The sequence below is a fragment of the Notamacropus eugenii genome, chromosome 3 (assembly GCF_028372415.1).
Source record: "Notamacropus eugenii isolate mMacEug1 chromosome 3, mMacEug1.pri_v2, whole genome shotgun sequence".
Taxonomy (NCBI): domain Eukaryota; kingdom Metazoa; phylum Chordata; class Mammalia; order Diprotodontia; family Macropodidae; genus Notamacropus; species Notamacropus eugenii.
The window spans coordinates 396728376-396979255 of record NC_092874.1 but is presented as its reverse complement, the minus strand read 5'-3'; the positions used below and the strand labels follow the sequence as shown (position 1 = coordinate 396979255).

The window sequence follows — 250880 nt, the reverse complement described above, 5'->3', positions numbered from 1 at the left end:
TTGATACTTGGGACATGGATTGGTGGGGGCTTTTTTGGTTGTTGTTTTTGTGAGGAGAGAAGAGCTAGCAGTCAAAAGAGAAAAGAGGATCATTTAAGAATTTTTAAAATGCACACAAGAGAACAGAAGGAAGTAAAAAATGGAGACAGATCAGTTTTGAAAATAACATGTTGAATATATTTTATACTTAAAAAGAAACACAAACTCTGTAATCCGTTCCCAGCTACATGTGTGATCCTCTTCTTTCTGTTCTACTTTGTATATGAAAATACTTATCTTATTTGGCTTTTGTCAAGTTCAGGATAAAAAAACACATGGAGGGGGTGGTATGAGGGCAGCTTTAACAACTTTCCTCCTACAAAGAGTCTGAGCCTCTTATGCAAGGTAAAAATTACACAGTATTCTTTAAGAAATGCAACCACAGAAATATCACTGTTCAATGACCTTCTGATTATTAATCTAATGTTAAGCGTAAAACAAAGAGATATTTCCTTGCCAGTGACATGGAGAATGTCTTAGTCAAGGTCCAGATGGAAGAAGGTTTCCATATAAGTGACAAGATTTTTCAGACACTCCTGTTTGCTAATGTATTGTGTTGACTTCATTAAGACCCAGAATATTATAGGGTCTCCTGAATTAGATTCTTGGTTACTCAAAAGTGATTGATCCAACAATTCAAAAAGCAAAAACTAAATGAACAACAAATGGTCAACTATTCCATTACTACCCTCTAAACATACTTAAGCTGCATTTTCTGCTAAGAAGCCTATCTTGATAAAAAAGCATCTTACTTAATTTTTAGGGAGAATAAAGAAGCAGCATGGTATGGTGGAGAGAACACTAAATTTGGAGTCAGACTACTCCACAAGGAAAACAGCACAGAATTGAAACTTTCAAATTGTGGTGCTGGAGAAGACATTTTAAGGTCCTTTGGACAGCAAGGAGATCAAATCAGTCAATACTTAGAGAAATTAATTCAAACTGTTCATTTCAAGGACAAATACTGATGCCAAAACTTAAATACTCTGGCCACATAATGAAAAGACAGGACTCATTGGAAAAAACCCTGATGTTGGGAAAGACTGAAGGCAAAACGAATGAGATAGATAGTATAATGGAAGCAATGAACATGAATTTGGACAGGTTTTGGGAGATAGTGGAAGACAGAATGGTTTGGTGTGCTATGTATGATTCATGGGGTTACAGAGTCAGACGTGACTAAATGACTGAACACCACCACCACCAGCCCATGGATATGGCCATATCATCTCAGCCCTCTGGGCTTCAATTCCCTAGCTATGTAGTTGGATAGGAGTTTATATGAGTACTTTGTGTAGGGTGTGTGATTACTTCAGTCAAACATACCTTCATCTATTGGCTCTTTTCCTTGTTCAGTCTCTCTCTTAAGTCCATAAAGCAGTCTAAGGTATAGGTATTTTAGAAAGTTTTTCTCTAGTAAGGTCACTGCCACATTGACCTGAGCTGAGAAACATTTTTCCCTTTTGGGTTTTGCTCTCTCAGTCTCAAACTGGGCTTTTAATAGCACAAGATTATACAAAACATAAAATAAAGCAGGTCTCTACTCTCCCTCCCCTACAGGTTAGTATTTTGGAGATTTTTCTCTCAGGGAAACTTTGTGTCCTAGATCTGTGCTCTCCCCAACAAATGAATTTACCTTAAAAAAAAAAAAAGTCATTTGGAAGTATTTTTCATGCTACTTATCTCTGGTGTTTTTGTGACCTTGGGTAACAAAATGACAAAATTACTTCAGTGATGGCAACAAGTAGTTGGAGGAAATAATGAATTTTGAGAAGGGGGCAGTCGTTGAGTTTCTTACCCCCATTGGCAGGTCACACTCAGCATAATGGAAGACTGGAAATTTCTCCAATCCTCAAACCTTTTTAAAATAGGAATAATGAGTAAGAGAGAAAGCAATTTCATTGCTTCCATCATCTAGGACACCAAGAATCCAAACTGAAAACTCAATGAATTAACAACAGAGCAGGCTAATCCCTACCTAATGTGCTCACTCAGCATCCCCTCCCCCACCACCCAAAACACTCCTCCAAGAGGGCTACACCAGCTGACCCACATGCTTTCAATAAAACTCAACTCTATACTCTGTGCCTTCCTCCCTCCTAGCAAGGAGGCCTCTCTGATGGTCAAGTGCCACTGAGACTGAAATGGTAGAAATTTGCTCAGCTTGTGATACTGCTGCAGTGAAAAGAACAGAGGTCAGCCAGATAGTGGGAACAGAGGGAACAGGATCAAGATACATACATGTGTGGCTGTGTGGCACTCCACTAAGCCTGAGGGAAAGTGGCCAGCATCTTGCAAGGGCTAAACCTATTCCCTCAGAATAGGGGCAAAAATCCGAGGTTAGTGAACCATTAATTGTGTAGCATGGGAGGAGGTCAAGACACTTGAGATCCAGTTCCCAGGGAAGCTGTCATCAAAGAATGTATGGTCTGCACAGCTGAAATAATTAGCAGAACAGTATATTCATATTAGCAAGTCTCAACAAAGAAATAAAAGACAGAATAGCGATTAGGAATGTAAATGCAGAGAAGCAAAGGACAATGGGAGGTGAGGAGAGAAGCAATAACATTAAAAGTAAGAAAATTAAATCGATATGGCCTCCATTTTTGTAATTGGTTCAATCCTGTGTCACCACCACATTTTTAATACTGCCTAAGGCACATTTCTTTGTCTCTGAGTTGAGTTCAAAAGTTCAGATTTCCTCTCTGAGTTAATTAAGTTTAGAAGTTCAATGTTCCTGCTAATCACTATTCTATCCTTGTGTCAAGGAAATCTGTTATCCTTGAAGGATGCAGGTGGATGCCAGGTAGTCTGGTCTGTTATCTCTGCTACCCTAGCTGGTCTTCAAGATAGTCTAGTCTGTTATCAGTGTGATACTAACTAGCCACGCAGGTAGACGCCACCAATGAGCTTTCCATTATGAAAAGATGGAAGGAAGGGGGTGTAGCTAGCCCTGCATTCCAGACTTCCATCCAATCATGTTATTTTCCTATCTATGTTATTGCCTTCTAGGGTTTGTATATTCCTCCTTTGAATGTAAAAGTGATCTGTCTGCCCTCATTTGAGGTATTTCAGCCTGCTGAGGAGCTAAAGACCCCTTTTATTGGTAATTGCTAGCCTTACCAATAAAATTAACATGCTCAGAACTTTGTGTCTTGGTTTACCTTAATTTCAATTGTAACAAAAACATGATTTCTATACAAGCAAAACATTGATCTCAAAGACAAGATACACAGAGATAACTTCAGGATTATAGGACTCTTAGAAGAATCCAGTAAGTCAAAAAGCACAAACACTACAATGGAAGAAATAATACCAGAAAACTGCCCAGAACATCTAAACACAGAAAATAAAGTGCTAATTGAAAGAATCCATAGATTGCCTCCAGAAAAATCCCTAAGCTGCAAACTCAAAGTCATATAGTAGTTAAATTTAACAGTTCTGTTAACAAACAAAAAAATTCTGCAAGTAACCAAGAGAAAGACCATCAAATATAAATTATAAAGAAATATAAAATATTTCTTTATAAAAGAAAAATAAAATATATCAAAATATAAAGAAATTCAAGTAACACAAGACTATTCTATACTTACCAGAAACCACAGGAGGAAATGGAATACTGCGTGCCAAAGAGCAAAAGAGCTCTAGATGCAGCCCAAGGTGGCTTACCTCATAAAACTGAGTCTAACCATAAATGAAAAAATATGGACATTTAATTAAAAAGGAGTTGTTCAAAACACTCCTACGAAGAAAACCAGACATGAAGAGAACCTTTTCTTCTCAAATACTCCAGACAATAGAAATATGAGAAGAGAAAATGAATATAGCAACTAAAGACAAAAAGAACAGAGAAACCATTAAGAGATTTCTTTTTAAATATACTTGAGGAGACAAAAAAGCAGAAGTCAAATAGAAGTGATGGAGAAACGGTCCTGAAACAACACACAACAAACCTCACAACATTCTGTAAGTGAATCAATATTTCTTGTGAAACTAAATTATAGAATAAGAGGGCACATAAACAGGAGGAAGAAGATAGAAGGGAATATGTATGGAATATGTAATCATGTCAAAGTGCAGTAATGAAGGAAAAGTAACTCCTGTTACTTCCTCCCCCCCTTACTAGGAGAAAGGGAGAAAGAAAGGGGGAAACCCTTGCTTCACTTGTGGGAGTGAATTCGCTGGCAAATGCTCCTATAAAACAAGAGAGATATTCTATAAAAGGTGTTGGAGATCTTAGAATGGGTATTATCTTCATGCATTTGATGCTTAGATCACTCAGAAGAATGCCTCATAAGAAAAGAAATTAGGCAACCAGCAACCTGTGTAAGGGCATGAACCTAAGAAAGAGAGCTTCAGACTCTGGGAAGTCTCAAGTGGGGAGGGAATGACCAAAGGGAGGACAAAGGTCAATAATGAACTGTACAGTCGGGGACATTGCAGGAATATGCATACAATGGAGCAATTTTCTCTCTTTCGCTTTCAGGAATTAGTAATTCTAAGAGTAAGGTACAATAGAAAAAAAAGGGTGAGGGACAAGGCAAAATGTACAAGGTAATAACAGAAACCATTCAGAAGAGGAAACCCAAAGTAGATACCTCAAAAGTTTAATACCATGAGATATACAAAGAACAAAGGACTAAATAAATATAAGGGCTATGAATCATAAAATAAAGTCTAAAATAGACAGAAAGGGAAGAAAATGAAGAGAGTGAGTAAAAACAAATCCTTTCTAGAAAAAAGGTACAGAAAACGAAATTTTAAAAACTAATGAACAAAACAAGTTGAAGGGGAAGAGACAAAGAGAAGTTCTATTTGACTATTTAACTGAGGGGGGGAGAAAGGAAGAAAGAAGTCAAGGATTAAATCACCAGATAAAAGCAAGAAAGAAAAATGGAAATAATAAGCCAGATTCTGAAACTAGTGAAAAGGATCATAAATGGAGATAAGGTAGGAAGAGACGGGTTAAAGGTAAGGAAAAAAGAGCTGGTGAGAATAGAGTTCCTTTAAAATAGATTAAGCTAAAATAACTAGCGACAAAGCCTTGTGTTTACAGAAGAAGGGGGGTGGAAGAATACCAATTTGGAAAAAAATAAACAGAGGAAAATAAAAACCTAACTTTCACAACTTTAAGTGTGAGTGAATTTAAAAATCCAATGAAACAAAAAAAGAGTGACAGATTGGATTAAAAAAAAAATTTTCACAATATGTTGCTTACAAGAAACACATTTTAAAAACAAAGACATACACAGAGTAAAAATGAGGGTCTAGGGAAAAAAATTCACTATGCATCAAGTGAATCTGAAACAACAGGAATTACAATCCTGCTATCAAACAAAGAAAAAACAAACATTCAAAACATAAAAGGGAAACAACCAAGGAAACAATTTTATGCTAAACAGTACATAGACAACAACCACTGTAAACATTAAACTTAACTTCTCCAAGTGCCTTAGCATCTAAAATTATTAAGGGAACATAAACTGAGCTACAGTAATACAAAGAGAGTAGGACAAAAGTGACAGGACATTTCAATGTCCATCTCAGTTTTGGATAAGTCTAACAAAAAGATGAACAAAGGGAAAATATAAAAACAAATGGCTAATAAAATTAGAGCTAAAAGATTTAGGATATCTTCTAAATGGGACTATTTCAGCACCACACAGAACTTTTACAAATATTAACCATGTATTAGGGCACAGGGATATTGCAAACAAATGTAAAAAGACAAAATAGTAAATACATCCTTTGCAGACATAGCAACATAAAAATAGCAGTTGGTTCAGGGATGACAAATGAAAGACACAGACTCAAAGGAAGACTTAATAAAATCCTAAATAAGTGAGTCAAAGAACAAATCATTGAGACAACAACAATTATGTGAAATAAAATAGTAAAATGATGAAACAATACCAAAAATTACTGGGATGAAGCTAAAGCAGTCCTCAGGAGAAAATCATATTATAAACGTTGTTGTTATTCAGTTGTGTCTGACTCTTCATGATCCCATGGATCACACTATCCATGGGGTTTTCTTGGCAAAGATACTGGAGTGGTTTGTCATTTCCTTCTCTAGTGGATTAAGGCAAACAGAGGTTAAGTGAGTTGCCCAGGGTCACACAGCTACTCATTGTCGGAGACCATATTTGAACTTAGGTCTTCCTAACTCCAGGTCCAGCATGTTACCCAGTGAGCTATCAAGCATATGTTAACAAAATAAAAGGAAATGATTAATAAAACTAAATCCACTTTTAAAATTTAGAAATCCAGTGATCTAGTTGGTAGAAGAATGGAAAGTAAAGTGGTCAGATAAGTAAAATGAATTTCCTCCATGGCAGACGACAGACAGCAGTTGTGGACTGGACCTCAATCTTTTGGCCAACCATGGTCTGCTCTCAGCTCTAGTCACTGGGATCCACTTAGATTTTTCTGCCTCCATGAATTTTCTATTATGCCATTAAGTCTCAGTTCCTATTGCTTTACCTGCTTTTTGACACAAGGGTAACATCTAGTACCCCAATTCCTTGCTAGCTAGATAAGAGAAATGTAGGGGGCCACTGCAGTTCACATTTCTTCTCAATCTTGTGGGTTCTCAGCTTTTTGGCCACATGACTTTTTGGTGGAAGAAAGTTCCCCAATGCAAAACATTCCAGGACTCTGTGTAATGTCAGTGCCAACAAGATTCCCACTTCGTCAGGTCTCTATGGCAATGTTGTTGAGGGGTGAGGAGAAGGATAGATGATCTCTAAAGATCTTATAGTGTATTAAATCCTAAAAGAGGGGTTGGGTAGTTTCTATTTTGTTTTTCCATGAAACTCCATCCTTCTCTTGGTCCACAGATCCATGGCAATTATCACCATAAAGCACTCCCATTTATGGTTTGTGGTTTCAATACTGTACCTTTGGGGGTACCTTCTCTTTTCTCCTAGGTACCCTAGAGCATCCTTCCTCTTCTTGCCATAAGAAGTCTCCTGGTTCATCTCCTCTCTGAATAAAAAGGGCTAGGCTTATTACCCTTGTATTGACCATGATTAAAGTTTGATTAAAGCAACCTATTAGAATTTAATCATAAAATCATAAAAGTTTAGAGCTAAAAGGAGCCTTAAAAATCTATCCAACCTCACCACCAGCACCATGCAGTTTTATATGGGAAGAAATAGATCTACAGGTGAAGTGACTTGTTTATCATCACACAGTTTAGTGGTAGATTCAGGACGAAAACCTAGGTATCCTTGATTTCCAGGGCAATGCACTTGCCGCTGTTTATATCTCCCTAGTATATTCTGTTTGTTTTTTAATATCTCAGTTCTGACATGGTTTTGTTTTTTTCCTTACAGCCTATTTTCTCTTCTGTAGAGTCATAGATAGAAAGGGCTAGAGAATCAGGCATGGGTAGAATCTGTATCTTGAACTTTTTTTTAAAAAATTTTATTTATTTATTTTTTCATTCACTTCCACAAGATTTTGAGTTCCAAATTTTCTCCCCATCTCTCCCCTCCACCCACCCCAAGACAGCATGCATTCTGATTACTCCTTCCCCAAATCTGTCCTCCCTTCTATCACAGCCCTCCCTTCCCTTATCCCCATCTCCTCTATGAGCAAGATAGACTTCTATACCCCAATACCTGTATTTCTTATTTCCCAGTTGCATATAAAAACAATTTTTAACATTGGTATTTAAAACTTTGAATTCCAACTTCTCTCCCTTCTTCCCTCCCCACCCACCCCCATTGAAAAGGCAAGCAATTCGATATAGGTTATACACGTGGAGTCATGCAAAACACTTCTATAATGGACATATTGTGAACGACTAACTATGTTTCCCTCCTTCCTATCCTGCCCCCCATTTATTCTATTATCTTTTGATCCTATCCCTCCTCAAAAGTATTTACTTCTAATTACACTCTCCTTGTATTTGCCCTCCCTTCTATCATCCCCCCACTCCCCCTTTATACCCTTCCCCCCTGCTGTCTTGAAAATAAGAGTTTTTCATATCAAATTGAGTGTGCATAATATTCCCTTCTTAAGTCAGATCTGATGAGAATAAGGTTCACTTTTTCCCTCTTATCTCCCCTCTCTTCCCTTCCATTGAAAAAGCTTTTTCTTGCCTCTTTTATGTGAAAGATAATTTACCCCATTCTATTTTTCCCTTTGTCTTTCTCCCAATATATTCCTCTCTCACCCCTTAATTTTATTTCTTTAGATATCATCACTTCATATTTAACTCACCCTGTGCCTTCTGTATGTGTGTGTGTGTGTGTATTAGTTGGAGGGAATATATATATATATTCCCTCCAACTACCCTAATACTGAGAAAAGTCTCAAGAGTTACAAATATTAACTTTTCATGTAGGAATGTAAACAGTTCAACTTTAGTAAGTCCTTTATGATTTCCTTTTCCTGTTTACCTTTTCATGATTCTCTGTTTGAAAGTTAAATTTTCTATTCAGCTTTGGTCTTTTCATCAAGAATGTTTGAAAGTGCTCTATTTCATTGAATGACCATTTTTTCCCCTGAAGGATTATACTCAGTTTTGCTGTGTACATGATTCTTGGCTTTAATCCTAGCTCCTTTGACATCTGGAATATCATATTCTAAGCCCTCTGATCCCTTAATGTAGAAGCTGCTAGATCTTGTGTTATCCTGATTGTGTTTCCACAATACTTGAATTGTTTCTTTCTGGCTGCTTGCAATATTTTCTCCTTCACCTGAGAACTCTGGAATTTGGCTACAATATTCCTAGCTTTCCTTTGGGGATCCCTATCAGGAGGTGATTGGTGGATTCTTTCAAAATCTATTTCACCCTCTGATTCTAGAATATCAGGGCAGTTTTCCTTGATAATTTCTTGAAAGATGATATCTAGGCTCTTTTTTTTTTTTTTTATCATGGCTTTCAGGTAGTTCATTAACTTTTAAATTGTCTCTTCTGGATCTATTTTCCAGGTGAGTTGTTTTTCCAATGAGATATTTCACATTGTCTTCTATTTTTTCATTCTTTTGGTTTTGTTTTATGATTTCTTGATTTTCCATGAAGTCTTAGCTTCCATATGCTCCATTCTAATCTTTAAGGAATTATTTCTTCAGTGAGCTTTTAGACCTCCTTTTCCATCTGGCCAGTTCTGCTTTTTAAGGCATTCTCCTCATTGGCTTTTTAGATCTCTTTTGCCATTTGGGTTAGTCTATTTTTTAAGATGTTATTTTCTTCAGCATTTTTGGGGGGGTCCCATTTAGCAAGCTGTTGACTTGATTTTCATGATTTTCTTGCATCACTCTCATTTCTCTTCCCAATTTTTCCTCCACTTCTCTTAACTTGATTTTCAAAATCCTTTTTGAGCTTTTTCATGGTCTGAGACCAATTCATATTTTTCTTGGAGGCTTTTAATGTAGGAGTTTTGACTTTGTTGTGTTCTTCTGTTTGTATATTTTGGTCTTTCTTGTCACCAAAGTAAGATTTTTTGCTCATTTCCCCACCCATTTACTTGACTTCTGAGCTCTCTGCTTCCAGTGGGAGTGGGGGGTGTACTATCAGCCACTTGATCCCCCCCACAATCCGTGGGCCTAGATCTCCAGAAACAGCCACTGTTGCTGCCCTGGCTACTGCTGTGGCTGTTATGGGATCCTCTGCTCCTTCTACTGCCTTGGGATTGGGGCTTGATCACTCTACTCTCTCACACAGGTCTGACAGGTTTTTTCCACTGACTTTCCAATTTGTCCTTGGTGTTTTAAGATTCTGAAGTCTAGAAACCACCACAGGTGCCAGTGATTCAGTCCTCCTGAGGTCTGTGCCCACATGATCCAAGCTGGATTGTACTCTTCTCCTAGGCTGGCTTGATAGATGCTTCCCACCCAGGCTGTCTTGGGCTGGAGATTTGATTCACTCTGTCATTCTGTGGGTTCTGCAGCTCCAGAATTTGTTTAGAGTCATTTTTTACAAGTATTTGGCTCGGTTTGGGGGGAGAGCTCAAGCAAGTCCCTGATTTTACTCCATCACCTTGACTCTGCCCCCTTGTTTTTTAATTATTTAAGACCAAGAAATGAATCATTATATACTTCTACTCACCAGGAACATTAATTTCATTGTTTTGTCATAGGGGTCCCATCAACTAATTATCATTGCTAATTATAATAAGGGACATTGATCACTTTAATCATCAATAACCACTATTTAGACCTATGAATCGGGCAAATGTAGAGTTTTTAGTACTCTTTGGTTGAGCTTTCCTTTACTGCTTGGCAACAGACAGGATAGACAACTATTTGGAACTCAATCACTTCAGCGGATAAATGACAACATCACTCAGCAATGCAGTGTTCTAGGCTGCTCAGCGATGTTTAATATTTTTATCCATGTGTCACATCCAAGGCCCTTGGAATATTTGTATGATCTAGTGCCAATTGCTTAGTGAAAGAGAAGTTATATAACTTAAAAAAATAAAAAGTAACCTTTTCCTTAAAAGTCTGGTATTTGTACATGAAAATCCAGACTATAAAATTGATTCCTCCATGGTACTCAAATCATAGAAAGATTTCTGTGTATATCTTGAGTGAATGATTTCTGCAAAGCTATAGCATCTGTTGGAATTTGAACCACATTCCATTCCATTTCCCATCCTTGTTCATTTTGTACTGGCCATTCGTCTTCTCCCCATCCCTGGAATTCATCCCCTCTTCATCTCTGTTTCTTAGAATCTATAGTTTCCATTAGATTCAATTCAAGTACCACTTTCTACATGAACAACTTTGTGATCCTTCCTTCCCCAGCTGTTGGTGTCTTCCATCCAAAATCACCGTGTGTGTGTGTGTGTGTGTGTGTGTGTGTGTGTGTGTGTGTGTGTATACATACGTATATAGTTACTTGAGGATAGAGACTGTTTTCACTTTTCACTTACATTCCCATTGCTTATCACAGTAGTTGGTACATAGCAAATACTTAATAAATGCTTATTGATTGGTTGATTGCATTGGTTTTATAAATGGGCAAATAATCCAAAAATAGGAACAGAACATTCTTTCACCCCAAAATTTATTAATTTATTCATTTTCAATTTTCAAGATTCACTTCCATAAGTTTTAAATTTTCTCCCCCTCCCTCTCCCTTCCCTCCCAGAGATGGCATGCAATTTTATATGGGCTCTACACATATATTCCTATTAAATACATTTTCACATTAGTCATGTTGCATAGAAGAATTATAACGAATGGGAGAAATCATTCATAACAAACATAACAAAAACAAAACAACAAAAGAGAAAACAGTCTGCTTCATTCTGTGTCCCGGCTCCATAGTTCTTTCTCAGGATGTGGATAGCATCTTGCTTCATGAGTCCTTTGGCAATGTTTTAGGTCCTTGCATTACTGAGAAGGGCTAAGTCTATCAAAATCAGTTCTTGCACACTGTGGCTGTTACTGTGTATAATGTTCTCCTGGTTCTGCTCATTTCACTCTGCATCAGTTTATATATTTTTCTAGGTTTTTCTGAAGTCTGCCTGTTTGTCATTTCTTGTAACGATAGTATTCCATTACATATACCACAACTTGCTCAGCCATTCCCCAATTGATGGGCATCCCCTTGATCTCCAGTTCTTGGTCACCACAAAAAGAGCTGCTATAAATATTTTTTGTACATGTGGGTCCTTTTATCATTTTTATGATCTCTTTGGGATACAAGCCCCAGAAGCAGTATTGCTGGGTCAAAGCATATGCACATTTTTATAGCCCTTTGGGCAGAGTTCCAAATTGCTCTCCAGAATAGTTGGATCAGCTCACAGATCCATCAACAATGAATTAGTGTTCCAACTCTCCCACATTTTCAACATTTATCATTTTCTGGAACAGAACATTCTTTTAGGTCTTTCAAGGGCCAATTAAAATGGCACTGAAGAGGAAAGCTGATATTCTACATACTGTTTATTTTATTTGAAACTGAACTGAAAATTAGAATTTAGCATGGAAGTTCTTAAAAAAAGGAAACCTGCATCACATAACAAGTTGCCTCTGTTTAAGATAAGGAACCCTTAGATTGACTCTCTTACTAATGATTTGTAATTTCTTATTTACCTTGTGTTTTGGTTACTTCAATTACCAAATATCTTAGCATGTTTAAGAACATTGCTACTTCTATAAAATTTCATATAACTTTATACTTATTGCAGCTAAGAGGCCTTTTATGGTTCCTTGCCATCCCTACGTTTACCTCTCTCCTTTCTGATATATATATATACAGTGGTTGTTGTCCTTCGTTCTCAAAGAGGACCAAAATGACATCACCACGATAAAGTGAAGTTTCACCATGTCAGACTGTGGCTGATCAGACCAATACGTGCTCAGAATGTTCTACCACAGGTTGGGCACTGATAGTCTCAGTGAATATTTGGGGAGGATATCCCAAATTTGCACATCCTGCGTTTACTTTGTGCCGTCTCAATTCTGCTTTGCTTAAAGAGCACAGCACCCTTTCTGATGTGGGCACTTGCCATGCTGAGCAGTCCTGTGCCAGTGTCTCCCATATCATACAGTCAAATTCAAAGTTCTAGAGAGAGACCTAGAGAATATTATATGTACATATATATGTATATATACCTGTATCTTGTATATAAATATTTTTTCTCCCAATAGTATGTGAGTTCCTTGAAGGCAGAGACTGTTTTTGCATCTTGTATCCCCAGGTTAGCAAAGTACATTCGTAAATACTGCTTAATAAATAAATGCTTTTTGCTGATCATGATGACAGGTTTTTGTTTGTTCTTTTCAGGGCAATCCCAGTAAAATGATTTACCCAGTGCCAAGTGTCTGAAGCTAGAGTTGAGCTGAGATCCTCCTTACTTGGGGCAGATATTCTTTCTATACATTATGCCACCTGGCTACCCACAATGATAGTTATTTTAACTGCGTTAATCCTTGATTTTGCTGACATAAATTCCTTTCAACCGAAAAAGATCGGCAACTATTCTGCAATTTATAGTCAGTCCTAGAGAGCTGCTTGTGACATTGAGGGATTAAGTGGCATGCCCAGGGTCAAGAAGCCAGTATGGGTCAGAGGTGGGACTTGAACCCAGATCTTTCTGACCTCCCCGAGTCTTTGCTCTAACGTCTAATTCCAGTGGGAAGATCCTAGTGAAAAACAGGAAGCGGCATGTGCTAAGCAAGTCAAACCTCCCCGCCTCTGACCATCCCCTCCCCTCAGAACCCCATGGAGACAGCCCAGGACTCCGAACCCAAGAACCCTGGGAGGAGCAAGGCCGGCGCCTGCAGCCATCACCCCAGGGGGGCGACCCTTGTGACAATGAAGAAAGGTATCTTGTCCCGTGCTAGAGCCGCAGCTACTTGAACCCCCAGAGAGGAAACTTATTACCAACAAGGTTCAGAAGCACAGGGGACTTTATCGGTGGAAACATTAAAAAGAGGGCATTTCCCTGCCCCCAAAGGACCACGGGCCCTTCCCCGACCTGCAGCCGACACTTTCAGTGCGTGGCCCCCCCGTTGGCATCAGAGCTCCTCGGGAGGGAGGCCTCACCCTGCCTGACTCCCCTGCGCTGTGGCCGCAGGAAGCGCTCCATGAACCCTACGGCCCCATCCTGGTAACTCTATAATGCAGAGAAGGGCCTGCTCAAGTGACCCCTCACCGCGGCTCGCTCTACAATGACAAACTCCATCGTCCCAGGTCAGGGGCTCATGCCGGGCCCAGAGGGGCTCCCGAACACGGCAGGTACCCGGCCGTCCTCAAGCGCTCCGCTGGCTCCCCGGAAAGCGCGGGAAGGGTCGGTGCGGGATTGAGGCCCAGCTCTAACCTTCCGCCGCACACAGTGTCGGGGCTTGGGCAGGTCTGGCGCGGCCAACGTGAGGAGGGGCGGGCGAGGCTGGGGCCGGGGAGGGAAGAAGGGTCTCCCGGCGGCACCCTCCCAGAAGACCGGGGCCGCGGTCGGCCCGGGCCGCCCCCCGCCCGAGAGGGGACCGCGGGACGCGGAGCAGAAGCGACGAGAGCTCCAGGGAGGTGGGCTCGGCTCCCTCCCCCGGAGCCAACCCAGAGCACGCAGGTCCCGCTTCCGGGTCAGGGGCGGGCGGGCCAAGCAGTTCCGGGGCGGGCTGCGGTTCCGGCGTTGTGCGGGCCCGCCGCGGATGCTGGGTCCGGGCGAGCGGCGCTGAGGGGGGTGGGGGGGAAGGAGGAGGAGACGGGGGCGGGCTCCAGGAGGCGGCGGCGCGGGAGGCGGCCCCCGGCGGGCGGCGGCGGCAGCGGCGGCGGCGGCGGCGGCGGCCCATGGGGCGGGTGGCGTGAGGCCTCGGCGAGTCCCGGGGCCGGGGGGAGGGGGGGAGGGGGGAGTGGGGACGGGGAGATGGATAAACTGACCATCATCTCAGGATGTCTCTTTTTGGCCGCGGATATCTTCGCCATCGCCAGCATCGCCAACCCGGACTGGATCAACACCGGGGAGTCCGCCGGTGAGCGGGCAGGGGGCGGGGTGCGGGGGGTGCGGGGAGGAGAGAGATCGGGAGGGGACGCGGGCGTGAGGAGGGGAGACCAGGGACGAGGCGGCGATGAGAAGCCTGGCGCCGGAAAGGACCCGAGGAGATGAGAGGAGCCTGGGCTGGGGAGGACGGAGAGCAGGACGGGACCCCGGAGCCTGGCCCCGGGGACGTCCGGTGGAAGGACGGGGTCCGGAGAGCTGGCCTGCGGATGGAGGAAGTGATTGGAGATGGAGGGGAGCAGGGGAGGGGGCCGGGGCCTGAGCCGAATGCCGAAGTACGGTTTGCCCTTCGTTGGAGAGATGGAAAAGCCGGAGAAGGGGATCAGGAAAGGTTTAATTTCCAGAGGTGTGGGAGCTGGCCTTGAAGGAGAGCAGGGCCCCAAACTAGGGAGGCCAGGGTTAATCCTTTCTGCTGGAAAAGCTTGATATTGTCCTGAATGTAGAGGCACATCAGAACCCTCTGTACCATCTCTACCTGCTTTGGAATTGCATATACATCCAGATTGTCCTTTGAAGCGTCTAGTTATAATTTTGAAGCTATAATAATACTAATAATAAACCTCACTTTATGGGGCATCATTCGTTCTGATATATCACAAAATAGAGATCCCAAAAGTACTTAAAAAAATAAATACCACATTAGAATTGCAAAGGTTCCCAGTAACTGCAGACAGAGCCTGATAGAAATTTCAAGGCTCTAGGCATCGTCTCTGAAGTATCTCAGGTGATTCTGTACCGTCGATGTTTTCTATCCCGTTATGTGGGATAGAAAATGTGTGTATTTGTTGTTGAGAATGGATCTTTGGAGAATGTTCACTTTGCTTAGCTAATATAAGGAACAGAAAGGCTAACTAAAGTGGTTTTAAGTTAATGAGCTCACTTTACAGTTGTCAGTTCAGTAGATGTTATGGGGGTCGATGTAATATTAATCTCTAAAACTGATCTGTAAACATAAATGGCTGCTTTGTCAAACTTGTGAAGTGTTTGTTAGTGTTCAGCACTATCTTTAGCCCTTTGAAAAATGACAACAGCAAGGACGTTTATCGTACATCGGCAACGTACTTCACCCCTACTACCCTCTCCTCCTTCCACTGGGCCATGTAACTGAGAATCAGGCTACCTGATGTTTTGCTTGGTGGTGGGGCACTGGTAGGCTCCTGTTGGCTGTGTGGCTTTAGCAGAGTTCAAAATTGCAAAATGTATGAAGAAAGTATTCAAGTACTTTGAAACTCAAGCATAAAGTCTTGTGCCTGAAAATGCTTCTAGTTTACACAGTTAGACCTGAAAAGATTTGCTCATGATCTATTGTAATTTCCATCTTGAGTCTGCCCCTTGTCCCTGGTTTGGTATTTGCTTATGGGGCCTTTTGCTTTGTAGAACTTCTTTTGGTCTATTAAGCCCTGAAAAGTATGGAAAGCAAAAGAAAGTTGTAGAAATGACTGAGAGAAAAGTTCCAGACATCTATGATATAGTCAACAGTCATCCACTTTGTAATTACAATCATTAAAATCCAAGTTTCAGAAATAAAGCCTTATCAAAAACTTATATTCTCTGAAAGACAAAACTGGTGAATGGCAAAAATTAGTATATCTCTAAAAGGCACTGGCCTCTGTACTTCCATAGTATCAAGTGGTTCAAAGTGAAATTTAAACTTGGTAGACATTGTTGGAAATCAGGGAAAATAAGCCCAGGCTTAAAAATGAGTGTATGATAAGGCTGTAGGTATTAACCCATGATTTTATTGGTGTAGAGCAGTAGTTCTCCTCTTAGAGTTATAAACATTATTGAGGAACCCTCCCCCAAAGAACTTTTGTTAATGTGGGTTATATCTTTTGATATTTATTGTATTTGAGATGCAAATGTCTTAGTATTATTTTGAAAGTACAGTCTCCCTTGCAAGGGGATCTCCAGCAGTTTCTGGGCCACATTTTGAGAGTCACTGGTGAGTTGAACCACATTTTGAGGTCCTGCTGAAGAACTTCCTATGCCAATGCAACTTGTCTACAACTTAAGAGCTAGACACTTGCCTAGAGGTTAAGTGACTTGCCCAGAGTCACATAGCCAGCATTGTTATGAGGAAGATAAATTTTTAATTCTCAATCTTGGCAATACTGCCATGGTTATGGGTTTGAAATAATGGTTAAATTGAGCCTAAGACAAGTGTTATGAAAAGACAGGTAGGTCAACTTCCCACAATTCAGATTCTTATTGTAAGAATATGAACTGTCTCATAGACCTACCTTTGTAGGGTTTGTTTGTAGGGTTCCATTTGTTTTCTTAATGCTGCAGAGATATGGGAAATTCATCCTTCCAAGCTGTGTTTATTGTTTAGCATGGAGAAGAAAATGAAGTCATATCTTTGGGAGCTCAGAGTTGACTGAAGACATATTGTATTAAGGAATGGATTGATTTAAAGAGATTTCAAGATGTAATCCAAACAAGAGATTAGCATTTTAAATAGTATATGTAGAAAAATAAGTATTTCTGATGAACATTTAATAGTTCAATGAAATTAAATAGGTAATTCAATGAAACCCTAGGTGAAATTTTAAAATCTGAATATTACAAACAAAAAAACAACCTCATGGGAGGTGAGGGTGGTATCATTAAGGAATTCTGCTCTACTTAAGCTGGTTGATGATGGGTTATGGACATTTTAAAAAATCACATTTTCTTTCCTTTGTTCTTTTTGGTTGACTTTTTGTACCTGCCTAGACTGAGAATCGCCATTTTCCCATTTTGTTTCTTGTGTGCTGATGATACAAATCCAAGACTTGTGTTTCTCGGATTTGGGGAGAAAGTTGAACCTTATTCTCATAAAACTTTTCTTTGTTGAAGTAGTGCTTGCCTTTATTATCTTTAGATTAGGTGAAAAACTTGGAGTGGCAGAGGGAAGTTTTAGGTGCAGGCCTCAAATTATTTCATCCCTTTATAGAAACACAGTGAGGAATGGTTTTGAAGTTGAAAGAGTTAATTTTCATAAGGTGGTGAGCTCAGTCAAATGGCTTTTGGTGATTCAGAACTTGCTCTGTTTCTAAAGGGATCCTTTATGGAAGGATTCCTATTCCTAGGGGGAATTCAGTAGCCATCTTTTGGCAGGACTCTATCATCAATAAACCTTCCTTGACCCAATGGAATCTCCTCAGGAAGATTCCCCAGCTTTCCTCAGGAGACTACTGCAGTGCAGGGAGGAGTTCTTGATGTCTAGTCAGAATTGTTCTTCTCATAATTGAAGGCCATTTATTTTGGCTTCATTCTCAGAGAAATTCATGATCATTTCCCCAACAATAACATCTTTTCCTCCTAAAACAACAAAGGCATTTATTAAGTGTTCACTCTGTATAAGGCATTGTGCTAAGCCCTGGGCACACAAAGAAAGGTACAGATATGGTCCCTGCCCAAAGGCTTCTCACAGTTGAAGGGCAAAACACTCTGAAGTATTCAGGTCAGGGCATCTTACCTACTTTCCTTTCTCCTCTTATCTCCTTAATATCCTTCTGTTGCACTTCCTTCACAAAATTCCTTCCCAGGATTTCCTCCCTGTAGTTCCCCTCACTGAAATGCAGAGCCCTGTCTGCCTGTGTTTCAGATCTCTGGAAGATATTAGGTCGATACGTTGTAAACTGGATATAATCTCAGAGGGAAAGAAGTAGCAATTGGGGGACTGAAAGTCTATAGAAAGTGGAATTTGACCTAAGATTTGAGGAAAGCTAAGAGGCTAGGGGAGAGAGAGAGCATTCTAGGCATAGGAACAGCTGATAAAAAGTCATGGAGGCAGGAGATGGAATACTGTATGCAAGTCACAGCAAGATGGTCACTCTTGCTGTATCTTAGAGTATGTTGAGGGAAGAGTGGTATAAAAAGACTGGGAAGGTAGGAAGGGGCCAGATTGTTAAGAGCTTTAAAAGCCAAATAGAGAATTCTATATTTGAACCTGAAGGTAATAGGGAGCTACTGGACTTTGAGTAGGGGAGTAATATAGAGTCAGAACTGCACTTTAGGGAGATGACTTTGGCAGCTGGATGGAGGAAGGACTGGAGTGGGGAGAGACTTGAGGGTTGGAGGCCAACCACAAGGCTTTTGTTTTAATCCGTGTATGAGATAATGAGGACATGCACCAGGATGGTAGCTGTGTGAGTGGAGAGAAGACTGAGTGCGTGAGAGACATTGTAAAGGTATGACCAACAGGATTTGGCAGTAGGTTGGATGGGGGAGGGAGGGAAGGGAGTGAGGAGTCAAGGATGATACCTAGGTTGGGAGATAGGGTGACTAGAAAGATGATGGTGTCCTCAGCAGTAAAAGGGAAATTCAGAAGAGGGGGAGAACTTTGGAAGAAAGGTAATGACATTCTGTTTTGAATATGTTTGAGTTTAAGATGTCTACAGGATTAAGACCTATTGATAAATAGAACTGAGAATCATCTGCAAAGAGATAATGAATCGGTGGGAGCTGATGAGATCACCAAGTGAAAGAGTTTAGAGAATAGGGCCCAGGACAGACTCTTGGGGGGACACCCACAGTTAGAAACAGAATCTTTCAATCGAGGATGAAAATCCAAGAAAGGAGACTGAGAAAGAGCCATCTGACTGGTAGGAGGAGAATCAGAAAAGTACAGTATTACAAAAACCTTGCTAGAGAGGAGCTAGGCAAAGAGGTATCAAGGGCTGCAGAGAAGTCAGGAAAGTTGAAGGCTGAGAAAAGGCTGTGAAATTTGGCAGTTGAAAGATTTTTGGAGGGAGCAGTTTCAGTTAAATGATAAGATTGGGAGCCATAACTTAAAGGGGATTTAGAAGAGAGTGAGAGGAGAGAAAGTGGAAACACCAGTTGGAGATGGCTTTTGAAAAGAGTTTAGCCACAAAAGGGAGGAGAAATATAGGACAATTGCTAAGGGAGAGATGGTCAGGATCAAGTAAAGGGGTTTTTTTTAGAGGATAGGTGATACTTATGAATGTTTGCAGGCAACAGGGAAGCCCCCAGTGGACAGGGAAAGATTGAAGCTTAGTAGGACAGCTGGGATAATAAGGGGGCAGTCTTCTAGACGAGACTGAATAGAATGGCATGAAGAGGGGTATGTAAAGGGATTTGCTTTAGCAAAGAGAATGGGCTATCTCTTTGTATAATACAGGGTGAAGGAATTAGTGATAGGTTGTTGGTGATGTGAGATTACAGGTCAGGAAAGAAGACTTGACAAATAAATCTGAGTAGCATCTGCATCGGGATGATAATTGAATCAGCCAGAGCTGGTGAGATTACCAAGTAAGAGCAGAGAGGGAGAAGAGAAAAAGTTAATTTATTTGAGTTAAGGTTTATAATTTTATTCTTTATGCTACTTTTCATATTTTTAAAAGTATCAGTCTAACTTAATGACCATTAAGCCTAAAATTCTCATCTTTTTATGAGGAAGAATTTTTATTTCCCTCAAAATTTGAGATCTGCTGGACAAGTGGCATGTGTGTAACAGGGAGGGGGATTTGTGCGTCATTGTCAGTTGTACTTCCCTGTTGAGAATCCTGGAGCACTTCAGAGCTTAATTGTAGATCCCAGTTAACTGATTGGATATTCCTACTGTAAACAATCAGTAAGAAATTAAAAGTTGTAATAATTTAAAACCTGATAAATAACTCCATTTTCCAGAGTAGTGATGATCTCAGTTATCCCAAAGATACTTTGGCATGAGGGATGTTGTCAGCGATCTAAGTGGTCATTCAAAACATTTACTCTGTTCATTTCAGTTTTATTTATTAAATTGACCAGAAGTACTAGATAATATAGAAATCTCTGTACCCTAAAGTAACAAAAATCTTTAGGCAGGCATACTTACTGTTTCAAGGAAGGTTGACAGCAAAGGTGGAGGGTGGGGCGGGTGAGCAGACTTGTGATTTTATTGTGGTGTTCTTTGGGGTACAGGTAGACACCCAGACAGCTGGTGAGAAGCACATGCAGCGAATGGTGGAGAAGGAAGGTTGGAAACCTGTATCAGCAGACAAAAATAACAAATAGAGATAGGTAAAAATAAGGAAAGGCAGGAAAGTAAATGCTGTGGAATCCTGTCAGCCTCTGGATTCATAAATCTGAGCACATTTATTGAACGTTTGATTCATCACAGCGTTTTTGACAGCCCTCTCAGAACTTAGATGTGAAAAGAAATGTGTTCATAAAGTCTTAGGCTTACCTTAGAAGCTTTGGTCTGCAATTTCCATCTCACTTCAAAGCAGTATGTATTTTTTCACTTTTATTCATAATGTATATTTGTTTCAGAAGAAAAATAGTTGATTTCAACTGATTGTTATTTCAAAGTGTTTCAGTTTTGGGCAGAACTTTCTTGTGCCTGAAACCCAGCAGGGTTCAATCTAAGAAGAGAGATTACATTTTTAGCAGTAATTTAATGCTTATTGTGACACATGCAAATATAAGAAATGAGAAATGACCAGTGTTTATACTTGGATTGGAGCAGATAGAAGGGGTTTTCAAGGCAGGAAGGCTTTTAAAAAATTTGTAAAAACCGAAACTTTTTATGGTTTTTTTAGCTTACTTTGTTTTCCTTTTTAGGTTGAATTTATCCTATTTTCAGGCATTCTGAATTTTTCAAGTGGGTATGGTTATTGAAACAGGATGTTCTCTATAGCTCACTTAACTCAGATTTTTTCCTTGAAGTTGTATTTAAAAGTTGACAATTTATAAAGTTTTTTAGCTGAAAATCAAAGAGAGGATTTGACTGATGTTAACTAAATTTGGAAATCCTCTCAAGTCAGCTTTGAAATGGACAAAATATCTATTTCCTCATGGAAATCTGGCCAAGTAATTTAACTACTTGCAGTTTCAGCTTAAAGGATAAGAATTTTTGTGGTTGTTATTAGAGTAATATAACTATTCTAATAGAACACCTTCTGAAAATGAATTTTTATCTATTTCATGGCTTTATTCCAATGCATTGGTATGTAGGGGGCCATATTGTTAAAAACTCATGCATACTACTCAAGCTACTAATGAACTGTTGTTGTTTGTGAAATTGTTATTGTTAGCATATAAATTACAGCTCAATCATGCATTTTGAAGTGTAATTATTCACACAGTGATCTTGTTTTTATACCTTTCCTCTAAGTAGCCCGAGAGATAAGGCTATACCATGACAGGATTGAATATATATATATACATGTGGTAAATTTAAATTTCATATTTACATCTTTAATTATTTGTAATGGCATATATGTTACGTTTATTTCCCTCTGGTTATCAGATGTTTTTCTGTACAAGCTCTAGTGATATTCGGATTTTTCCAAGTATTTTGTATCACATCTGATAAGTTGTTTTACACAACTTATCCCAGTTAGTGGTATAACAGATTCCCTATTTCAAGAGGTAAAATTTGGGTGGCCTCAGTCCTCATCCTTGCTGGGGGGGTACTGGGTGAGGTGGCAAGGCTAACGTTATTATTAGAGTACCAGAGAAGAATGGACAAGTGCAAAGGGCATATCCAAAAACCACTTGTGTATCCCAGGGACCAGTGCTTTAACCCTATGCTGTTTAGTCAGTCAAATAGCCATTATTAAATACCTGTTATATGCCAAGCAGTGGGCTAAGGACTAGGAATTCAAAGAAAGGCAAAAACCAGTCCCCAGTCATTTAAATGGGAGAGACAAATATGCAAACAATTTTGTACAAACAAAATATAAAAAAGATAAATTGGAAAGGAGTTTTAGAGGGAAGGTACTAAGGTTAAGGAGGACTGGGAAAGGGTGCTTGCAGAAAATGGAACTTTAGCTGAGACCTAAGGAAGCTAGAAGGTAGAGCTGAGAACAGAATTCTAGGCATGGGGGATAGCCAGAGAAAATGCTTAGAGTCCAGAGATGAGGTGTCATGTGAGGAACAGCAGGGAGGCCATTGTCACTCAGTTGCAAAGTACATGGAGAGGAGTAAGGTGGGAAGGCATCAGGTTACAAAGGGTGATAGCCACTGGAGTTTATATAGGGGTAATATGGTCAAACCTGTGCTCAAGGAGGATCAGTTTGACAGCAGAATAGATAGATGGAAATGAGGCAGTGAAAATAATCATCACACTATTGTAAATAGTCCAGGTATCAGGCAATGGGGGCCTGTACCAAGGTGGTTTTAAGTAAAAGAGAAGGAAGCATATAGACATTATGAAGAACTGGAAGACTTAACAACTGAGAAGGAAGCATATAGACATTATGAAGAACTGGAAGACTTAACAACTGATTGAAATGAGAGATGAGTGAGAATGAAGAGTTAAGGATGACACCTTGGATGGGATCTTTTGTGACTGAGGCGATGGTGATGCCATCAGCAGTAACAGGGAAATTAAGAAGATGGTAAGGTTTGAGGGACAATGGTAATAAATTCAGTTTTGGACATAATGGTTTTAAGACATTCAGTTCAAGATGTCTAATAGGTACATCCTGGTACGTGGTAGTTTGAGCTATGAAACTGGATATTGGGAGGAAGGTTAGGACTGCATAAATAGATCTGAGAATTAATTGCATAGAGATGATAATTAAAACCATGAAAACTGATGCGATCATCAAGATAAAGGAAAAGAAGGCCCAAGGCAGAGTCTTGGGGGATGCCCATAATTATTGGGTATGTGAGATGAAGATCCAGCAAAGATGGTATTCTTTTATCAGATTTGCAAATGTTGGGAGACACAAAGTCGGGAGAGATAGCTACCACAGTAGAAGACACAGTTAAGATTCCAAAAGAATCTTGACAGGCTAGAGCAACTCAATTAGAAACTTGCCACTAACCTTACATAAGGATTTCTGCAGGCCATATATTGACTTAGAAAATTACATATTAATTTTATCTGTTTTTTATTTGTCAGCTTTCATTGTATATTTATATTGTAAAGTATTCCCCAATTACATTTTAATCTCTTTGGGGCCACACTGAGGAATGTTGTGGGCTGCATGTAGCCATGTTTGACACCTTTGGGCTAAAACATTAGACTGATTATAATAAAGTGAAATTCAACAAGAATAAATGTAGTGTTGTGCTTGGGTATAGAAATGTCATCAACTTTACAAGCATAAGATGAGGAAGGCATGAATACTTAGCAATTGTTCTAAAAAAGATATAGTGGTTGTAGTGGACTGCAAGCGCAATATGAGTCATATATGTAATGTGGCAGTCAAAAACTAATGAGATCTTGGGCTATATTAAGAGAGACATAGCTTCCAGAAATAAGCAGGTGTTAGTCCCACTATACACTGTTCTTGTCAGACTTCATCTGGAGTATTATGTTCATTATTGGCCACTTTAGTCTAAGGAGGACATCAATAAACTGTAGCATTCCCTAAGGGGGACAACTGGGATGGTGAGGGGCCTTGAATACATGATATATGGGGACTGATTAAAGGAAGTAATATGCATGATTAGCCTGGTGATAACTCAGGGAGGTCCTATCAATGTCTGAAGGACTGTGTTGTAGGAGATGGGTTAGACTTGTTCAGAACCAGGATCAGAGTAGAAATTGCAAAGAGACAAATTTAGACTTGGTATCAGGAAAAACTTAACCCACAAATTGAATTGCTCCAAAGGAAAATGGGCTTCCCCAAGAGGTTTGTGGGCTCCTCCTCCTTGGGAGGTCTTCACGCATAGGCTGAACAACCATTTGTCAAGTAGGGTGTAGTGGATATTCCTTTTTTGTATGGGCTGGACTGTATGGCTGCTGAGGTCTCTTCCATCTCTTAAATTATGTGATTCTGTAAGGTTTTGCATTGAAAATATTCTGTATGTGAATTTTTATTCACAATTTTTAGCAGTGATATATATCCATAGAAACTTCTCTGTGTACTCTCAGTTTTGTTAAAAATTGCAGCAAAAGAATTGTGCCAAAGATACTATATGTAGCATGATTAAGTGGAATAAACTTCTTTGGCATCTATTGCTTTAGAATTGAAAGAATTAAGAATTTCTTTATTGGTATAAAATGTATATACATGTATATGTGTGTACATATTGACCTTAGGTAAAAATAATAATAGTTGGCATTTATGTAATGCTTTAAGACTGTTTATATGAAATCTCACAGCGGAATTTATCATAATTCAATTTGAAATAAACTGATATTTCCTTGGATCACTGCTAAATTATGTTTATGTATATAATAAATGTATGCATGTTTGTGTTATGTAAATACATACATACGAGGAATCACATGGGGTTTCAGTTTTATTCTAGCTTTGCTATAAATAAAAGGTCACATTTGGCTTTGTAACACTTGCTGCTGTATATATTGAGCAAAATGACAGCTGGTGAATTTTAATATGGAGCTATTCAACTCTAGACCATGACCTTATCTTTGGAGAATGAGAAAAAGTAGAGTAGAAACTGAGTTGGTTAAATCAAGCACGAAATGTAGGAGATGGATGTTTCACAAGACTTTGCCATTTCTAATATAATCACAGCTGAGTTGTTCACTTGGATCAAGTTTCAGTCTCTGTAATAGCTCTCTCCAGGTGTGGATGGACAATATACCCATATCAGTTTTGTTGATCAGGAAGTAACTGCTCTTTATTTTTTTTTTTACTTCTCAAGGGTCTCTAAGGTCCTTTGTTTTGGATTACCAGTGATTTAATTTCATCTATAATATCTTTTTTGCTAAAATGAACCTTTATTGAAAAGAGCTAGAAAAGGTAAACTATATCCTTAGTTCCTACAGTCCCGCTTCTTCTTCCATACTGACTAACAGATTTTTAACTTCTTAAAAATTCCATTCTCTCCCTTGGCTGCTGTTAGTCAGCAACCTCTCTTGCTTTGAGGTTCACTCTATCCAATTATATCACTCAACCTAGATTGGGATCACAATAATCTATTGTTCCTTTCTCTTCTTTTCTCAAAGAATTAAGTGCCTGCCTCATATCTTCCTTTCTCTTCTCCAATGTCTGCTTGTACTAGGGGGCTAATACATGCTGATGTCCCCTGAAAATAGCCTCCCAGTTTCTCAGTCTTATTAATTCCCATGGCATTTTCCATTCCACCACAGCTACACACAGAAATATAGAAATGGTCTCACCCTTGATCTCTGTATCATATACATAAGCGTTCCCCTTGTTCAGAATTCTGAAATTCCTTTATCTGACCATTATATCTTATAATTCCATCTCTCCCTATTCTGTCCCTTCTCAGAAACTTATTCTTCATCCTCGCCATGATTTCTAGTCCTTCCACTTCTCTCTATTCTCCCATAATATTACCATTGCTCTAGAAGTGGCCATTTTTTTTTCTTTCTGTTCACTAACCAGTTGAACAACACATTCCTCTGTTCTTAAGTCCCTTGCCACTTTGTCCTGCCACCACTCATGCTTTGCCTAATTTCAACCCTGGATTACTTCCACCATCACTTTCTGTACTCCTACTTACGTGTTGTGCTGGAGGAAGTCAGATGAGATTTAGAGTTGGGAGAGCTGGTTCAAGTGTGAGAGAATTCACTTAGGCCTTCTCTTTCAGCCAATGGGAGTTTTTTATTTTACATGAAAAAGCATCACGGGCCTCCTGATAGCAAGAAAGCTGAGACCCCCATATTTGGGGGACTTATGCTTATGTAGAGGTTTCAGAATGGTGATATAGTTTTAGAGGTTTTAGGGGAGTTAAAAGATTAGGGACAGGATGAGGAAGATGAATGACAGGATAGAAGACACAAGGGAGAAGGGAAATGTTATGACCCAGGATGAGGGGAGACAAGGATAAGAGGAGAGTTTTATGGTATTTCAGGATAAGGAGAAGAGACTTTAGGACGCTGTCTGGTTAGAGAATAACTGGGGGCTTCACAAAGTACTTGGAAAGCAGCTTAACCCTTAGGGCATCGTTTTTACCTCATCAGTCTGGCTGGTGTGTTGAAAATACTACAGATTTATGTTAACTAATCTTAATTGACCTCTCACTGTCCTTTTACTTTTCCCTAGTTGATTTTGTATTTCTCTATACTTTTTCTTTTCTTTCCTGAAGGCTTCCTTCCACCCTCGCTTCCTACTTTCTCAGAGGACTTTGGCTCATATTTTACTGAAAAAATAAGTTCTATTCACTATATTTTAAAACTATCTGATGTTATTATTCCCTGGCCTCCCCTTTTACTACAATCTCTGATAAAGAGGTGATCTTTTTTCTCATCCAGATTTGCCCTTCTATGATCCCATACCTTCCTGTCTAGTGTGGCAGATTTTCTGAAGCACTTAATAACACAATAGGTGCTTAATAAATATGTTTCCCCTTCCCCTACTATCCACCTCCCATTCTATGGACTTTTTCCCCTCTGGATACAAATATACCTAGATGCCTCTTATTCTTTACAAAAAACAAAAACAAAAACCTCACTGGATCCTACCATTCTCCCTCAAACTGTTGTCCTATTTTTCTCCTCCTTTTCAGAGCCTAGCTCCTAGAAAAAGCTGTCCACAGTCATTACCTGACTTTACTCCTCTCTCATTCTCAGGCCTTTGCAATCTGGCTTCTGAATTGCATTTCAGCACCCAGAATGCTCCCGTGAAAGTTTCCAGTGATTTCTTAATTGCCTGCCCTTTTCCTCAGCCTCGTAGTTCAAGACCTCTCTGCCGCATTTGGTAATTCAGCGAGGCTACCCTCCTGGCTCTACTTCACTCATGAGATTCCATCTCTCATCTTTATATCTTTGCACAGCCTGTCTTCACACCTAAAATGCTCTTCTTCCTCATCTCTTGCTCTTAGAAATCCAGCTTTCCTGCAGAGTTCAGCAGAAATGCCACCTTGTGCACTGACCCATTCTTGATTCCCTCCAAGATCTTTACTTCTTCAAGGAATTTATTTATTTCATTTTGTAGATGTTATATATTTGTTATATATATTTTTTAATACTTGACAGGCCTTATCAGGTAATGGACAGAGCCAGCCTTGGAGACAGAACGACCAGTGTTTATGCTCCATCTCTGGCACATTCTGGATATGGGACCTCCTGGGGAAGTCGCTTAAACTTTCAGGACTCTAGGCAGCTCCCTAAGACATTATTAACCTATAAACTTGTTTTGGTTTTGTTTTTAATATTTTGATAATGATTTTAATAGTTTCCTTTATAATCCCTGTGTATTTCATTTTATGTATTTCAAAGAATTCTGAGAAGGGGTTCATGACAGCTTCACTAGACTATCCAAGGGATGTATAGTACAGAAAAGGTTAAGAAATCTTATGCTATAAGTTACAGAGAAGGTGCTGACCTGCCTTCATAGACATTTCCTTTAGCAATGTAATCACAGGTCCAGTCTCTATCGCTATACATGTGTACATGTTATGTTTCCTGCCTGTATGTCTCAGCACCTAGCACAGCACCTGACACATAGTAGATGCTTAATAAATTCATTAATTCTTATATCCATCCACAGAAATTGAGAACTTACTATGTTCAGACTCTATGCTTAGGGGGTTACAACCAAGTAACATTTGTATAGTGTTTTATAATTATATATAAATTAGAAGAATGGACAGATTATTTCCACCTGGGATGGTTAGGGAAGGCTACCTGTAAAAGATGAAATTAGCCCTGAAAGCAGGCCTGCACAACGTTGCTCAAAAATGCAAATCCCTCAGCAAAACTCATTATGCAAAGCTCCTTTAGGGTAAGCCTGAACAACATAGGGCCACTTGCCCTGCCAAAGGATTGGGGGAAGAGGGGGATGTAGAGAATGTAAAACAGGCCTGCACAACATGGGTCTCTGGGCTGGGTATGTTGGGCTGAGTATGTGCAGGCCTGTCTTAGAGAGTGAATAGAATTGTTGAAATGGAGATGAGGAAAATACTCCATTTAAGTGTGTTTGGCCCAAGTAAAGGCCTGAGGTTGTAAATTAGTAAAAGTAGGCAGTGAATGGGCTGTTTTGGCTGTAGGAGAGGATTCATGTAGAGGAATATTATAAGATAACACTGAAAAAGATATTTGGATTAGATTGTGCTAGACTGAGTTTGAACTTCATCCTGTAGGCAGTAGGGAGCCTTTGACAATTTTTAAATAGTAGACATGTATAAATGAGGTGATTCTCATAGAAAGGTGATATTTAGACTAGAGACAGAGAAACTAATAGGCTATCCTAGTAATTATGTACCAGGCACTGTGCTAGGAATACAAAATCTAAATAATGAAATCATCTTTACTTTCATGGACTTTACATTCTTTAAAAAATGACTCCCAGATTTTGAGCTTGATTGAGTGATTATTACATTAACAGAGATAAGGAAGGGAGTCCTGCTTGGGGTAAAAGTGATGAGTATGCCTTTCGAAATGTGCTTGAAGTAACTTCATGTTAAAGCAGTGAAAATAGACTAGGACTCAGGAGAGAAGTCAAGACTGGAGAGGGATTTGGAAGTCATATGCAGCAGGTAATAATTAAAGTAATGAAAAAGGAGGTAAGATATTTTGTCTTATTTCATTTTGGCAAATGAGACTACCTTGCACCGGTTTTGCTGTCTTGAAACAAGCATATTGACAGAATTCAGTCTTGGTCCCTTGCTGTCAAGAAGAAAGAAAAAAAGGTATTTCCAAAATAGAGCCTAAGAAGTATTATAAATAATTTAGTAGCCTCAGCCCATCTAAAGAAAATTGTTTTGTTCCAAAAGTTTTAAAGCCTGTTTGACAGGATCTTGAAATGTATTTGCCCATGGAAACAGTGTAATGGGTTGTTTTTTTTGTTTGTTTCTTAAAATGGAAAAGAAAGAAAAAAGAAAATCCAGACCCTTATAACAAATATACAGTCAAGAAAAAACAAATTTCCGCTTTGGTCATGTCTAAAAATGTATGTCCTGTAGTCCATCACCTAAACAGTGTTATAAAATTTACCTAGCTCAAAAAAAGGCTATTTAATAGCCTTTAAGTTAGCTGATGCATTGTGTATTTGCAATCAAAATGCATATAGTTATAATGCAAGTACTCTGTTAAAGAGTACTGATTATAAAAAAAGATATAGATAGGCTCAAGTTACATTACAACTGAGATAGTAAATTTTTTTACGTTGTCATTCTATAGTAGTTAAAATGTATACTTTGGATGCTAGCTTACTGGGTTGTTGAGTTTTTGTTTTTTAAAGAAGAAAATAAATTTAGGGACCAGAGATATGAATATCAAGATCCTCAGCTTTTTTAAAACAAACACATTGTCAGACAGCCTGTGTGAAAAGGTAGATTAGTGATGCACCTGCTTTTGAGAACTTTATTGTGAGTGGTTACTATTTTAGTTTTAGTTAGATCTGTTCTTGTTTAGACTTTAAGGTATCAGAAGAAAACTTGTTTGCTGAAATGTTGATTGAATAAGAGCCCTTTGTGGGATAAAACAATTCATTGTATTGGCGTTTCTAGTATCTGCTAGAAAGGTAGGCAGGTAGACTTCATTCAGCTGCTTCACGGTGACCATTTAAAATCACTGCAATGGCATTATAAAAGGGTTGTATTATAATAGACTACTCCATTTTTTAGATTTAATCTCATAACTATCTTCCCCTTTGCCTGAGACATTTGATAAGATAATATTTGTATTTATATTTAATTTAATATTTAATAGTTTTTATAATATATTGGTAATTTTGTAAATAAAATGTATTTAATAATTTTCTCTAGAAATTAACATTCCTTTAGTTCTAGATAAGCTCATGAACTCGCAGAAGTAGATCCTCTAACAAGTGATTGGGTCCTAGAAGTACAGAAACTCATTTGTAAGTTTTAACTGAACTAGTACTAAATTCTTTCATTTGTTCTTAACCTTATGTTTCTCTAACGTTAGACTTCAAACTTTTCTCAATGATTCCATATAGGGTAGTAGCATTTAGGGTTAGGGTGGTCTTTTAAAAAAAGGTTTTAATTCTTCCATTTCCCCCATTTTTATATTCTTATCAGTTGCCTAAGCCCTTGAATTGTGAAGAGAAAACTTTTTTTAAAAATTGTTTTTTCCTTAACTTTTTCATGTGTACTCCTCAACCTTTCAGCCTGAAAGTGCAGTGGATAGAGCATCAGTGCAGGAGTCAGGAGGACCTGAGTTCAAATCTCGTCTCAGACACTTGAGTTTATACAAATATGAACTACATTTCATTAACCCAGAGAGATTTTTTTTAAATGGAACTGTCCAAATTTTACCGTCACCATAGAGCAATTAAAAGTTTCTAAAGTCTTTTTTACTTAAAAGTAAAACAAGTTCTCCTAGAAATCTCATTTATTGCTCATAACAATTGAAACAATTTGGTATCATTGTAAAAGGACTAAAGTTGAATTTCCCTATAAGAACATCACACAGTATTTATATAGCTTCTGACATAGCTTTAAAGTTTGCAAAGTGATTTCCTCACAATTGTGTGATCCATTATGTGTTTTCCTTGCTTAACAGAAGAGGAAACTGAGACTTAGAGAGGTTGTGACTTGGCTATGATGAAGCAGTTAGCAGGTGTCTGAAATGAAATTTAATTCCATGTGTCCTGATTTCAAGGAAGAGCTTGATCAGTATTTACTGCACTGTAAACACTTTATATATTCAGCTATTCAGAGTAGTCCAAACACTGCAAGAAGGACAAAGTAATTTATTAAAAAGAATAACAATAATTTAACAGCAAGCTTAATATTTATTAAACTATTTCAGTAAATCAGAAGTTCAGTGGTTTCAGAATTGTAAGCTGCTGTTAACTGTGTGATTATATGATTAACATAATCGTTTCTCACTCAGTGTCAGTTAAGATTGCCAGTTCTTTGTAGGGTTGAAGTGGATGGATCTTTTTAACTCTACCCTGAATTCTTGAGAAGATCCATAAAGTTATACAGAAGAATGATCATAACTGATTTCTGAAATACTTAGTTAGAAGTTCGTAAATGAATAACAGAATCTCAGCGTTTGGAAGGAACTTTAGATATCCAATCTACAACCTATACTTGAATAATGCCAACTAAAACTTACCTGACAAGTGGTCATCCAATTTTTTGCTTGAATATCTATAATATGGGAAGACTCATCATCTCCTGGGGAACTCATTTTACTTTTGGATTAATTTTTAAAAATTTAATTTATTTCTTTTCAGTTTTCTACGATCACTTTCATATATCTTTGATTTTCTCCCCTTCCCCCCTCCTTCCCCTAGATGGCATGCAATCTTACATAGATTCTCCACATATATTCTTATTAAACACATTTTCACCTTAGTTATGTTGCATAGAAGAATTAAAATGAATGGGAGAAACCATGAAAAACACCCACAACATAACACAAGAGAAAATTGCATTCCAATTCCATAGTACTTTCTCTGGATGTGAAAGGCATTTTGCTTCAAGAGTCCTTACATTGCTGTGAAGGGCTAAGTCTACCAGAAAAATTTCTCATACACTGTGGCTGTTGCTATGTACGAAGTTATCCTGGTTCTGCTCCTTTCACTCATCATCAGTTCATATAAGTCCTTCCAGACCTCTCTGAAGTCTTCCTGTTCATCATTTCTTATAGCACAGTAGTACTCTGCTACATTGATAGACTACAACTTGTTCAGCCATTCTCCATTTGATGGGCATCCGCTTGATTTTCAGTTCTTGGCCACCACAAAGAGAGCTGCTATAAATATTTTTCAACATGTGGGACCCTTTGACATTTTTATGATCTCTTTGGGATATGGTCCTAGAAGTGAGATTGCTAGGTCAAAGGATATGTACATTTTTGTAGCCCTTTGGGCATAGTTTCAGATTGCTCTCCAGAATGGTTGGATCAGCTCACAGCTCCACCAACAATGAATTAGTGTACCAACTCTCCCACATCTTCTCCAGCACTTATCATCTTCCTGTTTTGTCTGTTACCAATCTGATAGGTGTTATGTGGCACCTCAGAGTTGTTTTGATTTACATGTCTCTAATCAATAGTGATCTGGGGCATTTTTTCTTTTTTGGGGGGGTGGCATTTTTTCGTATAACTATAGATAGCTTTAATTTCTTCCTCTGAAAACTGCCTATTCATGTCCTTTGACTATTTATCAGTTGGGGAATGACTTGTATTCTTGTAAATTTGATTCAGTTCTCTGTATATTTTAGAAATCAAGCCTTTGTCACAGACACTAGTTGCAAAAATTCTTTCTCAGTTTCCTGCTTCCCTCCTAATCTAATTGGTTGCATTGGGTTTGTCTGTGCAAAAACTTTTCAGTTTCATGTAATCAAAATTATCCATTTTGCATTTCATAATGTTCTCTGTCTCTTGTTTGGTCAAAAATTTCTCCACTCTCCATAAATCTGACAAATACACTGTTCCTTACTCCCCTGATTTGTTTATAGTATCAGTCTTTATACTTAAATCATGTAACCATTTGGACTTTATTCTTGTGTGCGGTGTCAGGCATTGGTCTATGCCCAGTTTATGCCATACTGTTATCCAGTTTTCCCATCAGTTTTTGTCATACAGTGAATTCTTATCCCAGAAACTGAGGTCCTTGGGTTTATCAAACAGTAGACTGCTATGTTTATTAACTACCGTGTCTTGAGTCCCTAAAGTCTTCCCCTGATCTACCCCTGTATTTCTTAGCCCGTACCAAGTGGTTTTGATGATTTCTGCTTTATAATACAATTTGAGATCTGATAGGGCTGGGCCACCTTCCCTAGCATTTCTTTTCATTAATTCCCTGGATATTCTGGACCTTTTGTTCTTCCAGATGAATTTTGATATTATTTTTTTCTAGCTCTAGAAAATAATTAGCTAGTAGTTTGATTGCTATGGCACTGAATAAGGAAATTAGGTATAATTGTCATTTTTATTATATTAGCTTGACCTACCCATGGGCAACTGATGTTTTTCCACTTACTTGGATCTGACTTTATTTGTTTTGTAATTGTATTCATATAGTCCCTGGGTTTGTTTTGGCAGGTAGACTCCCAGATATTTTATAGTGTCTACCATAGCTTTAAATGGGATTTCTCTTTCTGTCTCTTGCTGTTGGGTAGATTAGTTTTAATTGCTTGAAAAGTTTTCATTACAACAATTACCAATTGGCAGTTTCCACTCATTATTCCTACTTCTAACCCATTGGGACTAAGCAAAACAAATCTTATCCTTGTTCTTCTGGACAGCACCTCATGAACTTAAAGTTTATTTACCTGTCTTCCTAAGTCTGTCATTTTCCAGGCTAAATATTCACAGTTCCCTTAACTGATCCTCATGGCATGAACTTGAGGCGTTTCATCATTTGAGTTGCCCTCCTTCTTTAGATGCTCTACTGCTTATGTACCTTTCCTAAAATGTGGCACTTATACCTGAACACTATTCAGGATAGGATCTCAGAGACTGGTAAGCCAGTGTTTGTTTTTTTAAATTGATACATATTGTTTGATACAAGAGATATCCAAACAAACCTTACTACAAAGTTAACAGCAAGGATAGATATGTTTTTTTAATTAATAGTATGATACTAATATTGACCATTGTATTGGACCAGAGTTTTGTTGTTCCTTAGGGTAAGCTTTGTTTACGTTATGATTAAACTTTCATAAACATGATGTTAAAACTACAAATTCTTTCATTATTGAAGTTGTATGTGAATGAGCAGATTGTCATACTGAAACTAGATTATATCTTTTGTAGAAAATTTTGTAAAATTTTGTAGAATTTTTGTAGAATTTGTAGAATGGGTGATAGTTTCTTTTTTTGGTGAATATTTTTATCTTAATGTTATGATAATCTTCCAGGCATTATTGCCTTTGACATTTCAGTAATATCCATGTTTTTTAATAATTGGAAAAGGTTGCTTATGTGAACTACCAAAATTGTAACTATCTCTAAACAATCTTGAAAGAGCCCATCTTATTGGTTATTCACACACATACACACACATACATACATATATGATTCACAGAATAAAATATTGTTTCCTACAGTTCTTTCTCAATTTGGTTGCCATTTGTTGCCTTCTGTTCTTGTCATTTACATAGGGGGAAAAATAGAGTTTAGCATCATAGCATTTAAAACTAAAAGGAAACTTAGAGATCATCTAGTACCACCTGACATTTTATAGATGAGGAAAGTGAACCTGAGAAAAGTATCTTTGCTTAAGGTCACACAGCTTATTGGTGACAGAACCAGAGCTAGAAACCCACCCTTCCCATCTGTCTCCCTTTAATATATGTTACTAGTAATTTTGCAGATGGTATGCTTTGAGTGAAATCCTTTCTCTTTGCCTTTTTTATTTCACCTCTCTTTTAGGTATATTCTTTTACCAAAAATATGCTTTTGCAATTAATTGATAGAATTTTGTACAAGTATATCTACTAATCAGAAATAGCAATAATATTTATGATGAAGGATTTTTAACAAGAAATTGAAAGTTCAATTGGAATTTACTAAAATCACAAACTGCTGGGTAGCTTCACTAAAAATAATCAGTCTTACAGGTGTGTCCAGTTTCTCAAAAATTAGTCCATTCCTCTGAAAAATGGTTTTTTCATGTGGTTAATTCCTCTGATTGAATAGATAAGTTGTTCACACGTTCTCATCTTGCGAGACTCTTGTTCATGTCCTCTAGTAGATCTTTCATGGGGAGTCCACAGTGTGCTGGAGCCTTCCTCTTGGGATCTTAACATTGCACAAGGGACAATAGCGCATCCAGTCTGTCACTCTTTTCTTCCTTTCTTTCTTCATGAGCAGTCCACATCCTTTTCCAATCATATGTCTCTACTGAAGTCCTTTAAAATGCTACTCCTGTATAATATGTTGCAACTTCATCATTCTTCCCACATACCTCTTTACTTCTCTTTGTAGTATTCTATGACTCATAGTTATATAGATTCACCAGAAGAGTATCGATGTTAAAAAAGTGGATCCTTATTTCAGGGAGAAGTTGAGACGTTAAAATATTAAAGGCACATTATCAAAGCCAATACAGGCTACTTTCTTCCTAGTAAGCTCATTGTCCATCTGCAGTTGTTAAGAGATATATGCTGTCAAACCAGCTTTATGAGTCATCTGTCCAACTGCTTTTCAGACATCCATCTACGTTTTTCCTGTGTAGATTGGCTGGACTTTTGAGTAATTGTGAATTTAATTTGGGAATCTGCGTAGTGTCTCAGAGTTGATGCAGTCAATGTCAGTGTACAATGTCAACTGCAAACATGAGCATCTGGAATACTTTACCATCTAAAGAGAATCCTGTTTGGACTTTACATTGAACATATTTCATATTGGTGACAAATGCTTTTGACAAGCAAATGGCTCCCAGTTTTATGTCTTACTTGATGTTGATAATCAGAATGTCATTGACGACCATTGATATTAAATTTTTCATAGAATACCTTTACCTCGTCATCCTCCACTGAGATATTATATAAATTGCTTTGATTTTCATGATGATCTTTTTGTAAGTGCTTATTGAACTGTAGTACAAAATAACCAAATGTTCCTTTGCAATGTTTCTTATTGGCTTTAGATGTGCCACTTCCTTTATTTAAAGTTTTTCCAAGGAGAACTTGTGAAGCATACGTCCATTTAATCATAACTTCATTTTGTGTTCTGGTGTCTTTTACAACAAGGGTGTCAAAATTGATATGCTTAAGTTCTTCTAATGTTATTTCTAGTTATCACCTCCTCCACTGAACATAACATAACATAACTGAACATTTCTCATAACAAAAAAAAAACATTAAGGAAAAGCAACCAATAAGTTAACTGTATATAGAGCATTACACTTCCGTATCCCTCTACCTTTCTACTAAGAGAAGCTAAGTAGGTTTCATCATTTTTTTTCTGGGTCCAAGAATATTCACTACAATTAATCTGAGTTCAGCTGTCTTTTACTATTATTTTCATTTGTGTAATTGTAGCAATTGTGCATATTTTCCCTGGTTCTGCTTTCTTTGCTCAGCATCAATTCAAAGTCTCTGAATTCTTCATATTGTTATTTCTTTTGAAACAATGATATTCCATGTCGTTAACATACTGTATTTTGTTCAGCTCTTCCACCTTAAAATGCCACTTTACATTTTCCCCATTGATTGCAAAATAAAGTTCAGACTCTTAATTTTATAATTCAGTAATGTGAATATGATTTTTTTTTGTAGACATAAATATAACTCAACTTGTTGTTTATTACTTTTTGGTTTTCTGCCCGAAGCTTAGGCATTATGTTATCTGTATCTGTCTGTATATGTATCTGTATAGGTGTGTATCTATCTGTGTTTTCTATCTTGTGGACAAGATAGAAAAGTAGGACTTGTAGATAGAATTTGAACTAGTTAAAGTATAGCCAAACAAAACATCAGCCTGGAAAGAAATCTCTGTTATAGTGCTTATCTTCAGTTGTAGGTAGGTCACTGAAGACAATAAAACAACTACATTTGGGCTCTAACATTATAGTTCTTGTCTAGGTGTACTACTAGATTAACTGGAAATGGTGCTAGGAGAAAACAAAGATGGGAAAAATAGCTGTGCTAGACCAAGTATATACAAAGGAAATCTGTGCTAGAGGCACTAGAAATTTGAAGGAGTTACAGAATTGATACTCATTTTATCTGAAGGAGGAAAAGATACTAAAAGCATGGGGAAAAATATTATTACCAAGAAAATGCAATCAAGGGAACATAAAATAACTCCTATCTGCCTACTTTTCTCCCTATATAAGAATAATCTGCCTGTATGTTGAATATGTTATAGATCTCTGATGAGGTATTAGAAGGGAAAAGGTGAGATTTTATAATCAGTTGTCTGTAGAAAACCATACCTCTACCATAACACAGCCAATGGAAAGATATAGAGAATTTAAAGTTCCACTGTATTGTTGTTTACCAGGAAAAAAAAAGCATTTGATTCATTAATGTAAAATGCTGCCTTAAAGATTTGCCTCCAGTAATATGTTCCTTTTGTAAATCAAAATTACACAAGATCCCTTGGAAGATATATCAAAACCTCAATCAGTCTTCTAATTGAGGCTTAAAACAGGAACGTTGCCAAAAAGTGTTACCAGTATCATAAAGAAGGTCCAGCGCACAGTCCAGTCTAGGAGCATTTCCGCAAAGATGGTGTAGTTTCCCAGATGCTCCCATTTACATATAAGATTATGCTGATTACATCAAACTCATAATACTGCAGAGCCTTCCAAATAAGATTCAGAATCACCAAGTAGTTTGTCCTAACTAAATACACAGGAGAAATCTAGTGGCTATCGACTAGTCTGTGATGTATAGCTGTATGGAAAACATATATTGCTTGTCCATCTATCAGTCTCTTGAACAGATGCAGCTGCTAGTGGATGAATTGGACTCAGGATTCTACTGGAGGAAGAGAGTTGACTGGTTTACTTCAGGGGAAATTTTTAATGACCCAGTCTTACAGATTATGACCCCTGTTATTGGAATAAATACTCACATTGACAATATCATGAGTCCATTTTAGTATCATATGGAAGCAAAACTTTACTATTCTATTTTTAATTTTTTTATTATTAACTTGATAAATATCATTAGGTATCAATTTTCCATATCTGGAGGGAAAAGGTTCATATATGAAACCATGTCTCTTTTATGTACAACTCATTTTTAAAAGTAAACATTAGATTTAGCATGGTAGTACAACTCACTACCTTATTTGTATCCCCCTTTGGACTTCCTTCTCACTTCTGTGTATTTTAAAAAGTTTTTATCAATGCTGCATTTTTGTTGTTTTTTATTTTCCTTCCCTATTACTATTCACACCTACTTTCGCTATACCACTGCATCCAGAATCCCTCCCCTTTAACAACTAAGGGTAATCAAGGAAAGTGAATTGACACATTGGCCACATTTGAAAATGTATGTTTCATTCTACACTTCTGGTCTCTATCTCTTCTTTGCCAAGAATTCATCATCAGTCCTCAGAAGGAGTGATTGTCCATTTCATTTGTTCAGTTTTAAGTTTTTCGGTGGCTTTCCTTTAAAGTGTAGTCTTTTTATAAATTGTTCTCTTGGTTCTGCTCACTTTGCTCCGCATCAGTTCATAAATGTTTTCACAGGTTCCTCTGAATCTGTCCCTTTTGTTATTTCTTATGGCAAAACAATCAAAAGGCTAACATTTATATAGCACCTTGAAATGTGCAAAGAGCTATATTATCTCATTTGATCTTAACAGCCATGTGAAAAAGGGGCTACTTCCATCCCCTTCATATAGATGAGGAAACTAAAGCTATGAGGTGAAATGATTTGTCCAAGGTTATATGATATTTAAAACAAGATTTGAACTCAGGGCTTTCTGACTCCCAGTTCTGGCAGGCTATCTACTCACTACACCAACTATATCATAATTTGTTAAGTTGTTCCCAAGTTAATAGGCACCCATTTTGTTTGCAGTTATTTGCTAAAATAAAAAAATGCTACTACAAATATTTTTTTATATAGATATTTTGCCTTTGAGTTCTTGGAGATATATGGCTATTAGTGGTATTGTTGGGTCAAAAAGTATGCGTAAGTTAGAGACTTTTTGGATAGAATTGTTTTCCAGAATGGTTGGACTACTTGACAGTTCAGCTAAGGGTACATCTCTGTACCTATCACATATCCTCTTGAACAACTGCCATTTCCCTTTTTTTGTCATTTGCAAATCTGATGAGTGTGAGGTGGTTTCAAGGTTGTTTTATTTGCCTTTGTCTTATTAGTGATTTGGAGAATTTTTTCCTACAGTTGTTAGTAGATTGATGCCTGTTTTAGAGCTGCTTGATCATAGCCTTTGAGCATTGAACTGTACAGAACTAGTACCAAAAGATGGAAGTTTTCTGATGACTCTGATTCTTCCTGAATAGTTTTTCTGGTTTCATGGAAATGAGGCATGAGACTAGTCTAAGGTAAAATAATACCTTAGTCCAAAATTTGGTTCTTCCTCTATCATTTTTTTAAAAATCTTTTATTTTTCAATTAACAAGCATTTCTTCTTTCCCCATTTTAAAATTTAAAAAGAAAAACTCTTATAAATCAAACCAAATTCCCACATTGTCTATGTCTAAAACTGTGTGTCTCATTTTGTATCTGAATTCTGTTACCTCTCTAATGAGAGGTGGAAGATATAGGTTAATTAGCCCTCAGGAATTATGGTTAATCATTACATTTGTCAAATTATCAATACTATTCTTTACAATGTTGTTATTTTATTAATTGTTCTTCCGTTTTGCTCACTTGACTATATTAGTTCATACAAATCTTCCCAGATTTCTCCAAAACCATCCTTTTTACTATTTCTTGCAGCACAGTAGTATTCCATTATAGTCATATACTATAATTTGTTTAGCCATCCTCTAATTGATGGAAAATATTAGTCTGTAGCCTTTTCTCTGAAAATATAGATTAAGTGGAATTATCTTTTAATGGAGAAGCATAAGAACTCAGAAGCCATGAGACCAATAATAGGGAATTAGATTTTTTGTTGAGGTGCCAAGTATCAGATTGGAATTTTAACAACCTACTATATATGTATTTTTTTTATTTCTTCTGTAAACTTTGCATTCATTTTGATCATTGCTATAACAAGTTTGTAGTATAGACCCACCAGCAAACTGTTGCAGTAATGGAGGCACGAGATGATGAAGGCCCACACTAGAGTGGAGAGAATGGCAAAGGAGAGAAAGGGGCATGTTCAAGAGATGTTACAAAAGTGAAAGTTCCAGGGACTTTAAAGATAGTATTGCCCTTTACAGGAGGGGGAGATGAGTTTAGGAGGAAAGGTAATGAGTTCTGTTTTAGACATTTTGAGTTTAAGGTGTCTACTGGACAGATAGTTCTAAATGTTTGAAAGGCATTGAAAGGAGGTGCCAAATTAGAGTCAGAGAGTTTGGGGAAGAATAGACAAATTTGAGAATCATCATAGAGGTAATTAAATCCATAGAGTTGATGAGATCACAGGTAAAGTACTATTAGAAGAGAAGAGGGCCCAGGTCAGAACCTTGAGGGACACCTGCAGTTAGAGGATGTAATTTGGATGAGGATTCAACAAAAGAGAGAGAGACAGAAGCAGTCAGCATAAGAACCAGGAAAGACCATTGTCCTAAAAACCTAGAGAGAAGAGCAAGGTGATCAGTAGCGTCAAAGGCTTCAGAGAAGTCAAGAAAAATGAGAATTGAGAAATGGCCGTTGGGTTTGGCAAGTAAGAGATCATTAGTAACTTTGGAGAGAGGAGTTTCAGTGAAATGATGAAGTTGGAGGTCAGATTCTAAGGGGTTAAGAAGAGAGTGAGAGGAAAGGAAATGGAGATACCTATTGTAGATGGCTTTTTTTGTTTAACTACAAAGGTCAGAGAAAGGATCAAGTGAGGGGTTTTGTTTTGTTTTCAGAATGGGAGAGACAATGGGCATGTTTGCAGACAATAGAAATTAAACCAGTAAAAAAGAAAAAGGAGAGATATATGAAAGAGTAGAAATGACAGAGGGGCCAATCTGTTGGCAGAGAGGAGCTAAGATGGGATCGTTTGAACCAATAGAAGGGTTAGCTTTAAGAATGGCAGTTGTAGAATGGTACTTATCTTTATTAGGAGAGAGAGAGTTTCTCACGATAAAATCTATACAGATGAAATCTGAAGTCCTATCAGAAAAAATCAGAGAAGTTAAAATGAATTAATTCTAAGCCAGTTATCCTTTTTACTCATAATTCTCTCTAGGCATTAAATATTTGCCTCTTATTTATAAGATACTTCGAAGTTCATGAAAGAAACTAGACAGCCCAGACTGTCATTGATACAAACTTTAATTTGTAGGTTACTGTTTTGGATTTTGTCCAGGTGTTGGTAGTAACTCAGTTTATATTCATTGGCTTTTCCTGACTTTACTAGAATCTGGCCCTGTGAAGTTATTGACAGAGGAGGAAAATCTCTACCAATGTAGTTGATACCTTCCCTACAGTGACTTGCCAAAGGTTACATAGCCAGTATATACCAGAGGCAGAACTTGAATCCAAATCTTTCTGCCTTTAGGGCCAGTTAGTTCTCTGTCTCCTACACCATACTACAATCTTGTCAAAAAAAATCATAATGATTCACACCTTATTGGTCAGGCAGCTTGTAATTTTACACATGAATGGACATGTAAGCTGTTACTGGCTCTTTTGCCTCAGAATATAGTTCTCCTTATTTAAGGCATTTAACAAAGCTTTGGCGAGGAGAAAGACCATCTCTTCGTCAGAGATGAGAGCAAAGAGATATTGAAGAATAATATAGAGTACATTTGATGTGTAGAATTCCAGTAAGAACAAGGTTCTTTTTTTTTTTTTTAAGTGAAGGAACTCAAGACTAATAAACTGTTTTCTTAGTAAAGGGTGAGGTGAGGACTTCTGTAAGCAGATGGGAATGTTATCCTAGGAGGCTTGAGGAAAGAAGAGGTTTTGGACAGATGCTGTGTGAAGTGTTAAGGAGTTAGTTAAGGAAGAGTAAAAGGATTGCTAGCAGTGCAAGCCAAGTTGGGTTTAGATATTATAATTACTGGATCCAGTCAGCACAATTGTGTGACTTAGGATTTTGGATGCAGTTAGATAGAGCTTGTCTTTTTTATTTTAAAAAAATAAAATGAGTACCAAATGTCTTGGTTTGCAGTTTTAAAAAATAAATTACAAAAGGAAATAAATCTGATGCCTGAGAAACAACATTTTTAGTTAAATCTAATGTCAGTGTTTTAATTCATGCCTTTTAAAGGAATAAGCAAATATTGATGGAGGAGCTATCCTTAGAGAAACCCATGAACTTGCTAATAATCCAGGTTAGCAGTAATACTGTAGGAAAAATCTAATAGCCAGATACTTGCAATCTCTTCTAAAGTGATTACTGTAAAAATTAAATTTTGTTCAGTATGTATATCAGAACAAGAAGGGACAATTATCTATATTTTATTTATGAAAGGCAACTCCAAAAATTTCTGTATCACTTTTAATGTATCAGTCATCTGGTAGCATTGCAAGTTTTCCAAACCACATATGAACTGAAAGTGCTGATGCTTCTTTGTTGGTCAGATAGTTTAACTAGCACCAGATTTTCTGAGAACACTAAATGTGACTAACTGGCTGCACTTAGTGACAAATGATGGTATATTCTTGAGTCTTTTCAAAGCCACCTTTTTTAGTTCATACATTGAATGCTTTTATTATTTTTAAGAGATTCTCATTTTAATACCCTTAGTACTTTTTCCTGCCCAACTCATAGAAGGTAGCATTTTCACTTCATATCCATCCACCTTGGAAATCTTGGAACATCTTGTCATCTGCCCTGCTGCTGCCCTCCCCTCCCCATTCTGGAACAGCATCATTTTCCGGACCAGAGACCATGACTCCTTCCCTGGGTGAGTTAATCCACTGATCTTTGGAACTCCACTCTGGGTCTGAGCTTATTTGGCCAGTGAATGCCAACTCACCCAAAGGCCTGTATGTAGCTGGCCACAGACCATGTTTCATATCCATCTACTCTGGACATCTTGGGATATCTTACTGTCTGTCCTGTTGTCACTTGTGTAACCTTCTCCCTTTTCCTTCACCTCTTACTTGGAGAACAGTAATCATATCAATACCACCATTGCTTCTGGAAAGGGAATCACAACTGCTCTATGGTTCCATTCAGCATTGCTGTGACTTCCCACACAAAAGCTCCCTTCTCTGGCCATCACTGCCTTATATGTGTTGTCTCCCTTTTTTAGATTGTAAGCTCCTTAAGGATAGAAACTGTCACACTTCTGTATTTGTATCCAAGAACCTAGCATAATGCATGACATGTAGTAGAAGCCTAATAAATGCTTTTTCATTCATTCACTTGTTCATTTACTTACATCAGATAAGAATTATAAATTTGAATTTTCATTTCACTATCTGATAGAGAATATATGCCACTTTTTGTATCCCTACATTTGATAATGTAGAAGGAAAATTTATTCATTTCCACTAATTGAACACATTCTGTTTATTCCCAAGACTATTCACATATCTCTTTTTTCTTTTTTTAAGAGAATAATTAAAAGACGTATCATTTAATTAAAAATCTTCAGACTTGTCAAAGACATTTATCTTCAGTGAGAAGTGAATCCATTCCCTTTTGTAAAGAAAACTTTTCTTACTACAACTATTATACAGAAGTCAGTCTTCTCTTACTAGCTTTATTTTTTAACTTTTAAGGGCAAAGAAGAAACAAATATTCAAAGAGTAGAAAATGCACTTTCTTGATGCTTTCAAAAGAACCTTCTAAAAAGCTTAAGTTTTACTCTGGCTTATCTATGAAGCAAAAGATATTGATACATTTCATAGACGCAGTGAATGGGAAACACTCTTACAGAGTAGGATAATCCATGGACCAGTGCCTGTACATTTGACCTTCCACAAAATAGCTGTGTATGGCTTTATTTTCTGTTTAGTTTGTTAATTTTTTCCTTTCAGTTTTCAGTCTATAAAACCATGTATTATTTGTTAGAATCTTCTGAAATGCTTAGTTTCAAATTTATTCTTTTGTTTGTTTCACAGCAAATTCATATTTTCCAACAGTAGCAAAAAGGTTTTTATCTTATTTGTCATTTCATATGAGCTAAACTTCAAATATTGACAGAGTTTGTGTTATACTTTGTTTTATTACAACATTAAATTTGGAAAATAACTTTTCTTCTCTGTGAGTGATTGGAAAGGATTTGGTTGTGGTAGGGGCATTTTATATTTATAAAAAAAATGGCTGATGCTAATACTAATATTGTTACCAAATACTAATATTGTTCTTATAAATCAAAGTTATTAAGATATTTACTTTTTCTTTGTCATTAGGGTTGGCCTTGACCCCAATTTGATGCTAATAGTTTGACTCACTCTTTTCTATTTCTGATTGTATTAACTTCCTTTTTTGAAAATAGAAAGAATTTATTGGTGGTACTTGCTCTTTTTGCTATATAAAATATAAACAGTGAGACTTCTGAGCACAAAGGGTTGCTGATGAATATTTTTTGCACCCTTTAGTTCTGAATTAGTTACTGCCTTGATTTTAATAATGAATTGTTCTCTTGGAGCTACAGTGAGAGAAAACACAGAATTGGGAATTAAGATTCTTAAATTGTAAATTTATTTTAGTGATAATAATGGCTAATGTTTACATAGTATTTTTAGCTTTGCAAAGTGTTCTCTATGTCACATATGTACATGTGATATAGCCATAATTTCACAATAATCCTGGAGGTAGGTACTGTTAATATTCCCATTTTACAGATGAGGAAACTAGCTTGTTCAAGATCTCACAACTAGTAAGTGCCTGAAACAGAATTTAAATTCAGCTTTTCTTTATTTCAAGTTCCGTGCTCCCATTCTAACATACCACCTGATTTCCTCTAAGGGAAAAGAAAAAAATTACAAAGACAAATCTCCTAAAATTTTATACTCGGATATAAAATATTGGGAATTTTTTTAAAAATAAAGAAATGGCATGAATATAAAGTATTTTTGAGAGGGCAGATTTGTCCTCTTACAAATAGCATCTCATGTAACATGATTAGAATGATTTTTAGCATTGATTTTATCATTGATTTGCATAATAGACCTGTAGCTGAAAGTTTGAATGAATGTGGTTTTTATTAATTAATACATATTTCCCCATTATACTTTCAGGGTTTTTAATCTTTGTTTTTTCATTAATCTTTATGTGATCTCTATCAAATAATAATTTGTCAGCCAGAGAAATTTTTTATCATGAGAAAACATTCCCTGATTTGTCTTTTGTAAATTTGGGTCCATAAATAAAAACACACCCTATGGTTTGATACGGTATACTTCCATTTGCATCAAAATAGTGGTCATGGTCTTGATTGAGGCTAAGGCTTCACACATTCCCCATTCCTGTCAGTTTGCTAACTCTTCTCTATATATGACATTCTATCTCCTACCTCTTTGTCTTTGCACAAGTAGTCCTGTATGTCTGGAATGCTCTCCTCCAGTTCTGCCACTTAGAATCCCCTCAAAGCACAACTCATGTTAACTCTTACATAATACCTTTCTTGTGTCCTCCCTGTAGGTTTCTGACCCCAATTATTATTATCCTTACATTTTTGTAATTATTTTATATTATTTTGTATACATTTTGTATTTATTTGAGTTTAGTATCCTTTAGTAGATTTAGTAATACCATTGGACATATCATAATTCTGAAGGATTTCATCAGAGTTGTTGTTCAGTCGTTTCAGTTGTGTATGGTTCTTTGTGACCCATTTGGGGTTTTCTTGGCAAACATACTGGAGTAGTTTGCTATTTCCTTCCCTAACTCATTTTCCACAGGTGGAAATTGAGGCAGACAGGGTTAAGTGAGTTGCCCAGGGTCACACAGCTAGTAAGTGCCTGAGGTCAGATTTAAACTCAGGAAGATGAGTCTTCTGGACTCAAGGTCCTGTACTGTATGCCCTGTGCCACCTAGCTAAACCAGAATTGCTTTGCTCTAAAGTCTAAAGTATTTGTTACTTCAGTTGTGTTGAAACTTTCCATTATTGTTATAAAGTAATTCTTTCTCTTACCTTTGACAAATGAGCCATGTATGGAATTTGCTGTCTTTGGATCATTTACAAGTGTGCTATATTTTTAACTGATCATAAAGAGGATTTTTTAAGAATAATACAAATTTAAATGAGTTGAAATTGAGCTAGATGGTAAATGTGGTCCAGGCACAGACTTCTTATGGTATAAATAAAGTTATGCCATGTGCAGATCATTTGAAGGAACAGGAGAAATTTAGCCTGGAAGATAGAAAATTTAGGATGTTAGGTAATTGTCATTTGAAGGGCTCTGACATGGATGAAGGGTTAGATTTATTCTACTTGGTCCTACAGGACAGAATTAGGATTAATGGGTAGAAGTTAGAAAGAAAGATTTGGGCTTGATCCTAGGGAAAACTTTTGATCAGAGCACTCTACAGAAGTGGAATGGTAGTGGTTCGTCCCTTAAAGGTCTTCACGGAGAGACAGGATGACTACTTGATGGGTGTGATATAGGAGGGTATTCTTACTAATGTTTGGGTTGCACTAGATTGGCTTCTTCGTCAACTCTTAGATTTTTATGATTCTGTGAAATGGTCATGGGTTTGTTCTACCCAAATAGAGCTAAGAAAGTTGATGAACTCTTAGCATTTTTTTACCAGGAGCATTGAAGAACACTTCAAGGTTGAGGTTACAGAAAAATAAAATTATTTTTTAAAGCCCTGAATATTAGAGCCTCCTTAAACAAGTGTCTGCTTTGTGTTGTCCAAAATTATGGATCATGAGTCTTTTCTCTTCCATTAAATATTCACATAAGACAAATCTAAAGGATTATCCCACTAAAGTCTTCTCCAAATTTCATTATAAGTAGGAATCCTTATTTAAGTTACTCAGTCCTGTAGAATTCTGCCAGTTAGTTTAGTAACTGAAGAGGAGAATTAACCAGAACTAAGAGTTCAAATCCTTCCTTCTCATCTACCTGTGTGCCCTGAGATAAGGCATTTAATCTCTGTAAGGCTCAGTTTTCTAATTTGTAAAATGATATGGTTAGACTACATATCCTTTAAGGGATCTTTCAATTCTAAATTGAATTTTCTTTCTTCATTTCCTTCTCTCTTCCTCCCCTCCTTATCTTAGTTTCTTCCCTCAACTTATCTTGGGAAATTCTTTTTTTTCCTTCTTAGTTATATCAGTTCTGTTAGTCTTCAGTTAAGTGTCTTAAGAACAATACAGTATTTATTGAGACTCTCAAAGCAAAATCACTTCCCATGTTAGGAATTTATGATTAATGATGAGCATCTTTTTAAAGATTCCCTTTACTATCCTATTTGTCTTTAATATGATTTCTATCAGACTACAGAAATCTGCTTTTTTTAATCAAACATTTTTTAGTATATATTCTATTGAGGAGAAAAAGGCCACTGAATAGTTCAGAAAACCTACACTCTGGTCCTAATTTTGCCATTAATTTGCCTGTATAATACTTTCTCTTTCTGGCCTTCAGTTTCTTTACCTATAAAATAAAAATTGGACAAGATAATTGCTATGGCTATTTGTAGCTCTACAATTCTGTAACTGATTCTTGATTCTAATAATGAAAAAAACTGGTCTTTCCTTTTTTTTGAAATTGTTTTCCAGTTACCCACATCTGAAACCTCCCTTCTTTCTCTCTCATCCATCCTACAGTGTATTCACCATATTCTGTGTTTTTGGGGGGTTTGGTTACTGCAAGCTTGCTATAAGTCAAAAATGCGATACCATAAGCAAGAAAACTAAGCAATCTTAGATTTCTAGATGTCCAGAACTAGAAAGGTGATAGTCGCCCCTCTACAATTATATCACATGTGGAATAATGTGGTCTGTTAAGGGCACCACGTTCCAAGAGAGAATATATTCAAGAATAATCAAAGGACAGCAATCAATAAGTAGGGCCTGAGGTTCATGCCATATGATCATTGAAGGAACTAAAAGATGGTTAGTCTGAAAAAGGAAAAACTTAGAGGAAGACTTGATAGTTGCATTCAGGTGTTTGAAGGGCTGTCACAGGAAGGAAGGATTAGATTTGTTTTGCTTGAACACGGAAGAATTGAGAGCATTGGTGGAAGTTGTAAAGTGGCAAATTTAAGCTTGATATAAAGAAAAACTGTCTAACAATTAGAGATAAATGTGAATGGAAGTGTTGTGGGAGAGCAGGTAGTGAGTTCTCCCCCACTAGAATTCATTTTGCTGAATTTTGTTATGTTCCTGTGATTATCCAGATCTGGTATCATCTTGATGACTCCTGCCATCCCTTCAAGTTCAGATTCTGTAATTCTTCCTTCATAAAGTTTCTTTTCCTTTTCTGCTGCAGTCATTTTCGTCTAAGCCTCATTCATTTTCACTGTCTCTATGGATGCTTCCTTCCTACCTATAATCATTCCCAGATATGTCCAATTTTTTAAAATGTTCCCTTGATCCTGATACAACATTCATTTACTACCCTATGGCTCTCTTCCCGTTCACTTCCAAGCTTTTCATAAAGTATTATCTACATCCAGAATCTTCAGTTCTTCAGTACTCCTCCCATTCCCTTGCAGTTTGGCTTGTGTCCCATGACTTGACTGAAACTGTGCTCTCAAAGGTCACCAGTGACCTCCTAATTCCATATCCAGTGGCCTTATTTTTGTTCCTCATCCTTTATGTCCTCTTGGCATTTGAGGTTGATCTCTCTCCTCTTTTGAATACTTTCCTTCCTTGATTTCAAAGATAAACTGCATTCCTCATTCTTCTCTTACCTTTCTAACCACTCCTCTTGTCTTTTTCACTAGCCCTTCATACTCTTTCTGTCCTTTTAAGCCCTATTTATTCTCCATTATCCTTGACAATTTGATTCATTCCCTGAGCTTCACTTATTTTATTCATCCAACTCCCCTTGTATTTGAAAATAATTTTATATAAAGAATTTGAACTTGTGTTGGCTGAGTGGTGCAGTGGATAAAATGCAGGATTTGGGTCAGTCAGGAAGATCACAGTTCAGATCCTGTTTCAGGTACTTACTAATAACTGTGTGGCCCTGAACAAATCACTTAACCTTTCAGCCTCAGTTTCATCGTCTGTAAAATGGTAGTAATCATAGCATCTCTCTTACAGGATTTTTGTGAAGATCAGATGAAATAGCATATAAAGCACCTTACAAACCTTAAAGTGCTCTATAAATACTGGATAGTATTATTAACTATTACTTTACTTGGCTAAACTTAAGAAAGAAGTAGATTAGAGATAAGTAAAAAGTCCTAAAAAATAGATTAGACTAGAGAATCATATATTTTTAGAGGTAGCTGGAAACTTAGAAGCAATTAAGTTCACTCCCCTCATTTTACGGATAAAGAAACTGAGGTGCAAAGAAGTCTTGCCCAGGATCAAATAACTAGTATCTGAGGTAGGATTTGAACTCAGATTCTCCCGACCCAAGTCGACTGCCCTATTCATCTGTCACACTGTCTCATATAAGAAAATAATTTTTTAAATATTCAAACTTGAATTTAAGAAGGGGGTAGACTCTCATGAAACCTGTTTCTTTTAAATTTAGAAGAGTATAATTCTTCTTAAACAAGTGTTTTATGTTGATATCTTTTCATTTTATATCCTCTTGGTTTTCAAGTTGATTATGCTCCCCTACCCACTGAACTGCTCCTTACTCTTATGTATTTGGTTTAATTCCTTATGTAGGGAAGTCCTGACTTCACAGGGGCCTTAGATACTTAGTAGCTCTGTGATCTCAACTTCTATTTGCTTCAGTTTCCTCAACTGTAAAATGAGGATAATAAAAACATTCACCTCCCAGAACTGTTGGGGGGATCAATTGAGATCAAAGAGCTTAGAACAGTGTCTGGCACATAATAGGTGCTATTAAATGAAAGCTATCATGATTATTATTTTTATGGTGCTGGAGTTGAGTTTTAAAGGGGCCTAAGAGATTCCAAGGGGCAGAAGTGAAGAGAGAGTTTATTCCAGGCATGTGAGACAGATAGCTTGTGTAAAGGTACAGGTACAGGAGGGTGAGATGGAATGCTGTATGTACTATAGTTAAAAGCAAGGGTGCCAGTTTGGCTGGAAGAGAGAGTGTATATAGAGGAGCACTGTGTAATAACCTGGAGAGGTTGGAAATGGTTTTGAATGCCAAACTGAAGAGTTTGTATTTTATCCAAGAGGTAGTAGGAAACCACTGGAGCTTTTTGAACAGGTGTATGACAGGGTTGCACCTGCACTTTAGGGAAATCCCTTTGCTACTTATGTAGAAGATGGATTAGAAAGGGGAGAGACTTGAGGCAGAGAGGCTGTAATAGTCCTGGCAAGAAGGATTGAGGGCCTTTGAGTAGAGAAAAAGAGAAATGGAGGTAGAATCAATAAGATCAACTACCTGATTGGATATAGAGTATGAGAAAGAATGAAGAATTGAGGATGACACCAATGTTGCAAATTTGGGGTGTAACTGGAAATATAAATAAATAGGGAAGTTTGAAAGAAGAGTAGGTTTGGGGGTGGGATGGGGATCTAATTCAATTTTATACAACCTAAGTTTGTGATACTTAGGAGACATCTATGGGAAATGTCCATGAAGTATTTGGTAAGGGGGAATTGGAACTCAGTAAAGTCTGATCCTTCCACCTGACAACCTTTAAATAGATAATTCTAAGTTCTATCTGTAAATCCCTGAAAATCTTTTCTCCCAGTTAAAAGTCACTATTTCTTTCAGTTGCTCCTCAAATGGAGTGAACTTTAGCCACCTCATTTTACAGATGAGGGAATTGGGTCCCAGAGTAGGTAAACAACCTGCCTAAGATTACACAGGTAAGGAAGTAGGAGAGTGACATTTGAGATTAGGTCCTCTAACTCCAAATTCAGCTTTCCCCCCCACTGTACCATATTACTCTCATTATAAAGTTAGATCATCTATATTTGAGCCCCATCCACCTTCCAGTCTCCAGATGCTCAGTGCTATTATGCTACCTTTCAGCTGGCCCGAGCTACCCATCTTACCCATAATTATTTATTCCAGAAATATACCATGAGCCAAAACTACCATTTCTCCTTAGTTTCTCTCTCTTTCCAGTCAGAATTTCCAGTCAGCTGATGTCAGCTAGGCATTAAAAGAGTAAGATGTGCATGGAATTGAGTAAAAGGGCTTGGGATCAGATTGCATTTATAGTGTTTTCAGTTATTCTAAACTTCTTGGTACTGCAGTGGACCTTCTCCTGGTATTTTCCCAGTTATCCTACATATCTGTGATGAATGAAACATCCCAGAGGAATCAGAATGACCAAGAGCGGAGGAAAAGTCTCTTCTTGGTAGGTTTCAGTAGACTGAAGCACATTACTGACAGTATATAAAAGAAATGGCATAAAAGACATCAGTAATGTGTGTAACAGAGTAAGGAGGTATGCAAGTCATAAATTAAGGGTAAAAAAGCATCAGAAAGCTTCTGAGGGTGTTACCTTGGTATGCCCCTGTGATACTCAGAGGACCAAAGGGAGGCCTTCAGCACATTGAGTGAATTCTCTATGGAAAATTTATGGAAAGACACATGAAAAGCAATGAGGGATTTCACCAGCTATTCCATTCAATGAATATATTCCCTGGAGTGAACAGGAAATGTTAATTTTCTCTTCCTTCAGTGGGTCCCAATTCTTGCACACCCCTCACAGTGTGAGCATCTGTTTGCACTGAATGTGATTGTAGACTATCTACCTCATGATGATACCCATAGTCTGCTTAATTTAGTAAAGCTACCATGGGGGATAGCCTTAATTGGTCTTTCTAGTATTTCAGTTCTTCTTTCCCCTGCTATGTTCCCTTTGACTTACTTATTCCCCTCTCATGGCTAAATAGGAAAAAAGAAGAGTTATCTGAGGGTATAATTGCCCTCTTAAGAAGTTTTTTTCCTAAATCATCCATTTTCCTACCAGTTAAATCTCCCTGTTTTTGTTTTCTATTTGAGTAGAAATCCTGGTTCCTGCCTCCTTCCTGATCAATAGCTTAGTTGGGTATAGTGAAAGATAAACTTTACATTTAATTATTTCCATAGAAGCCATCTCATATCCATATCTTATATTTTCGGAAACACTTTCCTTCCACTCCTTAAGGACATTGATTCAAGGATCATTTTTATTCAACAGTTTTTTTGCTTTGTATATTGACTTTAGAATCATCATGCAACTTCACTGGAAAAGACCAATGACCTGATTCAAGTAATTGGCACCAAGTTCTTTATCCTGTTTGGAATAGCAGATTTCAGGGAGTTTATAGAAAGGATAGATAGACTTTTATGACCTAAAATTCAAAAGGCAAAGTGAAACCAAGAGAGGTGGTGGGTCTAAAGAATGTCAGTCAATTGATGTGGGTGTGATAAGGAAGAAAGATATAGCAACACTGTAACCAACATCTGGTCTTCTATTTAGAGCTGAAAGGGACCTTTCGAGATATCTAGTCCAGCCTCTTTGTTCTATATATAAGCAAACTGAATTTTAAAGACATTAGGTGACTTGCCCAAGGTCACACAGTTAGCTAGTAGCAGAACCCAAGATTCAAATTGAAATCTTCTGACTCCATTACTCTTGTGCTTCCTCTACTTGTCAATCAATTTGTTTGGGGCTTTGTTTTTTTTAAAGACAGAAGCAAAGACAAATAACGGAGGACTCTTTTTTCAAGAGGGGCAAAGACACTCAGACATTTAAAAATGCTAAATCTCAATGAATGGAATCTCATAATGAATGCTGAGGGCACTAAAAAACAGTTCTTAAGATTTTTTAGCAGCAAGAAGAACAAAAACAACTGTTGCTTGGGGTGGAGAGGACGATAGTAATGAACAGCAGAAAAGAGGCAACTTATTTTGCTTTTCTTCTCTATCAGTGATAATAACCTCCAGCCAAGGAAGGATGTCAGGAATAATCAATGGAAAATTGAGGCTAAAGAGTAAATGATCAGATAGTAAAAGAGTGTTAAGTGCTGTAATGAGTTTCATCCACCAGGCCCAAATAAATTTTATCCCAGGCTATTGAAAGAACTAGCAGATGTTACTGCTAAGCAGCCACTCTTAGTAACTTTTGAAAGAGTAGAGGAGATGCCATAGGACTGAAGTAAAGGAAAGTTACCCTTATTTTCAAAAGAAGGAATGGGGTAGTGTACAGACTGCAGACTTGTGAGCTTGACTTCAATTTATTACAAAATGCTGGAATATATTTTTAAAGGGATAGGTTGCAGACAATTAGGAAGGGAAGTAGCTATCACTAAGAAGAAGAAGAAGAATGGCTGACATTTATATAGCACTTACTATATGCCAGGCAGTGTGCTAAACACTTTACAATTATATCAAATAATATAACAACACAGTAACCCTGAGAGGTGGATATTATTATTATCCCTGATTTACAGATAAAGAAACTGAGGCAGGCAGATTAAGTGACTTGTTTAAGGTCGCATTGCTAGTAAAGTGTCTGCCATTGAATTTGAACTCAGGTTTTCCTGACTCCGACTTTAGGGCTCTATCCATTGCACCACCTCATGGCTTAAGAGATAGCATGTTGTCAAAAACATGTCATAAGCAGACTAACCTTATTTCTCTTTTTGACTTATTTCTTAGCCTGACAGATCAGGAAAATGCTATAAACAAGGTATACTTGGATGTCATCAAAGCATTTGGCAGAATCTTTCAATATTATCCTTTGAAGAAAATGAAATATAAGCTATATGGTTAGGTAGCTTTGGAACTGGTAGAGTGATTGGATCCAAAGAGAAGTCATAAGTAGCTTGATGTCAAGAAAAGTTTCTAATTGAGTATCCTAGAGTGCTATCAGTCTTTGACCTTTTGCTTTTCAGTATTTTTAGCAGTCACTTAGATGGAGAAATAAATAATATGTTTATCAAATTTTCTAATAAAAGTTGAGCAGCATAGTTCATAATAACATAGATTTAAACCTGGAAGGGACCTTAGAGGTTAACATAATGGGTGACAGATGAATGATCCTGAAATTCTTGACAACTAGAATGATGGGCCTCATCTAGTAAGATGAAATTTAATGTGGTTAAATCTAAACTCCCATACTTTAGTTTAAAAAAAAAATCACCTTTTCAAGTATGAGATGGGGAATTTGTGAATGATATTGGGGAACTATAATGAATTGCAAGTTCAATATAAATGGTTTGACCCTAAATTCAACTCAATAGACATTGATTGAACAACTAACATAAAAAGACTCCTGGAAAGATGATGAAATAAAAGTTTCTAGACAAACTTGACTTTCTCTCCTTCCACATCTAAAAACAGTTAGAAATGAGACAAATGAAATAAAAGAGCAATAATGAAAAAAAGGAGAAAGACAAGAAATTCTTGTAAGGTAATGACAGAAAATCATAAAGGAAAATAGCAAAGGGCTGCACTATCTGCTACTTGCCTTCAGTCTCCACTCCAGGCACCATACTTCAGTTTTGTGCTTTGTTGAAACAATATGCAACAGCTACTGTCAGAGTTTGAAATTAACTGCAGGAAAACTGGAAAAGGAACAGCTGCCCATCGATTGGGAAATCACTGGACAAGAATGGCATATAGATAATGAAATATTATTTGAGTAAAGAAAAATGAATATGAGAAATTCAGAGAAGCATGGTAAAACCTGTATGCAGTCATACAAAAGCAAAGTAAGCAGAACCAGGAGATCAGTATGTGCAACATCTGTAACATTGTAAAGAAGAACACTACTGAAAGGCAGTATATCTGTGATTCAGTTTTGAACCTAAAGAACATCTTCAGGAGGTGTCAGGATCTATAGATGCCAAGTGTAGTATATACTGTCAGAGAGGCCCTCTTGATTCTGATGAAATGTTATTGTTTTGTTTGTTTTTTTGTTTTAAGGGTAGCTTTAATGGGGTAAGAAAAAATACAGACTAATATCAAATCAAAGACAACAATAAAACTTCAGACCAGTGGCCTTTGCCAGCCACCCCTAAGTTTATCATACCTTTTGTCTTGGTCTAACCTGAGCCTGCTCAGTGAACTCCTTTGTCAGTGATTTAAAGAGCTACTAAGTTGTTGGGTTTTTTTAATTGGAACTAACAGTTCCAATATAAAGTATAAAATACCCAAAGTTTTTGTTGTTGTTGTTGTTTTAATCTATATCCAGCACATTTCCCAATTGATGGGCACCCATTTCTTTTCTCATTTTTCTTCAGTTAGAGACTTGGGAAATGTGCACAAACAAAATTCCTAATACAGTGAAGAAAATCTGTGGGGTAATAGAATCCTAAGACATAATTCCAAAAGAAGAATGTCAAAAAAAAAAAAAGATGAAATGGCTATAAGGATTGTTTGGAAGTCAATAAAAGAACTTAAGGAAGAGATAAGGAATGGAATATACCTCATAGCATTAATTTGGAAACCTTAGCTTGTCAGTTGACACTGAAAAAAAAAGTAGTAGAAATGGCACTTAAACATTCAGTGATTCTGTCAGAAATATTAAGAAAAAACCAAGCAAGAAAAATTGGAACACCAACCTGGAAAACAGGGTTTAGAGAAAGAATCTAAGTTTCCCAGAAGAGGAATGGAAAATCTAAATACTGTATTTAGTAACTAAAAGAAAATTGTTCAGAAATATTGGAACCAAATGGAAAAATAGGATTTGATTGACAGGATCTATAAATCACTAGAAAGAAACTTCCAGATTTAACTTACACAGAAATGTGATTTCCAAGTTAGAGGGCTTCTAGAAAAAAAGAAATATGTTTCCCATGGATGGGATAAGACAGCCTGCTGTAAGGGATAAAAAGCTGACCTTGGTGGCAGGAAGCCTTAAGATTCAGCTTCTTCCTCTTGACACAAACTCCGTGATCCTGGGCAAGTCGGACACTTAACCCCTCAGTGTTCTAGTCAACTCTCTAAGGCTATAAGTTGCAGAGAAGGTACGAACTTGCATTAATAGACAGAGTTTCCTCACCGGGGAATTCTACATATGCTTGAATGAATTTGTTTTATGTGCATCTAAGTCCAACTTTCTATCTACTTTGAACCCATTGCCTTAACAGAAAGAAAGCTGTAGACCAATACCACTAATGCAAAAACTATGTTGGCAAAGAAGCTACTGCCGTATAGTCAAAAAATTATTCATCACAACTAGGTTGAATTTATATCAATAATCTTTGTGTAATTCATGATTAGAAAAGCCATAAATACTAATCATGAAAACTTTAAATTCATTTGCATAAATAGAAACAAAAAAGTCTTCAACAACATACAGGATTCATACTTAAAATCCTAAAAAGAATAGGGTTTTTTTCCTCAAAAATGATCAAAAAAGCTTATTTAAAACCAAGGAAGGACTTGCATTATTTTGTAATGGAGAACTAACAACCTTTCCCAGTGACCTCAGAGGTAAAGTAAAAATTTCTGTGGAGCCCTGTTACTACCACTGTTACTTAATGCAGCATTACAGATGCTTGGGATAGCAATAGAACAGAAATAAAAGAAATTGAGAGAACAAGTGTAGGCAAAAAGAAATCACTTATCTCTTTGTAAGGCAATATAGTACGTTGTTTAACAAAACGCAGAGAGTCAGTAATAAAGAAAATAAAAGTGAGCTTAAACAGTACACTAGTAAGTTACAAATTAAATCCACAGAAAGCACCTTTTTGTACCACTAACAAAACCCAGGAGTAAGAGGCAAAGAAAAATTCCATTTAAAGTAACTAAAAAATACACAAAATATCTGGAAGTTAATTGACTGATATACACTCAGCACTTACATAAATACAAAGTACTTTTTTCAGAAATAAAGGAAGACTCTAAGAGCTATTTTTTCAGTACTCATAGCTGGGCCACACCAACATGATAGAAATAGTACACTATTTCAGTTTATTTACAGATTTAGTTAAGCCAATTAGAACACCAATAGGTTACTTTGTAGTGTTAGACACAATAGCAACAAAATTAATTTGGAAGAACAGGAAGTCAAAAATGCCATGATTGAAAATGATGAAAAATTTCAGGAATGGAAGGAGCCATATTACAAGAAGTAGTCATCAAAACTAGTACTAATTAAAACATCAGAACATAGATCAGTAGAACAGAATAGACAAGCAAGACTCTGGGTCAGACAACTTTTAGTACTGTGTTCAGGTCTGAAAACCAAATTTTAAGAAGGACATTGACAGTTTGGAGAGCAGACTTAAGAAGACAACAAGCTAGTGAAAGGACTCAAAGACCATGTCTTCTAAGAATCAATTAAAGAAAGGGGTGATGTTTAGTATGGATAAGAAAAAACTTAAAAGGGTACTCTGATAAGTATCTTCAAGTATGTGAAGGTCTGTCTTATGGAAGAGAGATTTAATTTGTTTTGGTCCAAGAGCACAAAAAATCTTTACTGTGTATAGTGTTCTCCTGATTCCGATTACTTCACTCACCATCAGTTCATAAGGCTTTTCAGGTTTTTCCAAAGTCCGCATGCTCACTGTTTCTAATAGAACAGTAGTGTTCAGTTACATTCATTGTAACTTGCTTAGCCATTCCCCAATTGATGTTCATCCCCTCAATTTCCAGTTCTTTGCCATTAGGAAAAGCTGCTGTAAATATTTTTGTACATGTGGGTCCTTTTCCCATTTTTATGATCTCTTTGGGATACAGAACTAGTACTGGTTTAGCTGGATCAAAAGGTATGCACAGTTTGATGTCTTTGGGCATAGTTCCAAATTGATCTCCACCAACAATGCATTAGTATTCCATTTTTCCCACATCTTGTCCAACATTTATCATTTTCCTGTCTTGTTATTAGCCAATCTTATAGGTGTGATGTGGTACCTCAGATTTGTTTCAATTTGCATTTCTCTAATCAGTAGTTTTATTTAGAGCATTTTTTCATGTGACTATATGTAGCTTTAATTTCTTCATCTGAAACTGCCTGTTCATATCCTTTGACCATTTTTCAATCGGGGAATAATTTGTATTCTTATAGATTTGACTAAGTTCTCTATATATTTTAGAAATGATGCCTTCATCAGAGCCACTGGCTATAAAAATTTCTTCACAGTTTTTTGTTTTCCTCCAAATCTTGGTTGCATTGGATTTTTTATGCAAAATCTTTTTAATTTAGTCAAAATTATCCATTTAGCATTTCATGTTTTCTATCTCTTGTTTGGTCATAAATTCTTTCCTTCTCCATTGATCTGACAGGTAAACTATTCTTTGCTCTCCTAATTTGCTTATAGTTTCACACTTTGTATCTAAATCATGTACCCATTTTGACCTTATCTTGGTATATAGTGTAAGATGTTAGTCTGTGCCTAGTTTCTGGTTTATTATTTTCCAGTCAGACAGTTCTTATCCCAAAAGCTGGAGTTTTGGGATTTATCAAACAGTAGATTATTATAGTCACTGACTGCTGTGTCTTATGTATCTAATCTATTCCACTGATCCACCACTGTATTTCTTAGCCAGTACCAAGTAGTTTTGATGATTGCTGCTTTAATATACTTTTACATCTGGTATGGCTAAGACACCTTCCCTTACACTTCTTTTCATTAATTCCCTTGATATTCTGGACCTTTTGTTCCTCCAGATGAATTTTGTTATTTTTCCAGCTCTGCAAAATAATTTATTGGTAGTTTGATGGGTACAACGCTGAACAAGTCAGTTAATTTGGGTAGAATTGTTATTTTTATTATATTAGGTCAGCCTATCCAGTTGTTTAGATCTGACTTTATTTGTGTAAAAAGTGTTTTGTAATTGCGTTTATATAGTTCCTGGGTTTGTCTTGGTGCATAGATTGCCAAATATATTGTCTACAGTTACTTTAAATGGCATTTCTCTATCTCTTGCTGCTGGGCTTTATTAGTAACATATTGAAATGTCAATGATTTATGTGGGTTTGTTTTATATCCTGCAACTTTGTTGAAGTTATTGATTATTTCAAGTAGTTTTTTAGTTGATTCTCTAGGATTCTCTAAGTACACCATCATATCATCTGCAAAGAGTGATAGTTTTGTTTCTTCATTGCTATTCTAATTCCTTCAATTTCTTTTTCTTCTCATGTTGCTAAAGCAATAATAGTACAATATTGAATAACAGTGGTGATAAAGAACATCCTTGTTTCATCCCTAATCTTATTGGAAATACTTCTAGCTTATTCCTATTACATATAATGCTTGCTGGTGGTTTTAGATAGGTACTTCGTATTTTAAGGAAAACTCCATTGATTCCTTGCTTTCCAGTGTTTTCAATAGGAATGGGTGTTGTATTTTGTCAAAAGCTTTTTCTGCATCTATTGAGATAATCATATGATTTCTGTTAATTTTGTTATTGATATGGTCAGTTGTGCTGACCATATTAAATATTAAACCAATATTAAACCAGCCCACTGTTCCTTGTATAAATCCCACCTGTTCGTAGTGTATTAGCCTGGTGATAAGTTGCTGTAATCTCTTGGCTAATATTTTATTTAAAATTTTGCATCTGTATTCATTAGGGAAATTGATCTGTAATTTTCTGTTTTGGCTCTTCCTGGTTTAGGTATCAGCACCATATTTGTAATATAAAAAGAGTTTGGTAGGACTCTACCTATTTTTCCAAGTAGTTTTTATAGTATTGGAATTAACTGTTCTTTAAATGTTTGGTAGAATTTACTTGTAAATTCATCTGGCCCTGGAGAATTTTTCTTAGGGAGTTCACTGATGGCTTCATTAATATCTTTTTTTAAAATAGAGTTATTTAAATATTTTATTTCCTCTTCTCTTAATCTGGGCAATTTTTTAAAAAAATATTCATCCATTTCACTTAGATTGTCGATTTTATTGGCATACAGTAGGGCAAAATAGCTTCTAATTTTTGCTTTGGTTTCCTCTTCATTGGTGGTGAAGTCATCCTTTCCATTTTTGATGCTAGTAATTTGGTTTTCTTTTTTCTTAAATCAAATTAACCAAAGGTTTATCTACTTTATTGTTTTTCCCCATAAAACCAGCTCTTAGTTTTATTTATTACTTCTATAGTTTTCTTAAATTCAATTGTATTAATCTCTTCTTTGATTTTCAGAATTTTAAATTTGGTATTTAATTGGGGATTTTTTATTTGTTCTCTAGCTTTTTTTAGTTGCATGTCCAATTCATTGATCTCCTCTTTCACTGTTTTATTCATGTAAGCATTTAAAAATACAAAATTTTGCCTAAGAACTGCTTTGGCTGCATCCCAGAAATTTTGGTATGTTTTCTTATTATTGTCATTCTCTTGGATGAAGTTATTGATGGTTTATATGATTTGTTGTTTGAACAACATTCTTTTGGATTAGATTATTTAGTTCCAGTTAGTTTCCATAGCTCTTTATTATATGTAATTTTTATTTATATTACATATAAATTTTATCTGAACAGGCTGTACTTAGTATTTCTGCCTTCCTGCTTTGGATTGTGAGGTTTTTATGCCCTAGTACATGGTCAGTTTTTGTGTAGGTGCCATATAATAATGAGAAAAAGGTGTATGCCTTTCTATCCTGGTTCAGTTTTCCCCAGAGGTCTACCATGTCTAACTTTTCTAAAATTCTATTCACCTCCTTAATTTATTTCTTGTTTATTTTGTGGTTTAGGTTTATCCAGCTCTGAAAGGGAGAAGTTGAGATCCCCCACTAGTATAGTTTTGCTGTCTATTTTTTCCCATAACTCCCTTAACTTCTCCTCTAAGAATTTGGATGCTATACCACTTGGTACATTTATGTTTAGTATTGATATGATTTAATGGTCTCTGGTACCTTTTAGCAAGGTGTAGTTTCCTTCTTTATCTCTTTTAATTAGATCTATTTTTGCTTTTCCTTTGTCTGAGATCAGTATTGCTGCCCCTGGTTTTTTTTTACTTCAGCTGACCCATAATATATTCTGCTCCAGCCTTTGATCTTTACTGTATGTGTATCTCTCTTTCTTATAAAAAAAAAAATATTGTAGGATTCTGGTTTTTAATCTGCTATGTTATTTGTTTCCATTTTATAGGAGAGTTCATGTCATTCACATTCACAGTTAGGATTACTAATGGTGTTTTTCTCTCCATCCTATTTTCCACCCTGTTTATACTTTTCTCTCTCCTTTCACCCTTTCCCTCCTTACCAGTGTTTTGCTTCTGACCATCACCTCTCTGAGTCTCCCATCCATTCTCAGTGCCTTTCCCTTTTCTTTCCTCTTTTCCCTACTAGTTCTTCCTTCCCTTCTTCCCTGCCCTCTATCCACCTCCTTTTTCTTTCCCCTTTCCCTTCCTACTTTCCTATAGAGTGTGATAGGTTTCTATAATCAACTGAATATGTATGTTATTCCCTCTTTGAGGCAAATCTGATGAGAATAAGGTTCAAACAATTCTTGCCCTCTCCCCTTTTTCCTCTCTCCTGTAATAGATCTTTGCACCTCTTTCTGTGATGTAATTCCTTTTTCTGACTCCCTCTTTCCTCTTCTCCCAGGTACAATCCTTTTTCCCCTACATGTTAATTATTTTTATCATCACATCAAATTCATCTTATTCCCACACCCTCTGTCTATATATACCCCCTTCTAAATGACCTAATAAAGATACAGTTCTCTTTTTCTTAATTTTTAATTTATTTTTAATTTTCAACATTCACTTCCACTAGATTTTGAGTTCCAAATTTTCCCCCCATCTCTCCCCTCCACCCACCCCAAAATTGTGCATTCTGATTACCACTTTCCCCAATCTGCCCTCCCTTCTCTTATCCCCATCCCCTGTATTTTCTTGTAGGGCAAAATAGATTTCTATACCCCATTGCCTGTATATCTTATCTCCCAGTTGTATGTAAAAACAATTATTAACATTCATTTTTAAAACTTTGAGTTGCAACTTCTCTCCTTTCCTCCCTCCCCACCGATCCCCACGGATAAGGCAAGCAATTCAGTATAGGTTTTACATGTGTAGTTGTGCAAAACACTTTCATAACAGTCATATTGCGAAAGACTAACTATATTTCACTCCCTCCTATCCTGCCCCCCATTTATTCTATTTTCTCTTTTGACTCTATCCCTCTTCAAATGTATTTATTTCTAATTACCCCCTCCTCCTTTTTGCCCTCCCTTCTATCATCCCTCTACCTACCCAACCAGGGGTGTAGGGTTTGTGATAACGGACAATGCTCTCGTGCCTTCCCAGTCACCAGTGAAGTAAAACAGGGATGTGTGCTTGCTTCCATGCTTTTTAGCATAATGTTTTCAGCCATGTTGACAAATGCTTTCAAACATCAAGGTCAACTACCATACTGATGGCAAGTTCTTCAATTTGAAAAGGCTACAAGCTAAGACCAGAGTGGGGGGAGTGTTGGTGCATGATTTTCTGTTTGCAGATGATTGTGCACTCAATGCAGCTCTGAAGCTTAGATGCATCAAAGTATGGATCAATTCCCTGCTGCCTGTGCTAATTTTGGCCTAATAATTAACACCAAGAAAGCACAGGTACTCCATCAGCTACCACCACGCTATCCATACGTGGAACCGTTAGTGTTGAATGCTGTGGATAAGTTCGCTTACCTTGGGAGTGTATTTTCCAGGGATGTACACATTGACAAGAGGTTGATGCATGCATTGCCAGAGCTAGCTCAGTGTTTGGGAGGCCAAAGAAAAGTTTGGGAGAGAAGAGGTATTAGACTGACTACCAAACTGAAGGTCTACAGAGCTGTTGTGCTGACCTCATTGTTATATGCTTGTGAAACATGGACAGCCTGCTAGCACCATGCCAAGAAACTAAATCGCTTCCATTAGAACTGTCTTAGGAAGATTCTGAGGATCACTTTGCAGGATAAGGTACTAGACACTGAAATCCTTGCTCAAGCTGAACTGCCAAGCATTCAAACTATGCTTCAGAAAGCGCAACTTCGATGAGCTGGCCATGTCGTTCAAATGCAAAATGTATGCATGCCAGAAAGACTATTTTATGGAGAACTGGCATGGGGCAGGCGATCACATGGCGGCCAGAAGAAAAGACACAAGGACACTCTCAAGGTCTCTCTCAAGAACTTTGGATTTGACTGTGCAACATGGGAGACACTGGCACAGGACAGCTCAGCATGGCATGCCCACATCAGAAAAGGTGCTGTGCTCTTTGAGACAAGCAGAATTGACACAGCACAAAGGAAATGCAGGATGGGCAAATTTGGGATATCCACCCCAAATATTCACAGGGACTATCTTTCCCCAACCTATGGTAGAGCATTCCAAGCTCGTATTGGTCTGATCAGCCACAGTCAGACACACTGAAATTTCACTTTATCGTGGTGATGTCATTTTGGTCCTCTTAAGACAAAGGACAACAACCAACCCAACCAACCTCCCTGTTTATCCCCTTCCCCCTGCTTTCCTGTAGTATGAGATGGAGTGAATAACATGTACACAAATTGAATGTACATGTTATTCCCTCCTTAAGGCATTAAGGTTCACACTTTCCCGCTCACCTCCCTCTTTTTCCCCTCCACTGAAAAAGTTTTTTCTTGTCTCTTTTGTGTGAGATAGTTTGCCCCATTCTATTTCTCCCTTTCTCCTCCCAATATATTCCTCTCTCACCTCTTAATTTTTTTAGGTATTATCCCTTCATATTTAAGTGCCCTCTGTTTATGTATTCATATAAAATCTCTCCAACTACCCTAATACTAAAAGTCTCGTGTTATAAATATTATCTTTCCATGTAAGAATGTAAGCAGTTCAAGTTTAGTAAATCCTTTATTTCTCTTTCCTGTTTACCTTTTCATTCTTCTCTTGATTCTTGTGTTTGAAAGGCATATTTTCTATTTAGCTCTGGTCTTTTCATCAAGAATGTTTGAAAGTCCTCTATTTCATTGAATAGCCATTTTTTCCCCAGAAATATAATACTCAGTTTTGCTGGGTAGGTGATTCTTGATTTTAATCCTAGCTCCTTTGACTTTTGAAATATCATGTTCCAAGCCCTCTGATTCCTAAATGTAGAAACTGTGTTATCCTGATTGTATTTCCACAATACTTGAATTGTTTCTTTCTACTGCTTGCAATATTTTCTCCTTGACCTGGGAACTCTGGAATATGGCTACAATATTCTTAGGAGTTTTCCTTTGGGGATCTCTTTCAGGAGGTTATCAATGTATTCTTTCAATATCTATTTTACCCTCTGGTTCTAGAATATCAGGGAAATTTTCCTTGGTAATTTCTTGAAAGATGATATCTACGCTCTTTTTTTGATCATGGCTTTCAGATAGTCCAATAATTTTTGAATTGTACCTCCTGGATCTATTTTCCAGGTCAGTTCTTTTTTCCAATGAGATATTTCACATTGTCTGCTATTTTTTCATTCCTTTGGTTTTGTTTTATAATTTCTTGATTTTTCATAAAGTCGTTAGCTACCATCTGCTCCATCCTAATCTTTAAGGAGTTATTTTTTTTCGGTGAGCTTTTGGACCTCCTTTTCCATCTGGCCAGTTCTGTTTTTTAGGGCATTTTTCTCCTCATTGGCTTTTTGGATCTCTTTTGCCATTTGGGTTAGTCTATTTTTTAGTGTTATTTTCTTTAGCATTTTTTTGAGTCTCCTTTAGCAAGCAGTTGACTCATTTTTCATAATTTTCTTGCATCACTCTCATTTCTCTTCCCAATTTTTGCTCTACCTCTTTTACTTGATTTTCAAAATCCTTTTTGAGCTCTTCCATGGCCTGAGACTAATTCATATTTTTCTTGGAAGCTTTGGATGGAGGAGTTTGATTTTGTTGTCTCCTACTGGTTGTATGTTTTGATCTTTCTTGTCACCAAAGTAAGATTCTATAGTCTGATTCTTCTTCTGGTTTTTGCTCATTTCCCCAGCTGTTTACTTGACTTTTGAGCTCATTTTCAAGGTAATTCTCTGCTTCTAGTGGGGGTTGAGAGTATACTGTCAGCTTCTTGATCCCCACACAATCTGTGGAGAGCTCCAGAAATAGCTGCTACCCCTCCTACTGCTAGTGTAGCTGCTGTGGGCTCCTCTTCCCTCTTCCCCCTCTGCCACCCTGGGGGTGGGGCTCAACCTCTCCCCTGTCTTACACAGATCCCACAGGTTTTCTCCACTGACCTTCCAGTTTGTCCTTAGTGTTTTGGAGTTGTGAATTCTGAAAACCACCACAGGTGCCAGAGATTCATCCTCTTCCCTCTCCCCAAGGATTTAGTAAGCCCCTTCTGTGCTGGTGTGTCCCACACTGGACTGCTCTCTGCTCCCAGTGTGGCATGATAGATGTTTCCCCTTGATCTTCCAGGCTGTCTTCAGCTGGAGATTTGCTTCACTTCATCATTCTGTGGGTTCTGCAGCTCAGGAATTTGTTTAGAGTCATTTTTTATAGGTATTTGACTGGGCTTGAGGGGAGAGCTCTAATAAGTCTTTGCTGTTACTCTGCCATCTTGACTCTGCCTTCTCATAAAGATGTAATTCTCAAGAGTTCCAAGTATCATCTTCCCATGTAGGAATGTAAAAATTTAGCCTTATTGAATAATATTTTTTTTCCTTTTCTGTTTACCTTTTTATGCTTCTCTTGAGTCTTGTATCTGAAAATCACATTTTCTGTTCAGTTTTGGTTTTTTGTCAGAGATGATTGAAAGTCCTCTGTGTCATTGAATGTCCCTCTTTTCCCCTGAAAGATTATACTCAATTTTGATAACTGGCTGATTTTTTTATTGTAATACAAGCTCCTTTGCCTTCCAGAGTATCATAATCCAGGCCCTGCAATCCTTTAATGTAGCAGTTGCTAAGTCCTGTGTAATCCTGACTGTGTTTCTACAATATTTAAATTGTTTTTTTTTTTTTAACTTTTTGCAGATTATCAGGTCTCTTTGACCTGATAATTCTGGGATTTGGCTGTGATATTCCTTGGAGTTTTCATTTTGAGAACTCTTCCAGGAGGTCATTGGTAGATTCTTTCAATGATTATTTTACCTCCTAGTTCTAAGATGTCAGGGTAGTTTTCCTTGATAATTTTTTGAAAGATACTGTCCATGCTGCGGCAGGGCTGAGCAGGAAGCCCCAGGTGGTCTGAGGCAGCGCAGCACTGCGGAATCCTGGGTATATCAGTCCAGGATGGGAGTCCAGTGGAACCAAGCAAGTGAGAGCCACAAGCCCAGGTATCTGCAGCGGCTGCTCCTGAGACTATCAGCCCACAGATTAAATGTCTGTAAGTCACCTACTTGAACTTCCGGGAGCCAGAATGGCAGAGTGATCGGTAAATGTTCTCTCCCTTCCCCTTGTTGACCTTGAAAGAACCATAAAATATTTCCCCAGAAAAATCCTGAAACAGTAGGATCAGCAGAAGGGGCAAACAGTCTCTTAGCACATGAAGCTAGGAAAATCACTAAGGAGGGTCCCTCTTGCTGTGGCTGAAGAGGACCAGTGCAGGACTGGAGCTGTCCCAGACAGCCCACCTCAGCAAACCAGGAGGAGATCCAGAGCCCCAGGGGGGTGGAGCCCTGCAACCACCAACACCAGGACCCCACCCGTGCCTCAGCACCCCAGGGGAATCAGGAGGACACTAGGGCAACCAGGATCACCAACCACTGAGCTTGCCTATGCTCTAGCTCAGCGGAGGAGACCTCCTGTGGCCAGACCACCCCTCCCCCACACTTAACAAGCTAGCCCCAGGATGCTGCCCAGGTTGGCCCTTTTTTTGATCATGGCTTTCAGGTAGAACAATAATTCCTGAATTATCTCTCCTGGGTCTGTTTTCCAAGTCAGTTGTTTTTCCAATGAGGTATTTTGCATTTTCTTCTGTTTTTTTCTTTCTTTTGATTTTTTTGACTGATTCTTAATGTCTCATAGTGTCATTAGCTTCCACTTGCCCAATTATAATTTTTAATGAATTATATTCTTCAGTTAGCTTTTGTAAACTCCTTTGCCATTTGACCAATTCTATTTTTTAAGGAGTTCTTCTCTTCAGTGAGTTTTTATACCTCCTTTTCCATGTGGCCAATTTTATTTTTTAAGGAGTTTTCTACATTCAGTTTTCACCCTTCATTTTCCCAAGTGCTGACTCTCTTGCATATCTCTTATTTCTTTTCCCAGTTTTTCTTCTACTTCTCTTATTTGACTTTTAAAATCCTTCTTGAGCTCTTCCAAGAAGGCTTTTTGGACTTGATACCAGTTCATATTACCTTTGAGGTTTTGGATTTGGGTATATTGACAATGTTGTCCTGTTCTTAGTTTGTATTTTATTCTTCTCTATCATCATAATAATTCTCTCTGGTCATTGTTCATTTTTGCTTTTTTGCCCATTTTGTTTGCCTGTTTCATGTCTTTTAAGGTTTAACTCTCCTACTGAAGCACAGGGGGCACTGTCCCAAGCTTCTTTTACTGAGGTTCAGGGGCCTGGTCACTATCTTTGTATCTTGGGGCCTCAGGTGCTGCAGGCTACTGAAGGCTGTAGGTATCTAGCAGCTTACCTGATGCTGAACTGGGTTCCTAGTGGTTATGTCCGGCATATGCTGAGGTCAGATGGGGTTTTCCTCTGTTTCCCCGAGGCTGTGCTGAAGCACAGGGAGGTCTGCTGCTGGAGGACACCTGCCCACCTGAGGCTGTGCCAGCACACCTAGTGGTTCTCCAAGCTGGAGTCTGTCAGTTCCCCTATTTGTGCTAAGGCACATGGGGGGTCCTGGTGTTGGCAGTTGCCTGTTCCTCCTCTCTGGGGCTCAGGATCTCCAACTGGTTTGTTGAGGTAGAACCTGCTGTCGGCATACTGAGAGGCTACTTATCCTGGATTGTGCTCCCCTTGAACCTTATTTGTTGATCCTCTTAGTCTCCTGGATCAAAGGACTGGTCCACCCTGTCTTTCCACTGGCTCTGTTCCAGGATCTGTTCTGGGGCATTGTTTTATGGATGTTTGATGATGAGAATTGGAGAGGGAAGCTACTGCTTACTCTGCCATCTTGGCTCCCAGAAGTCAAATAGAGCATTTATTAAGCACTTACTATATGTCAAGCACTATGCTAGGAGCTAGGGATAAGATTACAAATGAAGATGATAATCCCTGCCATCAGGGAGCTTGTGTTGTAATGCTGGAAGACAATACATATTTATGGAAAAATGGAAAAATAGCCTGATATCCAGAATGTCCAGAAAATAGTATGTACTTTTTCTTCCGGTCAGGATAAAGTGAAAGCTCACCTGTCAGGGTTTGGAATCCAAGGGTGAGGTAGGGATATCAGGTTGATGACTGAGGTAGAAGCAGGATGGTATAGAGATGAGTAGGAAATAAGAAATAGTTTCCTAACAATTATTACTTTCTGAAAGTAGAAAAGTCTGCCTTAGGAGGTAGTGGTTTTCACTCACTGAAGGTCTGCAAGCCAGTGGCCTCTTGTTGTAGATGTGGAAGAGATTCTTATTTTTGTGTGTATTGGGCTCAGTGTTCCCTTCCAACATTGAGATTATCTGATTTTTGTCTATGTACTTTTGTCCTCTCTTGATGCAAATCACAGCTCTTGTTTTATTATAAATAGTTCTTGTCCATATTCTTCCACAGATCCATAGATCTTCCAGAGTGCATCTGCCCAAAACCTTGAAGAACTTTTATATATTAGTGTTTTTGTTTTGGGGTGTTTTTTTCACATTTTGGGGGTAACAGTGGAGAACTCGAGCTGTACTTATCCCTTGTTGTCACTATATGATTGGCTTTTTTCTGTCACTCATTTCTCTCATGATAACTTTTGTCTACCAGTCATTATGCATTGAGTGAGCATTGTATCACTGTGCTAAAAAGCACTGTAACTGGATGTAACTGGAAAATAATCTTACAGTAAAGGTACTGGCATCAAGTTGATGGGATGCCTCTTACAGAAGGTGGGCTAAAAGGCATGGCAAGTAGGTCAGTGTATCTAGATTGAGTGCTTGGAGGAGAGTAAAGTAGAAGACTAGAAAGGAAGAAGCCAGGTTGTGAATGGTTTTAAATGCCAAAGGATTTTACATTTGATCCTGGTGATAATAGGGAACTACTGGATTTTATTGAATAGGTAGTAACCTAGTTAACCTTGTACTTCAGGAAAACCATTTAGGAACTGACTGAAGTAGAAGAGACTTGGGGCAGAGAGATCAATTAGAAGGCAATTGTAATAGTCCAAATGATGAGACTTTATACTAGGGTAGTGGTTGTGTGAGTGAAGAGAAGGGGAGACATGTACCAGAGATATTATGAAAATAGAAATGACAGGACTTAGCAATATATTAGATCTAGAGACTGAATGGGAGCAAGGTTGTAAGCCTAGGTAATCAAAAGGATAGTGGTGCCCTTGACAGTAATGAGAACATTAGGAAAAGGAGAAGATGTGGAGGCAAAGATAATAAGTTCTGTTTTGTTGGATATGTTGAATTTGAGATCCCTATAGGACAAGTAGTTCAAGGTGTTCAAGAGGCAGTTGGTGATACAGGGCTAGAGCCCAAGAGAGAAAGTAGGGTTGTAAGATCTGGGAATCATGTGTATTGAGGAGATAATTAAATCTATGGGAGCTTATAAGATCACCAAGTGAGATAGTAGAGGAAAAAGAAGAGAGCCTAAGACAAAGCCAGCTATGCCACTTCTTGCATATAGGTTGTGATTGGAAATGCACGGCAGCTTAGGGCAGTATGTGTCTCTCCATTTTCCTTGCATCACCACCAACTTTGATTCCTCACAGGTTGCAGCAGTCCAAGTCTCACAGCCATGAAGTATTATCAAAATAACTTTTATTTTTAAAAAGATAGGTCTTTATGAACCAAATCAATACACCTAGGATATAAAGGGGAAGAATCTTCATCTAAAATATCCTTAAGGTTCTAACATCCAAGATATATTAGGGAATGTATATATATAATATATATATGTTACATATATATATTATATATGTATGCTAAAAAAGTATCTAAACAGAGAGACATATGTATATGCTGCCCTGGGTGTATATGAGGAATGTGGTCATACAGTTATGAAAAGAACAATTACAAACTATTAACAACAATATGAATGACTGATCCAGATCACTAATATAAGAGAAATCCAAATCAAAACGGTTCTGAGTTCAGTCAATAAATTAGCAAAGATGAAAGAAGATAGGAATAGTGTTGGAGAAGCTACAGAAAGACAGATTCATTAATATGCTATAAACTGAGTTGTAGATCAGTCTAACCATTCTAGAAATCATTGAAGTTAGGAGGGAAATAGTTAACCAGGGAAAAAAATCTTTGCAAGAAGTTTCTCTGATAATGGTCTGATACCCAAGATCTGTAAAGAACTGATTTGCAAGAATTGATATAAAAACAAAAGTTATTTTCCAGTAGATAAATGGTTGAAATCTATGAACAGGCAGTTTTCACAGAAAGAAAAGGAAACTGTCAACAGCCATAAGAAAAAATGCTTCAAATCCCCAGTACTGGAAAAAATACAAATTAAAACAATCCTCACACACATCAGATTTGCAAAAATGGTTAAAAAAAATACAACAATGTTTGGAGCAACTGTGAAAAAACAGGGCACACTAGTATCCTGTTGGTAGAGCTGTGAATTGGTCCAGCCATTCTGGGCAGCCCCCAAAGTTATTATACATACCTTTAGATCTAGTGATAACACTATTAGGCCCATATACCCTAAAGAGATTAAAGAGGAGGAAGTCATATACACACAAAAAGTTCTTTTTCTGGTATTGAAGAACTGGAAACTAAGAGAATCCCTATTAACTAGAGAATGACTGAACAAATTAAGGCATGGGAAAGTAATGGAATATCATTGTACCCTAAGAAAATGACAAATAGGGTGGTTTCACAGAAACCCAGGAAGGTTTGTATAACCAGTATAGAAAGAATTGAGCACAACACTGTGATTTATATAATAGCAACACTGTCAAGAGAAGAACTAAGAAAGACTAAATAACCTGATTATTGCAGTGACAGACCACAATTGCAGAAGACCAATGATGGAACAAGCATGCATTCAACCTCCCATCAAAGGGTGATGAACTCAAGGTGCAGGTAGAGACATTTTGGCTATGGCCAGTAAGGCGGTTTGTTTTGCTTGAAGGTGCATGTTTGATTCAAGGGACATGGGTTGTTTTTCTTTTCTTTTCTTTTTTTCTTTTCTTTTTTTTTTTTTTTTGTGGGGAGAGAAGGGTTAGCAGTAAGAATGAAGAGAAAAGAGAAGCACTTGAATTTTAAAAATATACAGATGAGAACTGAAGGAAGTAAGAAACAGAAATCAGCTTTGAAAATAACATATTGAGTTTATCTTTTTCTCAAAATGTGAACCTTGTAATGCAGTCTCAGCTACATGTGTGGTCTTCTTTTTCTGTTCTGCTTTGTTTATGAAAATAATTCTTTGGTATTTGTCAAGTTCAGGATAAAAAAAAAACATAAAAGGAGCAGTATAAAGGCAGCTTTAACAACTCTCCTCCAACAAGGATTCTGAGACTCTTATGCATGTTAAAAATTATATAAGATTCTTTGAGAAATGCAACCATAGAAATATCTTTGTTTAATGACCCTCTGATTATTAACATCAGTTTAAGCATAAAACACAGAAATATCTCCTTGCCAGTGACATTGGTCAAGCTCCAAATGGAAGAGGGTTTTCATACAGACAATAAGATTTTTCAGATACTCCTGTTTACCTTTGATATTTGTGTTGATTTCATTAAGATCCAGAATATTATAGGATCTTCTGAATTAGATCTCTGGTTACTCAAAGGTGATCAACAGTTCATAAAGGAAAAACAAAGTGAATGAGAAATGGTAATTCTCTCAACTATGAGATGTAGTTGGATGGCCAGTACAATTAACTAATATATCAATCAGCAAGCATTTATTAAGCTCCTACTATGTGCTGACTACTAATATCATGGAAGTTGAACAAAGGAATTTGTGTTTTTTCCCAGAAACAAAAGGAAACACTAGATTTGAATGAGTAGGAGAGTGACATGCTAATATCCCTCCTTAAGGAAAATCATTTTGATGGCAATGTAGTATGGCATTGGTAAGAAACTTGAAGTTGGAAAGTCAATCAGGAGGCTGTTGCAGTAATTCAGGTGAGAATTAATGAGGGCCTGAACTAAGGTGGTAATTTTGAGTGGAGAGAAGAGAATTGCTACAAAAGATGAGTTAGAAATAGCAAGATTTGTCAACTGATTGGTTGTGGCAGATTGAGGAAGAACAGTCAAAGATAATACTAAGATCATGAATCTAGGTGACCAGAAAAGTAATGGTACCTTTGACAGAAAGAGGAAAGTTTACAAGAGGGAGATGCTTCAGGGAAAAGATAATTAATTCAGTTTTAGACATGTTGAGTTTGAGATGTTTCCAGAACATGCAGTTTGAAATGGCAAATAGGAAGTTGATGATCAAAGATTGAAGCTCAGTGAGGAGAGTGGAATTGTATATATAGAACTTTCCACCCTCTATATAGTGATAATAATTTAAACTCCTGGAAATTGATAAGTGTGTAGAGGGAAGAAAAGAGGCCCTAGGACTGTAGTGCCAATGCAACATTCACATTCCTTCCAGTGGCCAAGAATATCATGGCACAATTCTGAATTGCAGAATACAACAGACTCTCCACGTAGAAGACAGAACCAAAATATTATTCAGACACTGGAAAGCCTAATCCATCATAGTAACAAAAATCTATAAACAATAGCAATGCAGAGGGCAACACCATCCCTAAACCTTCCGCCTGCTAGGCTTCCCACAAACAAATCACAGGCAGCCCCCTTAAACAGAAATCACAAACAAACCCTTTCACTCACACTAGCCAGCAGCCTGCTTGCCTAGCTCTGACTGCTGTCACCAAATTTTCCCTCAATTTTGCTCTAGCTCTGCCTCTTCATATTCCACCCTTCCTGTTCCACCCATTCATCAAACTCTTCCCACTACAGGTTCCATGTGACCCAGGCACATCATATGGGCCTATTAATGAATGAGAAAGATCTTCTCATTTTTAAATTACCATTACAAGGACAGAGCCTTAAGGAACACCCACAGTTAGAGGACATAATGTGGATGATAAGCCAACAAAGGAAACATCAGATGGGCAGGAAAACCAACAGAGAATAGTGTCATGAAAACCCAGAAATAGTGGTGTATCTAAGGGAATTAATTGTCAGTGGAAAGATCAAGGAGGAGAACTGAGAAAAGACCATCAAAATTGCCAGTTTTGAGATCATTTGTTTGGGGTTTTTTGGCACAGGGAGGTGTAGTTAATAAATGCAGCAAGATCTTGTATTCTTTGCAGTCTTGAGCCAATTTTGTGACTATAGAATATAGTCTCCTGTAGGGAATTATATATAAAAGTTTGCCTGTCCTTATATTTTCACCAAGGATAACCTAGTTATCTGTGTAGAACATTTTCATAACATTGAAGATGAGAAAGTAGGCATACGATTCAGTAGTTACTGGTGTAACTCTAAATCACCTTTTCAGAGATATTAGCTTCATTCATGATTATTTTCTGACTTCATCTTCTTAAGTACCATTTCTGTGTCTTCATGTAACAAAGTGGGCATTGTAGTGTCTCATTCCAAAATGTGGCATTTTCTCTCACTAATGATAAAAATAGATCATGATAGACACCTTTTGAAATTTGTGGTATTTTATTATTAAAAGTATTATTAAAGGTATTAAAAACCTTCCTGTTTTGTTTACAAATGGCCCACTTGTGTGTCACACCAAGCTTTTTGTAGTTGTTTTTTGTTTGGAGGGGCAAAGCCAAGATAGAGGAGAAAAGACAGGAACTGGCAGGCACTCTCCCAAAAACTCCTCTGAAGAACTTTAATGCCTCAAAATAAATTCCGTAGTGGCAGAACCCACAAAAGGATGGGATGAAATTAATTTTCAGCCCAAGACAACTTGGAAAGTCGGCAAAAAAAGTCTGTTGCACCAGGGTGAGAGTGGAACACAGTCCAACACAGACCAGGCCCCAGTAAACCAGCAGTAGGCCTTGGGGGAAGCTGAAACAGTGATGACAGTAGCAGTTTCGGATCTCTAAGCCCACAGATGGTCAAGGGGTCAGACAACTGATCAGAAGAAGATTACAAGGCCCCCTTTTCTGGCACCAGGGGTAAGACTCTGTTGCATTGCTCATACTTGGATCTGAGTTACAATCCTGGGTCTCACTCCTAGGGCAGGGGAGGAGCACTAGCACACTAGAGTTTGCTGTGGTTACCGGGCACCTGGGACCCTGGTCCCAATTCCAGGCCACAAAAGAATGCTTGTGGTTGCTCACAAGACCAGAGTACAGACCAGGAGAATACTAGACATATCTCTCCATAGGTCATACCACCTTGGAAGAACTGAAAACATACAGTTCCCCAGAATAATCTCTGAAAACAGCAGTACAAAAAGCTTGGGACAGTGCCCCCTCCACTCCAGAAGCAGAGCCCCACTTTAGGACAGTTAAAAGTAAAGAAATAGACTAGGAAAATGAGCATAAAGAAATAGGCTTGGAAAATAAGCAAACAGCCGAAAAAGATCCTGACTATAGAAAGTTACTGAAAAGGTGACAGAGAAGATCAAAATACAGATTCAGAAGATAACATCAAAATTGCTACATCCAAACCCGCAGAGAAAAATATGAATTGGTCTCAGGCCATGTAAGAGTTCAAATAAGAGAGGTACAAGAAAAATTGGGAAGAGAAATGAGAGTGATGCAAGAAATGATGGGAAAAAAGTCAACAGTTTGGTAAAGGAGGCACAAAAATTACTGAAGAAAATAACACCTTAAAAACAGAATATGCCAAATGGTAAAAGAGACACAAAAAGAGCTTAGACACCATCTTTCAAGAAATTATCAAAGAAAGCTGCCCTGATATCCTAAAATCAAGGGATAAAATAAAAATGGAAAGAAAGAAACCACCACTTACAACCTGAAAGAAATTCCAAAATGAAAACTCCCAAGAATATTGAAGCCAAATTTCAGAGTTCCCAGTTCAAGGAGAAAATATTGCAAGGAGCCAAAAGGAAACAATTTAAATGTTATGGAACCACAGACAGGATAACACAAGAGTTAGCAGTTTCTACCTTAAAGGATTGGAGGTCTTGGAATATGACATTTCGGAAGAGAAAAGAGCAAGGATTATAACCAAGAATGACTTACTCAACCAAACCAAGTATAATCCTTCAGGGGGAAAAATAGAGGACTATCAAGCATTCCTGATGGAAAGGCTAGAGGTGAATAAAAATTTTGATTTTCAAATACAGAATAAAGAATTTTAAAAAAAACAGGAAAAAGATATCATAAGGGATTCAATAAGGTTAAACTATTTCTATTCCTGCATGGGAAAAATGATACTTTTAACTCCTAGACACTTTTTCATTATTAGGACAGTTAGTCCTACGTAGGACTACAGAGCAATGTACATAGACAGGGCATGGGTGTAGGTTGAATATGATGGAATTCTCTAAAAAAAATATAATTAAGGAGAGAGAAAAGTGGGAGAAGATTAAAAGGGAGAGGTAGAATTGGGTAAATTATCCGACATAAAAGGCACAAAAGAGCTTTTACAGTGGAGGGGAATAGGAGGGTGGAAGGGGGCACTTGAAGCTTACTTTCACTGGAATTAGCTCAAAAGAGGTAATAATATACATAAGTTGGGTTTAGAAATCTATCTTAATCATACAGGAAATTAGGAAGGGAAGAGCATAAGAGAAAGGGGAGGTGAACAGTGGTGCTGATAGAAGAGAGGGCCAGTTGGGAGAAGTAAAAGTCAGAAGCAAAACACTTTTGAGAAAGGACAGGGTGAAAGAAGAGACAGTAGGACAAACAGAGAAGAAATAGGATGGAGGGAAATACATAGTAATCATAACTGAAAAATTTTTTACAGGTTTCTCCAATAAAGATTTCATTTCTCACATATGTAGAGGAATCAAATTTGTAGAAATAAGAGCCATTTTTCAATTGATAAATATTCAAAGGATATGAACAGGCAGTTTTCAGACAAAGTAATCAAACCTTTATATAGTCACATGAAAAAAATACCATCATTGTTAGAGAAATGCAGAACAACCCTGGGCTACTGCCCCACACCTATTAGATTGGTTAATATGTTAGAAAGGGAAAAAAACAAATGCTAGAGAGGATTTGGAAAACTTGAGACACTAATGCACTGTTGGTACAATTGTATACTGATTCAACCATTCTGCAGAGCAATTTGGAACTACATCTCAAGGGTTATAAAACTGTACATACCCTTTGACCCAGCAATATCCCTACTAGGTCTGTATCCCAAAGGAGATAAAAAGCAAAAAGGGAAAGAACCTATGTGTACAAAAATACTTATAGCAGTTCTTTTAGTGGTGGCAAAGAATTGGAAATGAGGGTATGTCCATCATCCGGGGAATGGCTGAATAAGTTCCGTATGATCATGATGAAATACTGTTATACTGTAAGAAATGATATGCAGGATGTTCTCAGAAAAGCTGGACTTACATGAACTGATGCAAAGTGAAGTGAACAGAACCAGGAGAACGTTGTACAAAGTAACAACAACATTGTTAGATGATTAGCAGCGCATGACTTAGCTCTTCTCAGCAGCACAGTGATCTAAGACAGTTCTGAGGGGCTTGTGATAAAAAATGCTGTCCATTTCCAGAGATGGAATTGATGCAGATCAAAGCATACTTTTTCTTTATTTATTTTTCTTGGGGTTTTTTGTCCATGTTTTGTTTCATGACATGACTAACATGAGAATTTTTTTGCATGACTACACATGCATAACCTTTATTGAATTGCTTGCTTTCTCAGGGAGAGGGAGAGAATTTGGAATTCAACAAAATTTTTTTAAACAAATGATAAAAATTGTTTTTACATATAATTAAGAGGAAATACTAAATTTTAAAAGTTACATATCAAAAAATTGTTTTGTTTTTGCTGCTTTTCACTCTTTATGTTTTGTTGCTGTTTTATTGTCTTCTGTCATACTCCTCCATAGCGGTTTTTTCTTTTTTACGTTTTTATTGATATCTTTGTTGTTTTTTTTAATGTTACTTACATTTCCCAATATACTTCCCTTACACCTTCTTCCCCTGGCTATTCATTATAAAAAACAAGGCCTGGAAGGAAAGTCCTATGTTTCTTCAAATTTACCATTATCTATATTCAGTAATATCTCATTACATTCATATACTATAACTTGCTTAACCATGCTACAGTGTTGGACATTAATTTCACTTCCAGTTATTTCCTACTATAAAAATAGTGCTGCAGTCAAAATTTTTGTATAAATGAGATCTCTCTTTTTAAGACTTATTTCCTTGGAGTACATGTCTAGTAGTGAGATCCCTGGATCAAAAACTGTGAACATTTTAGTTACTTTATTTGTATGATTCCAAATTGCTTTCCAGAATGGTTGAATCAGTTCACAGATCCACTAACTCTGTGTTGTATTTCTCTCCACAACCCTTCCTGGATGTAAAGTAAAACTTTGGGCTGGTTTTGAATTGCATCTCTATCACTTTTAGTGATTATGAGTATTCTTTCATATAATTAATAGTTTTCAGTACTTAGTTTGGAAACATTTTGTATTCTTGGCTTTTGTATTAGGGAATTACTTTTGCACTTATATACATCTTGGATATCAGCACTTTATCAGAAATATTTGGTGCAAAGATTTTTTTTTTTCCCCGTACAGGACCTTTTCCCTTGTTATGCTAGTTGCCTTAATTATTTTATGCAAAAACATTTCAATTTCCTGTAATTGAAATTATTTATTGTATATTTTGTGATTGCCTCTATTTTTGCCTAAGAATTTGTCCCCTAACCATTGCTATGAAAACTATCTAGTCTGATTACTTTCTAATTTTTTTATGATTGACCTTTAATATTCATGCCACATGTTGATTTTGAGCCTGTAGTGTTTTAAACATTAGTTTGTATAATAAACTGGTAGTGTCTTTGACTGCCATCTCAATCTGATGCGAAAATCAAGGATTTATTGGTTATGGCAGTTTCTTAGGCTTTTTAGATTTCTCATGTTGATGATTTAGTCTGCAATGCAGAAGTGTTAAACTCAAATAAAAAGAGATTACCTGCACATTGACTTAGAAAACCACAAATGAGCATATCTATGTTTTATTGTATTTTTATGTCCCCAGCATTTAGCACAGTGTCTGGCACATAGTGAGTGCTTAATAAATATTTTTTTGACTAATTGACAAGAAACATCATGTAGAAGTTCATGCTTTAGCTGAGTCTTGAAGGAACAGAAGGACTCTGAGGCAGAAGTGAAAGGGGTAGTACAAAGGCACAGAGATGGGAGATGATGAGTTGTGTGTTAGGAACAGAGAGTTAGAAGTAGTAAGGCTGGAGAAGAAATAGTATTTGATGAGGTTAGAAAGAAAGGTTGAGGCTGGGTTGCCTTTAAAATCTTAAGAGATATTTTATCCTAAAGCTGTCATGAAGTGTTGTATTTGAGTAGGAAAGTGACATGGTTAAAGTCTGTCCTTAAGGAAAATCACTTTCTCGGTGATGAATATGATGGACTGGATTGGTAAGAGACTTGAACCAGGGAGACCAAGTAGAAGGCTATTGCAATAATTTAGAGAGGTGAAGAGGGTATGAGCTAAGATAGTAGCTGTGTGAGTGGAGAGAATGAGTCTGATGAGAGAAATGAGGGGGTAGAATGGCAGAATTTGGAAACATTAGATTTGTGGAGCGAGGAAGAGGGAGAAATAGAGGATAAATACCCAGATTATGAACCTGACAGGGTAGAGGGATGATGGTGCCTTCAAAAGAAATAGGGAAGTTTGGAGGAAGATAGGGCTTAAGGGGAAGGATGAGTTTAGTTTTGGGTATAATGAGTTTGAGAGGTCTCAAGAGCATGCAGTTTCAAATGTCCAGTAGGTCATTGGTGATAAGATAATAAAGCTCAACGGAGAGACTAGAGTTGGCCATATGGCTTTGTAAAATCATCTGCATAGAGGTGATAGTTATGCTCTTAGTAGGTGATGAAGTTACCAAGAGAAGAGTATGTAGCAAGAGAAAAGAAGAGGTCCTTGAACAGAGTCTTAGAGAGCACCCACTGTTAGGGGATATAATATACAGAGGAGACTGAGGAGCGATCAGACAGGCAACAAAGTAGTAGCTGTACCTCAGAATGTGGTTAGGAACTAGATCTATGATATCATTGGCATAGAGAACTCAGAGGTGAGGAAACTCCCCATACCGTTGGAGTTCTCCCTCTGCCATTGCTTTTTTTTTTTTGGTTTATACGGTCTTTGAGAGTTACCTAGCACTGAGTAGTAATCCAGAGTTATACAGCCAAAATGTGTCAGAGACAGGCCTTGAACCAAATTCATCTAGTGTCCAGGCTAGGTCTTTTCATTTTGCTGTTGTTAACCAAAAATAATATCACAAGTCCGTGGGATATGCATTGCAGCTGGATTTATTACAAGAGAAAGGCACATGCAAGTGGGAACTCCTTATACCAAGAGCCCAGCAGTGCAGGGAAAGCCTTGCATATTTAAGTTAAAGAGAAAAGGGGAGGTAGTAGGAAAGGGGAAAAGGATTAATCCCTTCCCAAAGGGGATGAGAAAGGTGATGGCAAAAGCAGCATTCTTTTCCCTTGGGAACTGCTAGATCATTAAGATAGGATGGTCAGCTTATCTATAGGGGTCTCAGCTATACAGAACAATTTCTCAGTGTGGTGCAGACTGATTGACACCTGTCTTAATTCCCAAAGACACACAGTTTCCCAACGGGAAACAAACAGGAAATTATGTCTGCTGTGGGAGGGCAGTGTTACATCCTTGACACAATCAGGGCTACCTACACTACTCTAGGTTCAGTGTGTCTGGAAAATATGGCAGTTCAAGAAGACAAATATAGGGAACCCCTTAACACCATGCTGTCTTCCTACCTTAGGTTAATCAAGAAGTTGTAAGAGAGAAAACTTAACTAGTCAATTTCCCTGTACTAGCAGTGCTGGTGAAATTTTCTAAAATCTAGTGTCAATAAATGAAGTTTCTAAACTATCAGTGGATTTATCTTTTTCATTCTGTTCCTGCCATCTTAATCCCTTGTCTGCACCCCTAATCAGATAGGGAAAGCCTTTCAAATGGGAGGAGTTGGTTGGATGCCAAAGTTCTTGATTTTTTTATTATTATTATTAAAGGGGCCATCCCTTGAGTAACTTAAAGAAACCAATTCATTTATTGGGTATATCTCACTCAAAGTGAGTAGTATGTGATAAGATCTTAGCCTGAAAGGGCCAGGATCTCACACTGCATCTTGGATCATCTCCAGTTGTCCTAATGAATATCAGGCCACTGGACCCAAATGGCTCAGGAGAAGAAAGTGAGGCTGGTGACCTTCCACAGCCCTCCCTCATTCAAATTAATGTCAACTGCAAGTCATGTCGTGGTCCTCTTCAAGAATGAAGGACATACACAACAACAACAGCAGTGATTCAAGGATCTCTCTGAAGAAGGTGCCCTTGCTCAAAGATATCTCCCAGTTAAACTGTCATAGTTGTCTTAAGTGCCACCTTTGCTTCATGTTGAAGCAATATCCCTTGATTAAATTCGTATACTTTGTGGGAAAGACAACACGTTATGCCATTATCAGTCACCAGTACCTTAAGAATTAATGAGCCTTTCCACTTGAACAGACAGATACCTGAGAGTAGTTTTGGATTGAGAGAGAGGGTTGGAGAGCATGAAGAGAGTGGGCCAGAGAACCCTGGATAGCATAAGAGAATTGGGCACAGGGGGAAGGCGGATGGCGAGGAAGAAGAACCACAGGTTAAAAGCTGGCTACAAAATGGGTAGGTGAAAAGTTAACAAAGATAAGATTAAACTTGTTTCTTAATTTTGCAAAAGGTTGTCTTTGTAAGGGAGAGTTGGTTCCATGGTCAGACTTGAAAACAATTATTGCACATGATTCTGAAGTGCGCACTTAACAATTTTGTAATTTGTGCCTTTCTTGAAGGTAATTTTTTTTTTACTTTCTAAATCTCTAGGCTGTTGCTCAATTTTTGTATGAGATGACATGACATGGCTACTAATTATTTTAAGTGTGGAATATATACAGGTTTCTTGTATGACAGTTTAAACTGTGTCTCATGACCCCACACAGTATGTATCATAATGCTATCCTAATGAAGAGGCCATAGGTAGGAATCCATGCCTAGAATCACTACTTGTTTTTTCTTTTGCATATTATATCATGCAGGTGAGATTCCAAGAGAAGGGAGGAAGAAAGGGGTGGTGCTCTAGGGTTTGGTTTCCTTTTACTACATACAGTTCTTTTCTTTGGGTAGGGTTGGTTACCTAGGACACAACTACAGGATACAGACAGATCAGGTTGAAAGAGATTTGTAATTGTAGACTGCTTCAAGTTGGCAGCTAAAGCTTGTTGGATGTAACATTAGTGAATACCTGAATGTGTATTTAATTAGTGTGCTGCAGAGAACCACATAGAATAACGCATGTTCTATGGGAGAGCCCTTTTAATGAAGTGTGATTTTAAATTTATCTTGTTTTCCATTCACTTTGGTTCATCAAGAATTTGTTAAATGCTTCTCATATGCCTAGTACTGTGATGTAGACTATTAGAGGTTGGGGAGGATACAAAAGAAATAGAATATCTACTGTTTGTAATGTACGTTAAAAACCTGTGTATATGATATAATTTATAGAACAATTCATGGGACTGTAATTTATTATGTCCCAAGGAAATAATAGTGCGTAGTGAAAAGAACACCATAATAGAAGTTTGACCTTTTCCCAACTTTGCCCTTCACATCTTTGGCCTTCGGTTTCCTAACCTGTAAAATGAGGAACTTAAACTGAGTTATCTTTAAGATCTCATCCAGCTCTATGATCCCAAGTTACAAATTGAGTTGTTCTAGGGCAATACCCATGAAATAAAATGATAATGTTAACTCTTTGCTTTCACCAGACATATAATGTGTCTTAAGAGATTCTTTTTTATTGAAATTGGTAGATGTGACTAATTGTCATAACTCTGATTCATGTAACAGTGTATAGTAAACAATAAATACTTAGAGATTCATTTTACTAGATACTTTATATTTTCTTGTTACTAATTTGCATTAGGTCCCTTTTCTTCAAAATGCAGGTGTTGAATGTTTTATCTTTACCTTTGGTAATCGGATTCAGTACACAGAGGCACTGCCGTTCCATTAGAGACAAACATCTGTTAAGATTCTTTTACTTTGTGGAAGCTTTTTTCTAAGTGTATACTTAGTGTTTTGTAGTAGATTGAGTTCCAGCCAAAAAAGGAAGACAAAGTAAGTCAGTCTTCAAAGACTTTAACCATACACGTAGAAGAATAAATTAAGCTAGAGCAATAACATGCCCTGCATTGGGGAAAAGGAGCAGTATTGTGTATACTTTTAAGCTACCCTCTATACATTCAGAAATATTTTTAAGAAGAGCAAGTATTTTTGAGTTATGAGATATAGGATGAGTTAACTTTATGGAGAAATCTTCAAAATGTAATTTAGGAAAGTTATATCAGTGGGCAATTACAGATGGAAGCTTTTTTCTGTCACGTTAAATTCTCCAAACCAAGCATGCACAGTTTCTTCAAGCAGTACTCATAATATATATTCAAGGCCCTCACTATTCTTATTGCCCTCTGTGGACTGGATACTCCCTAGCTTATCAAATCTTTAAACTATGGAACCATAACTGAACACATTACTCCAGATGATGTCTGACAAGGGCAGAGTATGGTGGAATTATCACCTCTCTATTCCTGGAAACTATGTCTCTCTTAATATAACACAAAATTGCATAGTCTTGCTTAATACTACACATGGTTGGCTACCATATCATACTTTTGACTCAAATTGAACTTGGAACCCACTAAAATTTCTACATCTATTCAAAAACAGCTGCTTGCTGTGCCTTTCTCATCTTACGTTTGTGAATTTTTTTTTTTATCTCTGTGAGATTTTGCATTTATCCTTATTGAATTTTAGCCCAGTGCTCTAGCCTATCGTCTTTTGATCCTGACTCTGTCATCCAGTGTAGTGGCTAACTCTTCCAACTTTGTGTCATCTGTAAATTTGATAAGAATATCATCTCTGCCTTTATCTCAGTTATTGATAAAAGTGTTAAGACATAGATCCCTGGGGTACTCCACTGGAAATCTCTTGCCACGTTTACACTGAACCATTAACAACTGCTCTTTGAGTCCTTACATCCAACCACTACTCAATCCATCTCATCGTATGATTCTTCATATCTCTTCATCTTCTTCACAAGAATTGTATGAGATAACTTTAGCAAAAGCCTTGCTAACATCTTGGTTATCTACTAGTACAAAAATCTTGTCGAAAAGAAAAGGAAATGAGATTATTGTGACCTATTCTTGATGAAACTGTGCTGGCCCTTTGTATTCACCACTTCTCAGTCATAGGTTCCCAAAGTGACAATACCTTCCCCTAGGGGTGCCTTGGGTATAATTTGGGGGTCATTGAATAAAAATAAGGGGACGTTGGAAGCATAAGGAAAAAAGAGAAGAAAATTTTGAAAAACCATTCGTACATGTTTCATCTGTTGTATAACAGAGTTAAAATCATAGTGATTACATTATTTTCCAAATAAACACACAAAATGCAAGTTATAACCAATCAGTGGTCAGGTCCACCAACAGGTCTTAATGAGCAAGTGTTGGCAGGCGAGCATGTTGCATATTGTCAGGAAGTCCATCATGCATCAGCAGGAATATGTGTGCATAATGACTTGTTTACAGTATGATACTATACAGTTACATGATGCAATATTGTGTCATCAAAATTTCAATGTAGGAAAGTCCCACAAATTTACAATAAATTACTAAATTTGAGATGCTTTATTTTTTTTAAAAAATATATTTGATATGTTTTTGAAGTAATATGTTTTTTAAAAACCATTAAAGGGTTCAAGAAAGTGGATTTCCAGGGGGGCACTGAGTAATTTTTTTTAAAAGGGGGCGGCAGATCAAATAAGTTTGGAAACCTCTGATGTAGATGTTCCCTAACTATCTCTTTAAAAATCCATTATATGTTTTTTCCAGGAATCAACTTCACTAGCCTGTAGTTTCAGATTGTTCACTTCTCTTTTCTGAAAATTAAGACACTCTTGTGGTATCTCTTCTGTTTTCTCCGACCTTGTAAATATCCCTTATTAGTAGCTTAGCATTACATCTTCTTGTCCTTTCAGGAGTCAAGGATGTAGTTCATCTGGGCCACATAGCTTGAATCCATCAGTGGGAGGGAACTAGGTGTTTTCTTATCACCTTGCTTGGGTATCAACTTTTGCTAGTTGTTTTTGTCCTATCATTTTCATTGTAAAGTTATTCCTTGCAGAGAATACAGAAACAAAATAAATACCGAACAATTCTGCCTCCTCTGTCTTATCCGCTATTGTCCCATCCACCCCAAAGTCCTTATTCTTTCTTTGATCCTCCTTTTTCTCCCAGTATCACTTTTTCTTAAGAAAAAGCTGTTTCTGTTGCCCACACTTTTCTTTTACTATCTTATTTAACATTCTTAACACTATTTTTACAGGTCCAGATCACACTCTTTCCATTCATTCTATTACCTGGCCTTGCTTCTTTTTAAAATCTGATTTGGTTGGTAAATTCCCAGTAAATCAACTTCAGTCTCTTTAGACAAATCCCATTTTTCCTCCCCACTGAAATTGTTTCCCTTTGTGGCTTCAGAATGTTGTTCTTGAGCATCTCTCATTCCTCTTCATAGAGTCCAACCTATCTTTCCTCTACATCTTTAAAATTTACTTTCTCAGAATCCCAAATGCATTTCAGACTATGCCAAGATTTTCTCACCTTCTCTATTCAAATTCTAGGATGGAGTGATCATTTCTCCAGAATTCATATCATTTCTACTCCACAAGTCAGCTCTTACCTGTTAGTAAGAACAAGACTCAAAATAGAATTTCAGTTTATTGATGCTTCCACTTTCTAAAAGATGAAATTATTACTAAGGTAATTCAAGGAGCTATTAGCAACATTGCTTTGGGCACAGAGAAAGTTCCAGAAGACATGAATAACTGAAGACTCCTTTCCCTACTGTATCGTACCTGTAAGTCAGGCTTGTGATCTGTTTCCCAAACTCCTCTCCCATTTCAAAGTGCTCTTTCTGTCCAGGTAATAGAGAATATATTCCAATGACAAAATCACTTGTTTGACTGTCCTTTCACCTTCAAGTAATCTCTGTCATCCTTAGTTTCCCTGGTTCCTGAATTTCTTTACATTATTTCTTTAATATACTGTACTATCTCACCTCCATTTCCCTTTACCAATTTCATCAGAATAAGGTATACGTGTGCAGAACCCTGGCCTACCCTTGGGTTTCATCCCATCAAGGCTCAGTGAAAACTGTTAAGTCAAATCTACCTTCTTGTGTTGGAACTTCTAGTTTCTATTATTTTTTACCTAAACTCTGGAATAGACTTTTGAGGCCATGGATTTTGCTGCCAACTTTTCTTAGTTTTTTTCTTTTCTCCTATGGATTTCTGGGTGTTACAGTTACTATTCTTTCTTTGTGGCTGCTTTCTATAGTATTTTACTTGGAAGTTATACATAAACAGACTTCTCCCTCCCTCATCGTTTTTAGTATAAAGCTCTTTTGATTAGTTAATCAAAAGGGCTATAATTAGAATTCATCAGACTATACTTGGGTGTTGTGTTTTGGGATTTTTTTAAAAATTATCCTTTTTTTTAAGATTATACTTTGTAAGGGTCCTTTCTCCGGTCTTTTTTCATAGTCTATCATAGAACAATGTGCTTTCATATATGGAACAGTGACTACAGAGGTTAACTTGTTTGAGGCCTTCCTTTGCTCAGTAGTCAGGAGTAGCTTCCTGTTCTAAGCTCTTGGGTACTACCATGAATGCCTTCTTTATTTTCAAAAAGTACAAGAAAATGCTTTGTCATCATAAGTTAACAGTTTTGTAGGAGGCCCTTCCTTAATGTTTTCATTTTAAGAAAACGTTGAGGGGGGCAGTGGCAGGGGAGTAACTGAAGGACAGCTATATATGCACTGCTGTCTTTTTACCTCTGGTTTTCCAGTTTGTTTCAGTTATCATAAAACTCTTAAAGATTAGTGTTAGAAGGCCAAGAAAATTTAACTTATTTATTCCTATTTGGCATATACTACTATTAGTGTGGAAGTCTGTTTACATTCTTTCCCTCTAGTCCTAGCTCAAAAATAAAAACAACAAAAAATGCTACATTTATATTCATATCTTTCTTCTGTGCAAAGATCATTATATAGACCCAAGTGTAGGATTATTTTAGTGCTGTAACAAAGGATGAAAACATAGCTTGTCTGAATTTAATTTTCCTCTACCTTCTCTGATAATTGTAATTAAAGAACTAAGGTCATATGTAGTTAGCACTTAAAAAAAATTCCAAGATTCTAGCCCCGTTTGAGACTATAACCTACTTCTTACTCATTTACTCTCAATTTCATTCTTGTTTCTAAAAATACTTCACTAGCAAAACCAAGGTGCTAAAATACCCAGACTACTGTCACAGCCTCCTCCTTCACAGCCAACCCATCACATATCAGAAGCACTGAATGCACAAATTTTGTTTTTAAAGAAGTCACTTATTAGTGGCAGTTATCTTTATCCTATTGAGTAAAAATGTAAATAGGACAAACGAAAATCATGGTCTTAGGTCAAGGGGTTTTTTTCTGGAAGAAAATAATATTTCCAGTGAAAAAATAACTCAGACAAAAAGTACAGGAATCTGTTATTTTTAGGTAGATCCTCAGGCATTTCTTCTAGGTAACTTTTGTTACAGCTGTTCTTTGTATCGGAGTAACACTTTCTCCCACAGTTCTTGGTGGTGAATGAAGTTTTTTGTTTTTTTTCCAAATGAATACAGACCCTCTAGCCTCTGAGTCTGAGATTCTGAGTAAATTTTCACTCATTCATAAACTATGTGCATCTTTTCTTCAAACCTGTTCTATCTAGTTTCTCTTTCTATTAATGGCAGTGTCATTCTTCAGTCACCTGAGACTCAAAATGAGTCATCTTTGACTGTCTTCTCCCTCCTTTAATCTCCATATCCAAATAGTTGTCAATTGCTTTTGATTTTGCTTCCATGAACTCCAGCATAGAGCATCTCTTTTGCATTCCCACTGCCACCAACCTAGCCAAAGCACTCATCGCATCTCACCTAAACTATTGAAATATCCCTCTAATCAGTCTTCTTTTCTAACTCTTCCTTCTCTACTCCTCCTTCGCACTGTTGCCATATTAACTTTCAGTAATACACAGATCTAATTAGAATTTGTCAGAAATCCTTACTGACTCCTTAATGTAGTCCAAACATTATTCTTATAATCAAGACCCTTTACTTTCTGGCTTCAGCCTGCCTTGCCTTATCTCCTGCTGTTTTCTTTCCTGTGCATTCTGTGATGTTGCCAAACTGACCTCCTTACCTTCCATTAATGTGTCCAAAGTTTTGCCTCTTTTTGTGGATGTAGAATGGAATTTGTTGTCTGTCTACATTTTAAAACCCAGTTCAAATGCTACCTTCTCTGTGAAACTTTCTTCCTTGTTGCTGCTTACAACTGAGCACTTTGTGCCTCTCCTACACACTTACATTCTGTTTTGTATTGTAGTTAGGGTTTTAGTTTATTCACCTGTTATTTGCATATTAGAGTATAAACTACTTGATGTTAAAGTTATCTCATTTATGTATCACCTTCTGCATCTTGCATATTGTGGGCACTAAATAAAACTTTGTTGAATAAGGAGAATCCAGAGTGTTGGTGTGAAACTATTTAATTTATTTTATTTTTTTTAAAAAAATTTTCAGTGCTTAAAAGGAAACTGTTTTATAACAACCCCTCATTGATAAGACTTAAATATTTTCTCCATGTATCTTTGGTTGTTTGTGCTATAGTTATTTTCTGATAAGCCATGTTAGTGACTGTTTCAAATTATTGATATAGTATTTTCATTACGTTTTAAAGTTACTGAACTTACTAAGTGGGAAACAGACTCTTCCAGCATATTTGCAGGAGTTTAGTGGGAAAGTTGATGTTAATGTCGGTCCATTTAACTTTGACAAGCTGGTTTTTCTAATGTTTAGTCCTTTGTAGAACTTTCATTATATAATGATTAGGAAAGTTCCGAAATATTCAATTTTGTCAGCAGTTTTTCTAATGTTGTCTCCAGTGACCCAAAAAAGTACTATACAGTGGGTTTTCTATCTAAGAACAGAATAGTTCTAGCTAATATGTATGTTTATGTTACATGTGTTAAACAGACCTCCCCTGTAGCTTTGCAGGGCCTCAATGATTGACCTCATTCCCAGTGTTTTTCAAGGTTAGAGTTTACTAACTCCAAATATTATTTTGTGGAGCAGAGTTGCTTTAACCCAGTGACTTAATAAATTAGGGACAATTCAGTTTATTTTAGGGGGAGAAGGAAGAAAGAATCTCAACAGTCCCCTAAACGCTTCCCCACATTTCGCTTCTCTCTAGGAGCACTCACTGTGGGCCTTGTACGGCAGTGTCAAACGATCCATGGACGTGACAGGACGTGTATCCCTCCTCGGCTCCCCCCTGAATGGGTCACCACGCTGTTTTTCATCATCATGGGAATCATTTCATTGACTGTCACATGTGGCTTGCTGGTGGCTTCCCACTGGCGAAGAGAAGCTACCAAATATGCTCGTTGGATAGCATTCACTGGAAGTGAGTATCTGTTTGCTGAACTTGTCGAGAAAACAGGAGAGAAACAGAAACATGGTCAGCTCTTCTGAACATCAGTGGACATCAGAGGGCTCCCAATTATGCATGACAAGTCCTGTATACAAAGGGAACTAAGATACTGTCTCTCCTAATTCAGTTTTCGCTTAAGATTAGTATTTCAAAACCCTTGATTACTTTTGAGGAAAAACTGCTATCTTAATTATTTGATGGATTTGTTTCTCATTTGTGTTGTGGCATAGTTGGTCCAGTCTTTGACTCATAGTGGCCATTGGTCCTGAAGGCAGTTTGTGTTTCCATATCAAAAATAAATCAAAAGGAAAAGTTTCAGAAATACAAAATTACATTTATGTTTGTTTTTATAAACATTCTTGCTTTTGCATGTCTGCTATGAGGTATCATACATGGAAGAATCTATGTTTGTTTTTTTAATAAATGTATATCAGCTGTTCTACACATTGTTAAACATTGTTCAAGAGTATAATGAGTTTATGTGCTGCATATCCTCTTGTTGCTTAGAAAATTGAGCCTAATTATGATAAATCATAGAAAGGCTTAACTTGGAGCTAACCCTCAAAATGCAGAAGAAAAGTCAATTCTGTAATTCTGCTACTTCTGCTATATCTATTACTTTTTAGAGAGATATCAAAGCAGTAGAAAATACAATGACTTGTAGGGATAAGTAATAATAATGCTAAAGGGAACTGCTACTTCATAGATTTGCTATAGGGAACTTCTAGTTCATTGACCTAGCCCAAATTCCAAGTGAATGAAAGTCATTTAATATTATAAAGCCGGAATAGAGACACCCAAGCCCCTGGGCTCAGTTTGTCCCCAGCTTCACATGACCTGCCCTGCCATAAAAATATCAAGAACTCGTGTCCTCATTTGCCTCTATAGTTCTGAAAAGACAACAGGTCATTAGTGGCAGCATCCCAAAAGACCAAAATATAGCATTGTTTTTCCATGAACAGCTGTCAGTCACTGTGGGGATCTGAATGTCTTTCAGCATTAGTTTGTGTGCCTTTTTCCTGTCATTTTTCTGTTTCTCTTTTTCTGTCATTTGTTTTTTTTTCCTGTGGACAGAGAAAAAAGTTGTCCATTCCTGTTATAAACTACTTAAAGAACAAACTGGTAGTTTCTTTCACCTTCAAAATAGGAAGAACTCAATAGAGAAGACAGTCACCTCATTTACTTAGATGCGGGCCCTGAGGCAATTTAAAGAAAGGAAAAATGCATGAATTGGGGTATACGGAAGAGAGATTTAAAAGGGAACCTGAGCGTTTATGGATTGCTGCAAAGGCAATCACATTTTTTATTTGTAGTTCATTCCTTATGAGTGAAAATGTTAGCCATAGATGGAAGAATTTTTGTCCCTAGTCCCTAGATTTTGTTGAAATATTGACATAAGGTCTCATCTGCCTCTGTACATGTATGTCTGTAATTGATATAAATTGAGTAAAGTGAAACCAATGCATAGGCATTTAGATCACCTGAAGGTGGTCAAAACTATGAACAATGATTAACTTGACTTGTTTCTTGTACTTTCCCTTCCAGCAGAGAAGGTTTGAGATTTAGTAGAATAAGCCTCAAGCTTACTGTTTTAGCCAGCTGAGATCATCTACTGTAGTGTGGCCGTAATAGGAAGGAATGGGCTCCCTCTAGTGTTTATGTCCCAACTTTGAAGATTACCTTGATCCATTCTACCTAGGCACCAGTATCTCTTAAACATTAGTCATATTGGTTTGCAAATCGAACAGCAGATCGAATTTTATGGATTCCTCTGTGGGAAAATTTGGAAGATACTGCATGGTGAAACCACCGTAGATTGTTTCCATTTTTCGTTCTGACTCTTCAGAAATTAGTAGACTTATTATCATCATCACAGTATTATTTTAAAATCTCTAGTAACTTAATAGCTCCTTGTAACCTGTTAAAAAATATAGATATAAAATTTATCTTTTTTTTTCAAAATTTATCTTAAGCCTAAGAATTGTAGCAATTATAAGTCTTTGGATGTCAGCCAACATCAGATTGAGTAAGAATCTGCTTCCTTTAAAAATGATTAAGCCTTTTCCTGCCAGTTTGGAAAACATTCAGCTCATATAAAATATTAAAGATTATTTTAATGTGAACATGTTCACTGATTACTCCACTATAAAGTGAATATTAATTTTACACTTGGGACAGGAAGAGGTAGGAGTGTTATTCACATGTCAGTTGCTAGAACTAGCAGCTTTAAAATCTACAGTTCTTCAAAGTATTTTTCCACTAACTTGATTTTGAGTACAAATTTAAGATAATTAGCAACCAATTTTTTCAACACTAAGAAAGTGACATTTTAAAAAGAATTAGTTCTATCTTATGTTTTAACAAGATTATATATTATTGAAAGCTCAGATTATAGCTCCAGACCTCCTGTCAAATCATATTAGGTCCTAAGCTCCATCAGCAAATTGTGTCAAATATGCTGGGAAGTGGAGGTTGGCAGCTCTATTTAAAATTATTATTTACTGTTAACTAGATAATGAAGTGGCACAGAACATTAAAACTCCCTAGAAAAAATGTTTATCCCTAGTGAATATTTGAAGTCATCTAACTCCAGTTACATATCAATGAGTGTGAGTTTTCCAGAATGAAATGGTATTTGTCTCTTTATAATATAAAACAATATCAACTCATGCCACTGAAACAGCCCAAAGTGCTATAGTGTTTATTACTTAGAATTTTATCCTTAAAAAGATACTATTTTAACATCCAGAAAATATCCCATTTTTGTTTGTTTGTGTTTATTCAGACTGTCACACTAAAATTCTGTAATTTGGCTAACTTAAAAAATGATTTAGTAAAACACATTGGTCAAGTAACACCTTTAGTCTAAAAAGTAAACAACTTGAAAGAAGCTACAGTGATGGTAATGGAAAGCTTCAAGTCTTAGAAATCATTAGAGCCAAAAAGATACATTAGAGATCAAAACCAACCCTTTTTTTTTACAGATAAGGAAACTGAGGTCTAGAGGTAGTATCATATCAGATCTAATATTCAAATCCAGATCTCCAACAACAAACCCAGCTCTCTTTCTGCTACACCACACTTTTCTTTCTCTTGACAAGCAATGACTACAGCTATGTTTTGTTTTACATTGTACTGTAGACAGTGTGATTTCCTGTATCTCAAACCAGCTAAACTACAAAGGATGGAATTAATCTTTGACCATGAGTAAATTTGACCAGGGGTAAAGTTCCTTTTAAAATACTCAGAATACTTTCATGAAAGCTTAAGTGATTTCTTTACCCAGGAACTATGAGCTAGTACAATGGGACATAATTTTATAAAACATTTTCTATAAGCATATTAAAAGCTGTTGAGCCAGTCATATGAAGTTTTTAAAATGCCTTTATAGTAGAGTTTTGACCAGCATTTTTCATGACAATATTCTTGTTGTTCTTGTACAGTCAAAGCAAAAGAATGTCTTTTAAAAATCTACTTTTCCTTATAGAACTATGCCCAGGAATTTGAGAGGGATTTTATTTTCTTTAGAACATTGTTTAGGGTAAAAATCAACTATTTGGACAATGCAGATATCTCCTAGATAGTTGCTAAATTACCAGGGTCTGTAGGCAATGGTGAATCTCTGTCCTTCCGACTTTCTGCATCAGGGTAGTGAAATATATTCAGATACTTTTGTCTGAGTGAATTTAGCAGGGTTTTATCTTTAAGATATCTGGCTTAAATCCAAATAAAAGAAATATTCAGTGTACACAAGTGGATCTGAAATGTCATCCATAAAGGTATTCATTCCCACCAATGATGCATATTGCAACCTCACTCTGCTTGCCCATCCCATACAACTCTCACCCTGTACATTCACCACAAAGCTTCCACACAGTGTGCTGGGACCTTCCTTGTGTTCTGCTGGCATTGCACATATGCCAGCAAAGCACACAAGCTGTCCCCCTATCGCCATCATCATCATCTTCTTCTTTTTGGCTAATACAGTTCTTTGATGACATCCTTTGTTCCGCTTCATCACTCCTGGTTTGTAATGTTTCAGCCTGCTCATATTGACCATATGCCTGCAACCATACAAAACACTAGAAGAACATTGATATTTAAAAGGTGGTATTAAAAGATCCTGGTAGTCTTTTTAATGTTGTAATAAATTAACAACAAATTTTTACATTGTACTTTGTCTTCAGATCCATGCTCCATAAGTGAGCATTCATTCAGAGGGACTTTAAGTTGGTATCTTAAACCAGTGAATTAGTCAGGAATAGAACCCTCATTGTGTTTGTCCTTCGTTCTCGAAGAGGACCACGACATCAAGATTATGACATGACTTGCAGTTGACTTTGATTTGAGTGAGGGAGGCTGTGCAAGGTCACCAACCTCACTTTCTTTTCCTGTGCCATCTGAGTCCAGTGGCCTGATATTCATCAGGATGATTGGAGATGGCCCAGGAGGCCCATGATGCAATGGGAAACTCTGGCCCTTTTAGGCTAAGTCACATTCTCACTTTAAGTGAGATACACACCCATTGAATGAATAGACTTCTTTAAGTAGTTACTCAAAGAATGAGCCCTTTAATCAAAAAAAAAAAAAATCAAATTGTGAAGGGAAGACCCTCAGGGAATAGAATCCTCAGTAGAACAAAGGAATACTTAGAAAATTAATAAAAACCCTTTACAGTTTAGACATTGGAGTTAGGAATAGCACTGTGTTAAAGGTTAATTACCATATATAAATTTTTTTACTGCTTATAGTTATGTTCAAGGAACTGGGTATATTCAAATCAATATAATGATAAGCAGTCTCTTAACAGGATGTTTATTTACTATTGATGTTGTTAATGATATCCCTGGCTCATTTCCCCACCTCTGTATCAAACTTAACAAATTTCATAAATGTCTTTTTGCAAATTATCATTGTTTTTCAAATCACCAAACCATATCACTAATTTTTAATTTTTTGGTTTGTTTTACAGTGATCCTTTTCTGTATGGCTGCCCTAATATTTCCAATAGGATTTTACATCAATGAAGTTGGAGGTCAACCTTATAAACTGCCCAACAATACAGTAGTTGGGTCTTCATATGTACTATTTGTCTTATCAATTTTCTTTACAATAGTGGGACTTCTATTTGCTGGCAAAGTTTGTTTACCTGGCTGATGAATGTCTAAACTGCTTGACTTCTTTTGTGGGAAAGATAGAGGGTGGGGAGGACAAAGGCAAGGCATCTGAGCAGTCCTGTTCTCAGGAGGATGCTTAGATGAAGTTATCTGTTACTGAAAAGAGAAATGTGTTGACTTGTTCTCACTATGCACTTTGGATTAAAATGGAGAGCTTTTTCCATAACCAAATACAGACAACATTGACTAAATCTCCTGAGCATATTCAGGCAGTCAGGTCTGCACTGTGATAGCAACCTAGTGAAGAAGAATGCTTTATATTGAAAAGCATATGGCCCTAAGTGACTGTACCGTTCCGTTTTTGTCTGATTCATTTTTTTTAAGTATTTATGAACTAATGGTGGACCAGATGGTTGCAAGAAAAGTTCAAGTGGGGCTGGCCTCACTTCCTAAGATATAAGTGTACAAAATTCCCTTGTGATAAGATAAACCTTTGGCCCCCAAATGAATTGCTGTTGCATTACTGCACCAAGAAGCCAATAGATCAAAATGTGTTTGCTAAAATATGTGTTGAAAAAAACCCTTAAATTCCCCATTCTCTGTGTTTAAAAAAAATTCAAGAAGAAAACATTAAGAAATATGTTCTTTTGGGGGTGGGGGGAATCTTCCTTATATTTATATAAATATATAATATATATATATATTTTGCTGATGCAGTATACAGTGTGTGTATGTGTATGTGTGTGTGTATATATATGTATGTGTGTATATATATATATATATATATGTATGTATATATGTCTATATACATATATATACCTACACAGTTCCTGGAAGAGAACTTGGAATGCTTTGCTAGCAAAACACTGTGGTGTGCTAACCTAGAACTCAATAGAAAAAAGCCATTTCTCTGAAGGCTGCAGTGTGGAGAGAGTCTTCAGTTTACCTCATTCTTTGTAGCAGCCCTTGATTTTAACAGGTTTTTGTAATAGGTACAAATAATCCCATACTTTTCTAGGTGCAATTTTAAGTTAAGCTAAGGATTCTTTGTATGGTTAATTTATTTGTATATGAGGGTAGAAGGCAAGATCATGTCACACTTCAAACCCCAATTTGGGAAGTCTGAGTATTTAAATTATCAACAGCTGTCTGTTGTACAGAGATTCTTTTTTCTACCTGCTTTATCTGTGACATTATAATGCATTGACCTAGGTTTAAGCGCAGCATCTCTACATAAATGCAAAGCTCACTCGTGAATATAGACAGCAGTATTTTGGTCATTTACAAATACTAACTTCATTCTTCCATAAAAAAATGAATTTATATTTGTTCCACCTCTAAGCATTATTAATTCATCTTCATCAAAAACCTGAGCAATACCTGTTTATTTTATATGCCTTGTTTGCTAAAAGCTAACATTTTAAAATGTGCATTTACTTTAAGGGTTGTCTAAACCCACAACTTAAGTTTCTTCCTAAAAGAGACACTTCAACTAAACCTTAAACCACAAATAGTTGTGTCTCTCTTTGCCTAATTCCCTTTCTTTCTCACTTCCCTCAATGTATTTCCCCCCTCCAAATTAAGCTATAGATATTCTCCCGTTTGTGTAGTGGATCGGGGCATTTTTTGGCAGTAGAGTCAAGTCTTTGTTCTTTACAGTGAAATGGCAAGCCAAATATACCTGTCAGAAGTTACATGCCTAAATAATTGTTGCAGAGGGCAGTTTTCCAGGAAGCCACATTGTATTTTGAAGTATACATGGAATTACTTGACTCCCTTGTCAGATAAGAAAACAGAAACTCTAGCATATTTCAGATGTACCTATTCACCATTCATATACCTCCACTGTTAAGAAAAGTTTTAGTGTTAAAATAAACACACCCCAGTACATCAGCTCACTTTAGTTTTGGGAATTCTTGGATTATCATATCTGTGGAGTGTTCCTCAAAGGTTATATAGTAATTTTTTTTCATTTCTAAGGTGACATCACCTTAGCAAAGATTCTAAGAGAAAAAAATGTGTCTCAAGTATTATGATGTCTATCCAATTGTAAGAATACTACTGGACATGTTCTCTGGACATCTGATTGCTGGGTTGTTAAGCCAATTGAGATTTTGCTGGTCCTCAAATAAAATGGGTCACTTGGAAGTGAAGCTTTGGATATAACCGTTATACCACTGAATAAAGTATTAGCAAAGTATGGTTCAAATTAATTTATGACATGACTAAGAGCTTTTCTTCTTCCAAAAGATCAATCTTATTGTAAATAGTTTCACAAAATATTTTAACTGGATCATGGGCATGGGGAGAGAGAGTTTCTCAGCTGCTAAGAATTTCCCCACTTGTTTACGTCCTTCACTTACAATGGTATTATGTGTAAGATGACAAGTCTTAGGATTTTTTTTTAGTATCTGTTACCTAAACCATCAAAACGTCTCTAATTTCAATCATCTTGGAAAATACCCAGTGTGTGAATGACCATTGAGTTGGAAACATCCACTGGCCAGACCCACTGGCTATTAAACCCAGGAGCAAAGCAACCCCAACTTCATCTAGTAGTATGTGAAGTCAAATCTTTGGACTCTTGTCCAAACATGGAAATGAAACCATTTACATAAAGAAATCTATAAATCCTGTAAGTGAAAAATAGACAACTATTGGCAGTTGCCTTTAATAAGGTCACTATGTTAAGTACTATATAGTACAGTATTAATTTATAGCAGAAAACCATATCTTGTAAACTGTATATAATACACTGTTTATGGTGCAATCATTTGTCAAACTTTCATCTGTTACTTTGTTTTTAAAGTTGTGTACATTTTTCATACCTAAGAGCGTCACTGTAAAATCTGCTGAAAACTATTTATAGGTTTTATTTGCACAAGGTTTAATTAGTTTTAAACAATAGGAAGTTTTTATTGAACACACCTAAATATCTGTAAACATTTAAACTCTTTAATTCATTAAAAACAATTATTTCAGTATGGTTCTTTCCAAAGGTAATCCATGTTCTATGTTTTTAATGTGTTTATTATCATTTTCTTTGACTCCACTTTCTGTTTTGTTTTTGAAGGACAGCTCTTATCTTACATTCTAGATGACCAAAACACCTAATTGATTTTCACTCTTTTGCCCAAAGGTTTGATATCCCTATTTGACATTCTGTGAATAAATTCTTTAATATGTTATGTTAAATGGAAGTCCTGGTATTAAGCATTACACTTAATGGTTTGGAAGAAAGGCCCTGGAAAAAAGGTGGTGAATGTGCTTTAGCTTTCAAGAAGCTTTATCTCAGTTTTATCTTAAGGTGTGGGCTTCCTCAGAAGAACACATGTAGCATTTGTTTTTCTTTGTTAAAAAGACTCTTTGGTCATAAGTTTTTATGACTATCAAATTTTTTCCAGAACCTAAGTTTGTCCCCTTCCCCATTAAAATATAAATATACAAAATACACACACACACACATATATATATATGTATATGTATATGTGTATATAGAGATAAAAGAAAAAATACCGCAACAGTTTAAAACAGGAAGCTGTCCTTCTGGAAAGTTTTGAAGGATAAAAAATATGTGAAGGAAGAAAATGTCTGCATGGGTAGGATTCCCACAAAAGAGTTCATGGTTGTTATCACCTCAAGAGATTTTAAAGTTTGTGCTCAAAGTCTGTATATTATCCCAAACTTTATTAAGGATTGTTTTTTTAATTGGTTATAACATTTTTCAATTAATAATTTCAAAACAAATTGTTAATACAAGCTGTATAAAATGAACATAATTTTCTTCACTTGTATTTTTGTTATCAAGCAAGTTTATCAAAATAAATTGTCTACTAAACAAATTAAAATCGATTCAGTTGATTTGAATTCATCTAAAGCATAATAAATTCTTTTCCAGCTCTTCATTTTAAGTGTCTAAACCTTTGCATTCCAGATGTGCTGCTTTTAAACAACATATTTTAGGATTCTCATTCCAATCCATTCTGCTCCATTTTTATGAGCTTATTTCATTCATGTTCCCTGTTATGACTGTTAATTATGTATTTCTCTTCATGACTTACTTTTTCCTTCCTTTGTCCCCTACTTTCTTTACAAAGAGAAAAGAAGGGGAGAAAGAGAATTAATTTAATTAATCTGATCAACATTAGTGACCTATAATCAAAGTGTTTCCTACTTTTTTACTTACTTCTTCACTAATGCCAGATCCTAATCTGTTTCTTTGATTTTCTCTTTTCATCTTCTTTTTTATGAGCAACCCTTTAAAGGTGAAGTTTATTTTGCTTGTAACTGCCCCCTTCCTGATGCCACTCTCGCTTCAATGCTCCTCTAATTCCTTTGCCTGTTCCTGCATATTTTGTTGAATTTAATGTATTCATACACCAAACCCCATGTGTGTGTTCAACCATTCCTTGCTCAGTTCATATAAGAATAAAGTGCATGAAATTTTTTTCATGTTTATGTATTTTCCTCATACACCCCATTTATTTGAGATAGCAGATTTTTCTGCCTGCTTCTTTTTCCTTCCCTTTTCTTCGTTTCTTAAAACCAAACAGAACAAAACCACACTTAGGCCCTGTATTTATCTGTCTTACCTCGCCCTTCTGTGACCCTTGAAGATAGTAGGGGGCACTTGTCTCTTCTCTCATTAGAATATAATTATTTAGGTGTTTTAAAAGCAGCTAGTGGCACAGTGGATAGAGCACTGGGCCTGGAGTCAGGAAGACCTTAGTTCAAATCCGTCCTCAGACCCATAGTTATGAGACCCTGGACAAGTCACTTACCCCTGGTTGCCTCAGTTTATTCATCTGTAAAATGAACTAGAGAGGAAATGCCAAACTATGCTGGTATCTGCCAGGGTCTTGAAGAGTTAGACATGATTGAAACAACTGAACAATAACACTTCATTGTTTAGCCTTTTCTAATTGTATATATGTATACACATACACCCCCCTTTTCAAGGTTTCTCTTGATGCCTAAGTTTCTACTCAGCTTTAATCATTTATTTCATCAAGAACATTTGAAAGTCTCCTATTAAAGTTTATTTCTTCCTCTGAAAAATCATGCTTTTTGCCGATGAAATTATTCTTGATTGTAAACCTTTTACTTTTCCCTTTTAGAAGATTGTATTTTGGTAATTTTCTTCTCCTTTACATTACTTGTCGCATAGTCTTGTTCAATCCTGGCTGTGGTCCCCTGGTACTTGAATTCTGACCTGTGCTTACAGCTCTTTTTGACTTGAAAGCTCCAGATTTTGACTGGGACATTCCTAGGTATTTTCAGTTTAGAGTTTCCTTCAGGAGATGATGAGCAGATTCTTTGTATTTTCACTTTGTCTTTTGGATCTGCTAAATCCGGGCAGTTTTCTTATATTGATTTCTTGAAATATGATGGCCTGGTTTTCAGTTTAATCTTGGTTTTCAGGGAATCTGATGATTCTTTAATGATCTTTCCTTAGTCCAGACCTTTTCCAGGAGGGTTGTTTTGGATACTTTAATTTTCTTCCAGCCTTTTGACTTGGCTCTCATATAATTTGTTGTCTCATAGAGTCATTAGCATATCATACGGAATATTATCATGTTCCATTCTGCTTTTCAAGGAGTTCATGACTTGGGTAAGGTTTTCTGTCTCTTATTCTATGCTATTTATTATTCTCCATTTTTTTCCTCCCACACTTTCATTTCATTTATAATATATTTTACTTTTTACTTTATTTCTTCCAGGCATTCTTGGAGTCCTTGTGGCCAAGTCATCTTTATTTTTCTTTTTTTGAAGCTCTGCTTTTAGTTGTTGGGTCAGGTAGGCCTTGTTTGGTCCTGTTGCCTCTGTAGTATGGATGCCACAGCTGAACTAGGTGATGGCTGTTATGAGGCCCCACACTCTGCCTCCATCTCATCCTGATGGCAGTCCTCTAAAGGCTCTGACCTATGCCAGTTTCCATTGCTGTGGCCCTCATAGATTCTAGTCATATATTGGAAGTCATGCCAGTCTTAGGCCCCCTATACAATCACTGCAGCACTCTCATATAGGCACTGATTTGGCCCTGGTTCCTACTTTGGCTCTAAGTCCTCTACAGACGGTTCTGCCTCCATAGTGATTCACAGGGCCTAGGTCTGTCCTCTGCTTCTGTCCTAACAGGCTGGGTCCTGGATCTAACTTCTGGCCCTTATTAGAAATTACACTGGCTTGTAAGCCCTCTGTCCAAAGCACCAGCTTCCTTCAGAACCACTTGGGGGAGCTTGCTGGCATTCCTGATACAGTCCTTTCCCTATCCTTCACTTTCTTCCTCTTTCACCAGATTTTTAGCTGGCTTCCTGGGTACAATACCTCTGATTTGCTCCTACTGATTCTAGCCATCTTTTTGTATGGACTGGATAGAGGAACATCTGTTTCTCTGGTTTTCTTTATCACTGGGCTTTCTGACATCCTTTTCAGATATCAGGTGGGACTTGTGTGGTAAATTTAGATTTTTTTGTGGTCTTTCATGTCCTCCTCTTGACTGTAAGTCTCATTTCTACTGATATGAAATAAGCTTTAGTTTTAGAATTTGTTCTCTAAATGTTTCTCACAGGCATGTACAGTGTCTCTTGGATTTAGCATTGAGGTAAAGATGACAAATGATAGTACCTTAAAGGTAAAAATGTTGATTTTTAAAATTCTCTTACTCTGGCTATTAGCCAATGATTGTGAAGGTGAGTGTAAAGAGGGTGTGGGTTCCCTTCTTAATATCAAAAGTTGACTTCTCTATGAGAAAAAAAAAGAATTCTGGTTTATAAACAGCAATACTTAAGACTTTGGGTATGCCTTGGTCTCAGCAATAAAATAAACATGAAGCTTATAAAGACTACAAAAAAGGGAAAGCGTAATGGTATATTGTCTATTCAAGTTACTGTAGTACTGTGTTACTTTCCCAGAAAGAAAAGTGGAAGACAGCCATTTCAGACATGTAGAAGATTCTTTTAAAAAGACTGATGACAGACTCCAATAATTCTGCCACAGAATTAGAGGATCCAAATAAACCACAAATTTACACTAAACAAGATTTTAAAGCTGGGAGGGGCCTAACCCTATTCCCTCATCTTCTAGATGAGGAAACTAGAAACTAATTTCTGCCCAGAGCAGAAATTACTTGAAGTTTGATGCCCATGAGGAAAAAAAAAAAATTGATGATATCTGGATCTGCAATTTCATCAGTGTAGCATATTATCTGTGTGGAAATGCTTTGTGCTGCTTATCACTGATGCAGATCAGTAATTGTTCTGTATTTTATCATTTCAAGAAGATGTATCAGATTGAAGCTATAAACCCAGGTCTCCAGGGCTACATCCACTGTTCCCATTGCCACGTACCTCCATGTTCCTCAGATAGATCTGTGATCTCACCAATTCAGGAGATCCCTCCACGGAAGCAGATCGTAACTCTATGTCTGCCCATTCTGTGCAACTCTTGACTATGTTCTCCCCAAAGTTCACCAGGGGTAGTCTGCCCACAAATTCAAAGTTTGACTATAATGGAAAAGTTGCTTTTCTGGAGATCTCCAGGATTCAGAAGGCCATCTATCTCTGTGCAACTGTTCCACTGCAGTCCTTCCTGGAGTCATGGAAATACCTTTATAAATGGTATTCTTAAAGCCAAAAATTTTTGATGGAGCTGGTCCACGTTAAGCTGAATGATAGACCAGTTGCATTGGCATTTCTGTTAACTTTACTGTTTAACTTAGTTATAAGTTTATAAATATTATATACAAAAATATATAATAATATATGGTATTCCATATATGAATTTTATAAATTTATTAATATTGTTTATAAAAATAAAATTATGAAGATGCAGCCATGGTGTTTATTCTCATTAGACATCTAGAAATTCCTTCATGCTCTCAAATTCTCTGACGTGTTGAAACTGTTATGTCTGATGTGTTGTGTTTTGCAAAGGTTTGGATCTCAGCCAAATGAGTTTAATTGAACAGTTTCTTCCAATTCCATAGGGAATTTTGGTCTTGACCCTTTTGAGGTGCCGTTATCCACAGTTGTCTATTTTACAGCACTTTGGTAAGTATTGCAATTTTTTGCCAACATTAAATCAGTTTCATTTGGCATCTGTCAGGAGGGAATCAATTAAATAATCTGTTCGATTCTGTCATTCTCTCCCACTTAGTTTAAATATTTAATATTAATTGTCTAAGATAATAAAATCCAAGGTCAAAAAAATAGAAACTGATTCTTTTCTGCTACTTTGTTTTATATTAAAATGCAAACACAATTAACAAAATTGTTGACTGTTGTTTATCCTTGGTAATAGGTGGTGCAATGGAGTCAGGAATACCTGTGTTCAAATCCAGCTTCAGACACTTCCTACCTCTGTAACCCTGGGCAAGTTACAAGTTCTTTCTTCCTCAGTTGCCTCAGCTGTAAAATGGGGTCATAAAAGCACCTACCTATTATGATTGGGTCTTTTGCAGCTCAAATGAAATACTTGTAGTGCTTAGCACAGCACCTGGCCATCTTGTGCTTAACATATGCTTGTTTCCTTCTTTCTCCATGTTACTTTACCACAAAGAAAACTGATTAATCAAAATTTACCTGTGAGCCAAAACCTAATTTTAGACAATAGTTTAAACTTCTTCGTCCACTGAATCTTTTACCAGTATAACTGTTGGGTTTTTTTAATGAACTGCTTTGTGTCACCTACACTTCTCTCCCTTCCTATCCCATTTACCAGATTCCACTGCTGTTGGTTTTTAGGTTGAAATTTTGCCTTGCCCTGAGCATATGTTATGGAATTGAAAGTAATTGTGTTCCTATGCTATGACTAAAGAAGGAGCCTCTAGGTAAAATAATACATTTTCAATGGCGTCTTGAGGCTGCCTTTTCATAACTGAAGTAGCTCAAGCAAGCTTTTATCTGTAAAATGAAGATAGAATGTTCACACTACCTACCTCACAGGATTGTTCTGAGAAGAAAAATGTTCTGTAAAGTGATATTTAAAGGTGAGCTATTGCTATTATTTCTCTGTGAGAAAAAAAAAGCCTTTTAAAAAAAACTGGTTCATAAATAGCAATACTTAAGGGTTTGGGTATGCCTTACTTTGACTGATGTTGTGGGGACAGATGGCATCTGCGAATCCTATTTGAAGCCTTCAGGGACTTGAGTTTGAGAATGTTTTCCCAATTTTCTTTTGTTTTTGTTTGTTGTTGTCGTTCTTAGAGGAAGAAGTTGGAGAAGACAGTCAGAGGGAGGGAAGGAAAAAAGAAGGAGGGAGAGAAGAGAAGGAAAAAGGAAGGAGAGAAGAAAGGGGGGAAAGAGGGAAGAAGAAAAGGAGAAAGGGAAGAGGAAAGAAAGGGAGGGAGGAAGGCAAGAAGGAAGGGAAGTTTTTTTTAATCTTTTGTTAATATATAGTAATAATTTTTGTAAATGTCCTTCCTCCACCTTTGAACTGAACCTTGCTTTCCTTTAACCAAAAAAAAAAAAAAAAAGACAAAACCTAGAAATGCCTGATATAGTCACAAAATCTGACATTGTATACATCTCACCCCAAAAGCTGTCCCCTTCCTTACTACCACCATGAACAGGAAGAGCCAGGTTTCATCATCTCTTTTCTGGGATTATCCTTTACCTCTCAGTCACTTAAAGTTTGGCTTCATTGAAGGAAGGGAGTCTTGCAAGTGCTGTATTCCCTTATCTCTTTCAGATGGAGAATGAATATTGCCATATGTCAGCTGAGTTAAACAACTAAGAAAAAAGCAGAATGACACACTTTTTAGCTGAAGATAATGCATTAGACCCCAGTTACAGGTAGTTATTCTGCCCAGAGACACTTGGTGGAGTAACATAATATAAGGCTTATAATTTGAAGGTTATATAGCATAATTAGAAAATTGCTAGGTAGAGCACCTGCCCCAAAATATCTTCCTTTTTTGGTTATATTTATATACTTACAAATTATTTATATTTGTTTATATTTTGATTATATTGCCCTAAATTGCCACTGTGTAAAGATTCATTCTTTTGGATTTAAGGTATTGACACCTGGGATCTCTGGCTTTACTTAAAACTTTAAGTGCTACATCCTGTCGGAGGTCATTCTTTGTCCTTCCACTTACTCTATATTTACATACACTCTATGTTTGTGGTGTCCCCTCATTGGGAAGAGAGGTCCTGGAGGGCAAAAACTTTTTTCTTTGTCTGTATCCTCATCATTTAGCACAATATCCGGCACATAATAAGCACTTAATAAATATTGGTTGATTCTTCGTTTTAAATGCAAATACCCCTGGAAGGGATAGTAAAAAAATCATCAGTCCATTTTTCAGCCACATAAATACTTCAAGAGAGCATTCTGAGTTCTAGTGGAGAATGAAGGTGATAAACATTTCTCAGCATGGGTTTTTGTTTCATTTTAATGTGGAGAAAGACAATAGGACCATAGCCCGCCTGTCTGGACCTCCCTGAAACAGTATTTTAGAGCTGGTTAGTCAACTCAAGAAATAAGTGATATTAATATAACGATTGGCATTTGCTGACTACTTATCAGATGGCTGATTAGTTACAAGTACCAAAGACTGCACTTTCTCTCATGACTCTATACTACCTGTTTTCTGGTATCTTTTCCCTTCCATCATGTTAGTAAATCACAAGCCCATCTCCCAGTTAGTTGCTATCACTGGGGTGATTCCTTAGAGGGCCTACACAAGGATTATTTGACAACTTGGGTTTAAAGTTTTTGCTATTTCTTTGACTCTATCTGAGCCAGTGTTGAGAATGATATCTGGAGGGAGATCTTAGAACTTATCTAAACCAGCAGTTCTTAAAGTGTGGTCTAAGGACCCCTGAGGGTCCCCAAGACCCTTTCAGAGGTCCATAAGATCAAAATTATTTTCATAATACAAAGACATTTTTTAAAAAATACTCCTTTGTTTTCCAGCTAAGTGTCCTTGTAAAATGGAATCTCCTTCATATCCTTCAACTAAAACAACATGACAATTGATTGAAAGCAGAAGCAGATATGAGAATCCAGCTGTTTTCTATTAAGACAGACATTAAAGCGATTTACAAAAATATGTAAAACAATGCCTCTCTTCTTACTCAGTATTTTATTGTTTTGTAAAATAGTTATTTTTCATTAAAAAAATGTTCCCTCCACTAACGTGATGAGTTTTACTGTTAGTTTTAGATGAATTCATAAACATTTTAAAAATGTATCTGTCTTAATGTCTGCTACAATAAATATTAATAGATATAAGCCACATAAACAAAAACCTTTTAAGGTCATCAATAATTGTTAAAGGGTTCTCAGTAATCTTTAAGAGTGTAAAAGGTCTTTATTGTGACCAATAAGTTGGAGAAATGTTTATCTAGAGCAACCCTGTCATTTTATAGATGAGGAAACAGAGGCCTATGCGTTGCCCAGGGTAGTAGGTAGACTATCCAAGATTTGAATTCAGGTCCTCTGATCCCAAATTTATTATTCTTTTCGTTCTACCACATTGTTACTATGAATAGCTGCTTGCTTTCAAACATTATTTTAAAAGTGCAGAAATTGAATGCAAAAAGTGATGTTTTGGTTTCAGAAGAAGGTACTGAACTTGGAGTTAATAGACCAGAGTTCTAATAGTGACTCTTATTTTGTGGTTCTTCAGTCATGTCTGACCCTTTGTGACCCCAATTGGGATTTTCTTGGGAAAGATGGTTGGACATTTCCTTCTCTAGTTTATTTTGCAAAGAAGGAAACTGAGGCAAACAGGGTTCCATGATTTGTCCTGGGTTGCACAGCTAGTACATATCTGAGGCTGGGTTTGATCTTAGATCTCCTGACTCCAGGCCCAGTACTCCATGCTGTCTCTCCCCTCAACATCGCCTTGTACTTATTTTGCATGTACTTCTATGTGTACATGTTGTCTTCCATCATGGAATGAGAAGATGAGGACTGTTTGTTTTTTTGTCTAACATTCTACTATGGTAGCTAGCTCATAGTAATAAAAAAAAAAAATACTTGTGATTGATTTCTCAAAATCACACCAATAGTAGTAAATAGCATAGCCAAGTTTGAAGCCAGATCCTGTATATAGTTCTTTCTAGTGTATGGCACAGTCTCCAAAAATTCACTCTGTGTATAAGGGAATGAAGGCAGGAGTGGAGAGAGATACAAATACATGGTCCTTTAGGTAGCTGGAGGTGTAGATCTGGAGTTTAAAGATGTCAGAACTGAATAAATTTGGAAGTCATCTGCATCAAAGCAGTACTTGAAGCTGTGGGAGTGAATAAGATTACCTAGGAAGAGAGAAGTAAAAAGGTAAAAAGAACACACTTGAAGAGCTCTCCTTCCTATTAAAGGTTTGAACTGCCTTTCAGACAGACAGTTGAAGTGGAAGCACTGAGAGGAAGGAATGATGCTGAAGCATGAAGTCCTTGTCAAGAGAAGACTGCTGAAGATAAACCCACTGTTCCATGGTTTTGCCTGGTAAAGGTGCTAATCCTAGTTTGTAAAGCAAGCAATGGCCCTAGGGAGCCACTGCACTAAAAAATGGTGTCTTTAATAAGAACCCCTACCCTAACTCCCCGTTTATCTTCTAAAACAGCCACCATTCCTGACCCAATGTGAGTGAGCACAGGTTCAAACCAGGCCACCACCCATAAAGAACTTATTTCTGCGTGGACTAAACCATTTTTCTCTGCCTAGCACAAAAATACTTGGGGTAATAAAAAAAAAAAATAGCAAGGCATCAAGGAAAATAGTGCTTCCTGGGTAGGGGAAAGGTGAGAGAAAGTAGAGGGACATTAAAATTTCAGAGAATTGTGTCAGAATTTGATATCCTTTTCTATCACTCTGTCTGAGAACCCTCTTGTCCTGCCACTGCCCCTTCCCCTGCCCCTGGTCTAATTGTGGTACAGTCTGTTGCCTAGGGGATGGAATAACATCCCCATAGATCTCCCCACCGGACGACAAAGAGAGTAAAGGAGAAAGTAGGAAGTGTGACCAGAAGCCAAAGTCTTTGGGTTAAACATCTCTCCTAAAAATGGAGGACTGACTGAGGATCAAGGATAGGAGGATGTGGTAGGTGAGTACGAGTATCAACTTTGTGGATCCTCCTTGCCAGAAAACTATAGGAAGAGTAACAGGCTAGGAGATCATATAGGCTGGTGTTGTCTTACCTCAGCTGCCATCACTGGATCCCAAAATCCCAAACACAATTGCAGAAAAAGCATCAATGTTTGCCCAGAAAATGATCAGTCATGCTGTTAGACAAATGGGCAGTGTCCTTATTCACCCCTTCAAGAATTCTTGTCCAGAAGATCATCATTGCTGGGGAGATTTAGGTGGGGTAGTTCATTCATCTATTTCCTGATTGGACCAAAGAGTTTGTCTTGTCCTAATTGTTGGACATTTCTTCTAGAAAAGGATTGGAAAGAGAAAGGAGAAACTTTTTACCAACCTTCCTGATCTCAGCATAATTGTCTAGTCTAAAGTCTAGACTACTCACCTAGCCTTTTAGAGAATCTCTCTACAGCTCTCAAGTTACCATTTTTCACAAAGCAATTTCATAGTATCCCAAAATCACAGAACATTAGAAATTAAAGAAGCCTTAGATCTCATGTAGTCTAACCCACACTGATTTTATAGATGAGGAAACTGAGAATCAGAGGGATCACTTGTCCCAAGGCCATATGGGTCCTGAGTAGCTGCTGAGATTCAAACCCATGTCTTCTGATCCCAAGTCAAGAGTTCTTTACACTATACCAAGCTGTTCTCAGTAGCCTGTCAACTAATCCTTTCTAAGGTCTTAATTGATAATAAGTTTAAAGACTTACCCTTTCCCGAAACAAGCAAATTTCAAGAGGAGGTCTCTGAAGACACAAAAATCTCTAATAGTGGAATTTCAGCCATTAAAAACAAGCCAGTGGGATAATGATAGGCAGCCACCTACTTGAGAAACCAACCTTTTTGGTTAAAAATAGTTCTTACGTGTTGGTGGATGTGAACAGACAACAACATATAACCAAACCTGGAGAAGAACTGCAATTAAGGATATGTATGTATGAAATAGAAAATGGGGAGAGCAGAAGTTGAGTAATAGCTAAAAGGTAGCCAGCTGAAGTGCTGCAGTGGTATTCTTGCAGTTGTCAGGAGATATAGAGGAAGGCCTTTTGGGGGGACCCCCTATGGCAAAGTTACGGGAGGATAGGAACAAGTCACACAGAAACATCAGACAGCTAAGCGGCACAATGGATAAAGCATTTGACCTGGAATCACAAAGACTGGAGTTCAGCTATATGTGGCCCCAGACAATTAGGGGGCCATCACTTAACCTCTGTCTGCCTCAATTTCCTCAACTGCAAAATGGGGAGAATAATAGCCTTTACCTCCCAGGATTGTTGTGAGGATCAAAAGAAGTAGCTTTGGAAAGTGTTTTGCAAACCTTAAAGTGTGGTATAAATGTTAGCTATTGTTATTATTGTAATCTACATCAAAGATGTCAAGCAGGCATCCAGGCCCCCCAATAGTCCTGAATGTGACCTGAACCAGATTAAAATGTAACTGGGAAATATTTAACAAAAAATACAATAGAACAGAAGTAATGGTAAGCAGTTTTGTAAGTCAATATCCACCCTGTAGAGGGATCCTTATGCATGGTTTAGTGACCTGCTCCCCCCACCCTCCTTGACACCACTGATCTAATTCATTAGAAGAAACATCTAACTCTGTGAGATCACAGATCCATTCAAGTTTCTGAGTATTTCTCCTCAAACCCACTCTCAGTTCCTAAAGCCCTGAACATTAGTTTCAGTTGAACCCCAGTCCTGTGACACTTGGATCTCATTCTCAGGGCTTCTGTGATCCCTAACCTCCAGAAGAGGGTTCTTCAAGGTTTCAAAGAGACAAAGTTAGTTTATAATGATTCTTCATTTGCCTTTTGGGTGGTCTTTTTCTTTCTTTCACCAAACTCCTATCCCTTCACTTTCTTAAGACCACTCCTAAAGTGGGGTGTTCCACCTTGCCTTGCTCAACTAAAAAAGTATTCTGTGCTCTAGATCTCTCTGTCCTATTTTGCAACTCATGCCCTCACAAAATCTTCTCTTTCTTATATAACTATTCCTTCAGCATCTTACTCTTCAACTAACTAATCTAATAAAAGAATTTAAGCTAAAGGCTAAAGTGTTAATGGCCACTAATGGCTTAATGTTTCACCCTTCCAAGTAATATTTTAATTGTATCCCAGGCTGTCAGTGCCTTAATCAAAAGGAGTGATTAATGGTCAGATTTTCAGACTCATTGAAGACCAGTGAGGGTGATATTTTTGGTACCCTTGAACATCATATTAAATGAGCATATCCCACCTTGCACTATACTTAGGGCCAATTCTATATCCTTGCCCTTTCCAATTCCTGCCATAAGTGTACTTTGAGTCTAAGGATCTTATTTTTCAAAGCTACCATTCTGAAAGATGTCCTCCAGCCTATACCTCCTCCCCTGTCACTTTCTACACTTTGAAATTTCATTGCTTGTATTTCACATTCCAAATTGTAATTTTTAGCTCTTTCAAGGCAGGAACTGCATTTTTCAGTACTAAAATTGGGAGTATATTAGAGTCACCTTGAAGGGACTGAGAGAATCTTTGTTAAATTTTCAGTGTCAGCATTTACAAATCAGAAAATGCTATAAATCAGTGTTCGATTTATTGTCTCTTTGATTACCTAGAATTAAGAAAATATTAATTCAAATTAAACTTAAAAGTGTGTTGTGCATACAGCCAATTGTTATTTACCACTTCAGCCCTGACTAAAAGGTCCCATTATTATGACATTTAACATTTTTCAAAGAGTTTTCATGTCCGTAATCTGATTTTGTCCTTATAAAAAAAAAACCCCAAAAACTTGTGAGTAGATATTATCATTGTCATATGATAGCTGAAAAAACTGAGATCCAGAGGGGTAAAGGACTTGTCCAAGATCTCATAGCAGATTAGCCACAGGGTTAGGACTGGAACCCAGGAGGAGACCTACTATCTGGTACAGTACTCTTACCAGCATATGACTCTATCTTTTATTGGATCTGTAACACAGTCCCTTTTGCCATTTCACCAAACTAGCAGGTGATATGGGATTTTACATACAGTATGTGCTTCTTAATCAATCACTATATGAAAAGGAGGTTCTGAGACTTTACTGGACTTCCCAAAATGCTAACAGAATTTCCATTTTAGCAGTCCCAGCTTCCAGAATCCCACTTCCCTAGTCTTTTGGGTGAAGTGTTACTGAGTCATCCTCACATTTTCCTTAGTGCTTCTCTGAAAACTTAAAATACAAAGAGCATAACAAAGAGATCCACAATAAAATGATCTGTGGCACTGAATTTAGTGTGTCTTCTCTTACCACGATACTTTTTTTTATTTAAATTTATTTTCAGTTTTCAACATTCACTTCCATAAAATTTTGAATTTCAAATTTTCTCCCCATTTACCTCCCACCCACAACCCAGGACAGCCGTGTGTTCTGATTGCCCTTTCCTCCAATCTGCTCTCCCTTCTATCACTCCCCGCCACCCCTCTTTATCCCTTTCCCTTCTATTTTCCTGTAGGGTAAGGTAGATTTCTATACTCCATTGCCTAATATCTTATTTCCCAGTTGCATGTAAACACAATTTCTAACATTCTTTTTAAAGCTTTGAGTTCCACATTCTCTCCCTTCCCCCCTCCCCACCCACCCTCATTGAGAAGGCAAGCAATTTGATAAAGGTTATACATGTATGGTCATGTAAAACACCTTCATAACAATGATGTTGTGGAAGACTATATTTTCCTCTATCCTATCCTGCTCTCCATTTATTCAGTTCTCTCCTTTGACCTGACCCTCTACCAATTGCTTCCTTCCCCTTCCCCCACTGTGCAGTCCCTTCTATTATCCCTCCTCTCTTACCCTCTTCCCTCTTGCTTTCCTGTAGAGTATCCATACCCAACTGAGTGTTACCATGATACTCTTAAAAGAACACTAAGGATACCCAAGAAAGTTCTATTCCACATGCCTTGTTTCAGAATGTTTGCCACAGAATATATTCACCATGTGCCAATTTTCCTTCATAGGAAATTATCTTGGAGTATTCTAAAATGACCACACAAACCAGAATTGGAGTCCAGATTCAAGATAATGAAAGATCTCTGCAAGACCTTAGGTAAGGATCTAGCTTACCTGGGTTCTCAAATGAAAATAGTATTTACTCAAAAAGGGAATTGATATAGTTTTCATTTTTATTAAGTACCCTGGAATTTTTCCGCAATACTATCCTATGTGGAACAAAATTTAATATAAGGTTAATGTGTCTTGGACTCCATGTCGGGGAGAGACTAGTTATTGATATACGAAGATACCACATTATGAAAAGGTCTCCTCTATAAACTGGCCTTGAGGCATAAACTCTGGGGATTCATTCATACATAATAGGATTTCATGAGGATAACTGGGAGAAAAACAAATCAAATAAGAAAGCCTCAGGATTATTCAAAAGAAATGAAAATCCCCCAAGGTTATTCTGAGGCCTGTGTGTAATGGCATAAGTTAAATTAAGAAAACAGTGAATTGGAATTGTGAGTAATGACCAAATGGAATTTGTGTTTTATAGTGTGAAAGGAAACAATGATGCAGACCTCAAGAGGCAGGTAAGTTTGCAGTTTATCTATGGAAGCCCTGAGAAAACAGATAATGGATTATTGGTTTCAAACATCAAATAGATGCAGAATTTAGAAAAAAACCACAGTTATATAGCTAAAAAGAAATAGTTACAAATCATTTTCCTAGGGGGTTGGTGGTGGGTGGAGGGTGGTTTTGCTCTAAGGACCTTCCCAAATGATATACTTCAACTTAGAACAGCTGAAAAGTTGGGCTTGGCAGAGCAACATTAGGACAGGAGGGAGAAGGGGTACCACTAACTGATTCAGGAAAAAATATCTATGTTCAAATTTCTTTTTTTAAAAAAATTATTTGTTTTCAGTTTTTTACAATCACTTCCAAAAGTCTTAGACTTTCTCTCTCTCCTTTCCTCCTCCCTCCCTGAGACAGCAAGCAGTCTTATATGGGTTCTACACATGCATACTTATTAACCGCATTTTCACATTAGTCATGTTGCATAGAATGAAAACAAATGGGAGAAACCATGAGAAAAAAACAAACCAAAACATAACATAACACAAGAGAAAATATTCTGCTTCATTCTGTGATCCAGTTCCATAGTTCTTTCTCTGGATATGGATGGCATTTTGCTTCAAGAATCCACTGGGAATGTTTTAGGTTCTTGCATTGCTGCAGGGCTAAGTCTATCAGAAACAGTCCTCACTCACTGTGGTTGTTACTGTGTATAGTATTCTGGTTCTGCTCATTTCACTCAGCATCAGTTCATATAAGTCCTTCCAGACCTCTCTGAAGTCTTCCTATTCATTATTTCTTATAGCGTAATAGTATTCCGCTACATTCATAGACCACAGCTTGTTCAGTCATTCCCCAAGTGATGGGCATCCCCTTGATTTCCAGTTCTTGGCCACCACAAAGAGAGCTGTTATAAATATTTTTGTACATGTGGGACCTCTTCCTATTTGTGTGATCTCTTTGGGATACAGTCCTAGAAGTGATCTTACTGGGTCAAAGGGTATGCATATTTTTGTAGCCCTTTGGGCATGGTTCCAAATTGCTCTTCAGAATGGTTGGATCAGCTCACAGCTCCACTAACAATGAATTCCAGCTCTCCTACATCTTCGCCAACATTAATCACCTTCCTGTTTTGTCATGTTAGCCAAACTGATAGGTGTGATGTGGTACCTCAGAGCTGTTTCTATTTGTCTTTCTCTGATCAACAGTGATTTAGAGCATTTTTCATATGACTATAGATAGCTTTAATTTCTTCAAAATTCTTTGAATTGCACCCAAAAGAGAGAGAAGCAATAATTCCTCCCAAATGTGAACAGACCAAGGTACTAGCTACAGGGGTGGGGAATCTTCAGCCTCAAGACCACATGTGGCCTTCTAGGTCCTTGGGTGTGTCCTTTTGACTGAGTTCAAGTTCTGCAGAACAAATCCTTTAATTAAGGGTATTTGTTCTCTGAAACTGGGATTCAGTCAAAGGGCCTCATCTGAGGACTTAAAGGGCCACATATGGCCTCAAGGGTCATAGGTTCCTCACCCCGGGACAAGCAGTATCTTTCACAAAAATATGCACCTAATAAATGTTTGCTGCTGATTGACATGAAATTTGCGAAGCATTAAGTTAAAAAAGATGAAAAATACAGAATGAAATTCAAGACCCTTTCCCATTTTTTGTTTTGTTTTTCTGGGAGAGGAAGGCAGATTTTATTTGCATAATAAACATGAATAGAAATGAATTTTGTAGTTACTTTCTCATCTCCTAAAAATCTTCTTAATAGAGTAAGATATATCTGTTTGCTTAAATTATTTTATACGTGGAAAAAGAGAAAGAAATTAGATCTTTCACTTTTATTAGAGAAGCCCTGGAATGAGATGAAACTCGTGTCACATGAGAAACAGAGCTGTGTGTTTAAATTATATGGAAGACAACATAAGGGAAACAAGAGATATGTCTCTAAATGTGTAAAGAGCCATCCCATGGAAGAAGGGGCTAACCCATTGTGTTGCTCCAGAGGATAGTAGTCCTAGGATTGTTGGGTAGGAATTAAAGAGAGACTGACCTCCTTCCTCTTTGCAAAAGAAAATACTTTTTTATGTTCAGAGCCACACAACATTGGAACAGACGATACTTAGGACATACTGAGTTCCCCATCAAGGAAGCAATTAAGCAGAGGCTGGATGACCATCTGTCATTGTCAAGGCTTATTATCTCCTCCGTTAGGGTGTACACTCCTTGAAGGCAGGGTACTATTTCCCTTTTATCTTTGTATTAGAGCCTCATCCATAGGGATGGTGATTGGACCTGAAATTTCATTGAGAGAGAAAATTTCTCCTCCCAATGCAGGTCATCTAGTACCTTCTCTGAAATTTATAATGTGGCTAGGGCTCAGAGAGGTTAATTGATTTGCCCAAGGTCAAATAGGTGTCAGAGGGAATATTTGAATCCACTGTCTTCCTGAATCTGAGGCTAACTTGCTATCTACTGTGCCACACAGCCTTTCAGCCCAGAGTAGGCATTTAATAAATAATTGATGATTGATTGAGAGGGAGGACTAAATAAACCATAAGATATCTTCCAACTTTAAAAAAATGGTTTTGTGATTCTGCAAATGATGTATTATGCCTTGTACCTTTTCCCTACATGCTTAAGGGAGAAGTAGAAGAGTCATTAAAGTGCTTTTCTATTTCTGTAGGGCTCATACCCTGGGATATAATCCATGAGTCAACAGTGTATTCAACAGTGCTTCTTCAGATGTTAATAATGATACATCCATGTTCAAAAGTTTTATTGGTCATTTCTAATGTGGGAAAGATGAAGGAAATATGAAGAAGAACTCTACTATGTTCAGTATGTCAACCTCAATATCTCACCTACAAGAAGGTGAAAATAGTGAAATCTAGTATATATTTGATACAGGCAATCCTTGCCTAACCATCTAACATAGGCAGACATAGTCTACTGAGGGTAGAATGGAAAATTCATCAACATGTGCTATTTTTGTAATTATGAGCATAACTACTTTCAAATCTGTGACTGCTATGCACATCAGTTCTCCGGTTAAGATGTAAACATAACTTCTATGTGGCATAGTAGAAAGAGAAAAGACTGGTTTCCAGCTCTGCTACTAACTGTGTAGCCTCAAGAAAATAATTTAGCCTCCTTTTTCATGTCTATAAAATGAAGTGGCAGACTACAGGATCTCTAAGGACTTCTTCAGCATTGTTATTCTGTGACTTTTTAATAAACTTCCATTTCCCAGTGTCAGGTTGGGTTTCCTAGTATGTGATGATTTCAGATTACCCTCTCACCAGACTCTGATACCTCATTTTCCCAAAACATCTAGTCCCTTCTTTTGGAAGGGCAGGAGTAGGGGTGCACTGGATCTGGCTCCCAGGTTCCCAAGAGCCCATTGGTAATTTTTCACTCTGATGATTTATATCTCACTACACATCAAGGTTCAACTTATGGTTTTATTAATTGGAAAAATATTAATAATGCAGATTAAATTTAAATGTCACTATGTGATCATATCCTCTTTTTTCTAGGAGAGTTCAGTTGTTAAACATTTCCCAGCCCACTTCTGTGTTGCTCTAAAAACATTGCTTTAGTTCAGCAGGAGTAAAAAGTTCATGGAATGAGGTCTGGTGCCCATAAGCTAATTGATGATGATGATGATGATGATTGGCACTTATTTAGCACTTGAAGGTTTGCAAAGTGCTTTACATCTCTTATCTCATTTGAGCTGCACAGCATCACCGGATAGGACCCACCTTGTCCTTGAACTCTTGACAATTCAGCCCAACCTTGCAAAATGTAAATTCTTTTCAGGAACAGGCAGCCAAAGTTGTAGTTGAAGCTGCTACTCTTGCTATACTCATCACATGAGAGGTCACATTTTCCCCTTTACTTCAACCCTAAAGTTGCATATGACCAGAGGACTGAAAGTTCCCAAGAGTAAGAAGATCTCAGTTTTATTTTTGGTTCTGCAACTAGCTAAGCTGAGTATCCATAGGCAAGTACTGTATTACCTCTCTGTGCCTCACTTTCTTTGTCAAATAGAAATTATGTTTGCTCTTACCTTACACATTTGGACTTTGAATGGTTAAAAAAGTGCCATGTAAATATAAAATATATTTATTATTAGCTAGTCAAAAAAGTAAAATACCCCAGCCTTTCAATCTGTGATGAAGTTCCAAATCAAAGGCAGAGGACAGAACCAAACTATTTCCAGAGGTTCTTTCCAGCTCCAGGATTTTTTGATAAGGCACGAAGTTACATTCAATTCATTGAACATTCCAGCCAGATTATTTGTTGTTGAGTCATTTCAGTCATATCCAACTCTTCATTACCCCTTTTGGGGAGGGGGGGCTTTCTTGGCAAAGATACTGGAGTTGTTTGGGTTTGCCATTTCTTTCTCCAGATCATTTTCCAGATGAGGAAACTGAGGCAAACAGAGTTTAAGCAACTTGCCCAGGGTCACACAATTAGTAAATGTCCAAAGTCAGATTTGAACTCAAGAAGAGTCTTCCTGATTCCACACCTGGTGCTCTGTCTACTGTGTCCCTAGCTGTTGGCAATGTGTGTGTAGAGAGGAAGAAACAAATTCCATATAGTCAGAGAAAAGTTAACAAAACTTGGCAAATGATGGTGAGAAGATAAGCAAGACAGAAGATTCAGAAAAAATGCCTAAGTTTTGAAACTAATTTATTCTTGGGCTGCTGAAGGTGCCAACACCAGAAAATAAAGTTGGGAGAAGAGGAAAATTTAAGTGGTAAGATAATGGGCCCAATGCTGAGTCTGAGGCACTATCAGGGTGTCCAGCAGACAACTGGAAATTCAGGACTACAGTTAAGAAACAGAGTAGTAGACACAGATTTTGGAGACATCTGGTTAGAGATCACTAAAACCAACAAATATTAGTTAAGCTATTATATACTAGGCACTGTGCTAAGCACCCAACAAGAGTTGAATGCTTCAGACAGATCAAGGAGAATTAATACTGAGAAAAGGTCATTTGATGACAATTAAAAGGATGCTGATGACCTTGAAATGAAAGAGGTAGGATCATAAAATCATAGATTTAGAACTAGAAGAGATCTTAAACCCAATCTCCTCATTTTACAGATGAGAAAACTGAGGCATAGGGATATGATAGTTTAAGAGGAAGGCAAAGTCAAAAGGAAGGACTTTTTAAAAAAAATTATCTTTAAGACAGGAGAGACTAAGCATGCTTTCAGACAACAGGGAATTGGCCAATAGAAAATAGAGTGAGTGAAGGACTGAGCTAGTGAGGGAAGTTTGGTCTTAACAAGGAGTAGGATCATCTCCTCCTCTAGATCAAAGGTCAAGAGGATGAATGAAGATAGATTTTGATTAAAGTAGGTGAAGTCCTCTACTGAAAGAATAGGAGGTGGAATCAAGTTGGGAGCTTGAAAAGACGGAAGGGTTGGATCAGCTTCTATGAGGAGTATGTTGAGGGCTTATGGGATGTTCAAGCAGGATTAGCACCTCTGGTTTGAGGACTTGATGAGCCTTTTTCAAGGCTGTATGTATACACCTTTGGCATTCAACTCTCACTTGTGGTGTCAAGAAGCTGTAGCATGGACATCAGCCACACCCTGGTAGAACATCTAGGCAGATGGGCTAAACCAGGCTGAGGGTAACCTATAAGCCTCCAGCCCATTGGTGAGTTAGGGAGGTGTCTACTCCAAGCACACAGAGACTTCTGGTGGAATGGGTGGAGAACAATTCCTTCCAACTGTGAAGAAGGCAGCTGCAGCAGATGCTGTAGAGCACTTAGAGCCTGGTCAGATGTTGAAACCTACAAGCTCATCCACTGAATCCTGGGCCATTACCAGTTGTCTTGAGACTTTTGTCTTGCCGCTGGACTTCGATGACTCTGGAAGAGAGAGTGAGGCTGACATTTTACAACTCTGCCTCACTTAAATCCAATTCCTGTGCAAGCCAAGACATCTCCCCGTTATGTCCTCTTGAAAATGAAGGGGACAACAGAAGGGGAATGGAACAACAACAGAAGGGGAAGTGTGATAGAACTCTAGAGACAGACAGAAGATTTTGCGCAGCAGTGAGGACTAGCTTGAGATTAGATGCTGTGAATCTGCAGTGTTCAGGCAAGGTTTCATGACTTCCTCCCACAGTACTGGGTAACTCAGGAGTAGGAAGGAAAAAAAACAGATGGTGAATGTAACCAGGTGCCAGGGATTATTTAATAGCAGAATGGGAAAAGTGGAGGAATTGGAGACAAGGAATTCCTTCCATGAAAGGAGAAATATTGAATTAGGGTCAAGACTGGAAGAAAATTCAACCTAAGCAAGGGTAATAGACTGGGAAAAGAAGGAGATTAAATGACTGCAAGTCAGGCATTCCTCACTGAAGGAAGTAGTAACTCATTGGGAAAGATGGAAAGACAGGAGTTTATAATGAAAGAGGAATTTCAGATATTTAGATCTTGACAGTACCTTGCTCATAGTACGTACTTCATAAATGTAAGCTGAATTGAATTAATTAATTTAGAACCGGAGTAATTTTGGGTAATATGACTGACCCTTATAGATGACTGAGGTAGAATGAAGTTGAGAATCAAAAAATCTGAGATAATAATAGCTAGCATTTATATAGAGCCTATATGTGCCAGGTACTATATGTACTAAGCACTTTACAAATACCTTATTTGATCCTGGGAAGTAGGTGCTATTATAGTTGAGGAAACTGAGGCAGGTCTAGGTTAATTGACTTGCCAAGGTAAATGTCTAGCAAATGTCTGAGGCTAAATTTGAACTCAGATCTTGTAGGCCCAGTGCTCTATTCACTGTGCCACCTAGCTGCTTCCCAAGGGCTATATAGTCCAACCTTTACATGATGAGGAATCTCTCCTATAATATTCAGATTCAACTTGAAGACCTCCAAGAAAGGGGAAACCCACAACCTTCCGAGATAGCCCATCCCACTTTTGAATAACTCCTAATTATTATAAACTGAGCTAAATTTGTCTCTCTGCAACTTCCAGCAATGATTACTAATTCTGCCCTTTGCTGCCAATAAGAACAAGTCAATATCTCTTCTACTTGAAGACAGTTGCCTCTCTGTGTCTTCTCCTTTCCAGGCTCAACCTCCCCAGTTTCTTCAAATGATGTTCATATGGTATAAACGTGAGGGCCTTTAGCATCTTGTCCTCCTCTAGACACTTCCCATCTTGTCAATGTCCTTCCAAAAATGTGGTGCCCAGAACTGAATAAATTATTCCATATGTGGAAGAGAGCAGAGTTCGGTGGGATTATCAGCTCTCTTAATGAAACTCAAGATTACATTAAGTTTTATTGCTGTCGTGTCATACTGTTGGATGGACAACCATAGATTTAGTCCATTAGTACTTGTGTCTTGGACAGATGCTGATATTGTATGAATATGAGTCATAGATTTTCATGGTCTCTGAAGAATACAAGTTGAGGAACAATGAAGAACCACACAGTAGGTGTGAGTAAGATACAACAATCAAGAATTGCACAGGAGGAATATAAAGGATGTTATCAGAGACATAAAGACAGGTAAGACTGGACAGAAAGGAGGGTCAAAACAGATGGACAGCCTGTGAATCCACTCATTATCAAGACATCTAGGGAAGGCCCTATCCTGGTACATTAAACGAAATCATATTATTTATGGGAAGACATAGACGAGAATTGCTCAGGACATGAAATGAGAGAGTGAATTGGCTTCAGTCTTCATCATTGGAGAAAGCACTTATATTGATGATTAATCAATTAAGTAATAATTATTAATCACCTAGTATGTTCCAGGTTCTGAGGATACTGAGACAAAAATGTTTCTGCCCTTCAGGAGCTTACACTGTATTGGAGGAGACAACCTGTGCATGGATAACAGTGGAAGTGTCATGGAGGGGGAAGGGTGTGTGGTGTTTAAAGAAGAAAGCCAAATTGCTCGTCCTTGGATGGCCACCCTTGGGTGGAATCTTCCTTCTCCAGCCACTCCCCTTCTCCTCTTTCTCTAGTATCTTGCTTGGGCTCCACTCTACAGAGGGAATTGCTGTGTGGAGTAAAACAATGAGGAAGGCAATATGACCCAATACACCCCAGTATGTAAGGTAGTGTGTATAAAGTGAAATTTTGTTATTATTTCTTAGAGTTCAGTTTCCCAGATCCATAGCCACAACAATCTCCTGTTCCCAGGTACTAGATACGAGTTCCCACAGTTACGATTCACAACATCTCCACCACGCTTGTGCAGAGGTATATAATGGTAAATAATATAAACATCCACGGCAGCTGTTCGGTGAGATACAGGGATGAGGTGATGTAAACCTGTGAGGCTATTGCTGGCAATGTGCCTTCTTTGTCTGATGCCCTATGAAGCAGGTGGGCACTAATTAGTGAGCAGGGAACTCTTAGGGTTGAATGCTCAAATGCTGTGTGTGCCTCGACTGGCCCCCTTTGAGGCTTGGCGGGGAGGGAACCTTAGGGTTGAGTGCACAAGTTGGAATGCTGTGTGTGCCTTGATCAGCCCCTATCAAGGCTTTGGGGGAGAATCTGTGTTTGCCTCTACTGGCCCCCATTGAGGCTTGAGGGGATTTAGGGGAGTGCATAAGCTGTGCCTGTCTCAACGCTATTGAGACATAGGCCCTTCTCACTGGCCCCTGTGAGAAGGGTGATTAGGGAATGCTGTAGGAGCTGATGCTCCCATTAACAGCAACCTCTTCTGAGAAAACTAGACTAACATGAAATAAGATGATTCGCCCCTTCAAAGCTGTCTTTCCTGTCTAACCAAATGAAGAGTGAACTTGTGCTAGCTGCCCTGACGTGTGTTGTGTTTATCTGCCTTACAACCCACCCCCCACTAGAGAGAAACTACTTCTGCCTTCCCTTGGCCGAAAGGAAAACCTTCAGCGTGATGTTGCCTTGCTCTGGAAAGTCAAGGAATATAAAATCGCTAAGATTCTCCTTCATTCCACTCCAGAGCCCCCATGCCAGAAGAAAAGAAAAAAATCCTGGCATTTCCAACAGAAAGCTGATTTTCTCCATCTCCTTCTCTCTCTGTATTCTGTCCAGATGGTCTTCACCTAATGTTGCTTCCGTTTCTCCTTATGCTGATCTTTGCCCAAATTGCCTCCATGGAGCTTCCCCACTGTGCTATTATCTTTTTTTTATTAAGATACAGAAGAGATAAAAGGAAGACCAAAAAGACTCACGCTATCCTTAAGAGAGAGCTTTAAAAGAAAGCTTTTATGAGAGCTTTCAAAGTTACATGTCGAATAATACCTAAAAAGGATCTGCAGTTTTTTCTGTCCTGTTCTTCAGTGGATATGGAAATATCCATTGGCCACAGCAGCTTGATTTCCTGAGCCTGAGGAGGCAACTTGTGCCTAGGCTAAGGATAACTTCAAGGCAGCTAGGTAGTGCCACAGTGCACAGAGTACTAAGCCTGGAGTCAGGAAGACTCCTCTTCCTGAGATCAAATCCAACCTCAGACACTTACTAGCTATGTGACCCTGGGCAAGTCACTTAGCCCTATTTGCCTTGATTTCTTCATCTGGAAAATGAGCTGGAGAAAGAAATGACAAACCACCCCAGGATCTTTGCCAAGAAAACCCCAAATGGGGTCATGAAGAGACAGACACAACTAAACAGCAACATCCTACCTCAAGAGGGTGTAAGGATAAAATGAGACCCACATGTGGTCCCGAAGAGTTGGACACAACTGAACAACAAGGCTACCTTCAGCTGAGTACAAGAAGCAGTAACAAAAGGGAGAAGCAGCTGTGTGCCCTACGTGGGGTGGGGGATTCAGTTCCCAGCCTGGTCTGTGGCCTACAGTTGAGTTCATATCAAGAGGAAACCTGCAGTTGTGTCATCCCCAGTGCCCACAGAACTCTGTCTCGCTATACTGACCAGATGCTGAAGAATTACTGCTTTTTCCATGGATTTCCCAATCAAGACTCTATTTGGTGCTCTTACCAGGCCTGATTGTGGAGGAAAAACTGGACTATACTGCTTTCTCCTACTCCGCCATCTTTGCTGGTCTGTCTTCAATGCCAGCTCTTCCCTTGGTGCCAACTCACTCTTGCCAATGCTTAGGAAATTTCTCAAAAATTCTGCTGCTCAGATGCCAGAGAAGGTGCCAAAGCCATAATCACTTCATTGTTTTCATTGTTTATAAGGTCAAGGCTAAAAGAAGGAAACTTACAAAGGAAAAGGTAGCTAGAGGCCCCAGAAAAAGCTCAGCTAGTGAAGTCTTACTTACCATCACCAAGGTTAGAGAATGGTCATCCTTTACCCCTCCCAGTGAAGTTATATCATGTCACCCAGGAGGCTGTATCCAACAGAGTTGCCAGCTAAAAGTTGACTTCTTTTCTACTGGGTGTGGCATCAGTTTGTCAGTCTCAGGAAATTAGTCCATTTATGGCCTAAACTGCCCAGACCTGAGCTCCAACAGAGTCTCCTGGAGGTAGACAGAGAATTCTGGGGAGTTGAAAGAATATAAAAAGGAAGGTTGGACCTGAAAATCTCTAATTTAGAGATTAGCTCGAACTGTCAATCTGTGCATATCTATACACAGGCCCTTTCTTGAAGGGCCTCAAATGTGAAGCAATGACATCTCTGGCATGTAGGAGACTGCAGATGGCTAAACTGTTCTACAGTTTTAATTAGATATTCCCTGGTGATATTTAAAGCTCATCTATATTGCATGGGAATATTAACTAGTCAATTCTGGAAGCTCTGGCCTAAGCTCATGCCAGGTGGGTTTTCCCCTTTAGCCTTGTTACAACAATAGAACTCAAGTCCATTTAATTTGACAAACATGGGAGAGTTAAGATCAGTTCTAACATGAACTCTTTGGATGAGTAACTTCTGAATAGCCTTGATAGGCAAAAGGTACAGAGACATGCTCAACTTAGCACCTCCTTGCCATCATAACCCTCACTCCCAATCCCATCTCCTAGGGAATACAATGCAAATTCCTAACCAAGCTCTCAGGCTTTCCACAACATGGCCCCAGCTTACCTTTCCAACTACAGTTCTGTGTAGGTAATGTTCCAGTCACATAAGACCACTCACTTCTTTCTGACCTGATGCTGCCATCTCCCTCTTCCAGGCTTTTTTTTTTTTTTTGCACACCTGGAGCCAATATCTCTCTTTGTTTATGCTTATTGACCTCCTCCCTCTCCTTCAAGGCCTAGCTTAGGGGTCGTCTCACCCACTCACGTCTCACCCTCAGTTAGAGGTGATTCTCTCAGGCCCATCCATTTGACTTCCCTCATGCACTTAATTATTTTATAACAATTATTTGTGTTTCTCAAGCCCTCCCCTTTACTAAACTAAGCTCTTGGAGGTTTATGAGTATGCCTTTTTTACTTCTCTTTGGTCAAATGAAAGGGAACTTGTTAAAAGCTTTTATCACAGTACTCGGTACATAGCAGGCTCATGTAAATGCTTATTCCCCTCTTCTCTTTCTTTGTGGCCCCAGTAACTGAAAGAGATTATCAGTTCCCACTGTATTTACTGCTTATTGAAAAGTATTCGATTCAATAGAGCAAAATGCTGTCTTAGGGCTTTTTAAAAACAAGGTGTGTCCTATCCAAATATATCAAATTCATTCAAAAGGTTCCTTGAAAAATGTAACAACATGGCCCCATTTGGTATTTTCTTGGCAAAGATACTGGTGAGGTTTGCTGTTTCCTTCTTCAGCTCATTTTGTAGATGAGGAAGCTGAGGCAATCAGGTTGAAGTGACTTGCCCAGGGTCACCCAGCTAGTAAGTATCTGAGGCCACATTTGAACTCAGAAAGATAAGTCTTCTTAACTCTAGGCCCAGCACTCTCTATCCACTGCACCACCTAGCTTCCCCAACAATGAACATAGTCCTGTAAAATGAAACTCAGATCATAGACATCTAGTGAGTCATAAAGCAGATAGATGTATGCTTACCCACAAGTGCTTTCCACTGTGGTGGAGGAGATCATGACAGAGTCCAAGTTGGAAAAGGATTCCCTGTTGATGGTGAGGTCCTCTTTGTGTATAACATTGTGTTTGGTGTATTAAGCCTTGGAACTGCAGAGTCTCCCCATCAGTAATCAGTCAAAGAAGGTAAGTGTGACCTTTCTCACGTGAAAGACCAAATGAATGACAAACATCCATTGTCTAACCCTAGATCATGACATACCTTTGGATGGATAATTTTGTCCATTATTATGTGTACCTGGGGTATATGGTACAGATGGATGACAAGTTGGGATTGTCTTTGGGAAATTAAAAAGCTATTATAATGACAAAAGCTTCTGATGAAAATAAAAGCCCATATTTTTTCATATAAGCATCTTCTATGTGTTGCTATGTGACAGTGAGACATGGAATACAACAGTCTCCAAAGAATTTCAAAATCAGTATTATTACACCAAGGAAAATGGAAATACATAGTGAGCGTGGGTAAAATATAACACATAACCAATGAGGAATTCCAAAGAAAAATGAGTGTAATAGATAACATTAAGGAGTTAAATGAGATGAAAAGGGGACAGCCAAAGAACTCCTCTGGAACAGTTGCAATGTAGAAGAAAGCAAGGAAGGTCTCCAAGCATATGGAATGATCCCCCTATGGTGAACTTAACAACATATTTGGGCAAGAAATAGCTCAGGATGGCCAGACCTGGCTGGATTGTGATTTTCATAACAATGAAGGGAAGGAAACTTCCAAATTGGTGAGATCAAAGATCCATCAGATAGTGAGTATCTCCAATTCCTAGCACAGGCTTAATAAGTGTTGGTTGAATTGCATTGAATTAGTATATCTGAAGTTGCTTCAAACTCCGTGAGCATGGCAATCTTGTCTGTTCTTTCTTATATGTCCTCCCATAGAGCCCTGCACACTGTAGATCAAGAATATTGACGAATTAATATTTGGAATGCTTTATCTAGTTAATTTTGGGCATTATCAGGGAAGAAACATTGTTTTTAAAAAACCAGCAAACATTTATTAGCCATCTACTATGTGCATAGCACTGTGTTAGATGCTTTGTGGGTACAAAGAAAAATAAGAAACAGTCCCTCACCCTCAGGAACCTTATAGTCTTAACTGGGAAGACTGAATATAGGCACAAGAAAAGATCATTGACATCACAGGGAGCAGTTGGTAAATACCGAGTGAATAGTTCAGAAATGGTAATGGCTTTATACATTGAGGTAGGGGATTGAGGCAAGGGATACTGCTCATGGAATTCACCTGGGACACAAGAATTTTTTGAGTGATACCTCTGTAAACACTAGCCTTCCTGTGAGCTGACTGTGAATGTTTTCCTGGGCTTGAATCTAGACTGTGTGGACAGCACCTGGGTATCAGCGCAAAGGAAACTTAGGTAACCTCTCCACCCATACCCTCTCCTTTAACTGCTAATTTTCCCCTGGCTTCCATCTTTCAGAAAGGACATGAGAAAGAGCCCGAAACCCCACCTAAGAAAGGCTCAGAAGAATGGTTTGACACCCACAGTTTGACATACCAGAAGCTTACTTTGGTGGATCTGATCAGCCAGGGCACAGCTGTTCTGTAAGTCTGAAATTTAAAAAACAGCCTTCTTTTCAACCGTCTCTAATCTCCGTCTCTAATCCTCCACCCTCCCCAGGGAAGCAGAGCAATTTGTGATGACGTATTCTCCCTTTAGGAACAAGAACAACAGTACTATGCAAAAAATCCACTTTCCAGTGAAGGCTGTCAATCTCTTTCAGTCAAGACTTTCTGAGTAAGTACAGCCTTAGCAGTTAAGAAGCATGTGTAACATTTCATTTCAAGAGGTAATATTTTAAGTGCTGCCCCTTTCTATAAGGCCCTGCGGTAGGCTCTCTCAAATAAATTTACTGGAATTCTTTCCTTCCGGACACCTTGCCCAAGCACAGCATTCATCTTGGATCACTGATTATTCAAAGACTTTGTACTGTTCAGCTCATTCAGTCAACACTGATGAAACACATGCCATGTGCCAGGCACTTGGCTACACACTGGGGATACAAAAATAGGCAGGACTGTCTTTGCCCTCAAGGAGTTTACAATCTAAGCATCCTACTAGATTCCTACTACATTCCAAACCACATTAGGTGCTATGGATGTAAGAGAGTGCCAGATGATGTTCCTGTCCTCCAGGGGTTTGTAATCTTATTTCTGGGAGGTGGGAAAGTAGAACAGGAAGGGGAAACATATGAGATGAAGGGGTTAATTAGAACTTCAGGACGGTGCAAAAGGAAAAGAGCTCTGGAGTCAGAGGTTGATGTTGTTGTGGTGGAAAACAATGGGGTTGGACATGGCCTCTGAGGTCCCTTCTAGCTATATGGGTCTAAGATCCTGTGATCCTCAGACTCTTAACTAAGTACCAGTAAGTACTGAAAGATGGAGAAAAGTGAGAGCATTCTGAGTGGGAGAAACAGGTCAATAGGCAAAGGCTTAGCACTGGGAAGAAGAATGACTTGTTCCATAGATGGTGAAACAATCAGGTCCAGAAGCAGATTTTTCATGTGGAAAATTGATAGAAGGTAAAATAGTGAAGATGGATTCAAACTGTGGGGTCCTTGAATGCCAAGCTAAGAATTGGGACTTTGTCCTATAGGTAATGGGGAAATCACTGAAAATTTTTGAATGGGAGAATTACACAATGAGAGCAGTGTTTTTAGAGGAAAATACTCTCTCAACCATGCACAACATGGGTAGATGGCAGAAGAGACTGGACTATTCAACTAAAACGGTAATATAGGCAGGAAATGATGATGACAGCCTGGCCTGGGGTATGAATAGCAGGAACAGAGAGGAAATGATGATCCTAAAACATTCTGAAGGAGAACCTGAACAAACCTGGTGATTGATTGTAAGGAGGAGAGAAAAAACGTCAAAGATGACTTCAAGGATCCTTCATCAAACCTTCCTGTGGAAAGGAATTTTGAATCATTAATTGAAATAGTATATCCCATTTTGAAAGTAACTGGGACAAATACTTCAGAGCCCAGGGCACCTCCCACTAAACAAAGTGTGAGGAACAGAGTCAGAGAGACAAAAAAAAAAGTACTGAAGGCACTAGTGAAAGTTCTGACTCTTCCACTGACCCGGGGCAAGTCACTTGAGCATTTGGGGCTGTAAAATGGGGATAACATTGTGCCTTGTGCCAACCTCACAGACTGGTTCTTAAGAACAAACGTGACATAGATATGGGGAAAAAATGTGAAGAAGTTAAAGTGTGACATAGAAGTAAAAGTCTTGCTTGTGTCTCAACAGAGCTATTGAAACTTATCAGCAAAGAATTCAGTGGCTCATGGAAGGCAGCAGAAAGGTAACAAAAGCAAAGGTTTTGCTCTTTAACCTTTTTATTTTCTTCTCCTTCTTTTTTTTGGAAGCAGTTGGGCTTAAGTACTTGCCCAAGGTCACATAGCTAGTAAGTTTTGAACTTCGGTCTTTCTGACTCCAGGGCTGATGCTCCACCCACTGAGACACCTAGTTGCCCCTTATTCTCATTTTTTTTTACCTCAAGGCCATATTCAAATTGGACTTAAAATTAGAGATCCTGGATTCAAATCGGGCACTTATAAGCAATTTGGTGGGTTAAGATGTCATTTAACCTCTTCTCTGAGCTTTGTTTCATCTTCTGTATAATGGACATAAATACTATTTCTGATTCATTTTCCAAAGGGAATGTTGTGAGGATCCAACAAGATAAAAGAGTATAAACTACCCTGTAACCATAAAGTATTTTACATTGTGTTATTATTCATTATATTATTAAATGTAATATTCACGATTCTAACAATAGCATATCATCTGTTTCCTTAAAAAAAACCAACAACTTCCTCCTTGAACCCTTAACTTCTAGGCATTTTATCAATGTTAATATATATTATATTTAATGTATATTAATTATTATTTATACTTAATATGTACTTTAAATAATAACAAAACCAATTAGAAATATATGTACATATATGTTACACTTGATATATTACCAACTGTTCATTTAATTTATACATTATTTTATTACCAGCTATTTAAGTTAATTTATACATTAACTAAGAACATTAAGGACAGCTTTTTACCCCTCTGCATCCTTTGTTCTCTATTTCCATATATACTTTCCTTTTAGGTACTCATAAGGTGTATTTTCTTAAGATTCTAGTTTCACTACTTTGCACTACTTCTTATTTTATTACATTCATATCATCAAATGGATCTGTGATCTTATAAATTTGCATCTTCCTTCCAACAATGCAGATGAAAACCCATCCATGCCTGCCTATGTGTGACTCCTTCCATGTCCTCCCCTAAGTTTACCATAGGGGGTAAGGGTGGGGCTCATTCAACTACATGCTGAGTGTGTTCCTCAATTTCTTCTCACATCTGGAAGATACCAGTAGGAGTACTTGGGCAGTCAGCCTTCATCATGTACCCAACCCTTCTCTTTTCACTCACTCATTTCAATTAACTACTTTAATAGACCATTATTTGTTTAACGAAGATCCAGGAGTTTAAGTGACTTGCCCAAGGTCACACTGGTATTTTGTTTATTTTGGTGGTGTTGTTATGACACCTACCATACGAGACAATAAGCATTTATTTAGCACCTTCCGTGTGCCAGGCACTAAGGACTGGAAATGCAGACAGAAAAAGACAGTCCCTGTGCTAATAATCTTAACAGGGGTAGACAACATGCAAAAAGGAAGCTGAAAGGGGGAGAGAGGCAGAGGGTACACACTGCTTCTGGGGCATGATGATGCCTAGGAGTCAAAACCAAGCAGTTTCTGATAAGAAATGAAAAGCTTCTGGGCTCTCTTTAAAAGGAAACTTTGGGAGACATTTTTTGCTCCACTGAGGGACAGAGGGAACTATAGGTACTGATGAAGTGTGAGAACTGAAGTTGAAGGAATTTCTCTGATGTCCTGGTGATGAGATTATCATTGGGGGGAGCAGTGCAGGGCATAATGATGATAAAGCAAAAATAAGTAGTGTAGTTGGTAGGAAATATACTTTTTGTATATTCCCAGCATTGGTGATATTCTCAGTAATGAGATATTGGATCAAATTTTCATGTTACACTATAATTTTAATTTCGTGACTTCATAATCTTTCAGATTACCCATACAAGACAGAAAAACAAGTTCTGTTAGTCTGCAGTTCCGCCAGAAATGTATGAGTGTATCTGTTCCTCTGATTCTCAAACTGACACCAAGACTTTCCGTACCCCACCTTGCCCCAGTCTAAAAAGAAGTATGTGACATTATGAGATTAAGGTGCTGGCTACCTACTAAAGATGAAGTCCAGTTTCTTGCTGGGTACAGCCTATGATATAGTTTTTAAGCTCTCTTTCCTTAATGATTTAACTTATAATTCATTATTATTATAGTGTTTTAAGGTTTGCAAAGCACTATATATGTGTTTGTATATATATATACATATATATGGATGTGTATATATACATACATATCCATATATAAACATGTATATACATATACGTATATATATATACACCTACACACACATACAGGAAACTTAACAGAGACTGTGCACTTTGGGCCTTCTGATTCAATGAAGGAAACTTAAATCTCTAGAGCTTCTCAGAGTTTGATCAGAGAAATAGTGTCCCAATTCTTAGTGCAGTCTTAGCCTTAATAGCTTAAGTCTTGGTGTCTCTGAAAAAGTCTTAGTGCCAGTACGAGCTTTAATAGATTAAAACTGCACAAAGACTTTTGAAACACCCTGTATAAGGTGTCGCTGATTGACCGATTAAACAAACTTCTTTGCCCTTAGATATTTGGCCTTCTAAAGGGGACTAAAGTTGGAGTCCTGGTGGACGTTTCAAACATTAGCTGTAACCTTCAAAAACAGGAGTTCCAACATGACTTGTTGGTAAGTAGCTCTTCTAAACTAGAAAAAAACAACAACTATGCCTTCTTCAATTCAATAACAAATATTCATGAAGCACCTACTGTTTTTGAGGGACTTTGCTAGGCCAGGGAGACACAAAGTTTAAAACAACAAAAAAAACCACTCCCTGACCTCAGAAAGTTTCCAATCTAGTAGGAGTTGAGACATCTGTGCAAGTGACCACCATAGAAATTAGAATGTGATGAGCACATAGGAGAAGTAGACAAGACTGAGAAAGTCCCTTTGAATGGAGTGGATAAGGAAGGCTTAACAGAAGAGGCTACAGCTGAGCTGTGAAAGGACAGAAGGATTTTGACAGCGGGAGTTAAGTCAAGAAACAGCTCCAGGCATTAGAGGAAGAAGTTCTTGACTAGCAAAAAGGTAGAGCAAGCTAGGATTTCAAGGGGGAAATGGGAAACCAGGAATAAGATGATGTCTCCTCCTAAAGTCAGGCAGCATGAGAAAAACAATAAACAATGGAGAAGGTGATGGGGGTGAGGGTGGGGAAATCAAGGATGAAGGAAAGTTTCTTAATTTGCCAAAAGCCGGTACAGGCAGAGAAGGATAGGGACTGGATATCATAGATTTAGACTTGGAAAGGACCTTATTAAAGACCATCTAGTCCAGGGATTTCTAAATTTTTGTGTCCCAAATCCCTTGAGCAGTCTAGCGAAGCCTATGGACCACTTTTAATAATGTTTTTAAAACATAAAATAAAATGCATAAGATTACCAGGGAAACCAAAGATTAGGAAAAATAAAGATACCATTTTTCCCATCCATCCAAGTTCACAGACTTCTAAGGGGTCTGTGCACCCTCGGTTATGAACCCCTGATCAAGTTAGATGCTTTTATAATGAGGAAACTGAAGGGAAGAAAGGTTAAACAACTTGCCCAAGGTCTGATGGGTGGATACACAGCAGAGGTAGGATTAGAACACGGGACCTGTCGACTCCAAAGTAGGGTTCCATCCAGACACTTTCCACTATACTATGTTGCTAAACAGGAGAGAGAGGGGTGTACAGGAGGGGCAGCAGAGGAAAGAGGTTTCTGTCCAGGATTGAATGACTTGTTCTGTGTCTGTGTGTTGTTCTGAATGACAGGAATTAGGGGAATAGAAGGTTAACATCAAGTCTGCAAAATAGGCCCAATTGTAAAAATCCACAAAGGGAGATTTCTGCGGTTGGTATTTTCTTGTTTGTTTTTGAGCAAGAATGGTTCGTTAACACTAAGATACCAAACAGACAGAAATTTATTATGTTTGCAATAGTCATTGCAGTCAGATTTTCTAAAGTTCTCACCTCAGTTGCACTTGCATGGTGAAGTGGCACCTCTACTGAGGTTCATTTCAAGTCATTTCCTCCAAGAATTGTGAGCCTATAAATGGACCATGCCTTTAGTTGGGGTGGATGCTATTGAATATTAATTCCTGTCACTTTACCCACCATCTGCTTGTAGAATTTTTTGACAGGCAAAGTGATGTAGGCAGTGGACAGAGGACAGGTCAAAAAGACCTGAGGTCAAATTCTGCCTCAGACACCGATCACTTAAACTCTTCTTTCTTCAGTTTCCTTATCGGTAAAATCAAGGTGTTGGTCAATAGCCTCTAAGACCCCTTTCAGCTCTAAATCTCTGATTCTACAGAATATGGCATGCTGCAACTTCTTCTTAGAGATACTTTTAACTTCCTCAAAAGCAAAGTATCCCTAGGGGAGATGGATTGTTGATAATATAAGTCAATAATGAGATTTGAGATGGAAGAAGGATTTCCCTCCTGGGGTCTTTGAGCCTATCAGGTAGCCTCAAGACTGACTGTGTACCCTACAACCAGGATGATCTAATGGGTTATGCTTGGTCTGACTGGGAGCCCCCGAGATACTTCTCCAAAATATCCAGATCAGTCAGTGTCAATGGTATAGCGTACTATCTTCCTCTAAAGATCAGAAAGAAAAAAATTCAGGATAACAGTTTACTTACTCCAATACCTAAAGGATTTCACTCAAATAGGGTTCAATGACATTGACCTATGGACCTACATGGGTCTCAGCGTTCCCTTTCCTTTCTTTTAAGTTGGCAGGAGATAACCATGTTTCAAAAGGCTAAGTGTCATTTTCCTTCAAACCAAGAATATTTACAAAGAAAAAATGAGGACAATAGTTTACCTACTCAAATACCTAAAGGATCTCATCATGATAAGGGCCTTCCAAGTTTTCAGTAGTAGGTCATATGATCATTAAATCTATAAATGTACAGGCCTTATTAATTTGATTGCAGAACAATAACAGCTAGCATTTATACAGGTCTTTAAGGTTTGTGACGTACTTTACATATGTTGTCTCATTTGGTTTTTACCACAACCTTATGAGGTAGGAGAAGTTTTAATCCCCATTTTATAGATGAGGAAAGTGAGGCTGAAAAGTTAAGTGACTTTCCCAGGGTCACACAGCTAGTCAGTATCTGAATTGTGATTCAAACTCGGGTCTTCAGGCTCCAAGTCGAGTGCTCTTAGTTTCTGTTATTAATTGGTGTGTGACTGCTAGTCAGTTACACAATGAAAGTAATAAGCTTTACTGTTATATCTGCTTATTAGATTTTTTTTTAATGTTTCCTAAAAATCCCAAGCAGGCCATATCTTGGAGGCAGACAGGCCACATTTGATCCATAGGCTGTGTGTCCTATGCTTGAGTTCTAGGAAGACCTCAGCCTACCCCTCTCTGAGATGCTATGGGCCTCATCTTAAGGAACCCACCTTACTTCATCTATCATTCACCTTTTCCCTGAAGGCAGCCCTAACAGATCAAATTCAAAGAGTAAAGTACATCAGAGCAGGTTGATGCCTAGGAGAGAACTTTTTGCAGTGATGAGCAGGGCTGAATGGAGATGCAGGCTATGGAGTTGACAACAGAGATCTGTTTGCCAACGCAACCAATCAACCAATCCCTAGTGACCCATTGCCCCCCAGATAGCCAGAGAATAAGACTAAAAATTAATCCCTGGCAGTTGTTGAAATAGCGCCCTAGTCACCTGTCCATCCCGCATCATGAAAACACAATGGGAAGAAAATGAATGAAATTACCATTCTATTTCTCTCAAATTTAAACATTTCTTACCTGGACCATGGTCATCTGCTCACAACTTAAATAAATTAAAAGGGACCCCACTAGAGACCTACATAGGTCTGTTCATAGGATTGATGTCATTAGACACCCTGGGGTTTTTTTCCTTTGTGAATCTTCCCATTTTAAAAGAAGATGATGTTCTTTCTCTGACAGTGACTAATCTGGATGCCTTGGAGCAGTGAATTTTCAGTGTTTTAGTTTCACACGTTACAAAAAAGATACAAGTTCCAGATGGATTCAGATTGAAACGGATCCATTCCATCACAAGAAAGCTTGTTCTGTTTGGCTCCAGAGGGCAAAACTAGGGCCAGTTGGTGGAAGTTATGGAGAAACAGATTTCAGCTTAGGAGAAGGAAGATTTTCCTGACAAATCTGTCTAAAACTGGAATAGGTTACCTTGTGAGGTAATGAATTTCCCATCCTGGAGGTATTCAAACAAAGGCTAGATAAATCTATGTTGGAGATTTTGTAGATGAGATTCTAACATGCGGTGGGATTTTGGATAAGATGACTTCTGTGATACTGTTTAACTCTAATACTCTATGGGTAAGTCAGTTAATCAATAAGTATTTATTAAGCACCTACTATGTGCCAGGTACTGTGTTAAGCACAAGGAATATAAAGAAAGGCAAAAGATGGTTCCTGCTCACAAAGAGCAGATAGGAGTGAGTAACTGCAGTCAGAGCCCAGTATGGTATGAATAGTTTCTTTAAATGAATCCCGAGGCAGGTTTTTTTTTTTTTTAAATCACATGCCAAACCAGAAGGGTAATTTTTATTCCTTTGTCTGTGGGTGGGAGATTGGACTAGACAACTTCTAAGGTCCCTTCCAACTCTAAAGTTATTTGGTTTTATTATTTCCTTTTGCAGTGTCTTATAGATGAGCAGCTAAGCAAAAAAGAACACTTGTACCTTCTCTCCTTTGGCACCCATCCCTCAGTCCTCTGGCCAAATCCAGTGAAAGTCAATAAGTCCATGTGAGTGCTGCCTTCAACAGTGGTGACATTTAAAACAATCAGGACAGGATGGACTAAGGAAGGCAAGATGGTGGGAGTGCTTCCATACTTCAGTAGATGTGGTTCGAATCAAAGTGGGGAGGCCCTCCAACAGTTAGGGTTGAAACCCATTCTTGTGTTCTCATGGGAGAATGGGAGGCAAGAAGCGCACTAGACAGAAAGTCAAGAGCCAAAAGCCCTGTTAGGAACTTCTGAAACCAGAGCAAATTCCAAGGATCATAACCTTAGAACAAGAAATCTGTTTAAAATATATTTTTATTTATTTTTGTTAAATATTTCCCAATTACATGTAAAAAATTTTTTTATAAAATTCATTTTTAAAAATTTTGAGTTCCAAACTCTCTCCCTCCCCCCACCCCATCCCTTGAGCAATGTAAGCAATATAGTATCAATTTTACAATCAATGTGAAGTCATGTAAAAAGAATAAGCAATCACCTTTTTTTCAGGGTACTCTTTGGCAGTCTGATGAACCTATGGACCCCCTCTCAGAAGAAGGCTTTTAAATGCATAAAATAAAATACATTGTATTACAAAGGAAATCAATTATATTGAAATGCCATTTTCAAAATATTTTTAAAAATAAATTCACAGTCTCCAAATTAAGAACTCCTGCCCTAGATGGAAGGGGCTCTTCTCCATGTGAAGGCACACTTCTGATTTGCAGAGCATAAAGTCCTGGCACCTCTGTGTCTGTGCTAGAAGAAATGACAAGCAGGCTGATTTCAGAAAAACCTGGAAAGACTTACATGAACTGATGCTGAGTGAAGTGAAAAGAACCAGGAGAACATTGTACACAGAAACAGCAACTTTGTACGATGATCACCTGTGAATGACTTAGCCATTATCAGTAATACAATGATCCAAGACAATTCCAAAGGACTCATGATGAAAAATACCATTCACGTCCCAGAGAAAGAACTGGAGTCTGAATGAAGATCAAAACATACTATTTTTCACTTTATTTTTTTCATGTTTTTTTTTCCTTTTGGTCTGTTTCTTCTTTCACAATATGACTAATATGGAAATATGTTTTACATGATTATACATATGTAACCTATATTAAATTGCTTAATTTAAGGGAGAAAGAAAATTTGGAATTCAAAATGTGTTAAAAATGAATGTTAAAAATTGTTTTTACATGTAATTGGGAAAAATAACATACTATTAAAAATAAAAAACATTCTTCTGAGAAGGGGCCCATAGGTTTCACCAGACAGCTCAAGGGACCCAGGACACAAAAAAAAGGTTAAGAATTCCTGCCATACATAGAGCATCCAGAACAGTACCGTGCATTATTAAGAGCTTAATAAGTTTTCTGTACTGCTCCTGAGGACATTTTGCATAACTTGTTCCCCTGATCCTAAAGGAAACCAGATTTGTTATCCTAGGAGATTCTGCAGCTACTAAACTGTAGTGGCAATCTAATCTCAATCAAATCACAAGTACCTGAATAAAGTTCATTTTTATCATCTGCTTCTTCATCTTTCTCTCCATCTCAGTGATGAGAGCTTATGGATCTGTGCTGGTCCAAAGCTAATCCATGTTGTATGCCCTAAGAGAGCTCCTAATCTGAGTCAAGTCAATAGCAAAGGCCACAGGAAACATTTTAAGTGAGGAAAAATAGCTCATTACTTTGGACCAAAGTGGGGACAATTCCCAGGACATTGAATAGGAATTTGGGTCTTGGTCTCAGTTATATCCTTTCTTCAGACTCCAGGAAGCTAAGGAGTGGGTACAGATGTTACAGCCCCGTGGAGGAAGTAATTTGCTCCAAGCCCTGAGAAAAGCCCTCATGAAGAAGGAGCTGAATTCCTTGGTAATCATCATAGGCAGCTGGTAGGTTCCTTTTCCCAAATGGACAACCGTGTGAACTGAGACAAAAAATCATTTAGCTATGCAAGAGACTATTGCATGTAAGAATGCATCCTTAGTTTGAGGCAAATTAAAATTTTATCCTGCTACTGGAAAATGATGCCATCTTTCTGATATGAAATTGAGCTATTGATCTACCTATTTAGACAGATGTTTACTTTAAGTTGGGTTTCCAATAGTAAGGACAGGTCCTACAGAACAATCCACACTCTCTCCTCCTACCTCTTCTTGGGATTAGTGGCTGTTTACAAAATGGTTAAGTAAGGCAAGAAGTGCTATGACCAGAGATGAACTTACTAACTGTGCAAAGCTAAGTTATCTGTATCAGGTTTGTTCTATAAAAGAATTAAACTCTTGCCTCTGACCTCATCAGCCTAATCAGACTGGTCTTTTCTATGTTTGAATTAAACTATATCATGACTATTTTTGATTCTCCTTCCTACTGCAATATTCTTTTCCTTTTTGGAAACATCAACATCTTTTCCTGAGATAATATGAAAACGTTTGGTGTTTCCTTTGGCCCTTGCTCTGGCCTATACAACTCTGCTTTCTCTTTGATGCGATTTCCCTGTGGCATTGATTAGAGGGATTTGTCTAAAGTGTAGGGGATTCCTGCATGCCAAGCTACATGGATCCTTGAGCTAAGAATACAGTGTTTTGGAACAAGATAGGAAGAATTGAATATTTTGGGGCGTTTCCTTAGAGAAGACATTCTGAAGTATGCTATGAGAATTCATTCTACACATTCTTTTTATGATGTAACTATTTTAATGGCAAGAATGCTGGGCCCACGGCCTATATATTTTAAGATATCCCCACACAGCACTGTTTAAATGTCTACAAAAGGAGAATAAGTGGGCAGAGGAGGAGAAAGAATGTTCTTAAATCTAGGCTCTCAAATGGTCCCTGAATAATTAGGATTGTTAGGCATCGAACCTGTGATTAGTATTTTCAAATGCACACACTTCTGGCAGATTCCCAGTGAAAAATGGTGAGAAAAACATCATTGAGACATTCTAGTCCAAAGACTTTGAGAGAGAGGAGACAACACTGAGGATCAGAGCACTGGATATAGACCCATCTGCCCAGGAAGTTCAGGTGCCTTTCTCAAGAAGGAAATTAGAGGGCATAGAGCATATGGGTCTAACATACCATTTTGTAGTAACCTTTTACTTTGAAATTATCTCACTATAACTTGGCTTCTTCTCCCCAGCCCAGATCAATCGCCAGAAATTCTATCAGACTACATTCTCCAGTGCACTCTGGGAAGGAATCTGGTCCTCCAGACTGTCACTTATAATTGTAGCAACTGCATGCCTCTGGTAAGTGCCTATAATGGTAGGAAGTTTCTCATTTGGTGGTCACCCACTAAACCAGATAAAGCCATTGTGGCTTCAAGGAGCAGCCAAGAGGCTTGAGTTCTTATGTCAGTTTGGTTATAAACTCTGCCTCTCTGGGCCTCAGTTTTGGGGGGAGGGCAATGTTTGGGGCTCCAGGGGAGGAGGAGGAGAAGGAGAAGCACCAGCAGCACTACTAGTAGTAGTAGCATTTACATAGCACTTGAAGATTTTCCAAATACATTACAAAAATTTCATTTGATCCTCACAACTTGGGAAGGAGGGACTGTTATTATCTCTAGTTTACAGTGACAAAACTGAGGCAGGCAGAAGTTAAGTGACTTGCCAAAGCTAGTGTCTGAGACTGTATTTGAAGTCAGATCTTACTGAATACAGATTCAGTAGTCTATCCAAGAGTGGTAAACGACTGCTACTATTATGACTGTTCTCTCCAGAACTCTCAATAGTTTTCTTCTGTCACCATTACTGTAGGCCGTGGTCAGGAACTTTGCAGAAGGTCTTGGAGGCCATTACCATTGCTACACACTAGTACCAGAGGTAAGCCTGCCTCTTTCCATGCTACCAAGACCATCCCTAGAGGGCAGGTTTCTGGGCAATCACTGTATGTGATGTCGTCTTGGGGTGGTGATGGCGATGGATATGGGATATAAATATGACCTTTGGAACTTCCTGATTACCAACAGGTAGAACAACCCTCATCTCTCACTTTTTGCTGTTCCAAGTCAACATCTGACCGCTACTTGACTGACCTCTTCCACTTACTGCAAGCTTCTGTCCTTCCACTCTTTTGATGCCTTTACTCTTACCATAACAGTTGCTCTCCCTCTATCCTCCCATTTCTATCCTCACACTCTTCCTGTCTTGCATTTATGGTTTGTTGTTATTCAGTCATGTCCAGCTCTTAATGACTGTGCTGAAAGTTTTCTTGACAAAAATACAGTGATGATTTGTCTTTTCCTTCTCCAGTTTATTTTTACAGATGAGGAAACTGAGGCAAACAGGGTGAAGTGACTTGCCCAGGGTCACACAACTAGTAAGTGTCTGAGGCCATATTTGAACCTCAGGAAGATGAGTCTTCCCAACCCCAGGCCAAGGACCCTATTCACTGAATCCCCTAGCTACCTGCATCTATGGTTAGATGCTGGCTACTTCAATAACGCCTTTTCCTCTTCCATTGAATCCCTGGCCCTGTTGACTTTTTGCCATCCCTGTTTTGTTAACATTCACCCCAGGTAATTCTTCTGCCTCTGCCTCTGTCCTACTCCTGAGCTGCTTATTGTGTGCTAAGAAAGAAAATCATGAAATGGTACTGATCATGTCAGGAAATTCATGCTTCACCTGGGCCCTCACTGATGTACCTTCCTTCAGACGACTTTCTACAGTGTGCTCTGGGAAGGAATCTGCTTTCAGATTCCCCCTGTTAGCTATTTCAGATCTTCCCTTTGCTCAGACTTCTGGCTCTACTCTCTCCTCACAAATGATTTCCTCATTACTTTACTGAAAAAAATGAAAACATCCTTTGTACATTTCATGCTTTTATTGCTCCAAACTCCTAAAAATCCTTTCCTTTCCTTTCCTCCTTCCCTCCAGTCTCAAAGGAAGAAACGACTCTCCTCCTTAATAATTCAATCAACACACATTTATTTCCAAAGCTAACCCTTCTGCCTGTACCTTCAATCCTATCTCCTCCCATCTCACTGTTATTCCACTAATCATCCCTCTCTCTCAGGCATTTTCAATCTCTTTCTCTGTTGGATCCTTACCCTAAGCCAACAAATATACTTTAAAAAAATCCTTTATCCCAAAAAACTCCTTCTCTTTACCCCTTTCACCTCCTCAAGTTATTATCCAGTCTGTCCCTTTACTGCCAGACTTCTAGAAAGAAGAACTCAAAGTGGAGACTGGGGGAGCTTGCTTTGTTGCCCTATGCATCTTTTTACCAAAGGTTTAATTTTATTTTTCGTTTGTTTATTTAACTGGCAGTGGGGAAGAGAGAAAAAATAGATGCTTGTTAACTTTTTAAATTAAATTTTTTTTGCATAGTTTGAGTAGTTTATACTCAATGCTTTTACTTCCCTACCTGTCCCACTCATGCATCAGAGCTCTACAATCAGGCTTCTATGACTACCATTCTACAGAAATGGTTCTCTCCAAAGTCATTAATAAATCCAGGTTGTCATTTTCTTTTCTGTCCTCTTTGTTGCAGACTCATCTGTGATATGTGACACTGTTGACCAGTCACCCTCTCCTCACTGATAGTCTCACTGAGCTTAGTTTCTGTGACACTGTACTCTTCAGAACCTGCTTCTTCCCTATCTCCTATGCTGGCTTATCATCTTCTTCAGGTTTCTTAAATGCTGATATCCCGTGAATGAATTTCTATCCACGACTTTCTTTTCTTCTTTCTCTACAATCTTTCGCTTGGTGATCCCCATGGTTTCAATTATCAGCTCTCTGAATGAATGTATGAATGAAAGTGTAAAGAAGGGAGAATGTGATTCCCTGTCCTCCAACTCAGGTGATTTAGTCACAGAATTTAGTTAATCATGGATAATGAAGTTTTAATGTGGTAACAAGGTGTTAAACTATCTGTGAAATGTTGGCCATATCCAGTGATTCCTTTATGAAGCTGGCTGAGCTCACAAATCAGCTGTACCCCTGGAGGTTTTAAATAGCTAAGCCCTGCAGAATCTAGGAGAGCCCAGGCTACTGAGTGCTTTGTGGAGAAGAGCCCTTCAGGCAGGGAGAGGCTTTTCCCCTCCTTCCCTTTTGGTCATGGTGTCTAGCAGTGACTTGCCCAAAGGGAGACATGCCACCACACAGTTCATGAGTTTGTCAGTTTGAGAGAACTTCAGACACAGTTGATGGAGCAAACAGACAGACAGACTCAAGACAGACAAGGCTACACAGAGGCAGTCACTCAAGGAGGAAAAATCTTCGGAGTGTGATCTCTGGCAGCAGAAAAGAGAGCCTACTATGGACACAAAAGAAAACTAATCCTAGTAGTTGAGAGTTGAGCTGTGGAAAGGATCAGCCCCTGGAGTCCTAGATGAAGGACCTCTCCAGCCAATACAATGAAACCAAGAGCTGTTGGACCAAGAGAAAGGCCCTCCAGGCCCTGCAGTACCAGGAGTTATGAGTTGCTTTTGCCACACACGTATCCTACACATGTTCCTTTCCACCATAGCATTCTAAGTTTGAGCTCACTCTTCCCATGAATTCTATGTGTATTTGTGGGAGAATGTACTCCAGGTAACTACAAAACACTCCTCCTATAAACCTGGAGTGTGCTCTCCCATAGTTACATAGTCTATGGGAAGAGTGGTATAGGAATGGTGAGGAGCAAACTGCCACACTTTTTATAGGAACTAAGACAATATTGATCAGATTATGCTTCCAGGTAAATGCATGGCAGCAGAGCATATGGCAAAAAAGATATACAGGGTATAAAATGGAGCATGACTGAACCTGGCTAGATATATTGGGCCATGTGAAATAATTGCTCATCAGGAGAGTATGGACCCTACAAGAGGAGTTGGATCGAAAAAGTTTAAGTCCCCTAGAGCATGGCCTCTAGTAAAGAGGGTCTGGTGTACAGGTAGGGCAAGAAAATGGTTTGGAGTGAAGATCCATGTAGATAGATCCACAATTTATATTTCTCTTCTCATTTTCTCCCTGATCTCCAGAACCATATTTCTGCTGAATATCTCTGCCTGAATGTACCTATAGCCCCTGAAACAGCATATCCAAAACTGAACTCCTTAGCATTCCCTCAAAATCTGTCCTTCCCTCACAATTTCTATGTTTTTGCTGATGGAATCATTGTATTCCCAGTCACCCATACTCTTAAGTCCTCTTTGATTCTTCCTTCAAACATCCAACTAATTGCCAAATCGTAGAAAGCCTACCACTAAAATATCTCTTCAATTCATCCCTCTTTCCATTCCCACGGCTCCTGCCCAGACTTAGGTCCTCATTTCTTCTTACCTAGACTAGTTTAATAGCTTCCTCTTTTGTTTCCCCTTTGCCTATGCTTATTGCTTCAATTTCTTTTTCTTGTCATTTCTTTAGCTAGCATTTCTGAAACTATATCAAATATTAGTGACAATGCACAACCTCCTCAAATTGGAAAGACTTCTACTGTTTCTGTTGTTTTTCTGTCACTTTTTACTCTTCATGACCCCTTTTGGGATTTTCTTGTCAGAGATGCTGGAGCTGTTTGCCATTTCCTTCTCCAGTTCATTTTACAGATGAGGAAACTGAGGCAAATAGAGTGAAGTGACTTGCCCAGGGTCACACAGCTAGTAAATATTTGAGGCCAGATTTGAACTCAAGAAGATTAATCTTCCTGATTCCAGGTCTGGCACTCTATCCATGGTGCCACCTAGATACTGTTTCTACATTTCCTGAGATAATACCACCTGTGATTTAGATAGATACTATTTGAAACATTAATAAATTATCCATTTATTCCTATGCTTTTTAATATTTTTAACATAAAGGAGTACTATATTTTTGTCAAAACTTTTTCTGCCTCTAGAAATAGGCCATATCCTTGCAAAATTCTTCCACAGAGGAAGAGATGTAGGTGAATTCCTCAAATTGACCCCCTGGGAAATCACTTTCAGGATCCAGCAAATTGAAAAAAAAATCAGTGGACTGTGAGTTCTATGTAAGTAAAAGAGTGTTATATAACAGCCAAAAGAAAAGAAAAGAAAATCTAATGCAAACTTAGGTTTCATTTTAAGAGAAATGTAGTACCTAAGACTAGGAATATGATAGTACCTCTATACTTTTTCACAGTCAGACCATATCTGAATTCTTATGTTCAGTTCTGGGCATCATATTTTAGGATATTGATAAACTGGAGGCCACTAAGGGCAGTCAGGCTATTGGAAGCCCTCAGGCTCATGTCATATGAAAATCAAATGAAGGATAGTTAATATACCAATATCTTATACCACATTTGGTGGTAGAGTTAAGAGTTTTCTCTTTAGGTGAATTTAGCAGCGTATTTTCTACCTCTATGTCCTAAGTTTGAATATTCAAAGTTTCTTTTGAGTTACATTGAATGAAACCTTCCGTATTCTCCTGTGGACCAATAGAAAAAAATAAGGATGCGAATTTCTCAAGACTTGCTTGGATTCAAAGCATTGCTACATATAGATAGAGACTCTGGAACTTTCCACATTAATAGTGGAGTTAAGAGATGCTCAGTACTTACTTCCCTTGCCAATGACTGAACAAATTGTGGTATATGAATGTAGTGGGATATTATTATGCTCTAAGAAATGAGCAGGCTGATTTTAGAAAAACCTGGACTTACATGAATTGATGCAAAAGAAAATGAGCAGAGCTAAGAGGACATTACAGTATCAGCAACATTATGCAAAGATCAACAATGAATAACTTAGTTCTCAGCAATATACAATGACTGAAGATAATTCAAGGGACTCATAATGGAAAATGCTATCCACATCCAGAGGAAGAACTGATGGAGTTTGAATGCAGATCAACACACTCTATTTTCATTTTATTTTTTTTCATGTTTTTTTTCCTTTTCATCTGTTTCTTCTCTCACAACTTGACTAATATAGAAATATGTCGTACATGATTATGCATATATAACCTATATCAAATTGCTTACCATTTTAGGGAGGAGCAAGGGAAGGGAAGGAAAAAATTTGGAACTCAAAAAAGTTTTTTAAATGAACAAAATTGTCTTTACATGTAATTGGAAAAAAATTTTCTAAACTATTTTTTAAAAAAGGCCACTGAGATCTCTTCCACCCCTGAGATTCTGTGCATTTCTGTGATTCTGTAACAATATAGTTTAATATTAGCACTACAGTAAGTGTACCCTCTAAGATATTATGGTCTCTGAGCTTCCCAGAATTAACACATATGAAATTTATAGATCAGAGAATGACAATGTTGAACACAATTATTACCAATGACATTTATATAACAAAGGTCAAATGTTATCAATTCCAACACCAAAGAACAATTAACAAATTTATGTATTACCCTCTATTCAAATTTAATTAATTGTCCATTTTGTAAAATAGTTAATCGCTTAGATTACAAGTTCATGCTTTGATGACCAGTTATTGGCATCCATTAATAAATGTGTTTGGATGTTACAGGTATGTTTGAAAGTCACAAATCTTATATTTCACACCAGGGAACCAAGTTCAAACAGTACTTCCCTGTAGTATACCTTGCCTAAGGCATTACTTTAACTAACTGAACTTCAGAAGTAAAAACACAAGGAGCGATTCAGAGGTCAAGTCACTGGCTGGGAAAATGCCCAGAAAAGGGAAAAGAAATAAGACTATAGAAGGTTACTTTCTTGGTGAACAGGCATTTCCTCCCTTCCTTTCTGATGAGGAAGAACAATGCTTACCATCAGGCAAAGACACAGAAATCAAGGCTTCTGTGTCTCAGCCCACTCAATGGGCTCAGGCCATGGAAGAGCTCAAAAAGAATTTTGAAAATCAAGTTAGAGAGGTGGAGGAAAAGCTGGGAAGAGAAATGAGAGACATGAAGTCAAAGCATGAACAGCAAATCAGCTCCCTGCTAAAGGAGACCCAAAAAAATGTTGAAGAAAATAACACCTTGAAAACTAGCCTAACTCAATTGGCAAAAGAGGTTCAAAAAGCCAATGAGGAGAAGAATGCTTTCAAAAGCAGAATTAGCCAAATGGAAAAGGAGATTCAAAAGCTCACTGAAGAAAATAGTTCTTTCAAAATTAGAATGGCACAGATGGAGGCTAAGGACTTTATGAGAAAGCAAGAAATCACAGAACAAAGCCAGAGGAATGGAAAAATGGAAGATAATGTGAAATATCTCATTGGAAAAACAACTGACCTTGAAAATAGATCCAGGAGAGACAATTTAAAAATTATAGGACTACCTGAAAGCCATGATCAAAAGAAGAGCCTAGACATCATCTTTCATGAAATTATCAATGAAAACTGCCCTGAGATTCTAGAACCAGAGGGCAAAATAAATATTCAAGGAATCCACAGAACACCGCCTGAAAGAGATCCAAAAAGAGAAACTCCTAGGAACATTGTGGCCAAATTCCAGAACTCCCAGGTGAAAGAGAAAATATTGCAAGCAGCTAGAAAGAAACAATTCAAGTATTGTGGAAATACAATCAGGATAACACAAGATCTAGCAGCTTCTACATTAAGGGATCGAAGGGCATGGAATAGGATATTCCAGAAGTCAAAGGAACTAGGACTAAAACCAAGAATCACCTACCCAGCAAAACTGAGTATAATACTTCAGGGGAAAAATTGGTCTTTCAATGAAATAGAGGATTTTCAAGCATTCTTGATGAAAAGACCAGAGCTGAAAAGAAAATTTGACTTCCAAACACAAGAATGAAGAGAACCATGAAAAGGTGAACAGCAAAGAGAAGTCATAAGGGACTTACTAAAGTTGAACTGTTTACATTCCTACATGGAAAGACAATATTTGTAACTCTTGAAACATTTCAGTATCTGGGTACTGGGTGGGATTACACACACACACATGCACACACGCACACACACATAGAGACAGAGTGCACAGAGTGAATTGAAGAGGATGGGATCATATCTTAAAAAAAATGAAATCAAGCAGTGAGAGAGAAAGATATTGGGAGGAGAAAGGGAGAATTGAATGGGGCAAATTATCTCTCATAAAAGAGGCAAGCAAAAGACTCATTAGTGGAGGGATAAAAAGGGGAGGTGAGAGAAAAACATGAAGTCTACTCTCATCACATTCCACTAAAGGAAAGAATAAAATGCCTACTCATTTTGGTATGAAAACCTATCTTACATTACAGGAAAGTGGGGGATAAGGGGATAAGCAGAGTGGGGGGGGATGATAGAAGGGAGGGCATGGGGAGGAGAGTGCAATTTGAGGTCAACACTCATGGGGAGGGATAGGATCAAAAGAGAATAGAAGTAATGGGGGACAGGATAGGATGGAGGGAAATATAGTTAGTCCTGTACAACACAACTATTATGGAAGTCATTTGCAAAACTACACAGATTTGGCCTATATTGAATTGCTTGCCTTCCAAAGGGAAGGGGTGGAGAGGGAGGGAGGAAAAGAAGTTGGAACTCAAAGTGTTAGGATCAACTGTAATGTTCTTACCACTAGGAAATAAGAAATACAGGTAAAGGGGTATAGAAAGCTATCTGGCCCTACAGGACAAAAGAGAAGACAGAGACAAGGGCAGAGAGGGATGATAGAAGAGAGAGCAGATTGGTCATAGGGGCAATTAGAATGCTTGGCGTTTGGGGGGGAGGGGAGAAAAGGGGAGAAAATTTGTAACCCAAAATTTTGTGAAAATGAATGTTAAAAGCTAAATAAAAAAAAAAATGTCAAAAAAACCAAAAAAAACCAAAAACAAACAAACAAACAAAAAAACACAAGGAGCATGAGACGCACTTGGTCATTTGTTAATTGTTTATTCTTTCAGTAAACATTGACCAGCCATAACATTTACCTTCAATCCAAATTTTTTGGTTTACTCCTGCTTAGGATCAGAATTCTGCCAACAGTGATGTAGTTAAGCTCCTTAAAGAGATTCAGAAGGCTAAGAATATTCTCAGCACCATCAAGGAAATGTACCACAGCAAGACTTGTGAAACATTCATCAACATGGCAAGGGAAGTAAGTACTGACCCTCCCTACTCTGGTTTCTATCCCTTTTTGCTGACAGACGTGTTCAACATTTGCCAAGGAGACTTTTAACATGTCATAGGACATTTTACCCAGAAGGAATATGTAGAGAGTCTCTGAAAAATTATTTTGCTTTTTGAATCTTATCTAAGTGTCTATAGGAAGGAAGGTCAGATTGACAGTATTGCTCCCAATGGGAAGTTTGTGTACCCAAAGTTGAACAGTTCAAAGTTCTTGTCATTTGATGTGGACCCAAAGCTTTCTCAATCTGGTTCCCATAGAAACAAAACTCCACCAAAACAATCATGCCTGATTCTTTTACTTTCCCTTCAATGTACCCCAGGGAAGCCAAAAATGGTTTTCACCTCTTTTGGTCATTTTTACTTCCATAAGGAGGGAACTGTAGGTGTTCTGTGTTCCCCTCATGACTTCCATAGAAGGAGGCCTCATATGACTGTGAGATGACTTGAAGGTAATTCTTCTCTTCCCCTGCCTCATTTAGAACAATCCCAGTGCCTTGCAGGTATAATTAATGGGAGCTTGAAAACAACTTAATAAGTTAGTTGTTTACTAGAGCCTAATGTTAGGGAGAACTTCAAAAACCCTCTTCCTTTTTCTTTACTTCATATTAATGGGCACAATAAATATTGCATGGTATTTTGGCTTAATAAAAACGCAACTGCTGACAGTGCAGGATTAAGAATGAATACATACATTACTCACCCAGTATACTGGCACATGTGGAGCAGCTAGGTGGCATAGTAGATAGAGTAGCAGACCTGAAGACAGGAAAACTCATCTTCATGAGTTCAAATCTGGCCTCAGACACTTAGTAGCTCTGCCACCCCAGGGAAGTCACTTCACCGTCTGCCTATAAAATCTATAAAATCATCTATAAAATGAGCTGGAGAAGGTAATGGCAAGCCACTCCAGTATCTTCGTCAATGAAAGCCCAAATGGGTCACAAAGAATAGGACACAACTGAAAAACAAAAATACTGGAACATAAGTGAACGAAGGTATTTTTAACATAGCCTGGTAGAGGGTGAAATAGCACTGGATTGTAAACTTGGGTTTCAATCTTGACTTTATAAGATGTGATCATAGTCAAGTCAGTTACCCTCTTTGATTGTCAGCTACCTTATCTTCAAAATGAAGGGGATTTTACCAAATAAGGTTTCTAGGTCTACTGGTAGATACCAATTTAATGGTCAAGGACTCTTGAATTTTTGAAATCCCTCCTAGTTCTTAAAATTTTTGACCGTATGATATTTTTATGCTTAATTTAGATTTCTGCAGAGTTTACAAAATTGCCCATATCCAGCTTCTTACCCAAGCCTCCAAAGCATGAGAGTCCTCTCAAAATTAAAATCCCAAATTTCTTGTCCAGAACCTCTGCAGACTGGCTGAAGACAAATGGATTGAAAGGTATTTTCCTGAGGGAGCAGACACAAATAACTAAATGCTGCCCATTGGGTCTTGGTAAAATATATACACACACACGTGTGTGTATATATGTATATATACACATACATGTATATATACATGCATACATATATCTTGAATTTTATTGTCTTTACAGCCAAGAAGTTAAGCCTTTACCAAGTTTTGGCTCCTAATGCATTCTCTCCCATGGAAGAATTTGTGCCCATTCTCCAGAAGACAGTATCTTCAACTCTCCATGAGGTAATTCAAGACAGGCAGAATGTGTTAATAATGTGGAAATAATACTGCATCTGATAGAAAGCATGGGTTCAAATCTTGACTCTGCCATCTCACTATATGTGTGGCCTTGGAAAAATCATTTAAACTCTTTGTATTTCAGTTTCTTCATCTGTAAAAGATGAGAATTAGATTAAGATGGGATCTAATTATCCTTCCAACTGTAAATGTAGCAAATCTTTTTTATAGAGGATGATATGCTCCATCTCACTGTTTGTTCCTTCATCATGTAGAAAAGCATCCAAAAAGAGCACCCTTTTTGGTAGCAGGATGCTATACATTTTATCAACCTGTTTCTCAAGTACCCCTTCATTGCTAATCCCAAGGAACAAGAGACGTGGTGGTGGTTTCTATAACCTTAAATGTGGTTTCAATTCATCTTCCTGCTTCTCATCAAAATACCAAGAGGCCAGTGCACAAAGAAGACTTGACCTCATTTTCCTGCACTGTTCTCCTAGAAAGCAATGATGCAGTTTGAATGGCATGATGGAACCATGAAGAATATCCATGTGGACCCACCCCTTCTGTATGACTATCAGGTCAGTGATTGATGTTTGGCCTCATCTTGATATACACACACACACACACACACACACACACACACACACACACACACACACAGTAGGAAGAGTAGGAGAAGGCAGATATAGGAGGAGTAGAAATCCCTTATGTAAATAACCTCTGTGCCTTGCAGATAGCATCCTCCAAACTTTTTTCACAAACGTTATGTAGGGATCAGGAACTTATACCTTTTGGTCCTATGACCTATGTTGCCATCTTGCTAGTTGTTGATATAAAAAAGTTTTCCCGTTGCCTTTATCTGTCTTTTTTTAATTCAAGGCCACTTACCCAACTCTCTCATGTAAGTGGTGCAATGCATAGAACACTGAGCCTGGAGTCAGGAAAACCTGAGTTAAAACCAGCCTCAGACATTTACTGCCCATATGACTCTGGGCAAGTTATTTACCCTCTATCTGCCTCAGTTTCCTCATCTGTAAAACAGAGAAAATAATAGCACCCATCTTTCAGGGTTGTTGTGAGGATAATATTTATAAAGCACTCAATCCAGTGTCTGGTCAATAGTAGGTGCCATGTAGTAGTAGTAGAAGTAGTAGAAGTAAGAGTAGAAGTAGTAGTAGTAATAGTAGATGTAGTAATAGAAGTAGTAGTAGTAGTAGTAGAAGTACAGGTAGTAGTAGTAGTAGTAGTAATAGCTATTATTTATTGTTTAGATAGTGTTTACTCTATACCAGCACTATGCTAAGTACTTTACAATCATTGCCAATTTGATCCTCACAACAACCCTGGAAGGTAGGCAATATTATCACCATTTTTACAGATAAGGAAAGTGAGGTGAACAGAGATTAAATGACTTGCCCAAAGTCCTTTAGCTAGTCATTGTCTGAGTTCTGCTTTGAATTCAGGTCTTCTTGACCCCAGAGCCAGCACTTTGCACACTTTGCTACCTGATGCTTATTCCCTTCCCTCCTTTTCCCCAGTGGGATTTATTATCATAGTTATTGTGGGACCATTAGCACAATACCTGGAACCTGATCAGGGGGGTCCTCTGCCCCTAGAACAATTCTTACCCTTCCCCCCAGCTCCCTTAGTTTGCCTTCCCTGGGAAGCAGTTACTTATTGAGTCTGTCTGACCTGTGGGTTTGTAGAAGCAGCTCAGCAGTGCCATACGGATGTATGAGAGACGGATTGAGTGGCTTTCCATCTCCAGCAGGAGAATCTGGGGCACAGTCTGTGAAAAAAGGTATTTTCTCCTGTGAGGTTCCATGTCTCCTTCATTATATTTTCTGTTACACAGCGCTTCATACAGGGCGAATTCTCATTAAATTCTTCATTAGTGACAGTATTAGGGGTAGTCAACACTTTTATCATAGAGCAGCTGGGGGGTGCATTGGAAAGAGCATGAGGCCTGGAGCCAGGAGGCGCTGAGTTCACATGCAGCCTCAGATACTTCCCAGCTATGTTACCCACACTGTTTGCTTCAGTTTCTTCATCTATAAAGTGAGATGGAGAAGGAAATGGCAAACTACTCCAGCATCTCTGCCAAGAAAACCCCAAATGGGTCCCGAAGAGTCAGACATGGCTGAAGCAACCAACAAGGACAACACTTTTATCAAGAGTTCTTAACCTGGAGTCCGTAGATAGACAGGGATCTGTGGACTTGTATTAGGGAAAAAATAGACACAAATGACAGACAAAAAGTCACAAACCCCTGATCTAGAACAAGGATAGGAAACTTCTGTAGTTCTAGGTTGAGCGCTCCTCCACAGAGAACAGTGGGCCTAAAGTCTGGTCAGGGGAGAGGAGAAAGAGAGAAAATGTGAAAATGAAAAAAAAAGATAGGGTACAGATAAGTAGAAGAAGAAGGGAGAGCTGGGGGAAGAAAGAATAGAAAGGTGTATATATTAATATCACAAATTGCCTTCTCCAGGCCTTGATGCCTCCACTTTTCTCCCTTGAGGTTTGTCTGCTTCAGTTTGCTCATCTGTAAAATGGAGATAATAATGGCACCTAACTCCCAGGATTGTTATGAAGATAAAATGAAATAATATTTTCAAAGTGTTTTGTAAACCTAACATATCTTATAAATGCTAGCTATTATTATTTTTATCATTATTGTTTCTCCCACAATGACTTTTAGTCGCAGGATTATTGATTCCTAGGGCTTTGAACCAAGTAAATGGAGGTCATTTTACTCACTGCCATGCCTCGGGATATGACCGTGCTCTAACTATCCCAGTAAAAATGTTCCATAGTTTGAGTCTTCTAGAGGAAGAGATGATATACCCTTCTCGGGCCAGTTTCTCTAGTATTCTAGCCATACATTTATTGGCTTCAGACTGTACATATTTTGGACAGTGCTGGGCTCAGCTCATGGAATTCCCCCTGGAAAAAACTTCAAATAGTAAAATGGAATAAAATAAACATTAGCTGAGAGTTTCAGTTCTCCTTTTAAAGGTTGTATTTCTTTTTAGGGTGGTTATACTGGTGGATATCTCAGTGACCAATTCCATGTACATTATTCATATCCAACATTCCTTAAGACTTCTGCTCGAGGAACAGTTGTCAAACAAGCATTGCTTCAACATCATTGCGTAAGCTTCTGATGATGGGAGTGGGGTTATATTCATCGGGACAGAGTTTGTACAAAAAGAGGTTACTAGCAGCAAGATGAGGATAGTGATAGATATTGAAGGGACTTAGTGTCATTTGATGGCTATCACTTTATCTGATTTGGATGATCTCATTTTTAGCTTTGAATAATTAAGTGGTTGCAAGAGTCCATTGGGGCAGTGGTGATAGGTGGCCCCAAAACACACTACTTGATCACCAGGATAAAATGTAACCAAATCCTATGGTCGGGTTTGTTCTGATGACTCGTATGCTGCAATATACCAAAAAAATAAAACCACAGATGGACTATAAGGTTCACACTTGCATGAATTTGAATGGAAAATATTCAAAGCTCATAATATTGCAAAGGTACAGTTCTCTGAATTCCTCCCTTATCCTAGTTCTAACCAGTCTTAGTAAAATCTTACAGTAAAATCTCTACTAATTCAGCCGAAGAGTTGAATTCAGCTAAGACGTTTTCCCCCAAGAAAAATATCATAGAAAAACTATTTTTACTATGTTCTACTTTAATAAGAATGAAACAAATAACAATAAAATAAACTTGTGTCAGAGACTTATTTTTTCCAAAAAGTCATTCATAGGCTATGTCCCAGGATCAGCATTATCCAGTGCAATCTCTTTTTATTACCTTCTATGGCTAGAGTACTATAGAGTGACTCCAAAACACCAAGTTATTCCCCCCAAAAAGTCCAAATATGCATATCTATTGTATTTACAAAGGCTAGAAAGTTGAATCATAGATTTTAGATTCTTAACAATAGTTAGCTAGACCCCCTTATTCCCTTGTTAATCAAGTTTTGTTCAGTGCAAGTATGTGTGTGCTATGCATGTGTGTTTGCTTAAAGAGAGATGTTTTAACTGTGATAGGAGTCACTTTTATTTTTTTGTCCTGTACCAGTTATTGCAGCTAGGTGGCATAGTGGATAGAGTTCTATGCCTGGAGTCAGGAAGAGGAGTTCAAATCCACCTTTATAGACTAGATACACAACCTTGGGAAAATCATTTAACCCTTCTGTTCCTCAGTTTCCTCAGCTGTAAAATGGGGGAAACCATTGGACTTACCTCCCAGGGTTGTTGTGAGATTCAAATGGGACATTGTAAAGCATTTAGTATAGTGCCGAGCACATAGTAGGTACTACATAAATGTTAGCTACTATTATTATTATTACTTGCCGTTAAGCTGCTTTAATACAAAACAAGCTCCAAAACTATTTGGAAAGGCAGTATGAAGTAATGGATATCAAGCCATCCTCCTAACCAGAAAGACCTGTTCATGTCCCTCCCCTGATGCATGTTGGATGACCGTTAAGTTGCAGAGGTATTGACTTGAGTTGGAAGAAGGCATCTCCTCCCGTTGGAGTTCTCTGTTATACCAGTAAAATACTGGTCCAATCTCTATCCCTATAATTTTAAATAGATACTTACATTTTATTTCCCAAATGACCTTTGGCATATTCCCCAAGAATTTCAAGGGATGAAATGGAGATAATAGCTGCTGTTCTGCCTGTCTCACAGGGTTTACTGTAAAGATTGTATGAGATAATATATGGGAAGGGAAGAAGACTGATTTTATTGTTAGAAGGAGATCCCAGGTAAGGAAACTCCCTCTACCACTGCAGTGTGGCACTTTCTCCTCAACATATGGTCTTAGCAGTCGAGTCCAAAGTCCTGAGAAGTCCAGTGACTTGCCCCAGAGTCATACAGCCAGCTAGAAATGAGACCAGATTCCAAGTCTTCCTGGCTCCAAAGGTGACTATCTACTGGACAACACTACTTCTCCAATACATAGGAAAGCCCCTTCTAACAATATAAACAGAGGGGATGGTGATTGTAACGATGTTGATAGGAGCAACGATGGTGATGATGATGATGATTTCTTTGAAGGTTTGGAAGTATAGTTGAAAGCTGGAGACCTGAGATGGTTCCCTTAACCCAAGAGAACTTGCAAAGTGCCTGGCGGTAGGTGATGGGGAAAGATGTTACTCTTCATTTGTCCTTGGGATGCCCAAGCTTGAACCATTGTTATTTGTAATCTCTAACTTTGCCTGGCCATCTCTCTAACAGGCATACAACAGAAAGCCACCTTTCCCAGACCCTCTTTTCCATCATCCCTCCATCTACAAGCATTTCTGTTTTTACTCTCAGCTCCTCATTTACAATCATATCATCTCAGCATCCCCCTCTGAATTCTGATCTTTTCCCTCATTTCTCCAGCTGGATCTTGTCCTTGAACTGCAAAGGCAGCAGAAATGTCCTCAGTGCTATGAGGAAGGCAGTAGAAGTGGACTTCAAGGATAAAGACAAGTTTACTTCCCAGGGTATCTACATCTTCACTGGTGGAGTCCCTGATCAGGAAATGGTACGTATGACCATTAGACCCTCCAGCACTTACTGTAGATGATGATTGACTCATAGACCATTTTAAAGGCTACTGCACAATGGTGGCAAATGTCTCCTGAAATGATCAGGGATTTGTATAAATGAATCTAAATGAATCTAACTGAAATTTCACACACAATATAAGAGCTGGCTTTCAAAGAAACCTCAGAAGCAATTTTCAATGCTGAGAATCTAAATAGGTTCTTGAAAGAAGAGTGCCCCACTGAACTTGATACAGTGGAAATTCTGGTCTTCTGGATGAAAAGGGAAAGCAGAAAGACAAGGAAAATGAAAAGACTTTAGTTTCCTGGAACTTCTGCAAGTTTCTGGGAGTAATTCAGAGGCCAGGTCAACATTGCTTGCTTTTTCTGGAGTAATCCAGCTCCAGGCCTGGTTCAGTTACTGCTATAGCAGAGGGCAGGATAACACAGCCCCTAGACTGTAAGTGAGCCTACTCTATTGTCCAGAAAGCAGAAGAAATTAAATGGGAGGGAGTATAGAGACAAATGAACCCAGCTATTGGGTCAGCCTACCCAGATGCTTTCCAAAAGTGGAAGAGGAGAATGGGTTTTCCTTCTATTTCTCTTCCCATCTTTTCAGCCAGGGTGATTTAGAATTTCTTCTCCAGAATATGATTTCTCTGATGCTATCCTTGAGGAAGGTTTGAGAGACCATCTAATCTGAATCCTTGTAGATTCTTCTCCAAGTATCCTTTCTCCCTTTCCAGGAACAGGAGGGTGTTTAGGAAGCCCCACTAGCCTCTCTTCCACTTAGGTATTGATCCCTTATTGATCATCTGGCAAGAACAATTCCATCTCCCTTCCTACCCTGTAGTATGATCGGGTCGGGATGTTCAAGTCCAAGCTTCAGGCACTCTGTGGCCTGTGAGTCCCCATAGCTGCTCATCTTCCCACAGCCTGTGGTCAGCGCCTACGTCGCCGAGACCTGTAGGGGCTGTGATCTGAGGATTCATGTTTGCCTGTTCCACATCAATGAGATAGATATGGATGGCACAGTCCCTGCCCGCTATGCCAACAGGGCTGACACGGCCTCTGCCTACAAGGAGGTCACTCATGCTTCTAATGGCAGATTCCACTGGTTTGGTGACACAGGTTAGTGAAGGTCTTGACTGCTTTCTCCCTTTTGGGGCAATTCCTTGTTTTTTTATTCTGATTAGTAATTAGGCTACACCCTATACCTGACTAGAGTGGTGGCTTCATTCCAGAACAGTGAGACATTTATAAATGTACCTGTGAGTGAGACACTTCTCTTTAAAAAATAAAAACATAAAAACCTTACTAGCATTGTCTACCAGAACTATTAGAAATACTCCCATGGTCATGTGTTTCTTGCACAAATATCCCACAAGCCTTTTGAAGTTAGGGTCTTTTAACTCTGGCAATAATACATCATGGCAGACTGAACCCAACAGTTCTCACTCTTGTGACTGTCTTTGAAAACAGGAATGTAAATCTGTTAGACATACAAAATTACAACATCCCCTGATCATATTGAGGGAAATTTTAGCTCAAAGACAAATATACAAATCATCATTCATCATCAAAACAGGAATTGACTCAATCAGATAAACTACCTTGCAAGTACTTAATTTTAACAACTTCTAAGAGAAACACACCTGGCAGAGTAGATATATACACAAAAATGTAACATTCCCACTCAGGCAAGGTAGGGGAGAGATAGCCCTGGGCTATATGCTGCATCTATGCTCAGCAGTATCTCAACCAATCAGGAGTCACACCAACCTTTGATATATATAGTTTGCAGCCCAGAATTGCCTCTCCTCAACTGTAACCAGCAGAAATGTGTTACATAAAAGAGATGAAGAGTGTTGAGGTTAATGAGAGAGAAACATGAGGAATGGATATGGAGGCTGCAATTTGCAAGGAAAATTCCAGGGAGCCCAGACAGCAGTAAAGATAATTTTCCTAAGTTCTCTTTGGACCATTCCTGTTGAAGTGTGTTGAAACTCCTCATTAAGCAGAAAGAATGAGTCTCTGAAGCTCACAAACTTTAGAGAGAGAGAAAGGAGGAGAGGGAGAGACAGAGACTATTAGAATATATGTAGATGTAGATGTAGATGTGGCTATGCATATATGTCCACATACATATACATAGCTACATACATATGTATGTGTGTGGACATAGATATAAATACGTACAGGGTGTCTCAAAAGTCTTAATAAAACTAAGATTTTTGAGATACCCTATATGTGTGGGTATGTGTATGCAGGGAGAGAGAGAGTCTGACTCTCTCATAGATTACCTTCTACCAAATTCTGACCTGTAAGTTACAGAATGAATTTGCAGTTTTTCTGGCTTACTTTCTTTTCATCACATTTTAATCCCAGGTTGAATCAAGAGACAAAGTAATCATTAGGTCTCTGTTCAGTCAGGTAAGGGTGTTCCCTTTTAAAGGAGGAAAAGGAGAAGCAAATGCATTTTTTCAGAAAAGTCTTGCCATTGCCTTCCCAAGTCCACTTCTCTAATACTTCCCATTGTTCCTATATATCTACCTCGGTCCAATTCAGTTCTTAGACTATTTTTTTTATGCCTTCAGTATGTCTTTCACAAACACTCCTTTAAGAAACATACCTAACATATCTCATATTTCACAATAGATTTATTCCTGAGATATAAATAAAACCTTTGTGAATTGTCTTAAGGTGGGAATAATCTAATGGAAAGATCCTAGAACCAGGAGTCAGACTTGGGTGCCATATAACCTTAACCCTGGTGCCTCAGTTTCTTCATGGATAATATGGTAATTATCACATCTACCCTATCCATATCACAGGGCATGAAATGTTGGTATGAAATCACAGATGTTGTGGGAGCACAAGCAACTGGCCCAGGATTATGAAACTAGTTAGTAACAGAGCTGCAACTAGAATCTAGGTCTGCTAGTAATTATAAGTAGCCTTTGTATAGCTTCTACTATGTGCCAGGCATTTTACAAATATCATTTCATTTGATCCATACAACAGCCCTGCAGGATAGGTGCTATTATTATCCCCATTTTACAGGGAAGGAAGCAAAGGCAGACAGATTTTTTTTCTTTTTCTAATATTAGTTTTTAATTTGTTTATTTTCAGTTTACAACATTCAGTTCCACAAGCTTTTGAGTTTTTAATTTTCTCCCCACTCTCCTCCCCTAGATAATATGCAGTCTGATATGGGCTCTACATATACATTCACATTAAATATATTTTCATGTTAGTCATGTTGCAAATAATTATAACCAATGGAATGAACCATGAGAAAGAAGAAACAAAAGAGAGAACAAATAGTATGCTTCAATCTGCATAGCATTTTCAATCATGAGAGAGGCAGACAGATTTGTCCAAGGTCACACAGCTAGGAAGTATCTGAGGTGAGATGTGAATTCAGGTCTTCCTGAGTTCAGGCCTAGTGTTCTACCCACTGAGCCATCTAGCTGCCTCCTATGCTCTTTCCATCCCTACACTAAGTCAAAACCCATGGAAGACATTCTCATTAATGTATTTTAATCGTTATATCAATAATGATGTTGACAGAACCCAGATCTTTATTATTAGTACAGGGCAGCATCTTCTCTGCAAGCTTATGGCCTGTCATGCTTTTTATTTGTGTTTCTGGGCCATCTAGTGCCCATCACGTAGTAGGTATTTAATAAATACTTACTGATTGATTAATAAACTTGTCTAAAACACAGAAAAAGTGACTTGCCCACAGTCATGCTTCCAGTATTTGTCATAGGTGAGACTTGAACTCAGGTCTTAGCTATAATCCTGATAATAATTATAAGGGAAGTTTGCTAAATAAAGGAATCTAAGGTCAATCTTCTTATCAAGCAGATAATCAGATACCCCTAACATATTTTGTATAAATCTGGATTAGCATATATTGGGATCCCTTTAAGGCAAGGTACAATTCACTAAGACACGAGGTTAGTCTTGGATTTACAGGTGGAATCAAGGCTTTGTTCTTAGTAAGGGTCAATAAAGTCTGGTGGGAAAAATTCAAAATAGGGAGCCAGGATGTGTAAGTCATTTACCCCTTTCCTCCAAGCTACCAAAGAAAGCAGCTGTGAAGATAGTTCATCTAAGTTCTAATAGGTCCCTGCAGAACACAAGCTTCTGTTGTTTTAATTAACTCTTCTGGCATATAGTTCTCGCTTAAAACCAATTTCCTACAGTCACTCAGTGTTCGGCTTCCAGGAATCTTCGAGAGTGATGATATCCGTACTATCACCTTGGAGATGGAAAAGGCCATCAACTACTCCCAAAAGGTACCTTCTTCTGTGACAATTATCTAATTACCTTCCTTCAGTAACAGGTTTTTCCCACCCTTTTCCCCTCCACCCCACCCTTGCTCAACCACAGGGACTTCCACTGTGCTAAATTCATGAGAGCTTCTCTTTTTAAAACCCAGGTCTTTGGAATTATTTCATTGTAAAGAAGTTAGGGATATAGTTAGGACTGCCCCTAAATAAAATTACAAGGAAACTTGGGCCTCTCTCCCTTCCTTCCTTCCTTCCTTCCTTCCTTCCTTCCTTCCTTCCCTCCCTCCCCATTCTGTCTCTATACCTATGTTGTTCCCCCCCTGCCTAGACTGTCTTACACCTTCTACCATTCCTCCACGTTGTAAAAGTATATTTATCCTTTAAGGCCTGGCTCTAATTCAAACTCCTCCATGACACCTTCCCTGAGCCCCTTCCACCACAACCATCCAGCTAGAAGTGATTTCTTCTTCCTTCACACTCCTAAAGTACTTATTATCTGTATTACTTATTTGGTATATTTATCACTGTATATTGTAATTACTCATATACTTATCTCATTTTCCCTAAACAGCCCAAGCTCCCTGAGGGCCCAGAGACGGTCTAATTCATCTTTTAATCCCCCACAATATAAGCAAGTGCAATGGCTCACAGATAACTGCAATGCCCCAGAAATTTTGAACAAATAAGTAACTCTCAGGTCCCTCTCCCAGGCACCTAGCTCCCTCAGGCTTCCCTGGTACCCCCTTTTCCAAATAACTCCTCCCTCCCAGTAGCATAGAATCCTTCTTTGGATCTTCTCTAAAATCCTTTCCTATACCTTTTCAAAACATACTGCTCTCATCTATTTCTCTTTGCCTCACCCTCTTCAGTTCCTTTGATTCAACTCTATCTGATAAATGAATTTATGTCATCATTATTGGGTGACATTGGCTCCTTAAATTCATCATTCTAGGTCTGATACTTCAGTTTAATGGGGGCCTTCAATGTCTGACCTAGCTTCCTAGGTCATTTCAGACCATTGGAAGAAGAAGCTCTGGGGCCAGTGGACCTTTGGAAAATCTTCCAGTCTGACCACAAAGACAACCTGCTCCGTCTGTGGGTTAATGAATTATGCTCCATTGGGGAAAAAACAATGCTGCTGCGATTAATACTAAGCAGTGGCCACAAGGCGGCCCAAGACTTTCTAAAGGAAGGGCCTAGGGGCCCATTTTCAATAAGTTCCCAAAGGCCCCATTACTTTCAATAGGGCTGTGACTTTGATAGTCTAATTCATGCCGTTTCACCACCACTATCCATGTACTGAATTTGTCCTTGATATTTAGGCCAGACTACAGCTTGGCACTAACATTACACTTCACCCTTTCAGTGTGCTCTGCTGGTAGCATCCCTCAAAAACCAGTCTGGAAGCATGCCTGAAAGTCCGCTTCTACCCAAAGAAGAGCCAAAGGTGTTCAAGGAAAAAAGTCAGCCTCGGAAACTTTGCTGCCCTACACCCACCACACTCCCGCAGGACAGAATGGTTTGACTCCCCTTTATTAATAACAATGATATTGTTTTTGGTCATTTTTCAGTCATGCCCCACTCTTCATTACCCTATTTGGGGTTTTCTTGGCAGAGATATGGTTTGCCATCTCCTTCTCCACCTCATTTTATAGAAGAGGAACTGAGGCAAACAGGGTTAAATGATTTGCCCAGGATGACAGAACTAGCAAGTGACTGAGGTCAGATTAGAACTGAGGAAGAGGAATCTCCCCGACTCCAGGTCCACACCTACACATGAGTACTTGTGTGTTTTACCTTGTAATATTCTGAGGATTTCCAAACAACTGTGACCAAGGGCATAGTCCAGGGCCCCAGGATAAAGGATGGAAGTTGGACAACCAGTAAATAATAACCAGCATCTCCATCTTACTAAGGGCCAGAACCCATAACAGCTCAATTTGGGGGGAGGGGGAGGGTGTAGCAGCACCCTGCCCATTGCTTGTCAGCTTGTCAGCTCAGGTTATCTAGTGGGTCTGCAAAAGATATCAAAACTAATCTGAACCTCAACCTGATTCAATTTGGTTTGTCTGGTTTGGCTTTAGAGGACAGTGCCGAGGGAATGGCACCATTGTATTTAGTGGAAGTGAAGCCATTGGGACTTGTTCTATGAGGAATATCCAGGGACCAGAAGGAGCTGGCTTAAACTGAAGGACTATAGCTGGACTTGTTAGGATCAGAAAGACAAGGAAGGGGAGAGGAGAGAGGAAGCAGATGATTTATTCTTCTTCCTAGTGAAATCCACATTTAGTGACTTCCTCATTTTGACCATTATAAGGGTATCTTATTCACAGGCATGGATTTGTTTATGTGTATGTATATTACCTAACACATCTGAATCCCCAGGGGTAGGCCTGAACCTTCCCAAAGACTCCAGAGCTGACAGCCTATAGCAGAACTTGGAAGTAGAAGCAGGGGAATGAGACACATGCCCCTCATTGTTTAACAATGATATTCATGTTTTAACATGGCAGTTTTCCTTAACAAGGCATCTGTCCCTGAAAAAATACAGCTAACATTCCATCAGTACTCAATTCCATTTGCACAAATGTTAACATTCAGGAGTTTCATTCATGCTTCCAGGATGCTTCATCCTTTCCTACCCTGGCCTCTAAACTCTTGTGCATGATTAAAAAACAAAACAAAACACCAAAAAACCCACAGTCCCAGGACCTCTCTCTTATCATTTTGTCTGATCGTTACTGAGCCAAAGGCCTGAGGTGGTAGCCTTGTAAACTAACACTGCCTGTAACAAACTTTGGTAGACTTAGAGCTTAAATGGGATAGACTCTCCCTTAAGAGTTTCATATCTCTTATCTTATTCATGGGTACACAGAGAAGGGGCTGCTCACCTGGCATGTTGGAGGGGACTGAGAGTGGGTTTGTTTTGTTTTGTTTTAGCTGAATGGTTACTGCCTTCCAGTATATTTAATAACAAAAAAACTTTTCAGCTTGACAGATGGTAGGATATGTGTGTGTGTGAGTGTGTGAGCGTGTGAGTGTGTGTGTGTGTGTGTGTGTGTGTGTGTGTGTGTGTGTTTACTTCTCAAACCAGCGGGAAACCCAGAAAAGGTAGAAGCAGGTCACTTCCTCTGCTAACTATTTATTAATAATTTGCTGTTCAGTCTTTTTGCCTAGCCTCCTGCCTTCATGGACCCATTGTTATAGTGTGGTAAGGGCCTTGAAGTCCCACATGTTCTAACAAAACTTCCTACAGGAAATGTGTCCTTGTGTCTCTCTTGCTATTTTTCCCACCTGTCTCCCTGGGTCCTTCTCTCAAGCTCTACTTTGCATGGTTATAGTAATAGGTTGAGAAGAAAGTTGTCAGGGGCTGGGATATTACTGGGATATAGACAGCATAGAGACCAAGCTAGCCTGGATTTTTTTTTCAGAATAGTAAGAGTGATCCTGACAAAGAGAAGACTGTCACCACAAAGAATTTGACGTTGCTCTCAAACACCAGCAAACCAGCCATCCCCTCGGGTAAGAGAAGGGACAGGCTCCAGCATGTTTGGGGATTGGGGGAGAACAAAGAAAAAGTATTTACATAGGGACCAGTTCTGTTAGCCAACAGCTCACTGCAAAATCCAAACTAGGTATAATGCACCATCAATCAGAGCAGATGACCCAGATCCAGCTGTTCAAAGAAGAACCTAAATTTGCCAGAAAATCATGGGACCTACATGGCCTACTTCAAAAGAGTCAGTGCAGATCTAATGAGTATGTCACAATGAATAGAAAAGGACCCTTTTAATTACCTCAGGATCTCAAAGTCCTACTAGAGTTCATGGTTTGTGGTGACCAAGAACCAAGTCTTCCAGTTCAGGGTGTAGCTTGGGATTTAAGAAGTAGGAGTTAAGTTAGAAAACAACGTGGTTCTAATCAGCATGGCTTCCCCTATCTGAAATGGTCAATTTTTCTACTTTTCTAGGCCAGCCAGTGAAAGACTGGGGTCCAAATAAAGGGAAGAAGAAGATAAAACCAGCAAAGAAAGGACCAACCACATCTTTTTTGCTTATTATTGATCAAGAGAATGATGCAGGTAAGCAAGTAACTAAACTCCAATTCTGGGCCCCTAATTAAGACTATTTGAAAGGGTCTCTTCTACTTGGTAATTGTAAAAGAAACATCTCTACAGTGGAGGGGTCCTTTCTTTCCCTGGAGGCTGCGTGCATAGCAGTATTTCTGGAACAAATCTTTCCTTGGTTTGCCATCTACTAGCTTACTGATGGGATGGGCTTGCAATATTCTGAGCGGGGGAAAGGCATCCAAAAGAGTCAAAAAGATATACTTGTATTAGAAAATAAAGAGGGGCATCTCAGTGGCAGTAGATAGAGCATGAGCCCTTGAGTCAGGATGACCTGAGTTCAAATCTGGATTCATACACTTACTAGCTGTCACTTAACCAAGGTAAGTCACTTAACTCTGTTTTTGCCTCAGTTTCCTAATCTGTAAAATGAACTGGAGAAGCAAATGGCAAACCACTCCAGTATCTTTGCTGAGAAAACTCCAAATTGGGTCATGAAGAATCGGACAGGACTGAAACAACTGAACCCAACAAAACCTTTATTCTTAAAAAAGAAAAAAAAGAAATTCCAGAATTCCACTGCTTTAACTCACATATGTTAGGAAAGGTTCCCTTACCATGCAGATAATTGGTGGGGGTAGAAACAGTTCACTCTGGGACCACAGTCTGTGTTATTATGAAATGGTGCCAATCAAGTTAAGTGATTTACTTACTAGTAAAGCAGCAAGATCACAAGCTGATTCATTTCCACGTGGTCTCCATTGCTTGGCTTGAATTTCTACTATTTAGAGGGTGTTATATAGTGAACAGAACACAGGACTTGGAGTCAGGAAGACCTCACTTTGAATCCTGCCCCAGATACTTTCCTAGTTGTGTGACCCTGAGCAAATCACTTCAACTTTCTCAGCCTTAGTTTCCTCATCCATAAAATGGGGATAATAATAGCCACCTCTGTCCCAGGGTTATGGTAAAGATGGGATGAGATAATATGCAAAGTCCTTTGCAAACTTTAGAGTACTATATAAATATTAAGTTCATTCTTTAAAAAATAACCAACTTCACATTTTAAAACCAAATTGAGGCTAGGCATGGTATCTCATGCCTATAGTCTGTGCTACTGAGGAGGCTGAAGTTGATGACTTGAGTAGATGTTCTGTGAGACAATAGAACTGAAAACCTGTAGTATGTCACCCTAATTTAGAAATTAGGAGTTAAGGTAGAAGACAACATGGTGCTAACCAATATGACTTCCCCCTTCTGAAATGGTCAAATGTCCTATTCTACCCCAGCCAATGAAATATTTAAGTCCAAGTAAGACCAACCACATTTTTTTCATTATTTGTTATTAACAATGGGAAAAGTTCATCAGTATATTAAACCTGCATGCGTGGAAGGCCACCAGGTTGCTTATAGAAGGCTGAACCAACCAAGATCAGAATATGGAGCAGGTTAAAGTTTCCATGCTGATCAGTATTGGGATCAGCACATGAGCAGCCACTGTATTTCCAGCCTAGGCATAAGATTAGAAGACCCAATATCCCTAAAACAAAAACAAAACACATTTAGTGACATTGAGAATTGGTGCCAAGAAGGGGTTGTAATTGATGTAAATGTCTTTCTTCTAGATGCAGCACAAAAGAAAAATCCACCGATAAAGGCTGCAAGAAAACCTGTTTCTTCCATTGAGCTTCCCCAAAAAGATGACATTTCCTCAACTGAAGAGGTATTAAGTTTTCCAAACAAAAAAAATATCTCCCAAACAATGATTCAGAATAGGGCAGCTAGGTGGTAACAGCTAGAGTGCTGGGCCTAGAATCATGAAAACTTGAGTTCAAATTTGTGCTCAGATATTTACTAACTGTGTGACCCTGGGCAAGTCACTTCACCCTATTTGCCTCAGTTTCCTCATCTGTAAAATGAGCTGGAGAAGGGAATGGAAAACCATTCCAGTATCCTTGCCAAGAAAACCTCAAATGCTGTCATAAAGGATGGGACACAACTGAAAGATGACAAAAGAACAAGGGTTCCTCTCAATTAAATCAATACTCCTAATCTTTTTTAGTATAAAGATCCTTTTTTAAACATCTAATAAAATGTTGAGGACCTTCATATAATATTGTGGTAACTCTTCTATTAGTGTCCGCTGATTAAAAAAATATGTGAGAGAGCATAATTCTTTTAAATAAATTCATTTATTACAGCAATATCTACATGCCTTTGGGGGAAAAATACATGCAAGACATTAGTCCACAGAAGCTTATTTACTTACTTATTATACTCTGTTCAGATACCTATTTTACTGGAGCTATATAAAAATGAAAGTGGTAAAGCTTGCTATGTACATGGATCTGCCAGGAATGGGCCACCAGGGGCCCATAGGCCATAGCGTAAGAACTCAAAGCTCCATGAATGAGTTGGTTTCTTTAATTTTTCTTTTAATTAACAAAAGTCTATTTTTCTTCCCTCCTACCTCTCCCCTCCACCGGAAAAAAAAAAAAGAAAGACAAAACTCTTGCAATAAATAAGGATAGTCCAGCAAAATAAATTCCTGCATTGGCCACGTCCAAAAAATTTATGTCTTGTGCTGCACCGAGTCTATCGCTTCTCTGTTAGAGGACAAATAGTCTGCTTCATTGTCAGTCCTACGGAATCATGATTTGCCATTATATTGATCAGAGTTCTACAGTTTCTCAGAATTGTTTGTCTTTATAGAATTCTTATTGTATATGTTGCTGTCCTGGTCCTACTCACTTCACTCTGCTTTAGTTCTTACATATCTTCTCAGGTTTCATTGAAAGTATCCCTTTTGTTATTTTTTCAGCACTCTATTAAAGCAATTTGAAACTATGCCCAGAGGGTTACCAAACTGTTCCTTTGACCCACCTGTCCCACTAGGCCTCTACCCTCAAAGGAACCAAAGAAAAAATAAAATGATCTGTATGTATAAAAATATTGCTGCTCTTTTCACGGTAGCCAAAAATTAAAAATTTGAGGGGGTGTCTTCCTAGTGAGGAATGGTTAAACAAACTGAAGCAGATGAATCTAATGGAATATTATTGTGCTATAAGAGATGATGAAATGGAATTTCAGAGAAAACTAGGAAGAACTTTATACATCAGCATGGAATGAAGTGAGAAGAACCAGGAGAACTATGCGTACGGTAACAACAAGATAACGACATAACAGTGATAACAACACTATTGAGAAAAACAGCTTTCAAACACTGGAGAATTCTGACCAACGCAATGATGAAGATGGATTCCAAAAAAATGAAGTTGAAACATGATATTCACCACCTGACCAAGAGGAAGTGAACTTTAAGGGCAGAAAGAGACATACGTTTTCAGACATGGCTAATGTGGGAATTAGTTTTGCTGTACTATGTAGCTATCTGTTGAAGTCTTTATTTTTCAGTATTTTTTTATTTGCTCGTAGTGGGGTGTAGAGGGAGGAACAGATAAATTAAAAAGTTTATTAGTTGAAACTTTTCAGCAAAAACATATTGTGTTACATTCATATACCATTATTTGTTCAGGCATTCTCTGATGAGCATGGTTAGAGTTTCCAGTTCTTTTCCACCACAAAAAAATAAATAAATAAAAATTAAAAATTGTTATACACATCTTTGTACATACAGGAGCTTTTCTTCTTTTTTGGATCTCTTTGGGGTCTGTGTATATGGACAGCTTGGAAGCTCTTCAAAGATGGGAACTTTATTCACTATTTCTTGGGCTTGTGCTTTCCAGAAGCTAGTCCAAAAGCACTTCACCCGTACAACACACATAAATTCCTTTGGAGCTAGACACATCATGGCCAGTCTATTCAGTTCAATCCTACAAACATTTATTAAGAGCTTGCTGTCTGTGAAACATTGGTAATATAGGGGAATCAAATGGCATAGTCCCCTGCCCTCATGCAGCTTAAGATCAAATAAGGGTGATGAGATATAAACACCAATAAGTATGACCAGGAGGGCTATAAATTTGCTGCAAATTGTACATTTAAGGTTTTTTAATGGTGGAGATGATTCAGTCAACTGATCAGATACATGATTCCTCAAATGATGTTATATTCCTTTATTTAAAAGTGGTTGACAAGTTGCAGCTTGAGAAAACTGAAGCTAGAACTACCCAAACTCTTGTTTGGTGCAAACTCTGTTCATCAGAAGAAAATGGAAGATGCCTTACAGAAGCATATTTCATCCACAACTCTAACCTACTGCCCAATCACAGAAGTCAAGGTCAGTTCTGATTTTCATCCTCATCAAATCCTGTATGTAGCAGCTTAGGCCAGTCTGGTAGGTTGTGGGGAACCTGAGCATATTGCATGGGTAAGTAGCTCATCATTGCTAATTTGCCTGCTGCTAAGATAGGATCTTAAACTCAGATTGCTTTAGGCATCTTAAATTAGGCTGTCCAGAGTGCAAAAACATCTGTATACATGGGAAAAGGGTTATGATCAGAAGCACTGAGGGACACACTAAAGAAAAATGGTTTACCTAAATGTATTAAGCAAAGACTGCTTTAAAAAAAATGGCAGCTAAGGACAACTGCTCTGAAGTTGAAATGTATCTTTAAAAAAATCTCTCTTTGCCCTTACAAACCACATTATCATCATCTGACAGAACTGGCTAAAGATAACAGGATCAAAAGTAATCATTTTTTGTAGCATTTTAAGGTTTACAAAGTGCTTTACTTAACTCATTCAGTTCTCATGACAACCCTAGGAAGGTGTGTCATTATTATCCCCATTTTACAGAGGAGGAAACAGAGGCCAATGAGGGTTGAGTGACTTGCCCATGATCACTAAGTAAGTATCTAAGGCAAGATTTGAACCCTGGTCTACCTGACTCCAACTTCAGCACTCTATCCACCACACTGCCTAGTTGTCCCAAGAATTTTTGGTAAGCTCCTGTCCAATTTAATCCATCTAAGTGGAAATCATGCCTTTCTCACTGCCTGTGATCTGGTTTTCCATCAAATTTTTGTTTTATAATTGAAATTGGTCTGTTTTATTGTGGCTTTAATTACAGTGATAGCATTTGCCATGAATTCTCACAGTGCTATTCAAGAGTGTAAATTCCAGAAATATATAGGACTCAGTTTCAGAGCAAAATTATGCTGACCAGATGTTTGGGAGAGCATTAACCACAAATAAAATAAAAATGGTTTAGTGGGATTGGGCAGGGGAAAGGATGAGGTGAAAGGGAGAAAGAAGGGATAGGGCTGCCAAAAGAAAAAATGTCCAGAAGAGAGCAAAAGGAAAGGTGGCAGGACTCACGTACAAGCAGGAGAGCTGTGAAAGTTACCTGGTGAATCTATTGTAAACTTTAAAACAAACTATACATAATAGAGATTTACAGCTTGATGTATATACTCCTTCTGTTCTACCATGTATATGGAAATATTCTTGTCATTTTGGTGTTTAAGTATAGAATAAAAACACACTTCTGCTCTAGGTCAGTGATGTAAAATTCAAACAGAAATGGGGCTACTTAAACCATACACAAGGATCCCTGTGGGTTCTGTATTGACTTAGTTTTAAAATCTAATATTATCTATTTTTATTACATTTTTATTTATCCTGGTAAATACTTCCCAATTACTTTTTAATTTGGTTCAGCTGAGTGTTGTCAGCCACACTCATCAGGTCTAGGAAGCTCTCTAAGACTATGCTTTTCAGGGTCTCCCATTGCATCCTGAGCCATCTCCAGTTATCCTGATGAATATCTGGCCACTGGACCCAAATGACTATGGAGGAGAAAGTGAGGCTGATGACCTTGCACAGCCCTCCCTCACTCAAATCAAAGTCAACTGCAAGTCAGGTCATCTTTTCCCTCTTGGTCCTCTTTGAAAACAAAGGACAAACACAACTTCTCAGGAACCAAGAAATTCTCTATACCAATGAAATCACAAATCCAGCTCCTCTGCCTTAAGTAGTTGATGAGAATCAAAAGAAACCTATGTGCTTTCCCCTCCTAGGGCTTGATAAAACATCTTCAGTGCCAGGATAAGGATTTAGAAGAGTATGTGGAACAGACCGAGAAGGCAACACAGGGTTATATCCAACGCATTCAGTGGTTGCTGACAGGTAAATTTCTCATCCATGAAGGGTATTCAGGAAGCAGGGAATAATCACACAGAGGCAAGATCTTTTACAACCTTTCCTTTCCCTGATTCAGCTCCCAAGCAGTGAGAATGATTAAATCAATCAATAAGCATTAAGTATTTACTATGTGCCAAGCATCCTGATGGGTGCCAGGGCAAAAAAGATAAAGGGGAAACCATCCCTGCCCTCCCCATGCTTACATTCTAACAGGGGAGACAATGCAGAGCTCATGAGTGCATACAGAATATATGCAAAATGAACTGGCCACTGTGAGGTGGGGGGTGGGAAACAGAGGGCATTAAATGGTTTATTGTATTTTTATTTATTTTGTTAAATATTTCCCAATTACATTTTATTTTGGTTTGGCCCACACTTAGGAAGATTTGGGCTGTCCTTGTGTTTGATATCTGTATTCTGAAACATTCCCCCCTAACCACTACATCAAGGTGCTTGAGTGTATTGCTAGGACATTCTTTCTTGAGTTTCCTTATTTTACTGGGCCAGTTGGCTTTCTTGAAAAATAAGAATAAGTGTGAAGATGCAGAGAAGGGGGGTATGTATATGTACAAGAGTGGTCATGGGAAATGAGGATGTTTGCTCAGAAAGTCAGCCAACCCCATGCAAACCAGCATCCTCCATTTCTTCACCCTATTCTCTCTGTCCACTTGTTCTGGGTACATTTTGGTGTTCCCTGCTCAGGTTTCCATGGCCAGGAGAAATATAGATTGTGACGGGTACGTGGTACACATGATGAGTCTTACACAGGGACATTCTTCAACCTTTGACTAAGAAGAAAAGGAAAATAAGAGGATTTCTCTGTAGGTGGGCTTGCCAGAAACATCTGAGAGTCATAAAGTCACATAATATTAGAACTAGAAGGTCTTCTTGCCCAATTCACTTGTTTTATGGATGAGGAAGCTGAGACATAGGGACCTTACATGATTTGCCCAACATCACATAATTAGTTTGTGACAGGGCCAGGACCAAAACCCAGGACTTTAGCCTCCCAATAATACCTTTCTCCCCACTGTACCATTCTGGTCTCCAGAAGTCTCCCAGAAGAACATCCCACCCTCAACTTTAGCTACAAATGATATTGCCTAAAAGGATATCATCTGAGAAAGGCTCAATTAATAAAAATGTATTGAAAACTTACTATGTTAGGCATTGTAATATATGCTATGTGGGGAAAGAAAAATAGAAAAACCATTCAGTTACACCTCTTTCTTCTTCCGTCCCCCATATTCATCAGGAAGTCGTCGACTATTTGGCACCATTTTGGAGAACAAGGTCTGTGTCATGATAGACCTGTCAGAGTCCATGGGGTTATATCTGCAGCAGTTGAAGAAAGAACTGAATTTGCTGATTTGGGAACAGCTGAGAAAATGTGACAGGTAAGAATAAGGAACCCTGGGGAGGAAAGAACCTTTCTAGAGATGGAGAGAGCTTCCTGCCAAAAGACTATGTGATTGTAAACCATCCCTCCATAGTCAATTCATGTTCTAGTTAGTATACTGTCATTGATCTCCTTTTCATTAATCAAGCAAGGAGATGAGTGTTTCTCTAATACCTTTGAAATTTCCCAGAACAGAGGTTCTCAAACTTTTTGGCATCAACTATAAGTTATTACTTACTCTTAAAAAGTATTAAAAACCCCAAAGAACTTTTGTTATTTTAGCTACATCTATTGATATTTACCATATCAGGAATTAAAACTGAAAAAAATTTTTAAATATTTGCCATTTCAAAATAATAATAAATCTATTAACATGTTAACATAAAAACATACTTTATGAAAAAGCTATTTTAAAAAAATTAGTGAGATATACATGCCTTGCTTTACATATTTTGTAAATCTCTTTAATGTCTGCTTTAATAAAAGGCATAGATTCTCATATCTGCTTCTGCATTCAATCTGTTGTGACATATTGTTTTGACTGAAGTATATAAAGTAAATCTAGCCTCACGCATTGGAAAAGTTGGAAAAGGGGAGAGTATTTTAATAGAATACAACATATTCTCATTTTATTGTAAAAATAGTTGTGACTTCTTGAATGGCCAGAAAGGGTCTCAGAGACCATATTTTGAGAATCACTGGGCTAGATGAATTGAAAAGTTCTGGCACAGAGCTCTGTTTGGTAAGTGAAGCAATTTCCAAAAAATTATCGCTACAACTCATCTTTCTACTTGTCTCTGTTAATTCAATCTAGACAGAGGTGGGGAAAATTTATTCTTGCTTTCTCAAAAGCTAAAATTGACCTAGAAAACAATAAAAAATTATTTTTTAAAAAAGCAAACACAAGTAGGTAGAAAAGAAAATACAGTTAAGCTTTGTTTTTCCCACACAGAATGAATGAGGCCTAATCTCTCATTGTCATTCCATCTGTTATCCCCTCCCAACATCCAGTATAGTCTATTATGTCCTAACCAAAAGGTTCTCTCTCTCTCTCCTCTCCCTCTCTCTCTCCCCTCTCCCTCTCCCTCTTTTCCTCTCTTTCTCCTCCCTCTCTCCCTTTTTCCCTCTCTTCCTCCTCTCCCTCTTCCTTTCTCCTTCTTTCCCTCTCTTTCTCCCTCACTTTCTTCCTCTATCCCTCTCCCTCTTCCTCTCTCCTTCTCCCTCTCTCTCTATCTCCATCTCTTTTCCCCCCAACTTCCATCCTTTTCTGCTCCACTCTCTTTGCCCCCAGTTTTAACCTGCTCGGTTTTGCAGAAGACCTATATGCATGGCAAGACAGACTAGTAGACTCCACAGATGAAGCATGCCACAATGCTGTGCACTGGGTGACCACACTAGAAGCCCATGGAAATACCTCCATCTTGAGAGCTTTATTGGCAAGTTCTACCACCTTCCCTGTCCTCTCCCTCTCCTCTAACTTCTGGCCCCTGCACCCAAGGGAATGGAAACAGGGGACGGGTATCCAGAGATATGTTGAGATGACTGGATAGTAACTTGATACTAAATGACAAGTCTCTGGGAACAGAGGATGACCTCTGAGCACTTGAGTTCTAACCCAGTTCTTAATGGTGATAGGGGGCCTTGGACGCTCTGGCTTTCTAAAGCTCATTGTGCTTTTTTTCAGAAAGCTTTCACTTTTCAAGATGTAAAAGGACTGTATCTTCTGACTGATGCAAAGTCAGACTTGAACTGCAGTCTTATTCTAAATGAAGTTGAAAAGCTCAGGAAGAAAAAAAATATTAAAGTACATACCATTTCTTTTAATTACTCATCTAAAAGAGACCGAGAGACAAGGTAAGAAAGCAGGAACCTTGTGTGTAATACCCTTACACTCCTTCACATCAGAGGGTGAAGGAATAAACTTGTGATCATTTACAACATGAGTTAGTTTTGAACTCTCTGATGTATATAGACAAAACCTTCCCTGTAGGTCCTACTTATGGCTACTCAGGAAGATTCATTAATTTTTCCTAATGTTCATCAGCTTTTCCAATTATCATGTTAGGGAACCTTCAGAAATATTTTTAATGCACATTAACTACATCTCTTCCAATACCTGACTTACCCAACTGAGGGTCCTTTGTATATGTAACCCAATCAAATAATATGCATTTATTAAGTGCTTACTAAGTGCCAGGTACTGTGCCAAGTGCTGGAGATATAAAAAAAGGACAAAAGACAGTCCCTGCCTTCAAGGAGCTTACAACTAATAGATAGATAGACAGACAGACAGATAGATAGATATCAAATAAAATATTCAAAACAAGCTATATTCAAGATAAATAGGGAATAATTAACAAGAGGTAAGGCACTAGAATTAAGAAGGATTGGGGAAGATTTCTAGTAAAAGAAGGGATTTTAATCAGGGCTTAAAGGAAGTCAGTGAGTTCAGGAGTCAGAGCAAGGGAAGGAGAGCATTCCAGGCAAGTGGGATACCCAGAGAAAATGCCTAAAGACAAGATATAGAGTGTCTTGTTCATGAAACAGTCAGAAGGTCAGTATTGTTGAATCCAAGAGTATGTGGTAGGGAGTAAGGTATTAGAAGTTTGGAAAGGTAAGAGGAGGCTAGATTATGAAGGGCTTTGAACGTCATACAGAGCATTTTATATATGTTCCTAGAGGCAATGGGAAGCTAATGGAGTTTACAGTGTAGAGAGGTGAAATGATCAGACTCGTGTTTTTGGAAAATCACTTTCAGTGGCTGAATGGAGGGTGGATTGGAATGGGAAAGGCTTGGGGCAGGCAGACCCACCACTAGGTTATTGCAGTAATCAATATATGAGATGATGAGAGCCTGCTCTAATATTCAACAGTGTCAGAAGAGAGAAGGGGCATATACAGGAGTGGGAAATTAGGCCTCATTCTATGAGGGGAAAACAAGTTTACCAGTATTTTCTCTTCTTTTTTCCTACATGTATTTTCTTTTTTAGAAAACAAGTTTTTATTGATTTTTCTTCTAGTGAGACATGCATGGCATTGTTACATATCTCCTTAATGTGGTACACCTGTAGGTGATAGCAAAATCACAGGCATGACCATCTTTATGTGTAGCTGAGGTGGAGTAGAAAATAGGTCATGGAAGTGACTAAGCTGAGGAACTGAGTTTTTAGGGTATTTGAGAGTCAATATGTATGCTGAAGTCCCCTGATACAAGGGCAGGAGTTGAGAAGAAGAAAAAATGAGCCACATAGCAAACTCATTGAGGAAAGAAGGGGAGTAGCCTGGGGGTCTATAGATAATAGCTACCAGGATTTTGATTGGCATGAACCTCAGAGTAGGAGAGGTTACTGAGTTATGAAAGTAAGGTGAAAAACTGGAGGTTGACATTGAGAAGCAAGGAGTATTCCAACTCCCCAACCTTGCCAATTAGCTAAAAAGAATTAATGAAGGAGCAGTCAAAACTGGAAAGGGTTACCAGGGAGCCTGTGTTAGTAAGAGCTAGTAGATGGAAAGTATGGAAAAGGTAAAGTTTTAAGATGAAGGGAAGTTTGTTGCCTATGGAACAGGCATACACAGTGGGATGGTTGGGTGGCAACATTCAATGAACCAACCTCAAAGTCCTTTCTCATGGAAATTTCCTCATTGGTGGAGATTAATTTCTCAATATCCACACCTCTGTGTTTTGGTAAGCACATGGGAAGAGAGAGTTTGCTCTTCTGGCTTCCAGTTTCAAGGGCAAAGACACATGGTTCCAGATTTTCTTCAGGTCCCTACAAGGAGATATAACTTTAGAAAGAAGCTGATGTAATAGAAGAGCCAGCAAATCAGTCATATTCCTATCTCTGGCTTACTAACTTGGAGGTTTTATGGAATTTTCCTCTTGAATGATACCTGGGCCTCTCTTTCTTGGTTGAGCTGAGATATCTCACTCCTAATGAGAAAGTTCATTCACTCTCTATATTGTATGGCATATATTCTCATCTGTTTATCTTCTCTGACTTCTGTTTGCTATCAGCTTGGATAAATAGATTTATAGATAAATAATTTTAATAGGATAAATAGTGTTGCTATTTGCTATGCATGTTCATTGTGGAACTGGCTTTTATTGGGAATGAAGTATATATAACTTGAGATAGTCCTTTTCTGTTAAAGGATATTGATCAGGAACTCAGCTGGGATCTAAAATTTTATTCTCTTAGACTTATAGTATTTACAAGACAGACTGCTATAGAAGGAAGAAGCTGATATGATGGAGGTGCCAGCTTCTTCACCTCTCTGCTTTTTCTCAGAGGCTTTCCCTTCCTTTAGGGACCTAAAGAGAATAGAGCCACAGAACCATATAACCATATCAACCTTCTTTCTAAAAGCCGGAGGATCAGGATCTCTCTTCTCTCAAGTTCTTACCAACTCTGCCCCTCATTTCATGGAACACTGGATATAATCAATCTCCATCAATGAGGAGAGTCTCATGCCAACGAGCTTTGAAGCCCAGCTTACGTACACAAAAATGGCATGGCTATTGATCTACCATCAGTGGATCATGAATTTTGAGTCCAACTTTTCCCCATGAGAATAAATAGACTCATTCTGTTCCATCCACATTTTTTCTCCCTCCTCATCCCCCCATCTCCAATCTGTGATCAATGGCACACATGAACAGGAGAAAGAAGCTTGCATCAGGAGTTAGAGGACCTGGGCTTCACACCTATGTGACCCTGGACAAGTCACTTGTCCTTTCTGGAGTCCAGTTTCCTACTTTGTGAAAAGAAAGGGTTGGACTACATGAATTTAGGAATCCTGGCATACACAGGAGGGCTTGCTGCACAGGTTCTTAGATCTGCTTTTCTAAAAGGAAAGTAACTTTTGAAGGATCAACAATCTACTTCAATCAAGCATATATATCATTCACTTAATTCAAGGGAAAAAGTCACCACTCTGAACTTCAGAGAAAATACAAACATATTACAATCAGAAAGAACAACAGACAGGGCATCTAACCTGAGAGAGAAGCACCAACATCTGGGTTTTCAAAGCCAAGGGCTCCTCAGTGTCTACCCAGAGTCACATCTGGCACACAAAGCTTCTTCCAAAAAATAATCCCCAAAAGTAAAACTTCACCTCAGAGAGAGCCAGATGGCATGACCCTCGTGACCCAGTGCCTCCTTAGAAATTAACAAATTAATTGTTAACAAGTTAATTTGTTAAGTTGTTTTAACAATTTAACAATTGTTAAAATTGTTAAGTTAATTTGTTGCTATTAATGGGCAGGGAAAATCTTTAACTCTTCCCCCCACCCACCATTAGCCTTACATTAACACTACATATGGTCCTGGAACCCAGCAGAACAAATTAAAGAGCCCAGCTTGTTCATTGGATGTTGTCTTTGTTCTGTCAACTAGCATGTGTTTGTGCACATGTACACGCACACACACAAATTTTGGATGTTAACGTATCTGATGTCAGTGGGCTTCAGGAGTATAACAAAGTTGAGCATCATGCCTATAAACTGGATTAGTGGCTTCCTTTTAGTTATACTTTATACCACCTAAAAGATAGTATAGTAGAAAGAAAAACATACTGGAGTCAGAGGTTCTTGTTGTTCAATCATTTCAGTTGTGTCTGACTCTTTGTCACCCCCTTTTGGGGTTTTCTTGGCAAAGATATTGGAATGGTTTACCATTTCCTTCTCCAGCTCATTTTATAGATGAAGAACTAAGGCAAACACAAATAAGTGACAGGGTCATACAGTCAGTAAACATCTGAGGACAGATTTGTTAGGTCTTCCGGACAGATTTGTTAGGTCTTCCTGACTCTAGGTGCTCTATCTACTGTGCCTCCTGGATTCAAATCCCACCTATGACCCTACCTAAGTGACCACGAGCAGGTCATTTAACCTATCTGGGTCACCTGGCTTCCTCATCTGTAAAATGAGAGGGTTGCATCCCCTGAGACAGACTCAGGATGAAGAATGAGGGCTATGTCTTTGGATACGGACAATGTGGAAATTTGTTTTGCTTGGTTGTACAAAACCCCTGTTATAGGGGGTTTTGATTTTCTTTTCTTTTTTTTTTAAATGAGAGGGAGGTAGGAGGGAAAAAGAGGATAGAACTAGATTTCCTCCCTCTTCCTCCCTCCAAAAAAAGAGAGCTCAGTTAATCAACAAGCATTAATTAACCTCTTACTATGTGTCAGGCACTATATAAACTGGGGATTCCAGGAAACCCAAAAAACATGGTCCCTTCCTTCAAAGTGTCCACATTCTGACGAGGAAGACAACATGCAAATAACTGCATAGAAACAAGATACATACAATATAAAAGGAAGGTAGTCCCGGGGGGACGGTACTAGAAGAAAACAGAATGAAGACCAGAAAGAATCACAGACAAGGAGGACAGTTTTGAAAGTTATGTGTTTAATTTATTATACACTTGAAAAGAAAAGCAAACTCCATATAGCAGAGATTTACAGAGTCCTCACAATCTTCTCCTTTTCCAAAATGTATTTGGAAATGGTCATTTAATTTGGCATATGTTCAATTCAGAATAAAAAATAAAATGAAAAAGGACAAAATTTTTAAAGTAATGAGATGATTGAACTTGCTAGCCTCTGAGATCCCTGTCAGCTGTGCATCCATGACTACAATAGCCCTTCTGTAATTTCTGTAATGAAAAATGTTCATTTGTATGAATTAGCGACTTGTAATACCTGCCAGTAGCCCAGCAACTTCAGTCCTGATTTACTCCTCTCTAGATCAACCGTTACATTTCTGAAAAAGCTGTCTAATAATACTGGGGGGCGTTACCATCATTGCCAAATGGAGCTGGAACACTGCATGGAGATTCACACAATGCTGACCGAAGACATTACTGAAAAAAATGTATGTTATTACATACTGTGTCTGGGATATTTTTCCTCATCAACACTTATTTTATTTTCCTCAACTTAAAATCCCATTCTTTTTATTTTTTTAGCTAAAAGATACCAGGGACATGAGGCAGAGTCTCTTGGGCTTCCCTGGCCTCTCTCCCTTTGAGCTCTGGGCAAAGGAAGGTGGGAGGAGGTGCAACAGTAGGGATATAATTTCCACTGTTTTGTGAAAATCCTAGTCTGGCTACAGTGAGATTTAGCTGAAGTAAAGTTAAAAATTATCTTACTTTACTTACATTGGCAACCTGACCTGTGTTAAAAAAAACAAATCACCTGAATTAAAAGATTTCATGGTGAGGTGGTTAGCGCTGGACTTGGAGTTTGAAGCCTGCTTCTGATAAGTACTAGCTGTGTGACATTGGGCAAGTCACTTAAAACTCCTCTGGGTCTATTTCCTCATCTAGAAAATGAAAGGATTGTACCCCTAACTCTAAGGTCCCTTCCAGCTGGGATCCTGTGAACAATGGAAAGAGATGCTCTGGGAAACAGTGAGCTCTCCAAACATGTTCAGAAACTGTATGACTGCAGATCAGCTAGTCAACAAACATTTTTCAAGTAACTACTATGTGCCCCACCCTGTGCTAAAGTCAGGGGTATGATTGAAGGGATTCCTGCGTTGGGTGGGAGGTTACACTAAAAAAGACTCTGATTCCATTAATTATTTAGATGTGAAGGATAGTAATCTGACGGCCTTCTTATTGTTTCCCCTGCAAAGGATTCATTTTTGCATTTGTTTGAAGGAGATGACCTGAAGAAACTTATTCAAGAGATATTCAAAGCCAAGTATTTCCTAAAGCTGGCCCAGTCTTTCAGGTACAGATGCTAGGGATATTTTGCTGGAAGGATATTTGTGCCAGAAATACTAAGAAAGAAAAACAAAATAAATAGGTGGGATGGGAAACAGACAGCAGGTAGTGTCAGAATGAACAGGACAGGGGTTACATGTAGGGTGGAGTAAATTCACCATGGAGAGAGAGGAGGGTGTAAACAGAAATGACATTGGACTTGGAAGCCCTGAGTTCAAATTCTGGCTTTGCTGGTTAGCCTTGTAACCAGGAATAATTCATTTTCCACCTTGGTGCTTTTAGTTAACTGGTAAAAAATGATGCATGACGTTGCATATAGGTATTTTCTAAGAAAAGTGTTTGGTAGACAGAAAGTGCTATATAAGAGTGATTTATTACAGAGGGACTTTGAGGTGTCAGAGGCGGTGTGGAATAATGGAAAACTTACTGGATTTGAACCTGGGTTCAAATTTCGTCTCACTCACTTGCTATCTATGAGATCTTAGACAAGTCCCTTAACCTCTCAAAGCCTGTTTCTTCATCTGTAAAATGGAGATAATAATAATGAGGTTTTTTTATAGTATAATGTATAATTATAATTTATATTTTAAATATTATGATTTATAATTATATATAATTTGCATTGTAAATATTATGATTTATGATTACATGGTATGTAACATATAATTATATAGTATAATTTATCAGAAGTGTCAAGAAGCACCCCTTCCCCAATGTTACAATGTCTAAAATTTCACAGTTGGAGAGATTCATCATCACTTTGCATTAAGTATTATAGCTTCTCTTAAAATAAAATCGATCTCCCGAAGGGATAATATTATAGCCTTAGTGGCGTTCTTCGCTAGCATGGTAATAGGAACACATTTCTCTGATCCTTTACACTCTGGGTAGCGATAAGCAGGCGTGAAGGGATCTGTATCAGAACACTGGCCATCTCCAGGGGGGAAGGACAAGCTATACTGACTTCATAACCTTTCTGTGGCCTAATCCTGAGTATAAGGATGGGATATAGTGAGAGAGGGGGACAGTCCTAGGGATGCTCCTATCCATTACTTCTCCCCTTTTCCCTGTCCCTTGGTCACAGGGGCTGTCTCCTACACCTTCCTCTTCAGGCAGAGTTGGGGTGAGAATGAGAATTTGTTCTAGCTCATCCTACAATTTGGCTTCCCACCAAGGTGGACCATATTACTAGCAGGGTACTATTTCCCTAAAAGCTAGTAGCTAGAAGAACTAGGTCAGGCTCAGAAATGTGGGCATCCTGGCATATACCCTCTGGAATAAACAGATACAATATCCCCTCTTCCTTCCTTCCTTCCTCTTCTCTCCTTTTTCCCCTTCCTTCTAAACTGAACCATCTTTTTTTTTTTTTCTAATTAGATCAATACTACAGAAGAGGAACGATACTGAAGAAGTAAATGTTGCTGTTTAGAAAAGAGACTTCTGGTAAATTATGGGAATTTATCAAATATTAGTGAAACTAAGACAGTTTTCTGTACTGAAAAGAACATAGGATTTGGATTCTAAAGACCTGAGTGTGAATACTACCTCTGCTACTTACTGCCAGTAAGACTTAACAGGGGTTTCTTTTCTATAAGGAAAAAATAAAACTGTGCTGCCAAATCTAGGTTACCTGATGGGGAACAAGGATGACCTGAATAGCTGTAATTAATAATCCAAAATGCCAGTTGACCACAGACACTAGACTAACAGGAAACCAGAGGGAGTTGAAGAGTTATAGGATTTGCAATTTGTGCTTTGGGAGAGTTTCTGGATCCTAGTCTCAATAAATAGGTTTCATGAAAATACATTTTTGAAGGTTGGGCTAGGTTATTTTTGGTTTGGAGGGGTGGGTTTTGGGGGGTTTTGGTCAAATAATGACCTGTTTTTTCCCTTTTTCTCCATCTCATGCTTTCCTCTGTACCCTTTTCAGATTACCCTCTGGAGTACCTCCATCAGTATGGTTTGAAAGGAGTGGAAAACAGCAAGACTAATACATCTATCTATCCATCCACCTATGCATTTCCATCAAAATGTGCTGAACGGTTGCTCTTTTGATCTTGTCTAGCAAATTTCTTGCTAAAGGACCTCAGCATGAGGATGAATATTGTACATCGAATTATACATTTTAAACTGCATATTACATATAATATGTATTTTAGGTAGTCATTTATGAAGCAGTTACTTATTGCTAGAATCAAAACCGTTGTTTAGAATATTAGAAGTGATCAGTGTTCTTTTCTCCACAAATCTTTGATGAAAGAAAAACTTGTTTGCTAAACCTGGAACAAGGCCTTCTGTTTGGCTTGGAACTTTCTTGAAGTTGTTTTGTTTTTTCATTTTGGAAAAAAATGAAAATGTGTAAATAGCTGCCTTTTCTTTGAGTCTCTGCCAAGATGACAGAAATAGCATGTGGTTGTAAGTAATGCTTCTCTTTTTGAAGAAAACACCTTTAGACTGATCCTTTAAGTGAAGCACTTTTGGACCCTATGAGTGGTAAGGGTCCTGGTCTTTTAAAAAATGTAATTTATTTTTACAAGCATTTATTATCTTTCTCTCTCTTCTCTTACGGAATCATTTAAAAAAAAAAAACCAGCAACAGAAAAATAAGACCATCACAAATATGCAAAGTCCGGCAAAATAAATTTCCATATCAGTCATGTTCACAATATATATCTCATTTTGCACTTCAAGCCCATAATCTCTCTGACAGAAGGTGGATAGATGGCTTGTTTCATCTTCAGACTTCTAGGTTTCTGGTTTATTATCATTGAATGGATCAGAGTCCTAAAGTCTTTCAAAGACATTTTTTCTTTATAAATGTCCTCACTGCCCTCAGTGTGGTTCTGCATCATTCCAGAGAGGTCTTCCCACTTTCTTATGAGCCTGTTCCCCATTTCTTATGGAGTCCTGTTGTGAAGGAAAAGGAACAAAGGCACCCCATCTCTTTTTCCCGGTGCTCTTTTACAAAGCATAGGAGTTCCATTTAAAAAACAAAAAACACAAAACCCTAGCAGGAGTGTCAGGAGATCCTGCCTGAGCCGACCCTGCTGTGCGAAGCACCTCAGTCGGGGGTTCACTTCAGGAATCGTAGCACTTGCACTGTCTGTAAAATGGGGGAGGCCCCAGTACAAAGGGAGCTTTTATGCCAGGTTAATTCGTGTCTGCTAAGTGCCCTGTTGTAACATGCCCTCGGTTTGGAGGTGACCCCACATTTCAAAACTCCAAGCAAAGGTTAAAATTCTGTGGGATACTGTTGGATGCGGAGAACAGAGGTCAGGGCTGGAGATGAAACCGCTTTGTGTCCATAACTATCTCCTGATTGACAGCCCAATCGACCTCGCCCCCCCACATGCTTTTCTCCTGGTGCTTCTGACAGGGGGGACAAGGGGGGACAAGGGGGTACAAGCTGTGAAGGTCGCATCTGGAGGAAGTGAACCCGGAGAGAAGCGGGGAGGTGCGCAGGACTGCTTCGAGGTTCGGGAACAGAGCCCAGGAGTCCGCTTTAGCTGGACAGGTGAGAGCCTGCACCTCTGGGCGTGCCTCGAGGGGGCCCCGCCCTTCGCATCCCGCCCTGGTCCCGCCCCTCATGCCCAGCTGGGCCGCTTCTGGAGGTAGCAGAGAGGAGGGAGGACAGGTGCCCGAGGAGCCCAGCGCCCGCCCGAGACCGCCGGAGAGGGACCAGGTGAGCTGGGAGCCGTCACCTGGGCCGGCTCTGGGCGTGCTGGGGGCGGGGAGGAGTGCAGACCTTGCTCTCGGGGAAAACCAGGAATAAAGTTTCGGGGACCAAGAGGACGTGGGGGGCTGGGAGGGGTGTTTGCGTCCATTCAGGATAGTTTTGGCTTAGCCTTGTGGATGGGGATTGGAGGCACCTCTGCCCTGCCGTGAGAACCAGACCCCAGGTTAGACCCGAAATGCTGCTGGAGCCCTGTGCCCTTTCCCGAAGGCACGCTCCTGTCCAGCTGACTTAGACCAGCCCCAGACTGTCAGATCCTGTAAGGACCTTGGAGATCAGGTTTTAGGGTCATAGGTTAGAGCTGGAAGGGATCTCAGAGGCCATGTAGGACAACCTCCTCATTTTACAGAAAAGGAAACTGAGATCAAGAGAGGTTAGTGCAGACGGGATTAGATCCCAGGACCTGGGGCAGAGTCAGTGCTGTTCACACACTACCATACTTGCCAGACAGATGGCAAGTCATCCAACTCTTTTCATCCTGAGCAATTCAGGTTTTTCCATAAATTTCCCAGAAATTAAAGTCTGGATGCCTTCCTCTGGCCCTTTTGGCACATCATGGGTTCCGGTGAGGCATTTGGTCCGCCCACAAGCTATTCCTTACTCTCTGCATGTTATATCTTATTCTCTCTACGCTGAATTTTTCAGTTATAGTAATGTGAAGTCTAGTGAGTGACTTTTCCTGGGTTATCAGCAGCAGAGAGAAGAGAACCCAGTTCCCTCCTAATTTACAATCCAGTGCTATTTACACTGTAACAACCTTTCCCCTAAAAAAAAAATCTCTTCCCATACAATCCTTAGTTTTGTGGGATGGGGGTGGAGTGGGGGTACCTAGGGCACTTCTCCAGAGCTATACTTGCCTTAAAACACCCATCCTCCCACTACTCACCTTCATTCACCTAATTAGGTGTGTTTCATGAGTTATTTATGCTAATGACTATTCACTCAACAGGCATTTATTAATCACAGATTATAAACTAGCACATTTGAGAATACAAAGATTAAAAACAGATAAAAACATTCTACTTGGGGGAAAATAATGTTTACACAGAAAAATAAAAATATATTTATAGTTGTATGCAGTACATACAAAGTAATATCTGGGGAGAAGGCACTAATAACTGGGGGCATCAGGAATGTTCTTGTGTTGGAGGCACTTAAGCTAAGACTTGAATAAAGCTATGGATTCTAAAAGGCAGAGATGACAAGGAAGTGCAATTCTGGGCATATGGGGCAGGCTCCTAAAGGCATGGAGGTAGAAAATGTCATATGTGGGGAAAAGCAAATAGGCCCATTTGGCTGGAACATAGAGTGTGTAAGGAGGAGTACTGTGAAGTCAGTCTGGAAAGATAGATTGAAGCCAGATTGTGAAAGACTTTAAAATGTTAAACAGAGAAAGCTTTCTGAGAAAGGCAGTGTCATGGTCAGCCCTGTGCCTTAGGAATCTCACTTTGGCAGCTGTGTGAAGGACAGATAGAAGAAGGAAGAGATTGGATTTTTGGAAACCAGTTAGGAGGTTATTGCAATAATCCAGGTGAGAGGTGAAAAGAGGCTGGTCTGGGATAGTAGATATATGAGTGGAGGAAGGAAATTGATTCAAAATGTGATGGAGGCAGAACTGACAAGAGTTAGGACTGAAAATGGGGAGTGAGAGGAAAGTGAAGAGTTAAGGATGACTCTAAAGTTGTGAACCTGCATGATTTGAAGGATGAGGGTGTCCTTAACAGAAAGAGGGAAGTTAAGAAGAAGGATGGGTTTGAGAGGAAAGATAATAAAATTTCATATGAGGCATGTTAAGTTTGAGATAATCTATCTCAAGGTGGAAATGTCCATTAGGCAGGTGGTGATATAGGACTAGAGCTCAACAAAAGGATTAAGGATTGATATAAAGATCTGAGAGTCAACTGCATAAAAATGGAATGGAACTATTCACAAGAATACCGAGAGAATATAGAGAGAGACAATAAGGTCTAAGACTGACTTTAGGGGACACTTATGTTTCAGTCAGGACATGGACATGCAAAGGCAGGAGGAGAACCAGGAGAAAGCAGTGTCATGAAAACTTAGGAAGGACAGAATATCCGGGAGGAAAGGGTGAAATGCTGCAGAGAGTTCAAAAGGGACAAGTTCAAAAAGGATAAGAAACTAAGAAAAGACCATTAGATTTTTCAAGATCCTCATTGACCTTGGAGAGAGCATTTCAGTGGAGTGATGAATTTGGAAGTCCAATTTAAGTGGGTTGAGAAGTGAGTACATACAACTTCTTAGAGTTTGACTGCGGAAGTAAGGAAGACTATATAGTGTAACTAGGGTACACCCAACTGGGGCTATTACCTAAGACCTGCCCTTTAAGCAGCAGTCCAGGCAGGCAGCTATTCAGGGAGGGTCCCAGCAGCTGGTGTCAAAAAACGAAACTCATATACTTACAATTAATCGTACTTGGCTCTACTCTCCCTCCCTTCCCACATCCAGTAACCAGGTCCTGTCTTTTCTATCTCCACATCTTTTGAATTGGTTTCCTTCTTCCTATTCTTACTGCTATTTATTTATTTTCTTTGTATTTATTGATTTATATACTTATATATACTGTTGTCTCCCCCATTAAGATCTTTGAGAGCAGAAATTGCCTCATTCTCTGTATTTATATCCCCATCACCTAGCACAATGCCTGGCATATAGTAAGTGTTTAATAAATGCTTGTTGATTGATTGATTACCACCCACTTGAACTACTGCCAAGACCCTTCTCTTTTTTAAAGAAAGTATATTCCTTTATTCTATAGATCTTTTTTTCATATAAATTTATTTTCAGTTTTTTCAACATTTACTTCCATAAAATTTTGAATTTCAAATTTTTTCTCCCCATCTCTCCCCTACCCCCACCACTGGACAGCGCGTATTGTGGTTGCCCTTTTCTCCAATCTGTCCTCACTTCTATCACTCCACCGCCATCCCTTTCCCTTCTGTTTTCCTCTAAGGTAAGATAGATTTCTATATTCCATTGCTTATATATCTTATTTCCTAGTTGCATGTAAAAACAACCTCTAACACTCATTTTAAAGTTTTGAGTTCCACCCACTCTCATTGAGAAGGCAAGCAATTCAATAAAGGTTATACGTGTGGCCATGCAAAACACTTCCATAATAGTGATGTTGTGAAAGACTAACTATATTTCCCTCTATCCTGTCCCACTCTCCATTTATCCAATTCCCTCCTTTGACCTGTCCCTCTACTAAAGTGTTTGCTTCTAATAACTTCTTCCCCCAATCTACTGTCCCTTCCCTCTCTTGTCCCCCGTCTCTTATCCCCTTCCCCCCTGCTTTCCTATAGGGTAAGATAAACTTCCACACCAATTGAGTGTGTATTTTATTCCCTCCTGAAGCCAAATCTGATGAAAGGAAGGTTCACATTCCCTCTCACCCTGCCCTTCTTCCCCTCCATTGTAAACATTTTTTCTTGCCTTTTTTTATGTGAGATGATTTACTACATTCTACCTCTCCCTTTCTCTTTCTCCTAGTACATTCCTCTCAATCTTTAATTTTCTTTTTTAGATATAATTCCTTCACCCTGTGCCCCCACCCCCCTTTCTCTCCCTCTCTCTCTCTCTCTCTGTATATATATATATGTATACATATTCCCTCCAACTATCTTAATATTGAGAAAGGTCTCATGAGTTACAAATATCATCTTTCCATGTAGGAATGTAGACAGTTTAATTATAATAAGTTCCCTATGGTTTCTCTTTCCAGTTTACCTTTTCATGCGTCTCTTGATTGTTGTAATTGAAAGTCAAATTTTCTATCCAGCTCTGGTCTTTCCAACAATAATGCTTGGAAGTCCTCTATTTCATTGAAGTTCCATTTTTTTCCCCTGAAGTATTACAGTCAGTTTTGCTAGGTAGGTGATTCTTGGTTTTAATCCTGTCTTCATTGACCTCTGGAATATTCCAAGCCCTCCTATCCCTTGGTGTAGAAGCTGCTAAATCCTGTGTTACCCTGATTGTGTTTCCACAATACTTAGATTGTATCTTTTTGGCTGCTTGTAATATTTTCTCCTTGACCTAGGAACTTTGGAATTTGGCTACAATATTCCTAGGAGTTCTCCTTTTGGGATCTCTTTCCAGAAGTGATCAGTGGATTCTTTCCATTTAGATTTTACCCTCTGGTTCTAGAATATCAGGGCAGTTTTCCTTGAAAATTTCTTGAAAGATGATATCTAGGCTTTTTTTCAGCATAACTTTCAGGTAGTCCAGTAATTTTTAAATTATTTCTCCTGGATCCATTTTCCAGGTTAATTGGTTTACCAATGAGATACTTCATGTGAAGTATCTGCTATTTTTCCATTCTTTTGGTTTTGTTTTATAATTTTTTTGATTTCTCATAAAGTCATTAGCTTCCATTTTGCTCCATTCTAATTTTTAAAGAATTGTTTTCTTCAGTTAGCTTTTGGAACTCTTTTTCCATTTGACTCATTCTGCTTTTTCAGGAATTCTTCTCGTCATTGACTTTTTGGACCTCTTTGCCATTTGGGTTAGTCTAATTTTAAAGATGCTGTTTTCTTCAGCATTTTTTGGGGTTTCCTTCAGCAGCTGTTGACTCATTTTTCATGATTTTCTTGCTTCACTGTCATTTCTCTTCCCAATTTTTCCTCTACTTCTTTGACTTGATTTTCAAAATCCTTTTTGAGCTCTTCCATGACCTGAAACCAATTCATATTTTTCTCAGAGGTTTTGGATGCAGGAGCTTTGGCTTCCTTGTCTTCTTCTTATTGCATGTTTTGATCTTCCTCATCACCAATGATGTAAGAAAATACCTCTTCACTGAGAAAGTAAGAATTTATAGTCTGTTTATTCTCTCCACACACACACCCCACCCCACCCCCCACAATTTGCTCCTTTTCCCAGATAATTACTTGATTTTTGAGCTTTAAGCGGAGGGCTCCAGAAGCAGCCTTTGCTTCAGCTGGGCTCTGGCTGGACTATGCTCCCCTCTCAGCCAGAGATCCTTCCCACTGACCTTTGAATCTGTTTTTAGCGTTTGTGGGTTGAGAAGGCAAGAATCCACAGCAGCCACCAGCAATTCAGTCCCCTAAGGCCTTCTGTGGCTCAGTCCATGCCAGCGTGGTCAACCTGGGTTCCGCTCCCAGTCTGGTGTGATAGACCCTTCCCATCTACCTTCCAGATCATCTTTGGCTGGAAATTTGCTTCAGTCTGTCATTTTGTGGCTTCTGCTGCTCTAGAATTTGTTTAGAGTCATTTTTTACAGATTTATTGAGGGATTTTGGAGGAGAGCCATAATAGGTCTCTGTTTCTATTCCACCATGTTGGCTCCACCCCTGCCAAGACCCTTCTAACAGCTTTTCCTGCTACTGTCTGTCAAGTTAATTCTTCCATGTATAGATGGATCTGATCAGCTCAATTCAACAAACATTTATCAGCTTCTGTAGAAGTCTTCTGATGATGATGTTTCATTGTGGCATGAAGATGATCCTGAGTCCTCAAAGACAATAACAATAAAATGTAAGCACTTGTTGGTCTTGCCAAACCAGAAAGACCTTGATGTAGTTGCCCAGTGATGGACTGGCTGTCTTGTCTGAAGACCAACCTCGCTAACATCAGAAACTTATTCACTCAGCACTTATTTATTAAATGCCTTCTTTGTGCAGATTATCAAATTATGTGTTATGGGACCAGAAAGTTGGCCCCCAGGAAATTTTTTCTAGTCACAGCAGCTTACACTTGGTGCAGTACAAAGAACACTGAGCTTGGAATTGAAGGACCTGGGTTCACATCCCAAATTTGCCACTTTGGGCAAGTCATTTAGCCTCAGTTTCCTCATCTGCCAAATGAAAGGGTTCTACTAGATGCCTTTTAAGTTCCTTCCTGTTCTAGGTCTATGATCCATTTACTAAAGCACAGAATGATTGATTGCAAGGAAGTTACAGATTCTTAAATTATCCAAGTATTTGCAGGCACTGTATTGGGTGCTAGTGATACAGAGTTGAAAAAGACAGTTGCTGCCTACCCTCAAGGCCCTTATAGTCAAATGGGAATAATAGTAATTTCTGGCATCTATGTAGGGTGTACCAAAAGTACTGGTGCAGTTTTATGCTACTATAGCATATTAAAATACAAAGACCTTGGGAATACCTTATAGAGCACGTTAAAGTCAGCAAAATGCTTTACATATATTATCTTCTTTGAGTCACACAACAATTCCAAAGAGTAGGTACCATAGATATCATTATCCCCATTTTACAGATAAGTAAACTGAAGCTGAAATGAGAGCAGTTAAATGCCATGTTCACAAATAATTACACCATATGATAGAGTATGATAAGAATAAGGAAAGATCTAAAGTTTGATAATAAAGCTTAAGGAGGTAGAGCAGGTACATCTGGGGGAAGTCAATGAAGCCTTCATGGATACAGTGGCATCTGAGCTGGGCTACAAAGGAAAAGAAAGCTTTCAATGGACAGAATTAAGAGGTTATTACAATAGTCCAGGCAGTAAGGGTGGCAACTAAGTGGGTGGCAGTGTGAGTCAAAAGGAGATATCAGAAAAAAAGCTGAAGTAATATATGACCCCCTTATCAGATTTGTAGATGGCCAGTAACACATGGAATGAGAGAATAAGGATCCTGAAAGATCTCAACAGCCTAAAATGATGAGTGAAAGCAAGAAAATGAGATTTAACAGGTTCCAAAAAACCAACTTTACACATATGAGATGGGCAACCAGTATTACGGTAACAAACAGTTCATGTGAAAAAGATGCAGAGAGACACTCCCAAAGGACTTGAAACATACAACTTAGCATGCAGAATAAGATAAATAGACATTGAATGTGGCCAATGTTGAAATTTGTTTTGTTTGACTGTACATGTTTGAAGCAGGAAGTTTTTTCTTTCTCAACTGGGGCAGGGAATAGGTTCTGAGGATGATAATTTTAAAAATAATAAAAAAAAATTCTAGGGAAGTCAGTGGGCTAAAAGCTCAATTTACTAGATGAATAAAGCTAATGCAATCTTAGGTTGAACTAAGAAAGATGTGTGTTCATCCTTCATTTCCAAAGAAGACCATGCCATCAGAGAATGACATGATTTGCACTTGACTTTGTTTTGAGTGAGGGAGGGCTGTGCAGGTCACCAGCCTCACTTCTCCTCCAGAGCCATCTGAATCCAGTGACCAGATATTCATCAGAATGACTGAAGATGGCCCAGGATGAGGCAATTGGGGTTAAGTGACTTGCCCAAGGTCACATAGCTAGTGAGTGTCAAGTGTCTGAGGTGAGATTTGAACTCAGGTCCTCCTGACCCCTGCACTGGTGCCCTATCCACTGCACCATCTAGCTGCCCCACTAAGAAGGATACAGTATCTAGGAACACAGGAGTTGATGGTTCTGTACTCTGCCCATCTAGAAAATGTGTTCAGTTTGGAGCACCACCTTTTAGGAAAGATGTGTATAAAGTGGAGAGCATCCAAAGGAAACTGACCATAGTAGTGATGGAAATGGAGACTATGTCATCCCAGAATTAGTTGAAAGAGTTGGGTATAGTTAGCATTAGTGAGGAGAAAAAAACATTCGGAGGATAAAAGTTAGCTGTCTTCTAAGTATGTAAGGAGCTCTCTATCACCTGGAAGAGGAATTCAACTTCTTCTGTAGGTCGCAGAGGCCAGAAGTGGGGTCAATGGGTAGACTTTCCAAGACGTAATTTTAGGCTCCATATTTTAAAAAATAAAATAAACAAACAAACAAAACTTCCTAACAACTAGAGTTATCCAATGGTCTACCTTGGAAGATAGTGGAATTCCCTCAATAGAGGTCTTCAAGATGACAGACCATTTGTTGCAATGGTGGCTGGAGAGCCATGCTTTTAGTACAATTTGGACTAGACAGTCTCCAAAGCGATAATTCTACTTAGCACTTCTTTATGTCCCTGCTTTATCATGATCTGCCTTATAATTGTTATGGATTTATTGTATTGTTGCCTTTTTGTGTACGTGTCATATATATTCACCTTGTGTATCACATATCAGTCACTCCTAGACTGAAGAGAATGGGCCAAAGAGAAATACAAATCTCCTTGTATTTCACTCATTATCTAGCACAGTTTTTGCAAGCACTTGGTATAGTGTGGAAAAGTACTACACCTGAAGAAAGAAGAAACCTGGGTTCAAATAGCACCTCCTGTGCATACTAACTACTAAGATGACAATGGGCAAGTCACTTAACATCTCTGTCAGTTTCCCCATCAAATAAATGGGATGATGATACCCATAGTACCTATCTTACAGATAACCGATATACCTTACAGATAGTCTAGAAAGTACTTTTGTAAACCTTAAAGAGCTATATAAAGTGCTATTTATAATCATCATGCTTACTCACCAAAAAGCACTAAAGGAGAAAAAAAATCCTCCTCTCTCCCTCTCCATATACTCTCCTCAGGAAAGTTCTTAACCTCAGGGCTTCTTTACCCTCTGTGTTATCATGGGCCGTCTTTGGCTGTCTGGCAAAGCCTACGGATCCCCTTCTCAGCATAACATTTCTAAGTACAGAAAATAAAATATTTAGGATTACAAAGGAAATCAATTTCATTAAAAATGTGGTTATCAAAGTATTTTTTAAAATTTGAAATTTTTTAAAAAAATGTTTAAAAAATTTAAAATTTAAAAAAAATATACATTTATTTCAAAGTAGTGCCACATTGGGTAGAGTGCTAGATTTGGAGTCAGAAAGACCTGGGTTTAAATCCAGTCTCATTTACTAGTTATATGACCCTGGGCAAGTCACTTAACTTGCCTCAGTAACCTCATCTATAAAATGGGGACAATAATAGCACCTACCTCCCAGGGTTGTTGTGAGGATAAAATAATATTTGCAAAGTGCTTTGCAAACTTTAATGTGTTTTGTTGGTGGTGGTAGTGGTGGTGTTATTATTCTTTTGAAATCTCTGCAGCAATTATAATGTAATTTGAAAATATCCATGATTTCTCTTGGTAACAAAGTCTAATATGACTTTGGTTCATCAGTGAAAGACACGTTAAATTTCAATTAGGGGTTAATGAAAATAAAGGTGTAATTGTTTTCCTGTCCAAGTTCACAGTCCTTCTATCCATGGACATCCCCCATTCCTAGATTAAGAACATAGGCTGTACCTAAAGTATCCCCTTTTGCTACACATTGTTCATTTGTAAGTGTTTTCCATAAGATTTCAGCTGGATATCAATAATGGGTGAGTGGTTTGTTGGGTTCAATCCCCCACAGATGACTGATTGAGCCCATTTATAATGCATTTGTCTGTGTTGCATTGGTTTGCATCCCCAAGACCTGTAGTAGAGTAGAGGTTCTTAAAAAGTAGTTTTGTCTGATAGGCATGTTGTCTCCCCTACTAGAATCTAAGTTGATTAGCCTCTGTCCTCAACACCTAACAGAGTGGCTAACACATATAGACACTTAACAAATACCTGCTTGATTCCTAACTGGTCTTCCTGCCTCCAAGCATTTCCCATCTCCATCATTTAGTCAAGCAAACAAGAAGACATTTATCATTTGCCTACTATATATCATTCACTGTACTAGGTGTTGGGGATAAAATGACAAAAGTCACTGTGTGGAGGATGGTTTGGAATGGAGAGAGGTAAGGAAAACAATTAGGAGGATATTGCAGTAGTCCAGGTGAGAGATGATAAGGGCCTTCAGGTGGTGGTTGTATGAGTGGAGAGAAAGGAGTATATCTGAGAGATGATGTGGAGACAGAAATAACAAGAATTGGCAACTGATTGGATATAGAGTGAGAAAGGATAAAGGGGGAAGGTGAGAAAGGAAGGAGGAATGGAGGGAGAGAGGGAGGAAGGGAAAGATGGTGGAAGGAAGAAAGGAAGGAGGAATAAAAGAAGGAAGAGATGGAAGGAAAGGAAGGGAGGGGGGAGAGAGGATGAAAGAAGAGATAAAAGGGAGGGAGGGAAGGAAGGAAGGAGGGAAGGAAGGAAGAAGGGAGAGAGGGAAGAAGGGAGGGAGGGAAGGAAGGAAGGAAAGAAGAAAGACGAGGCACTGCTAAACACTTTACAAATATTAATTGATCCTCACAGCTCTGTGAGGTAGGTGTTATTATCACCCCCATTTTACAGTACAGCATCACACTAAGGTTTTGAACCTGTTTGATTGAAAAGATAGTGGAGACCTACATGGAAATTCTGAAGAAATATGAGTTTAGAGAAAAAGACAATGAAATTCTGTTTCAAATATGATGCCTATGGAACATCTGGTTCAAAATGTCCAGTAGTCAGTTAGTGGATGATGCAGAATGGGAACTCAAGAAGAGACTTGGGTTAGGACATCCTGCAGCCGCCAAAATAATCTTCCTTAGGTTCAGGTCCAACCCCCTCCCTGCCACCTCCAAACCACTGTGTGGTTCCCTAGTACCTAAAGAACAGGACAAAATGCTTAGCCTGGCATTGAAGGGTCTCTAAAATCTCATGTGGAACCTACCTTTCCAGCCTAATCTCACCCTCCTCCCCTTCTTGCACACTCCATTGTGTTGTGATGTAATTAAAAGAAGGTGGGTCCCAGTCTTTCCTTACCATTCTTCTGGGATTTTGCTAAGGTAGCCTCCTCTGCCTAAGATTAATTCACGGCTCATCTCTGCTTTGTGAAGTCTTTCCATTCCTTCAATGGTCGATTCAGGTGGCACCTCAGCTGAGTACAGGGTTGGGTGGTCAAAGGCGTCTTCTTGGAGGTGATGCCACCCTCCACCTTTTCTATAAATACCACTTTTCTATAAATAAATCACATCCTTCCCTCATAATGTCTTGATTGTAAACTTCCGAAGGCAAGGGACTGGGAGCTTTGTTTTTCTTTTTGGATCCCCAATACCTGGTACACAGTAGACACTTAATAAGTGGTTGTTGAACTCAACAAATATTTGCCTGAGAATTTGGAGACACTCTTGTCTTCGTAGAAATCTGGATTTGTTGTGCATTTATGCTGTACACTAGTCATTTGTTCAGGTGTCATAAAAAAGTGAAAGCAAAGTGTCATGGGAGGTAGTATGGCAGGGGGACAAAAGAACTGGCGCTACAGTCTGGTGACCAGGGTTTGAACCTCCCCCTACATACCTACTAGCTATCTGACCCTGGGCAAGTCACTTACCATTAGTGAGCCTCAGTTTTCTTATATAGAAAATAGGGATACTAAACACTTGTAAGATCTACCTCAGAAAATTGTTGTGAGGAAAGAACACTGTGAACCTTAAAGCACTATAGGAATGTGAGTCATTCTGGTGTGAGACCTGAGGAAAGAGAGGTGACATTATTTAAGGGCTGGGGTGGCTGTGGGGGGAAGGTGGCCTTTGGGAAGGGAAGGCTTCCTGGAGAAGATAATATTTGAACTGGGCTTTAAATGATGGTGAGACATTGTAAAGTAATAGCTAGACAATGGTGAGGGGAGAAAGAGCAGTTAGATGGTTCAGTGAAGACAGCACTGGGCCTACAGTCTTCTTCCTGAGTTCAAATTTTATCTCAGACACTTACTAGCTGTGTGACCCTGGGTAAGTCACCAAACCCTGATTACCTCAGTTTCCTCATCTGTAAAATGAGCTGGAGAAGGAAATGGCAAACCACTCCAGTATCTTTGCCAAGAAAACCCCAAATGGGGTCATGACAAGTCAGACAACTAAACGACAACAAATGCTAGATGATGAGCTCCAAGCTAGGAAGATACAGGTTCAAGTTCTATCTTTAACATACTGGATATGTGAACTTGCCCAAATTACTTCTCAGTTCTCTAGGCAACTTTTAAAGATTGAAAATAACTTTTAAGATTATAAATTTCAGAGAAGGTACTGGACTGTATACATAGAAAATGTCTTCTTCTAGGACTACCCTGTATCAATGAAATCACAAATCTAAATCCTGTGCCCCTTTAAATGATAATACCTTTAAGCTTGGCAAAGCACTTTGCATACATTACCAACATATACCATATGTCAGGACAACCCTGTGAGGTAGGTGCTGCTATCCCCATTGAACAGATGCGGAAAGTGAGGATCAGAGAAGTGAAATTCAAGGTCTTCTGACTCCATATTCATGACCTTGCTAACAAAAGGCAAACAGGCTGAGGAGATGACTGAAGGAAAGCATGCTTAGTACTCTTGGGGCCAGCAAATGAGTTGGAGGTAAAGGTGTCTGACCTCTGGGGCTTTATCCCTATCTCCCTATTTGTTGCCTCCCTCCACTGAGGGTGCATGGCCTAAATACAAGCCTCTGGACTACAAGACCTCTGACATTCCTTCCAGCCCATGATGCTGTTACTGTGACCTGATTTCCAAGGTCCTTTATCAGCTTTACAGCCTCTGAATTAAAAGTCAAGTCAAAAAGTATTCCAGGCACTGTGCTAAGCCTGGGAATACAGATATAAGCAGAAAGAAAGGTACTCTGTCCTCAAGCAGCTTATATTCTAATAAAGATAGTACCTAAAAGGAAATTTAAAAAAAGGGATAGAAGAGATGAAGGTACCCAGTGCTGGACATTGCAGTGAAAGTCCAGGTGAATCAGGAGTGTAGCCTGGAGATCACTGAAAGGCATAGATGGCCCAATCCCCCAGAGAAGCAAGGCCCTGCTGTGCAGAACTGAGGCCTGAGGGATGGTGGGAAAGGTCAGGAAACCAAAAGTTGCTGCTCCACAGATTTTCCCAGGGATCATCCATCAGGGATGGAATAGTCAAATCTGGGGCTCCCTTGGCCTCCAGAGGGAACTTTTTATGTGAGACAGCACCCCCCCTTTCAAAAAAATCCTTGTATTAGAGTGAATTCCTCCAGCTGGATGAGGAGTTGAGCTAGCCATATATGGCTCAAGATGCAGAGACCATTCTGGAAATATTGGGAATTCCCACCTCCACACTCCCTCCCCTGCCCAGGGGCTTCTGAGAAAGCTAAAGTCACCAGCAATCCTAGGATCGGCGACTTCTAGGCCAATGGATTTAGCCCTAGAACCTGTGGTTCTATATGGATAGATGACTAGTTTCTTTCTTAAAAATTGTTGTTTGTTTGGGGGGGGTGATTTCTTGTTATTGTGGAATTTGTTTAACAGGTGCAAGGAAGCAGTGACCTAAATGGGACTTTAGAAGATGAAATCCCACCCCACAAGCTCTTCCCCACACCTCTGTGGAGCTGCCACCTTAGGGGAGAAGAGCTGCCCTCTCTGCCAGGCCTGGAGAGCCAGGGAAGGGGCCTCCTGTCCCGGCATGGCTCAACCCAAAGCTGGTGGTCTGACAGTACCCCAGGGCCAAGCACTGCAGAACCAGGCACCCCAAGGCCGGACACCCCAGGGCCAGGCAGCCCAAGGCCAGGGACCCCAGGGCCAACCACCCCAAGGCCAGGGACCCCAGAGCCAAACACTTCAGGGCCAAGCACCCCAAGGCCAACCAGCCCAAGGCCAGGCACCTCAAGGCCAGGTACCTAAGGGCCAAGCACCCCAGAGCCAACCACCTCAGGGCCGGACACCCCAGGGCCAGGCACCTCTGGGCCAACCTCCTCAGGGCCAACCTCCTCAGGGCCAGACACCTCAGGACCAACCTCCTCAGGGCCAGGCCCCTCGGGGCCAGGCACGTCAGAGCCAGGCTCCCAACAGTAAACCTAAGGAGCAGGCAGAGCCTCCATGTCCCATCAGCCAGAAGGCCCTGGTGACAGGAGGGGGTGGCTACTTTGGGTTCAGTCTGGGTTCCAGCCTTGGCCAGAAAGGGGTCTCAGTGGTTTTGCTCGACATCCAGCGTCCTAAATGGGAGCTACCCAAAGGAGTTGCATTCATCCAGGTATGGTTGGGATTACCTTTGTAGAAAGGACAAGTCTACACAGATAACTACACTTGTGTTGGAAGAAAAAAATGCTTTTATTTTTGTTTTGTGGGGTTGAGGAAAGAGGTTGATCAAATGGGGAATTTTTATCCATGGAATTAAGCATGCCAAAGCTGGGGGGAGAGAGTTTGGGGGCAGTATGAGAGTAGGGGAAATTGGGTACAAAGATCAAGATTCCTCATGACTCAGCTGAAAAATCATTCCTGGCTCAGCTCCTAATAACCTAGTAAGACAATGTTTCTTGTCTATCTCAGGGTGACTACTTGGACTGAGGGAGAAACTGGGGTCCTGCCCAAGGACTCTCACTCTCACTAACCCTAAATGCCCATCTCCTCCCTCTCTGTTTTCCAGGGTGACATCCGGGATGGGGAGGCCCTATATCAAGCTTGTGAAGGGGTTGACTGTGTTTTCCATGTTGCTTCCTATGGAATGTCAGGTGCTGAAAAGGTGTGATCACACCCCACTCTTCTTCCCTACCCCCAGGACCTGGGCTGAGTTCCAGGGTGGTCAGGGAGATGAGGGTCACCATGATTGACAAGAGGTGATTCATCAAAGGGAGTTTCTTCTCCCTCTGAAGATGTTTGTTTTGTTTGGGGAGAGGCAGAAATTTAAAGAGAAAAATTAACTTCTATGAAGTGTTTGGCTTTCTGAGGATGAAAGAATTCATTCAACAAAAATTGAATAATCCATGTTCCCCACCCCACACCAGGGATGTAAAGACAGGAAGGAGACAAGAACTTCACAGAACCTCAGTCTACTCATTTGTCTCCCATTTTCCATATGTGCTTTGTCTTTCTTTTTCCTTTCTCATTCTTTCACTCTCTCGTTTTCTCCCCTTGTTCCCCGCTCTGTCTCTGTCTCTGTCTCACACATACACATGCGCACACACACACACACACACACACACACACACACACACACACACACACACTTTCTCCTCTTTGTTGTTCCTCTCTATCTCTCTGACACATACGTGTCACAAAAAGACAGAAATAGAACCAGGATGGGGACACAGGATAGAGAGGTAAAGCCTTGTATTTGGTTCCTCAAAGATACCCAGGGCTCCTAGATGGGGGCCAGAAGTCAAGATTTCAGTCCTCCATGGGACTTCCTTAGGGTGTCTCAAAGTGACCCAGAGGCATCATGGGTCATAGGATTTATCTCATTTCAAGGGGACTAATTTCCAGTGCTGAAGGCTATTTTGAAGGACTATTAAGCCCACACCCACTGAGTAAGTCCTTCCTGGCCTTGGTGTCTCACCTCTTTCAGTGAACTGAACTGGGGGAATGAGAGGCCCTGAGACAGAGTCTGAGAACAAGCTGTGATTAGGAGTCAGTCAGAGCACAACGTTCTTAACTTGTCCCTGTCCTACCTATAAGGAATGAAGTAGGGGACTTTTGGTGGTGTTTTTTTCAGTTTTCCTCTATATCCAAGAAAGTGGAGATTGAGACTTGGAGCTAGGGGAAGGGGAGTGGGGAAAGGGAAGGAGTTGGGGAGAGAAGACATGTGAGAACCCCTGACTCTGCCTATGGGGAGCAGGGAACAACCACAGAGGAACAGAACTGAAAGGATTAATAGCTGCCAGCTGGGTACCAAAAAAACCCTCCTTTCTTTTTATCGTTATCTTTTTTAAAACCAGAAGCAGAGCAATGATGGGTAGTGGTGGAAATGGCACTGGGGTCATAGGATCATATATCTAGAGCTAGAAGGGACCTTAGAGGCCATTGGGTCCATTCCCTTTCAGATGAGGAAACTGAGGCACAGAGAGGCTAAGTGATTTGCCTAGAGTAACAACTAGTAAATGTCTGTGGTGGGATTTGAACTCTGGTCTTCCTGACTGCAAGTACCCTATCCAGTCTCCACAGTGTTGTCAAACTTAAGTAGAACCAGATCCTGCAACACTAGTGACTTAGAAAACCACAAATTAACATTATCTGTGTTGTATTATATTTGTATTGATTTTGTTAAATATTTCCCAACTACATTTTAATCTGGTTCAGGTCCAAATTTGGTTTGGCTTGTGGACTTGAGCTGAGTACCTCTCAACAGGACCTAGGTTTAAAACCCAGGTTTAAATCCCACCTCTGATACTACCTGTGTGATACATTGGACAAATTCCTTAATCTCCCCAGGTCTCAGTTTCCTCATCTGAAAATGGGGGGTAGGGGAGAAGACACTTGGACTCCATAGCTTCTATGATCCTCTGATCCAATGACTTCCTCTGCTCCACCTACAATGGCTGAGTATGTTCCCAGCTCTGTCAGCATGCTTGCACACAGATGCACACGCACACACACACGCACACACACACACACACACACACCATGCCCTAACCTTGTTAGAACCTGAATCTGCTGCCTCAGCATCCAGCATGTTTGGGGAAAACTCAGCAACTTTCATCCCATCTTCTTCTTGTAGCTGCATAAAGAACAGATTGAATCTGTAAACGTTGCTGGAACTAAAATCGTGATTGACGGTAGGAGTTCAGTGGCCCACTTCCTAGTGCTGTGCAAGACTGCTGTGCTGTGCCCTGACCTTTCCTCTCCTCTGTTCCCCTCTCTTTTGGAAAAACTGTGTGTTGATCACAAACTTCAACTGAGCATCCAGAGGAGCTGAACTGGGAATCCTATAGTTCCATTGACTTGGGAAGAACCTGACGCACCTTCCAGAGAGTGGGGACCAGAGACTCCCTACTTGTGTGGCCTGCCCTAGAAGATTTCTCTCTCTCCTCTCTCTCTCTCTCTCTCTCTCTCTCTCTCTCTCTCTCTCTCTCTCTCTCTCTCTCTCTCTCTCTCTCTCCCTCTTCATTCCAACTGGACCTACCAAGGAGTGGTCAATTTGTGTTCTGTACCCTAGGGTCATACTGACGGTGTGGCTGACATGTCCATAACCTTAAAGGCAGAGATGAAAGAAAGAGGAGAAGTAGGGGTGGAGACGAAGAGAAGGGAAGATTCGTTCTGGGACCCCAGAGATATTCATTCAGCCTCAGATTAAAACCACTTTTAAGTATTTCCAGCCTAAAGGGTAGAGGATGAATGATAGGAATGGGTGGAACAGATGCCACTGAAAATGGAAGGAATGATGTAACAAGGGATTCCTGGGAACCTCTGAGTTTCATTTCTTGATATCTGGAGTGTGTCTCCCATTAGTTAGAGCACTGGACTTGGAATAAGGAGGACCTGAGTTCAAATCCTGCTGGAGACACTGTGACTATTCAAGTCACTCAATCTTTTTTCAGCCTCATTTCCTTATCTGCAAAATGGACGTAATAATAAAAAGGTTGTCAAATGCACTACTATTTGCAAACCACTTTGCAAACTTAAAGCACCAAATAAATGCTCCATGTTGTGATTTCTCCTGAAAACCCTCTGTCTCTAAGGCTATCCACCAAGAGTTCTTCAGATGATTCTGTGTATATGGCAGCGTTTATTGCTACATACACATACACACCCTCAGCCATGAAACAGTTTGGAACCACCAAGTACCCAAGAATGATGCTTTGTCTACCATTCTTCCTTAGTAGGGGCTAGCTGTGCCCTCAGGTACATCGCCATCGGAGCACAGGGACCCTCGCTCAGAGGACCCCAGTTTCATTAATGCTTAAGCCATCCTCTTGTGACTGAGGAGACCCATGACTCTGGCTGTGTCCAAAAGAGCAAGGTGTTAATAGTATGGAAAGGTGGTCTCAGGGGAATGTTTCTGATTGTGACTTCCCCTGTGGAAACCTCTCCAGGCATCTCCTTACTCACACCAGGTCCTATTAGTGTGTGTGTGTGTGTGTGTGTGTGTTTATGTTTATGTGATTTTGCGTATACATATGTTTGTATGTTTACATTTGTGTTTTGTACGTACATATGTTTTGTGGACAGTCTGCATCAAACGGCAAATTCCAAGGCTCATCTACACCAGCACTGTCAATGTTGCATTTGGGGGAAAGCCCATCGTGCAGGGCAATGAAGACTCCGTGCCATACTTCCCACTTGAGAAGGTACCAAGTTCCTTAGCGTTAGAGGACTGGGCTGTGGAAGGGATAAACCTACCATCCTATTTGAAGTGATGCAAACTTCTTTCCCTTGCCTCTTCTCTCACTCCTGTCTCACTGTCTGAAGCTGAATAATTTGGACCAGTTAGGTGGTACAGTGGATAGAGCACCAAACCTGGAGTCAGGAAGACCTGAATTCAGATCTGGCCTTAGACACTTACTAACTGTGTGACCCTGAGCAAGTCACTTAACCTTGTTTGCCTCAGTTTCCTCATCTATAAAATGAGATAGAGAAGCAAATAGCAACCATTCTAGGATCTTTGCCAAGAAAACTCCAAAAAGGGTCATGACAAAGAATCAGAAATGACTTAACAACAGTTAAGAGACAGTCTTAAAAAGATGTTCCTAAAAGGCATGTCTATGTCACCCCTCCCACCTCATCCCCAACTGATAAAATTCCAGTGGTTCCCTTTTACTTCTCAAATCAAAATATAAACTCCTCTGGTTGTCATGTAAAGCTCTGCACAACCTAACACCATTCTGCTTTTCAAACTCTCTTATATATTATGCCCTTTGCTGTACCCTGCAGTCAACCATACTGGCCTGTTGGCCATCACTCACACCCACGATCTTTGACTTTGTACCAGCTGTTTCCTCTGCCTGTAATACTCTCCCCACTCTACTCTGCCCCTTGTTTCCTTCCAACCTCAGCTCAACCTTTTTCCTATTCCTGCCCCATACTACCACTTTCCAACACCCCATTCCCCCCAGCTGCTAGCATCTTCCCTCCAAGGTTACCTCGTATCTGCTTTATATATGTTTTGTTTATGATTACAAATGCTTTATATACATGCAAACATACATATTGTATATATGTGCATATATATTATATATGTATATGTAGTATGTGTGTATACGTGTGTATATAGCATATGTGTGTATATATGTATATATAGTATAAGTGTGTGTGTGTATATATATACATACATATACATATACATATGATGTGTGTATGTTTACATATACATATACATATACATATGATGTATGTATGTTTGTGTACCTGTTATCTCTTCTGTTAGACCCTACCCCAGTCACCTTACGTTCTATTTTGTTTCTTTCTGGGAGTCTTCACTATCCTTCACGCATCCTTCACACACACACACATGCATGCACACACACATACACACCACACACACACACCACATGTATCACACACCACACACACGCCACACACCACATACACACACACCCCACAACACAACACACACACCACATCACACACACACACACACACCACAACACACACACATACACACCACACACACCACAACACACCACACACATACAACATACCACACACACAACACACACACACATATCCAAGCTGTTGCCAAAGCCTGCCAGTTTCACCTCTGCAGATCTCTCTCAAATGCCCCTTCCCTCCTCTCACACTGCCACCTCTGCCACCCTCTCCTGCTCTCATCTCACCATGCCTGGATCATTGCAATAGACTGCTGGGGGCTCTCCCTGCCCCTAGTCTCTCCCTACTCTGGTCCATCCTCTATTCAGCCACTAATGTGATTTTGCTAAAGCACAGGTCTAACCATGTTAACCCCCCTACTCAATAAACTCCAGTGGCTCCCTACTACCTCCAGGAGCAAATACAAAATGTTCTGCTTTGCCATTCAAAGCTACCTCCTGCCTTTTCAGTCTTCTTATACCTTATTCCCTGCACACACTCTTCATTCCAGTGACATTGCCTTCCTGGCTGTTCCATAAACAAGATGCTCCATCTCTTTACAGGTATTTTCTCTGGCTATCTCCCTTTGCCTGGAACAATCTCCCTCTTCCACTCTGACTACTGACGTCCCTGGCTTCCTTTAAGTCCCAACTAAAATCCATTTTTGACTAGAAGTCCTTCCCAACCTTTCTGAATTCTACTGGCTTCCTTCTATTAATTTTTTTCTATTTATCCTGTACATAGTTTGATATATATATATATTTACATACTGTCTCCCCCATTAGATTGTAAGCTTCTTGAGGTTAGGGATTGCCTTTTGCTGCTTTTTGTATCCCCAGTGCTTAACACAGTGCTTGGCACATAGTGTTTAATAAATATTGATTTCTTTGTACCCCCCAGTACCTAGGACAGTGCCTGGCATATTGTAGATGCTGTATAAATATGCGTTTAATTAGCTGATGAAGACAGTACCATGGTATTGGATCCATCTGTGCAAGTGAGTATAGGGCCTTGAACTATGTGAGTCACACACCCTCCTCACTCTAATAGCAACAGAGAAACTTGTTCTTAATTTAGAAGTTACATTCGGTGAACCCCAAAGACAAGTAGCTCCAGGTTACTGCTGCTACCCCAGAGTCCCTGACCTATAACTGAACTATAACTCTGGAGCTTCACATTAAATATGGTTATAGCCCTTTATCAGCAAGGATGCTGATGGGAAGTCTAGTTTTTCCCAGCTGGAAAAAGGGACTGAAGGATCATGGGCAGTGGAAATCCAGGAACTTTTGGAGTTGGAATCAAGATTTCACCAGGCCAGCTGCCAGCCAGTTGCAAGGGAATGGCACTGCTCTCCCAAATTGTATAAAATCATGAGCAGTTAGAGCCTTATCTGGCTCCCTGACTCACTTAAGGAGTGACCTACCTGTATGGAATTTGTTGCTATACTGGGACCTTCATCCCCTCTGTATTTCATCCTCCTCCTCCTCTACCTCACCACTGCCTGGCAAACTGACGTCTCGGGAGTTTCTGCTATCTCTAAACCTCATTTGCTATCTATACGTAACATAAAATACTGAGTTTTGTCTCCGGATATGAGTGAACTACCCTTAGACTTAACTAGGAATCTATAATGGAATGTTCTCTTTCTCCTCTCCTCCTTTCCTCTCATCTTTCTCCTCGCTTTTTCTCTTTCTCTCTTCTCCTCACCCCCTCCCTCCCTCCCCCCAACCATATGCAAGCTCAGCTGCCAAACCCTATTAATTTTATCTTTATAACACCTCTCAAATACTTAAAGTCCTTCATAATTATACATTTTTTACATTTTATACATTTTTGTTTAATTGAATTAAGTGGAAATGTTACGCTTGGAAGTAGGGAACCTAGGTTACTTCTTACTGAATGTGTAGCCTAACCTCTGATCTTCAGTTTCTTATCTGTTCAATAGACTGCTACAAAGAAATCATGTTGTAAATTATCAAATGCTATATGAAGGTAAACTATTAGGATAGTAAAAGGGGAAACTTCATCTATCCCCTTAACTTGGCACACAATGGCACCTAAAGCAGCCTGGTCAGATTGGGAAGTGAGGCAAAAGCTAAAATAATTTTATAAACTGTAAAACATTATATAAATGTGAATCGTTAAGGATTTGAAGGATCAATTTATCCATCCCCCTGATTCTATACAGGGCAGCTCCCTAGCATAGCTCAGACAAATAGGGAAGGTGGGCAAAAACCCTCAAACAGTTCATACAGCTGTGCCCTGAGTAGCATGTTTGAAAATAAGAACAAAGCTTGGGAAAGGGAGTAAAAGATTCAGTCACATCCCAGGGAGGTTTCACCTCATATCCCGAGCTGTATCCGCCTTGTTACCAGAGACTCCCCAAGAACATTCCTGAGCAGTAGGTATGGTTACAGGTGAAAATAATGATGGAAGAAGGCAGCCCTGCTTACTGACCTCTCCATTTTTCTTTTTTCTCTGCTTCAGCACATTGACCACTATTCACGGACCAAAGCCATCGCAGACCAGCTGATCCTCACATCCAATGGAACCCCACTCCCTGGTATGATGGGTCAGGGCACATGTGTACCTATGTGGAGACAGAGGAAATCACCAGAAGACATGGGGAGTGAACTTTGCTGCCCTCCAAATGTTCTCTGTCTTAAACTAATCACAGAATTTTAGAGTTGGAAGGGAGCCCTGAGTTCATCTGGTCTAAACCATATGCCATCTCCCCAAAAAGTATCTCTACCACAAGAGTGAGACAAGTGCATGATCATCCAGGTTTTGCTTAAAGACTTCTGCTAACTCACAAGGAGGCCCCTTCCACTTCTGGACACCTTTAATTGTTAAAAAATTTTTCTTTATTTCAAGCCTAAATTTACCTCTTTGTAGTTTCTACCCATTGATTTGTGTTCTGCCCTCTAGGACCAAACAAAACAAGACTTGTCACCCATTCACATGACAGCTACCGTGCCTTCTGCATCTTCTCTTCTCCAGATTTAACACCCTGGTACTTTCAAATAACTCTGGTACTGATTGTTCTCAAAGACCTTCACCATTTGCTTAGCCCTCTGGATGCTCTCCAGTGTATTAATGTCCTTCCTAAACAGTGGTGCTCAGAACTCGATTATGATTTTGAGACCCATTTTTGACTCTAAATTATAAATCCTCGATTTCACCTCCATCCTCCAAAAAAAAATATCAGCCAAAATATTGCATATGATACCAACTGTAGCTATTCTCTGGTGTGTGTGTGTGTGTGTGTGTGTGTGTGTGTGTATGTGTGTGTGTGTGCACATGCACAATGTAGCAGGCAGTTGACTGGATCTTCTCCCCTAAACCACAATTCCAATGAAAGAGGAGTAGAATTTTCAGGGGTAATGACAGATTCAGGAAATTCCAACTTCACTTACCAATGAAACAAAAGATATCCCTCCACTCCCAGTTACAGATCTCACTTTTTCCATCTAGCTTTGCTACTGCAGGGTTACTCTCCTGCCCAAGCAAATGTGGTTTCTGGCTCATACCTCCCTCTTCAGCACAGCAGTTTCTGTGGCAGACACCTGATCCTCCTGCTTAGAATTATTTATCAGATCATCCCCTGAGTTTTCCATGTTAAGGAGAGTCATGTATACCCTACCAGGCTGTCCGCTTACCTGGGCAGCACACTCCCCAACAATGAATATGTACTGCAACCTAATCTCTGTGCCCAGGTGACCAAGAGTTTAAAATTAGACATGAGCCATTCACAGAAAGAATACTCCTTACCTAATCACTAACCAGGGAGGCAGTTCCCAGGGGGTCATCTAGGATAGTTTCTACCTCTGGCCTTTCCCAGAAGGAGCAGTATCTCTCAAAGCTTGTCCCTATCTAACCCATTTGACACCTGGGGCTCCAGGAAATCTTCCTTGATGCCTTGTGACTACCTGTCCTCCAAGGACAGGAACTTTTAGGTCACTTGGGTCACTTTCTAGGTGGTCATCTCCGAGAAAGCTAGGTTATATGGGGATTAAAATTGTCCAACCTACAATAAGAGAGACTGAGGCAGAGCTCTGAGTCAATGGCACTTTATTAAAGGATCCATTAATTAAAGGATCCCTCTAACGAAAGGGACCTCAGAGCTTCCTCACGATCTGAGATGCCCCCTTCTTCCAGGGTCTTATTTTTATAAAGTTTGATACCAAATTTCATACCTAAATATTCTAAAGAGGCTATATAAAGTACAGAATCCCACTGGTTAACAGATCTTATTTTACAGGCCAAAAAAATGATACGTCAGCTAAAAATGGTATATCAGCCAGAGGGTCTCCAGGTGGGCAAAGCATGGGGCATCTCCACTAAGTGGTCATAAGATGGTCACCTGATCATATTAGACAAAAGAGAATGATCCAGAGGTACAAAAATCAGTTGAGGGATTTTCCATGTAATTGAGTCACTACCACCAGCACTGGAATTGGTCACCATAACAAGGAAAAACAAGGGCAGAGGACCTCTAGTTAGCTTTTTTTGATTAAGAAAATAAACTCACAATCTGCAGCTCACAGCTCTGAGGCCTAATATACAGAATTTATAATCACTACTCCTATGGAATCATAGCAAACTGATTAATACTAATTGGAATGGCATAGGAATCCCAATGAATTAGTTTGCACAGTTCTATCCCTGGCTTGATCATTAACTCACTGTGTGACCTTAAATAAGTGACTTCTTCTGTCTGGACTTTAGGTTTCTCATTTTCAAAATCGGGAGTGGAGTGGGGAGGACTGAGGTTGGACTACATGATCTCTAGGGTCCCTTCCAGCTCCAAAATTCAATTCTTCTATGATTCACATGGGTGGAGTCAGTCAGTGTGTAGTGGGGAGGATGTTTGGAGTAGATCCACAGTGATTTTCATTATGCTTTCTAGTACTTTCCCTTCTATGATTATTCTATAAGTAAAACAATATTTAAGGAGAATCTAGTCCATTTTGAGTGAAGATAACAGTGCTAACTCATCACTAGAGCCACCAAAGATGTTCAAAGAGTTATGTCTTTCATTGTGAGGATGAATTGTCTCTTGTGACAAGTGGCATACATCTGCAAGACAGCTGGTTGGGGGTGGGGATGGGGGTGGGTACCACCTGTGGCTTTGAGCTATAATGAAGCTACACAGAAGTGAAACCCATGCCCTTGGACCTCTTTTGTAAACATCTTCCACTTGAGGAACAATGCTGACTGGTATGACTACTTTCCCAGTCCCCACAGGATGAAACGGAGGAGCAGGGTAGAACCATCCATACTCCCTGACATGCTATTCTGTATAGACCAAAAAGGCCACCCTTTTACATGTCATTTCCATAAAGGGCTAAGGATATAATGAGCTTGGTCAATGAGCAAATCTTTAAAAAGGGCATTTTAATTAGTCTTTTCCCAAGATGGAATGTGGTCTTGAACCATCATTTCCTCTTTCTGTGAGCCATCTGAATGTCCTCTTCTCCATACCGTAGGAGGAGGTACCCTTCGAACATGTGTCCTTCGTCCCCCAGGCATCTATGGACCAGAAGAGCAGAGGCACCTTCCCAGGGTGGCGGTAGGTACTCTTGTCCTAGAAACTACAATGGCAAACTCAATATCAGGAGTCTTGTTCAAATCAATAAAATCCAACAAACACTAAGCACCTACTATGTGCACAGCATTGAGGATACAAAGGCCAAAAAACCACCAGTCCCTGCCTTTAAGAAGCTCACATTATAATAGGGGAGATAGATAAATAACTAGATACAAGCAAGAATAAATGAAGGTAATCTGAAATTACCTTCCTTAGTCAATAAGTATTTATTAAGTGCCTACTGGATGCCAGGAACTGAGGGCACAAAGAAAGGCAAAAGGTAGTTCTTAATTGCAGGAAATGCAGAAATCCAGCAGACAATAGTATTTGAACTGAATCTTGAAGGAAGCCAGAGAATCTAAGAGGGGGTGAAGGGTCAGAGCATTATGGGCATGACAGACAGCCAGCTCAAAGGCAGAGATGGGAGACTGAGTATTATATTCAAAGAATTATAACTAGATTAGTATGTGGCATTCATGACATACCCTACCATGTGCCAGGCTCTGTGCTAAGCTCAGTGGAAAAAAAAATTAAATTAAAATTTAAAAAATGCAAAAACAGCCCCTGCCCTCAAGAAGCTCACAATCTAATGGAGGGGACAATGTGCAAACAATTATATACAAACAAGATATGTATAAGATAAACTGGAGATAATCCCAGAGGGAAGGGATTAACATTAAGAAGGACTGAATAGGGCTGCTTGAAGATTTTTGCTGAATCTTGAAGGAAGCCAAAAGGTAGAAGTGATGAAAGAGGGAGTTCCAGGCATGAGGGACAGCCAGCAAAAATGTCTTGTGAGAGGACAAGATAGCAGCTCATAGTTAGAGGAAGGCGGGGAGGAATCCTTCAGTAGGGACTGGTAAGGGGATCCTCTGAACATGTCTTTTTGAGTTGCCAAAAACACTGCACCCAGAATATGCAGGAGGCCCTGAACGTGTCAAGGGCAAAGTGCCCTACCCTGCCAGGGACATACTTTGTTGTTTGTATCCCAAACTACGTGTCCTTAGGAGCCAAGACAGGTGCCAGTCAGTCAGTATTAGACTGAGAAAATGCTTGTGCATCTGGGGCCCTTGTAGATAAGCAGAACATCCTGTGTTCGTGGTCCAGAAAAGAAGGCCGCTTTTACCATCCTCATTATTCAGGATTTCTCCCCTGCTGCCACTCCCATGTAGGAGGAGATTTTGGCTTCTTCCTTCTTCCTTAGTTGTATTCCCATAAATATGCAGTTTCTGTTTGGATTGTGAACTCTGGGCTTGCTTAGGGTTCCAACTTCAAGTTCATTTATCTTGTAATAAATCTCACTGCAATGCCATGTCTCATGGACGTGTGATGTTGTGGTTAACGGACCTGAGGGTCCCCAATTCTCTTATTCTAAGCTGCCCAAATGTTCCAGAGGTCAAGTCTGTGCTTTCCCCCTCTCACTTTCAGGGTAACATCAGGAGGAGACTATTTGCCTTCAAATTTGGGGATCCCAGGACACGTATGAACTGGGTCCATGTACAGAACCTGGTACAGGCACACCTTCTGGCTGCAGAGGCACTCACTGCAAACAAAAGCTACATCGCGGTAAGTTCTGGACCCCTTCCTCTGTTTGTCCCTGGCTGACTGTCTACCTGAGGAAGGAGAAACCCCTCTCAGCTGGGGGAAGGGAGGGTCTTGTCAGGCCAAGATTCCTGAAGGAAGTGGCGCTCCCTCCTTACCTTTGCTTCATAAAGTTCTTTTTCTTTAAGATGCAGCTCAGACACCATCTTCTGCAGGAAGTTTTTCTTGTTCTACCTGCCCCCAAATATCGGTATCTCAAGAGAACTGGGCCATAGAGGGGGTATGGTGAGCTCAGACCTAATCCTAAGAGCCTTGAGTGTCGAGTTTTACTGAATATAAAAGGAATGACCCTGAGTCTTTACTATCTCCTCCACCCAAAGCAGGGAGAAAAAAAAAATATCACATACTAACAAATTGCTCCACATCACCCAGAAAAGCAGGACAATTCAACCTGTTCAATCAGCCAATCAATCAATAAACAAGCATTTATTAAGCACCTACTATATTCCAGGAACTGGGCTAAAGCACTAGAGGTATAAATACAAATAATGAAAAATCCTTCTCTCAAGGAGTTTGCATTCTAAAAGAGGAGACAAGTGTAGACAGAGAGCTAGATGGTATAGAGTTGTAGGTATGGATGTATATATGCGTATACATAAATGTAGATGTAAAAACAGATATAGATAGGGATATAGATGTGGATATAGATCTAGGTATAGGTATGGATAAGGATATGAATGTACATTTAGATCAGAAACAGATCTAGATATAGTTAAATATTATACATAACATATATCTATGCATGTAATACTCCCACTGAACTTTCCCAATCCATACTGTTTGGTAGACTTCCTATAAGGCAGTTCAAAGGAAATGTAGGATGCACAAATTTAGAGTATCTGCCCCAAATGTTCACATGGAGTATCTGTGCCCAATCTGTAGTAGAGCATTCTGAGCTCATATTGGTCTTATCAGCTACAGTAGGACACGTTGAAACTTGACTTTATCGTAGTGATGCCAATTTGGTCCTCTTTAAGAACAAAAGACAACAACCAGCCAACCAACCATAAGGCAGTTGCTAATTCTGGGTCACCATGCCTGTTGCGCCCCTCCTGGGCTACTTCTCATTAGGCAGCTACAACCTTGAGTTTCAAGGCATACCCTATAGATAATGATAAATGATAGTTCATGAACCTCCTCCGGTAAGCTCTCCTACAAGTCATTCCATTTGAGACATTTCTTCACAAAGGCATTTACTCAGAAGGCACAGTAAAAACAGTAGCTAAAAAACATTCCTCCCATAAACCTAGAACATACTAACCACAAATATACATGACATACATGAAAAGAATGGATACAAACTTGAGTACAATAGATAAGAGGGAACACATGACTTTGGCATCCCAGGACTCTGGTTCCATAGGTCCTGATGACCTTTCTCTCCATAAGGATGCCTCACATAGTTCTGCATTGGGCACAGAAGCTCTGCTGGGCAGGATGGTCAGCTGGGGTCTCAGGGTCTGCTTCTCTCCAAAATATGAAATTCAATTTTCAGCCCTAGGGTCTACAACCAGTTTCCTTCTCTGATGCCAGAGGTCAAACTCCTAGAAAGTACTTCGTCCCTCAAGTAACCACCTCTCTGTGTCTCTCTTTATCTGGAGTGTGAATCTTTGTTCCCTAAGTAGCTCCATTCCAAAGTGACATGGCTGGGGTGGAGGAGGAGAGGAAGAAATCCCCTCCTTCCTCTCATGAGTAATTCCCCTTTCAGGGCTCAGGTCCCCCTCTACTTCTTTCTCTTGACAAGTACTGCCTGCAGAACTCACAGCTCTTCCACATGCCTCAGAGGCATGGCCATTTTCTCCTATAATTCCATGAAAGAAGAGTGTTACATACTTTGTACAGGGATCACCAGGGGAGCATCTTGATAACACATTAATGACTCATTATATCAATTATGTGTTCTTTCTGGGATTACTTCAACTATGAGGAAAGGAGAAACAAAATCCTTCCCTTTGTCCCTCATATACAATCAATCAATCAATAAACACCTATTAGGCACCTACTGTAAGCCAGGAAGCCTGCTAAGCACTGGTGATGCAAAAAGAGGCAAAACACAATCCCTACCCTAAAATCTAATGGGGGAGACAACATGCAAATAAATATATACAAAGCAAGCGATCTTCAGGATAAATAGGAAATAATTAACAGAGGGAAGGCACTAGAATTAAGAGGGGCTGAGAAAGGCTTCCTATAGGAAGCTTTAAATAAAGTAAGAAGAAAGAAAATAAATACAAAGTATACACAAGGTATACAAGGATGGGGAGGGCAGGGGTCTGGAATGAGGAAATAGTAGAGATAGTTCTTAAGCTTCAAAATCTGCAAGGGAGAGGTGAGGAGGGAGCGCATTCCCTAATGCCTAGTACAAAGCATGGGCATGGCCGATGGACCGCCATGTTTGAGGGAGAGATGACCAGTTTGGTTGGGTTGTATAGTGTGGTAGGGTTGGGAGGGCATAATAAGGCTGAAAGAGATTGGGATCAAATTAGGAAGGGTTTTAAAATCTAACCAGAGGAATTTATATTTTATCCTAGAAGGGATAGGGCAGCTAGGCAGCAATAGATAGAGAGCTGAACCTCAAATCAGAAAGACCCGAGTTCAAATCTGGCCTAAGACACTTACTAGTTGTGTGACCCTGGACAAAACACTTAATCTCTGTTTGCCTTAATCCACTAGAGAAGGAAATAGTAAACCACTATAACATCTTTGCCAAGAAAACTTTATGAACAATACTAGCATGCTATGGTCCATGGAGTCACAGAGTTGGACATGACTGAATGACTGAAAACAACAAGAAGAGAGAATAGGGAGCCACTGGAGTTTATTGAGTAAGGGAGTAACATGGCCACATACTCTCCTAAAGACGATCACTTGGGCAGTTTGTGGGGGATGGATTGGAGCCATTGCCATAAACTACGAGAAAAGTGATGGCTTGAACTAAGGTGATAACTTTCCCACAAAGTTCACAAAAGCCTCTTTCATCACCCTGGTTTGAAGTAGTATTATTCATTTGCAACACATGATGCTACAGAAGCCCAACTCGGAATAGACCTAGTTGGGTATGGGACGGCTGCCATATGGTGTCCTTGACTGGTTTCTCTTCTACTTCTATCTCAGAGTGGCCAAGCATACTACATCAATGATGGAGAGAGTGTCAACCTCTTTGAATGGATGTCCCCTCTGGTAAGTACCATATATGCCCACAGATACCTCATGGTATGGAAATTATATATTTCTCTCCACCCCCATCCCTAGGGCTTATGTTGGACATCAGGGCTACCTGTGTCACTAGTTGGTCCTTGGATTGCCTTTAAAGAGCCAAAGAAAAGCACTTAACCATAGCCTACAAGAATCTTTTTTCCTTCCTGCATCCATCTAGGACTTCCCCAACAAGAGCTGAACCGGTGGCTGAATATGATCTTCTTTTTATTTCAAATTAAGAACCTAGAGAAGGCTTCTTTGATTTATTCAGACATACATCTCTTCTCTTCCCAATCTTGAACTCCAATTTATCTGCTATTTTTCTACATGCTCCAATGCCAGTGTAAACCAAAAACAGAAACCATGTGGAAAACAGATGTTCACACCCAACTTTAGAAATGATATTTTTCTCCCAACTATGTTACCATGCCTTCACAAAAGTCTCCTAAAGTATTAAAGCATTTCACAATGATGACATTTCCAAAAAATCAAAGACTTCACATCATGGGCAGTATCATGATCTATGGGAGGCAGTGTTATACAATGGAAAGAGTATTGGGCTCTAGATTAAGGACCTGGGTTCAGATCCCACATCTAATACTACCTTGACTGTACAATGAGAGGATTGGACTAGCGGGCTTTAAGGTCTCCTCCAGTTAATAAGACTTATTAACATCTCACACTCATTGTGATCCTATCTCATTACTTATATATCCCATTTTTAGCAGAGAAACTAATTCTGGAAGATTCTAATTATTTTAAAGAAATTAATTTCTATCTGCCCTTTCTAGACCTAGAGCAAGGCAATTAGATAGCGCAGTAGATAGAGTTCTATGTCTGACATCTGGAGGACCTGAGTTCAAATATGGCCTCAGACACTTGGTAGCTATGTGACCTTGGGCAAGTCACTTAACTTTGTTTGCCTCAGTTTCCTCCTTCTGGAAAATGAGCTGGAGAAGGAAATGGCAAACCACTCCAGTATCTTTGCCAAGAAAACCTCCAAAATGGGGTCCAACAAGGAATCAGACATGACTGAAAAACAACTGCTCCACAACAATACCTAAATGTGCTCAGTCCCTTAGTATCAAGACTGTTGGGATGGCCACATGGGCTTTAAACTAGGGGCAGGAGTCCAGGGTCTGAGGCATGTCCTGCATTTTTTAAACTCAATTTTCTTTCCTGTTTTCAATTTGCCTGCCTTCTCTCCTTCCCACCTTTCCCTCCCCACTGAAAAATAAAGAAAAAGAAAACTCTTCTAACAAATAAACAAATAGGTATAGTCAAGCAGAACAAATTCCCCACATTAGCCATATCAAAAAAAAAAATATGTGTCTCAATCTTCACTCCCCAGGTCCATCACTTCTCTGTCAAAAAGGTGGGTAACATGTTTCATCATGAGTCCTCTGAAATCATGGTTAGTGATCAGAGTTCCCAAGTCTTGCAAAGTTGTTTGATTTTACAACATTGTTACTATTGTATAAATTGTTCTGATTCTACTTGCTTCACTGTGCATCAGTTCATATAAGTCTTCAGTTTTCTCTAAGTCTGTCCCCTTCTTTATTTCTTATAGCACAATAATATTTCATCACATTTTAATACCCTAACTTGTTCAGCAATTCCCAAATAGACATACCCTCCATTTCTAATTCTTTGCCACCACAAAAAAGAGTTGCTACAAATATTTTTGTATCTGTATGTCCTTTTCCTCTCTTTGAACTTTTTGTGGTATAGACCTAATAGTGGTATCACTAGGTCAAAGGGTGTGCGTAGCTTAGTAATTTTTTGGGCAAAGTCCCAAATTGCTTTCCAGAATGGTTGGACCAGTTCACAGTTCAACCCAACATGCAAGAAATGTCCTTTATATAGCATAGGGAAGGAAGGAGGGGATCCTCCTCCTGATCCTCAGCCCTGCAGGGTCCTGAGCCCACTCTGCCCTTTTCCCATTTCCCTACAGTTTGATAAGATGGGATACAGCCGGCCATGGATCCAGATTCCTACTTCCTTGGCTTACCTGGCAGGTAAATAACAAAGACAGTCTGTGTGGGGAGGAAGTGGAAAAAAGAAGGGGGAGAGATGGGTTTCCATGGCAGGGATGATGGGAACCCATCTGCAAGATTCCATAACCTTAGAATGATTTTTTTTATTATTCTCCTGCCTAAGGCTGTGAATGCTTTCCACAAGGGGCTTTATCATTCTCTTAGATTTCCAAGTACAGTTCTTTTTTTTAAATTAGTTTTTATTGATCTCTTTTGTTTTTATATTATTTTCATTTCCAAATGTATCATTCCCCTGCCTTACCTTATTCCTTGGTCAGATCCAAGATGTCCGTGGAACAAAGCATAAAAAAATAAGAAGTTTCACAAAAAGAACCATCACATGAAATTGGACAATATTTGCAGTGTTCCCCACTTGTCATCCCTCCCACCTCTGCAAAAAAGGAAGAGAGATACATTTTCTCATTTCTTTAGGACCAAATTTCCAACCAGAGGTCTGCTCTTTGGGTTTTTTTAATAGTGGGGAGAAGGTTTTTTTTGTGTGTTTCTTTGTTTTTTAAATATGGGACATTCCACAAATTTGTCCTTGATCAGGAGCCAAGCTGATTTTCTCTGTTTCATTCTAATTTTGTCTACGTGCCGTCAGTGTAAGCACCCAACTACAGTTCTGAACAGAAGTTTCAACTTTCCTGACAGATGACTGTGGAGGCAACTGGCAAGAAGCTTCCTCATGCCTCAAATTCCACACCTCTCCACCAGCACGCAATCCCCTTATACCTCTCCCCGCCTCTCCCCAGGACTATTACAAGTCAGAAAACCAGGCAACTTTATTAAGCAGAAACAAAAAAAATGTAAAGAGATCAGGGTTAGATGGGGTTATGGTCACCCTTCTAGATGTACTTAGAGTGTGCATCACCTAATAAAATAGCTATGTTCCTGAACAATTGAATGTAAATCAGTTAATATTTTAGGTGCACTATGGGTACCTTCTATTTAAGGGACCCTCTGGCATATTTTTTTATACAAAGGAAAGAATGTTTTACAAAGCAAATCATCACCTCAACTGATGTTTTACAAATATTGGATTTACTTAAAACATAGTATGTGTATATCGAGCTATGATATCTAATCACCTCCTGCCCCTAATGTCTCTTTCATAGCTACAGGAATGGAATATTTCCACCTGGTCCTGAAACCTATTTGTGATTTCCCACCTCTGCTGACCCGAAGTGAGGTAATAAATCTGAACTTGCCTCGAAGGCCCTGGTTGCTGATTTCCCTCCTTCCTTCTCTTCTTGACCTTCTTTTCTCCTCTGCTCTATTGCTCATCCCTTCATCCCCAAAGCCCTCATCCTGGAGGGACTGCTGGGTACATTGCATGAGACAGTGTCAGCTCAGGGTCACGATTACACCAAGGAGAGTTAGGACAACATCTCTCCTACTTGGTTGGCTACTTCTATTCTTTAAATCTCATTTTATTATTATTCATGTCTTTGGTTTTTATTTTTCATTCGTTTCTGAATATATTTTTCCCACTCCTCTACCTAATGAGCCATGCATTGCAACAAAGATTTAAAAAAGAGAGAAGGCAATCCAGCAAAATGTCTGACGACAGATGCAATATTTCCCAAACTAGCTGGTCCTTTGGCAAGGATCTCCATAGGACAGCATCCCACTCTGTTCTACCTTCTCTCCAGCCAAGCCTGTCTGCTCTTAGCTCATGTCGTTCCTTCCTCCTGACTCCCAATATAAATTCTACCTATTCATTACACTACACACATGATACTTGATTTTGGTCAAATGACAATAATGTAATCCTTCAATTCTCAGCTGAAGTCCCACCTTCTCCAGGAAGTCTTCCTAGACCACACTAGCCCATACAGACTGCTCCATCCTTTAAAGTGCAAAGGGTTGGGTTTGACAGCACCCCTCAATTTAGTGCTATCATATTCTAGAACTGATTTCTTAATTATTCCTATGGATCAATCTCACCTTCCCAGCTTGAGTATGAATGCCTTGATTTCAAGGACTGTGGTCTTAATGTTTCAGCTGATCAACAGCCGTGGACTACGTGCCTACTAAGTGTCAGGCAATGATCTAGGTGGTGGGATTATAAAAACAAAGAATGACACCAATCCCTACTAGCAAGGATTTTCTATTCTAAGGGGGAAGGAGGAGAGATTATGACAAATCCATATGTAAATATATGCAGTAGAATAAAAGGGTACAAAGAGTACAGAGTAGATAATACAAGGTAGTTAAGGAGAGAGGGAACTAGCAATTGGGATGTGGGAGTATCAGGAAAAGCTTGAAGCAGAAGATGTAAACTTAAGTTGCACCTTTAAGGAAGGGAGAGATTCCATGAAGTGGAGATTCCAGATATAGGAGATAGCCTGAAAAGGCACAGAAGCAGAGATGGGAAATAGAGTGCCATATCATGAGATAGGAACAGAGAGAAGGACAATTAAGCTGGATTGCACAGTGAGGGAATAATGTCCCCAAAGCTTGGAAAGATAGATTGGGGCCAGGTGGTAAAATCATGTAAAAGCTAATGAGAGGAGTTTATATTTCATTCTAGAGACCACTGGAGTTAACTGAATAGGAGGGGGACAGGATCAGGGCTCTACAGATCTCTACTTAAGGAAAATCATGTCAGCAGCAATGTGTCCTATGGTCATAGATTTAGAACTCAAAGGGACCTACCTCATACATCCACCTAGTTCAATATGTTTCCCTTGTGCATGCTGTTGGGCAGTCAGTGCCCAATAGATAAATTTTCTACAAATTTCTGTTGAGTGCCCATTGTCCAAGACTCTACTAGATGGGTTGGGAAGGCATCTGGGGGAAAGCTAGAGAAAAGGGAGGAATTCTTAAATTATTACTATTCTACATCCCAGTGCTGAATTTGATGTCAAAGGAATCACAGAATTTTGGAATTAGAAGAGACATTATTTGGCATCTAGTCCAAACCATACCTGGAAAGGCAAAAGAATCCCCAGGCACCATATCTAATAAGTAGTCACCCAACTGTGAAGGGGAACCCATTAACTGCTAAGCCAGCCGATTTCACCCAAGCTCAAATCCTGGCTCTTCCGCTTAACACCTGAATGACCTTAAGCAAGTTTCTTTACCCCTGCCAGCGTCAGTTCCCTCATTTGAAAAATGATGAGGTTGGGTTAGATAGGCTAAGGTCTAAATCAATGATTCTTTATCCCCTCAGCACAGGTATATGCTGTTCTGGGATGTGGATGCCCTCTGCTGATCAAACTATGACACAGCAACCATCCTTCCATCCAAGGGATAGCATATATAGAATGCAATACATTTACAGATCTCTCATACCTTATGTGTTAGGGAGCCAGAAATATCCTAAAGGGTCTGTGAGTAACCTAGGTTCTGGAGCTTATTCTTGAGGCCAGGCTTGGTGGGGGAGAGAGAGAGAGAGAGAAGACAGAAAGTAGACGTTAGGAATCATTCTTTTATTTGCCATGAGTACATCTAAAACATGACTATGTCCCTGGCTCTCCTTGCATAGAAAGCATAGGAAAGACAAGGAAATTTTTCTTCTCTACTTGGTCCTTCCTTTTCAGATTTGGACCTCTAGAGCTCCAAGACTTCTGTTAGTGCTGAAAGGGGTTGAGGCTCTGATATTCTCAAATAAGAGAGATGATATTGGACTGCCAGTATAGGGCAGTGGGTAGAAAGTTGTCCTCAAAGCCAGGAAAACCTGGCTTCTTCTAGTCCTGCCACATACTGGTTAAGTCATCTTGGACAAGTCATTTAAATTCTCACTGCTCTAGAGAATTCCCTAAGACTGTAAATTGCAGAAAAGGTGCTGACCTGAATTGGTAAAGAGAGGTTCCTCATCTGGGAGTTCCCTATGATGAGGCAAATAGGAGTGTTCGAGGAGGCAGATGGAGCAAACAGGAAGGAGGATGTAAGATACTGAGATAGAATGCAGGATGTGACCAGCCAGATGTGCTCAAGAAGACTATGTGTTGAAGCCCCGCACCATGGGATTATCTGTGTGTGTGTTCATCCTTCATTGCTGAAGACCACGCCATCAGAAAAATGATGACATGACTTGCACTTGACTTTGTTTTGAGGGAGGGCTGTCCAGGTCATCAGCCTTACTTCTCCTCCAGAGCCATCTGGATCCAGTGACCAGATATTCATGAGGATGACTGGAGATGACCCAGGATGAGGCAATTGGGGTTAAGTGACTTGCCCAAGGTCACACAGCTAGTGTCAAGTGTCTGAGGTGAGATTTGAACTCAGGTCCTCCTGACTCCTGCACCAGTATGCTATCCACTGCACCACCTAGCTGCCCCCTTGGGATTATCTGAATGCATTCACAAAGTACCTCTACTACCTGACATTCTGTTCTGCAACAGTTCTTTTCTTTATCTCTAAATATATCACTAGAAATTAAGAAAATAATTACTTTCTGGAATCTCACATAGATAGTGAATGTGGTTACCAGTTCATAAACCTCCAAATTAACAGATTATAAATATATCCTTAAATTTAGCAGACTTGAAGACCACACCCCTTATTTTGTGCAAGGATTCGCCTTTACTCAGTAGGAATTCTACAATACAGAAAACTCCTGCATAGGATTAGTAAGAATTTGCCTAGATGGTTATAATAAAAAACAGTTAACATTCAGATAGCATTTGTCCTCTGCCAAGCAATGTGCTAAGCACTTTATAATCATGTGATCCTCACAAGAAACTGGGAAGTGAGTTCCTTACAGAACAGTAAACTGAGGTAAATAAGACTTTCTTGGGGCCTTACAGCCAATAAATTTCTTAATGCCAAATAACGAATATCTTTACCTGTTAGGTTGTAATTTACCACGATATTCCCGACATCTGAGAGCATTCTGAGACCCCGCTCTTATTTCCTTCAGAAGAGATTTTGGTTTAAATCAAATCCAGATTCATAACACTACTGGTAATATTTTAACTTCTAAGACCCAATACTCTTAGCACATTAAAAGAAAAGATTATTATTCATAAATTCACATATTTCCTTTTTTTTAAAGATACATGGTGACAATTCCCAGCTCTGAATAACCTTTTCCTCTACTTCCTTAAAGAAATGGAGTTCCCTGTCTTTTTTACCTGAGGGATTTATCAGATAAAGAGCTGCCCTAAGCATTCCAGCTCTCCATTTCTGTCTTCCCAGAAATTTCAAACTCCGTATCCTAGAAAATGCATGTCAAATTTGACAAACAGTTTGAATCACGTCAGGTTAGCTTAAAATGTGCTGAGCTAAAACATCCTAAGACTATAAATTCTACTTCTGCTTTTGGCCCAGGCAAAGAGACCTAAGGAATTTGATTTAATGCTGACAGGTGTGGCCAGTTTCCCTAGGCAGAAACCTCCAAAGCTTTCAGAGTTACTTAAATAACAATTAAATAACTGAACAGTACAAGGAAACATTTAAATTTTATATAATAATCACAAATCACACTAACCAATGTCTTTACCATAGCCAGTATTTATGTAGTGTTAGATTTAATAAGGCCTTCCTACGGATTTGTAGGTGTCTCCTTTTAAGATCTTGTAAGTCAAATTTGTTCCCATTTTGCAAGAGGATGCCTAATGAGGAAAGAAATAGAGTGCATAGGTGATGGATGACAGGAAGAAGTCCAGAAGATTGGAGAGGCTTGTTTGGAATCACTTTTCTTGGTCCTGTAGATTATATTGAGACCAAGCTGTGTTGCAATAGAATACACGGTGCTTTTTCTTTATATCTTAGAGACCAAATTTCTCATTAAGCTTGCCTTAGTTTCAAAGCAAGCAACCTAGCAGGGAGTCCCTAGGCACAGAAGACTGACCCATAATACAAAAGTCTGAAGCCAGTGTTCTCTAGGGCCACAGAATCACTTCCCATCGCATCATCCCACGAGAGGGAAGGCATAAGACAAGGCTTCCTGAACAAGGTATTTCTCACATTAAGAGAAGGGCATTGAACCCCTTTGTAAACCCCCCTCCCCAGCCTATCTGGCCAGCTCCTAGGAAGCCCACCACAAGAGGGGCCTTACCTAAACAAAGACAGGTTCCCTTATAGGACCACTAGAACTGACAAGGAATAGGTACGTGTGTCACAGTGTTGTCTTAAAGGAATTTGCTTAGACTGTCTCAAAGAAAAGTAAAAGTCATTTACTGGGGATTTTACCCAGCAGACTCTGTTCCTTATGGAAGGCCAGAGTGCCCAGCAGGCCCTGCTCCCCATGGGAGACAGAGCACTGAGCTGGGTTATGTGTCTGGTCTACATACAGTTTGACAGGAGAATGGGAGAAGAGAGGGGGAAGCTACTACAGTTTAAGAAAATGGGAAGGGGAAAGGAGAGGGGAGGGGGAGTACTGCTCTGAAATGCCATGTAATCCATACAGATAAGGAAAGGGAACAGGAAAGGGGGAAGGGTAGAGCTGTTCCTGAATGTCAGGTAGTCCTAAATGCTTTGTGAATGCATACAGATAAGCCCATGGTGGGGGGGCTTCCATGCATAGTCTTCTTGACCACTTTCTGACTGGTCACATCCTGCACGCTATCTCATAGCTCACATCCTGCACACTATCTCATAGCTCACATCCTGCATCCCATTTGCTCCATCTGCCTCCAACACTCCTATCTGCCTCATCACCCATATCAATAAAAATAATGTCTATTCCTTGTTCCTGTTCCTTGTTTCAATTCAATTCAATTGAATGCACATTTATGAAGCACCTATTATACGTAAGCCTCTGGGTCTACAAAAATGACATGGTTCCTGCTCTCAAGGAGCTTACGGTCTAGCAGAGTGGACAAGACTTGGTCACAAAAACTGTAGTGCCCAAATAGAGGAACTCAAAATACAGTGAAGAGATCCAAGGAGGGAGAGATATCCAACTGAGAAGGAACCAGGAAAGGCTTCTTACATGAGGTGAGGAGCTGGGCTTTGAAGCTAAGTAGATAGTCATTAACTGGGGGAAGTAGATGGTCATAAGGTACCAAAGTTCCAAAGAGCCAAGTTGGCTCCATGGGCATGTAGGTAGAGGTGGGGCTCAAATGAAGCATCAGGAAATATTATCATTAACCTACTGGGCCTAAATAGGGAAGACATCTAAGACATGGTCTGATAGGCAAGTCAGTGCCTTAGGCTTGGATGAGGAACCAAACATCTTATGACATCTCTTTACCTTCCCATCCCAGGTTAGACATGAAACTCAGTGTTTCTCTAAATAAAATTACATACTTCTTTTTTCGTGCATGGATCCCTTTGGCAGTATGGTAAAGCCTATGCACCCGTTCTCAGAATAATGTTTTTAAATACACAAAATAAAATGCATAGGAAATGCACAAAGGAAACTAGCAGTATTGAAATACACTTTTCAAAATATTTTCCCATCTCATTTCACAGAGACCCCCCCAAAATCTATCCATGGTCTCTTGGAGGTTTGTGGTCCTCCAGTCCACAGAAAATGTTCTTGGCAACCCTAGCCTTTTCCCCGCTTCCATAGGGACTTCTCTCTTCCTTCTCTGAATACTACAAACATGACTATACAATTCAGCTCTTTAGTGGTTCCTTTCTTTTCCAAATGAATTAATATTTACCTCTCCACTTTATATTAAATTCCTTCAGGGCAAAACTCATGTCTTATGTTCTTTTGTGTCCTCATAGCACCAAGGATAGCAAAGACTAATGATACATATTAGTTGATTGACAAGTAAAAGACAGATGGAATCGTGATCAATTTCCAACTCAGAAATCAGTGTATGAGGATTCAGAGGTGGGCTGGAGCACAGGGTCCTCACCTCCCACTTGTCTGTCAACACAGATTCTGTTCTCATTTCCTGAGTCCTGCATCTGGCATCAGTACCAGGCCAGCTCCAGACAACAGAGAGAAGAGCCCTTGAGAGGAATCAGTTCTGCATAATTGCAGCAATCTGTGTAAGGAGAACCTTTAATCAGAAGGCAAAATTAATGGCCATCCTCCAGGGAAGGCCCTGGCACATTCACCAGCTGCTCAGAGCTCCCTCCCTCCCTTTAGACATTTCTGTCTGGGCTGCCTAGTTTCTGGCTGCCTGCCTATCTGAGAAGTTTGGATGTGTGTCTCAGGAAGGTAATCTTTCAAAAGCCCCTTCTATGTTGGTAGAACAGACTAGGCAAAGCCAATCTTACAGAGCAATCTAAGCTCCCTATGTTGACCTAGTCCCTGATCCCAGTGCCAGGGATTTTCAACATCACCCAGCAAAATCAAGCACATACCCAAGTATTTTTTAATTACCTGTGTGCCCAGCACTGTGAGAAATTACAAAAGATGACAAAATCTGAGTACGATCTAGTTGAAGGGACAAGACTAAGCCACATGTAGTAACTGGAGAATAGTACGTGCTATGATGTGAGGCATTCTATCAGTGCTAAAGGATTTAAGAGAAGGGAAAAATCAGTACATGCATATGGCAGTGTGGATAATCAAGGAAGACTTCATGGAAGAGGTAGACCTTAAAAGATGGGCTGCAGGAGGATGACCAGAGAGGAGTAAAGTCAGCATGCCATCACTTGCTGGCTGTCCAAAGTCAGCATTCTGACCTTTGATTTCTTCATCTGTAAAATGGGGGAAAATAATACTTACTCTACTTACTTCCCAAGGTAATGATTTTTAGACTGATGCTTTATAAACTATAAGTTGTTATACAAACATGAGCTATTATTTGGAATACAGGATTTAGAGCTGAAAGAGACTCTCAAGGTCTCAGCCCAATCTTTCCATTTTTATAAGTGAGGAAATTGAGCCCCAGAGACATAAGTAACTTGCCCAGGGTAAAATAAGCAATAAGGATTTAATCATGTATCAGTCAATCAACTTATTAAGCACTTATTAAGGGCTTATTTTGTGTCAAGCACTATGGTAAGTGCTGGAGATATAAAGGCAAAAACAATCCCTGACTTCCAGGACCCCACATTCTAATGGGAGAGACAACATGTAAACAACTGAATTCAAATCTGGCCTCAGACACTTACTAGCTGTGTGGCCCTGGGCAAGTCACTTCACTCTATTTGCCTCAGTTTCCTCATCTGTAAAATGAGTTAGAGAAGGAAATGGCAAACCACTCCAGCATCTTTGCCAAGAAAACCTCAGTTGAAAAACTGAGCAACAAATCTCCGTATCCTCCTCTGAGGTTTCCTTCCTGAATTATCACTTCTTGGAGTTTCTCCCTCTATTTCCCTAATAGCATTTTCAGGGAAAGGTCTTTTGATCTTTCCTTCTACCCCCTAGCTTACATGGATTTCAATGATTTCCATGTTGGAAAGAATTAGCAATAATTTTCACAAAAAGCACATGAGGCTTCAGCCTGCCCAGAATCAGGACCACCTTCTAGCAGACAAGGTTGGGCTATATCGCCTTCTTTTCCTATTCCATCCCATTTTTCCCAAAGGCTCCTCTAGCTTCTTAACCCCGCAGGTGTGGAATATTGCTGTGACTCACACCTTCCAGATCCGAAAGGCCCGTGACCAACTTGGCTACATTCCAGAGAAGTTCACCTTTGCTGACTCAGTAGACCACTACATCCAGACCTGGAACAAGCAGCAGCACCACGGTCCAGGACTTCTGAGATTCCTGATGGTCCTCATCTGCCTCCTTGGGGCACTCTTACTTTCCCTATACCTCCTGGACCCCTCATTCCTGGGGCTTTCCCATGGAGACTACATGTGACAGTCATCGCCCAAACACCACAGGCTCCTGTTGATTCTGCAGGATCTAGACCTGAAATAAAATGATCCAGTTTAGGAACCAAGGGAGATTGCAAGTCCTGGACCCCTAGAAACAGTATACCAACTGGTTCAGTCTTGTCCAGTGCTAAGAAGGAGGTAAGAGGGTGTGAGCTATGAGATGGCCTCCAAATTCTTTTCAGGAAATCCAAAAAACATCCCACTGCTTTTTTCCTCTTATTTCAAGGCTTAGTCTGATGTCTATGAATTTAGATCAGGGGTTCTTAATCTTTTTGTGTGTTGCAAACCCCTTCTCAGAATAATGTTATTTTAAAAAAATTCATAATTTAAGGAAATACTAAATTTCAGCTAGAGGTTAGCAAAAATAAAGATGTAATTTTTTTACCCCATCTAAGTTCATGGACACCCCCAAAATCTATCCAAGAGCCTGTTGGGAATCTGTGGACCTCAAGTTAAACACCCCATTTTAAACCCAATTTAGCATCTTGATTTAGACCCAGTTTAACTGCATCCCATTTGATCCATCTTATCTGAACTCTTATTAATCTGTACCTGAGGGCCCCTCCTGTGTCCAGAGCTATAGCATTGTTTAATCTGGTCTTGGCTGAATTTAGAAATTGTGTTGCAAGTCACTTTGGTACCAGGTTTTGGTTCTGATTTTTTCATCTGGTTGTGAAAGAAAATGTATATAACTATATGTAACATACATGTGTACATAAAATAAAGACTATACATATGCAATCTCAGTGATTCCAGTTTGTGGGGATCCACTGGTCCTGGCCTGTGAGCACATGCACAGAAATCCAGACTGAACTGTGCCCTGTCCTTCCATTCTCTCCTCTGAGTACTTCATCCTTCTCTGTGACACTAGGCAAATGAAGGGTGGGTACAAGTTTTGGAAGAGGTATCAATGTTTCTACCTAATTTGCAAGGTTATTTGCAAAGCTGAAATATGTGTAGTCTTAGGAAGGCACACAGTAAGTATGTGTGTGTGTGTGTTCATGTGTGCGTCTTGCTTACAGTAGTTATCTCTGAAAGTGGGTCATAATTTGAGAATTCAACTATAAAAAGAGAGACTGCTGAATCCAGCCATTGCCAGTCATGTCTCTTTACCTAATTAATTAGCTCTACTAGAAAAGGAAACAGGGGTTTCTACTATTCTCATAGTTGTCTGAGCATCAATGGGTACATTAGGTATCATCCTTGGAGGGTAGGGTGTGTTCAGGGAGGACCAGTATTGTACGTCAATTTGTATGTTTGCCCAGGTTCTGGATAGTGGACAATGTTCTCGTGCCTCCCAGTTACCAATGAACTGAAACAGGGCTGTGTGCTTGCTCTCATGCTTTTTAGCATGATGTTTTCAGCCATGTTGTCAAATGCTTTCAATGAGGATGAACACAGCATCAAGGTCAACTACCGTATTGATGGTAAGTTCTTCAATTTGAAAAGGCTACAAGCCAAGACCAAAGTGGAGCGAGTGTTGGTGCATGGTTTTCTGTTTGCAGATGATTGTACACTCAGCACAGCCTCTGAAGCTGCAATACAACAACGTATGGATCAATTCTCTGCTGCCTGTGCTAATTTTGACCCAATAATTAACACCAAGAAAACATAGGTGCTCCATCAGCCACCACCACACCATCCATACATGGAACCATTTATTACAACAAATGGACAAGTTTTGAATGCTGTGAATAAGTTCACTTACCTTGGTAGTGTACTTTCCAGGGATGTACACATTGATAATGAGGTTGATGCATGCGTTGCCAGAGCTAGCTCAGTATTTGGGAGGCTCTGAAGAAAGGTTTGGGAGAGAAGAGGTATTAGACTGACTACCAAATTGAAGGTCCTCAGAGCCGCTGTGCTGACCTCATTGTTGTATGCTTGTGAAACATGGACAGTCTACCAGCGCCATGCCAGGAAACTGAATCGCTTCCATTTGAACTGTCTTAGGAAGATTCTGAGGATCACCTGGCAGGATAAGGTACTAGACGCTGAAATCCTTGCTCGACCTGAACTGCGAAGCACTCATACTAGCCTTCAGAAAGTGCAACTCCAATGGGCTGGCCATGTTATTCAAATGCAAAATGTATGCTTGCCAAAAAGACTGTTTTATGGAGAACTCACATGGGGCAAGCAATCACATGGTGGTCAGAAGATGCAATACAAGGACACTCTCAAGGTCTCTCTCAAGACTTTGGATTTGGCTATCCAGTATGGGAGACACTGGCACAGGACTGCTCAGCATGGTGTGCCCACATCAGAAAAGATGCTGTGCTCTGTGAGCAAAGCAGAATTGAGACAGCCCAAAAGAAACGTAGGATGAGCAAATTTGACATAACCACCCCAAATATTCACACAGACTATCTGTGCCCAACCTGTGGTAGAGTATTCCGAGCTCCTATTGGTCTGATCAGCCACAGCTGGACACACTGAAATTTCGCTTTATTATGGTGATGTCATTTTGATCCTCTGAGAACGAAGGACAACACCCAACAACCAAGGTACCATCCCAAATACTTTTGAAGTCCCTAGCAGGCTTCATAGCTATTAGAAAGGACAATGAAATAAATTCTTCTCTTCCCATTCTATGTGAGAAGCTTTGAGATCTGTGTCTCTGGAGTTCCAAGGTCCTCCTTTCTTTGGCTAATGATGAAAGGGGCTGAAACTAGGGGGCCACTCATGGAATCTTCAGAGACCATGAGCAGTCATCATTTAGTCATCTCAGAAGCTACTGGGGCTGAGCTAGTGTGGCATTCTCTATAGGAAGGACTGGAAGCATGAGGCTTTTTAGTTCTTCTTCTATTCACTACTAGTGGACAGAGAGCTGACCTTGAAAGCATGAAGGTTCAACTCTGGGGTGAGATCTCATCAATGACATATGGCTATATGACCCTGACCCTGACCCTGAACTGACTTAATCTCAGTGCTCTAGGTAATTCTCTGAGATTATACATATTTGTAGAGGGGGTTTCCTCATCTGGGATTCCCATGTACCAGGTCTACTCCTATCTCTGTCATACTTATTGGATCTGAAAATAAACTATATGAGTTTATTTTGGAGTTGTCTTAGATCCTTGCATTGTTGAGAGGAGCTAAGTCTATGGAGGTCAGTCATCGCACAATGTGGCTGTTACTGTGTACAGTGTTCAGAGTGTACAGTACAGAGCCTCTCGATTCCCTCTCAGCTCCCTAAGACTCTAACTTTTAGAGATGGTGATACCTGTATTGGTAAAGGAAATGTCTGCATGCCGGAGTTCCCAGTACCAATGAAATCATAGGTTCAGTCTCCATCACCCCCACAAACAGTTGGGTGGATTATTCACTTTTACTACTTAGGTGATACAGTACTAGGACCAACAGACCAAAAAGAACTAGAAAAGAAAATCAAGGGGTTTCACAGCAATTGCACTTGACCCCTTCTCAATTGTAGATTATGATGGTGAGATGGTTTCCTAGCTACACTGGAGTATAGTAAAGTGAAGACTTCATTTGAGAATGTATCATAGAGGTAGTTAGCCTCTAGGTAACTTCAATTTACTATGATATTGTTAGCTTGGCAAATCACCTCAGATTCTCTGACTCCTTGAAATGTCTAACATCATCAAGTGAGGTTCTGCTTCTTTGGGGATGGGACCTGGAATGATCTGAATATGCTCCATGTCTTCTAGTGGCATAAATTTGTTGTCTAACCTTTGTGCCCTCCCACATTTGGCAAACTCCTGGTCACAAATGGAGGTTTTCTCCTCAGCAGAGGATTTCCATTCTGTTCTGATGCAACTACATAGAGATAGGGAGGGGAGAGAGAAAACAGCAGCATTCCCTGGGAGTTCTAACTCCATGGAGAAGGTAGAACAGGAATCCAGACGCAGGCAAAAAGATAAGGAGTGACCTGTGGTGCTGAACTTCCAGTACAACAGCAGAGTTAGAGATGGCAAGGGAAACTACAGCCCCCAAACCCCCTAAAAAATTGCAACACAAATGTCACTCAAGGAGCAAAACTGCCAGAAATCTTCATGTGACAAGGACTGAACAGGAATTATTGACGACTCAAAAGGAAGGAGAAAAAGAAAACAGGTCATTAAAGCATTTTTAATGCACAGAAGAGAAAAAATAAGAAAGGCTAAAAAGAATCACAAATAAGTAGGATAGCTTTGAAAGTGATGTGTTGAATTTATTATATATGTTAAAAGAAACGAAAGGCAGAAACAAGAGAACACTGTACACAGTAACAGCCACACTGTCCTTGACTGACCTTGCTTCTCTCAGCAATGCAAAAATCTAAGACAACTCCAAAAGGCTCACAATGGAAAATGCCATCCACATCCGGAGAAACAAGTATGGAGTCTGAACGCAGATCGAAGCAGACTATTTGCTCTATTTTGTTTTGTTTTTTCTTTCTTGTGGTTTCTCCCATTCATTTCAATTCTTCTTTACAACGTGACTAATGTGAAAATCTGTTTAATAAGACTGTATATATAGAGCCTTTATCAGATTTCTCATGGTCTGGAGGAGGGGAAGGGAGGAGGGAGGAGAAAGTTAAAACTCAAAAGTTCATAGAAGTGAATGTTGAAAACTAAAATTAAATAAATTAAAGAAAAAAAGAAAAGCAAGTTACGCATTATAGAGATTTGCAATTTCATGTATAATTTATTTTTCCTGTTTTACTACATATACTCTATGTGGAAATGCTCTTTTTATTTGGTATGTGATAAGTTCATAATAAAAAATAAAAAGAAGGAAAAAAGATCCAATGACTCAGTGGATTTTTAAAAGGGTCACCCGTCTGGTTGTAAATCATGTCAGGACTGTTTCAGATCCATTCCTGAGCAACTGGAGAGGAGGGCAGTTTACCCTATTTCCCATCCCATCTGCCATTCAGTTATGAGTAAACATGGCAGATAGAGAACACATCTAGGTAAGCAGGAGCCTAGGTTTGGGGCTGCCTCTTTTGAATTTGTTCCTTCCCCATCTAGGTGAATGAGTCTCTGTCTTGAGACAGACAGGTCTTGGAGCTAACCTGTGAGTTTAAGACATTCAGAGCTGGGTCCTTATGGTCAGAGCTGACTGGAGACCCAGGCCATTTCCGAAGATCAAGAGGATGGAGCAAAGATCAGGAGTTGTTTGGATAGTGCACAACTGAGGTGAAATGTAACAATGTCTATTCAGCAATCCCAAAAAACTACTTTATGTTCTGATAACCAGGTTTAAGAGCTTCCAGAGAGATGGAAGCAGTGGTTATAAGTTAGGTTACTGAAAACTCTTTTGTTGTGCTGTCAATGCAGTATTAGAGCATGAGTCTGAGTCTTTTATGTTATTTAGCATTTTCTTTGAGTGTAAGTAATAAAAATCAGTCCCATATTTGGTACTTTTCTGTTTCACCTTTTGGAAAACCCCTGGACATGAGCCTGAACTTAAGCCTTAAACAATTTTTCCCTACAGTACTGGTCAGGGGATTATAATAAGTAGAAATGTGTGAAAAAGAGGAACTTAACTTCTCCTATCAGAAACCAAACTTCTCTAGAACTGAAGCTATTCCAGACCAATGCCTCCGTCAAGGGAAGCCGGGCCCCATAGGGTCCAGCAGTGGTTAATATTACCTAAAAATAGCAACATGAATGCCACCCAGGGAACAAAACTGCTAGAAATTCTCACAAAACAGTAAAAAAGTCATCAAAAATAATGATGTGATAAAAATTGAGCTTTACTTTCAGGACCCAGGCTAAACAGGATGTACCAGCAACTCAAACAAGATCCCTGAGTAATAACAACTGACTTTTATGTAGCATCTACTATGTCCCAGGCCCTGTGCTAACTATTTTTATAAGTATTATCTCATTTGACCCTCACAAACACCCTGGAAAACAGGTGCTATTGTTATCCCTATTTTGCAGATGAGAAAACTGAGGCAAATAGAGGTTAAGTGACTTAACCAGAATCACACAGTTAGAAAGTATCTAAGATTGGCAGGTCTTTCCTAATTCAAGGCCCAGTGCTCTAACATAACATCTAGCTGCCTAAAGACATTGAAGAGATGGTGTTCCACAAGTTCTCATCCTATGAGATTCTTGTCCATGACCTCCTATAAATCTATAACACGTCTACTCAATGTGCTGGCAGCCTTGCTCTAGATCTCTTCACCAATGCACATACAGGCCATTCATCTGTTACCCTTCACTCTTGTTAAGTAGCCAGCCCATCATTCCCCATTCTGACACTTTGGTGACACAGTGGCTTTGGAGATAGGGAAACCAAATCCCACCTCAGACACTTACTAGCTCTGTGGCTCTAGGCAGACTCTCAGTTGTAAATGAGGGATAATAGCATCTAACTCTCAGGGCTGCTGTGAGAATCACTGTGAGTTCTGAGGAGGTAATATGTGTAAAGCACTCCACATGGTGCCTAGCACATAGTAGGTGCTTAATAAATGCATGTTTCCTTCCTTCTAAGCATCCATCTCTTTGGTGTTGTTTTTCATACTATTTTGTTTTTGTTGTTGTTGTTTTGGGGGGTTTATTTATTTTCAGATTACGACATTCATTTCCACAAAATTTTGAGTTCCAATTTTTCCCCCCATCTCTCCCCTCTCCCCACCCCATAACACCTTACATTCTGATTACGCCTTCCTTCAATGTGCCCTCCCTTCTATCACACCCCACCCTTCCTTTACCCCCGTCTTCTCTCTTTTCTTGTAGTTCAAGATAGATTTCTATACCCCATTACCTGTATTTCTTATTTCCCAGTTATATTCAATAACAATTCTCAACATTCATTTCTAAAACTTTGAATTCTAACTCTTCTCCCTTCCTCCCTCCCCACCCATCACCACCGAGGAGGCAAGCAATTCAATACAGGCTATATATGTGTCATTTTGCAAAAGACTTCCATGATAGTCATGTTGTACTAGACTAACTATATTTCCCTCCATCCTACCCTGTCCTCTGTTTATTCTATTCTCTCATTTGACCTTGTCCCTTCCCAAAAGTGTTTACTTCTACTTACTCCCTTCTCTCATTTGCCCTCCCTTCTATCATCCCTCTCACCACACTTGTCCCCTTCTCCCCTACTTTCCTGTAGTGTAAGATAGATTTTCATATCAAATTTAGTGAGCATGTTATTCCCTCCTTAAGCCAAATGTGAAGAGAATAAGCTTCACTTTTCCCCTCTCACCTCCTCCCTTCTCTCTTGCATTGAAAAAGATTTCTCTTATCTCTTTTATGAGTGATAGTTTGCCCCATTTCATTTCTCCCTTTCTCCTCCCAATATATTCCTCTATCACATCTTAATTTTATTTTTTTACAGATATCATCCTTTCTGATTCAACTCAACCTGTGCTCTGTGTGTGTGTGTGTGTGTGTGTATGTGCATGTATAATCCCTCCACCTACCCAAATACTGAGAAAAGTCTCAAAAGTTAAAAATATTATCTTTCCATGTAGGAATGTAAACAGTTCAACTTTAGGAAGTCCTTTATGATTTCTCTTTCCTGTTTACCTTTTCATGCTTCTCTTGATTCTTGTGTTTGAAAGTCAAATTTTCTATTCAGTTGTGGTCTTTTCATCAAGAATGCTTGAAAGTCCTCTATATCATTGAATGACCATTTTTTCCCTTGAAGTATTATACTCAGTTATGCTGGGTAGGTGATTCTTGGTTTCAATCCCAGTTCCTTTGACTTCTGGAATATCCTATCCAAGCCCTTCTATCCCTTACTGTAGAAGCTGCCAGATCCTGTGTTATCTTGATTGTAGTTCCACAATACTCAAATTGTTTCTTTCTAGCTGCTTGCAATATTTTCTCCTTGACCTGGGAACTCTGAAATTTGGCCACAATATTCCTAGGAGTTTCTCTCTTCATGTCTCTTTCAGGAGGTGATCAATGAATTCTTTCAATATTTATTTTGCCCTCTGGTTCTAGAATATCAGGGCAGTTTTCCTTGTTAATTTCATGAAAGATAATGTCTAGACTCTCTACTTTTCAGGTAGTCCCATAATTTTTAAATTGTCTCTCCTGGATCTATTTTCTAGGTCAGTTGTTTTTCCAATGAGATATTTCATATTATCTTCTATTTTTTCATTCTTTTGGTTTTGTTTTGTAATTTCTCAATTTATCATAAAGTCATTAGCTTCCCTCAGCTCCACTCTCATTTTTAAAGAATTATTTTGTTCAGTGAGATTTTGAACCACCTTTTCCATTTTGCTAATTCTGCTTTTTAAAGCCTTCTCCTCATAGGCTTTTTGGACCTCTTTTTCCAATTGAGTTAGCCTATTTTTAAAGGTGTTATTTTTCTTCAGCATTTTTTTGGGTCTCGTTTAGCAAGCTGTTGACTCTCTTTTCAAGCTCTTCCATGGCCTGAGCCCATTGCATATCCATTTTTGAAGTACTGCATGCAGAAACCTTGACTTCCTTTGACAGTATTCATTGTTCTTCCTCATCCAAAAGGATGAAAGGAAATACCTGTTCACCAAGAAAGTAACCTTCTATGGTCTTATTTTTTTTCCCTTTTTGGGACATTTTCCCAGCCATTTACTTGACTTCTGAATCCTTTGTCAAGAGGAGGGTCCTAGTGCTCCTCCTCACCCCAGGACCATTCTCAGGGCTCAGATTCAGATCAGCTGCTCAATTCCCCCAGGGGCTTTAGGCTGAGTGCTTCACAGGTAGATGCTGCTGCAGCCTGAGGCCAGTGCTGGGGGGGATCCTGCTCCCCTCTCACCCAGTTGGGAAAGCTCTCTCATTGACCTTTGAAGCTTTCTTTGGCGCTTGTGGATTGAGGGATCTGAGACCCTCCCTGCTGGGGATTCTGCCCCAGAGACCTGTTCCAGTCTTGTTCCTCCCAGTGCCATATGCCAGGGCTGGGCTCCATTCTGCATCCTATGGAATAGACTTTTCCTGTAGCTTTCCAGGTTACCTTTGGCTGGAAATCTTTTACTCTGTCGTTCTGTGGCTTCTGCTGCTCTAGAATTTGTTGAGAGTCATTTTTTACAGGTATTTTATGGGTGGTGGGGGAAGAGCTAGAGTATGTGTGTCTTTCTACTCTGCCATCTTGGCTCCACCCCCTTCATACTATTTTGTACATCCAATTTGTTGCTGGCAATAACCCATTATGCCCACTCTATTGTCCTTTGGGTAACCCACCATTTTGATGCCTTGGAGATTCCATGATTCACAGCCATAGGGTAGCATCAGAAGTCAACAAATGCCTTCTATGCTCCAGGAATCATGCTAAGGGTATAGAAGAAAGATAAAAACAAGTTCACATTCTACCAGGGGAGACAGTATGCAAACAACTACACATATACAAGATATGCAAAGTATACACGTATACATAAGCATTTATGTGTGTGTGTGAATTGGTTGGTTGCTATCCTTCGTTCTCAGAGGATCAAAATGATATCACCATGATAAACTCATGTTTCAGTGTGTCCAACTGTGGCTGATCAGACCAATATGAGCTCGGAATGCTCTACCACAGATTGGGCACAGATAGTCCATGTGAACATTTGAGGTGAATACTCCAAATTTGAGCATACTACGTTTACTTTGTACTGTCTCAATTCTGCTTTGCTCATAGAGCATAGCACCCTTTCTCATGTGGGCATGCTATGCTGAGTGGTCCTGTGACAATGTCTCCCATATTGCACATGTCAAATCCAAAGTTCTTGAGAGGGACCTTGAGAGTGTCCTTGTATCATTTCTTCTGGCCACCATGTGATTGCCTGCCCCATGCAAGTTCTCCATAAAAGTCTTTTTGACAAGCATACATTTTACATTCGAACAACATGGCCAGTCCATCAGAGTTACACTCTCTGAAGCAAAGTTTGAATGCTTTGCAGTTTAGTTAGAGTAGGGACCTCAGTGTCTGGTACTTTATCCTGCTAGGTGATCCTCAGAATCTTCCTAAGACAGGATTTTGTTTCAAGGAAGAACATGGGGTCATTGAAATGATGATCAATTTCCCAAATGCCATCCATAACACACTCTTCATTCTATTCAATCCCAGGACATAACACCATGCTCTGGCTTCATATGCCTCTCTTCAGTCACAGAATGACAGATTTAGAGTTGGAATGGATTCTAGAAGCAATTAAATCCAACTCCCTCATTTTACAGATGAGGAAAGCAAGTCACAGAGAGCTTAGTGATTTGACCTATGTCATACAGCCATGAAGAGTCTGGGGTAGGATTTGAGCCCAGAATTTCTTACTCTAAATGTGTATCTGTGTCCGTATGTGTGTATGTGTATGTGTGTTCATATTATACACATGTAAGTATACATATGCATGTGCACATACACATATATTGTGTATGTTCATACATATATATCCAAGCAAAATTAATTCACACAGTGGTCACCTCTAAAAAATGTATATTTGCACCCAGTTAAGAAGAATAGCAAATTCTACTACTCCCTTATTACACTAGTACATTACTTTTACTACAGAACTGGGTAGTCTTCATTTATGATTTCTTAAAATACAGTATCCAGGGTTTTTTTTAACATAGTCTTCAAAGGCCCTTAATTTACCTCTCCTTGATCAGTTTTCTAGGTGAGTTGTTTTTGATATCAGATATCTTGTATTTTCTTCTATTTTTTCCAAACTTTTGGTCATATTCTAATATTTCTGACTAATATTTTTTACAGTCATTCAGCTGTGCAAAATAGAGTATCTAGTGCATAAGTACAAAGGGAAATCATAAATTTTTTAAAAGTATTTAAACACTAATTCATGGTCCTACAAAGCAGCACGTAAAGTAGTTGGTCTAAGTTGAGGAGACAGCTGCACCACCTAAGAAGCTTCCAGAATTCTCTGTTCTGGTCTGCTCCTCCTAAAAACACCTATTTCTAACTTATCCTTAAAGCCAAGTACCCAAGTGTGGAAATATATGATGGTATTTGCTAAGTTACCCTACCAGAAGGAAAGCAACCCCCCCTCCACACACACACACACACACACACACACACACACACACACACACACACACGTACCTTGTTATTTTGTAATTCAGACTCTGTACTTCTCATCAGCAGAAATGTGTTGCTTGCTACACTTGCAGCAAAAGTTTGACTCTATACCAATTACCCCTATTTTGGACACAGCTGCAGAGATGCAGCTTGCCAGGAATCCAAAGAGACAACCTATCCTGCCTCAATTAACAGTCTCATTCACGAAACAAAACAATAATCACTTAAAATGTCAGCACATCTTAGAGAATCATTTTCCTAAACTAAATCAAAGGCAGAAATAGGTAGAAATGATTAGATTAAGGTGTTTCTATCTTAAACTGGCTACCACTCTAATCTATTTTCTAAGAGCTTAGAGTTCCTTCTTAACTTTGACCCCACTACCTCTCAGAAAAAATTGTCATTCAGTCATTTAATTCATTTCTGACTCTGTGTGACCCCATTTGGAGTTTTCTTGGCAAAGATACTGGAGTAGTTTTGTTGAGGTCAGGAAACCATATGTTGAGGTCTGGGATACTTGAGACTCCAAAATACCGATACCCTGGGTCCTGTCCCAATGAATTCAACCCAAGCCTTCTTTCAGCCAAAGTAAAATAAAATTTATTGAAGATTCGCCATAGTGGGTTGACTCTAAAGAAGCCTCACCATTTGTGATGCTTGTATGAACACGTGGTCCAGACAGAATCAGAGCTAGATTGAATCTGAGCACCTTCATGGAGACAAGAAGGATCTTATATACAGAAAGACTGTGTGAGGGATCTGGAGGTGGTCTAGTAGTCTGGGATGATGGGAAGAGGAGTTTAGGGAAGATCTGGAGGAGGAGTCTAAGGAGGATCTTAAAGAGAATAGGGTGACTAGAGGTCAGAACCAAGAGAGTGGGATTCTGATGTGATTAAGGATGGGAAACTGCTAGTGGCAATCAGGAGATAGAAGCTGATGAAGGGCTGGGGTGGGAAGCAGATGGGCAATCCAGAGGTAACAGAAAATGGAGGTCCAGGCTAGGTTAAGGGTAACAGATCTGGGTATGAAAAGCTAGATTAAGTGGGAAGATTCAAGAAGAGTTCAAGGAGGTTCCCAGAGTCTGTACCCCACCAGTTTGCCATTTCCTTCTCCAGCTCATTTTCCAGATGAGGAATCTGAGGCAATCAGGGTTGAGACTTGCCCAGGACCTCATAGTCCTGGATATGAATTCAGGTCTTCCTGATGTTAGGCCTGTAGAGGTTTAGAGGTGCTGGGAACCCAAATAAGGACACGTAGGTCCAGCCCCAATGAATTCATCCCAAGTCTTCTTTCAGCCAAAGACAATGTTTATTAGAACACAAATAGAGGGTAGGCATGATTCTAAAAACTCATCATGTTGGCTGGACTCTTAAGGAATCTGAGCCTTTGTGACCCTTGTAGTGATTAGCTGGCCCGATTGAATCTGGGCACCTCAATGGAGGTAAGATGGATCGTCTACTATATAGAAAGACTGTGGGAAGGATCTAGAAGTGGCCAAATGGTCTGGGGTGACTGGGAGAAGGGGTCTAGGGAAGATGTGGACAGAAGGGGTCAGCAGGCTGGGGTGACCAGGAGGTAACAGAGGAGGACCTGAAGGATTCTAAAAATCCAAGGGAGAAGGGGGTTTAGATTGGATCAAGGGTAGGAAGTAGCTGGGAGTGATCTGGAGGTAACAGGTAATGGAAGGCTGGGCAACAGAGAATTGGGAGATTGGGCACAGACTACAATGAAAGGGCAGTTGACTGGGATGGGTTGAAGCCTCATGTGAATGCCAAAGGCTTTAATCAAGTGGGAAAATTCAAGGAGAGCTCAAGGTGGGGTTTCCAGGGCCCATAGACAAATGAGACTCAAATTCTTTTGGGGTAAGGGGCAAAAGTCTTGACTTGGGCCCATACCCCATTAGACCCAGTGTTGTATTCACTTGTAAGAAACAAGTGCCTTACCAAGAACTCCACATGGCTATTGGGGCAGCTAGGTGGAGCAGTGGATAGAGGACCAGTGCAGGAGTCAGGAGGACCTGAGTTCAAATCTCACCTCAGACACTCTTGACACTCACTAGCTGTGTGACCTTAGGCAAGTCACTTAACCCCAATTGCTTCATCCTGGGTCATCTCCAGTCATCATGATGAATATCTGGTCACTGGATTCAGATGGCTCTGGAGGAGAAATGAGGCTGGTGACCTGCACAGCCCTCCCTCACTCAAAACAAAGTCAAGAGCAAGTCATGTCCTTTCTCTGATGGCATGATCTTCTTTGGCAACAAAGGATGAACACACACACACACACACACACACACACACACACACACACACACACACACCCATTAGTAAATCCAGGAAGAGCTTTTATTTAATGTTCTTTTTCAAGAGAACAAATGACTAGCAAGCATACTTGTGATGCAAAAAATGTCTTTCTCTTTTCTTCCTGTCCTGAATGCAAATCCCTCCCCTGACTCCCCATTGGTTGGGTACTGCAGAGTTTACAGCCTATCCAAAAAACCCCTAAACTTACCCCCACATGAGTCTCCACCCCTGATTACCTTTCTCATTCTCTTATTTCAGCCTCTTCCCTTTATTCTCTTTATAAAAGCCCTAAATACTTTTTACAACTCAGGATGTCTGCATCACTCGAATTTATGATGAAGTACAACCCCAGATATCTGTGTTTCCCCCACTATTAACATAAGAAAAGTTCCATTATTCAAGACAGTGTCTTGGGTTAATGTGCCTCATCCTTAACAAAGCTTCAGCGGTTGATACAGCAAAAAGTGTTCCCTGGATTTACTCAGAGAACTAAGAAGAGAATGTCTGCTCTCAGGTATGGTGATAAGTAGGCAGCTACATCCTGATGAATGACATGCTTAATCAACATCCCCCACTACTCTTTTCAGCAATCAATGTATTTCCTGCATTAGCTGTAAGTAACCAGTTAATTGAGAGATTTTCTGACATATATGACTCCTTAGATTTCACAAATCTTGTGGAAACAAAAGCTCAATCATTTCTTACACACTGCACCACCTACCTTCCCTAGAAAGTAATTAAGCCTTTGGTAAGGATGATATAAAAAAGATTTCAAACCAGGACATTGTCCAGAAAATGATACTGAATGAATGAATGAGACATTAAGCTATACTATATAAAATATATGCTATGTTTTATATAACAAAATATATTCTATTTCATATATAAAATATATATATAGAAAAGTGAGACAATTAGAAGAGTAGGCTCTAAAGGAGCTCACACTGTTTGGGAGAGACAACACTTAAGGAAGATTTCAGCTACAAATAAGATAGAAAGTCCCGTGGTCCTTAGGGTACAACAGAAAGCAGATAGTAATGCCTCTCCTTTATGTTATTTCCAGTTTCTGATATTGAAACGCTTAACAATGCCAAGGACTTTGGTGACAAGAACTTTCTTTTCTGGGTCTTCAGTAGCTGTGGCTGTAATACCTGCAGGACCAATTTCCAAGATGCATCTCCGCAGGGTTGCTTCTGATAATCATTTAACATCATTTTTGAACTTTAAAAAGGGTCAAAGCCTGAACTGCTACTTTGCTCTAAAAATGTCCCTTCCTGTGGCAGAAACTTCAGAGACCTGTTTATGACAGGTTGCCTACAACCAGAGTGGTGGAATTCTTCTTGTCTTGGTATCACAGAGACATGTGGGGAAAACCCAGACATCCTGGAATTCTAATTTCTAACTGACATTGCTTTTTTAATTGTCTTGTCTCATTGTATTTAAGATTTATTCAACTAGGAAACTTCCTTTCTCATGGTATGGACTAAAAAAAATATGGAAACCATAATTTTGATTTGGGATTTTTCTAAAGTGTATTTAAGCCTTTTCATTCTTGTATTATACAGTCAGAAATTTCCTTCTGGCTCCATGATCATGTATCTGCTAGCTTTAAAGGAAGAAACTATGTGGATTTACATATCTCCCAGCCTATTTGCCTCCTTTAACCAAACTTTCAGGTCAACACTTATGGTACCGTGACTCAGATGGAACTCATGGACTAAGAGAGAATAGCACCCCACCATGCCAATGCCAAAGACTCAGGCACCTCAGAATTCATTTTTTCTGGAGTCTTAACCTTGACAGGGTCGGGTGAATTCCTCTATTCCCAGTTTCCAAAGGACTCCCATTAGTTTGGTTGAAGTCCGAAATTTCCCTTTGAGTAAGTTTTGGGGTGGGGGACCAAGCTGCACTAAATCACTTTAATTAGGTCCCCTTCAAAGATTGATCTTAGGAGAAATTAGCACAAGTATTGCTAGTGCTAGTGTCAGTTAATTCTGTTGCCCACAATAGGGCTCTTTTGGACTAGTCAAAGTTACTTTATCTTAAAACCAAATTAAGAACATTCCCAAAGGACTCGAGGAAAAATACCATCCACATCCTGAGAAAGAACTATGGAATCAAAATGCAAAATAAAGAAGACTATTTTCTTTTGTGTTATGTTTTTGTTTGGTTTGGTTTTTCTCATGATTTCTCCCATTCGTTTTAATTCTTCTATGCAACATGATTAATGTGAAAATGTGTTTAATAAGAATGTATGTATAAAATCCATATAAGGTTGCATGCCATCTCGGGGAGGGTGGGGAAAGAAGGGGGAGAAAATTTAAGACTTATGGAAGTGATTGTTGAAAACCAAAAGCAAATTAAATTTTAAAAAAATTAAGTTTTAGGGCCAACAAAATATCTAGCCAAGTGTGGGAATGTTTCCTTTGTTAGCTTGCTGAGATGGCTGATCAAGAAGTTTTGTCCCTTCAGGCTCAAGGAGCTGCTTCAGCACTACCCCCCCAGCACTAGCTAGCTCCCTCCACCCCACTCTCCCCTCTTTCCCAACAACCTCAGCTGGTCTTTCTACTCCAACCTCCACTTGCTCCCTCTCTTCCCTTGAGGGCTTTGATCTGGGGAGGATAGCTGCACCTTGCCTACCTCCTCTCTCCTTGCCTTCCCTTATCTGCTCTAGTCCAGAAGAGGATAACTTTGTCCAGCTTCCGTTGCCTCCTTCCCATCTTCCCCTTCCCTTAAGGTCTCTGGTCTTCAGGAAATCAGCTACAGTCCACCTATAGGCAAGAGGCCTGAACTGGGGTCTATCCTTTCAAGGTAGTCAGAAACTTCAGGGGCACCAAGCCTCCCCACATCCAACGACCTAGAGATGCTCAGAGCAAAAGTTGCAGGATCTACCCCTATTCTGTCAGTATTGAATCTTTCCCCAACCTCCTTTCCTTGGCACAATAATAGCCAATTCAAGACAGGGATTTCTACCAAGCCTCTAATTCTCCTTCTCTCTGTCATCAATTGTGAGCTCTGTATCTGTCCTGTCAATTTGTCTGTCAGTGTGTCTCTGTCTGTATCAGGTGTGCTGTGACATGTGTGAGTCTGTTATCTTGTAAGATTTAAAATGCAGGCAGTCAGAGATTTCTAAGGGATGCAGCTAGGGAAACAAGCAAAACTGTAAGACTTTTTCCTTGTTTTTTTCTGGCCTGGTCAACCTCAAATTACAATGAAAATCAGATACAGCTGAAAATATCTTAGCAGATTCTGGTATCATTCATTAAAAAGTTTATAAACTAATCATTTGGGATTGCTGGAGAAAACTCCTGAGACTGTGGATGGCTCCAGGAGCTCACTTTGCTAAAACACCTCCACTCAATCCTTATTACTAAGTATTCCCCACTCCCTCCCCAAGAGTTAAGAGGGTATCTCACTATGGGGATTTTTAACAGCCACAAGGGTTCGTGTTAACCCCTCTCATCTTAGATCAAATTATAGAGAAGAAAATGCAGGAGAATTGTAGGGGCAGCAATTTGCAGACTGGTGGTTGCTCTGGCAGTCCTATAAAGCTTGGAAATGGCACCCAGGTCCTGTACATTCTGCCCATCCTGCCCTAGCAGTTGCAAATCGCCCCAGGCTCTGTAAATTCTGCAACTGTACAGGAAGGGAGAGGCAGATGTGCTGGCCTGTGGTGAGCATTCCCTAAACCCTGCCTCCAAAAATTATCACGACTGGGACACCAGTCTCTCTGCTGTTGGTAAACTCTGTTTCTCTATTCCAATTGCAAAAATGTATGTTATCTCTGTTTGCCCCATTTCCTGATTTGTAAAGGGAAAAATGATAATAAATGATACGATTGTAAAAAGTTTAACACAATGACTGGCATATGTTAGATACAAAATTATTATTATCTTGCTCTAATTTAATGTAATTATTAACTTTGAAGTGCTTTTTTAAAATACCAGTAGTAACAAGATCAATAATTTCTATATGGATAATCTGGAAATGAAATTGATGTCATCCGAAATTTGTTATTTGTGTTAAAACCGTATTTCTAAGATTGCATCATATTTCTAAAATTCTCTTAGACTGTGAAAATTGAGAGATCATTGTGAGGTAGAAATGGTGGTAAAGTAATTTTAATTTGGATCTTGTATATGAATTGGGCTTTTAAAAGGATGTGATAAAATTAGATAATTTGATATTAGATTTTTCATCTGGAATTTTGGCTATTATGAAAATATATATGGTGGTTTAAATTTATAATTTCACATATTAAGGATGAAATGAATGATTCTCCATACAAGGTGATTTAGAAATGCATTCACATAAAATTCTTATAAATTCTGTGCAAAAGTTTCCATGTTGTAGAACTCCTATTGAGCAAATGAGAATCCTTCATATATATATCTGTGTGTGTGTGTGAGTGTATATACATATGTATGTATATATATGAGTATGATTTTCAAGCCTGTTTCCTCAAAAAGATATATTTATGTATGTCAATTTGAAGGTTTATGGACTATCTATGTGAAATGCCAGAATGTTCTTAATTTCTAGAGATATATTTAAGGAAAATTTGTTATTGTGATAAGGCTAAATTAATTGGATATGTCCCTCTTGACTTATAGAAACTAAATCTCCTCTCCATTACAAACACTTTTTTGACTAAGGAACTTTGTGATATCTAGGAATTCCATAATAACTAGGAATTTAGTTTTGATATAATACTTTGGGAATTTGTGTTACATTACACCAACTTAGTTTTAATGAATTCCAATTTTAAAGGTTTATTTTTGCTCTAAGGAGAAAGAAAGATAACTATTATTTTAAAACTTTCCAACTAATTTTCTTCATAAAAGTGCAGTGAACATCAACATAAACTTTAAACTGTTTTTAAAGAAGAGGAAATACTTTTAGAAGAAATGTTTTGAAAAATCTTGTGTGATTTTTTTAGAAGCCCTAATTAAATTTTCAAGATAATTTATTTCTAAATTAATGTCATAAGTTGTAAAGCAGAAGAGATCTTGCTGTTTTGATCTGATTTGTAATTATTCCATGGCCTAAGCAAGAGTTAAATTAATGTCTGACCTTATCATATGTATAAGATTCAAATCCTGGAGTATATCATTCTTCCAGTCAGTATAATTAGAGAAGGATAAATAAGCTTGTGAAACAAGGACATAAATCTATCTATCTGCGAGGTTAGTCATTAACCTCTTTGTTTTATTTAAGGAATGGGATTCCAGTACAGTTATGTTAGTGAAGAACAGTAACTTATGAGCTCTTTTGTGTTATCTTAATGGCAAGTCTAATATTATTTTAAATCTAGAATTAGAACCTGTGCAGAAACATATGCAAACTGCTTAGGACCCACCTTGATATGTTCTCATTGTTTAAAGGGATTCTGAGAGCAGTAGTATCTTTCTGTGATCAATCTTACTATTACCAATGTGATATTAAATTCTTATTATATAGGATATGTGGTCCTTGAGAGCCAAACTCACCTGAAGCCCTGAGTATTGAAACCCGCTATATTCAAGACTTTATGGGACTGCCATTTACTACTGTTTTAAGTTCTGATTACAGGAATAGTTGAGTTATCATAAAGACAATATGGCAATATGCAGGCTGAGAACAGCTGGGGAAGGTTTTGAAGTCGACCTTGGACGCAGCCTAGATTGCCCCTGCTCCTGCGTGGACAGCTGAGCCTATAGGAGACCTTGCCCTCTGGTTTCAAAGGGGCCTGAAAAAGATGACATCAGATGTAGACAGCTTTCCTAAGAGTCTGGACCAGACCTGCATGAAGAACAGCTCCCTCCCTATCTGAGTACCCTGAATACCAGACCTGGTTGCTTATACCTTTGGTAGCTTTAACTTATTTTTACTTAGTTGCTCCCTACTTGATCCCCCTTGCAACCTGATCCTGCTGTTTGTTTACAATTGTCCTACAGTGCCCTGCCCACCTCTGGGGAGGTCCAAACACAGGGAAACAGCAACTCCTTCTCCCATCTCTCCACTCACCCCATGAGGCAAATTTCTTCTGACAAAGAATCTGACCTTATCTTTAGTGGCCTCTGTTTCAGGAAGCATTTGGGAAAAATCCAAATCCATCTAGATAAGAATTTTTAGAACATCCCCCCCCTTGAGGAAGAGAGAGGTTTTTTGGTCTACAGGCTTCACTTGCAGCTTACCTTTGACCAAAAAGAGGAAATGATAATCATTTAATGTCATTTTTGGACTGTAATAAGGGTCAAAAGCCTGAACTAATCAATCAGTCTCTGTTGCTTGCTCTAAAAATGAATGCCCTTTACTGTGTCAACAACTTCAGAGACTTGTTTATGACAGGATGCCTACAACCAGAGTGGTGAGATTCTTCTTATCTTGGTATCCCACAGACATATGCTGTATGGGGAAAACCCAGACATCCTGGGATTCTAATTTCTGATACTGTTTGTTAATTTCTTGTCTCACTGTATTTACAACTTATTCAACTAAGAAACTTCCTTTCTCATTGTATGGATATAAAAAAAATATGGAAATCATAATTTTGAGTTGGGATTGTTCTAAAGTATATTTAAACCTTCTCATTCTTGTATCAGACAGTCAGAAGTTTCCTTCTTGCTCCATGATCATGTATTGGCTAGATTTAAGGGAATAAACTATTTGGAAGTTATAAATAGAATAAGACCCCTCTCGAAATCCCCTCCCCATCTAGAGTAAGGCTTGTACCCAGGCCTGATAACACAACTAAAGTCTGAAGTGAAAGAATTATCTTTTATTACGGTCCTTGCAAGAAGAAGGCACATTCCCTATGATGAGAGAAGTGCAGCACTGATACAGAAGTAAGAGCAAGCGTTATACTATTAGTCTGTTGTAGCCCCTCCTTCCAGAGCCCAGATTGGTCCAAACCCCTTCTGGTTACAGTCTCCCTGAACCACCCATCCCATATTGCCGCTTGACATGAACATATCCCATATGTCCCCCCTCCCCATCATGCATTCTGTGCTCAAAAATGGCAGTGATCTCCACCTCTGAGGTATGTCAGATAATACACAACAAACTCATTAAGCAAGCACAATGAAGAAAAGTTTTTTCCTGGTCACTGACTGCAGCTGATTAGGCTAGTTTTGAGCCTCCCCGCCCCCCCCCCCCCCCCCCCCCCCACCGCCGCTTTATCAAGAGCTTTGTGGTTAGGCTAGCTGCTTCCCCTAAGAGTTCATTGGTTGGTAGTGCTTGTTATCTTACCACCTAGAAACTGCAACACCTTATGGAAACCTAACTTTTTAGTATTCATCATGGATTTACATATCACCTAGCCTGTTTGCCTCCTTTAACCAAACTTTCAGGTTGACACTTCCTAGGATGATGGCTGAGGGCACTAGGCTGGCAGCATTGTTTTTCCCAAGGCTTTTGAGTTCAGGGTCCTGTGCTGTCTCCAGCAGGATGTGAGAGAAAACCATGGTCCAGGTGGTGATAGTGGTTTAACTTCTGTGGCACATGCTGCTTCCTATCTCTCTCTGGGGGTATTTGCTTCAGCTAGGCTATCTTGCCTATCCTGGGAGTGGTATGCAGTTAAGGAAAAACTATCCTGACATTACTTTTTATCTGTAACCTAAAGAGGAAGCAGGGAGTTTCAGTATACTTCCATAATCATCATCCATGTCCTAGCCTCTAATTATACCCCCAAGACCTAGACCCTCTTCTCCTTTCCCTCCCCTCTATGCAATTTCTTAGTGATCACATCAGTTCCTTTGGTTCAGTTAAAATCCCTATCCAAATGACACCAAACACTATATATTTAGCCCCAATCTCTCTTCTGCATCCCAGTCCTACTTTACTGACTGCCTCCAAGGCATCTCCACCTACATGTCCCATTGGCATCTCAGACTCAACATGTCTAAAATGGAACTCATTTTCCCACACAGAACAGAACCTACTCTTTCTCTGTGAGGAGAAAGTGAAGCTGGTGACTTTGCACAGCAGCTGTTCACTTAAATCCAATTCACTTTCATGGCAGGGCATCTTCTTGCTGGTGTCATGGCCCTCTTCGAGAAAGAAGGACAAACAAGAGCTCCTTCTTCCAAACCTGTCTGTTTCCGCTGAGGGCATCATAATTCCTTCATTTCACTCAAGTTCACAACCTCAGAATTATTCATTTTTGAATCTTTTCTCTCCCTTACTGTCTAATTTCAATGAGTTGCCAAATCTTGTAAATTCTATATCTATAATTTCTCTCACACCTGTACTTTCTCATCATATATATTGCTGGGACCTTGGCATATCCTATTCAAAGTATTGCAATAGCCCCCAAATTGACTTCCCTGCTTCCAGTCTCTCCCTCTCTTCAATCTATTGTCTACCAAGCTGGCAAAATAATCTTCCCAAGCTACTCTCTTGTTCTTCAGCAGTTGCTCCTCTTTGTTTCTAAAAAATCAATCAACAAGTGTTTGTTTGTTACATGCCTACCATGTACCAGGCACCGTGTTAGGCTCTAGAGATATAAATACAAAAATGAGACAATGGCTCCTCTCAAGGAACTTGTATTCTAAGAGGAGAATGCAATGTTCTCAAAGGCAAATAAATGCAGGATGTATACAAAAAAAAAAAAAAAAGCAGGCACTAACAACTTGGGGAATCAAAAAAGCCTTGAGATATCCCTTCACATTTCCAACTAACCAACCTCATCCACAGAATTTAGAGAACTTAATTTTTAATGGCAATGTGACTTATCATAACTAACTGCATAAGATTCCAATCTAAGATTCCTGTCCTCCACCCTCTGTCTGCCTGTGACATGAGGAATAAGACCAGAGATGGAATAGTTTGGAATTTACTAAGTTTAGAAGCACTTCAAAAAACAAGTATGGCAAAGAATCAGAGGACAGCATCACCTCCTACTAGATTTCACTATACCTGAGGAGTTTAACAGTAGTTGCCTTTATTGTCTGCCACCTCTGACCTAGGTCTGGCTCATTTCTGCCTCCGGGTGTTTTCCAAGTCTCAGCTAAAAAATCCTACCTTCTGCAAGAAGCCTTTCTGTATCCCCATTAATACTAGGGATTTCCCTTTGAGATTATCTCCAATTTGTTATATGTGTCTGCGTGTATATACATATATATATTATGTATGTTTATGCATACATATAAATATATACACACATGTGCATATATGCATGCATACATAATGTGTATATATGTATGCATATATGCAGATATATCTATACATAGATATGGCTATATTTCTATAATATAGATATGTTTATGTATTTAATATGTATATGTTTATATATAATTTCATATAACCCTAATTATTAAACCTAGTTACATAGATATAATATAAAACAATATGTAGATATATATTGTTTATACATGATTGTATGCATGTTCTCTCTCCTGTTAAATGGAGAGTTCCTTGAGGACAGGGATTGGTTTTTTTCTTTTGCATCCCCAACACTTAACATGATGCCTAGTGTATATAGCAGGACTTTAATAAATGCTTGATGACTTGACTGGCTCCACTCTACTTATTTTTATGTATAGATTCCTGCCAAAATCACCCCTCTTCTCCAGGAATGTTCTAGCCAGATTCAGTCCTTCCTAATCAACCTTCTCATCAAGTTCCTGTTAGGGAGAGGTAGCGGTCAAACAGAGCAGAACCACTTTACAAGCCCAGTCTGACATCTTCCAGCCCAGCGTCCATTCCCACTCCTCGGTCTCAATACTATCTGAGCTTTGCTCTCCTTGTTTCTAAGAACCTAAAGCCAGCCAGTCCTAAATCCCAACTTGAACTGCTACATCTATACTCAGTTCAAAGCTCATTATGGTCTCTGTCCCTCCTCGGGTACTAAGAAGCAATGCTGGACTAAAATTTTCCCTGAACTTCTAAGTGCTAGGCTCTGAAGACCTCCTCTGTCTGCCAACATGCATCTCCAACAGCCTGTTACAATCCATTCACACATCAACAACCTTTTAGTAAGAGCCCATTCTGGACAATGCACTGTCCTTGGTTCTTGTTCATGAAGCCTCCCCTAACCTTTCCCAGATGAAAGTGGTTTTCTCTACTTCAAATTTCTCATAGTAACTGCAAGAAATTTTCCCCCCATTCATTTGTAACACGGTTATCTGTGTCCTTCCCCATACAGTGCAAGTTCCTTGAGAACAGGATCTTTATCTTATCCATCATTATATTCCCCCAGTACACAGTGTTTTGGACAAATGGACCAAAAATAAAAGCTTGCTGAATTGAATTAAATCCAATAGAACCCAAAGAGATTAGTAAGAGATCAGGGAAGTTAGAGATGCTAACCTCATTATTAAAACTCACCTTTATCTAGAACTCTTATCTCATCCAGGTTAGCTCCAAGAACTTTGATTATACACACATTCTCCTATAAAATGAAGAGGTTGGAGGGGGTGATGATGCTAACAAAGTGGTTTGCTCTCCACCCTCCACCCCCTTATCCTAAATAACACAACACAGGCGGCATTTCTTAGTTCTTGTTATCACAGCCCTGGGTCAGTTTTCAGTTGAGAGCCCCCAGGTCAGTCATTCTGCTTGGGTGACCCCAAAAGACCTAAAACTTTAGAACAAACCCACAGGAGCCCTAATGGACTTGATAAACTAGAATTTAAGTCACAGAATTTCCACCTGTGACCTCAGGCAAATAATGACTTCTTAGACTTAGTCCCTTTGGTTCTAAATGCTTTGGGGGGAAAAGCCTCTTCTCTCTGCCTCTTTGCACTCACTCTATCTAGCAACAGCCCTTTGAGAAGCTGGTCCTGGTCCCGGTCCCGGTCCGGTCCCGGTCCCCACGTGCTCAGTGTCTGAGCATCTCTGACCACGGCTTCTAAACCACACAGCAAGTGAGATCCAAAGGCAGATTCTGCAGAAATCGCTTTATCCCTAGGAGGCCAATATCCTCTCTACCGGTCTATCCCAGCCTGACCCCAAGCCCATACGGGTGAGCCCTGAAGGCTGGTGCTGGAGACTGCGGCTCTGCGGGGGTCCCGGTGCAGGAGGGAGGATCGGGCCGGAGGTGGGAGAGTGGGACCGCAAGAATCTGTAAAACACACTTTGGGCGCGGAGAATTGGACATTAGGGGAGTCGTAGGGAAGCTGAGAAGAAAAAAACGCAACGGAGGAAAAACTGGAATTGTGGCAGCGGTGGGATTCGAACCCACGCCATCGAAATGACTGGAGCCTAAATCCAGCGCCTTAGACCACTCGGCCACGCTACCAACCGCTAAGAAGCGCCGCCTCCCAGTTATAGGAAGATACCGACAAGCCTGCCCCGCCCCCACCCCACCCCCGCCCCGCCCCCTGTTGGGTAGTCCGAGGTTCGTGGCGCTTCGGGCTGCTTTTTTTTCCTTTTTTCTGCCCTGAAATGTAAAGAAACCCCCGAAGGCCGTGTACAGCTTCGCTTCAGGGCGGAGACCTCCGTTATTTAACTTTTAAATGCTGCTCGGCCGCAAATCCCTAAAGAAAACTAAATTAAAAATATTAGCACGTTTCCGGTGCGTGCACGCGGAGGCCTGGATTTAACCTCCGGGTTTATCTTTGTTTCTTCGCCCTGGCCGGCAGGTGGCACTGCTGCTTCACTGCCGGCGCCAACGGCCGGGGAGCCACGTGGGACGCAGACACAGAGGACTTCGCGACCCCTCCCTCCCTCCCTCGCGCCTGCGCCTTCGGCACCTCCGAGACCGAATCCGAGACTCTGGCAACGGCGCCGCCACGTGGCCTCACTCCCCTCCCCCTCCTAGGGAGAGGACGGAAGACGCGATATGGGGGTGAAACTGGCCCCCTAGAGGCCCCCTCCCCATGCCTCCGCAACCGAAGAGAGGGATTTCTGTAGGGGTGGTTCCCCAGGCTTGATCGCAGGCCCAGGCAGACCACACACCCACGTGCGCACGCGCACACACACCGTCTCCACGTGGCTTCCAGAGCCTGGTTTGCAAGAGCCACGCCCCCTTAACCACTCTACCATCTGGGTCTCCCCTGTGGACTGGGATAAATCGCATGGGCAGATCCGGCGCCCCACAGCAAAGATGGTCAGGAAGCTCAGACAGGCAGAGCAGGGTTCGCCAAGTTCTCCAAACCTAGACTAATTTCTTGGGGTTCTTATCTTTTCTGTGCCCTGGACCTCTCACGCAATCTACTGAAACCTAAAAACCCCTTATCAGAAGAATGTTTCAAAATGCATAAAATGCACAGGGTTACAAAGGAAACCAATTATATTTAGATACAGTTAGGAACATATTAGATAAACTCTGGGTTTGAGAACCCCAGTTTTAAAACCCATACCTGCAGTGGGAAGAGACTGGTCCAGACTGACTTGATCCTGGCCATGCAATGCCCCATGTACTAGTGATGGAGTTCAGACTCTCGGAGCCTCCTTGAGCTCCCTTTGAATCTTCCCACTTAATCTGGCTTTTCGTACTCAAATCTAATCTTTCCATTTGTTCCAGCAGTCCCAGGAAGCCATGGGCTTTTCGTTCTCATTCTACTCAGATCTCTGTTGCACACACCCCACCCCACCCCAACCTTGATCCCATCAAAACCCCATTCCTCAGGCTGCAGACCACTCCCATCAAGATCTGTATCCATTCCCATGCTGCCCCCATCAAGATCTCTGGAGTGCCCCACTTGCTTCCCACCCAAACCCTCCATTGTCTGCTGTCTCTTGATAACCTCCAGCTGTTTCCAGCCTTTGACGCTCCTTGGATTCCCTCCTTGGACTTCTCCTCAAGACCCTTCCTAAACCCCTCCTCCCATCACCCTGGACTACCAGACCCCAGACCCCCACCCCACCCCCACCCCCCTCCGCCCAGATCCCTCCTATACTCTTTTCTGTATTTAAGTTCCATCTTGCCTCCATGAAGGCACTCAGGTTCAATCCAGCTCAGACTCTGTCTAGCTAAGATTCTGTCCGGGCTGTTTGTGAATTACAAGCGTCACAAATGCTTAGGCTCCTTAAGAGGCAACGCAGTTTGGCGAATCTTTAATAAACTTTGTTTTCTTTGTCTTTAAGAAGGCTTGAGTCGAATTCATTCGAGCACAACCCGGACTGTCGGTATTTTGGGGTCCCCGATCACCCTGAAACCTCATCACTAGAACTGAATGTGCTTCCATCAGGAAATTTTGAAGCAACAACATCCAGATGCCCTAAAGCCCAGCTGTTAGTTGTTGATCTGGTACCGGTGAGGACCTGCCTATTTCTGTTCACCTCTAAGGGGAAATAGGGTGGAGAATGTCTCCCAGTTTCTCTATTCCCAGGACAGGGTGGCTTCAGAAATTTGGCATTTATGCATGCCCCTCCCAGACTAGAGAGTAAATTCTAAGTACAGGACACCACTTGCCTTTTTTTTTTTTTCGAAGCAAAGTTTTCAGTATGTTCTCTGCACACAGTTTGGGACATTTTAATTTACAGAAGGCTAATCAATGTATAATTTTCTAATCATCATAGGTCCATACTAGAACTACTGATTTTCTGTGAGTATGGAAAGAAATAATTTCATTTCACTGGCTTTTCTGGAATCTCCTTTTATCCATGTAGGAACCAAATCTGTACACATTTGTGAACATCAGAAAAACCATCTTTAAAATGTGAAAGGAAAAGAAATTAGGCCATTGTATATAAGCAGCCAAAACAGTCTCCTTCACTGGAAGGATTCTTTTCTGAAAAGACTGCCTGAGGATAAAAATGCCACGTGTTGCTAATTTTCAGAGAAAAGGGCACGGTGAGTTTCTTGATTTGGTCCCTTTGCTGTTTGGACAGAAAGCCCTGGGAATATCCAGCCCAGACAATGTGAAAATTATCTCATCTGCTCCACAAACATTGCTGAAGCCCACAATTGTCTGGATCAAAGCTGTAGTATTGCTGAATTTATAACTCACCAGCAGGCTGCATTTTATGACTTTCCATGGGTGAGGCTGCACAGGCAGACTATTGCCAACCCAGCCCAGCCCCAAGCAAAAATAAGTACAAACAACCCTGAACACATGTGGATTTTAAAAAGCAACTTCCTGGAAAAATCAAAGGCTTTTTAGATAAAGTTCAAGAGTACTGCTGTGGATACTCCTTTCCAGCAGTCCAGATTGGAGTGAGATCTGGAAATCAGAGTTCTTGGAACATAAGGCAGAGAAAGGGGTTGACTCCTACCTTCATGTCTAGTGCATGGTGGTCTGGCTTTGGATGAGAGAGAAATGAAAAATAGGCCTTGTTTGAATCCTCCTTCAGACTTGGAAGAGCTAAATCTCTAGTATTAGCAAGGTATCTATACCTTTCCTTAGTTTCTTGGGTCACAAGTTGTATCCAGTAGTTGGAACCCTGGCAAGCCTGGGCAGGCACACACAGGTATGGATCAAAGGTTGGTGGGGGATGGATAAGGAACAAATTCACTCTCTATTGGCTATTACCATTACAGTAGAGTGAGTCAGAGTTAAAGGGATAGTATTGGGAAGGCTGTAGATACAAATACTGTTTGTGTGGCTCTTGGAAATGGATAGAATTAAATCCATCCCAAGGGTATGGTGAAATAGATCACTACCTCCCAACCTGCTCTGCTGTGAGGGCCAGGTAGCAGCAGGGTGAATTACTAGGAAAAAAAGACAATCACATAATTTTAGATTTGGAAGGTACCTTAGAGATCTTTGGAACTTTTCAATTTTAGCCAAAATTCTATAACCAGTCATCATTTATTAAGCCAGGTACTGAGCTTGGTCAACTCAATAGAGGATTTACTAAGTACCTACATTGTGGTGGGCACCATGCTAAGCTTTGGGGATACAAAGAAGGGCAAAAATCAGTTACTGCCCTTGAGGAGCTCAAAATCTAATGCTCTGTGCTGGGAATTCACATCCATTCCAACTCACTTTACAGATGAGGAAACTGAGGCTTGGAGAGGCGGAGTTACTTGTCCCACGTTACATGGCACAACTGGTACTGAAATCCAGGTCTTCTGAATCCACATTCAGTAATCTTTCCTAAACTTTGTTGCTTGTCTAAGAGCCTTTATCTAGCCCAGAGGCTAGACCAGGGATAGTAAGGCCAAAGATTCCCCATCCCTGACTCCTGACAGTCCCTGAGATTCTTAGAAGGGATCTGCAAGTTCAAAATTGTTTTCATAATAATACTAAGATGTTTTAATTTCTAATACATATCCATAGTTATTTATCACGTTAAATATATGGTAGCTGTAACCTAGATAAATAAAAGGTATTTGAGGTGCTCAATTATTTTTAAGATTGTAAAGGAGATAAAAAATTTAGCACCTGCTACATGCTACAGTATGCTATGGTGCTATTATCCCCATTTTTACACATTTTACAGTTAAGGAAACTGAGGCAAACAGAAGTTAAAAGTGTCGGGTCCAGGATCACACAGCTAATGTCTCAGGGTGAATTTGAACTCATGTCTTCCTGAGCCCAATCCTGGTCCTTCTATCCACTGGGCTACCAGTTGCCTCTGAAAAGAATTCTCAAGTATGTTGCTTTGAAAGATTCATGTGAATATGTTACACACAAAAAATCAGATTGTAAAACTTTTCACCCCCACCAAAGCAAAACTTTGATACTGTTCCATCTGTCTTCTAAACAGACCTTTCAGGGTACAGTTGGAGAGGGGTGGGAAGGAACACAGCTACAATATGATTTGCCTAACACCTTTTAGGAATGGTGCTAATTCTACCTGGGATTAGAGCATTCCATTTATTAAATCCTTTATTTCCTTCACATGTCTTGGGGTCCTACAGGTAATTGTTACTCACACTTCTGCCATATCTTCCTCCTGCTTCCTAAGTCTTGCCTTTACCAGTTTAAGATAACCCAATTATCACCTTTCCTCTGGCTCTGGGACATCTACAGTCTTGGGAGAGCTCTAAATTGACCCAGTTTGTTGTATTTTGACCACCAATGATAAATCTACATAATTGCCCTGCACAGTGCAATCTGCTGTGTTCAGGAAGCTTCAAAATACAGGTATTCCCTTAATTATATATGTCTCTTAGATCTTTCATCCCTGTCTTTCCAGTCTTAGCATCACTACCCATCACAGACCCTACCAACTCTACCTACGTGATGTCTAAAATATTACAACTAATCTAATAACCCTATTCTTATCATTTCTAACCTATTAGAATAATAATACTAATTTATTAGAATAAATAAGTAAATTAATTCTAATTATAGATCAGAGTGACTTTCCTAAATAATTTCACCATGTTTCTTGTTTGTTCAAAAACCTACAGTGGTCATAGAAAAGTAGGTTAGTAGAAGAGGCAACATCCAGGAGTAAATGAAGAAAATGGCACCTACACAAAAACTGACCAGGAATGAGGGCATAAAAACCTCCCACCAAAATGCAGGACAGCACAAATATTAAGTACATTCTTTTCAGATCATAATTCAATAAAAAAATAACATTCAATAAAGGACTATGGGAACTGACTGAAAATTAATTGGGGGGTAGTGGTAGAGGTAAGTTGGTAGAGAAAAAACAGGGACTCAACTGACCTATTCCAAATTCCCCTCCACACAACTTTAAAAATAATGGCCAAAACAAATTCCGGAGTGGTAGAAACCACAAAAGGATAAGGTGAAACAGGCCAGCCC

General features: G+C 39.2%; 3 protein-coding genes, 1 long non-coding RNA gene and 1 other non-coding gene across 14 annotated transcripts; 3 read left to right on the top strand and 2 right to left on the bottom strand.

The window, feature by feature from the left end:
• Window positions 1–14332: 14332 nt before the first annotated feature.
• On the top strand, window positions 14333–97532 carry MOSMO (modulator of smoothened). Its single transcript, XM_072597895.1, has 3 exons — window positions 14333–14475; window positions 88328–88540; window positions 93540–97532. Exons 1-3 carry the CDS (start codon window positions 14370–14372, stop codon window positions 93722–93724), a joined length of 504 nt encoding a protein of 167 aa, XP_072453996.1. The 5' UTR covers window positions 14333–14369; the 3' UTR covers window positions 93725–97532.
• A 3883-nt stretch (window positions 97533–101415) lies between these two features.
• VWA3A (von Willebrand factor A domain containing 3A) lies at window positions 101416–179787 on the top strand. 3 transcript variants are annotated; one of them, XM_072597892.1, is made up of 34 exons: window positions 101416–106738; window positions 110759–110847; window positions 111295–111331; window positions 124756–124880; window positions 124996–125073; window positions 126591–126645; window positions 129111–129209; window positions 133215–133321; window positions 135072–135197; window positions 136447–136555; window positions 137063–137128; window positions 145133–145264; window positions 146562–146700; window positions 146855–146958; window positions 147453–147533; window positions 148662–148756; window positions 149988–150107; window positions 152032–152106; window positions 152362–152506; window positions 153443–153638; window positions 156744–156814; window positions 158175–158327; window positions 160240–160330; window positions 160779–160889; window positions 162500–162597; window positions 164962–165114; window positions 166856–166964; window positions 168235–168376; window positions 169670–169814; window positions 170063–170232; window positions 175129–175255; window positions 176021–176118; window positions 177489–177554; window positions 178042–179787. In XM_072597892.1, exons 2-33 carry the CDS (start codon window positions 110783–110785, stop codon window positions 177538–177540), a joined length of 3474 nt encoding a protein of 1157 aa, XP_072453993.1. In that variant the 5' UTR covers window positions 101416–106738; window positions 110759–110782; the 3' UTR covers window positions 177541–177554; window positions 178042–179787. The 3 variants fall into 3 exon arrangements, with proteins under 3 accessions (XP_072453993.1, XP_072453994.1, XP_072453995.1); XM_072597893.1 differs by lacking the exon at window positions 137063–137128; XM_072597894.1 differs by lacking the exon at window positions 149988–150107.
• A 13113-nt stretch (window positions 179788–192900) lies between these two features.
• SDR42E2 (short chain dehydrogenase/reductase family 42E, member 2) lies at window positions 192901–221767 on the top strand. Its single transcript, XM_072597896.1, has 11 exons — window positions 192901–193649; window positions 194043–194138; window positions 196110–196167; window positions 197561–197679; window positions 201404–201479; window positions 204406–204488; window positions 205935–206072; window positions 209223–209288; window positions 211261–211324; window positions 212461–212534; window positions 220758–221767. Exons 1-11 carry the CDS (start codon window positions 192966–192968, stop codon window positions 221007–221009), a joined length of 1710 nt encoding a protein of 569 aa, XP_072453997.1. The 5' UTR covers window positions 192901–192965; the 3' UTR covers window positions 221010–221767.
• Window positions 201420–248811, bottom strand: LOC140497222 (uncharacterized). Of its 8 annotated transcripts, none has more exons than XR_011964580.1 (7): window positions 248431–248811; window positions 230158–230244; window positions 222735–222820; window positions 220784–221060; window positions 214643–219898; window positions 204401–214149; window positions 201420–201506 (listed from the first exon to the last, which is right to left on the bottom strand). It is a non-coding gene; the product is annotated as an uncharacterized lncRNA (long non-coding RNA). The 8 variants fall into 8 exon arrangements; XR_011964579.1 differs by lacking the exon at window positions 201420–201506 and having other exon boundaries at window positions 202971–214149; window positions 214643–219711; window positions 219796–219898; window positions 248431–248810; XR_011964574.1 differs by lacking the exon at window positions 201420–201506 and having other exon boundaries at window positions 202971–214149; window positions 214643–214720; window positions 219106–219898; window positions 248431–248802.
• TRNAL-UAG (transfer RNA leucine (anticodon UAG)) lies at window positions 245428–245509 on the bottom strand. Its single transcript has one exon. It is a non-coding gene; the product is annotated as a tRNA-Leu (tRNA).
• Window positions 248812–250880: the final 2069 nt, after the last annotated feature.

What these genes read in the sequence shown, in the direction of transcription:
- VWA3A (XM_072597892.1), top strand. Translation starts at nt 110,783, where the DNA reads ATGACCACACAAACCAGAATTGGAGTCCAGATTCAAGATAATGAAAGA. An exon ending in TTTCAGTCAAGACTTTCTGA is followed by an intron (nt 125,074 to 126,590) that starts GTAAGTACAGCC and finishes GTGTCTCAACAG; the next exon opens with AGCTATTGAAACTTATCAGC. An exon ending in CAAACCAGCCATCCCCTCGG is followed by an intron (nt 160,331 to 160,778) that starts GTAAGAGAAGGG and finishes CTACTTTTCTAG; the next exon opens with GCCAGCCAGTGAAAGACTGG.
- SDR42E2 (XM_072597896.1), top strand. Translation starts at nt 192,966, where the DNA reads ATGAAATCCCACCCCACAAGCTCTTCCCCACACCTCTGTGGAGCTGCC. An exon ending in TTGAATGGATGTCCCCTCTG is followed by an intron (nt 209,289 to 211,260) that starts GTAAGTACCATA and finishes ATTTCCCTACAG; the next exon opens with TTTGATAAGATGGGATACAG. An exon ending in CTCTGCTGACCCGAAGTGAG is followed by an intron (nt 212,535 to 220,757) that starts GTAATAAATCTG and finishes TTAACCCCGCAG; the next exon opens with GTGTGGAATATTGCTGTGAC.
- MOSMO (XM_072597895.1), top strand. Translation starts at nt 14,370, where the DNA reads ATGGATAAACTGACCATCATCTCAGGATGTCTCTTTTTGGCCGCGGAT. An exon ending in CAACACCGGGGAGTCCGCCG is followed by an intron (nt 14,476 to 88,327) that starts GTGAGCGGGCAG and finishes GCTTCTCTCTAG; the next exon opens with GAGCACTCACTGTGGGCCTT. An exon ending in TTGGATAGCATTCACTGGAA is followed by an intron (nt 88,541 to 93,539) that starts GTGAGTATCTGT and finishes TTTGTTTTACAG; the next exon opens with TGATCCTTTTCTGTATGGCT.